Raw genomic sequence first — 279,590 nt, 5'->3', positions numbered from 1 at the left:
AAGCAGAATTTGATTTTTTTTACTCTAAATCCTCCTTGATGGAGGGGGAAGGAGGAGACGTGAAAACTTTCAGTCCCGACGCTCCAAAGCCCAGAAAGCAGAGAACCCAAAAGCCATTATATTATAAGTGTGTCATAAATTTTCAGTCGATTCATGCTTCCGGGCATTGATTCATTATTTTCAAGCGCTCGGCCTCAGCCACGCCGCAAGAATGGATGAGGCCACGGAGTGGCCGAGGTTTTTTTGGCAACAAGAAACACTTGGAAAGACGAAGGCCTTGACGGGACATCAGAGAGAGCTTCCACCTGCCACACGCTGTTTATTTTAGTGCCTTACATGGGAGCCAAACTGCTTTGAAATCCCGGCTCCTCATGACTCACCCTGCAAGAATTAAACAATTTCCACCCAGGCTCACGGTGAAGCAGCTCCAGGCACTGCTGAAAAGCGGCTCCTCCAGCTCAACGCCCGGTCCTGCTCGAAGGATGGTCGGCTGGTCTCGCAGGGATAAGTTTCCCCCAAACTTATCACAAGCTTCTGCTTTCTGGGGGGATTGAACCCCCTCCAAAGGGCATCGGTGTGTCTGACAGCCCTGAGCAGGGCGGATGCTGCGCTGAGAGTAGCAGAGTCTGCAGCGGGATGGTCAATGCCCCAGGGTCAAACCAGTCCCCAACTGGGAAAACTGGCCTCAAAATGGGGAGCGTTGAAAGGAAAAAAGCCCCAAACCCTGATCTGAGTTGAACTGTTGGATTTTCCTGCTCTTTTGACAGTAAGTGGGTACATCAAGTGCATAAAGGAGGCGAAGAAAGACAACAACGTCCCCATCTCCAGCTCTGCTCCAGAGGTTGCTCCGGGGACACGCAGTGCCACCACCTCAGTGCAGATGTCCCCTCGGCTGCGGACACGGGGCAGCGACACCCACGTCCTCGCCGGCAGCTCTCCCCCCGCCAGCCCTGCACTTTGAACACCAAAAGCGACGATGGCCACGGTGTGTCCCACGGCCCCGCAGCGCTGGCTCGTCCCCGCGCTGCCTTCCTCCCCTCCCCAGCTCTCCCCTAAGCAAAACCAGAGCCGAGCGCAGGACACATGGTTCTGCTTTGCCTAAGTGAAAACCAGCCCAACGCGACAAACTCCAAAGCTCTTCCCACAGCCGCAGCTTCCCCCAGTCCCCTCCCAAAGGGCCGACCCCAAACGAGCCAGACCCGCATCCCTGGGCTCCCTGCCGCAGCCCGGCTCCTCTGGGAAAGCCTTTTGGGGCGACCACCAAAGCCCCTCTTGGCTGCAGCCCCTTGGCATGGCCCCGGCGAGGAAACGGCGGTGGCGGAGCCGGTCCCAGACCCCCGGGATGGCAGAGGAGGAGGAGAAGGGGCCATTGCCAGGCGGGGGGAGCGTCAGCCCCTCGGCTGAACACGCCAACCATCGTTGAGCTGCGCCGTTCCCACGCTGACATGACATTTACGTTCGGGCTGAATTACGGCGGGTTTGGTTTACATCTCTCCAAACAGCTGGGTAACAGAAAAAAGACAAAAAAAAAAAACCACAACCCCATCATCATGATAAAAATAATCAGAAAAATAAGTCCTCACCAAGCCCATTTGCTAGGGGCACGTGTGCCCTGTGGTGCTGCAGGCGATGCCGGGGGGGTGGTGGCCATGCCGCGGGGTGGTGTCCATGCTGTGCTCCAGGTTGTGGCTGGGGAAGGAAGATTTCATGGCTTTGCCACAGCTGGGACGCTGCATCTCAACGTGAGCAGCGAGGTTGGGACGCAGCTTTCCAGCCCCGCTGAGCTGAGTGCGGGTAGTTGCCATCAGACCGAGCAGCCCCACTCTTGTCCCCATCCATATTCCCCTCATTTTGGACTTCAGGGAGCCAAACCAGCTCAAAGGCGGCCCGGCTGGGCACTGGAGATGGCACCAGGAGGTGCCGGCAAGCTCAGAGCTGGGTACATTAACTCACAGAATCTCAGAATCAATCAGGTTGGAAGAGCCCTCTGGGATCATCAAGTCCAACCATTGCCCTGACACCACCATGGCCACTAGACCATGGCACTAAGTGCCATGTCCAGGTTTTTCTTAAACCCCTCCAGAGATGGTGACTCCACCACCTCCCTGGGCAGCCCCTTCCAATGGCTAATGACCCTTGCTGAGAAGAAATGCTTCCTAATGTCCAACCTGAACCTCCCCTGGTGAAGCTTGAGGCTGTGTCCTCTTGTCCTATCGCTGGTTGCCTGGGAGAAGAGGCCGACTCCCACTTCGCTACAACCTCCCTTCAGGTAGTTGTAGACTGCACTAAGGTCACCTCTGAGCCTCCTCTTCTCCCCAGCCCCTCAGAGCAGAGCCAGCCCCACTCAGACCCATTTTGGGGTCAGACTCCTCCAAGGAGCCCTCGTCAGCTGGATGCCAGGATGGTGCTGGTGGGTCTCACCATCTCCCGTCCCTCCCGTGGGATTTCTGCTCTCACTGTCCTGCATGTGCCACGGCACGGGGCTGGGGGGAGGCAGTTGGCCCACCGGATGCATCCGCACCCTGGGAAGCAGCACCGGCACCTTTGATTCCTTCCCCGAAGGTCCTGCATGAGCTTTTGTATCATTAATTAACAGGGGATACGCAGCGGGTGCACGGTGAGGAGCGATCCCACTGCAGCTGCAGACCTGAGCATGGCAGCGTGGTGATTTCATAGAATCATAGAATCATGGAGTGGTTTGGGTTGGAAGGGACCTTAAAGACCATCTAATTCCAACCCCCTGCCACAGGCAGGGACACCTTCCACCAGACCAGGTTGCTCCAAGCCCCATCCAACCTGGCCTTGAACACTGCCAGGGAGGGGGCAGCCACAGCTTCTCTGGGCAACCTGGGCCAGTGTCTCACCACCCTCACAGCAAAGAATTTCTTCCTCATATCTCATCTCAATCTCCCCTCTTTCAGTTTAAAACCATTCCCCCTCATCCCATCACTCCATGCCCTTGTCAAAAGTCCCTCTCTAGCTTTCCTGTAGCCCCTTCAGGCACTGGAAGGTGCTAGAAGGTCTCCCCAGAGCCTTCTCTTCTCCAGGCTGAACAGCCCCAGCTCTCTCAGCCTGTCTCCAGAGCAGAGGGGCTCCAGCCCTCTGAGCATCTCCGTGGCCTCCTCTGGACTTGCTCCAACAGCTCCATGTCCTTCTTGTGTTGGGGGCCCCAGAGCTGGACGCAGCACTGCAGGGGGGGTCTCAGAAGAGTGGAGCAGAGGGGCAGAATGCCCTCCCTCGCCCTGCTGGCCACACTGCTGGGGATGCAGCCCAGGACACCGTTGGCTTTCTGGCCTGCGAGCGCACATTGCCGGCTCATGGTGAGCTTCTCATCAACCATCACCCCAAGTCCTTCTCCTCAGGGCTGCTCTCCATCCATTCTCTGCCCAGCCTGTATTTTCTGCCATGATGTCCTGCCAGGTCCCCCCGCACTGGGACCGGCTCAGCCCTGGCTGGGCTTAGCTCATCCCTGCGAGGGCAAAGAAAGATGCTGCTTTCCCTCCCACCTCGCCTGCCCTCATCTCCCACCCTGCCGCTCCTGTCCTTGCCGCTCTCTTTGTCACTCGCCGGGGCACAACAGAGGCAGAAACGCAGCTGCAATATAAATCAGCACTAAAAAAAAAAGCAGTTTAAATGCAGCACGACTCACGGCAGCATCCACCCTGCCCGGGCAGCACGGGGACACCTGCACAGAGGTCTGGGGGCACCTGGAGACCTGCACCCCCAACACCCCTCACCTCTCCAGTTCTGCAAAAAAAAAAAAAAATCATTGAAAACATCACATTTTGGGGATTTCTATTCCTCTTCCTAGCTAAATATCAGCCAAAGTGCTTAAAAATCCGAGCTGGCTGGACATGGGCGGTGTGGTCCCCAGCGCTGCATGTCCCTGCTGAGCCCGACGAGGTGCGACTGCTTCACCAAGGTCAGCAAGGCTACAGCAACCCAAAAACCTCTATAAGCCGATTCAGTCAGTTCTAAGCAGCAGCAAGAGCCACCCTTTATGAGAAGAGATGAGTAATTAGAGATAAAATGATGAGAAAGTGCTTCAGGGTGGTATCGCTCGGCACGTCAGCCGGAGCGGAGAGCGTGGCTCGTGGCATGACGCAAAATAACGCTGCAACAGGGAATAAAACCTGCAAAAACACCCCCTGATGCACCCACATCCCCGTGAGAACGGCCGTTTGGTGATGGGCAGAGAAAATAAAATATATAATTTGAAATCCCACCAAAATCAGGATGGTTTCTGTAGCCCTGCAGGAAATCAAGGGTAACTCCAGCCAAAGAAAAAACCCCACAAGCAAGACCCCCCTCCAGCACTGCGCACCCATGGGTGCCGGTGTGCCAGCAAACAGCAGCCTCATCCATCGCCCAACACCATTTCTCCAGCTCAAAATGTCCCACTCACGCCAAAACCTGAAGCCTGAACGTCAAATTTTGTTTTTTTTCCGGCGTGACAAACCACCCCCCCACGCACTAAATCACCGCGTGATGCCGAAAAGGGTGATTGTCGGAGGAAACTAATTACTGTGGCTTGTTTGAACAATCCCAGCGCCTCGGGAAATACAGTTAAAAATTTAAATTTTGGCAGCGAGACGGAGCCCAGGCCCCAGATGTACTTTCCTCTGGGCTGGTTTCGACACCGCTGGTATCTGCGAGCTGCCACGGGCGTGCTGGGGGCAAAAAAAAAAAAATCTCCTTTTTTTCCCAAGAAAGGAAAAAGCCCTCGGTTGGATCCAGGAGGGAAAAACCACGACAGAGGCTGGAGGGTGCTGGAAAAGCATCACCTCCTCCCACGCAGCGGCTTTGGCCACTTTTGCCTTCTCTCTTTTGTAGGTTTTCCTTCTTTGAGGATTTGATCGGCGTCGTGGCACGCTCCGGCACCCCCCAGATCCCCATGGGGGTCACTGTGCCACAGTGTGCCTCAGTTTCCCCTTTGCCCTGTATTAATTCCCCATGTTTCCCATGGAGGCAGAGCAACCACCTCTGGCTTTTCCACGTGTCTCCAATGGGCTGGCACGTTAATAATTCCCATTCTCATCCCCAGAGAAACAGATCCTGCCCTAACCCAGCACCCCTGCAAACCAGAACCGAACCATGCCAGGGGCAGGACAGAGGAGTTACAGCCCCCAGGGTGCCCTGGGAGGGGTGAGCACCCATCTGCATCCAACAGCACCCAGACCAAGAAGCGCAGGTGATGCTGATGCCTCCTCCGGCCCGGCGGTGTGAAATCCCCCCTGTACCTTCACTGCCCTTTCCCCTAAATATATATATATTTAATTTCTTTTTGCACAGAAGGAGCCAGCTTGTCGAGGCGCCCGTCAGGGATTACAGCGCTTTGCTAAGGGCACAGAGACCCGAGAGAGGTTTGTAAATCCAATTTGCACTAAACCCTTCTAGCGGGGTTTTGGACAGTGCACACGCTAATATCCCATTAGCATTTACTGTCCGACTCCAGCAGCAACTGCCGACATGTTGAACCACTTAGTGCTGCTCCAGAGGGAATAAAGGAGAAATTCCTCCTGAGACAGCACCAGCAGTGGGGTGGGAATGGAGATTTTTGGGTGGAAGAGGTTCAAAATTAGGAAGCATTTCTTCTCAGAAAGGGTCATTAGACACTGGAAGGGGCTGCCCAGGGAGGTGGTGGAGTCATCATCTCTAGAGGGGTTTAAGAGAAGACTGGACATGGCACTTAGTGCCCTGGTCTAGTTGACATGGTGGTGTCAGGGCAATGGTTGGACTCGATGATCCCAGAGGGCTCTTCCAACCTGACTGATGGAAATTGAAATTGATTGAAATTGAAAACTGGGAGATGCTTGGGATAAAGAGGCCTGGAGATGAGGGGAATAGCTGGAGGGTCTCCAAAAGGCAGCAGGTCAGAGTCACCTGGGCCTTTGCATGCTGAGATGCCGATACGGCGGTGCAGCATCACACTGATGCACAGGGACAAGTTCCCATGTTCCTATCGCTGTGGGGAAAACCCACCTGGGATGCCCTCAGGGACCAGAGCCTGGCACGGAAGAGTCACGCAGCTTCCAAAAAAGCCAAGTTTTGCCCTCTGAGCCCTCTGATCGCACCCGAGCGATGCCAGGACATCGGCGTGGGAGAGCTGCGGAGGCACTGCCCTTCCTGCCTGGCTCCCGCAGCTCCAGATCGGATCCAATCGAGCTTGTGGATGAGAGATTGGGATCGTTTTTCCGCTCTGCGCTGCCATAAATCACCCTTTGCAATCGGAGCGCGGCCGCCCCAACCCTGCCCGTGCTGCTGCGGAGGAGCTGACGCCGGCAGCGAGGTGAGGGCAGGATGCGGGGCGACGCTGGCAGTGACAACCTGCCCCTTTTCTGCCTGTTTTCCCCCTTTCCCAGCCCAGATGCCGCAGCGGGACCCGCCGGCGCTGCTCGGAGCAAGAGGAAATGACAGAAAGTGCTGCTGGAAGGTAACGGCGCGGCTGGAGGAAGATCTGCGGCGAGAAGATGGATCGCTGCGCATCTCCTCTTCCACAGCCAAGCCCTCTGCCCCGCCGACAGCCCTGTCCTGATGCCACTGCAGCTCCTGTGCTGGCGTTTGGGGATGGAAAAGATCAGTCGTCCTCAGATCTGCTCTTGGAGACAGTTCGGGGACCAGACCCCCCCTCTCCTCCCCATCAGTCCTGTCCCGGGGAGATCCTACTGCAAGCGATGCTTTGCCGGGGCACAGCCGGACATCACCGTCCCTTCACGCCTCTGCCCATGCTCAGAGGGGCTTGTGCCACCCGAATCCTGGCTGAGTCCTTCCAGCCTCTCCTTCCCCCCCCAAACTTGGGGGAACTAAACAGGCACGTCCCCCCCTGGTTCACGGCAGCGGGGCGATGTCACCAGCACCCAGCCTGGCTCGGCATCGCTGCCAGTGGCTGCCTCTCGCGTCCTCCTGCCACGTGCGGTGGCTCCGCCGCTGGCACCGTCCCTCCCAGATGGCTCCGTGGAGCTGCGAAGCCTCAAAAATGTGCTCTTAATAAGCGAGCACCACTTAATGAAGACAGCAGCTGCCCTATTAAATCAGAGGCGAGCCTTTCCTCGGGGACACCCTGGAGGGATGGGACCGGTGTCCCTGGGTGGGATGCAGCACCAGCACCTGCTTGAGGGGATGAAGATGTTCTGGTTCATCCCCAGGGTTTTGGCTGGCTTTGGTCTCCTCGTGTTGCACAAGGGCACTGCATCCCTGCCTGCCAGAGAAGGCAGCAGAGAGGGAAAACCCCACGGAAAACCCAAAAGGCTGCTCCAGCACCTTGCTGGGACCATCCCCTGCCCATTCCTCCTGGCACAGCTCTGCTGGCTGCAGCCCAGAGCTGCTCTGGGACCACAGCCACTAGGATGGACCCCACAGGGATTCGGGATTGGGGCTTGCAGCCCCGTGGTCAGTAGCACAGGGATGAGCTGACCCTGCACGAGGCTGCCCGGGGCAGCAGGACAGGGGGCTCTGCCGTTTTTTATGGTGCCAAGACATCCTCGGCCATCAGCCGCCTTCACCAAGTCCAACAGCCCCAGTGTTTTATAGGGGAGGGTCAGGGAGCAACAACAACCAGCAATAAATACACGCCGTGCTCCCAGCCAGCCCCATCAGAGCACAGCCAAAACCAACATTATTAAAGGCAAAAAAAGCCACCACAAGCCACGCAGAAGCCCGTGGACTGGGCAGCAACAGTGCTTCAGCAAACAGCTCTGCCGTCGTGAGCAAGGGCCAGAGATGGCAAAGACAGGGCGAGGTTCTCACCCCCGGGACTCGACCAAAATGTGTTTGTCGATGCCCGGCTGCCCCTGGAGCTGCCATGGCCTGGAGACAGCAAGGGGGGTGGGCTGCCAGCCCTCCCCAGCCCCCCACGATGGCCGTTTGCTCTATCCATCCCCAAAATCCTGGATGCTTTGAATAGACTTCAAAAATTGCCATTCATTTGGTTCCCTCATTTTTCTCCCTTGGAAAGACTAGGGGTGGGCGTACGACAGCCTCACCCCTCCGCTGCTGCCTGGAAAAAAACAAGCCAAGATGAAATCGAGGGGGAAACCCAGAGCCCCGTTACATCAAACCCAGACCCTGCTCACGAACGATCTCCTTGCTCAGCGCCGGGTATCGCCCAGGAGAGCTGACGGCTGGGATTTATCACCCTGCCCCAAGCACCACGCAGCCAGGTCCCTGCCCTGAAAAAAAAAAGCTCGTGAAATAGAGAAAAATGCAATTCCTGTGTGGGATTATTGCAGCCTGGGAGTGATGCTAAAGGAGGAGCATCCCCTCCTGGGCCATCTCCTGCTGCACGGCGCAGCGAGCGGCGGGTAGGGCTGCCCTGCCTCCCTCCCGGCAGCCACCAGCCGTCCGCTTCTACGCTCGGTTTGGACCAAGTTCAAAGGAAACCTTTTCTGCTGGAAAAATAAAAGATGTGGTTCCCTCAAAATCAAAACACTTCAGGAAAACCAGCGTTGATGCAACTGACAGTTCTTATTAGGGGACTTGACGCGACGCGGCCTTTGAACGGCTGCAGAAGGAAATGCTTTTTTGTCATCGTTTGAGAACGACGCGGTGGCAAAGAGATTGTTTCAATTTAGCTTTTCGGATGGTGACTTACAAAGTGAGCCCGTTTCGGGTTTCGTGATGAAGAAGCGATGGGAACGAAACTGCTTTGTGGCATTTCCCTTTCCCAGGGCAAGCGCAGAGGGGGGTTGCATCGTTCCTACGCTCTCGGGATGCTCCTTCACACGAGAACGTCTCTGCACCACGCCTGGCACAACCAGGAGGGAGCAAGGTTGGGTTTTTCTTCCTCTCCTCCAAGTTTAATGGGGAAGGACTACACCAAACTGGCTGAATCTCAGCAAAAACTGGGGTGGGTGGGATTTCTCCAGTCCAACCAGCTAACGGTGGAGCTGGAGCAGTTGGCTCACCCCGACCAAGGGTCCACCCCACGGCTGCATCGCCGCGGCAGCACTCCTGGGGTGCCAGGGGATCCCTGGCATGGTGGGAGCGGAGGGGCTGGCTGGTACCCAGGTCCTGACCCCCCTCCCTGTGCACGCTGAACCTGGGAGGCCACATGCTGCTGCCCCGGCCGGGCTTAGCGAGGGTCCGGGAAGCGGGATTGTGCACATGTGCTTTAGCTTAGAGCAGCAATGAAATTGCCTGCGGCACAAGGGAAAGGGAAAAAAAAAATCCCACACCAGTAAAACCCACACCAGTCAAACCCACACCAGTCCTGAGCTGAGCTACTGCACCTCCTGCGACGGGCACCCACATGGGGCCCCGGGACCCCTCCTCCTCTCAGCATCTCCCCGTCCGCTGAGGCTTGGCCCCGCTGGGTACCACAAGATGCTCTGGAGGAAGGGGCTGACATCAACAGGCAGCTGACAGCTCTTTGCAACACCCCCCCCAAGCCCACCCCTGCATGGGCACGGTGTGGCTCAGCACATCACAGGATGAGGCCCTCCTGCATAGGAAGCTGCCTGCCCTGTGTGCCGAATGCCACCGCATCAGGCGCGTGTGTGGCACGCTGCGCTGGGGACAGCCGAGGTGACACCTGCTCTGGCCACGCTACCGGCCGGGCTGTGTTTAGGGCCACATGAGAGGTACTTTGACCTCAAAAAGTGGATACTGCAGATCTTAGATCCCCCTAAGGGTGGGAATCAACGTTCAAAGGGTGCCCTGGAGCCGCCGAGCCTGGCACGGCCATAGCAGAGCAGCCCAGCGCAGCCCTAGGAAGGGCATCTGGGAGAGCAGGGAGGCGGCCGAGCGGAGAGCTGTGATTCACGGCTGCACCGTGGGAGGGCACCCAGTGCACCCACAGCCAGGCCTGCTCCAGCACCCAGCACCACCCAGCCCTCTGTCAGCACCGGCACCCAGGGGTGCCCACCTCCCAGGGAGAACGGACACCGGGGCAGTGCCAGGACCTACGTGTCCCCCCCCAGCTGTGTCACAGCAGACTGGACCAGCTCCTCTTATTTACTGGGTGCCACGAGGTGTGGAAGGTGCTGGGCTCTCCCCCTGCTCTTGCAAACCCTGTGGTCGTGCAGCCCAGGAGGAGCCTGGCCCTTCGCATCCTGCTGCGGAGTAGCTGCAACCACACACAGACTGATTGCACAGCGGGAGGGACAGCTCAGCATCCCCCCGGGGTGCCTGCAGCCGGCATCAGGATGCGCTGCACCTCCTCTGCTCCTTCCTCCAGGCGAGACATGAGCTGGACCAGGACAGAGCAAGGACTTTGAGATCCAGCGCTATTTAAAAGCTTGAGATGGAGAAATGTGGGAAAGTCTTGTTTCCCAACCTCCCCAAGCGCAGCCCTGGACCTGCTGGGGATGGGGATGCAGGATGAGCCCGCAGCCTGCCGCCGGGCTGGTGTGTGGTGACGCCGAGGATGCTCACACCAGGCACTGCCGCAGCCCGGAGCAAATCTCAGGTGCAGCATTGCTAGCTCTGCCTTGCGACCCGGAGTCAGTGCCTCAGAGGGCAGGTTTGGATCTGAACCAGAGGCCCAGTTAAAACCAGCAGCTGAAAACCCACAACCAAGTGCTCAAGCCTCCTAAAATCTTTCACTGAGATCCCCCCTTCCCTGCTTGGTTTCTCTGCCCTGTGCCACGCAGCATCTCAGCTGCTTCTGCCATTAAATCTCAGAGTGTCCACGAACGTGGGAGCCTGAATTTGGGATCCACAGATGATCCTGGCTCCAGACCTGGGACTTCAGCACACATCCACGACTCGCACGCTGCTTCCGACAGCCGTCAGTCCCTTCTCCCGCTGCGATAAACCATTCCCTCGACCCAGCGCCTAATTGTGGGTTGGCTCCCGAAGCAACAATAGGATTTAAATCAGTGCTGGCTACAAGCTACCATATATGTGCAATAAAGACATCCGAGGTCTAGGTTGTTTTTATAAAGCCTTCGTACAGACCGCAGCAAGAGTGGGAAATTCCCTCCCTCGATGCCGGGGTGAAATTCGCCTCCCAGCCCCTGCGAAGCTCTGGATATATGATTACCAGAGCTCGGCGGCGGCCGAAAGCTGGCGGCTGGAGCCGGGAGAAGGTGACGGGGTTGCAGATGCAGACAGAGCCCGGCCGTAGATCCTTCCGTTTCTTAAACTAATATTTAGACAGGACGCATTTTCCTCCCCCCTTCTCCCTCTCCTCCCGTGAACAAACTGCACCCTGAGCCGTCCCTCGCCGTGTTTGTGTTGCTGCGTGGCGGGACGGTCTCCAAGTATGAAGCAAACTCCTTCGGCAGCCGCAAAGGCCGCCCCGACCCCGAGCGGGAGGTGGGCGGCCGGGGGGCCAGATCCTGGCTCTCCCCCCCACCCCTCCTCGCATCCTCCGAGAAAGCCCAAAGGACCCGGTTCTGCCCCGTTTGGGGGGTGGCAGCATCCGACCCCACCGGGCTCGGACGGGACCCGCGGCCCCAGGGAAATAGAAAGCGGCGAAGCTCGGGGCCGGGCACCGCGGGGCCGGGTCCCCCCCCGGGGGAAAGAGGCTCCGCCGGGACCCCCGCAGCCGCCCGCCGGCCCCGCACCGCCGGGCGAGGGGCAGGATCCGTCCCGGACGCGGGCAGGTGCCCGGGGCCGCCGCTGCCGAGCCGGGGGCCGGGGCCGCCCGCGGGGTTTACCTGGACGCCGGGCCGGTGCGCAGCGCTCAGCGACGGCTCCGAGCCGGGGCCGGGACACGCGTGGGGCCGGGGGCCGCCATGGGCGGGAGGCGGAGCGGCTCGGCACGGCACGGCGGGGGTCTGGCACAGCGGGGCTCGGCACGGCGCGGCTGGAGCACGGCTCAGCTCGGCTCGGCGGGGGGGGCTCGGCCACCGCCTCCTCCCCGCGGCGGGGGGCGGGTTTGGAGCTGGCCGGTTCCCCCGCCCCGCCCGGGCCCGCCTCCGCCCGGGTCCCGCTCCGGTGCCGCTGCCGGTGCCGGTCCCGTCCCGGTCCCTCCCGGTGCCGGTCCCGCCCGCGCCCCGCAGCCAGGCGCGTCCCCGGCTCTCCCGGAGGAGGCACCGGCCGCCCCTCGCAGCGCAGCCGACGGGGCCGGCCCGGCCCCGCCCCGCCCCGCCCGGGCGCAGCCGGACCCCTCGGTCCTGGCCCGGACCCCCGGGGCTACCAGCCCGGAGCCCCGGTCCTGCCTCCCGCCTCACCCCGCTGCCCCCGTTCCCTGCCCCCGGACTCCCCGGTGCTGCCTCTGGACCCGGTGCCCGAGCCCTGGCCCGCGGGGGGCTGTGCGGGCCGGGGGCTGCGACCCATCGGGGGGGGGACCGACCACGCAGGGCTCGCCACGGGCACCGACCAGCCCGGTCCTGGTGCCCAAATCTCCCCTCGCAGCGGTACCCAAACTCCCGGCCGCAGGACACATCCCTCCCCATAGTGGTACCCAAACCCTCCGGCCGCAGGGCTCATCCCTTCCATGTTAATTGAGGGCACCATTTAAGTCACCCCTCCAAGCTATCTCAGCAGGGGCACGCTGTGGCTGTCAACTGCTTTGTGGCACAATAAACTCTAGCCCAGCACCAGGGCTTTTCCCGTACCTGCTTTGCAGACCAAGGACACGCCGGGAGCACGGCAGGATCACCACTCGGGCACGGGACAGGCTGGAGCTTGGTGCCAGCAGGGACAGGCTGATGAACACGTGGAAGGAGTTGTCCATAGATGAAGGGTGTTCTTGCACCTCCTCTGTGAGAACCAAATTGCTAGACTGGATTTGGCCACGTTGCACACATGGTCCCCTCGCCCCAAGCTGGGTAACAGCCTGGCTCGGGTGGGATAAAGAGATGAGCCTGGCTGCACGCCTCCACAGCTCCCAGTCCCTCGGGACGAATCACTCGCTTTGCTGCAGGTGCCTGAAGTCCCGATCAAAAAAAACCCCAGTGCATTCAGATAAACCACAACTTTGTCATTCACATTGGTCAAAGCTAAAAATCCCAGGAGCCCATCACATTCCCCAAATGATTCTTATTAAATTACACTTTATCAGTTAAAACCTAATGCTCCTCATATGCAGGGTGTTTTATCTTTCAGTTGCATCACTTTATCTAATCCCAAAGGTTTCTTTTCTCTGGCAACTTCTTGGTTTACAGAAGAGAAAAGAAACACTTTGGAGCAGCCCAGAGACGATGGTTTTGCCCAGCCTTGGCACACAAACATGTAACGGATCCCTACAATTCATCCTGGGCTTGGACAAGGTTGGGGACAGTGAAGGACTGGGGTGACAAACTTCCCAGCTCTGAGCTCCTGGCCCTGTCCCTGCCTGCAGTGATGCTCTGATATGGCAAAGTTGGGAGAAATTATTTCTAATAATAAATTAATCCAGGTCAGCCATAGAGAGAGCAAGGTCCAGGAATTTAAATACCACATGAAACAACTTTTAATTGAAGGCAAATCTGGGACTCTGAAGTGGGGCTGTCCCTCAGCCCAGCCATGATCAGAGGGGTTGCTCTGGGTGGGGTTGCCCTGTGGTGGCCCTGTCTGCCGGGGGACCCAAGCCCTTGGTGGGAAGGGCTGTGGCAGCACCCACAGCTGATGCTGTGCACCTCGGGGCCTTGGCAGGATACTCGAGAGGAGCCAGGGACATCCCCTCCCTCAGCTCTTTCACTTGTCAGCTGTCTCCTAATGGGACAAACACTTCCCTGCCTCATTCATCCCCATACCCTCACCGTGGGGCCGGTGGGACTGATTGAAGTATCCCCATCGCTCCCCTGGCTCCTTGCAGGTGGGTGGTGGCAGTCACCTCAGCGGTGAGCACAGGAAGGCACTTCAGTTTACACAACGAAATGGAAAGTGTCATCACTACTTCTTGTGGGCTTGGTTAGCAACAAGACAGTTCTTGCTGCTCTTTGCCCCGACATCATTAGTCTTCAGAGTTAACAGCCAGCTTGTGGGTACAGACAGCCCTTACCTCTCTGTGCTCTTGTTGTAGCCTCTTTGCAAGCGCTGGCAGATGCTGTAGTCCCAGATTTCGAGCCGGGTGAAGCTGTCTGATGCGGGGAACTGGCAATAGGTGCAGACAGACACGGCCTCAAAGTTCGGCTTAATGATTTCTTTCCATAGTCCTGAAACATTTCACTTAAACCCTCCCTTTCTCCAGCTCCCCAAAAGCGGCACCGAGTTTGTTTTTGTGGCAGGTTTTGGAAGAAACGTGATCCGTGTTTTCCGTTCGCTGTTGTGTAAGTCGGCGGGGTGCAGGTCGGGGCAGGCGGCGTGTGCCGGCCGGGGTGCCGGGGGGGAGGCAGGCACGTGCGTCCCAGCTGGGGCACCCCAGGCACCTCGCTGTGGGCTGGAGAGGTTTCAGCTTTCCTGGAAACCATTCCAAATGTCACAGAACAAACAAACTAACAAACAAAGAACACGAAACAGAACAGTTCCGATTGAAAAAACTGCGAAAGAGAAATCCTGTTTATACAGATATTTGTGGAAAAGGGACAAAACTGTCCCCCTTGGGACAGTTTTGGGGCCAGACCCAGCCCGTATTGGACCCGCCAGCTCTGCCCACTGCTTGAGAAGGAGACTGGCATGGTGAGTAGTGCTGGGGCTCTGGGCGACAAGCAGCAAGGGAGGGCTGCGAGCACGTTAGCCGTGTTTGGATTTAATCGACCGAACGGAAAAAAATAATAATCTCAAAATGGGGTGAAACGGCACCACAGAAATCCTCTGCCATGCCCAGTGTCTGGGGCTGCAGGGGTGGCTCGATATATACCGGAGGAAGAGAGCCTGTCTCCGCAATGTTAGTCTGATTGTACTTGTTGGGCTCAGGAACCACCTAAAATCAGTTGCTGGTCTCTCCTAAAATTTAAGAAAAAACTAAAAATTGAGAAGTGCTGTGAAGGAGAGGTGAGAACCCTTGCAAGGCCCCAGGAGGCACATTGAGCTGCTGATCCTGCAGCATCTCCCGTGACTATTCCATGTCTCCCATGGCTGTGGCTCCTCTCCACGCTCTTCCATCACAGAATCACAGAATCAATCAGGTTGGAAGAGCCCTCTGGGATCATCAAGTCCAACCATCGCCCTGACACCACCATGTCAACTAGACCATGGCACTAAGTGCCATGTCCAGTCTTTTCTTAAACCCCTCCAGAGATGGTGACTCCACCACCTCCCTGGGCAGCCCCTTCCAGTGGCTAATGACCCTTTCTGAGAAGAAATGCTTCCTAACGTCCAACCTGAACCTCCCAACCTGAACATCCAAGCAGAGCTTCGCCCAGTTGGAAATTGTGATGTCGTGTTGCAATGTGAGCGCTGGAGATGCTGAAGAAACCACAAAAAAGAGGCGAAGCCGGCACTGGGAGGGGTGTAAGTGCCCCTTCAAAAGCCAGCTGTGCTGGGACAGAGCTGCTAGGGCACAGCTGAAGGCATCTGAGAAGGTTGCTCTTGGCATGGGGTGTTCAGAGGGACAATGGCCATAGGGAACGGTGGGATTGGAGGTCTAGAGAGGCTCAGCACTCCCTTAATGGCTGGCTCAGTCCTTCTCCTGCCTTCCTAGTGTTTGTTTTTGCAAGTATTAATATGCTGGGACTGTTTTCTTTAGCGCACGTCGGCTCTGGAAGGTTTCGCTGGGGGTCTGGGATCTGGGTGACCTTGCCCCATGGGCAGACCTTCCTAGGAGCGGTCCACAGAGCCTGGCCCATGTTGCCCCAGCCCACCACGGCCCCAGCAGGAGCCGCAGAGGTACTCCTGCCACAAAGACCACCCAGCTCAAGCCCACAGAGATGGTGGAAGCACTGGGGTGACCAGCAGGGATGGGTGCTGTCGTTCTTCTCTCTGGAACGAGGAGGCTCCACCTTGATGTGCCTGGCTGCTCTGCAAAGCAGCGTTGCATGACACCCTCCTGCTCTGTGAGCCGCAGAAGGCAACTGCCAAAAACCCAGTAGCTGCTACACAAACAATTTAATGCAAACCAGCCTGGATGGAGCAGGAGTGAACGTGCCCAAGAAAGCGTCGAAGCCTTTACAGAACCACAGCAGAAGCACATGAGGTTGCAAAGGCTTTGCAGAGCGCTCAGGAAGCCCAGCTGGTACAATTTGTACCTTTTGTTTTAATGAATGTTTTCCTAATGACATGATTAGTGATGGGTAATTTCCATCTATCCTGCAGTGTTTGCTATGAGCCCAAATGTCTGTCTGGTGGTCCCTGCAGCCAGCCTTTGCCTGTCCCCACACCTCACCCTGCTGTATCTAGCAGGGTTGGTGCCAGCACCTCCTGCCTAAAATCACGAGGCTGTGAAATCCAGGGGGTAACGGGGAGCCTCTGGCTCATGAAGAGGTTTGGGAGTTGCTTGTATTTGGCTTGGCTGCCTCCTCCTGACCAGTCAAGCTGCCCTTGATCTACCAGGGTTTAACCCGGCCCCAAGATGCTGTCCTGCAGGGAAGGATGCCCAGCTGGGTACCTGGGAAGGATGCACGGCTGGGTACCTGGGAAGGATGCCCAGCTGGGCATTGCCCAGGGCTGTGCTAATAAAACTCTTGCCTATAGTAGCATGGACTCGAAAGCTTTCAGTGCTGCCTTTGAGCAGGGGCAGGTGATGGGCACAGGGAAAGGGCTATGCAACCACCCAGCTCCAGCCTCGCAGCTGCAGGCTGTCGAAATACAACAGGTTTTACAAGAACCTTATGGCTGCAAGGTGTGAGGGTGCACGGAGCAGCCCTGCCCTGGGCAGATGGGGAAAAGGGGAGGCTGAGCTCTGCCTTGTCTCCATGGGGAGATGAAGCCAGACTTCATTTGCAACATGCACTTGACCTCCTGTCCCACTGTGCATCCTCTGGAAGGTGAGAAAGGATCACCCGTGACCTCAGGTCTCTCCTGATCAAAGCCAGCCCTGGCGTGGTGGCCCTATGGAGATGAAGGGCTGCTGGGGTGAAGCAACCTGTCCACAGTCACCCAGGCAAACCAGGGGCAGTTCAGAGCCCCAAAGGGCAATGCCTGCCCCCGCGCCGGGCACCTTCCCAGGGCAGAGCCGGGATGCCCCAAGCAGGGTTACCCAGAGCCATCCTTCATGCAGGAGGTGAGGAGGCACAGACAGGAGCAGCACCCAGTCGGTCTGCCCGCCGCAAAGGGTGGAGGCTTGTGAAAAAGGCAGCAATCCCCAAAAATGAGAGATTTGGCAGAGGAGAGCTGCTGAGTGAGCCTGCTCCCCGGCTTGGGGCCGAAAGCAGTTGCCACCAGGTACCACGGGCACCTCGCCCTGATCCCACAGGTCATCTACAGCCCGGCCGGAGAACGGGTACCGGCCACTGCACGATGACATCTCAGGTATTGTCCTTATGCAGACACCTTAAAAGAAACATGAAAGGCCCTGGATTCCCACGTCGTTGGACATAGGGAGGGATGCGCTGCAGGTTCATGCTACTCTAGGCTGCCTCTCGCAGCCTCGCTCACCCCATCAACCCGTTGGGAGGTGATGGAGTCAAGAGACGTGATCTACAGCAAGAGGAGATGTTGTGAACCACTGGGACGGAGTGAAAAACTGGAACCAGCCGGAGAATACACGGTACATAATGTCATACTCAAAACCTACTACGAGCAAGTGTCCATAAACACTGAGGGGGAAAATCTAAGCAATTAAGTCATTTTAAACGTCAAATAGCCCATGGACCCCACATTCGGACATGACAAATGAACAAAAACATAGACATTAAAAATTCCTGAAAACTAACAACGGAACAATGATTAATTTCTCTCTGTTCGGGGCAATCGCGTTATATACACACCAAGGAGTCATAAAAATTCCAGGATGACGGAACAAAATCCTTACAGAGCTCCACAGATAAAATACAACCATACTGGAAGGAGCTGGAACAGTCCAGGGAAGGGAATGTCCCTGGGGCTGGCTCCTATATATTGTACTGGATAAAAAACACCTTCCCTGGAGGATGCGACTGCGAGATTTCACCTGGTGAAAGTGCTGGTGAACATGATGCCACGTGCCAGCGGGAGATGGGACAAATCCTTCTTGCTGACAGCAGCGGTTCCCCCGTGCTCGCTGCAAACAGCCGCGCGCGAGACGAACCGGGCATTGTCCCCTTGTAAAACCCGAGTGTAAAACCCTCAATTCAAAGGAACCGAGGACGCGGATGCATCAGTGGTGGCACGAGCAAGGCCAGTGCAGAAGATTTAAAACTCCTACTGAGCCCTAAGTGCCGGAGCAGAGTGTTTAGGAATGCAAGAAAATGAAGGGATAAACTCCAATCATTTCAGGCCAAGAGCGGGGTTTCTTTCTTCATTTAAGAGAAAGATATTCCAAACCAAAACTGCCAAGAAAATATCATTAAAAGAGGCTGCAGCGTTGCTTGGTGAGCGTTCATTGGCTTTTTGTGGGATGTTTTTCATCAAAAACGGCTGTGTAGTCTGCAAAATTAATTAAGGAGGGTGCTGAGCGGTGCTAGGGGCAGAGGGGAGTTCAGGGGCTGTCCCGTGGGTCACAGACCCCGTATGAGGAGAGTGCAGCACACACCCACCTCACCTCTGCAGTGATGGTCCCCCAGGACGGGCAGCGACCAGAGACGGGGGTCCCAGCATCTCCAGGAGAGCTGCATCCCCCGCGCTTCCTCGCCAGCTGCATCCCGAGTCATCCCGTCCTTGCCGGAGGCTTCAGCCCAGCTCCGAGCCGGCTCGTAATTCACTCCTCGCTGCTCGGCAGCCCGGAGCGGTGAACCCGGCCGATGGGGACGTCATTCCCGTATCCTAATGGGCCGTGAAACGTCAGCACGCTCGGGATACCCAGAGTCCTGTCTGGGAAAAGATATAGAAAAAAAACGTGAGGCTCGTGGCAAAATGGTGTGAAACGGGTCGGGAAATGGCAAAATGCATCACAGCAAGAGAGGGGTAAAACAGGAGTGTGGGGCACCGGCCTCGGCCACGGTGCAGGGCTGTGGCTGTGGAGGTGTCTGCACCCCAGTAGGTCCCTGGGCGCAGCCTTGTCCCCGTGTCCTGGCCTGGCGATGGCAGCAGCCCTGCCTTGCGCCTTCCCCGTCCCAGTCCTCCGACTTCCTGGCCAGGAGAAGGTGTGCCGGGCGAGAGCCATGGCAACTCTTACACAGAGCGTCAACAAAAAAATCAGCAAAATAATGACTTTCTCATTGAAATCTCTGGGGAGGGGAAAAAAAAAAAAAAGACTTCGGGGCCAGCTCTGCCTGCCATAAAACAGGCTTTAAATTTTTTCAGCGGATGCTGAAAACAGAGCTAAGGCGAGAGCCTGCTCCAGCTCGGCCACATCCCAGCCTGCCAGGAGGGAGAGCTGGGGGAGCCACGGGCACGGGCTGCCCGCTCCTCCCGCAGTGCCAGAGGGGTGGCATGGATGCTCTCTCCTGGCACGGGTGCTCTCTCCCAGCACGGATGCAGTGATCGCACCAGTCCCTGCACTCGAGCCATCTCACCCCGGTCACACCAGCCTAAGGATGGCTGGATCTTGGATACCAGCCTAGAGAGGTGGGAGAGGGACGCCTTGAATTAATCCTATTTTTTGGGCATACATCTTGAAAAACTATTTTCTTTTAAACCCAAATCCAGTGGTTTCCAAATGATTTTTTTTTTTTTAAATGGAAAAATGCAGCTAGAAGGCAGTTTTCTCTGCTGGGTGTGAGATGCTCCTCCTTCGCAGGCTGTCAGGGACAGTCATAGAATCACAGAATCGTTTTGGTTGGAAAGGACCTTTAAGACCATCGAGTCCAACTGTTAACCCAGCACTGCCAAGGCCACCACTAACCCATGTCCCTCAGCACCACATCTACTCATCTTTTAAATCCCTCCAGTCCTCCACCTTCCCCGCGACCGAAGGCAACCCTCCTGCCTTGCTGCTCAGCAGGGACTCAATTACACACGTGAAGCTGACCCGGCCAAAACGCAGCCCAGAAGAGTTTGACACAAAGTTGGGAACCTGCCAAGAAATTCCTAACGGAAAGCGGTTCCTGAAACGTCGATCAGTGGGGTCTCCGCCTGGTGAACCCTCCCCTGTCACCGTGAATTACGAGCGCGCTCTGGTTTGAAATGAGGCAGAGTAAATCTAATCATATTTTTATGAGCTCCTTTTCCTCTTGCATGGGCTGAGCTTCGGGCACATGCTGTGCAGCAGAAGAGCGGTGGCTTTGCCTTCTTCCATACCCTTCTCCTTTCTTTGAATAACGCATCAGATCATTAACAGATTAAAAGTAATAAACCGAGTCCCCAAAAGCGAGTTGTGGCCACGGGCTGGGCAGTGATGGGTGGGCAGAAGAACAAATAGGATTTCCAGCAGCGTGGACTCTGCGATGTGTCCCTCACCTCCTCCCTGTCCCACGGGCCAGACGGGATGCTTGGAAGGGACTGGGACATGGAGCTATGGGGGAACACAAGCCATACGGGTCGTTCCTCAGGGGCTGAGCAGGGTTGTTGAGAAGTGAAGCAAGAAGAGAAGTGCCGTAACAATGCTGGTGCTCCCGTGGGGTCTGTCACGGCACCTGGCAGCAGACATCTGCATTTCTCCCACCTCCACCTGAACTTGAACCACCTCGACCACTGCCGAGCTGCAGCGGGCAGCCCCCAGCAGTCCCCAAAGGTCACAGAATCACTGAATCAATCATGCAAGTCGACCACCGTGAACCAGAATTTGGTCTGCAACAGGATCAGTGCCGGTGGCACAGGGAGCAGCGTAAGGACATTGTCCTGGCACTGCCCAGGGAAAGCAGAGGAGGGGCCGCTCTTGCAGGAGGATTTATCTAATGCCCTCAATGCTGTTGAACACAATAGCCTAATCTCCACGGCACGTGCCCTCCGAGGAGGACGGCGTTAGTATCGCTCTCACCAGCCTAACAGGAAACATCTCAAACAGCAGCCCTGAGCCTCACCCCAGAGAGCCGAACCAGCCCAGGAGGAGGTTTGGGTCCCGCTTCCTCCAGTCTGCACAGAAGTAACCCATGTCCTGATCAGACAGCGCGGTCACTGACTACGAGACAAACACTGGAGGGGAGGGATTCGTTACAGAGAGGACGAGGAGTTGCTCCAGGATTATCTCCTTGCAAAGAAATACTAAAGCTGTTGCTTTGTGCTTGCCTGTAAAGACACCGTGCTTTTGGTGACCACCAAAGCAGGGAGCTGCTGCCAGCTCTTGATTGACCATTTAGACAGACTTAGAAAGAGATGACTGAGTTCCTTCAGGGAAAGTCACATTTTTTTTGAGAATCAAAGACGGGGAGAGGTCCCGCTTGCTGGAAAGAGCGACCAGGAGCCGCGGTGCTGGCGTGTGGCTGGTGGCAGGAGGGAGAGAGCTCAGGCTGGAGCAGGCACTGTGCAGGGCTGTCTCACACAGGTCATGAAGGCCAGAGCATCACAGCAACATGCTCCAACGTTCAGGTCCTGCTGTGGTGCAGACCAAAGTGTTGCCTCCCTCTACCCAACGCTTCGGCTGCAGAATTGCTTTCACCAAGTACCTGGGCAACATCCCTTGTGCAGGCAGTCACCTCCGTACCACCCTCAGCCTGGCTCGGGCTTAGAGCAAAGTGACACAGGGAGTTTGGGGAGCTCAGATGAGGAGCTGCAGGTCCAGAGAGATTCAACACCCATCCATGTCCTTACTACAGATCCTCATGAGGATCCTTGTGGCTCAGCCCTGGCAGCTTCCCAGACCACATCCACGTTCCAGCCACGTCCTCCGCTCCAGCGCTATGAGAGGGTGTTGGAGAATTGGTTTAATTCCTCCTGGCAAAGCAGCACATGAAGGACTCACCTGCCCCTGGGTGCTGGTGGCCATGCCCAGGAGGGCTCAGCCCAGGAGCACTGCTCCCTCCTCCCTCCTCTTGACATTCCAGCAAGGTATAATCCTTTACAAGGCACGTAGCAGGTCTCAGCGTGTGGCCATCCCGCATTACAACGCAATGTAATGCAATCCCAAACACAAACACAGGCTGGGCAGAGAATGGATGGAGAGCAGCCCTGAGGAGAAGGACTTGGGGTGATGGTTGATGAGAAGCTCACCATGAGCTGGCAATATGCGCCTGCAGCCCAGAAAGCCAACGGTATCCTGGGCTGCATCCCCAGCAGCGTGGCCAGCAGGGCGAGGGAGGGGATTCTGCCCCTCTGCTCCGCTCTCCTGAGACCCCCCCTGCAGTGCTGCGTCCACCTCTGGGGCCCCCAACACAAGAAGGACACGGAGCTGTTGGAGCGAGTCCAGAGGAGGCCACGGAGATGCTCAGAGGGCTGGAGCCCCTCTGCTGTGGAGACAGGCTGAGAGAGCCGGGGCTGTTCAGCCTGGAGAAGAGAAGGCTCTGGGAGACCTTCTAGCACCTTCCAGTGCCTGAAGGGGCTACGGGAAAGCAGGAGAGGGACTTTTGACAAGGGCATGGAGTGATGGGATGAGGGGGAACAGTTTTAAACTGAAAGAGGGGAGATTGAGATGAGATCTTAGGAAGAAATTCTTTGCTGTGAGGGTGGTGAGACCCTGGCCCGAGTTGCCCAGAGAAGCTGTGGCTGCCCCCTCCCTGGCAGTGTTCAAGGCCAGGTTGGATGGGGCTTGGAGCAACCTGGTCTGGTGGAAGGTGTCCCTGCCCGTGGCAGGGGGGTTGGAACGAGATAGTCTTTAAGGTCCCTTCCAACCCAAACCAGTCTGTAATTCTATGATTATGGACCCGCTGTGAGACTCCAGCTCTGGCCGAGGGTTTGCAGCTGGAGCTGCCCTGCGCAGTCAGGCTTCCGACTCTGCTGCGGGTGCTGGGAGAGCTGCTGGGGCAGAGGGGGTTCACTTCAAAGCTGTTCTGCCTCTTATAAAATCCCCTGCCACGGAAATGGGGATGCCTGGGATTTACAGACGCCTGGCAGGTCTGCAAATAAAACATGCAGATCAGTTGGCTGGCTTGGGGAGGGGGGGTTAAGTATTGACATTATGGTGACATATGGAAGGATCAGCTTAGAGCAGAGCCTTGCTCTGCACGCACACAGGCAGGTTTTGCCCCAAAGAGATGCAAAGCAGCCAGAGAGAAGGACCTTGTGCATCGGGATGGAGGAATAACCCAGCCTTTGAGCTGAACCGAGCCACGTCCTGGCTGCAACGCTCGCAGTAGTGGTGGGGGTCAGCCCTGAAACAAGGGCAGTGACTTGAGGCATGTCTCTAGCATCTGAGTTGCAGGCATTTAAAAAAAAAATGGATTTGATTAACCCCCCCCTGCACAGACCTCAGCCAAAGCAACCTGCCCGCGGGACAAACACGGCGAGAGCCTGTTATCTCCCCTCCTGAATGTGCCTCCAGGGCCCAGGAACCCCAACGTGCGGCCAGACCTCCGCTCCCCGCTCCTGGCACAAGGGCAAGGCCGTCCTGCTCCTGCCCCTCGGGTTTCAGCCATTGCTGCTCGTGCCGGGAGATGCTCAGCAGCCCTCAGGGATTGCTGGCGCTGCGGGGACAGACGAGCATCCCAAGAGTCACCTTGAGTGGGCAAATCCCTCTTGACTGTAGGAAATTCTCTGGACATGATGTGTTTTAAAATACCATCAAAAGGATGTACCCAGCAAGACGATTGAACCAGCAGGGAAAGCGATTTGCTCCATATTTATACTCGAAAAAAGGGATTTCACATCCAACCTTTCCTAGTCCTCTGGGCTGGCATCTACCTCCCTCTCCCCGGAGCACACCACTGCTGCCAGCCGAGCCCTGCACACCGGCTCCGCAGCCAATAAATCCTGCATTAAACTGCAGGTCTCAATTAATTAAATGAGCACAACAACTGCAGTCCCCTCAGCAATTACAGAAGTGGCTGAGTAATTAGATGGAATGTTAATTTAATTTCCAAGAGAGTGGGGGGGAAAGAAAAAGAAAGGAGGAGAAAGAAGAAGGAGCAAATGGGATTACGTTTGATGAGAGGGAAATTAAAAGTCACTTAATCATAGAGCAATTAAAGTTCCCCAAAGTATGTAGCTATAAAAAAACTAGAAGGACGGGACCGGCAGTATTGTGAGCGGTGCTCAGCCAGGTAAACTCCCAGCTGAAGGCCCATGTGTACGTGGATTTGTATAACACCCACCCCGGCTTAGCCCTGCCTTTCCCCTTCGGTAGGGAAGCGGGAGAAGGCTGTTGCCTTGCAAACAACTGCTTCATCCTGGCCGGTACCTCCAGATAATGCTCTTATCAGCCTTCCGCAGCTAAGTAAGATCAGTCGTCCTCGGCCAGGAGAAACAGAAATGCAAGGAGAGCAGGTCCCCGCAGCGCGGAGGCCATGGGGCAGAGTGGGGCTGGTGGGCCAGGGCACGGGCAGGCAGGGTCACCCCCAGGGTTGGGGGCCACCCCTAACCAGTGCCAGGCCAGCTGCACCCCACATGGCACATGCCCTCCCAGGGGGTTGTCTCCTTTCTGCATTATTTTACACCTGTTTCTGATTTAAATATTGCGTTCCAGCCATTTGGAGCATCAACAGGTACCAGGTTGCACCCAGGACCCTTCCGACAGACCATGAGTGGTCCCACGACAAGCGATGCCCGGAGCCCATCCGAGGGCTTGCTAGAAGGATTTGGGCTGAAGTGGAAAATCCCCACCTTGGCCATAAGACATGGGCAAGACATTCAGCATCAGGGCTGACAGCCCCCCGTGAGGTCCCATGTCATGGGGGGGCTGGAGCACCCCAGCCTCCACCCTTCCCTTTCCTGACCTGCCTTTTAGGGTGGCAGAGCCATCGTGGGATACACGTTGCCCAGCTCAGCAAGAAGCAGGGATGGGTGCCAGGCTCTCGGGCACGATGAAGCTGCCCGAGCTCAGTTCCCGGTGGCCTCCTGCCTTATCCCAGCCTGCGGCGAGGTTTTGGAGATAAAGGCAGGTTTTGTTCGGTTTAATTAGAGCTGGCGTGGCAGAGCTGCTCGCTGCCAAGGGCTGACAGGCAGATTAATTAATCCGCTCACCGTTGTCACTTGGAGGAGGCTCCTCAGCAGCGAAGTGGGGGGAGTCCCTGGAGAGAAGCAGAGAGCCTCAGCAGCGCAGAAAAGCCCATGGGGAGAAGGGATGGAGGGAGATATTTTCTCCCTGTTGGTGCTTTTCCCCTTTTCCCTTCCCAGGGCTCAAACCTCATCGTGCCCGAGCATCTCCCCAGGGCTCTGGAGCTCCACTAACCTCCTGTGAGCCAGAATTTCTTCTGTTACAGAGCTGAAGGACTTGAACCCTCCACCACAAAACCACCCAGGACAATGGCAGGGGGTTTGCAGAGAGTAAACCAGGGAGTTAATGCCCCCACAGACCTTTGGGAAGCAGCAGATGCTTTGCTAGCACTAAAAGTCTGATTTTATTACAGAAAACCACATGAAACAAAGCAGAGCAGAAGCCTTGTGTGAATGCCGTGCCTCCAGCCGGCGAGCAGCCCGCCAGGCTGCAAGCACCCGTGCTAATCCCAGCACCCACAACTCACTGGCTGTTCCAGTCGTGGTCACTCGTGCTTAAGAAAAAATAAGGGGAAACTGGGATGGATGAAGAGGAACTGGGAATCAAAAGAAATAGTGTTCAGCTTGCAGGCAAGGATGACTGGAGCTGGCCTAGTTAGCCTGGGAAATCAAGGGGCGAGGAGGTGGGATGGAACTCTGTAAGCCTTGAGGGCAGGGGAGACTGCAGAGGTAGAGGGGGGGCGATTTAGGCTAAAGAAGAACATTCGCTCTGGTATAAATGGGCTGCGTATAAACCTGGAGGACAGCTCACAGTCATAGAATCGTAGAATCGTTTTGGTTGGAAAGGACCTTTAAGATAGAGTCAAACCCTTAACCCAGCACTGCCAAGGCCACCACTAACCCATGGCCCTCAGCACCACATCTACACGGCTTTTAAATCCCTCCAGCGATGGGGACTCCACCACTTCCCTGGGCAGCCTGGGCCAGTGCTTGACAACCCTTTCGGGGAAGAAATTGTTCCTGATCTCCAATCTAAACCTTCCCTGGCACAACTTGAGGCTTTTTCTTCTCATCCCATCACTTATTACCTGGGAGAAGAGACTGACCCCCACCTCACTACACCCTCCTTTCAGGCAGTTGTAGAGAGCGAGAAGGTCTCCCCTCAGCCTCCTTTTCTCCAGACTAAACACCCCCAGGTCCCTCAGCCGCTCCCCATCACACTTGTGCTCCAGGCCCTTCACCAGCTCCGTTGCCCTTATGGAGATAGAAAGAGCTCATGGAGTCATTATGGAGATAGAAACAGCTTTGCTAGGCGAGAGCCTAGCTGCCTCGGGGTAAGGCCATGTGGTATATGGGCTAATATCCGTACAAGGGCCCTTTCCCCTCTATGGGTTCCTCTGCACGTCCCCCTGTAGCCAGCCTGGCCCCAACGTGCTCCCCCGCAGCAGTACCTGCACCCAAGCTGTCCCACCGCAGCCAGCACACCCCGGCTTCGCTCCAGCCTTTTTCTTGGCCTCCGGCACTGCGTTGTCCCAGCCTGGCTGAAAAAAAAAAATGGGTTTAGGAAGACAGAAGAGCAGCATCTCCAGCAAGCCCCGCTGCATCCCCCTCCTCGGGGTCACATCCCCCTCCGGCAGCTCAGGGAGCTCCCTGCCCTCCCCAGCTCAGCCCCAAACCCCCTCCCCGTCCCTTGTCATTAGCCAGACTCCTTCAGCTCCCCAGATCTCTCCCTGCAGACCCCTTCCCCACCTCAGCACCCTGCGGGCAGCTAAAGCCAGACTTCTGCCCCTGCCCCTCCAGGTCTCCTGTCCCCCACACCCAGGTCCACAAGTCCTGCCCGGACTTGGTGTTAAACTCCACCGTGGCACAGGGGCATTAAAAAAAGCTCATGGGGGATATCTCTGGAGGAGGGAATTGTTTTATGTGGGCTGCAGTTACTGCTGAAATGTGGCTTTGCTGGGTGCTGCCCACATTTAAAGCACACAAAGGAAATCAGGGATGAAGCCCAAGTGCCAGCACAGCGCCAGGCGCGAGACAGCCGGTACTTACTCTATGAAGAGTAAATGAGCGCGTAAGCCGTGTCTCTCTCCAAGGTATGAAGGTCTGGCCTTTGTCGGCGAGGGGAGGCTTGGGTGGGCGCCAGGCTGGGCTGCTCCATCTGCCTACGTGCAGGCTGCGGGCGGGAGGCCAGGTCCTGTCCCGCATCCCTCGGCAATGCCCGAGAACCGCCCTGGGCAGCGCTGCTGGACCATCCCCGGGAACCTCGCAGGGGAAGGGCAGAGATGGGTGATCAGAGGGCTGGAGCATCTCTGCTACGAGGAGAGGCTGAGGGAGCTGGGGCTGTTCAGCTGGAGAAGAGCAGACTGAGGGGGGATCTGATCAATGCTTACAGATACCTCAGGGGTGGGTGCCAAGGGGACGGGGCCAGACTCTTCTCAGTGGTGCCCAGTGACAGGACAAGGGGCAACGGGCACAAACTGAAACATGGGAAGTTCCATCTGAACATGAGGAAAAACTTCTTGACTTGGAGGGTGCCAGAGCCCTGGCACAGGCTGCCCAGGGAGGGTGGGGAGTCTCCTTCTCTGGAGATATTCAAAACCCGCCTGGATACGACCCTGTGCAACGTGCTCTGGGTGACCCTGCTTGGGCAGGGGTTGGACTGGATGATCCCCAGAGGTCCCTTCCAACCCCGACCACTCTGTGAGCCTGTGGCTTGCTGCTTGGCTGGTTTCATGGAACAAGAACCTCCCTGCCTGCTCCACCAGCAAGCTCAGAGATCCCCTGGCAGATCCACTCGGATCCAAATAGCCCAGAAAGGGAGCAAAGAGGACTTCTGCCTGGTGGAAGGGCATCCTCACTGTGCAAAATACATATGGAGACACTTCCCTTTCCCATTTCTCTGTCTCCCTGAGCTGCTCCCGTGTCACCCCAGCTCACCTGGAGCAGGCGCTGTAAAATTAAGCGTTTCTCCGAGTCCGTCCCCACCTCTGTGAGCCCTGGGGGGAGCAGACACAATCTGCTCTCAGGGTTTTGCAGAGGTTGCATAAGCCCCGCGTGCCTCCGGGATGCTGCTGCCCTTTATTGTTTATTTGCTTAGCAGTAATTATAGCAGCGTAATTATAATCAGTGCTCGTTTACATAAAGAATCACTTTGCTCAGCTTCTGGGCCACCCCCACCCCGACTCTCTGAGCCACGTGCCAAGACAAACCTTGAGAGAACAAAAATTAGCATGACACTAGGTCCAGGAAAATGGAAAATAGGAAAGAAGGAGGGTGAGGGCCACCCCCAGGCAATTTGGCCCACGTTCCCCTCTGGGTGGCAAAGCTGGGAGCACTGCGGTGTCCCCATGTGCTGTCAAGGCGAAGGGAACAGCTACGCTGCACCTTTGAGTTGTGAATTAAGGGCCAACAAGCCCCATCCCAGCGATTAACGGGGTTGTACAGCACCGCTCGCGTGCGTGCTCGTTGTACCTATAAAACCCAAACGTGTTTATGCGGCATCAAGCATTTGGGCAGGGTCAAAAGTCACCTTCGAGTGGGTGCAGGATGTTGAGGTGCCAACTGAGGATGGGGTAAAAGAAAAAAAAAAAACAACAAATGTCCACGGACACAGGCTCATCCTGAGTTTTCTTCCTTCCCTGCAGTGCACTGACTTGGCTTTACTCCTGAGAAATCAAAGACAAGTCTGTAAGTATTAGGTTGATTTTTAAAAGATTTCCCATCTGAGCTTTTTAAATAAGACCCAGGTTTTCGAGTAAGCTCAGTACAGGGCTGCTGAATACAGCAGTGAGAGAAAAAAAAAACCACACCAACTTTTCATCCACAAAAACCGTGGATGAAAATATTTGCATTTTCTTCCTCTGTGCTTTCAAGGCTTGCAAAAAAAAAAAGAAGCCTTTTCATTTGGGAAAGCTGCTTCTCTGAATCCTTAGAGGAAAAAAAATGTTCCAAAAGTCGATTGATCTGTTCCGAAACTCAATAGGTGAGAATAAAGCTGGTAATTAAAAAATGTAGTTTTTAAAATCAGGTGCTTTGATAAGGATTTGGGGAGCTCCTGTTGAGAAGCAGCTGTATTTGGAGGTTTTATACTGCTGCTACACACACCCTCACCCCAGTCAATTCTTGCCCTCACCTCTTCAGATAAAAAACTAAGCTGAGGTTTTCGGCAGGTCTATGGAAGTTAGGAGAACGTGCCAGGGATGGATGGTGTGGCACCACGGGAGAGGAGCATCACCTTCCTCGGCAGAGCCGGGCTCTCCGGCAGCCTCGGCCGTGGCTCTCAGCTGTTTTTCTGGACACATTTGCATGCACCCAGGTGTTGCGTGTGCTGGGGTTACACTGGTCAAAATCAAAAGGGATTTATTGCCTTTGCCAGGCTCCGAGTGTGGGCCGAGCCTGCCTGTCCTGGAACGTTTCCTGCCCTGTCCTGCCTGGAGATGGACTGTCCCCAGGGTTTGTGTCTGGGCTAATAATTATTACTCCTGAGGAGGGCAAAGCCCACCTCTTCAGTCCTCTCTCTTCTTCCCCTTCCCCAGGATTCCCAGATTTTTTAAGTGTTTCCCCACCACTATTTGCAAATTATGCCACTTAGAAGACCCACATCACCCCTTCCAGCATCACCCTCTCATCCTGCAGCCCTGCTCAGGCACAGAGTAGGTGGGAGGCTGCAAAAGGCCACGGGCAGCGGCTCTGCTCCCCATCCCGTCCCGCTAAACTCCCCTTGCTTGTCTCTGCCATTTCGGAAGCGAGCTCACCCACCACCCCTCTCTCCATGCACAGAGCTGAAATGGTGAGACAGGTCCCTGCTGCCTTCCCCTGCGTCCCAGGACCTCTTTGGCTTTCCTACTTCAGCAGCCAGTGACTGGGGGTATTATTTTTCCCAGGGCTTTTTTGGGGGGATTTAAATAGGATCAAGGAGGCAGGAAGAGCCGGTCACAAGGGAGAGGGATGTCTGTGAGTGCCTGCCTCAGGAGAGCACTTGTCCGGGCTTCCCAGCTGCTCAGCCCGGGGTCTCTGGGATCTGTTCTCTGTCCGAAGCGGTGATGACAGGCTTTGCCTCGCTCCTTGCAGCCACCTCGGGAAGGGGTGTTCACCCCGAGGCCGGTCACAGGAGATGAGGATGGTTTGCCTAGAAGTCCCATCATTTGTGTTTTAAGGGGAGACGTTCCCAAATCCCACTTCTTCCTCTCCAGCAACATCATCTTTGCTCCGGGAGATGCCCTTCCCGGCCAATTGCTGGTCTGCTCAGCACACCTCTGAAGATGGCCCAGCACCCAGCCAGATGGCTTGGAGTCCAACAAGAGTTACCGAACAGCTGGCAGAGATCAATCATGGAATAATACTTCTTTTATGAGCTGTTTACATTGCAGGGATGTTACAAATCACCCAGAGACGGCCGGCGTGCGGGTGAGGCAGGCTCGGAAGGTGGATGAGGTGCCTACAGATGAGATGCAGAAAGCAACCACGCATGATGAGCCACTCCAAGGTTTTGGGTTCATCGATTCTGTGTCAGTCTCTAGGAAAGTATGTTGAGGAAATAAACCAGCAGAGCTCATCGTTCCTGCAATTCCCAGCTACCAAAACCAGTTGAGAGGGCACTGGCGGCAGCAATTAGAGCTGGTTTGTAAAAGGGTTCAAGTAAGGCAAGGCCAGAAAGCGAGGGGGGCATTGCTAAAGACCTGGGCTCCCCAGACACCTTGGGCATTTCGATGTCCCAAGTGCCACCAGCAGGTCGTCGTTTCTCTTCTGTGAATTTTGTTCCCTCCTGCAGCATTTACTGGCTCCCTGGGGCTATAAGCCAAAAATGTGCAGGGTTAATGAGTTAAAATGAATTTCATCCCGACTCACAGGCAACAACCTCACCCCGAGGCATGGTGAGACCCAAGATCTCTCTGTGCCAGTCTGGTCTGGGGTGTCCCAGGCCGTGGGGTGCAGTGAGGAGGGTCGGGCAGGGCTGCCCGCTCCCCCCGCCGCCATCCCTTCCTCGCTCTCTTGCTTTCATTAGCGCTGATCGCTCCCTTGGGCTTGGAGCCAGAGTGGAATCTCATCTCCGGAGGATACATTTTTAGGACAGTTTACAGAATCTGGCTTCCTGCTTTTTAAATATCTTGGGTTCTTTTGTTTCCCGTCACCTGGAAAGTAGGTGTGAGAGAAGTCAGTGTCCCCAAGTGACTCTGAGGGTGATCTTGCCATGAGTGGGCAACCTCCATGGCTTTGGAAGGAGCCAGAAGCATCGAGCCATGCTGACTGAACCTGCAACCATCCCAGGCACCACTATCACCTCCTGTTTCCCCACTTCTGTGATGGACTATGACCTTCTTCCCTGCATGACCTTCCCCCCTTCAGTACCTGAAGGGGCTACAGGAAAGCTGGAGAGGGACTTTTGACAAAGGCATTGAGTGATAGGACGAGGGGGAACGGTTTTAAACTGAAAGAGGGGAGATTAAGATGAGATATTAGGAAGAAATTCTTTCCTGTGAGGGTGGTGAGACACGGGCCCAGGTTGCCCAGAGAAGCTGTGGCTGCCCCCTCCCTGGCAGTGTTCAAGGCCAGGTTGGATGGGGCTGGGAGCAACCTGGTCTGGTGGAAGGTGTCCCTGCCCATGGCAGGGGGTTGGAACTAGATGGTCTGTAAGGTCCTTTCCAACCCAAACCAGTCTGTGATTCTGTGATTTTATGATGCATGGACAGGACAGGAGAGGACCACTGTCAAGAGTGGAGATGCTGAGACACAAAGCTGGAATAAAACAAAACAGCAGAAGGACCCACCGGCATCAGTCCCAAGACTCCATCATGGCTCCTCACCAAGTCCCGGGATGGGCCAAAGGGCCAGCACCTCTGTCGAGGTGGCGTGTCAGACCCCAGCATACTTTTGCTGTGTATCTTCTTGCCAGGCAAGCCCGGGCCAGGCGTGACACAAAGCGTGCTCTGTCTCGCACATCCTCTTGGCGCTGGGCGCGCGCTGGCACGGCCGCCCAGCACGGGAAGCTGCCGGTGGCGGGGACTTGGCCACCTCAAGGCAGGAGTCAAAGGGATTTTGCCTTGTCTGGGCTTCTCTTCATGGCTGCTGGCTTAGAGAAGCTTTCGAGATGACACCGTCCCTGGACCATCCTGTTCATTCCTTTCTGCAGAACTGCAGCACGTGGTTTTCGTGCCGGCAATTTTACATCAAATGGTGTTTGCTGGAGCAGAAAAAAGTTTTTTTACTCAGAAATCCTGTCAAATGCTCTGGAAAATTGTATCTTCTCTTTTTAGTGGCAGCTGGCTGTCAGCAGCTTGGCACTCGTCTGATCACCAACCCTGAGCTCAGGAACCCACTCCAGGCTGGCGGGTGGGTGCCTGGCCAGGGAGGATGCTGCTCTCTGCAGCGGGGTCATGGGGTGAGCTGAGATTTCGAGGAGCCCCTTCAATAAGAGAAGCAAAGCAGGAAGGCAGGGGAGGTTGTGCGAGCTCAGCGAGCGGGGGAGATACTGCTTTGTAAGACATCTCTCCTCAACCACAAGCTCAGCAGCAGCTGCCACGCCATAAAGGATTAAGCGAGGACTAAACCCAAGGACAGCACTCTCGAGCTCTGGGAGCGAAGGTGCTGAGGAGCTCTGCTCCCAGGGACTTTGTGCGGAAGTGCCTGAGCATCTCTGCTTGCGGGATGCCCTCGGGCCACCAGTGCAGAGCACGAGGCGGTGGGTCCCCTTGTAGGATTCCCAGCACAAGCCATGCGAGGGGCCAGAGCAACCCCTCGCCCTGGGCCACGGATGCCGCATCCTGGCCCTTTTGTTCTCAAAAAAGAGCGTGCAGGGAATTGGGTGCCAGCCACAAGAGCTTGTGCTGGTGCCTGCTTCCTCCCTTGGCACGCAGCGGTGCCGGGTGCCTCTGGCCAATTTTTGCTTGCATAAACAGCCCGAGTAACGAAGATAAACGAGGCTGAGTGGTAGGGGAGGGCAGCACATCGGCTGCCAGCCAGCCCTTCCCTGCGGATCAGGGCACGCTGCAGGGCTCCGGGGCCACGCTTTTCATTAGGGACTCCAGCATCCCACGAGGTGCTTTATGAGGTGTCTTAGACTGGCTCCCCCAAATCACTCACCGCTTGTTTTAAGAGCGTGAGCAGCGGGTTGAAGGTGTTTTTTTTTTTTTTTCTGCCTGGCAAAAAAAATTCACTCATGGAAAAACACATAAAATACTCCAACTCAGTGAAAAAAAATGTTCCCTGAGTTGCAACCATTCCTTAGGCATTTCACAGACCCAACCTCAGGCACGTGTGCTCATAACCATGGCAAGACTTCCCGGGGCTCTGACGGGAGGGGGTTCAAAGCCCGTTTTCACCAGGCAGAAGGTTCCTCCTACTCACCGGGTCTCACCAGGTGCTCCCAGCCCACAGGTGAGCACTGCCATTACCTCCGTGTTGCTCACCCAAGGGCACTGACATCTCCTTGGTCCGTGGTGGCAGCCAAAGGAAACCAACCCCTGCGGTGATGCCGCTGCTTCCCACCAATGCAGAGCCTTGACTTGCTGCCCCAACTCCAGGTTCTGAGCTGCATCTGCTAAGGGATACAAGAGGTTAATATTAAAAAAAAAACACCCTGTCTTGAGCCATGCTAATGCCACAGCAGAGCAGCCCTGCCAAGAAGCTTATCTGAGGCTCTTTGTGAACAAAGTGAACCCTGGAAGGTGGCGAGGCTCAGTGACAGGGAGCAGGGATGCAAGCCAAGATCGCTGCTTCTGGCCAGAGGAGAAATTTCCATCTTAGAGTGGAGCCACCCGGTTCCGATAACCCCGCTGTTCCCAACGCGGCGAGGGGCCTCGGGGCAGCCGGGGACCTGCTCCTTGGGAGCTGCCGGCATCGCCCAGCTCTGTTGCAGCAGCATCTCATGGCTCCAACCGCACGGAGGGACCCCTCAGCTAAAAAGCATCCATAAAGGATGCGGCATGGGGCAGGCATCCCTCCGCTGAGCCTCCGCAGCAGCTCTGCCTTTCTGCTGGCTCCTGCACCTCCTAAATTGGGACAGGAAAGAGTCTCCTCACCCACTCACTAACCACCGCAGCGACACAGTGCTGAGCGCCTGGCTGCTTTGCACGCCGTAGGTTCAGGCTCCCGCGGAAACCGGGTATCACACCAGAGAGATACAATGAGCCTTTGAGCCCTTAAAACCTCTGGAAAGAAACTTGAGTGAGCTGTACGTCTAATGAACATGTGGGAAAATCTCAGAGTAGCCAGAATTTCACAGAGGCCCCGACTCGAACTTTCTGCTTCCCAAACCCTCCCGAGGCAGCATGGATTGGGAATGGAAGGAGAGTGACTCCAACCAAACGCTCTTTTCCATCCCAACGCCCAGCCGGGGTCGATAAAAATCAGCTGTAACTGAGCACAGCCCATCTATAACTCTGTTTATTTTTAATCCGGTGAATTGGTGGCTCAAAACTGAGTCGGGCCCCACCAGTTCCTGCAAATTTAATCCAGGGATCGCTTCTCTGGAGCTACCGTGCAGCAGCTAAGTGACCCCGGGCTTAGAGCCCTCTCCATGTAGCTGGGAGGCAGCCTCGCTCAGCCCCTGATTTACTGTGCTTTGCAGCTGGAAAACCTGCTGCAGCCCCAGGCAAGCACAGCGGGTAAAACATAAGGGAAACCCTCTACACTGCCCTGGTGAGGCCACACCTGGAGTAACTGGGTCCAGTTCTGGGCCTCCCAATTCAAGAAAGACAAGGAGCTACTGGAGAGAGTCCAGCGGAAGGGTATGGAGAAGGTCAGAGGGCTGGAGCATCTCTGCTGCGAGGAGAAGCTGAGGGAGCTGGGGCTGTTCAGCTGGAGAAGAGCAGACTGAGGGGGGATCTTATCAATGCTCACAAATACCTCAGGGGTGGGTGTCAAGGGGATGGGGCCAGACTCTTCTCAGTGGTGCCCAGTGACAGGAGAAGGGGCAATGGGCACAAACTGAAACATGGGAAGTTCCATCTGAAAATGAGGAAAAACTTCTTTACTGTGAGGGTGCCAGAGCCCTGGGACTGGCTGCCCAGGGAGGGTGGGGAGTCTCCTTCTCTGGAGATATTCAAACCCACCTGGACACGACCCTGTGCCACGTGCTCTGGGTGCCCCTGCTTTGGCAGGGGTTGGACTGGGTGATCTCCAGAGGTCCCTTCCAAGGTAGAAACACAGGGGAGGGACCACCGGGCTGGACTAGAGACCTGAGGGTGGCTGCATCCTGCTGCTTCGGGTGCAGACAACCAAGTCGAGGGGTGCAACAGCCCTTCTGGGAGCTCCAGGTGGGCACCGAGCTGCTCCCAACATCTCCTCCTCTCCAGGGAGCTACAACTCACTGTCCCAGGTTTGCTTTACTCTCCAAAATCGGCGCAGGAGACTTGTGAAATGTTTCTTGCTCCCTTGGGCACAATAGGAAGAACAGGTCTGTCTGCTCCGGAGAGACGGCACCAGATAGGAGCTGGTGTGGAAAGATCCTGATTAGACTTGGCAGGCAGCACGCGTGAACCTTCCCCTTATCCTCGTGCGCCCCGCCATCGGCAGAGCTCTCCCGCTGATCCTCTGGAGTGGCACCGGGGTTTAATCTCCATGGAGATGGGTCTAATACAAGTCCGTGATCCGTCGCAGGTGGTGGTTTGGCTACTTAGAGTTTGCCATGAGCCAGATTACCTTTTTACTTCTGTTCTCCATCCCCTTTTGGCAGCCACCCTGGAGCGTGGCGGTCTGGATGCCGGGACAGGGCTCAGGGACTGCAAGTGCTCTCAGATCCTCCAGCCTGTGCAGATGAGAAGGGCAGAAGCAAAGCCCTCGGTGCAGGTGGGGGAAGCCCACAGCGCAGGTAGGACCGGGCTGCTCGCGCATCTGCAGCCGTCGGGACTTGGCCAGCTCGGAGGCACCATGTGTGGGCAGGACAAGATAAAGCCAGAGCTGGGGATGCTCCTGCGCCTTCAGCTGGGAGACACCCCCCAAATCTCACTGCAGCTCCTGGAGGGGTGTTTAGCTTTCTCAAAGGATTCACTATTAGTGACAGGTTTATCTTGGATTTTACTTTCCTTCCTTTGCAAAAACCTGTTTGGACAATGCACGGCAACATCCTTAGCGCAGAGAGGGATTACAGGGAGCAGATGCTTGTTTGCTCGCACTAGCTGGGGAGTTGGACCTAAAACATTCAACAGAGCGAGTTTGTCTTTTCCCAGCTGGCGACTTCCCTCTGTGTGTTTTGAAACTGGACTCTGTGTGATCTGTAGCCCTGCAAGCCTCTGGCATGCACAGCTGAGCTCCCCCACGTGTGTCCTCCGAGTGCCAGGAGCCTGTGAAATGCACCTGCACATCGGAGCTTACACAGAGACCTGGCGAGGCTGCGTCGCGTAGGGCTGTACATGGGAAGTTCCATCTCAATATGAGGAAAAACTTTACTGTGAGGGTGCCAGAGCACTGGGACAGGCTGCCCAGGGAGGGTGGGGAGTCTCCTTCTCTGGAGATATTCAAACCCGCCTGGACACGACGCTGTGCAACGTGCTCTGGGTGACCCTGCTTGGGCAGGGGGTTGGACTGGATGATCTCCAGAGGTCCCTTCCGACCCCAACCACTCTGGGATTCTGCAGCTGGCACATCACTCTACAAGCAAAAGGCATCCTTCGGCATGCAATAAACCTTCACTTGAGGTAGCGATGCGGCACAGCATGCAGATTTTGGAGCTGATGATAGATGGAGAGATGACAGTGTGCTGAGGACCAGGAGGCTGAGAGCTGAACCATTCGGGTGCCTGCTGGGCAAAGCTGCTCTTCCCATGAGCTGCAGCTGTTTGATTGCCGAAGCTGGCTGGTTTTTATGGAATCAGAGTCGAAGGGGCTTGTCTTGGCATCCTCAAAACCAGTCGCCATTGCAGGAGACTCCCAAGAACCCGATCTTATCATGCTGGTACCCAGCTGCTGTTGCTTCCTGAAGCCAGCAAAGGGGGAGAAAAGGAGGCAGCGGGCAGGAGGGTCCTGCTGCCTGCGAGGTTTCCCTCCCTGGCATTCTTGTGGTGTCAACAGGACAGACCAGGATGGCTGAAGAAATTTGCTAAAAGAAGAAAAAACATAAATAAGTAATGAAAAGGTGCTGTAATGGATGGCCTCTAATTGAGATTCTCAGAGGAGCCTGTTGTTTCTGGGATTATTCCCTCTCCTCTGCCAAAAGGAGACAACGAAAGGAGCCGAACACCTCAGCGCTGCTTCTCAAGGTGACAGCAGATTATCCAGCTTTCTTGCTCATCACAAGCTCTTGCTCCAAGGACTGACAGAGCTGTTGCTCTCTCTCAGACCCAAACTAAAAGACACAGCCTTGCAGAAGGCCTGGGCACAAGGACACAGAAACCAGACCCTTTCCTGGGCCCTTTAATGCAGAACTTGTGTGCAGAGCAGAGCCCTACAACCTCAGACCTCCAGAACTGCCCCAGGTCTTGTTTGGCCAAAGGCTATGAACACTCTTAGCAGTAGAACCTGCTCACACCCAGGTTGGTACCTACATGTGGAGCCAGGGCAGTGGAAGTTACGGTTGGACTCGATGATCCCTGAGGTCTCTTCCAACCTGGTTGATTCTGTGATTCTGTGAAATACACCTTGGCACACCTGGGAATCAAGCAGGAGGGAGGAATATGAATGCCACGATGGGAAAAACAACATCTGTCACCAAGCAGAACCCAGCGGACGGTCTGAACGTCTGCTGGAGGCTGCAGGAGGTCTGGGCTCCCCTCCCCATCACACCTCGCAGATCCCGAGGTGCCAAACGAGCCTGACCCAGACCCCTCACAGCCAAAGACAAATCCCTGCAGGTGAAGGGGACCCAGCTGCAGCCCTGCCTGGGACAGACCTCTCCCATCCCACTCCCTGGTTTCCAGCAGCCGAGGCTGCTCTCCTGCACGGGCGAGTGGGAAGAGGGACAGGCAGAGCCTGTCCTCCATGATACGCCAGGCCACCGCGCATCGCCTGTGTCCCTGGGAGCGAGGACAAGGCAGGGATTTTGCATTCCCATCCCCACCACGGCTGGCTCCAGGACTGAGCATGGGGACTTGTGGCTGTCCCGGTGCCAGGCCAGCCCTCGCACCGCAACACGGCGGCTTCCTCCGGCCGAGCCTCCCTCGCAGGGAGCACTGACGGGCTAATCGTTGTGTCGTATTAACCAAATTACTCGCTGCGCTCTCTGTTTTCTTAGAGCCCCGGCCAGACCCCAAGACTATTTATCTTGGCTTTGAACCCTCCGCCCCTCACTGCGCAGCATGAGCACAGAACCGCAGAGATTTGTTAATAGAAACCAAAGCAGAAATCCCCACCAAGGCTTGCAGGCAAGGGGCCTGTCCTGCTACGACAGCTCAGAGCCTTGCTAATCGGCGTCACGAATGGCATCTGCCGGGGTTTCTGGACCTGCTGCTCAGAGGGAGCACGCAGCCACAGCGTGCAAGGTGCCACACACACCCTTGGTGAAAGATAGGTCCACCTTCTCCTCTCATCAGAAAAGATAAGGATCGAGAGGGCACAGACTTACTGGTGTGTTTGTCAAAGTCAGGAGCAAACATCAGCTCTCCTGGACCTTATATTGGAGTGACTAACCTAGATTTAGATGAGATATTAGGAAGAAATTGTTGACTGTGAGGGTGGTGAGACCCTGGCCCAGGTTGCCCAGAGAAGCTGTGGCTGCCCGCTCCCTGGCAGTGTTCAAGGCCAGGTTGGATGGGGCTTGGAGCAACCTGGTCTGGTGGAAGGTGTCCCTGCCCGTGGCAGCGGGGTTGGAACTAGATGGTCTTTAAGGTCCCTTCCAACCCAAACCATTCTATGACTTCAGGGAAACTGGAGGAAGGCCTCCCCCCATCGCTGTCAAACAGCAAACCCCAGGGCCATGGTAGCAGGGTTTTGCTCCATGAGTTCCCTAAAGTTAGTCCAGTCTGATTCTAAGCGGCTCAAGCACTGATATTCTCTTGGTCCCTTTAGGAGACCCTAAGGCCATGTCTACATGATGCATTTTACACTGCTCTTCCTCATCCACTTGGACTTCAACCCAGCTGAGACCATCTGGTGTCAATGGCTCTGCAGAGGTTCCTGTTTCAGTGGAAACAAGATCTAAGCTTTGCTCAGCCTCTACCATACATCGAGGCTGCAGCAGTTTAAACAATAAACCAAGGTCAGGATTAGATCGCACGGTGTGCCCCAAGGCCAAGCATTTAACCATGAGAACCTCACGTTGGTCATGTAGACCCTGGGGACAGAAAGGGGACTTTGTGGTGGTTGCCTCTGTTGAGGGACGGACCTTCATCACCCTTCCAAAAATCAGAGGCTGCTTGCTCAGGGGACAAACCTCTCCTTAGCTCTGCGTTCCCTCACTGGTCTTCTTGTCCTTCTCCCACATCCAGAAGTTACTACGAATGCAACATGTCAACACCTCAGCAGGTTTCTGGAGCACGTGGCTGCCCAGCTGAGGGGCAGAGCTGTGATCTGAGCAGCGCAAGAGCAGCCAGGTGACCTGGGGCCAGGGCCTCTGTGCAGATCTGTCCGGCCATGGCTTATTTCCTAGCAGGGAAGCAAGGATCTAGCATTCATTGCCCATGACTGAATGACATCTGCCTTAAATTTAAATGCAATAATCTCAGCCCAACGCTACAAACCACAATTGAAACTTCACAGCAAAAGCCAGCGTGTTTCGAGTAATGCGTCGCTAAAGGTTTCCCAGTTCATAACACCCCCAAGCCAGTGCAAAAGGATCTGTGAGAGAGGAACGCTGGGTAAGTGGAAGAGCTGCTGGGACTGTTTCTTATTTACAGCCAGGCTGCAATCACTGCAGAGCAGGGCTGGAAGGGTCTGCATCATCTCCATCATCTCCCAGGACAACAGCAGAGATCCTCTACCGGTGTAAACTGCCAGAGCTTAGTTCAAGGGAAGATTCTCTGATTTACCCTACACTGAGGACCCGGTTTCATTGCTAGGACAGAAATGTCTGCCTTAGAGCCATGTGTCCAGCTACAACTGCCCATCCTCAACAGCAAACACAGCGCAGTGATGACCTGGGTGTTACTGGAGGACTAACATCATCTCCAGGGAGATCCTTCTTGGCTCCAGTCATTCCTACCTGTTCCCAGATGAGGGTCGTTGGGTTGTCACTTGAAGTCGATGTTTTTTGCACAGCACAAGAGACGATCTTCAGCAGCACCCTGACGGTGAGGTACTTCTGGGCCAAGCTCTGACGGCAGCAGGGAAATCTGGAAAACTTTCTCCCACTTCCAATCAGCGGGGATAAATCTTTCCTCGAATCTTCTTGCAACCTGAAACTTTGTGCCTGGACAGAAACAAATGAAGCGTTTTACGTTGTAGGGAACGGGCCATGAGAACGCGCGAAGGGAAGCAGGCAGATCTGCAAGCAGGAAGAGGGTTGGCCAGCACTGCGCAGATCACGAGACTCTGCAATGGCCAGACTCAGTCCAGCACCTGGGCAAAAGCCTCTGAGCTGGCTGAAAACACAACAGCTGTCTTCCTCTGTTGGCTTCCTTATGGGTTGGATTACATTAGCCATGACAAAAGGTCCCACTGCTGCGCTGGGGCTGTGTACGAGGTGTTTTCCTCCCATAAATGGAACCGCCAGACCAAGGTCAGAGTCCCTCAGCGCACTGGAGGTGTCTGCAAAGCCTGTGCTGGTCGGTACCTGGTCCGGGGCATCCCTCTGATCCCCGCTGAAAAGTGGCATCCGGGAGCTTTGGAGCGGCATCTTCCCGGTTCAACTGGCTGAACCTCCCTCTCCATCAGGAATGCTGCCTTCTTCCACGTGTTCCTCACTACCCAACAGGGATGGAAGCTGGTTTCCTTCACCCTGCAACTCAAAAATGAAATCAATTTATTTCCTGAGCAAGATAGTGGCCAAAGCCCCCCCACAAGCAGCTCACAAACACCAATTTAATTAAAATTTTTATTCAAAATACAAGTCACAGCTAATATCAGGCATGAAACACTCAAAAGAGAATGTGCAGATCTCAGCCTTGAGCAACAGAATAGGGGCTGATTTCCTTTTAATCTATACACACACATATGCATATATATATATAAAATATATAAAAATATATATAGAGAGAGAGAGAGCAAGAGAGCTTTTAACAAACCTGTTCGGACTCCCTAGATGTACAAAAGCCACAAACCAGCAGGCACTCATTGTAAAATTTCACTTCAATAATTTTCAGAACCGTGAAGTGGTTCAAGAAGGAAAAGGGAAAAAAAAAAAGGGAAGACCCTCACGCTTGCTGGCACCACCAGCGAGGCCAGGCGAGGACATCAATCTTCATTCTCGTTAGTGCTGGAAAGAATGTCTAACCACACTGATGATGGAGAGCTGCATCTCACAAGTTACGGGTTGTCGCCTTGATAATAAATCTACCATCACAATCTAATGTGTCTTGGATGTTTTGCTTTGCTAAGCTGCGCTTAACTGATATTTTTGTAAGGCCAGACTTGGTTAATCCAAAGAGGCGCCTCCGTTGATTTTCACTTGCTGCAGACAGGGCTGAAAGCAGATTTCAGCATCCTAAAGGGGTGTAAGGAAGGAGTAAATCAACACAGGGTGGCAAACGGGGTGTAAAGGAGGATTAGCTCTGTAGGTAGGGAGGGACACACACAGAGGAAGAGCAATCGGGCACTAAGAGGGTGCTGAGCCCGTTTTTCTTCACTGAAATGACTTCTGAATGGCAACAGAGCGAGGGATGCTGGAGGCAGGTCCCAGCAACAGCTCGCGGGGACGCGGCAGCGCCGGTGCCACGCTGCACTCCCGGGTCCTCGCCCCCCAAACCCTCTCCCGCACCAGAACGGGGCTGTTTCACACGTTGCAGTGGGGCTGTGCTGGGGCAGCTTTGCTTCCAGCCCTGGGGGTAGCTGCTAGCGTGCCATGCCCCTCAGCTCATTAAACAGATGAAATTTCTGGCTGAAAAAAAAAATAATTAATAATAATAATCCATCCTGTTCCTAACCTTGGGTGGCTTTGCTTTCTGCTTTTGTCATTCTCCTCTTAACGACTCCCAGAGCTGAGATGCCAAGAGAAGGATTGATATGCAGACTTGCTCATTCAGGGATATTGGGCTGATTTTTTTTTATTGGAGCCAAGAGTAAAGACTTCTATTTTTCCAAGACTAGGGAAAGCATGTTCAGGCTGATAAATATCTGTCAGCAAAAACCATTAGCTGATGAAGTGAACTACGAGGGGAAAATAAAAGACAAAAAAGCCGTCATTCCCAGTGGAGCTGCTCAATGGCCTTTTCCTCCATGCAGGATCTCTAATAGATTTCTTAGAGTGTTTTCTGTGGGTCTGCATGTTATTAATGGGATGGATCATCAGAACTTGTCTAAAATAAACCTCATTCTCAGAAATCACAATTAAGTAGCTGCCCAGCATCAGCTTCTTCTTTTGGTTCTTCCTAGCACCAAGTATGGGCTCACCTTCGCTACAAATCCAGCATCAGCATCAGGAACCACCAGCATCCTCTCCAGCACGGGTACTGATCGGGGTAGGGAGACCTTATGGGCCAAACAGCACGTGAAGCCCCAGAAATCCTCGCTTCTAGCAGTAAGAATCATCACTCTTCCACGCCTCAGTTTCCCCCTCTGTAGAATAAAAATGATGGCAACTCTGTCCACAGGAATCATTCAAGCTCCGTGATGGAGGGTCTCCTTTAGCTGGTCATGGAAGCCCTTACAAGCGTGCTGTAGGTCTCATGAGTTTCGTGCCAAGCTCGAAGTCTCCATTCCTAGTGTGATCACACACCTCGAGGTGAAGTTTATACACTCTTGGGGTCAGAAACATCACCCCAAAAGCCCTAGAACTAAAAAGCAATGAAAAAGGATGCTCGTTATTTCCTCTTTAACCTGCTCGGTTTTCAGCACGATAGAGTAGTTTATGGTAGGTCAGGGACAGCTGGTGGTTTATCACTTCGAAATAATTGGGGTCAGCAACACTGCCATGGTCTATGGGAAACACCAGACTACGCTGCCTCTCCTCTCTGCATACTTGGCAGCAGTGAAAAACACGATTTACTGCAGCAATAAAGGTTTATATCTAATCCTCTCTGTAATCTCCTACTCTGGGAGACTTCAGGGTGCTGTGGGTGGGAAGCAGGCTCAACCTTCATGCCAGGACTTGCAGGAGAGCAGCAGGTCACGGCAGGAGTGATCCTCCCTCGCTGCGCATCGGGGCTCGTGCGTGATTACACCCGGACCTGGACTCTGTACAGCACACGAGGCACAGAGCAGCAAGGAGCACCAGGAAGGAGAAGGATGGATGCAAAGCCTGACTCAGCACCTCCTGCTTTCCCTCCCTTCTTCCCAGATGGGGCTGGAGAACCAGCACAGTCCCACCATGCCACGTTCGATGAGAAAAGCCAGGCGTGTCGTAAAACAGAAAACTAATTGCCCCCAGATGTCTCATTAAGGCCACAAGAAAATCCTACAGGGAGAGGAAAGCACTTGTGGAAAGCCCCAGGAGGTCACACTGCCAAACCTGCCCCGGGGCTACGAACAAGCCTATGGCTTGGTGACACCTGAGCACGGAGCCGTGAACCTGGGGTTCACACCAGAGGAGCCTGGCAAGCAGGACCAACCTCCCACCAAGCAAAGCAGCAGCTCTTATTTTTCCAGCTAAGGAGGATCACAGACCTTAGAGTGGCTTGGTCTGCCCCTGCTGCCTTTTGCCTCGCTGAAAGCAGGGCAGCTCTTACAGCAGGAGAGGTACAAGACCACCCTCCCAACGTCGGCATCTTCTTAACAGCTTACACAGCCTGTACGCCCCATCTCTGCTAAAGCTGCTCTCACCAAAGCCAAGCTTCTTGATGACACTAGGCAGGTTTTGCTTCCACCCAATTAGTGCTGCTAAACGAGAGGCCACTGTGCACCCCGCAGCAGCCGTTATCCCTCAGGACAACGGCCTCGTGTCCTTCCCCGGGCAGCAGGAAGCCTCGGGGTGACCGAGGTAACATCACTCATGGAAGCTGCTCCATCTGCGCCTCGTCCTGCGCCAGAACGGCAGCGGGGAGATAAGGAGTCTCGAAGGTCTCATGGAAAACTCTGACAAGCAGTTTATTTTGAGCTGGCCTGGATCGCTTTTCCTGCCTGCCACTGTCCCCGCTCCTCGTGCGCAGGCATGGGACAAGCTTAACCTCGCGTCTCTGGAGGACAGAGCAGGGGACAGAGCTGTCCCCTTCGATGGGAGGTGGGTGAAGGCAGCAGCAGCGGGCTCTGACGTGCGTGAGAACGTGTCCACCAAGGAAAAGCACCCAGAGCCGGCGAGCGGCCGTGCACCGCTGGCTTTGCAGCCTTCACCTGCACCGCAGGCTGCTTCGAGTCCCAGGTTCTTACTGGAGTGACCCTGGCCCAAGGGGAAGGGCTTTGAGTGACACAGTGTCCTGGTCTCCATCTGCAGAACTATTTCAGTTCAGATACTGTTGCCTGGGGAAGGGGAGGAGGACCCAAGTCCCAGGCAGGAAAAGTGTGGCAGTCGGGAAATTTAAACTCTGGGGAAATTTGTACCTCTCTGGAGAGGAGGGAACGGGCCTGAGCTTACTCTGCCCACACTCCACCTTGGTGGCAGAGGCCACCTCTCTCATCCAGAGGCCACCCAGAGCAGAGCTGTTCTCACCCACCTGGACATTCACTGTACACTTGCTCTCCGATTGCTTCAGACTCCCCTGGCACACCAACATCAGCTTCACTTTGCTTGTTCGGACACAAAATGTGGCTTGAAGATTCAGTTCACTAAAAAATAATTTAAAAAAATCCTGATCCAGGAGCTCTTGGAGGGGAACAGAGCTGGGATGCAGCCAGCGCTTGTTCCTCACCACACCCTTGCAAAGATGGGAACCGGGGCACTTGTGCTTTAGAGCAGAGCAGCCTATTTTGGGAAGAGGTGAAGGGAAATCATGACAAAAGCTGATATGGAAAAGTGGATAAGGAAGCAAGCTGATGACATTTACTCGGTGCCAGGGAGATAAGCCCAGTACCAGCACGTGCCAGCCAGCACCGACTCAGCGGCTTCCAAAGCAGGTGGGGATGCTCCGAGCACCGGCTGAGTTGGGGGATGCCCACACCGGGCATGTCCTGGGCATCGTGCAGATGAGAATGACCTCGTTCAAGGCTGCTCCTAGCTCGAGAGGCTCATGAGAGAGGCAAAGATTCCAGAAAAAGCAATTTTTAAGGGATGAGAAAGAGGAGGACTTTGTGACTGAACTGCTGCGGTGCCTGGGAACCGGGTTCCTGGGATATGGGAACTGCGCGGCAGACAGCTGGGGACAGGGACCGTGATTCATCCTGGATACTCTGGAAACAGAGAAAGGGCACAGGGAGCCAAGGCGGTTAAGTAGGGATATAAGAAGGAGAATAAGCAATGGGCCCAAGGCTTTACAAACTATAAACACTGCGATGGAGGAGCTTTGTATTCAAAATAAGCAAAGGCAAATTAAAGGAGGGAATCAGGGGAAGGGAAAGACTGCAGGGAGGAGAAAGAGGCTGAGCAGAGATCTGTGAGCAATGCCAGGTGGAGAGAAAGCTCTTCCCAGGTTCTTGCTGGAGACGCACGGGAAACAGAAGCCTGAGAAAGCGTGTGGAGAAATGAGTGAAGGGTGGCAGAGGAGGCATCAAAAAGAAGGGTCCCCAGGAGAGTTCTGGGATGCTCTCCAGAGCTTCCAAGCAGAAGTGAAAGAACTGGTTTAAAGGAAGACAGAGACAAGAGCTGTGCCCCAGGAGCCAGTTTGAGAAGCTGAGTCTTGACTCCTGGCTGGGTTTGTGTCAAAGCTCAGCTGGAACATGGAACTGTCACATGAAATCACTCAGTGTCCACAGCCACCACAAAGTCCTCACCTCGCTGATCCCAGCAGGCATGGAGGAAGGACAGAACTCCCCCCTCCTCACCTTCCTACAGGCTAGGAGCTTCACAAACCCAGGCAAAGCAAGACAGAGAGCAGCTCTGCAGGGGAAGGACCCTCCAGCCCTCTCCTGCTCGTAGAGGACAAGCCAGTTTTCATGTCAGTGGCCATGCTAGAACCAGGCTGCTGAAGTAAAATTCCCCAAACCACAACATGTGCTGATGGGTGGCTTTGTGCTGAACAGGGAGACTCGCTCCTTGCCTCCAGGAAGACAACAAGGCTGCCTACAAACCCCACCATAAGCACACACTCCCCTTCAGCCCATGAGGATAAGGAAAAAGAAGGGTGCACAAGGAGGCATCAGCTTGCCCAGCATTCAGGATAAAGGTCACTCTCATGGTATTGCTCCAGCAGCAGAGAAACCTGCTCCCACAAGACCTGTTTTCCACTCCCTTGGCAACCTCACGCCTGTTAGGTGGCTTGGAGAAGTTTCCAAACCTTGCATCCTTATCCCCATATTCCAAAGAGCAGCAGTCCCTTTGCCTCTCTTTCCTCCAGATCCCAGCTCCAGCCAGAGCCCTCTACAGACAGGGACTAGTATGTTCCACACATCACTGTTCACCTCTGAGGGGAGAAGAGCACTCTGCAGTGCTGTGAAGCCTGGGAAAGTTTCATCCAGCCAAGATGCTAATCAGAGCCACAGCAAACTGCTGAGTCAGGAAAACAGAAGCACAGGATTGATTAGTAAGAAGTAAAGTGCCAGATGCCTTCACACATGCTCCACTTTCACCCAGCCCAACAGGTCTCATGACTGCCATGACACATTCCTCTGGGGTTCCTCAGCTCCGGCACCATCCCATGGCAGCCTCATTCCCCCAGGGCTTGGGTCCGTTCAATTCATCAGCCCTGCAAGCTCTCCACAAGTCTTCATGAAGGACCTGTATCGATTTACCCCAGCTCCCAGGTTTCTATCTCCATTTATCAGGCCTTCACATTCTTTTAATCCCATCTCAGCCCTCTGCAAAGTAATGAGATAAGAGGCAGGCTGGAAAGGCTGATAAAAGGGAACTGAACAAATCCATTAATGCTGTTTCTGTGCCAGGAATTACAAACCCCAGCCCTCGTTAATTATGCTTGCCAGCCAGAGTCCCAAGACAGCAAAGCCAAAGAAGAAAGTCAGGCTCACTAATAACTTGTCCCAAGAAAAAAAAAGCAACACCTGGAGGACCGAGACTCTTCGGTTCTTATGCCACATCTGGCAGTGACTTGTTGTTTGGGCACAGAGGCAGGTCAACGCAGGGTGCTCAAACCTGAGCATCGACTCCATGGACACCTAAACCAGTGCAACTGCTGGCTGCCCCAGCCCTGCCCTCTTGGCTAGACGTCCGCCCTGGCCCACGCACTCATCACACCCTGTGCCAACCCATTTCAGCAAGCTAAATCGGCAAAGAACAATTCACTTCGCCTTCCGTGCAGTTCAGCAAAGCCTTTATTCAAAAAGCATCTATTCCACAGAGCCTGTGTGGACCTGCTCAACGATAACACGGTACGTGCATTAGGGTAGGAGCCTTGGCCAGGAGGTGATGGTGACGAACGAGAGCCGATAGACACAGGATCTGAAGCACACGTGGAAAATGTGCAAAGACCCTAACAGTACCGCCCTACCACATGTCCAGTCATAAGGGGACACAATTGTCACCCTGCAAGTTGTTTCAAGATCTCTAATGTAAAAAAAACCAACTCACCAAACCCCAAACCCCAGGAAAAGTCAAATTCAGGACATTTTGTCAAGGTACTAAATCAGAGAGTGAAGGACAACTTACCAGGTCAACTGGAACGTGTTTTAATTGCAACCTTTGGAAACCAATTTCCTTGTATAAATGGAGATTAATGAACATTTCAAAAGACACAGTTGCTTTAGCCTAACCCCTCCCCTCCACATTTTCCTTGGTATGTGGCCTAATGGATGCATCAACAATGTAAAAACCAACAAAAACTAATAAAATAAATAAATTGAGACACTCATCCAACCAACACCCTCTCTGGAACAGCTTCAGATTCTATTTTAATTAATATCTTCTAAAAAACAAATCCTTTCTCAGAAAAAATAAACCATAGCCACTTCAGGGAAAAACATGATAAAATTTGCCCAGGATCCCTCAGTTTATGGGAGGCAGAAGTCCAGGTCACTGCTCAGGACCACAACACCGAGCACACTGGTGCAGAAGAGCACAAAGCATCAGTGAGTACCCGATTTCACCCTGACCCCTAAGGTTTTCATCACTTGGTGCTTTTCTCCTTCTTGAGCAGGTATTTGGGCTCCTGATGTTTATTGGTCCAGCAACTGGGATTCTGCAACCCACCCTGGAGCCAGCCCCAGCCCCGTGGAAGAGGCTGTAGGTTCTTCTCTTTCCTGGAAGTGATGCCCGTTGACAAGGTGCTCCATCTTCCTCCCAGCTCCCACTTGAGCAGTTAGGAGATAGACCTAAAATAGAATCAGAATTGTTTTGGTTGGAAAGGACCTTTAAGATCCTCGAGTCAAACCGTAAACCCAGCACTGCCAAGGCCACCACTAACCCATGGCCCTCAGCACCACATCTACTCATCTTTTAAATCCCTCCAGGGATGGGGACTCCACCACTGCCCTGGGCAGCCTGTTCCAATACCTGATAACCCTTTCCATGAAGAAATTTTTCCTGATATCCAATCTAAACCTCCCCTGGTGCAACTTGAGGCTGTTTCCTCTCATCCTATCACTTGTTACTTGGGAGAAGAGACCGACCCCCACCTCGCTACACCCTCCTTTCAGGTACTTGTAGACAGCAATAAGGTCTCCCCTCAGCCTCCTTTTCTCCAGGCTAAACACCCCCAGCATATCCCACCCAGGAAGATATTCAAACGTCCAAGCCCTTGGCTCAAGCATTTTAGTCCTTGCATGTGGGCACGAAGGCTGCAAGATAGTGGAGGAAAGCAACAGAGAAAGCCCAGGAAACACCACAATAAGCCCCAGGCCTCTCAGTTCCCATTCAATATTCAAGCTGAAACCAAACAACTTCTCTAAGCTCTCTGTACACATACCCACCTCAACGACTTGGAGATCACCTTGCAGGAGAAATTAGGGCTTTTTATATTACAGCAGAGAAAGGTACAAGAGAATACATGAGGATAATTAGCTCAGACCACAGAACACAACATGTTCAAGCAATACCTGCAAAGGAAATATTCCTGTCCTGAGAAAGAGAGGCAAAAAATAAATAGGACCAGCCAGATCAGTTCCTCAAACTGGTTTTCTGCAATCACACAAATAGCATCAGTGCAAAGGAGAGAACGGTACGAGGCAGCTCACAGGAAAATACGTTCAAGAAAACTGGTGCTTAACCAGACTAGAGGAGGACAAAGGGTGTGCAAAGCATTCCTTACCCAGAGTGCAGTCAGGAAAATCACCTCCTGCTTCAGCTCTCCCACACTAAGTCATCTGGGACGACCTGACCATCTGGGATTGCCCTGAAGGCAAACGGGAAGGACTGAGCTCCTCCCTGCCAAACGTGCTTCTGTCCCACCGTTTGCCTTGCGGCAGGTGCCACAACTCCTCCTAAACACCATCCTACTTACCAACCCATCAGCACTTATCAGGCCTTATCGCAGCTTAATCCACTGTCATCCCATCCTTCACAGGGAAAACGGGATGAAGCTGCAGCAAAGTCTGCAGAGCGAGATAAAGACGCCTTCTGTAACCTACCCCCACGGCAAGACTGCACGTCAGGGTGGCCCCAGAAGGCTGAAGCACCCCACAAAGCTGCTCAGTGAAGCCCGAGGGTGATGCCCATTCCAGGCAGGACCCACCAGGGCACCCTGCCCTGAGCCACAGCACCCTCAGCACCCACTCCTCCTGGGTTCTCGCAGGCTCATAACCCCCTCTCGTGGCAAACACACAGCCCGCTGCTCCCTCACCCCACACAGCAAAGACTTTTCCAGCACTGGATCCCACTCCGGATTTCCAGAGCCCTTTAGAGCTCTGTCGATGAAGCACATGAATATTGATGATTTGCAGAGATGCAGCAGAAAAAGCAGCTGCAGAGAGACAGACTCTCCCGAGCCAAGTTCAGCAAACGCTCCCTGGTGCAGAACACCTCCTGGGGCAGGAGAAAGGAGGGGGAAACACAGAGCTTTTGTGGGCAGAAACGGATTGAGCTTTTCAATAGCACTTATGGGACCATGGTTTCTTCCCTTAACCAGGAAAGGGCACCTCATTCCTTAAATTAAAGCTTTGGAAAAAGCTTCACCTGTTCTTAAAACTGAATGACTCAATGGAATAGCAGTTTTACAGCTGGACAGACACGCACTGCTTGAGTGCTTACGTTAGCAATCCTGCCTTGTGGGTCAAACCAGCAGGAACAGGCTCTGGCTACCTATCCCTGACTCACTTTAGGGTGGCTTTCGGGGATTTATTTAAAGCAAGGTTATATTCTTGGCATTGCCACATAGCCGTTGGCATGTTTTAACATGGAACCTGTCCTCTACTGCTTTGCTGAGCAGGGGCTGTCCTGGGAGCGGGAGGAGCACTTATGGACTGATGTCCTATAGCTCCTATATATCTCCTTACACATCAATAATCACAGCGCCTTCCCAGACCTGTTGTAGCCCCTGCGCTGTAGTAACGCCAGATCTTACACAGGCATATACCCTTCCAACATATATACTTTCCCCAGGCATCCCCTACTCTTCCCCACAGTGCCCCCCATCACCCTATATCTGCTCCCCACCTTGCTGTGCAGGAACTGGACTACAGCTGGCTTCGGAGCTGCATGTGCTGACTGGCCACTGAGCTCCCACTCTGCCAGCTGGCCAACAGCCCCAGACCTCCCTTAGAGGGGGCATAAATGTGGGTACGAAGCCATGCCACCCACCTCTATGAAACTTGCAGGAATTCGGTGCTTTTGAGACATTTTTTCTCTGCCAAACGCTGCTGAAGTTAGCCAAGGGATTCGACTGTCATTAGCAGGGGGAGGGAGCACGCATACGGATACACACAGATGCAATCTCGTGTCAGTACTAAGCCAGGCCAGAAAGCAAGTGTATTAGCCCCTGCTGAGAAGGGATACAGGGATAGAGGGGGGGGAAGAAACAAACAGGCAGGAAGTTTTCCAGTTCAGGAAGGGGAGTGTCAATGCTCATTGCAAACACTGCAATCTCCTCACTTCCCCACCAGTACAGGGAGTTCTGGTAGCGCAGCTCACGTTCAGGCTCCAAGATCTCAGCCAAAGCCCATTTGCTTTCTTCTGGACTTTTCACATCCAAGGGATTGCCAAGGTCTCCTTGGAAAAAAGCTAACGGCTGCTCTCAGGGCTGCTATTCCTTCACCCTCCAACAGCACGAGCAGAGCTGCCAGCAGCTGTTCGAGTGCAGCAAAAGCCAGAAGGGATGGTTTGTCCTGTATAAGCACCCTAAAGCTCACATATGATATTTATTAGGACTGCTAAACCAGAGCTGGTTCACTCTCTCTCCCTTGTGCTGTGAGAAGGAAGAGTGAAGTGACACTTCCCGTCTCAAAAGCAATAAAATTTTCTGGGGACAATACTGCCTGTTCCTTTGCCTCTTTTCCCACTCATGTGCATGGGACCATGTCCACGGGACCATGTCCCCAGTATAGGGATGGCCACCTCTTTTTCACAAAAGGCCTGAGCTTTAAGGTACAGTGATACTGGCCAAGCACGTGCTCTGCAGTTGAGCTGAATGCAAGCGAGCGGCTCAGGAACTGCGCTAGTGTGATCCCTGAGGCACCTCGGAGCAGCCTGGAGTGGCACAGCTATGCAGGGCACAGAAATGAAACCATCTGGCTACAAAGCCCTTAAGACAACGAGAACTCGCCCCCATCAGCTGGGCAAAGTCCTTGACACACACAGGAGTATCTCTCACTCAAGGCAGGCAAGGACAATTGCCTCCAATATTCATTTTTTAAGGCATATGGTGAGTCTTCCAGAACAAAGACAGGATGCAAAACTGGCACACCATCATACTGAGAGACAGGGGAAAATTGGGGATGGTTCTAATTTTGCAAAACCTCATCAGCTGCTACAGCATAGGCTGCTCCAAGTTTAGATGACATTGCATCAGTCCTCTCTACCCTTTTGTCAGGAGGAAGAAGGAAAAATAAATCTACCCTAGTCTGCAAAAAATGAGATGCTAGGAAAGGCTTTGGATAGAACTAGCACTGAGATTTTTTTTTTCCAAAACTAAATTAAATTGCAGGGTGTTTTCTTGTAAATCCATATTTCCAGCAGGTTGCTGACGAGGTCTGAGTGAGTGAAGGAAACTGCATGAGTGACCCACCCTGCTTATCTTTAGCAGTACCTGCTTGTCCCACAGTTACAGGCTCAACAGCCAACTCATATGTAGAAGGGATGAGGAGAGAGGTGCTTCAGAGCACCCCTTCATCCAGGTGCCTCAGGAAGAAAGGTGAACAAAAGGCTAGAAAAGCACCGTGCTAAGAAACAACTGGCTCCAAAACTCAACATCAGAGAGCTCTGAAAAGCACTGTGCTTTCAGACAGTGCTGCAGAGCCCTCCTCCTGAGGCTGAGCAGTACAGAGGCATGAGGAGAGGGACGAGGCTCTGCCACCTCTCCACTAGCCCTGGAGCAACATCCATCCTTGAGCAGGGCAGTTCCCTGGACCACTGCATGGAGTGAAGCACGGTTGAGGCAAGGTGAGATCCAAAACTGACCAACAAAAGAACACGCTTTAGCCTTTCGTTTCTGAGCCTCAGTACCCACTGCTGAAAGCAGCCATGTGTCAGTCACAGGCCATACTATTATGTTTAACAAGCTAAACAAAGCCATCTGTGACCCTAAAAATCCACAGATGTTGTTCCTCTCTGACTCACGCAGGCAGAGCAGGCACGAGGACAAACAGAGGCAACAGTGAAGATCCCAGCTTGTTCGCTGTTGCTCAGTTTGCAAGTTCCCCACCTCATCTCCAGGACTGCTGCTGAGCTGCAGAGGCAACATGCTCATAATTTGGATTTGGAGAGAAAAATATTGCTCACCTGGAATCCAACAAATGCATCGTGCCAGCGACAGGGAGGAACTTGGCAGAGAGCATCAGCCAGGTATGTCACGGGGTGCAACTGGTAGGACAGCATGGGATCAGCCTTCCGAAAAAGATCCTGCTCCATCACCATGTGGCATTGAGGTTCCACCTACATGGAAGAGACACACAAGGATGAGCAAGAGTCTTCTGGCGTGAGCACACAAGAACACCCAACGCGCACAAACGTGCATTTCGACATACATCCACGTGGGAAAGGGTAGGGGCAGCCCCAGTCTGCCCAGGGGAAGGCAGGCAGCTGCAGGAGTCAGGGTGCTGGGGTGCCAAAGCAGGTCCCAGCAGCAAACCTGAAAGAAAAGCGCCCAGGGGTGTACAGGAACACGTGCTGTGCTGGCAAGCAGGGCAGAGATCAAACTATCATTCAGCAGTGATGGGAAAACTCACCAAAATAGAAGTTTTGGAAGGTTCCAAAACTATTTGTGAAATGGGGCCAAATTTGACTAATAGCTTCAGCCAAACTGGAGAAAATAATTAGAAAAACATTGAAACACGTCATTTTTAGTTCTTCTTTTCTTATTTTTTTTTCTAACTGAAACATTTTTCTTCGGAAATGATGAAACATTTCAGTCACAGCAGGATTTTGGAGCCTTTGTCCCAGTGAAACAGGAATGTTTATTCGGTTTGTCACTTACTGACTGAGTTAAATGTCAGGAGGAAATCTCAGTGTTGCTTTTTCATATAAAAATAAAAATAAAAAACATACAGAAGGTTTTATCTGGTAGTACAAGGCATTAGAAGAGGCCAGCACCTTTCCTGTCTAGATCCTCCCCTGAAGTCCCAACAGAGGATGGAGCCACAGGGGGATTAGCCAACCTGCACAGCAACAGGGTGACCTCAGGTGACTGGGGGGATCAGAACAGAAGGGTCCCTCTCAGGAGCCTCTCCCCCTCCCAACCCAAGGAGCTGCTCCAAAATGGCCTTGGGAATGACATGGTTGAGGGTGATGAAGGCTGGGAGGGATGTCAGAGGTGGGCGTGAAAAGCCCTGCACAGAGCTCCCAGAATGGGACAACTAGAGCCTTCCCCCGCTCCCGCACCCAGGGGCGCCGGGGAAAGCCACATCCTGCCTCTTCCATCACGCAGAGCAGCTTCTGCCAAGAAATCAGCTTCTCCCGTGACGGGTGCCTTGGCTTCATCTTATTTTAGGGTCTGATGAAAAGACTTGGGGTCTTCTCCAAGCTTTACTAATGAAGGGCTGAGGGCCACAGCCAAGAGACTCGGGATCCCACACAGCTCCCACCACTTCCATGTGGGCTCACATGTCCTGTGTGTTTCCTTCCCTCGCTCCCTCCTCCATCAGAAATCCCCTGTCCACACACCGCGTAGATTTTGCAAATCCAAGGGCTCACCACCATGGTTTATTATGGCAATTTCAGGAATGATCGCTCCTGCCATAGGTGCTACAATATCCACAACAAATCCTGAACTCCAGTCCACTGTTTGTCCCAAAATCACACAGGCCTTGCCCAAATAATGACCTTTAACTACTCCATCCACGGGCCAAACGCTAAGTCAGCGCTCTGAGCAGCTCAAATTAGGCAAGGGATATTTTTCTAAACGCCATTACACAATTGCCCGCCCAAAGCCTGGCTCAGCCATTTACAAGCATTTGAGTAGCACACCTCATTTTCAGTGTCCCACCACAGGTCTTCTCGGGGCGGACATGGCACAGTGGCTTTCAGGGTCTCGGTGTGGGGTATGGAGACCCCAGCATGTGTCCATATGAACTGTCAGCTGCTGGGAGGAGGCTGAGAGCTGGTGATTAAAGCAGGGAGGGAATTGGGAGCTGGGGCATGAAACTAGAGAAGGGAAACATTTAAGCTTTAATCTTGGAAACAGCTTCCTGATAGGAGATTTATGAGCAATGGGAACAGTCTCCTTTGCAGAAGGCTGGAAGTGCTGTTGCGCAGGGCTTTAAAAACAAGATGGGATAAAAGAATAGACAATAGACATGAGGAATGGATTTTGCTTTGACTAGAAGATGGATAGGACCCGGTGGTTCACTTCCAGCTCTAGCTACCCTGCCCATACATCAGCAGTAAATCTCACACCTGCCTTGTGTGGCATTTGCCCATTTACAAGATTAACCAGCAAAGGCTGTCAGAACATTACTGCACTGCTATGAAAGGCATCCAAACAAATGTGACCAGCCCAAATTTCTATCCCCGCTCTCACCCCGCTGCAGCTGTGGAGGTGACCTCTCGGGGCTGCTACAGAACCTCATTTTTCAGCTAACGCCTGGGTGTAGTAGCCAGAACCAGGGGCTTGACACATCTGACTTGTGCAGGAGCCCGTGGAAGGGGTAGTTTCATTAATACATGTGTCTTGTTTAACTTGGACGTTGAAGTAGCTGAACTTTTTCTGACTTAGTTCTCCCTATATATATATATCTATCTATCTATCTCACACTTTCCTGTAATCAACCTTTCCTTTTTTCCTGACTTGGCCATTCCCAGTGAGTTCTTGGGTATCGCTTTTCTTCAAAGCTGCTTTAGTCCTGCTGAAGGATGCTGAAGTGACAGCTCTGGCAATCCAAGCACTCTACTCACCCACGAAAGCCATCCAAGCTCAGGCAGCCACAACGTGGGCTTCACAGCTACTCGATCCCCTGGCCCCGCTTCCAACCTCAGTATGACCTGCTTACAGCAAGGGGTGAAAAAGCTAAAGCAGCCAAGAGCAGCACCTCTCCGTACCTAGCAGAGATTCCCCTGACCTCCTTCATATACATCCTCTAGCAACCACGGGTTAACATCAACCTGCTCGGCTGCGTGCAGCAAAGCATCTTAACACCTCAGGCAGGAGCAGTTGTGCTGATGCACAACACACAGACTGCAACTGGCTCTGATTCCGTGCCCAAGAGGCTGCAGCAGAGCTGGCAATCCCAGGGGCTTCATGCTCCACGCTCACACCCTTCGTCAGGGTCTGTTGGGAAGTTTGCCCGAGGCTCAGCCTCATAAAACTGCCGAGCCAGTGCCCTGAGAAGGGATTAGATGCGAAAGTCTGTGACCTCAGCTGAGTACAGCGAGTCAAAAGCACTCTGACTTCAGGCTTACTGCCCCACAAAAACATCAGTGAAATCATTTCATTAATCCCCAGGGCCTCATTTCCTTCCTTCCTTCCCTCAGTCAAGCTGAAGCTTAAAATAGTATTTTTGCATTCCTCATATTTCTCTCCAGAACTAATCAATATCCAACCAGCCAAAAGCTCTTCTCACAGCAGCCTGGCTTGATCACGCAACCTGCCCACCCTTGGCAACAGCAAAAGCACACTACAGGGCTCCCAGCTCCTCCCAAAAGACATTTCTGATGGAGCATCTGGAGAGAACTGCACTAAGGCAACAGAAAACAGGAAAACACCGAAATTAAAGCCCCACGTGCAAGCTTACCTCTGTCCCACGTGCACACACAACTTTTACATGCCCATAAACAATGTCAACGCTGCAGTAATTCCCCAGGCCTGCTCTCCACCAGCTTCTAGCAGCCCCTAAAGGCAAAAAACACAAGTTACCTTCTGCCTCCTCTTGTTGGTACCTGCGCTACAAGGCAGGGCTGAAACTGCACTCCAGCCTAATTTCCTTGGCTCATGGAAACACAGAGGCAATTTTTTATTTGGATAAAAAGGTCTGGCAAAGACCTTGGATACAGTGCAGGGAGGGGATAGGAAAGAAGATGGAGCACGGGTCTTTCTTCATTTGGACTCTACAGCTATTTCTCACCCTCGCGGTAGCCCAGGCCAAGCATGATTCAAATGACAAGGCTGTGCAGATGATGGAGCGTAACTGCAAAGGAAGGGATACGAGCCTAAGCTGGAAAGGAAACCTCATCCAGGAGAGCTCCGAACTCGGTGGCCCCCACCGAGAGGGATCTGGAGCTGCTCCTTTCCCCATCAGGAGACCAAAAGACCTGACAGCACCACGTGAGGGAGAGCTGGGGAAAGCGTGCTGCCACGTGACAACGTGTGACCTTCCCTCGCGCCCTCGACACCGTTCCCTCCCCCTGCGGCACTCCAGCCCAGGCAGCACGCAGGAGCACGGGCAAGAGGCACAAATGCATCTGCCGTGTGGCACAAGGAGGCTGCGGATGCTCCTTGGTCCCCGCGCAGCTCGGCCTAATCAACTTGTTCTCTTTCCCCCTAAAAAACACTACTTAACGCAAAAAGCATTTGCACCCCCAGCCCCTGAGAGCCGCCTGTCAGGGCCGGGGGCACCCCAGCCCCCCCTTAACCCTTTCCATGACAACAGGAGCTGGGGAGGCTCTTGGGGTGGGGCGGCACATGGGGATCCCCAACATCGTCTCCCAGGATACGCCAGAGAGCCCTTAGCAGCCAATGGGGCCAGAAGGCACCATGGCGCGGCCACCAGAGCAGCTCCCACCATGTGGCTCCCGGGCCACCCCGACGCCCCGGCTCCTTCAGACGATTGTGCTCCCTGAAAACTTCTATCCCCAAGGCAGGAACCGATCCCACCCCTGCAGCCTGGGGATGTCCTTGGGGGCCAGAGCTGAGCTGACCCCCACCCATCACTCCTGGCTCTCTTGCAGGCTCAGCCATCCTGTACCAACTGCCCGGGCAGGAGCACCCCTTCCTCGCAGCCTGGGCACCCCCAGGCGTAGGGTCACCCCCGGCCCCCCAGGCACCACCAGCAGGTACGGCACCCCTGGCTGCTTGGGCACCCCGACCCCGGGCACCTTCAGCACCCCCTACCCCGGGCACTCCAGCCCCACCACCCCTGTCCCCCCAGCACTTTTGGGGCAGTGCTGCAGCGAGCCCGGCCGAGCGTCCCTGCCCTCGCCTGCCTGATGCGCGCCCAGTCGACCCCATTGCCGGAGAACTGCCCAGATCCTTGGGGCCAGCTCTCTCGTCTCTCCCCCCACAAGCCAGTCTCCTCCCTGATGTGCAGCCCCATTCCCCCCAGCACAGCAGCTCACCCCACGGGCAGCGCCCCGGCCACGAGCTCCCCACGTGGCTGGCGCAGAGCTGGGGGGACGTCGGCCATCGGGGCCGGCTCGACGGGTGCCCCTCGAGGCTCCCCCCAGCTCAGCACGGCTCCTGCTCCCCCCCACAGCTCTGCAGATGGCTGCGTGCGGCTGCTGCTTCGGCTCCCAGATCTACCACCTCCAGGAGCCCGTCATGCCAGTGGCCCCAGCCGCCCCGGTGATGCTGACATCGGTCCCCGGCTACCAGCTCTTCCCCAGCTACCAGCTCGTCCCCAGCTACCAGCTCGGCACTGGGATGCCTGCACAGACTGAGACCTCCAGCACAGCCACCACCCCAGGGACAGCCCCGGACAGCCCCATCCCACCAGGCAGCGATGTCCCCCCCAGCGCCTGTGCTACCCCCCACGACCAAGCCCCTGGGGACCTGGAAGGTGACCCCAACACCTACGATGAGGAGGCTCTTGAAGAGGCCCTGCAGCTGCTCGAGCCCCTCCTGGACACGATGGGGGTCAGCCTGGAGGATCTCTACAGCAGCCTCACACCTGGGCACTCCGGTGGCATCAGCAGCGAGGGGACAGCGGTGGCCCCAGACACTCAGGTGCTGCAGACATCCATCGCTGGCAGGCTGCCCACGGAGGGCCAGGCTGCAGGGAACACCAGCTGCAGCACGGCCACCTCCATGGAGACAGCCCTGGGCAGCGGCATCTCCCCAGGCAGTGATGTCCCCCCCAGCCCCTCTGCTGCCCACCATGACCAGGGCACTGGGGGCATGGAAGTCGAACTTGAAGTGCCCCAGGAGGAGCCTCTCAATGAGACCCGGTGCCTCATTGAGGGGTCCATATACCCGGTGGAGGACGGCCCAGACAGTCCCACCAGCAGCCCCCTGCCTAGGGAACCTGGTGGCACCGGCAGCGAGGGGAGGGCAGTGGCCCAGGCCCCCCCAGTGCTGCCGATGTCCACCCCCAGCTGCCAGCACATGGAGGGGCAGGCTGGAGAGTGCAGCGACTCTGGCACGGCCACCCCTGTGGGGTCACCCCTGGGCAGCAACGTCCACCCCAGCCCCTGTGCTGCCCCCCACAACGACAGCATTGGGGACCCACGAGGTGACCCTGAAGTGCCCCAGGAGGAGCCGCCTGATGAGACCTGGTGGCACTTTGAGTCCTCCATAGAGGTGGTGGAGGTCATCATAGACAGTGCCACCAGCAGCCCCATGCCCGAGGACCCTGGTGACACTGCTGCTGCCGTGCCACAGAAGCGGGGGCAGAGCATCTCAGCACCAGCACCCTGCAAGCGCAGGGTTCTCAGAAGCAGCAGAGAGGTGGTGGTGGATTAATTAGTCCCACTGCAGGGATGAGATGGGGATGGGGGTAGTAGGGGAGTTTTCTCTTCTTCTTCCCATTAAAATCTGTTTGTTCAGAAAGGCTCCGTGACGGTGTGGGAGTGGGAGGGAGCACAGGGGCACTGGGAAACGGCACCCCAGAGGTGCAAAAGCCCCACTGAGCCCCAAAGGGTAATATGGAAAATCCTGTTGCTGGAGCAGCCGCAACAAAATTCTGCCCGTGGGAGAGCTCCAAGGCAGATTTACGGCTCTGTGCGACTGGAGATGGCTCATCCCCTCAGTTTAGGCTGAGCACCAAGCAACCGGGTCTTGCATTTACTGCTGCTGCAAAAAAACCCCCAAACATACAAAAAACCCACACCAAGTGCCCTGCATCTCTGCAGAGAGCTCCACCTTCTCCAGCTGACAGCTATGCAGAGGCAGAAGAGCCAAACCCTCTTCCCCAAATCACAGAACTCCTCAGAAGTCATGAGATGAAGGCCCATAGGTGTTTTTTTCCTGCTCTCAAGCCGTGACCAGCCCTCCTCCTGCTCAGCAGCGAGGCCTGGGCCAGCAGCTGGGGCTAATCCCAGAGCCCTCACAGGGTGCCACCTGGGAGGGGCCCCAAAATAGAGGGAAGCCCTCAAGAGCCACAACAAGGGATGACACCACTCCCAGGTGCAAAGGCCGCACACCAGCCTCCTCTCCCCACTCCGGTAGCTCCAACGCAGGGGGCTGTGGGCAGCCCCTCGACCGGCCCCGAGCTCAGGCACTACCCGGGGGAGCAGGACCGCGGCCAGGCCCTTCCGGAGGGCCTCCCCCAGCAGACAGGCCCCGGCCACCCCTCAGCAGGCCCAGAGGGCCCAGGGCCTCCCGCAGCCGGATGGACACGGCCCTCAGCGGCGCTGCGGCCCCTCGCAGAGCCCGGCCGAGCCCCCGGTTCCGGTTCCAGCAACGATACCCGCGCCGCCAGCCCGCCCCACCCGCCACTGTGAGGCGGCCGGGCCTCGGCCGGGCCTTTTATACCCCGGCAGCGGCCCGGCCCCGCCCCCGCGCGTCACCGCCGCGTGCGGCAACATGGCGGCGGCGGTAGCGGCGGGGGTGGCGCCGGTCCGCGCCCGGTGAGTGCGGGCACCAGGCCGGGCCGCCCCGCCCCTGCCCCCCCCGGCACGTGCCCGGCCCCTCCGTAACCCCCCGGTACGTGCCCGGCCCCTCCGTAACCCCCCCGGTACGTGCCCGGCCCCTCCGTAACCCCCCCGGTACGTGCCCGGCCCCTCCGTAACCCCCCCCCCCCGGTACGTGCCCGGCCCCTCCATCACCCCCCGGTACGTGCCCGGCCCCTCCGTAACCCCCCCGGTACGTGCCCGGCCCCTCCGTAACCCCCCCCCCCCCGGTACGTGCCCGGCCCCTCCATCACCCCCCGGTACGTGCCCGGCCCCTCCGTAACCCCCCCCCCCGGTACGTGCCCGGCCCCTCCATCACCCCCCGGTACGTGCCCGGCCCTGTTAGCCCCCCTCCCCGCATGCAGCCCCCTCTCTCCCCGGGCACCCCGCTCCCCGCCCGGGCCGGGCTCACCCGGGTGCGGTGTCCCCGCAGGTTCCTCGCCTCCAAGGAGCAGTTCCACGCTTACCTGCGGGCCGGGGGCCGGGCGGGCGGCGAGGGCGAGGAGGAGGAGGAGGAGAAGAAGGAGGAGGAGGTCGGCAGGTGCCAGAGCGAGCCCCTCGCCAAACGGGTAAAGTCAGAGGAGCCCGGTGAGGACGGGGAAAGCCGAGAGGATGCTGGAGCGGAGGAGAAGGAGCCCGCGGAGCGGAAGCGGGCCCGGGGGCAGAACAAGAGCAGGCCGTGTATGAAACCCAACCACTACGAGCCGAGCAGGCTGTGCCCGTCGGTAACGCAGGTAGGGCGCGGGGGGCCCTGCTCCGCGCCACGCTGGGGCGGGGGGTTTGGGACCCCGGCGGGCCCTTCCTGCGCGAGGGCTGCGCTTATTTTGAAGTCTACGAAAGCACATGGAAGGTGGAGCTGCACCAGGGCAAACGCCCAGCAGGGTGGGCTGGCAAAACCGCCTCCGTTGGCTGGCTGGGAGAGGGTGAAGCGGGGTGAGCTGAGTGGGACGAGTGAACCACCAGCTCCTCTGAAGCGGTAGCGCTAAAATGTCCCCTCGAGTGGGTACGTCACTGCCCTTCTGTGGCACATTCCAGCGGTCGCCTTCCTGGGAGCGTTTTGTGGGGCGCCCCACGTCACCTGGGGAGCAATGGGTGCTCAGAGCCGTTCTAGGCCGGGGCAGACCCAGGCTCACCTCGCTTGCGCTGGAAGGTACAGCCATGCCCGGGCAGGCAAGCGGAGGGCAGAGGCTTTAACCTCCTCTTTATTGTTTTAAGGGATGTGCAGAGAAGTGCTACTTCGGCCCGCGGTGCCGCTTCCTTCACGATGTCGGCGAGTACATGGCCACGAAGCCGGCTGACCTGGGGCTCAGCTGTGTGCTCTTCAAAACCTTCGGCAAGTGCATTTACGGCGTCACCTGCCGCTTTGCCCAGGCCCACCTCGGCGATGGCTACCAGAACGTCATCAACGTGGACCTGGCCAAGCAGTGGGAAGGGAAGTCGCTGGTGAGGAACAACCTCTCCAAGGAGCTCCAGCACCAGCTGCGCAAGAGGAAGTTTAGCTTCAGGAAGGCTGAGGAGTACCTCCGTGGTCTGGCCAAGCCCCACGGAGATGGTGGGAAGGGAGGGAAAGCCACAGGGCGCTCTACAGAGGAGCAAGAGGTGTCCAACTGCACAACACCCCAGGAGGGCCTGGGAGACAGCCCTGAATGTCCTGTGCTACCAGGAGAAGATCCCAAACCAGACACCTTGCAGAGTCCCAGCCCCACAGGTGGTGAGGAGGCTTCCCCCATGAAAACAGTGGGCCCGGTGACAGATGAAGACATGATAAAGCTGCGGTCATGTGAGAAGAGGAAGGTGAGAGTTTGGTCGAGTGCTGCCGTCTCTTGTGTACCTGTCAAGTGGTTGAGATTGTGCTTGGGAAGACAGAAGAGACCTCTTAGCTGGGTGAGAGGCAGGCAGAGGACAGAGCTGCCCAGGGACCGCGTTACTGTCGTGAGGGGAAGGATGCAGGAAGGTGAGCTCTTGGGGCCGTGGTGTTGTCCTTGGAGGGGTGAGAACCAAAAGAAGCTGCAGCTCCTTGCACGTGAAGAAGGAGGGTAGGGGCTGGGCTGCAGTGAGGGTGGAAATGATCTGCAAGGAGAGCTGAGGCTGGGGCTGGTTGGTTTGTGCGTGCTGCACAGGACTCTCCTGGGCTGAGAGAACATCCTATATCTGTAACTGCTTTGAATTTTCTCCAAACTGAGCAGTGAAAACAAATTAGGCTGTTCAAGTTTCTGGTTCTTTTATCCAAACGATACGTTTCCAGGGAATAGCTGAGGTTCTTGAGCAAAACCAGGGGTTTCCGGGGTTTCCCACTGAGTTTTACCCAAGGCAAGTGATCAGATTGCTAACTGGAATATCGTCCCGTTTAACCACTGCTTGTCCAGCTCTGCTAACATGCTCCTCCATCCGTGTTGTTTTCCAGCTGGAAATCCAAGGCAAGCTCTACTTGGCTCCACTGACCACGGTAGGTAGATAATTCTCTCCTTTGGTCAAAATTTGCCCTTGCCACATTTGGAACAGAGCAAATCTCCTGACAAACCATCTCTCTGCTGTCCCTTTCAGTGTGGTAACCTCCCTTTCCGAAGGATATGCAAGCGCTTCGGGGCGGACGTCACCTGTGGAGAGATGGCTGTGTGCACAAACCTGCTTCAGGGCCAGTCCTCTGAATGGGCTCTCCTCAAACGGCATCACACCGAAGATATTTTTGGGGTGCAGGTGAGTGCTCACTTCTTGATAACGAAATGATAACTCACTTCTGGGGGGAAAAGCTGCTTCTTGAACTCATGCAACCTGTCCCCCTTTGGTAGCTGGAGGGAGCGTTTCCAGACACGATGACCAAATGTGCAGAGCTCCTGAACCAGACCATTGAAGTGGACTTTGTAGACATCAATGTCGGGTGTCCCATTGACCTGGTCTACAAGAAGGTAAGAAGACGTTCTGCAATGTTTTGCTTCCTTCGATAGATGCTTGTCTTTGGCCTCATCTCCTGTTACATGATCTGCTCCTGCCAATCTGATGCAGAGCTCCCGGTTCCTTTATGGGCACTAGACTTCATGGAGAAGGCAAACAAGCTGTTCAAAGAGCAGGGAATGGTTAGCTGTCTCTCCCTGGCAGCAAGCAGAAGTTGGGAGGGAAAAGGGCTGTGGGTTTTTTTTTTTGTTGAAGAGTCTCCTTTCTCCAAGTCTTGAGATGCTCCAAGTCTTACCTGCATCCTCTGAGTAGAGCACTGCTTTTGAGCAGCTCCAAGAAGGCTCTTCAGGGAGGCTCTTCTGCTCCAAGGAGGCAGAAAGTCTTGACTGTGCCACTTTTTGTCTCCCAGGGAGGAGGCTGTGCTCTGATGACTCGGTCCAACAAGTTTGAACAGATCGTGCGAGGGATGAACTCGGTGAGTCAGAGCACCCGCCGGCAGCGGGAGATGAGCTGATGGAGCCGACTCCTGCCGCAGCCTGGCCTCACTCTTCCACTTCCACAGGTCCTGGATGTCCCACTGACTGTGAAGATACGGACGGGGGTGCAAGAAAAGATTAACGTGGCTCATAAAATAATCCCCAAGATCCGGGAGTGGGGAGCATCCATGGTCACGGTACAGGGATACTTGCTGTGGCGTGAGATTGTTGGCTGGTGTCTGGGGAACTCTGCTTGCATGTCAACCTCCAGCACAACGTGGGGGTGACCTTACCTTACCCTTCCCCACAGCTGAGCAGCTCTTTCAAACACCTTTGACCAGCTGCGTACTACACTTTAGTGTTTTCTGCTAATAACAGAGAAAAATTCGGATGTGGAGAGCATTTTCCTTGGTGCTCCTGAGCCTTGTGTCCGTCACAAAGGGAGATGGTTCCTGCAGTGCTCTGGAACAGAGGTTTCAGCCGAATAAGCCCCGTTACAGCAGAGCTGGGGAAGCGATGGGACCATCTCATTTACGTGGGGATGAGTAGTTCCTGCCCCCAGTGAACATTCCCTTTCGCTGTGAACAGTCACTTCTTGCTCTGACGTGCAAAGAGCTTGTCGTGGTTTAACTAAACCCCATGCAGCTACTCGCTGCCTCCTCGCTGATGGGGTGGTGTGAGGAGCAGAAAAGGCCTTGACTCTGTGTAAGCGCTGCTCAGTGATAACAAAAACATCTCTGTGTTATCAACACTGTCCTCAGCACAAATCCAGAACACAGCCCCACAGCAGCTACTGTGAGGAAAATTAACTCTGTCCCAGCCCAAACCAGCCCGTAGCCAAAACATGGCTCAGAAATCACCCAGCCCTTTCTCCGGGGCATTCGGTGAGGTCTCACTGTGACTTTCTTCCCCAGCTTCACGGCCGATCCAGGGAACAGCGGTACACGAGAGGTGCTGACTGGGACTACATCGCACAATGTGCTAAAATAGCAAGCCCCATGCCGCTTTTTGGTGGGTGTTTCTGTTGGTTTGTCATGTGGACTGAAAGTGCCGCATGTTTAATTTGAAATATCTTTAAAAAAAAAAAAAACGGATTCCCAAGGACATTTTGCTTGGGGGAAGGGTTGGAGTAGCCCTTCTGCTGCTGCTGACACCGTGGAGTGAGTTACCAGCAGCTTTTTGCAGCCCGGATCTGCCCGTGTGCGTGGGGCCGGGCATGCTGAGCACTGAGCAGAGCAGGAGGAGGAGGGACAGGCAGGACATAAACCACTTGGTTTTTAGCAGGTCCTTTCTCCCTTGGGCACCGTGGCACAGACAGTCCCAGCTAAACCTTTGGGGTAGGAGTTGAGAGGGGAGAAGAGAGAAGGCTCTCCTTTGCCTTGTGAGGGGAACATTAATCAAAAACATCCCTGGGAGTCATTAAACAGGAGCCCCAGAGCCTCTTTGGACAATCTGGCTCTTGGCCCCTGCGTCCATTCTGAATTTTATCCCATGCCTGGATTAACTCATTTTGACTTGCCCTCATGTATCACTTTGACCTCTGGCTTTTCCCTTCTGGACAGGAAACGGTGATATTTTGTCTTACGAAGATGCTAATCGAGCCATGGAGATGGGTGTCTCAGGAATTATGATTGCAAGGCAAGTGCCTGTGTTTCCCCTTCGCTTCTGAGCATTATTGGTGCAAAAGTAAAAAAAAAAAAAAGAATTAAAAAAATACCTAAACAAACCCAAAACATGCGAAGTTTCCTCTTGGTGAAACTACTCTTTGAAAATGGGTAAAATCAGTTTGCATCGGTGGGATGCAAACAGCAGCTTCCTGCTGAAATTGAAAAAAAAAATTAAAGCAGTGGGCTTTAATTTTTTAATAATTTAATAACACCAATGGGCTGGCAGATAAATGCTGGGAAGTGTCTTAAATTAGTTGGCATCTTCAGAAGCATCAGTGATGGGAATAACAATGCATATTTTTTTTTTTGGCTACAGGGGGGCACTCATCAAACCGTGGCTTTTCACTGAAATTAAGGAGCAGAGACACTGGGATATCTCCTCCAGCGAGAGATTCGATATCCTCCAAGATTTCACCAACTATGGCCTTGAGCACTGGGGGTCGGATACTCAGGGAGTGGAGAAGACCAGGAAGTTCCTGCTGGAATGGCTCTCGTTCCTGTGCAGGTAATTCTCCGTGGCTGGGAAGATCTTCACCGTGGGGAGCCTGTGCTGGTTGGACGCACACGCTGCCGTTCCGTTTCATCGCAGGTATATTCCAGTCGGCTTATTAGAACACCTACCTCAGAAAATTAACGAGCGGCCGCCTTACTACATGGGGAGAGACTATCTGGAGACGCTGATGGCGAGCCAAAACGTGAGCGATTGGATTAAAATAAGGTAATAAAGCGCTGAATTTCATTTAAATTGCTAGGAAGGGACATCGCAGAGGCCCACAAAGTCACTGTGCTTGCGTGCATCCTCCACAGAGGGGGTGATGGCTCTTTCCCATCAGTTTAAGAGGTTGTAAGGAAGCAGCAAGGATTAAGCAGTGCTTTACTTTGAGGTTTTAACTGAGCTTGGGGTTGCCATGAAGAGCTCGCTCAATCCCTGTATCTGCTTCATCCAGTACCCGCTGCAAATCGAGACTAGCTGACCTCTCTCATGACACGCTCTTCATCCCAGGGCAGTCGTAGGAACCAAGAGAGGAGAGCACAACGCTGGGACGTCTCAGGCGTTCAGCATCGCATCCCTCCGTGCTCTGCCTTGACGGTCCCACCCTGCCAGGCTCACAGGGTCGCCGAGCAGGAAGGCAGTCCCCGTCCCCAAGTTAGGAGAGCTGCGCAGCATTTTCCCCATTTTTCATTATCTGATTCCTGCAAGTGCAGGAAACTCTTTTTCCCCACATCTACAAGTCCTCAGGAACTGGCTCGAAATGACTTGCAAGCTCAATGCCAGCAGAAATGAGAGCTGGAGCAGCCAGCTGCTTTTTCCCATCTCATGGAAACAGAGATTAGCTACAGCCTTCTCTGGTTTTGCTAATCCTCATCCATTTTGTTACTACTGGGAACAGCTGCCTAAACCCACATTACATCAAGTTTTGAGCAGAATTTTTAAATGCCATTTTTCAAGTGGAACCTGCCCGCATTACGCTGCACAAAGCTTTGTAACCTGTGGTCTTTGCAGTGCCGTGTAGTAGACACTTAGCACCATGAGAACTCGAAATTTTAAAGCAGTTTAGGTTTATTCATTAAAGCTGGTTTTAAGGAGACTCTACCCAGGAGCAGGGTTCTCTGAGCACGCTCCATTTCTGCTTTGGTGCTCTAGATTCAGGCTCTTGCTATGCCCTGCTGGGATACTCGCTCTGATATGTCTTCTGGAAAGTTTTAGTGATGCTGTATTGAACCAGCATCCAGGAAATCAGTTAAGCCTCCTTGACTATAAAGAAAATTACTCTGCCCTGAAAATAGTGTGTGTTCCAAAGTGTGAAATAGTTGAAGCCTTAAGCTGGGATAAATCTGATCGCAATGGAACTGGCTTACATCATTTTAGGATCTGACCTTAATACTTTTTGGCACTAACAGGGTTTTGGCTCTGCACAAGCCCAGCGAGAGGCGGGGAGGAGTTTTTCAGAGGCTCGTGTTGATTTTAGGCACGTCGTTGCCAGCGGTGAGGCTGCTGTTCAGGTCACCGAACTTAGGAACCCGTTTTGGCATCGACTCTCGGTGACTCCCCAGCAAGAAGGGCATTGCCCTTCTCTGGAGGCTGCGTCCCTCCAGTGCTGTGGGTTCAGGGCTAAAGCTCAGCACCAGAGGGGGTTTTGTGCAGCAGTTTTCAGGAGGGTAAAGGCTTGGGTTGACACATCTGACTGCAGCCCCCATCGCTGTAGAGCCACAGGGCCGTGTAACAGCTGGGTGCCGGTGGCTCTGTTGTACTGAACACAAACCTCACCTTGTTTTTTGTTTTCTGATGGTTTTATTCTTTTCTTTCTTCCTTCCAGTGAGCTGCTTCTGGGACCCGTACCCACCAGCTTCACCTTCCTGCCGAAACACAAGGCAAACTCCTACAGATGAGGCCCTTTCCCGTGGCATCGAGTCAGGAGGAGGCGTTAGGACGGGGTGTGTCGAGGAGCGGGGGTTGTTCGGCTGTGCCCCGAAATGAAATAAAAGTTTTATGTTTTTAGAAGCGTGTTTGCCTTCACTCCCCCAGCACCCGGCCCTGCCACATGTTACGCAGCAGAGGCCTTGCACAATCTTGCAGCTGGAGGTGCCTCATTAACACAGAGCAATCTGTTTAATTAACAGGGCACAGGCCAGGAGACATCTTTGGCTTCCAGTTCACGGCGGGAGTTCTCCCGACTCCCCCACACCACACGCTGTTCGCATCGCGGGAGCGAGAGGCCTCTCGTCCTACCAGGATGTCCTTGGTAGTGCCAAACCCTCCCAAGTACGAGGAGGGGATGTACTAACGCAGTCCCTGGGGTCCTGGAGAGCACAAACAGCCCCAGCATCTCATCACTGGATGCTGTGCAGAGCCCAGGCCTGTCTTGGGAGCACGCAGGGGTGGGCACTGTCCCATCCTGGGTGTCAGGCACCCGGGGACAGCGCGGCCGCCACCGAGAGGGATCTGGAGCTGCTCCTTTCGCCATCAGGAGACCAAAAGACCTGACAGCACCACGTGAGGGAGAGCTGGGGAAAGCGTGCTGCCACGTGACAACGTGTGACCTTCCCTCGCGCCCTTGACACCGTTCCCTCCCCCTGCGGCACTCCAGCCCAGGCAGCACGCAGGAGCACGGGCAAGAGGCACAAATGCATCTGCCGTGTGGCACAAGGAGGCTGCGGATGCTCCTTGGTCCCCGCGCAGCTCGGCCCAATCAACTTGTTCTCTTTCCCCTTAAAAATGCTACTTAAAGCAAAAAGCATTTGCACCCCCAGCCCCTGAGAGCCTCCTGTCAGGGCCGGGGGCACCCCAGCCCCCCTTAACCCTTTCCATGACAACAGGAGCTGGGGAGGCTCTTGGGGCGGGGCAGCACATGGGGATCCCCAACATTGTCTCCCGGGATACGCCAGAGAGCCCTTAGCAGCCAATGGGGCCAGAAGGCACCATGGCGCGGCCACCAGAGCAGCTCCCACCATGTGGCTCCCAGGCCGCGCCGACGCCCCGGCTCCTTCAGACGATTGTGCTCCCCGTAAACATCTATCCCCAAGGCAGGAACTGATCCCACCCCTGCAGCCTGGGGATGTCGTTGGGGGCCAGAGCTGAGCTGACCCCCACCCGTCACTCCTGGCTCTCTTGCAGGCTCAGCCATCCTGTACCAACTGCCCGGGCAGGAGCACCCCTTCCTCGCAGCCTGGGCACCCCCAGGCGTGGGGGCACCCCCGGCCCCCCAGGCACCACCAGCAGGTACGGCACCCCTGGCTGCTTGGGCACCCCGACCCCGGGCACCTTCAGCACCCCCTACCCCGGGCACTCCAGCCCCACCACCCCTGTCCCCCCAGCACTTTTGGGGCAGCGCTGCAGCGAGCCCGGCCGAGCGTCCCTGCCCTCGCCTGCCTGATGCGCGCCCAGTTGACCCCATTGCCGGAGAACTGCCCAGATCCTTAGGGCCAGCTCTCCCCTCTCTCCCCCCACAAGCCAGTCTCCTCCCCGATGTGCAGCCCCATTCCCCCCAGCTCAGCAGCTCACCCCACGGGCAGCGCCCCGGCCACGAGCTCCCCACGTGGCTGGCGCAGAGCTGGGGGGACGTCGGCCATCGGGGCCGGCTCGACGGGTGCCCCTCGAGGCTCCCCCCAGCTCAGCACGGCTCCTGCTCCCCCCCACAGCTCTGCAGATGGCTGCGTGCAGTTGCTGCTTCGGCTCCCAGATCTACCACCTCCAGGAGCCCGTCATGCCAGTGGCCCCAGCCGCCCCGGTGATGCTGACATCGGTCCCCGGCTACCAGCTTGTCCCCAGCTACCAGCTCATCCCCAGCTACCAGCTCGGCACTGGGACACCTACACAGACTGAGACCTCCAGCACAGCCACCACCCCAGGGACAGCCCCGGACAGCCCCATCCCACCAGGCAGCGATGTCCCCCCCAGCGCCTGTGCTACCCCCCACGACCAAGCCCCTGGGGACCTGGAAGGTGACCCCAACACCTACGATGAGGAGGCTCTTGAAGAGGCCCTGCAGCTGCTCGAGCCCTTCCTGGACACGATGGGGGTCAGCCTGGAGGATCTCTACAGCAGCCTCACACCTGGGCACTCCGGTGGCATCAGCAGCGAGGGGACAGCGGTGGCCCCAGACACTCAAGTGCTGCAGACATCCATCGCTGGCAGGCAGCACACGGAGGGCCAGGCTGCAGGGAACACCAGCTGCAGCACGGCCACCTCCATGGAGACAGCCCTGGGCAGCGGCATCTCCCCAGGCAGTGATGTCCCCCCCAGCCCCTCTGCTGCCCACCATGACCAGGGCACTGGGGGCATGGAAGTCGAACTTGAAGTGCCCCAGGAGGAGCCTCTCAGTGAGACCCGGTGCCTCATTGAGGGGTCCATATACCCGGTGGAGGACGGCCCAGACAGTCCCACCAGCAGCCCCCTGCCTAGGGAACCTGGTGGCACCAGCGGCGAGGGGAGGGCAGTGGCCCAGGCCCCCCCAGTGCTGCCGATGTCCACCCTCAGCTGCCAGCACACGGAGGAGCAGGCTGGAGAGTGCAGTGACTCTGGCACGGCCACCCCTGTGGGGTCACCCCTGGGCAGCGACGTCCACCCCAGCCCCTGTGCTGCCCCCCACAACAACAGCGTTGGGGACCCACGAGGTGACCCTGAAGTGCCCCAAGAGGAGCCGCCTGATGAGACCTGGTGGCACTTTGAGTCCTCCATAGAGGTGGCGGAGGTCATCATAGACAGTCCCACCAGCAGCCCCATGCCCGAGGACCCTGGTGACACTGCTGCGGCCGTGCCACAGATGCGGGGGCGGAAGCGGAAGAAGAAGCGGGGGCAGAGCAGCTCAGCACCATCACCCTGCAAGCGCAGGGTTCTCAGAAGCAGCAGAGCGGTGGTGGTGGATTAATTAGTCCCACTGCAGGGATGAGATGGGGATGGGGGGAGTTTTCTCTTCTTGTTCCCATTAAAATCTGTTTGTTCAGAAAGGCTCCGTGCTGGCGTGGGAGTGGGAGGGAGCGCAGGGGCACTGGGAAACGGCACCCCAGAGGTGCAAAAGCCCCACTGAGCCTCAAATCAGAGCCAGCGAGCCCCGAAGGGCACTGAGCCATCCCCAGAGCCAAGTCAGCACTAGCAGGGCAGGGACTGCCCTGTCCCCTTCCCCAGGGCAGACAGGACACACAGGTCCCTGCAGGGCTCACGCACACGGCCCCACGCAGGAAGCAGCAGGAAGCCCCACGACAATCAGGGCTGCCAGGCCTTTGTCCTGAGCACCACCAGCATCACAGAATCACAGAATGAATCAGGTTGGAAGAGCCCTCTGGGATCATCAAGTCCAACCGTTGCCCTGACACCACCATGTCAACTAGACCATGGCACTCGTCCCCTCCAGTTGGGACAGGGCTCAGGGCAGAGCCCTGCAAAGCCTCAGGACAATCACGCCCTTCCTCGGGTCCCACCGTGCTCGGTTCTGGGGCGTGGCTTTGCCTCAGTGCCGCAGCAAAATCACCCCCAATCCCCCCCAGAATGGGGAGGGAGGGAGCTGCAGGCCAGGCAGGGACCCTCCTCCCCTTGTCTGACTGCACCTTGGGCAGCCGCAAGACCAGCAAGGGGGGAAAAGAATCATGAAAAATCACCCGAAAGTGCCTGGAAACTTCCTCTCTCTTTATTGCCCGTTTCCCAGCCGAGCTCCTCAAGCCGGGGCCAACGCAGCCACCGGCGCCTTTGGGAAGCGGCCTCACCTCTGCGGGTCTGGCTGGCACAAGGGGCAGGGTGAGGTCCCCGAGGGGCAGCCCCCCAGCGCCGGGGCTCAGGGGGGCTGAGCCCCTGCCTTAGGGCATCCCAGTGACCCCCAGAGCCGCTCTGGAGCCCGGGCGGGCGCAGCCCCGTGGGCGTCAGCACGGCCCGGCGCAGCTCCCGCTGCTGCTCGGCCTCTGGCCTCGCACACTGACCCGCCCCGAGCGTCGTCCTGGGCCCAAAACCCCTGTCCCCTGGAGCAGCTGCACCGCCACCGCCCGCAGCTCTCAGGGACCACCCAGAGTTATTCTGCTCAAGAGAAGGAGGGAAACACAAGAAAAAAAAGAATAAGCCCCAAACCCCAACCCCAAGGAGCCTCAGTGTCAGAGGACGAGCTCTCCTCTCCCCAGGCCGCCACAGAAGCCCCCGGTGCCATCGGGGCCGTGGGGCAGGCGCAGCACCCCATCACGCACGCCGAGGGGCTCGGGTGCCCACTCTTCTGCCTGGGGGATGCCGGGAGGAGGTTTGGCATTGGGACAGGAGCTGCTGCGCCAGGGCGCCCAGGGACCCATCCCACTTCCCCAGCCGCTGCCGCGGGGGCTCTCGGTGCTGGGGCAGAGCCCAGGGCAGGTGTCGGTGCCCAAGCCGGCCCCGAGCAGAGGGCAGACTTTGCTGGCGAGGAGTGATCCGGTGAAGGTGTTGCCGAAGTCGGTGGGCTTGAAGTCGCTGCTGGGCCAGGTGGGACCCGATGGGTCCTTGTGCAGGAGGAGGGACGGTGATGCCGGTGCACTGTGCAATGGGGAGCTGCAGAGCAGGGAGCCCCTGAGGCCGTAGGGCAAGGTCGTGGCCATCGCCTGCGTCTTCCAACCCAGCTGATCCACCAGCTCTTCCTCTGCCACCTTCCTCTCGGCCCCAGGTTTCTTCTTGGAGCCCTTCCCGCAGAGCCGGACCACCCTGATGCTCTCGCCGCCCGGGCGGCTTTGGCGGCTGAGGTCCTCGAAGGCCCTACGGGCGCTCTCCAGGCTCTCGTACTCCACCAGCGCGCAGCACTTGCTCAGCAGCTCGGGGAAGCGCGAGGTGTATTTGCGCACATCCGAGGGCAGCTTACGGCCCGGCCGCAGGATGCGGATGGAAGCGATGGCGCCGAAGGGGCTGAACATCCTCGTAATGGTCTCGAGGAAATTCTTCTGGAGCGGTGGCAGCACGTCCTGCTCCTGGGGCAGCAGCTCCCAGGCCAGCAGCAGTTTGCTGGGGGGGATGCTCAGCAGGGTCTCGGGGATGGGGACCCGCCGCCGCACTTTGGTGCCCTCCTCGTTCACCTCCAGCAGCTCCGAGAACCTCAGAGCGTAGAGTGTGAGCCGCCAGTCACGCGTCAGGTATTTCACCTGCGGGAGAAGGGGGGGCCACGGCGTCCCCGTCAGTCTCCCCAGGCAGGGACCACCCCAAACCCACCATCTGGGCAGGCTGCAACCCCATCAACCTGAAGTTATTGCGAGGCAGCATCCCCCTTTCATGTGAGCATCTCTGGGTCTGCAGGAGAAGGTCCCCAGTGGCCCCTCGACCGTGGCAACAAGTCACAGCCTCTCTGTACATCACAGCACCAGCACTTCCCTGCAGTGTTTTGGTTAAGGGATGAGCTCTCCCAAAGCAGCCGGGGGGTGGCCGTGGGCAGGAGAGGTGAATCCAGCCCTGGGGGTGGTTTGTGGACGGTTCACTGCTTCCCCAGCCACTCTCCCTGACTGGAGAACAGCTGCAGCACGTGGAAGGCAGAGAGCAGAGCCTACCTCTGCACCACCAGCAATTTGGCAGGACACAGACAGCCCGAGCAGAGCCTGGACCTCCCCATATACCCCACTGGAGACGGCCACAGCACACCCAGACACCCTCCACATGAAGGCCACTTCCCGCCCCAGCTGGCCGGCGTCACGGGCTGCCTACCTTCTTGAAGGACGTCAGCAGTTTGATGCTGACAAAGCCCATCTTGTTCTTCTGGACATGTTTCAGGAGGAAAGCATCCTTGGCCAGGTTCTCATCAGAGAGGTAGAACTCCACCTGGGCCACGATCCTCCGGACCAGCTGCAGGTCGGGGATGGAGTAGCTGCAGTCCCACAGATCAGCCCCCAAAGCATCGCTCACGTCGCAGAAGCTCCTGGCAGAGCAGCAGGGACACAGGCGTGAGCTGGTGGCCTTCGGGATGTGCAGCACTGCCTGGTCTCAGCTGCGATGGTGCTGACAGCAGAGACACCAGAGAGACCCAGGGCCACCAGCTTTGCCCTGGCTACAGGGGAGCACCGCCAGCCTGCACGCTGCCAGCCTCCCGGTGCCACAAACCTAAACCCATCCCAACCAAGGGACACGTTCCCTTGGGGACAAACACGAGGCAAGAGCAGGGCTCAGCCCCCGCGCCCAGCCCAGCAGCCACGTACCCGGTGAAGCTCTCGAAGTCCTCCCGGCTGAGCAGGGCGAGCGAGCGGCTCCGCGGCGGAAGATGCAGTGCCGAGAAGGGATTTCTTTGTGCCAGCAGAGAGGTGCTGCAGCTGGGCTGGGAACCAAGCCCCGAGGCCACCCCAGAGCTACACGAGGACATTGTCCTTCATCTGGGACATCACACAGGAGAAGGACTGTGCTGGGACGCTTCCTGACTGCGGCCAGCCCCAGGGCAGAGCCCTGCAGCCCCCAACCCCAGCCCAGGCACGGGGGAGCAGAGGCAGCTCCTTGCTGTGCCCTTACCTGCTTGGCAGCACTCAGGAGGGTAGAAAATCCTTGTGCTGCATCCTAGAGACCTGCAGGCAACAGACCCCAACCCTCCCCACCTCCAAACTAAGGCTCCTAGAAAATAAAGTGAAAAGAAAGAAAGAAAAAGCCTCTAAGGGCAAGTAGGCTGCTGGTTTATAAGAGCAGCCGCCCAGAAAGAGCCCCAGGAGGTGATTACGGACCTGCCCCCGCCGAGCCCCAACGGGCTGCAGGTGAAACGTGTCTGCAGGTTAAACGGCCCCAGCTGAGCCCTGGGAGCAGTGGGGCTCCTCCTGCTATGGCCGCTGAGCCAGGCCAGGCAGGCAGAGGCACTGGTACCAGTACCGGTACTGGTATCCAGAGGTACCCAGCGGGGCGGTGAACTGCTGCCATGAGGCATCTCAATCTGTGCCTCAGTTTCTCTGTCTTGCCCAGAGCCAGTAACAGTCACATGGAGGTGGAGGGAGGGTTCAGTCCAGGGCACGGTTTGGGCTCCTAGTGCTGTCAGAGTGACAGGCAAAGGTCCTTCTTCCTGCAGAAATCCCCCCCACCCCAAGGAGAGGGAGCAGAAGAGCCCCAAGAAGGGGGTGAAGCCCAGGGAAGGGCGTGGGGGTGACGCCGCGGGGCAGGACAGCCCATAGCTTCAGTACGAGATGGGGAAGGAGGTCTGGGGTGAAACATCCCTCTTGCTGGAGCCCCGCGTTGGGCGGTAGCGGGAGGGCGACGTGGAGATGGGGACCCGGCTGTCAAGAGCAGCCGGGGGGTAGGGCAGGGGGGGCGGCTGTGCCAGGCTGGGGGCGATGCCGGGGCACGGGGGGGCTGCGGAGGCGGCCGAGAACCAGAGCTGTCGGCTGGAGGAGTCGATCCCAGGAGCCTGGCCTGGCTGCTCCCCAGCCCATCCAGGCGTGGGGTTTAGCTGACGTTGCTCTATGCCCTGTGGTCACAAGGACCAGCCAAGGGCTCGTCACGCGTCAACCCTGAGCTCTCAGAACGACCTGTCACCAGACAGGCAGCAACTCCCGCTCGGGTGGCCGGTCTCCACGCAGCTCTGCAGGCAGCACCGCGGTCTCCCCTGCCCTCCCCACCCACGCAGGGCTGCTGCCCATGAACCCCTGGGCTGTGCCACACTGTCTCAAAGCTCATCCTTCTGGAACGAGTCACAGGGACCAGCGATGCCAAATCTCTTCTGGGATGAAGAGGTTTTCCCTGGGGTTGGTGCACTTGGTGGCACCCCCTCCCTGCCACCTCCACCCCCCCTGCCACCTCCTGGCTTTCTCTGCTGGGTGGGAACTGCGTGGTGGTGAGACGGTGCCAGCCCAGCCCCGCAGCAACTCTCACATCGAAATTTCTGCAGGGATTTGCCTGTCTAGGTGATACCAGACGGTTCAGTTCAGCAATGGTTTAGCAAGAGTAGGCCTCAGAGTTAGCAACGGTTTAGCAAGAGTAGGCCTCAGAGTAGGCTCTAAAGGCCTGCTCTGTGTTACCTTTACACAGAACAGCTTTCCTGTCCATAATTTTCCTTTTAGCTAGAATAATAGAGAATAACAATAGGTTCTGAAGCAAACTGCATGTTTTGTAGATAGAGTTTGTTTAAGGGATTGATAACAAGGTTCTAGTAGAAAATGATTCATGCTGTTTACGCTTAGTCTTAGAAAAACAAAGGTCTCTGCTAATTATAAAAGGGCCAAAAGACAAAACAAAACTGTAGAGAACAACTTTGTGATGTCTAAATTAACTTGATTCATAAACTCTTGTGTCAGAGGAGAGATAAGTCCAAAACGGTATCTTCTTCTTGGGAACACACGTACTTGTAAACAAGAAGGCCTCAACCACGCCTGCACACAAGCACGATTAAAGGGGGATTGCGACCACCAGAGACCACCCCAGACCCCTTCCCCAATTTAGTACGCATGCGTAAAGACATTATGTAATGCATTATATAACGTGTTATGTATAAGTTTTTTTTAAATGGGTGGGTTTTTTTCTTGGAATTATGTATATAAGGAGCAAGCTTTTGTTCTTAGGTGTGCATGCTAGGAGGAGAGATCCCCCATGCACCCAGCGCTGCAATAAACCAATGTCGGCTTTCTAAACTATCATTTGGTTTGGAGCGTTTTCTTGGTTACTATTTTCCGGTAACATAGGGAGGGCGATGGAGCCAGAGACAAGGCGAAACTGGAGGGGGGGTGGTGTGTTTTAACGGGAGCATTCTGAGCTGTGCTTCGCTTTCCAGTCACAGGCGGGTGTGCGCAGGGTCAGGTGTTGGGGAGCCAAGGGGAAATAAGCCCCTTGTTCCAGCCCTGAGACTCGGTATCCGAAGGAAAAGGCTCAGGCTGGTGCAGCCATCCCTGGGCATAATCCAGAGGGGGAGTGAAGAGAGCAAGGAGGATGCAGAGGGAAAGAGGCTGAACCTTCCCCTTCCCGAGGGGTCAGAGCAGGAATGATCCGTCACTCGTCACATCCCTGCCTCACTGCTCCCCTCCTCCACAATTAGTCTGGATGCATAATTAGAAAATCCTCCTTACGGCCCCGTGCTTAGCAGCAGCCTCATCTTTCAGCCTCTTCTCTCCTCTGTGATCTTGGGTGTAATGGGCTTATTATTACCCCTAGAAACCTCCCTGCAGACACCACATCCTTGGCCAAAACCACTTTAATTCGACTGCACTGGGTAGATCCTGCATCTCCCCTCGACACTGCATCTCCCTGACATCTCCTTTCAGTGATTAAAGAAGAAACGGGACCACAATTCTTGTACAGGCCTGAGCACTGGAGATTATGTTTATTGCTCTTCAGGTTTCGCTGGGAATTTTGTGTGTATGGGGTTTGGGGGCTTAGCCAGGCTCCTGGCCCAGCGCTGCACAGCTCCAGAGCATCTCGGTCGCACGTCCGTGGTAAGCAGAAGGTGGCTGGGTTGGGGCGGTAGCGGCTGCAAAGAAAAGCCAAGGCACCAGCTGAAGTCAATACCCCGCTCAGTGGCAGCGGGGGAGTTTAAGCCTTGGTTGCTCAGTTGTTTTTTTTTCGCCCATTGTATCTCATCAGCAGGATCTGAAGCACGGCTCCTGAAGCTTCGCCACGGGAGGTTCAGGTTGGACATTAGGAAGCATTTCTTCTCAGCAAGGGTCATTAGCCATTGGAAGGGGCTGCCCAGGGAGGTGGTGGAGTCACCATCTCTGGAGGTTTAAGAAAAGACTGGACATGGCACTTAGTGCCCTGGTCTAGTTGCCATGGTGGTGTCAGGGCAATGGTTGGACTCGATGATCCCAGAGGGCTCTTCCAGCCTGATTGATTCTGTGATTCTGTGATTCTGTGACCCAGCGAGTGTTCACCGTCGTTATTTACAAATAAATCCAGGTTTCACACTTGCCTCCTGCTACTTTCACGTGAGACATTTACAGACAAACATCACCCTGACAGACAACAGCACGGGACAGGGGAGGGGAAGATGTGCCACTGACACACGCTTGCTTTTTACTTGCCATTAGCAATATTTTGTTGTGTCACAGCTACCTCAGTAACATTCGGAAGGAGTACATGATATATTTGGACAGAATACAGCCTGATGCAAATGAACACGAGGCCCCCGGAGAAGCTCACATCAAACACTGTATGATTAGAAATAATAATAATAAAAGCTATCTCATGACACGGCCTTTATTCACAGAAAGATTTACCCTGGGGCTTTGTTTTTGCAGTTTGGCTTGATGACAGATTCCACCCCCCTCCTCTGCCCTGTGGTCCACATCAGCCCAGACCCCACAGGACACAGAAAGGGAGAATAAAACCCGGCTGGGGCAGAAGCTCCCCCAGCTCAGCCCCCGGGAGCCACCACCGCACCGACGCCGCAGAAAGCAAAGCAACACAGCGAGGGCAAACGCCACCGTGATGCTGAGCGTCCCCGGGGCCCGTGACAGCCCCTCGCTGCTACCCGGGACGGGCTGTTTGATCAGTCTGAGCTGCGCCGGCTCGCCCGGAGCGGGGGGAAGCGGGCACGTGGGCCCACCCTAAGGCACTGCGGTCGCATACCCTCGCCCGTGCTCCGGCTGCAGCCCCGCGGGCAGCTGCACCCACCTTCAACGTTTTAGCAGGACATCAAGCGAGACTTGTACAAAACCCAGGATGCGGGACCAGTTCCCCTCTGCCCGGGCATCCTGGCGAGGATGGGGATTGCCCAGGCAACGGGATTGCTCGTGGGATTGCCCACGGGCATCAGAGCGCAGCGGGCAACGAACATGATTTGTGACCAGCTGCTGCTTCCTCAGAGTCCTTTGGTATCTCGAGTTGGCCTGACAGTGTCCCGGGAGCATTCGTGGATCAGCGATGAAACGCCAAGCTTGGGAGATGCGGGAGCAGGTGGGACACGCACGTCCCACAGTCCCAGAGCGAGCACGTGTGGGTCCCAGAGCACGTATGTGTCAGTCCCAGAGCACGTATGTGTCAGTCCCAGAGCACGTGCCCCGCTCTGCCCGGACCAGAGGGACGCGCAGCCCGGAGCCCTCTCCCCAGGCGGGTACAAGAGACGCACTGTCCTGCGCTCCCCAGCACGAATGATTTGGCAAAGTCAGAGCCAGGAGAGCTTGTCTTGAAAGGCTGGAGGAGAAGGGTCAGGTATTTTTCTTCTTCTTGGGCACTGATTGGTTCAAGTTTGTATCACAGTGAAGTCTGAGAAGTGGGGAAGAAACGCAAACCACCTTCCCTGAAAGAGAAAGCCTTGTTTGCCCACCTCGCTCAGGCTGGAGAGGACAGCCTCTCCTAGCCACGCACATCCGATGGGCCGCTGACCACGGAGGCTTCCATCGCTCGGTAGTAAACTGGCGGCGGGCAGGAGGAAAGCAGGTGGGCAAACCAGCCCCATCCCACCACCCGCATGGGCTCACTCCTGGAGCCCATCCTCGAACACGAGTAAACAAAAGGAGAAAACTACGAGGCACTAATGACGCAGATACGGGGAGACTCAGGCTTGCGACCGTCAAACCTGGCTCCGGATGTCTCCGTCCAGCTGGGGAAAAGCCAGATCCCTGTTTCAGATCTCCTGCAGCGAGTGGCCGGGGTCACTGCGTTCCCGTTTCACCAGCAGCTCCCCCATGCTCCGGGAGTCCGTGTCCACCTCGCTGCCCAGGTCACTGATGTCATCTGCAAAGGACAGGTCTCAGCATGAGAGTGGGGACTGGAGGGGAAGAGCTCCTTCTTCCCACCAGGGCAGGGTGGAAGAGCCAGCACGAGGTTCCCCCTCCCACATCAATCCAACCCTGACCCAGTGGGATTTCCCTTGGGGGAGAGGAGGTACCTTTGTCCAGCAGTGTTGGGGACAGGGATGTGAGGTCACCAAACTGTAAGAAAAAGGAGTTATGAGGTAAGTGAGACTTACGGAGACCCGAGGTGCCAGACCTGCAAGTTGGCATCTATTTCCAAGCAATTCTAACAAGCAGCTTAAGCGCTCAGGAGAAAACACAAGCGTCAGCAGTGCCGGTGGTGGAGAGCAGAATGCAAACCCAACCACACGTTCTGGGGAGAAGTTTGCCGCTGCCATTTAAACCTCTGGGTAAACACCACACGTGACAATCCAGGGCAGGATCGAGCTTGGGAACAAAGGGCAAGAGGAGAAATTTTTAACATCTCCCAAGTCACAACCAAGTGCTGTCACAGACCAAAGGATGGTGCCTTTTCTCCAGCCCTCTGCATCTGTTGGGCAGCTGCTCGAACACGCCGGCTATTCACCTCTCCTGGGACTCCACCATTAATCCACCTCTGTTAAACTCTCTGCAAAGCCTTTGCATTCACGTCAGGAAAGTCCTTTGGCTTGCAAGGCCACAGCACCAAGTGTAACCAGAGAGCCGGGGATACATCGGGTGCTGAAGATGTGTTGTCTCCCTCTGTGACAAGGTCTGAAACACTAAATTGCTCTAACAATAACGCTGAGAAGTCACGCAAAGGTGGGCAGCAGAAGGAGCTGCACTTCAAGAAAGATGTTGAAGTGTTGGAGCAAGTCCAGAGGAGGGCGACCAAGCTGGTGAAGGGTCTGGAGGGTCTGACCTACGAGGAACAGCTGAGGGAGCTGGGGGTGTTTAGCCTGGAGAAGAGGAGGCTCAGAGGTGACCTTAGTGCAGTCTACAACTACCTGAAGGGAGGTTGTAGCGCAGTGGGAGTCGGCCTCTTCTCCCAGGCAACTAGTGATAGGACAAGAGGACACAGCCTCAAGCTTGGCCAGGGGAGGTTCAGGTTGGACATTAGGAAGCATTTCTTCTCAGCAAGGGTCATTAGCCATTGGAAGGGGCTGCCCAGGGAGGTGGTGGAGTCACCATCTCTGGAGGGGTTTAAGGAAAGACTGGACATGGCACTTAGTGCCCTGGTCTAGTTGACATGGTGGTGTCAGGGCAATGGTTGGACTCGATGATCCCAGAGGGATCTTCCAACCTGGTTGATTCTGTGATTCTGTGAGCTGAGGAGAGCAGGAGTTACGAAGTGAGCAATGGAAATGCAAGGACACGATTCATCCTCTTTTGCTGGGAAGAATCAGCCTCCTCCTGGAGACCAAAAATATTGCAAGAGTTTAAAGAAGGAAAGGCAAAACCTGAAGGACGAAAGCCTCCCACAGCCAGGTTTTGCTGGAAGCCACTCTCTGCCTTTCGTGTTCCTTTAATATCAATAAAGGCAGAGGTTTTGCAGGGAGCAGTGGGAACTCGCAGCGCTGCTGACTTGGGTCTAACGGGAGGGGAAGGGAAAGCAAAAGGCGTGCAGCTGGTTGTCTAGCTCGCCTACATGAGCTCCATGGAGGGAAGAAAACAGTTACAAGCTTCAAGGAGAAAAGGAGATCAGTTTTAATCTAACCGTAGTTTCTATATTGCTGTCACAGGTTGATTGGGGCCTTTTAAATCCGGGCGTTTCAGAGTGAAAATTCAGCTAGGCAGGACAGGACCTGCCTGCAAGCCAGGAACCAGATTTACTGGCTGATTTGTTAACAAAAAACACCAATATCCCCCCTCCCAACATAAAAAAAAACATCATTTCTCTTCTTCAAGTCAAACATGGAGAGAGCGTCTGACTGCGCACGTAGCTCTGGAGCTTGCAGAGCCCTGAAGAAGTTCAGTGAACGGTACCACCAAAAGTTGCAGGGAAAGTCACTTCTGGAGCTTTTTTTTTTTTTCTTGGTTTAGTTTTTGTGTTTGGTGGGAACCCCAAAGTCAGGGTTGGTACCCACAGGTTATGGAGAGAAGCGGGGAGATCCTTTTCCTCCCTCCTCCTGACCTCCGAAGCCCAGCTGATGCTCAGCTGCCCCAAAACCCACCAGCTCAGGTATTAGTGAGCCAGGATGGAAGACGCTCAAGGAGCTGGATCCTTGTGCCAGGCACTCAAAAAACTCAGTAAATCCTTTGGCAAAGAGGGTTATAAAAACATGTTCAGGACACAGAAACACTCGTGTTTCTTTAAGCGCTGCTTAGTTTGGGTTTGTTTCCAAGGAATAAACAATTCTCACCTCTCCCATTACAGCAATCGGCGTTTCCCCTGTTGCCTGGGCAACACGATGCTCTACCAGATAAAACATGTATTCATCGTAGAGCAGGCGAATCAGGTGGAAGGAACCAAAGCTGGCAGCACTGCGCAAGGTGAGGTCACGGATCACCATGGAGCTGGAAAATGGCCGGGAAACAAAATATTTTGGATGTGTTTTACACTTGCATCATGGCTGATGTGAATTCTTGACCCCGAGGGTACCGTGGGACGCAGTGCTCTGTTTCTGCCTCTAACCCAAGAGTATCAAAGTACTTAAGAAATGAGTTGATGGAGTATCCTACCCCCATCCTGAAAGGATACAGGAGACACAACACTCCCTTCTGTATCAGGGCAGAGCAAGAGTTAACCGGAGTTGCATGGGAGTAAAGAACTTGGCCTTGGCTTTTCAAGGAGCCGTTTACATGCCCTAAGCCCAATGCAGAAATATCTCCAAAAAGAGAAAGAAAATATACCTATAGAAAGACCATTTCAACAGGAACTGCCTGGCTGCCTTGGGGAAGCTGGGACTGCCCTCGTGATGCTTCAGGACTTGAGTAACAACATTATCCAGCCAACTAGCCCACTGGTCCAGAGAACTCTGTTGCTGCAGAGTGAGCTTGAAATCCTGCTCCAGCTTCTGTACCATGCCTTCCTCGCACTGGCACACCCACGAGGCTTGCTCCTGCTCAGGAAGAAGGTTGGAGAGTTACTCATGCCAAGCCTGCATGGTTGGTGTATCCCAACCTACGGATTCAACTTCATTTCTAGTAGACAAGGACTCCAAATCAGCTCTGAACCATGCCTCCTCGGATCTGTCCAGACCACAGCACAATATTGTTATTAAAACTATATTATTGTTAGTAGAACTACTTCTTACAGAAGTTCCTTAGTGCCTTTTCCACTATTCACAGTGAGATGGCAGACTCACCTGGAAAAGTAACCCTAAAACCATTAAATTGTTCATTTAATTGCTTTTTTGGTATTGGAAATAAGATGCTGGTTACCAGCAGACAACCACATTATAGAGTCCCAGTCCTAGACAACGTGACCTAGGAAAAGATACCACAAGTTACCTGCACGTTGGCGAAGTCGACCCGATTGAGATCGCTGAGCATCTGGTTTATCTGGGAAGTGTTCTGCAGCACGGCGCGGGCGGCCTGAGCCAGGTGGTTCAGGGACGTGTATCTCCGTAACGTCTGCGCGAAGGCACTCACCACCCCGACCTGCAACAGAGCACGCAGGGCACCGCGAGCAGGAGGCCACGGGGCTGGGAGGGAAACTCTTGCCCATGCTGAGCTCAAGCACACAGCACCCATCAGCTGGGGGAACCCGCAGAGTCCCACCCGTGCTGCTGTCCAAAGCACACACGAGCACCCCAGAGCAGCACTTTTGCAGCATTTATTGCATCTTGCCTCTGCATTTCTTTTCTTTAAACGAACAGGTTTTCACACTCTGCCTCCAGCAGAGGTGAGGACAGGCCGCAAGAATCCATGGCTTTAGGAGAGGGGGAGTGGGAGCCTTAGGTTCAGTCTCTGCAATGCCATTCAGTCCATGAGGTGTCCTGAGCTTTCTAGCAAGACAGCTTCATCCCAGTGCAGAGACTTTCTTCCAGAAAGCTTCATCTGCAATTTCAGGACATGGGAATCTCTCAATGGACAGAGTACAGTCAGCTTCTGACACAAAGGTATTACTCTACCTGTCATAGAATCATAGAATAGTTTGGGTTGGAAGGGACCTTGAAAGGCCATGTAGTCCAACCTCCCTGCAATGAGCAGGGACATCTTCAAGTAGGTCAGGTTGCTCAGAGCCCCGTCCAACCTGACCTTGAATGTTTCCAGGGATGGGGCATCTACCACCTCTCTGGGAAACCTCTTCCAGTCCTCCCACTCCTTGCTGATTTTGGTTCATAATTATTCATTGCATCGTGCTGGTCTGGAGTCCACGTGGCCAAACCCCAGCAGTGATCTCCTGATTTCACTGTGGAAAACAGCAACAGGCGTACACACACACTCAGTTCACACCCCTGACCTGCACCGTGCTCCCTCTGCTTACCTTGGTCTGGACAACCTGGGGGGGAAATTCACTCATTGCGTTCATCAGCCACCCTTCCAAACTCTTGGCAAAATTACGAATCGCCTGTGTAAGAGTGCCTGCAAAGAAGGCTGCAGAGTTAGAGAGCCTGCTCCGTGTCATCTTTGGACACCACTTCCTAGCTTAGGGCTGCTGGGGAAAGCAGAGCCCCTCATCCTGTTAGCTGGGATCTCGGTTTAGCATCAAGGAAATCAGCTGGGTCCTGAGATGAACTCAAACTATTCTTATTCTTATTCTTATTCTTATTCTTATTCTTATTCTTATTCTTATTCTTATTCTTATTCTTATTCTTATTCTTATCCTTATTCTTATCCTTATTCTTAGTCTTACTCTTATCCTTATTCTTTTCTTAGTCTTAGTCTTCTTATTCTTGTTTCTGCTTCTTATTTTCTTATTCTTTCTTATCCTTTTCTTATTCATGGTCCTTCTCAGCATTTCCCAAATGTTGAAATAAGCTCTTTAAAGACACACACGTGTCCCAGCATGTAGACTGACAACAACAGCTCAGAGGGACAAGGCTTTCCAGTACTGCTCAGCCCAGTCTATGGCTGAGTTGAAGCCTTGGGGAGGCTGATGCACGGGCTTCCTTGAGGAGCCAAATGAGAGAGAAAACCCTCAATATCCCCTCAGTAATCTCCCAAATGAAAGTTGACCCCAAATTTCCAGGAGGTGCAGTAGGGGATAGGATGGTCCTACGTAAACAAAGATACGATCTCCAAGGAAACACCTCACAAGGATTACCCTTGCTTACTCGTGCATTAAGCTGATGCTTTTACCTTGTCTCCTAGCCAAAGTCAGGAGATGTGATATGCAATAAACCAAATTTTAAAAGGCATGGGAATTTCCAGGGGCCACAAAGTACCGTTGACGCAGAGCAATGCTGCAGCAGGAATATTGCTGTTGCCATAATATTTTAGCTTGTATTCAAAATAACCTTTAAATCAGCTTTTACAATGGAAATTTTTGTGGCAAGTGGTAGCCAGAGCGAGTGAGTCACGGATTGCTGTTTGCCAGACACAACATCCCGTGACTCAGCCCAGCGAGGAGCAGGAGCTGAGCAGGAGCAGGACCTGCAGGATACTCACTGGGCACCGGCCTGAGCACGTCCGGGATGAGAATCTCCACCAGCGTCTGGTACAAGATGTGGTCGCAGCTTCTCATCCATTTGAGGATGGGGTCGTATTTGCACAGAGCGATCAGCTTATCTTTCGGGAGGGTCCTTTCATGTTCTTCGCTGCAGGAGGAGGAGGGAGGCAGCGTTAGCAGCAGGTTTGTATTCGGTGCACTCACCCTTCCTCTCGATTTCTAACCCCCTTTTTCAGCAGAAAAAAGCCACTCATGTTTCTTTCAAAAGGAAATGTCTGCTCATTTGTACAAGCCTTGTCTGACCCTGCGAGCACCTCTCCGTCCATGGGGTCGAGAGGGGAGATTGAGATGAGATATTAGGAAGAAATTCTTGCCTGTGAGGGTGGTGAGACCCTGGCCCAGGTTGCCCAGGGAAGCTGTGGCTGCCCCCTCCCTGGCAGTGTTCAAGGCCAGGTTGGATGGGGCTTGGAGCAACCTGGTCTGGTGGAAGGTGTCCCTGCCCGTGGCAGGGGGTTGGAACTGGGTGGTCTGTAAGGTCCCTTCCAACCCAAACCACTCTGTGATTCTATGATATTCTACAGATTATTTGGGGTATTTACTTATTACTCAAACTTCTATCATTTTTCTTCTGAATATAAAACGTCAGTACCAGAAGTCCTTATATTAATCAGTAGAAGTGGACAATACAGAATTTTAATCCGAATTTTAATAAGAAACCTTCACCTTTTCAATTCTTTCTATTTTCACTTATTTCCATTCCCCTGTCTCTTGGCAGCAGACACAAAAGATGAAGAAAAGGCCATAACAATGAGCCAGGCAGGAGTACAAAGATCAGAGCAGCTTCGTTTGCCATTATCTGCCTCAAAACACGAGGCACTTCAAGATTCGGATAGCCACCAAAATAAGCAGGTCAGTCTGGATGTCACTCAAACCTCAGAGCCAAGATGTCACTCAAGACTGATATCTAATGACACGGAATCGTTACCGTCTGCTCCTGCTGACCATTTACGAAAGCATCATCCCCTTCTCATCCATCCAAATCTCTGCATTTGGGATTAGCACTTGTTAGAGGAGGTCTAAGGCACGTAGATGTACGTGATCAGAGCAGATGCTTTCGTCGAGGGCTGACCTTTGCGCGGTCATTGTTGTAGAAATTTTCACATAAATTGTTATAGAAGTTCTCATGAATTAAGAATAGAATAATAAATATAAGTCAATCTGATAAACACAGGTGGGCTTTCACCATCCATGAATATTGTTCTCAAAGCTCCGTGTGTAATCCTGACCTATGACTGAACAAATCATCAATTAAAGCTTAATGAGTAGCTAAGCAGGAGTAGGCCTAGAAGTATTAACTTCTGATGATTTTAGTGAAGGGGATGTATGGTTAACTTTTTCTTTACTTTAAAAGAAATATGGGATACTTAGTAATAAGCATTAATAGAAATAAAGTTTTAAATAGACTTTAGCTATTTTAGGTTAATACTTAGGAGATGCTGGCAGTGGAAACCAAACTCTGGTCAACCCAGATCAAGATGGGACGCTGATTACAGCAAGAACATTAAGGATGGGGTGTCGACTAGAGCCGAAGTGGAACCAGAACATAAAGATCAGCGAAGCAATGGAAAAGAATGGACTTTTGTGGACTCCTGACAATGGACTTTTGTGGATTCTTGACGAAGGAAGAAAGAGGAATTGAAATAGTGGATTTTTAACAGAAGCTCGTGAGAAGTTTGTGATGTAACTACTTATTAGTTTCTATATAAACTGATAGGGAATTTGAGGCAGGGACCATTCACTGCGGTGGTGGGTCCAACTCTGAGCTGCTTCAATAAAGCATGAGCAAACCTAGAGACCCGGACTCTGCCAATCTTCTTTAACAGTCATTACGATATTAAAACCCTTCTGACGCTCTTTGTAATGATTGTGCAGGGAAGTAAATACTTTCAAGTCCTCCAAAGCCCTCAAAATGAATAATGAAGCTGAAAACACTTCATGCATTTTTAAAAGGTAAAATACCACTAAAAAAATGGAGCATTCGGCACAAATCGAAGCAGAGCAGCGTACCTGGGTGGCAGAGCAGCAGAGCCATCACTAGATGGTGTTTTAGGACTCCAGAAGGATTGCCACATTTTCTCGATATAATGAAACTGAAGATGCATTACAACATCCAAAGTCACCTAACAACAAAGAACACAACTCATTAGCCGCTCTGCTAGCGTCCTGTCACACAGTGTAGGCATAAATTTCATGTGCTGCCATTTAGATTAAATAATTTACAAGAAAAATAACGGAAAGGGCATTGTTTTAATAATCAACGTAACGCAAAACAGGTCACACAATGAAAAAACAACATAAAGTCTGACATTTGAGTTACAACACCTAGCAAATCAAACGTTCCCTGTTATATTCTAGCTTTTCCTCAGAGCAGGACATGAGATGAGCCCACGAATTATGTCCCACATTAATTAATAAATCAATTAAAAATATTCAAATTCATCACCTCGCAGTGTCGCCTGTAAAGAAGCTGCAGAGTTTTCACATCATTTATGGTGACCCCTTCTTGTAAGAGGACGTTACCTAGGTCAGGGGCTGGGAACTCGGGGAAGACATGGGTTACATCTAGGGGAGAAAAAGATTGGGGAAGACGGTGAGCGTTAGGAGCACGCAGTTACGCAGGACTGCAGATGAGTACAAGGTGTTGCTGTCGCTGGTGACTAACTTTCATGTTTCAACTGGGGATGAAACAGGAGAAATGAGCCTGGCAATTTAGTACTTTCCCAATTCATGCTGCTATACTGGGCAAAAAAGCGAACAACCCCAGCCCATTTTATTCAGTGTGGAAAAGAAAATGTTTTCTTTCTCTCTGTAATAGAAGAAACAAGAATACATCGTCCTCATCTACTGCACTTCCCATTAGATTTTCTCTGAAGCCTGAAAAAAGTATCTCTGGTATTTTGAGAGTACAATGGAAAATATAATTGGACTGCAGATGTATCAGGAGCAATCGTATTTCAGAGGTGGCTCAGAGCTGGCCAGGACATGGTGTCTCTACTGGGGATGATGGAGACATGTAGATCGACGACCAGCAAAGCCAGAGAAGTGTCTCACAAGGAGAAGGTCTGTATGGATCATCTGCAGTTGCCTCTGCAATCGAGAGAATCACTCTTGTCCCTCCAGCTGCCTGTTTTAGCAAGGCTTTCAGGACCTCCACTCCTGCCATCCCATTTGGATAAAACCAGACGGATTAAACACGTACTAAGAGGGAACCGACAGACCTGATAGCACGTGGAAAAAGGCTTCCCGTGGGTATGGGAGTTAGTTAGCAAACTCAGCAAGTGTGACGTTACAAAAGCTCATTAGAATATATACTATATGTAGTATAGATAAAAATATATAATATTTATAATATATACAAGAGCTTATTGAGTATATGTTATATATAGTGTATATATACACACTATATATTATATATAGACAATATATACAGTGTGTGCATATGAGAGTGTTGTGAGGTGTTGGAGCGAGTCCAGAGGAGGGCGACCAAGCTGGGGAAGGGTCTGGAGGGTCTGACCTACGAGGAACAGCTGAGGGAGCTGGGGGTGTTTCGCCTGGAGAAGAGGAGGCTCAGAGGTGACCTTAGTGCAGTCTACAACTACCTGAAGGGAGGTTGTAGCCCAGTGGGAGTCGGCCTCTTCTCCCAGGCAACCAGCGATAGGACAAGAGGACACAGCCTCAAGCTTCGCCAGGGGAGGGTCAGGTTGGACATTAGGAAGCATTTCTTCTCAGCAAGGGTCATTAGCCATTGGAAGGGGCTGCCCAGGGAGGTGGTGGAGTCACCATCTCTGGAGGGGTTTAAGAAAAGACTGGACATGGCACTTAGTGCCATGGTTTAGTTGACATGGTGGTGTCAGGGCAATGGTTGGACTCGATGAGCCCAGAGGGCTCTTCCAACCTGATTGATTCTGTGATTCTGTGATATATAAAAAATATATAATACTGTAGATTTATTAGAAAAGCAAACAAATGAAGAACAGCAGGGGCTGGCTGGACAAGGAGTTTCCTTCTTCTTAAAGCTCTAAGCGTAGACGTGAGATACCCAACGCGTTAACGCGGTCTCCTCACCTATGAATTGTTGATGTTGTTGACTTTGAGCAGCAAACGATTGCTCCGGCGTAGTGTGCAGGTTACTATTGGATCCACTCTCTGCCATGCCGTCCATCCTCTGCACTGGTCTATACCTAAATTCAGAGAGCGGCTTGGGATTTACACAGGCACGAGCAAACACGTACGCGTTATTTGCAGTGCAGTCATGCAGGCTTTTGTGTTCATCGTGTCATACATGAGGTTACACTCAAGGCCAGCACTTTGAGGGCTGACCGTTTATGTCGCTTATTCAAGTGGAGAGGGCAAATGAGAACTTCCTTTTGAAAAGCACTCCCCAAGACCGAATTAAAGGGGTTGAGAAGTTTGCCCACGGTGACACCAAAAAAAAAAGAAAAAAGAAAAGGAGAAGCGGAGCTGGAGTGGGTGCCAGAGTGCAGACTGTCTCGGGAGCTGACTTTTGCATTTACTTTCTGTTTGGGAGCTGAAGAAAGAAATTCTTCTGCTCCTGCTTCACTCCAGCAAGAACCAGAAGTCTCCATGCTTCCAGGAGACAATTCCAAATTCCTTTGCACATTGTGGTTTACATTAAAAATTACCCAGACACAAGACTAACCTAAGCACTACTGAACTTGCGCTGTTGCACAAAAAACCCCTCCAAGCAAAACCCCAAACCCACCCAAGCACAACACAGGCCCCCCCAGGTTCTTTACACTGCTTTGGCACAAACAGCTCAGGTCCTAAAAGAGTTTGGTCACAGGGAGGCCATGGAAAGCAGCACACAGGGTAACACCCTCCACAGTGGTTGGCTGAATCAAGCCCCTGGCAAACAGAATAGGCGGATAAATGCCATGTCATAGAATCACAGAAGGGTTTGGGTTGGAAGGGACCTTTAAAGGTCATCTAGGCCAACCCCCCTGCAATGAGCAGGGCCATCTTCAACTAGATCAGGTTGCTCAGAGCCCCGTCCAACCTGACCGTGAATGTTTCCAGGGATGGGGCATCTCCCAGAATTGGTTTTGGACCCTTCCACTACTCAGAGTGGCCACTGACTTGCCACTGAGCCCAGTTCCACAGCTCAGCTCTGGCACTTCGGCAACACTTGGGTTTGAGCTGTCCCAACACGCTCCCTTCGCTTCCAAGCAAAGCCAAGTCCCAAGATGGGGTCTGCAGCTTGCTTTGGGAAAGGACCTTTGCCCGTGGCAGCATCGGGGGCACCACCAGCGAGCTCCAAGACGCTGGCAGCACCTACCTTTGCCTCTGGTGGGCAGGCTGCTGCCTCATTGCGATGTACCTGGTGTCCTCCTGCAAGCGGTTCAGCGGAGACTCTGGCTTTAGACGGATCCCGTAATAATGATATTTGGAGTTTCCCCTGGAAGTAGCAGCGTTGAAATTGCTCAGTGTAAGCCAGTCAATGGCAGGGACGTCGTAACCCTGCAATTTACTCTCAGCCTTGTTTTGCCACTACATCCTCCTACTTGCAGCACACGTCGCTTTGCTGCCAAGCGCTATTTAAATGGCTTAACTAATGACTAACGAATGCCATCATCCCCCATAAAATTTAAAACCACATGTCACAAAGTTCAGTGACATCCACATTTAAAAGCCAGCAAGGTTTGTTCCAAGTCACCCATGGTAACCGGAGAAGAAGAGACAAGTGTTACAATACAAAGTGTTATTAAACAGAATGACAGAAGGACCTCAGGGGACACTTCACTATTTGATTAGGGGTTTAAGGATTTGTTTTTTCCATAAAAACAAACTTCCATCTTTATCTAGGCTTGGATAAAACAAGCCTGACTGAACAGTCAATTATGATAAGAAAAATGTCTTTCTGTTGCCAGCACTTTCACAGCAACAGGCTTTGATGTGGCTTTGTTCTTGGAGTTGCTCATTTTTGTAGTCTTTGTAAAAACCAAAAGCTTTTTGCAAGCAGGAGGCTGTTAAGTTTTTCCTTTGCTGGTCAGTAAAGCTGCTGCAGTGCTCCTCAGGAGAACATCTTTCCATCACAGATGTGTCAGTTAAAGTTTTTCCACCAAACTGGAATTTTTCAAGCCCCAAGCGTCCGCTTTTGGGAGCCAGAAGGACAATTATGCAGCCATGGATACATGACAACAGTTACGTCCAACTTGGCTTCGGCCAATTTGTCGCTAACAAGGGTTGAGCTGAGTCCTCAGGGGGAGAGGAGAGCGAGCCAGGGGAGCAGCAGCAAGGTCTCCAGAGCCCTCTTATTGGGGATGCTTAAAATTCATTTGCTGTGTCAGTATGACAGGGTCTGGAGGCACCTTCAATCCATGATGCTGCCCATCGGAAAATTACACAGGGAAATTTAAGAGAGGAATATTTGTCACAGAATTGACCCTTTCTTCCTTGTTGGGGGAATTTTCTCTTTTCAAGGGGACGGTGAATCGTTCGGTCTTTGTCACTGAACCAAAGGGCTTTACACACACTGAGTGCTCAGGTATCAAGTATACTTCAGCCATGTCTTAAGTGATTTTAAGTGCCTGGAAATTAAATAACAGCTGCATTTATAATCTAAATGAATGAGTAGGAAGATATAGGTGGACAGGTATTTCCATATTTATTGAAGTTTACTGCATCCTTCCCAGCCTGCACATTTGCAGCTTTAAGTGGGCTTTTTGCTTGTTTGTTTTTTCTTTAACCCTTGATAGGATTAAGAAATTTCTCTCCTCTAAAGAAATTATTTCAGAGCTCTTGCACTTGAACCAATGTACAGAAATCCAAACTCTCCCCTGCTCTTTGTACGACTGTCGCCTTCACATCCCAGCTGTGCAATGCCTCGGACACACCTGGTTTGGTTCTTGTTTCAAAGCTCAAATATCTAAGCTTGAATTTTATTATAAAATCTGACACAATCAGAGCAATCACTGTTTCTCTAGTGTATTAGCTACTTTTTTTTAAATTAGAAGATGGGATAAAATGCAAACTCAGCTGTGCAAGCAGTGCTTATACTTCGGGTGCTCCCTTGAAGGATGCATATGTAACTAGAGCAAGCAGACTTTCTTATTCTACGCTTTTGTTGCATCATATGGACCTCTGATGCTTTAAAAGAAAAAATTTGTCACAAGATTCAGCCTGGGAATTTAAGAAATAAGCCATTTACGTCTGTACAGCTTGTCTGCATCAAAGATGTGGGCACAGGTTCTGTTCTCATCTGTAATGGAGGAACTTTACTGGACCCAAAGGGAGAAATTGTTTCACTGCATCAGAATTTTGGGCTCTGCAAATGACCACAGCGATTGTGAAGACGAGTTACTTCATCTTTTTGAGACAGTAATGGAACGAGAAGCAGCCTAGGTTCAAATAAAATACTCTTAGACTCCTTAGCAAATGCCTCTAGACCAAAGTCCACTGTGTGGCTAGACAAGAAGCGTAAGCGAAATTGTAGGAGGTTTGTTTTTATTTTAAATGCAGATTCACACCAACCTGGTTCCCAGGCGGCGAGTCCTCAGCCCCATGAACACCGACCGGATCAGTTTTCCGAAGGAAGCGGCGTTCACCGGATCCAGTTTGTGCTCCTGGCAGTGCCGCAGGTAATGGTTGTAGAGAGAGCTCCTGGGAAGGCTGACGCCTTCCGCCGTCTCGTAGTTGTCCAACAACCACTGGAGCTTTATGTATGGAAAACATAAATAGAGAACACGTGAAAGTCTAAAGAGGGCTGGAATGGGCTGTGGAAAACTATGTTAACACTTAAACGTCAGGAGAGCCCATCTGACATTAAGAGTTCAAGAGAACTTAATGCTGGATAGTTAATTTATATAAGTTAAGTGATATCACGTATGCTGGCTGCATTTTTATAAAAGGACCCCCAGCCCAAGCTAACAACCCAACAAAAATGCTGTCAGATTTTGCAAGAGCATTAAAACATAGTCCGCCTGCCACCTCAGGGTCCACCTCGGATTCGGATTCCTGCAGAGTCAAAATAAAGCTGTAAGAACTGATGTTTTCCACGAGTAAAGATGTTAAGATAGTGCCTAAGAGGAACACATTTTAGGGGAACCAAATACGCTGCAAAGCCTTTATTGATTTGAAGATTGGTGTGTCTGCAACTGGTCACTCAACAATAAAATTAATGGTTACCAAAGTAACCTTAAAAATGCGAGGGGTTCCATCTATTTTACAAAATTTACTGTCTGAACTTCTTCTGACATTTCTGTTGATTAAAGTTTGCGATTACATATAAATTATTTATACCCAGCCGGTCTGAAAGGGCAGGCCCAGCACACAGTGTCAGCACAGGAATTAAAATGCAAAAAGAGAAAAACCCCAATCTCCTTTAATGGGCTAAATGACTTCAGCATCGATAAGCGTTATATTAAGTGAATTTTTGAAGGAATTAGATGTACAAATGGACTAAAATCAATAGAACCCTTTCATTGTCGTTAGGGAGGTTTGGGATTAACATTTTTTAAGACTTCCCTCTCCATCCAGCCCTCCAGCCCTGCATGCACAGGAGGCACAGCTCCACCTGAAGCAGCTGCATTCGTACCAGACCAGGGGCAAAACAGACTCAGGTTATGGATGCCAAAATATTAGCCACATCATCTCCTTACACCAAACAGTTCAAGCACACATTGCAATTAAGCGCAAACTTAGTCTAGAAATCAGCGGGGTTTAACCATGGACATAGATGTGCAAGTTGGCCAACGCTTAAGTCCTCTCCACTCGTACTCCAGTATCTTGCTCTTTTCTACCCTTTTCTCTTGGGGAATCTTTGGGCTCCCAGTTCACCACAATACTCGAGTTTTATATCAATAACTCAGTGAAAATACAAGCTGAAATGTGCTATGACACCTCATTTCATTGAGTTCTTCTCAGTTTATGTCTTTCATATCCAACTTTGCTCTCACGCAAAGGCTTTTCAGCACCCAGGAACAGATGCCCTGTCGTTATCAGTCACCTATCATGTGGCTTCTGCTACATGAAATGAGCTGAATCCAAAGCTGTACAATTAAAAACTATTTATTTTGTTCATTAGTTGGGTTTGACTGGACAAATGACTGGATCCACCAGTTTCAGTGGCCTTTGGAGCAGACCAGGGGCTGTCACAGCTGGAAGAAGAAAAACCTCTTGGCCATTTTCCCCTCTGTCCTGCTTTTCACAGAGCTGCTTGTCACCTTCCCCCCTTCCTCCAGTGACACATCACCTAAAACACTCTTTGATGCCTTCTTCCACAGATGAAGATCTTTCTGACCTCCAAACCCTACAGTCCTAAGAGGTGGTGTTTGCTAATGACCCACATCCCTTTGTGCCCTCATCTGCAGAAGAGGCAGCCCTCGGAAGCCCCAAAAAGCCGTTAGGTAGCCCTGAGCCTCCCCCACCCATCAAGCTCTCTCTAACAAAAGTGGACCCCAGTGTTTTTGACCTAAAAGGCCAGCAGGAGCTCAGTTTTCAAGCAGTCCACATCTAGGCCCATCCCCTGTATTTAAAAGATTAATGATTAAGAAGGTTCTTTTTTTTTTTAACCATTTATTTTATTTATTCTATGGAAGACACTGAATGTGCATCAGCTATTTATTTTCTAAACCTGTTCTAATTCTAAGCCTTAAGAAAAAAAAATAAAAGTTGCATGTTGCTATGGAAAACTGAGATACAGGTAAAACTCTCATTTGATCTCTCTCTCTAAATTTGATCCTGGACATTTTTAGTCTAATCCCAGATTTTTCTAGAATATTCCCTTCATCTTCCAGCTTTCTTTTTCTGCAAGTGCCTTTTTATATTCCTCTAAATATTACAATATAAACTCCCACTATTGAATTAGAAATCTGTTACAAAACGCACAAAAGAGCTTAAAAAAGAAATATGTCAGAATATAATTTTCAAAACATGAGGTTTGCTCTTCCTGCATTAGTAATAACAGACCAGGCACTTAAAATGAGAACATTACAGATTCTTTCCATTTGTACCCCTTATTCTGTTTACTTTTTATTTTGCTCAGTTGTGACAATGACAAGATATTCTACAGTTTTATTTCTGTTTATACTACGACCAGGTTCCAATAAAATCACTACGCAGCCGTATGTCGCTTTGTTTGTTATAGGCACTACAGGGGAACATTTCCATCTCATTTCTACTTTATTTCTATCGACTGTTTCTTTTGATTTAAACAAAAAAAAATCTTTAGCAAAACACCTCGTCCTTGTTCAATTCAAGGATGGAAAAAGATGGGGCTGTCTGAGAAAAGAAAAAAGGTCCAGGTTTGGAGGAGTTTTCTTACGGGCACCTCTATGAAAAAGAAACCAATGAAGACACACACTTGTGGTTATCTGAGACTAAGAGGAGCAGGTTCCTAAGTCCCCGCTGAGTCCAGCTCAAGAGTTAGGATGGACCCCGGACCACCCGCGTGCCTGCCGAGCATCCCAAGCTCAGCGACGGTGAGAAACGCTTCCCTCGCACCAGGAGCTCCCTGCTCAACCCCCCCCCCGATCTTTTGCAATTAAAGTTTTATCAAAACCGATATATTTGCTTGAAAAGTCTCTTTTCTTGACCAAGGTCCTGTCAGCTCTGGTCCCTTGCACAGTTAAGCCCTGAACCATCCATGTACGTGAGCACGAGCTCCAGCATCGCCCGCCTTTCTCCACCGAGCAGGAGATTCATCCTTCATTAGGTCATTACACTCCTCCCCCAGCCAAGGGAGAATCATTCCCTTTAACAGTTTCCCTATTTCTCTGTTCACTCTCATTTAAGTGTTTCCACCTAAACACCATTTGGGGGTAAGATCTTTTCCTCAGGGCAAAAAACTCCCATGAGCACCTCCCTACGAGCCATTCACCCACAGGGAAGAAGTCTAATTTTTTTTGGGTTTTTGGGGTTTTTTGGTTTACAAGCAGTGAGGAAACAATAAATTTTCCCTCTGCTCTCATGAGTGCTATGGATATCCAGGAGCCACCGGGCCTCAGGCAGGTTATAGCATCCAACTACCTCCTTACGTGCCGAGCTTTAGGCACACATGTACCAAAATTGTAGTCATTTTTCTCAAATTTCTTTGCATCATCTGCAAGCTCATAATTGGCAAAGAAGTAATGCTCCAACCCAGCGACTCTGGAGTACACTTGTGAGCAGAGCTTTTTCAATAACAGCAATAGATTGACATGATTTCATTAGAAACCTCATGTGTCACTGGGGTATTAACATTAGCTGAGGCTTCCAAATTTGCTCTTTCAAGTGCACTTAAATAACCTCTCAGAGAGTTTTTGAAGCTAAATTAAATTATCAAGTGTGGCTCCATTTCACATTGACTTTGTTTAAACAGCATTACGTCAAAAACTCCTTCTTGACTGAGATACCTTTAGTTTTCTTCTTTGAAAAAACCCCCAAAACCAAAAAACCACAAAGGTTCCTGGCATGAAACATCTGCTGAGGGCAACAGAATAAACCATTATCCCAAGAATTTACAGATTTGCAAAATGTGACATTTAAAACAAGGGACAGAACACTTAATGGAAAACTCTGCAACCTTAAGCCTAGAAGCAATTAAGTCACAATTAATAGTGCAATTAGCATTATCTCACAACTTCCTCCGCCACCAGCTTTTGTCAAGCTCACATTTTGCTTTCAGCCTTGACAAATCCCAGTCACCTGTTGCTTCACTCTCTGGTTCTCATGCACAATCTCGTGTGTCAGTCACACAGAATCAATCAGGTTGGAAGAGCCCTCTGGGATCATCAAGTCCAACCATTGCCCTGACACCACCATGGCAACTAGACCAGGGCACTAAGTGCCATGTCCAGTCTTTTCTTAAACCCCTCCAGAGATGGTGACTCCACCACCTCCCTGGGCAGCCCCTTCCAATGGCTAATGACCTTTGCTGAGAAGAAAGAAAAAGTCACACGGGTGATCCTCTGTGTGGTTTTTTGGTTTGTTTTTTTAATGTAGAGTGGTGGGAACTGAAACATCCTGGATAGCAGAACCCCTTGTAAGATAACACATGCCAGGGCAGACGTGCAGAGACGTTCAGCGCTGCAGCTCATCGGGCTGTCCCATCGCTGCGGTTGGGAGCAACCTCTGACAGTCTCCAGTCTCCAGGTGGGAGATGCCCCATCCCTGGAAACATTCAAGGCCAGGTTGGACGGGGCTCTGAGCACACCTGATCTAGTTGGAGATGTCCCTGCTCATGGCAGGGGGGTTGGACTAGATGACCTTTAAAGGTCCCTTCCACCCCACACTATTCCGTGATGATGCTTTGATTCCAGCCCAGCCTCCTACTCAAAGCAGGGCTCACTTCCAAGGGAGGTCAGGTCGCTCAGTCCAGCTGAACGGCTCGTTCAGTCGAGTCCTGAGAACCTCCGCAGGCAGAGGCTGCGCAGCCTCCCCGGCCAACCGCACTGACCTGATCCAGCTCTGCAAAGAAATCGCCTGATCCAGCTCTGCAACGCGCTGCGTCTCCTACGGGCACTGCTCATACCATCGCCTCCTCGTTATTCCCGCACGTCCACAGACATCGCTCCGTGCTCCGGGAGGGCAGAGCAAGGACCCTGGAGGCTCACGGGGCAGCAAGGGAGCTCCAGGTTTCCTTGGCTCAGGCTCTGCGCCTTGGCAGAGGGCGTTACCCACCGCAGCCCTGGAGCTGCCCAGGGCAGCACGTTGCTTGTGCCTGGACCAACCTCTTCAGCAGGGACGAGTGGAGAGCTGACGCGTACACATGTGCTCAGGAAGGAGTTTATTTGCGAGAGAATCTGTAAGAGAACTTAAGCCTTATGCCAAACTATGAACTGTGACCTGAGAAGAGAGACATCAAGTTCTTTACTTCTACCCTGCAAGACAAGGGTGGGGAAGATCTGATCAGAGGCTGGATCGGGCCCCAACTCCATCCTGCGCAGCCTGCGGTCAGATTAAATCTCTTTTTTATCTTCACTTTCTGTCCTCTGCCCTTTTCCTGCTTTTTTCCAAACCTCCTTCAATACCACGGCATGACCCACCCCATCCTGCTCTGCTCCGTTCCTTTCTGCACTGGGACGAACAAGAAAAATTCTACAGAGCAACACGATCCTTAGAGGAATCTGCGCGGCGCTCGGGAGCACGGCACGGGCACGGGAGCACGGGCACAGCCTGGGACAGGAAGGGGGCACAGAGACACTCACAACAGGAACCACCAGCCCGATTCAGCAGGATTGTGCTGCCCTGACTACAACAAGGAACCTTCAATTTCTAGAAGCTGCAATAAGGATCGAGCTCATCCAGGAGCCCTGGCTTGGAGCGCAACATCAGCTTAAGAGAATCAGACTGTTAGGTTTAACGTTCCTTTCATTTTCTCAGGCTATTTTTTTAGGGTGAAGAGGGCAAAGATTATTTTTGTGAGGTTTAACGTTCCTTTCATTTTCTCAGGCTGTTTTTTTAGGGTGAAGAGGGCAAAGATTATTTTTGTGCAGGACCTAAGAATGACAACAGATCTACCCCCAAACACAAAGCAAAAGGAAATCTGTTAGAATAAAGACGTACCACTTTGTGCCCTGTGATTTATTAGCGCAGAACATGCTTCAGCCTAACCCAAACCACAACGAAGTCAAGGCAAGTCCAATGACTTCAAGAGGACTTGAATGAGACCCTTCAATTCGCACACAAGCACGTGCTCACCGTTAAGCATTACTGCGTAGGAGCCATAAACCACGACGGAGAAGGCGCAGGAGAATAGTGGGAACTTCACCCAAAGCAGGGAAATTGTTGGCATAGTGAGAAGACAGAGGTCTAGCAAATGGATTTAGCGTGGCACTGGGACAGAGCTGGTCTGCCTGGGGCAGGGAGAGAGGCAATAGAGGCAGTCGCAGGAGCAGGCTCTCGGTACGCGCTAAGGGATATCTGTCACCATTCACTCCGAGTTATTGCTGGAGAATTGCAAGTTATTTTCCAGCCATCTTTCAATTCCAGTGAAAGGAAAGAACTTCCTCAAATGTGTTTATCTAATTGGCAGCAATTTCCATTGCCAGGCAGGCGAAATAAATAAACACGGGGTAGAGGCAGTTAACAGAACCCAGAGCGTTGCATAAACAAACATCAACATCACGGCACTTTTTGCAGATTCTTTTCTTGGGAATGGGGCTGCTTTGGGCAGCACAGCTGAATCCCAGGCTGCTTCGAGTGGCTCGTGCTGTTAAATACACCAAAGGGCTACAAATAATGCTCCTACCAAAGCGGGAAAGAGGTTGTAAATTCCGATTGTTAACTTACATGGCTGTTGAGCAAACTGCTTTTGTGTGATGTAATCCCTTCATTTTTTTGTAGGTTTTCAATCGCCATTTCAAGCTATAGAAAATGTGCAGAGGGAAAAAAAAAAAAAAAAGGAAAAAAAGACAAAGAAAGGAAATCAGATAGTTAGCAACAGCCAGGATTTTATTTCTTTATTAAAATTTGAATGATTAATGCTTTATATCAACAGGCTGGTGAAAAAGAGGCAAACAGATGAGGCACGGCCCTTATGGGATGAAGCTGCAGAGACGTTATTGTGTGGCATGCGACCTAAGAACCCAGCAAGAACCCCTGTGAAGGTCTGTCTGTCCAGCCTGCGTCCGGGGCTAAGCAATAACCCCTGTCCTATCACCCAATGACCCCTCCCCACCTGCAGGGGAATCGGCAAAAGGAAAGGAGACCCATGGGTTGAAATGGAAACAGATTTAATAAAATGATTTAAAAAAAGAATTGATATTAATACTAATGCTGGTATAAAGTACACAGAGTGATACTCAGCCCATGGAGTGGTTGTGGCCTGAGCAATCCCAGCAGCGAACGCCAGACATCAAACGCTGCGAGTGTCACAGTGCCAGAGAAAGTGTGATGGTCACATTGGGAGCGGAGACCCTCCAGGGATGGTGGTCACTGAGGAGGAGCCCCGTCCTCAGCAAACTTCCTAATTTATAGTGAATGTGATGTTTATGGTATGGAATCATGGAATCATTTTGGTTGGAAAGGACCTCTAAGATCATCGAGTCCAACCGTTAACCCAGCACTGCCAAGGCCACCACTAACCCATGTCCCTCAGCACCACATCTACACGGCTTTTAAATCCCTCCAGGGATGGGGACTCCACCACTGCCCTGGGCAGCCTGTGCCAGCGCTTGACAACCCTTTTGGGGAAGAAATTGTCCCTGATCTCCAATCTAAACCTCCCCTGGCACAACTTGAGGCCATTTCCTCTTGTCCCATCACTTGTTACCTGGGAGAAGAGACTGACCCCCACCTCACTACACCCTCCTTTCAGGCAGTTGTAGAGAGCGAGAAGGTCTCCCCTCAGCCTCCTTTTCTCCACACTAAACACCCCCAGGTCCCTCAGCTGCTCCTCATCACACTTGTGCTCCAGACCCTTCACCAGTTCCGTTGCCCTTCTCTGGACTCGCTCCAGCACCTCAAGGTCTTTCTTGTAGTGAGGGGCCCAAAACAGCACCCAGGATTCCAGGCGTGGCCTCACCAGTGCCGAGTACAGGGGGACGATCCCTGCCCTCGTCCTGCTGGCCACAGTAGTGCTGATACAAGCCAGGATGCTGGTGGCCTTCTTGGCCACCTGGGCATGCTGCTGGCTCCTATTCAGCCGCCATTGACTGACACCCCCAGGTCCTTTTCCACCAGGCACTTTCCAGCCACTCTGCCCCCAGCCTGTAGCGGTGCGGGGGGTTGTTGTGCCCCAAGTGCAGGACCCGACACTTGGCCTTGCTGAACCTCACACAGTGGCCTCAGCCCATCGATCCAGCCTCTCCAGACCCCTCTGCAGAGTCTTCCTGCCCTCCAGCAGATCAACACTCCCACCCAGCTTGGTGTCACCTGCAAACTTACTGAGGGGGCACTCGATCCCCTCGTCCAGATCATTGATGAAGATATTAAACAGAACCAGCCCCAACACCGAGCCCTGGGGACACCACTGGTGACCGGCTGCCGTTGGCCGGCCTGGGTCAGCGGCCCCGGCTTTCGCTCCTCCTCGCTTAAGCACCGGCTAACTCAAAACTGCGCACGGCCTTGATCAACATGGGAACCCACATACCATGGCTGTCCACAATCTAAGACAAAGTGTCTTTTGATCTTCCACTAAATACATTGCCCATTTATAAAAGAGAATCACAGAATCACAGAATCAGTCAGGTTGGAAGAGCCCTCTGGGCTCATCGAGTCCAACAATTGTCCTGACACCACCATGTCAACTAGACCATGGCACTAAGTGCCACGTCCAGGCTTTTCCTTCTCCTCTCCCCTTTCCCTAGACCAAAACACCACCAGACAGATATGCTGCAGCAGGTCAAAGGGGATTTGCTAGGGAGAAGGTGCATTTTACCCAGATCTTTCAAGGAAAATTGGAAGTAATGACTTTGGTGATTATGACTTCTTAACATTTTGATAAAAAACTAATGGCAACTAAATAAAACAGGGGCATAAGGAGGGTTGACACACAGAATGCACAAGCTGGAACAAATAAGAGCTCTTTGCTACTGAAGAGAACTGCAGACTCTGAAGGAAGAAGACAGGTTTCAATTAAGTGAGCTTCTTCTAGCAAAGACCAGCTGCACATCTTGACGCTACTTGTGCTCATTTCCATTAATCTCTGAGCTTCTGCAGAGTCATGGTGAAGCACTCAGGCCCCTAAAGAGCCCCCTTGCTTCCCTCTGTCTACACTCAGCCCAGCTATGGCTGCTGCCTTGTGCCCAGACCCTCTCCTGGACCCTTCTTGTCTTCTCCTTTCTGCTGCTGAGGCTCCCTTGGCAATCTCTGGCAAACTACTTAGCAGATGGCTGCTGGACCCGGAGCTCTTGTGCTCCTGAGCACAAGCTTTTTGCAAGTGAGGAAGGAAAAAAAAATGCCAAACCAAAAAAAAAAAACCCACATTAAGGGACTGGCAGGAGCAGAACCTGCTGTTTCTCTCCAGTAGACGTTCTCAAAGCCCCGTTGTCTGTAACCTGTTAGTGGAGGCAGGACAAGGCAGCACCCATCAGCCAGTAAAAGTTGCAGTCAGCAGCTATCTCTACTATCTGTCCTCATTTAACACGCATGGTCGTGCACTCATCTGTAGGCACAAGCACAAAACATCTGCAGATGATCCGTCAATGGCCTCCTTCACATACTATTTAGCTCCCTGTACTCTAGTTTGTACTGACTCACAGCAGGGTGAAGATAAAGGTCGAGATAAAACCAGCCATGTACAAAACCAAGCTCTGTCAGAAAGGTGGGAGAACTGAACAAATCAGATCTGACTTCTGAAGTAACATCCAACAACCAAAGACAGTCAGTGCCATATCCATGTCTGAACGTGATACTCTGACCAAGCACCTCCAGCACACGTCCCTTGGCTTCCATCCAAAAGCACCATCACTCTGGCACTTCCCAAGAAGTTATCACTGAATTCAAAAAAGGGTCAGTCTAAGGCTATGTGGCAATGGTGGGTTTTTTTGAGAAAACTGTCTAGTAATGTACCATGAGGAACCAAAGACTGATTGCTGACGCAGCCTTCAGGAAACGAGTCAGTGTTAGAGGGAGACACCATTTCCTTCCTCTGTTCAAGGAGCAGCTCAGTGACAGTTGAGCAACACCTCTTACGCAAGCACAGCACCACTGCCTGTCCTTTTGGCATTTTGCTAAGTGTCCCATACAAATGGACACCTGCATCTGCAGAAAAAAATATTACAGGGGAAAGACTAAAAGCAGCCCTGCAAAGGCAAAGGTGAGGAGCTCTGAGGACCCACTTATGGGAGGTCTCAAGGATTTTCTCTCTTGGCATAGCCTAGTTTAAATGATGATTAATAGTGCTCTATGGGCACAGACGTTGGATGGGACTGCTTCGTGTGTTGTTTCAGCCCATTCACAGAATCACAGAATCAACCAGGTTGGAAGAGCCCTCTGGGATCATCGAGTCCAACCATTGCCCTGACACCACCATGGCAACTAGACCATGGCACTAAGAGCCATGTCCAGGCTTTTCTTAAACACCTCCAGAGATGGTGACTCCACCACCTCCCTGGGCAGCCCCTTCCAATGGCTAATGACCCTTGCTGAGAAGAAATTCTTCCTAATGTCCAACCTGAACCTCCCCTGGCGAAGCTTGAGGCTGTGTCCTCTTGTCCTAGCGCTAGTTGCCTGGGAGAAGAGCCCGACTCCCACTTCACTACAACCTCCCTTCAGGTAGTTCGATGGAGCAGAACATCATTATTCCAGCAGATATCACAGAATCATAGAATACCAGGTTGGAAGGGACCTCAAGGATCATCTGGTCCAACCTTTCTTAGCAAAAGCACGGTCTAGACAAGACGGCCCAGCACCCTGTCCAGCCGAATCTTAAAAGTGTCCCAGCTGTGCCCAGCAGATACAGAGGACGAGTTTCTTTAAATATTTGAAGATATTATTTTAGTGTACATAGTCTTTACGAAATATCCCTCAACCTCCTGAGCCAGCTCTTACACCATTGCTAATTCTGAAGCGCTACCTTGTTCCCAATCTCCTCTGAAGATACGCTCCCTGCTTCCCCCTCCGAGGGCTCAGTAACAGCTCTGCCTCAAGCATTCAACACCCTCCAAGCCTTCTGGCTTCCCCATTCCCTGCAGCCTCATCTCAGTTGCCAAGCCCTGACATTACTGGCCACTTTGACATCCATGCCCTTTGTACTACGCCCCCAAGGCCACATGAAAAGCTAACGGCTTCCTTGCCTACATCTGCATGAGCTGTACTTCTCCTTCTCTCCACAAAGCTCTTAATCCTGCCCCAAATACCTCTTGCCAGGGCTACAGCCTCTCGGCCTCTTTAACACCAGCCTCTCCTATTCTCTGTTTAAGCAAGACATTAAAAAGAAAAATAATGTTCCTACCCATTGATTTGATCTAGTCATTGCTCTGCTTAAGCCTTCCACTATCTGTCCACCCATTATTATGCCAATACAAAGCAGTTATCACGGCTCCAACTCCGGTCTGTGCTGAAAGAACTGAAAGCCACACATAGACACATCCCTACACTGTCTTCCATGCACTATTTCACCCTCTTGAGCCCTTCCACAAGAACCACAATCATTCCGTGTTAAAATCCCTCCTGAAAGTTCATTCCTACACACAACAGAGTGAATTTATTTCAGATGCATGTTTATAAAGGTTACTTCCTAAATCCTTTTTTTTTTTCCTGAACAGCTTTATCTCACGTGATAGACAGCTACAAACTAAATCTATTCATGGGATATTTCTATTGACAGATTTTCTACTCAGGCTTTTTACATTGTGCCCATCACCATGGAAATTAAAAAAAAACAGAAAAAACAAGAGTAATGTGCAGCTTTGCAAGACGCAGTCGAACGCGGGTGACAAGACCAGCAGCTACTTCCTTCAAAACAAGCTTGAGCAAAAATCAGAGGATGGTCCAATGCTCGTGTTTCACTATGAACAGTTAAAATACACACACACACAATTCTCACACAAGAAACGAACCCCAGCTAATCCAGGTGCATCTGGCACCTTCTCTTCCACCAAACCTAAGGACTTTTTCCCTACTTCTACCTAAGCCACAGGTATCCAGGATCAAAGGCAACCTTTCAAGGCACAAAGATTAAAAAACCATGAAGCCTGTATTCTAAAACTCAATGGGAAAAGAAACTACAACCCAACCGGCCAGATTTTCAAGAGTACTCAGGAGCAACCAGCTCCTGGTTTTCTCCCTGGCTGGTGCTGTTCACGTTTGAAAATCTGGCCACAGACACTGAATTACACCTACATTTGTAATTCTGTTTACACACAAACATATAAACACACACACAAGTCAGTCTGGAAAGGAGGATGAGCAGCAATGAGCTCCAACCCACTCCAGGTTGCAGCTGCTACTACGGGCTGGTAGATACTCAGGTAAAAGCCCTGGTAGCTTCCAGCTGCAGCAAGGCTGGTTTGGGTTAATAGTTGCATTCCCTGAGTCTCACACAGCTGTACAGCTGTGCTTCTAGCAACCTGGCACCTCGATTGACAGATGAAGGGACACGATTAAAAAAATTAGAGCTTTAAAACATTTCTGTTTGATCAGTATTACCCCTAAGATACATATGGCATGGACAGAATACACAATGGTGTAGCAGATATACAAAGGCTTTTCAATCACTGTGCGTTTGGCTTGACATACCTTATGAGCTAATTATCCACTGTGATAGTAATGGATTTTTCAGGTCTCTTCATAATTAAGAAATATATTTATATATGTCTTTATTTTGGGTAAGCCAAGCCCCATGTTCAGATGTTATACTTATTAGAAAATGTAAATATAGACAGTTCTTTTGAAGTCAACACATTTTGCTCATGGGAAAAAAGAAAAACAACCCCCCTGAGCATTTTCTCTTATCTCCATGCTGCAAAATTTCAGTGATCCACTCAGGAAGTTTGACAAGCCTCTGCCCACCAGCAAGAGAGACATCCCAAACTGCCATTGAACTATATCTGTAAGTACACCAGTGTCTATTCTCTCGCTTGCATTTGCATGGCACATTACACAGGCATATACACAGTCATAACACCAGTAAGTTTTATTTTCTGAAGGTTTTTCAGTTCCCTTGGAATAATTCCTGGCCCCCGAGCTGCAACATCTGCAGGGCTACATACCGTTGCTGGAGAGGAGCGTGAAGTATGTGACAGAGAATGTCTAGTGTTTTCCATCCCCCCATGAATGAGATAGGCTCCCGAGCCGGAGAGGATCGAACTTCCCCCAATGTCCATGGTGATGCCCACCATGTTGTGAGAGGGAATGGCTGTAGGAGAGGATGCCGCTGTAGTCACCTGAGCTCCACCTCCCTGCGCTTCGAAATAGGACGCGGCGCTGCTGGGAGCGTAAATCTGAGCTTCGGTGTTGTAGGAGTAGGCGGCTCGTCTGTCAAAGGAACAACAGGGTCAGGAGGTGAAGAGGAGATGGCAGAGCTAATCTCGTGGACAATAGTTTCCAAAATCTGGACCATCTTTTGGAAAAAAAACCACTCCATTGTCAGTGAGATTCGCCCCATTGAAATTGCACCCTGTGCTGTAATTCTGGCAATGTTAATCAGTCCTGGAGCAAAGGCCCACGGCCACAGCGAGAGCCCAGAGCCCAGGAGTCCCCCTGCAGCCACTGAAGCCAACCTCGGGGCAGAAGCGTGAGAGCATCCCGGAGGCAGCAGGCGCAGAGCAGGGGGCACAGCAGCGAGGAGGAAGAGGCCACCTTACAACAGCCCTGTCTCCGTCCAGGGCTAAGCAATAACCCCTGTCCTATCACCCAACGACCCCTCCCCACCTGAAGGGCAATCGGCAAAAGGAAAGGAGACCGGTGGGTTGAAATGGAAACAGGTTTAATAAAATGATTTAAAAAAAGAATTGATATTAATGCTAATGCTGGTATAAAGTACACAGAGTGATACTCAGCCCATGGAGTGGTTGTGGCCTGAGCAATCCCAGCAGCGAACGCCAGACATCAAACGCTGCGAGTGTCACAGCGCCAGAGAAAGTGTGATGGTCACATTGGGAGCGGAGACCCTCCAGGGATGGTGGTCACTGAGGCGGAGCCCTGTCCTCAGCAAACTTCCCAATTCATAGTGACCGTGACGTTTATGGGATGGAATGCTTCCGTTGGCCGGCCTGGGTCAGCTGCCCCGGTTTTTTACTCCTCCTCGCTTAAGCACCTGGCTAACTCCAAACTGCTAATGGCCTTGATCGCTATGGAAACCCGCATACCACGGCTGGCTGCAAACTAAAACAAAGTGTCTTATCAACTTTGCTCCTGCCCGCGTCGGGTGCTGCAGTCCTTGCAAAAATGCAGCTTTTCTGAACCGAAAATTGATTCTATGATTTCACCCCAGCGCAACCAGGACATCCTCCTCTTCCTCCAGCAGTTACGCTCCGGTTCCTAAAGCCGCCCCACCTCACCACACAATGGGCTGGGCAGAGGAAAACACAGAACCCTTTTATGCAGCAGGATTCCCTGGAGAACAGTCCCTCCGTGAGGACAACACCTCCTCCACGGCTGGAGTCTGGCCGAAACTACCCCCCCCCACACAACATAGTAGGTGAAAGGGTTGTTCCTCTGTCTCCTCCAGCCCGTGTCCAGGGCTAAGCCATAACCACTGTTCTACCACCCAACGACCCCTCCCCACCTGAAGGGGAATTGGGGAACGGAAAGGAGACCCGTGGGTTGAAATGGAAACAGGTTTAATAAAATAGAAAAACCTAATATTAGTGCTAATGCTAATGTAGAATACACAGAGTTATACTCAGCCCATAAAGCGGTCGGGAGCTGCGCGCTCCCAGCAGCGAACGCCAGACGCCGAAGGCTGCGAGCATCACAGTGCCAGCGAAAGCGCGATGGTCGCAACAAACGGAAGAGTATGCTGTGGGAGCGGAGGGACGGGCGAGAGCCTCCAGGGATGGCGGCCATCGAGGAGGAGCCCTGTCCTCAGCCAACTTCCCAATTCATAGTGACCGTGACGTTTATGGGATGGAATGCTTCCGTTGGCCGGCCTGGGTCAGCTGCCCCGGTTTTTGCTCCTCCTCGCTTAAGCACCGGCTAACTCAAAACTGCTCACGGCCTTGATCGCTATGGAAACCCACATACCACGGCTGGCTGCAAACTAAAACAAAGTGTCTTATCAACTTTATTCCCACCGTCTCGGGTGCTGCAGTCCTCTCAAAAATGCAGCTTTTCTGAACAGAAAATTTCATAGAATCATAGAATGGTTTGGGTTGGAAGGGACCTTACAGACCATCTAGTTCCAACCCCCTGCCACGGGCAGGAACACCTTCCTCTAGACCAGGTTGCTCCAAGCCCCATCCAACCTGGCCTTGAACACTGCCAGGGAGGGGGCAGCCACAGCTTCTCTGGGCAACCTGGGCCAGGGTCTCACCACCCTCACAGTAAAGAATTTCTTCCTAACATCTCATCCCAATCTCTCCTCTTTCAGTTTAAAACTGTTCCCCCTTCTCCTGTCACTCCATGCCCTTGTCTAAAGTCCCTTCTCTAGCTTTCCTGTAGCCCCTTCAGGTACTGGAAGGTGCTAGAAGGTCTCCCCGGAGCCTTCTCTTCTCCAGGCTGAACAGCCCCAACTCTCTCAGCCTGTCTCCAGAGCAGATCCAGCCCTCTGAGCATCTCCGTGGCCTCCTCTGGACTCGCTCCAACAGCTCCATGTCCTTCTTTGTTCTATGGTTCCACCCCAGCGAAACCAGGACAACCTCCCCTTCCTCCTTTTAACGGCGGGCAGTGCCAGGGTGAAAGGAGCCTGGGAGGACCAAAGGGCTCAACCCAGCTGGAAGCGGAACAGGGCTCTGCCACAGCCAACAAGAGACCCTTACATGGCTCCATTGGTATAAACAGCTTCTCCTCCTTCCACATACTGGACCTGGGATGGATATACGTGCTGCACAGATTGAACCTGAAACAAGGATCAGAAACTCGAGTTACGGATATGTTATTGCCTAGGAACAGCAGGAGAAATTGCATATTACATCCTTAAATGACTTTCAACCTAAAAAACCCCCACGTGCTTAGGAATCCCAAAGGATGTATTTATTTTAAAAGGTCAAATTAAAATAAATAAATAAGTAGTTGCTCCATGAGCAGTGGAAACAATGGAGCTGGGTTTCCTCCACACACATGTCTCAGGGCTGGTTCTCCACTGACTAATAAGGGTGAGATCACGCTGCAGCCTTTCCTTCAGAGAGGAGGTTGGCAGCGTCCGTCTGCACCCCAGCCCCCTTTTTCACTGGTCTGGGAGAGACAGACTTGCCCTCTGTCAAGTTTTTTTTTTTTCTGAAACTGAGCAACCAAATAAAAAATTGCTAGAGGAAAAAGTCAAGAGAGTCAGGCTCACTGTCCACACGAAGCAGCACACATGTGCCTGGTTTCTTAGGAAACAAGGACTGCAAAAGGCAAAGTTCAGATAAATAAACACACTTGCATGGCTCTCTGTCACCTAACCTTTCTATGAAGCCACATGCAGTCAACATTTATTTGTGTAATTAAAACATTTATTTGTGTAATTAAAAAAAATCCCAAACGCTTTGCCTCTAAAACAATCTTTACAGAGCAGGACTGCTTTTAAATGGCAATTAAAAGCATCCATCAGATCAGATGTATGAAAGACAACCGCTACAGTAAAGGTTCTTTCTAAACTTTACCTAATCTCGAGAGTTTCTTTTGCCATCAGTCTAAGAGAGGAAGAGAAAGATGGAGAAAGCTGCTCTCACTGTGATCTCTGGTTCTCTAATTGCACACAACTCTAATTAAGAGCATGGATTTTTCTAAGCTGGCAGGGTTTCAAATGTCATGTGGGACGTGGGGTCCTGTTGACACAGTGGTCCCTGTGTGGTGTCTCACCCAGGAGATTATTACCTGTTGTGGAACCTGCTGAACTCTGGGAACAGAGATTTGCTGCATCTGCGCTCCTTTGGGAGCGGAGCCTGCTGCTTGGACCAAAACCCTCTGAAAGAAGAAGAGAAGAGTAACATACACTTATTTTCAGTCTGTAACATGGGTGAGTTAGGTGTTCTCTCTCAAACTTTCATGGAAAGCTGGCCTCCCACTCCAGCAGCAGCAGCACCCCTTACTTAGCACCCCTGCGGTCCCCATCTTTCCAATGTAATTCACACCGGACACCAGCCTGAACTCAGTACCCCAAACTTGGGAAAAGCTGGATCCACATTTTCTGACATGGATCATCTTCAGGTCTCCACGCAAGGAAATAACAGCAAACGGTTGATTGACAAGAGGAGCTCACCATGAGGTTCAGTTGCAGCTAAACAAGAACCACTCCTCACACATTCACATTTTTCCTCCTACAGCTGCAAAGTTTCTTCTCTTACAGCTGCCATACCAAACCCCGCTCTGCCTCCTGCGACACGAAATCACACCCTCCAAGGTGCCACAGCCCTTACGGTTTCTACCAGCACCAAAGCTCAGATGGTTTTGCATCCTCCTTCAGTGCCTCCACGGGCACAGAAATGCTTTGTCTTGCTTTGCGGTGGTCCTCTACCTCTCCCCGTCATTTCCATCGTCTCCCAGCTCTTTGTGTTACGTTTGGCATTCAGTTTGAGGTTGGACACACGTCTCATAGAGTGCTCAGCACCTTGCAGGTCCAGCAAAACAAGCATGGAGACATGGTGGATGGTAAGAAACTATTCAGTGAGGCCCATGGGAACAGAGCCTGGGATACCAGCATGAGAGCAAGAAAGGAAACGTTCAAGCCAAATATCAGTATGGCCTTCTAAACTGAAGAGGACTTTCTCCAAGGAGACAGTCATCCTCTGCGGCTCGAGGCTTTAAAAATACCCAGCAGATTGGGCCAACCGAACAAAAAGCTGCAAGACAATCCCCCATGAATCCTAGAAGAGACCTTGACAGTTACTGGCTGCCTTACACTTATATATTTATGATTTTTAGCCCTCTGACACCCTCCCAACATGCCCTTTGTAACCAGCCAGGAACTCTATTCTAGCAGAATTATAGGATTGATAACTGCCCAGATTTCTAGGCAGCCTCTACACCACCAGTCCCCAGGCTGACCTTCAGTAAGTCTGGAGACATTGGAGATCCTGCAGCTGAGCTAGCGATAAGGACTCATATGCTTATGCCAGAGTCACTGTCCGTTTTCTCTCCAAGAGAGGCTGTAACCAACGCACAATGGGAACATTAAAAGCCCTTTTTCAAGTCAGGCCTTGACAATGCCACCTACACCAAAGTCTCAGCAAGATCTGTTTCTTTCTCCTACTTTTTACCCATTCTCTGTCATTGCTTTTACCAAAGGACCCATCTCCTGCTGTGGCACAGCTGCCCAGCTCAGCTCCTTGTGTCATTTGTCACTGCCTGTCCAGTTGCTCCTATTACCTTCCAACCAAAGAAATTAATCATCCCCAACCTGTAAGATGAGGCCGTCCTGTTCATACAGCCTTCTCTCACACTGAAAGGTAGACCAGTGATCAACATCACCAAAGGCTTCAGCCTCACGCCAGTCATGCTCCCAGTAGTTCATTCCCAGTATTTTCCTTGTCCTGCTGGTGAGAAGGGCAGGCTCTGGATGCTCCTCCTCTTCAGCAATCTTCCACAATCCTCTGGGTCTTCCTTAATCCACGGAGTTCCACTCAATACTGTGTCATGATGACAGCACCGGCTGGACGGGTAATTTCATAATCCAAAGCCGATGGGTTTTCTAAACTTCTTTAACATCTTGTCACAGTCAAATTCACACTAATGACTGATGATCCCTAAGATACTCGACGCTATCGATCAGCGGTATCCACGTCATTACAACACAAACAAGAAACGTCACCCAGAGAAATGAAAGATGGGAAGGCTGAAGGGTGACAGAGAGCTGGCCAAACACACGATGTGAACGTCCACGTCTCCTGGTGAACTGAATGCTCCTACCACAATTTTTAATTGTTCCTTTTCATCAGCATCCAATGGCAGCTACTTCTGCTCACTTGGGAATCAGAAAGAAGGGTGTAGCTAAGTTACACCCACCCATCCTCTTATCCCTCCAGCTTCCTGCGACAGAAACTTTTGATAGTTCCCCAAAAGGCACAAAAAGGAACCAGTTTTACTTAACTCTTCCCGTTTTGCACTGGGTAGTTTTCATCCACCAGCTGAAGCTATCACATCTCTCCTATCAGGAGACCTCCCAAGTGCATCGTATTCATGTACATGAATCATGAATCCCCTCTCCCCAATTTAAAATGTCAGGATCCACCTACCAAAGGACCAGACCAGCATGTGGCTCCTCCACCCTCTCCCCGCACTAGCTCTCCCTCCACCTCTTCCCTGCCGAGCTCGGTACCCTATTTGCAGAGATGCCTTTAAGGACAGTTTCATTTTCTCCTGCTTCTATTGACACACCAAATAACAACAACAGGATATTACACCGAAGCAAACACCAAACTGGCATGAAGTGACTTCCATGGGTAGTAAGTTAAAATCTAAATCCCATGTATTAAACATATTCATAGGGCTAACACATGAAACATCGATGGCCTTTATCAACACAAAGTCCAGCAACAGGTTCCCCCCACTACCTCAACGAGCTAATTAACAATCCTCTCCCTCATATAAAACCCCTGGATTAAAATGCCAGTAAAAGAGGTCTCTTCTCCATGGAAACGCCGTTCCCAGCTGTGCGTACGTTACCTGCTGAGACGCTGGCACTGGCTGCACCACCGGAGCTTGGGCCGACGCAGAAGAGTGAAGTGCCACAGAAGCTGCTGAGTCGGATCCACCCTCTGAACTCTGCATGCTCACTGCTGGGGAGAGCAGAGGGGAGGTGAGCCAGGGAAAGCAGAGCTACACACCGCAGCGAACGCCCGAGGAACCCGCGGCTAACAGGAACAAAATCCCAGTGGAAGATCCAGGGGAAGGGCTAGGAAGGAAGGTAGCTACCTTCCTACACACAGGACTCTTTTTTAGTCTTGGAGCTAATTTTAATACAGTATTATATTAAGAAAAAAGAAAGTTGCACAATTGTTCCACAGAAAGGAGAGGGAAGGAACAGAAAACGCGTTTCTAAATATAGCCAAAAAGTAGCGTTGGAAAATTAATGTGTCATAGTGAGGATAAATTCAGATCTGGAAGAGTAAGAGCGTGTTTTAAAAATCATTTTTTCTCCCCCTCTGCCTTATCATCTTTAACTACTGCAAAAAAAAAATTTAATCAAATCTATTAAATGCCTGGAACTTAGCTAATGCTCTCACTTGGGAAGTGGGGGGGGTAATTTGGGTTTATACTCACAACCAATAATCAAACAGGAATAGCAGAAGAACAGCGATTGACCATCCTTTTAAAACTCACAAACCACCCCCACAAAGAACCCCCTCCACTCTCCTGCCTGTGCCCTTGCCCCCAAATCCCAGCAGCCTCCCCAAGGTCCCCAAACACAGACACGCCATCGCCCTCCGGTCCTGCTCCCGCGCTGCCACCCTGATGCCCTCAGCACCTGCAAGTCACCCAGGTCCCCCCTGGCCTCACCCAGCATCGCTCAGCCACCTCGGGGAGCATCCCAAAGGCCATGCAGAAATGTCCTGGGGATGGAGAGGTGGCAGGAGAGCACAGTTTTTCTCAGTTTCTTGTGAAAGTTCCTGTTTAAAGAACTATTTTAAGAGGGTTTCTGCTGTCACTTCAAAACCAAAAGATTCAGAAACATCTAGATTTTGAGCAGCGTCATTTCTCCTTTCTCAACCTCCCTGCTGCGCGTAACAGCCTCCAAATAACCGTGTGAAATCTTTTCCGTTTTATTTCCCTTCTCCATCCAATATTTAAACGTTTTCCTCAACTCTGTGCGAGTTAAGAGGCAAAAGGAAAAAGGAGAAACCGAGGGACACTGGACCCTGCTCATTTCATAGCTCTTTGCGGTGAAAAGAAACACAAGGGGGAGGTGAAGTTACAAGTTACCTGTTTATTCTCCTCCACCTATTGGAAAAAAAGAACACAAAAGATTTAGATTCTTCACAAAACAGGTTTTGAAGATTTATTTTCCAGTCAGTGCTGACCCCATATTCCCATGCTACCCATTAGCAAATTACAACAATTACTCTCCTGACTTCCCCGAAACCCCAGAGCTTGCAAGTAATTTTCTCTTTCACATCATCTTTCTTGCATCCAGGAGAAAGAGTAAAGACAGAACCCGCATAGTCACTGCTCCAAACACAACGACCAGATTAATTTAACAAGCCAGAAACAAGGTGAAGAAATTTAACCACTATTTATCACCATTCATGTCACAGAATCAGAATCACAGAATGAATCGGGTTGGAAGAGACCTCTGGGATCATCGAGTCCAACCATTGCCCTGACACCACCATGGCAACTAGACCAGGGCACTAAGTGCCATGTCCAGTCTTTGCTTAAACACCTCCAGAGATGGTGACTCCACCACCTCCCTGGGCAGCCCCTTCCAATGGCTAATGACCCTTGCTGAGAAGAAATGCTTCCTAATGTCCAACCTGAACCTCCCCTGGCGAAGCTTGAGGCTGTGTCCTCTTGTCCTATCGCTGGTTGCCTGGGAGAAGAGGCCGACTCCCACTGCGCTACAACCTCCCTTCAGGTAGTTGTAGACTGCACTAAGGTCACCTCTGAGCCTCCTCTTCTCCAGGCTAAACACCCCCAGCTCCCTCAGCCGTTCCTCGTAGGTCAGACCCTCCAGACCCTTCACCAGCTTGGTCGCCCTCCTCTGGACTCGCTCCATCTTTCTTGAAGTTCAGGGCCCAGAACTGGACACAGGATTCAAGATGCGGCCTCACCAGTGCCGAGTACTCTTGTAGCAGAAGTGACCAAGAGGAGCTATTAAAAGGTGTCTCATGGCTTTTGACAGCCGGTGGAAGCCTGACAGCTTGGCAGCCCCCTGCTACTGCGGAGTTTGCACAAACTGAGAACCTAATTAGTAGTCAACAAAGCCGCTGGTGGGTCAGAGAGAGGATCAGCATCTACACTTGACTTTCTCAGCTCCAGGGCTCCTTACTGGGTGAAGAAGAGCAAAAAGACAAGTCATTCATTTTTGCCAGGGGAATGAGCAGACGGGACCTGACCGTGCATAAGGATAAAACAGCGGTGAGAAGAGCCTTACTCAGACATCGGCGTTTCAGGTAGCGACAAGTTTAAAGCTCTGTTTGCCCAATGCGGCCGGTGATGTCACGTGCAGCGTCACGACCACGGAAGGCATTGCAGAAATCTGAATTTCAGGTTGCATCATCACTGAATGAATCAGGGAGACGAGAAGGCTGCTGCGCTCTGGCAACCTTCTGTTTACACACAGCTAGCTCCGTATCCAAGCAAACAGCGGTGACAGGAAAGGAAATACAGAAAAAACCTAATAACTTCTGGGTGCTATTTCTGGTTCTGCCACCAGCTCGCTCTGTGACCTTGAACAGGATGCTTCCCCTTCCCTGTGCTTCAATTTTCCCACTCCTTAAAAAGCCACAACACTCCCCTAGGTTAAGGTATTTTTCGAGCACTGGTCTCAGGGGGCTGTCAAAATCTGAATGCGTTTGAGAAAGGTAAGTAGTCATGTTACAAGCCTTGAGGGTTGATAAAAACTCCAATTGTCACCGTTTCATTCATAAGCCACATTGCCTTCACGTAAACAGCCTTGCCTTTGTTAATGTCTCCTGCCTAAACCAGCTCCAAAATGCTGGGAAAACAGAGATAAGAGGAGCGTTTCAAAATATTCTTCACATTCGAGTTTGCAGCGAGAGGAGGAAGAAAAGGAGGGGGCAGCAGAAGGATTAGAGAATGGATTGAGAGCAGCCCTGAGGAGAAGGACTTGGGGTGATGGTTGATGAGAAGCTCAACATGTGCGCTTGCAGCCCAGAAAGCCAATGGTGTCCTGGGCTGCATCCCCAGCAGCGTGGCCAGCAGGGCGAGGGAGGGGATTCTGCCCCTCTGCTCCGCTCTCCTGAGACCCCCCCTGCAGTGCTGCGTCCAGCTCTGGGGCCCCCAACAGAAGAAGGACACGGAGCTGTTGGAGCGAGTCCAGAGGAGGCCACGAAGATGCTCAGAGGGCTGGAGCCCCTCTGCTCTGGAGACAGGCAGAAAGAGTTGGGGCTGTTCAGCCTGGAGAAGAGAAGGCTCCGGGGAGACCTTCTAGCACTTTCCAGTGCCTGAAGGGGCTACAGGAAAGCTGGAGAGGGACTTTTTACAAGGGCATGGAGTGATGGGACGAGGGGGAACAGTTTTAAACTGAAAGAGGGGAGATTGAGATGAGATCTGAGGAAGAAATTCTTTGCTGTGAGGGTGGTGAGACACGGGCCCAGGTTGCCCAGAGAAGCTGTGGCTGCCCCCTCCCTGGCAGTGTTCAAGGCCAGGCTGGATGGGGCTTGGAGCAACCTGGGCTGGTGGAAGGTGTCCCTGCCCATGGCAGGGGGGTTGGAACTGGATGGTCTTTAAGGTCTCTTCCAACCCAAACCACTCTGTGATTATGATTCTATGATATCACACAGCTTTCTCCTGCAAGTCAAGCGTCTTTGAGTGCCGAGAAGGGAAAGCGGCAGCATCCTCTGCACCGGTTCCCAAGCTCCCAAAAACAGCTTGGAAAAGGAGCAGGCGGCTGACGTGAGAGCCCCTGGGAGCGAGAAGGGTGCCCCTGGGTGCTGGGTCTGTGCTGCAGCTCTGCCAGCCAGGAGATGCAGTTCCTCCAAGTATTTTTCCACAGAATGTATAAACTATCAGCTCCTGAACGCTCAAAGAAAACCGCTTCAGAGCTAAATGCCGAGACCTCAAACGTCTAATAACTGCTGCTGATCAGAGCCAGAGCAGGGAATCTGTCCCGGGGAACTATTTGGTTTATTTTTCTCTGGTGCTCTGGGCCTCGCTCCATGGGACGGGTAAGCACAAGGCGAGCTGAGCACCAGCAGCCACCCCGGGCAGCTCCCAGACTTCAAATAAAAGAGGATTTAAGTCCCTGCCTTCCTCAGGCCCAGGGTCGCTTCTGTTGTAATTGCAGGCCGACCTACTTGGGGGTTTTATACTAGAAGAAAATGTCATCATTTGAAGTGAATATAACTCCCAGCTGCCCTTATTTTTATTTCGTGAGAGCAGCCTCACATAAATCAGGGGTGGGATTGGCACAGTCTTGGCTCTCGTGGGGTATTTAGGTCTTGTATTTACATTTACATTCATTTTTTAAGGTGAAAATGTAAAACATTTTAGCTCCCCTACACCACCAGCCAGTGCATGCTTTTTTTTTAAAATCCAGAATAACCACACAATCATACTAGCATTGCTTTCAAAATACTAAAATCATTACCATTTCAGTGAATCACTTGCTCATTTGAAGACAAAACATATCATGAACTATTTTATTTAATTAGCTTTTCAAAGCTTACTTGCTCATGCTTTGATGTTATTTAAACTTTTTAAATTCCTTTATTACATCCTTTTGCAGGACTTTTGAAATAGAATATAATACTGGGATATAAATGAGGGAAAGGAAAATGTCTTCGATGAATTTTTTGTTGTTGTTTTTAAGAACAGTCAATTATTCTACCTCACAGAATCACAGAATCAATCAGGTTGGAAGAGCCCTCTGGGATCATCGAGTCCAACCATTGCCCTGACACCACCATGTCAACTAGACCAGGGCACTAAGTGCCATGTCCAGGCTTTTCTTCAACCCCTCCAGAGATGGTGACTCCACCACCTCCCTGGGCAGCCCCTTCCAATGGCTAATGACCCTTGCTGAGAAGAAATGCTTCCTAATGTCCAACCTGAACCTCCCTTGGCGAAGCTTGAGGCTGTGTCCTCTTGTCCTATCGCTGGTTGCCTGGGAGAAGAGGCCGACTCCCACTTCACTACACCCTCCCTTCAGGTAGTTGTAGACTGCACTAAGGTCACCTCTGAGCCTCCTCCAGGCTAAACACCCCCAGCTCCCTCAGCCGTTCCTCGTAGGTCAGACCCTCCAGACCCTTCACCAGCTTGGTCGCCCTCCTCTGGACTCGCTCCAACACCTCAACATCTTTCTTGAAGTGCGGGGCCCAGAACTGGACACAGGATTCAAGGTGAGGCCTCACCAGTGCCGAGTACAGAGGGACAAAGTTTCTCACAGCTACTTATATTTAAGCTTCCCAGTAAACCTTGGTGGGTGTTATTACCAAACAACTTCTTCTCAAAGAGGATTTAAATGTGGGGCATAAAAATCCACCAGGAAAATGACTGCCTTGAAGGACAGGAATCAATGGTAAATCAGATTTTTGATGACTGAAGAATATACTCCATTTAAAATCAAGATATAAAGGCAGAAAAGTTAATTTTTCCAGGTGAAATTGCTATAATTATGTTTGCCTTTTTATTAATGAGATTTAGCATACCTAACAGCCAGGATGCTCAGCTGCACACAGTTTGTGCTCCAAGTTTTCTTTCTGTTCAGCAGATCTTGAGCTGACCAGGGGGTAAAATAACCAAGGAATAACCTGCGGTCACATTTCCATACACAAGTTCATGATATAGCTATGAATTTTTAATAGAAATCTCCTGATACCTGGTATTTTACTGAAAATAATGGGAAGGTTGTAGTTTAATTTTTTAAAAAAAGAATTATTTCTCATCCATAACATTGACCGGCTAGGATCAAAATTCAAATCCAAGTTCTTGCGCTTTTTTGTTTGATTTTGTGCATTTTTTGCATACTTTGAAAGGAAGGCTTAGATATAAAAATAGTTATTTGGTTTCTGGAACTTTTATTCAGGTTTAGTTGGCTTGGAGCTTAGATAAATAGGAAAACCAGAACAGCAATAACTGATTCAGAAGAAATAAAACGCTATTTAACCATCCCATTCTCTGTGGGCTCTAAGTGGCATTTTCTGCCCTGATTACAGAAAAAGGAACTATCGTTTTTACCTTTAATAGATTCACAACGGAGAATCCTCAACGCTCCCAAAAGTGGCTGCAAATAATAAAGGGAATGCAGGAAATAGCAGATTTTGCCTTTCTTTTCTAGCAGACACACACTGTCCATCAAGTTTATCCACTACACTCTATGTCACTTTTATTTTAGTGAAGAAAATCTTAAATATTTTCCATTTCATTCAACATTTTTGGCTTAGTCTGTATTGAATAATCTGCCCTGAAAAGGCATTAGCTATGTTTTAACCAGAGCATAGAAAGGAAATGTTTCATTCTTTGGAAGAAGAAACCTTTTTATTTTTATGTGAATGAAAATGCAATCGAGTGAATTACACCACCTTAGAGCAGAACTAAGGCAAACACTTGTATCAAACCCAGCTTGCCTCCACATGCATCCTTCATGCACGTGTCTCCCAAGCATGATATCTCCAAGAAACAACAGGCGTTCCCCTGAAATTCCAATCAGGAAAATATTATTTTTTTTTTCCATTGCCTGTAAAACTCAGAAGCCAGAGGAGCACCCGAGCAGGCACTTGCAGATGGCCAGCACGTGGCTCTGAACCGAGACAAAGGGCCAAGTAGATTCCTGCTTTTGCACCCTCTTTGGAAAAACATGAAGCCAGCTCATCCATCTGTGAAACCAAAAGAAACTTGGATGGCTGAGCCAAAGCGAACCTGCTCTCCCAGCATCCACATTTAGGAGATATCTTTTCCTTCAGACCACACCAGCGACGCTCGGAGAACAAAGCTCCCAACACGGCTGTTAGCAACGGGTGTAGCTCAAAGCAATTTGAAGTCTGGCTGCTCAGCACCTGAACTTAATCCTTGTCCAAAACGTTCTACAACTGGCAACCATGATACGAGCTTGACTTAAGAGAGCTACAGTACTGCCTGGTTTTTTAATTGCTCTAAAAGCCTTGGAAGAAGAGCCTGCTATTCTGGCTTCCAGACGGCGCCAGGAAACGTGGGAGCAGGTTAGGACTGGACAGAGTCTTGGCTCATCAAAACCTTGGCCTTCGCACCAAAACCCCTCACCCCACGGCGAGGACAGTCCGTAACGCCTGTAGCCACACGACGCCGAGCCACCCCACAGAGCCTGGGATACTGCGGGATCATAGAATCACAGAGTGGTTTGGGTTGGAAGGGACCTTAAAGACAATCTAGTTCCAACCCCCTGCCACAGGCAGGGACACCTTCCACCAGCCCAGGTTGCTCCAAGCCCCATCCAACCTGGCCTTGAACACTGCCAGGGAGGGGGCAGTCACAGCTTCTCTGGGCAACCTGGGCCAGAGTGTCACCACCCTCACAGGAACGAATTTCTTCCTCATATCTAATGCCCGGCATCCCTGCTACCAGCAACGAGCACCCGTGTACCGTTCGCATCCTGAGGGCTGGAGCAGCATTCGCCTTTCGCGACCAGCCCCTCCTAAACCAGCATCCCCTTCCAGCTAAAGGATGGGGGAGAGGTTTGGGCCACATCTGTACACTGAGCAGTGTGAATGTGCACCATCACAGCTCAAAGTGAGCTCTTCCAGACTAACAGGAGCTGGTACTTGAGCTGGTTCATCTAAAGAGCATCTAAACCATGTGTTGTAACCTTCAGCCTTTTAATAAGCAGTGGCAAGGGGAGGGGATGGAAGGGGGAAGCAAACATGACAAGGAACTTGATAATAAGCTGATTCTGGAGAGTCTGCTTATAACATTGCTTCAAAATAATATAAACAGAGAAGGCAACAGAGCCTTCCACTGATTAGGTTAAATTAATTTAAAACAGAAGCAAACGCTGCTTGTCTGAGAGTTCTAGTTACCTGGAAACACAGATAAACCCTAAACAAGCGTTCCAAGGGCAGCAGGCAGGATAGTGGGTTTTTTTCAGAAACCTGGTCCTCATGGAAAAATACAAATTTGGAGATGGCTTTTATTAGCAATAGTTAATAATATACCAAAATATAAATATACACTCAGTCTTTAATTAGATTTCATGGAATCAAGTCAAGTAATAGATATATACACACACACCTAAGGGTTGTGTGACAGCAGTTCACTAAATCTTTGCTGTTTCTTTAAAAGTAACTTTCAGAGAGGCAGAAGAGAGTGAAGAATGTACCTGTGCTGGCCGTGTAATTTGGAGATTCTTTAAGAGCCAGTTGAGGCTGAATAGCAGAAGCCGTGATGGTTTAATGTTGCCTGTGGACAAACCCCTCGTGCACGGATCTCAGACCCGAACACGGGCAAAGTAACGTTGCAAACCTCCCTCCCATACAAAAACCTGTCCCGTTTTCTTTCTGGTTTAATAATCCCAACACTCTCCAAGTGTCAAAAGCCAGGACTGGATTCCTTGAGATTTCAATGATCCTTTCTGGTGCTCAGAAATCCAGGGGCCAGCACACAGCCTATTTACTGCCACGCTGCATTTCACCCTCCGTCTCCCACAGACTTAACCTCCACGAGTCCCTGTTTGCTCTTCAGAAAAAGTCCAACAGCTTCCAGATTTTTAGCCTAGCACAACTCTGTCAACAGGGGCTTGAAACTCCTTGTTTCTTTCCTATTAACTACTGCAACCTCTGCATTGGTGCCATCTGGGAAAAGCAAGCACAAGTTCTGGGCTCAAATTAATAATTTTCCCATATTTTTAGTGTGTGTGCTGTAGAGGTTTCCCAGGGCTGTGATTCAAGAGGGGAAATACAGCGCATCAAGCAAAAATCTGACACAAAATCATTTCAAAGGTTCCTTTCTTCAAAGGTAGTCTACAACTGCCTGAAGGGAGGTTGTAGTGAAGTGGGAGTCGGCCTCTTCTCCCAGGCAACCAGCAATAGGACAAGAGGACACAGCCTCAAGCTTCACCAGGGGAGGGTCAGGTTGGACATTAGGAAGCATTTCTTCTCAGCAAGGGTCATTAGCCATTGGAAGGGGCTGCCCAGGGAGGTGGTGGAGTCACCATCTCTGGAGGGGTTTAGGAAAAGCCTGGACATGGCACTTAGTGCCATGGTCTAGTTGCCATGGTGGTGTCAGGGCAATGGTTGGACTCGATGATCCCAGAGGGCTCTTCCAACCTGATTGATTCTGTGATTTCTAAGACAAATCTTAAAGTTTCAATCGTCAACCAAACCTGAACATCTGGTTACTTGGCCGCTGTGGTCTGTAGCTCTGCTTCCACATCCTCTCAGGACCATCCCGGGTACCTGGGTACAGCTAAGCCTCCCGTGGCAGAACTGGGCTGATTTTGGAACAAAGACCTGCAAACCTTGGTACTCAACTGCGTTTTTGCAAGACCTGCTTTTATAGCTTGTCCTATGGCAGAAAACTCTGGAAGATGTCACTTATTTTAAATTAATTCCAAGAGATTGGCCTAATTTAAACCCGTATGTTCATCAGCCATCACTTTTTAGTTGTTTGGACTAGACAATCCTTTCAATGGGCCTAAGGCTAGGCAGCCTTTCGACAATTTAAGTGTGAAGTAGGAGATTTGCTGCAGTATTTCATTCAGATGTGGGGCGGCAGCAGCAGCTCTTTCCATCGTGCCTATCCAGTGAACAGAAGCAACCACTGCCAACACAGTCCAGTATATTGTTATTTATTTATATAGCACCATTTACAAGCACTGTGGTGCTTAACAAAGTTAAGCAGAACAAGCCACAAGCATAAACTGTGGCTGTTGAGAGAAGAGACGACTTCATCTCAGATTTTACAGCAGCAGCTGAGTCAGTGCTGCGGAGATCTCCGGGCGAGATTCCCCCATGGGGTGGACTGAAACATGGCACGAGGGGATAAACAAGCGGTCACGAGTGTTAGTCGTGCTGTGGGTTTGTACTGGGTAGTTTGAGAAGCCAGAAAGGAGAGTTGGAGCAAGGAGAGAAACAAGAAGGGGCCACTTTTCCCCTCTGAAAGGCAGGTAGTGCCCGGGAGGCAGGAGGAGGAGGAGGGCTTGTTTGCTTTCTCCTGACACTGAGGGCAAGTTTCTTTGACTCTCAAACATCTGCATGAGCTCTGACTCCACCATCCTTCCGCCCACACACGAGATGCTCTTCCAGGCTTAACTCGGCACACTCCTGGGGAGCATCGCCCTGACCCGGGACTGGTGTCACTGGGGAGGAACCACCACGGACGTCCAGGCTCCCTTCCACAGAAAATGGGGTCTCGCCCCTTTATGTGCCGGTGCCACACCAAAACATCCTCATGGGGACGTGCAGACTTTTCTCACGAGAGTTTGGGATTTGCTTGTGGATGATTCTGCTTCTCCACGCGCAGTAAAACCGCCCCAAGTTCAAAATCTGCGTTGCCTGAGTGCATTTGTGAGTGCACTCATCAGAGTGACAGGCTGGCATGGGGGGGGGGGTCCCAAAACTAAACTCACAGTTGTTATTCAATTGTTCCATCGCAGCATTCAGTGCGTGTTTCAGCAAGTAATGGGACAGAAGCAATTGCTTTCCAGACCGATGCATTGCTACCAGTGAAGAGGGGGAATGAGCTGGGGTTTGGAAATTTAAGGTTCATACAGCTTATTGGTGAGTGGTCCTGCAGACTCCAGGACTAAACAAGACCTCAAATAGAAGACAAAAACAATCTAGAGAAGACAAAACAATCTAGAAGACAAAAAAAAAAAATCTAGAGACAAGCAATTCTTCCTGGAAAGGGAAAGAAATGAGATGGTTGCTTTAGATGCCCTAGAAACAGTTTGGGAATATGAATATTCTGCGCTTGGAGAAAGGCACTGCTGTATTTTTGGCAAGGACAGTAAGAGGACAGACCATATTATAGATGAATGGGAGAAGAAAAAGGCTTGCAAAAACTGTACACTGCTCTAAGAGTTCACACTCTCCCAAAGAAAGAGAATTGCCTGTTACTGAACTAGAATTAAATGAGTTCTATCTTTTCTCCAGGCCAACAAATTCCTGTGGGCAGTATTTTTGGCCTGGAGATATGAGTGGGTGGCGACAGACACCTTCTGTCTGTAGTCTGGCCGGACAGGGGTTCAGATAACACCCAGAAAACTATTTAATTTTTTTAACCATTCAATAAGTGGGCAAGGCAAAGCCGTGGTTTTAAAAGCTCTAGCATGGTGCCGACAGATCAGGATCGTGCTTAGAGTCGATGAAGCTGAGGGCGAAGATTTAAATCCTTTTGAATCATAAAGTCACGGGGCGGGGGGAAGCTGTCTTCAGCCCTGAGACTGCTTCGAGGGGTTACGGGGGCACCACCCAGCACCCTGTAGGGTGCAGGCGAGGAGGCAAAGCGGGGCACAGGGGGAGGAAGGGGCCGATGCTGGGGGAGGATGCGGGGCTCGCCGTGTTTGGGTAGCAACAGCGGTTGCTCCCCGCGTTGCCTAGTGACGCGCCCTGGACACTCCTGTTGCTGGGCAACGCGGGGAGCTCTTCCCAAACCAAACATCCCCATCCCCGGCACGAACCCACACTAAATATGTCAGCGGGTATTTTCAGAAGCCCGGGAGGACTGACAAATAATTTCTTTGCTATAGTAACAGTGAGGGGGGGAAGGATCTGCGGGGTTTGGTGCTTTGTTTTGGTTTTATTTTCTTTTCATTAATTGTTTCGTTCAGAAGGAACGGATTATCGGGCTGGGCAGCGTTCTTCTGAGCAGATGCCCAGGAAAGGAAGCTTTTTGTTATTAAATCCTTGTTTTTAAAAGCATTATTAAGGAGTTAACCTCTTTTAGAGGCAGTAGTAACTGGTTGTTACACAAAGCCGCGTGTCCCCAGTTCACTGCCCGGGGAAGCACCGCGCAGGCACCAGCACCGCACGGCCAGAGCTACCCGCAAACGCACCAGTCCCTGAGCAAGTATTCTTGTAACTTTTTTTTTTTCTTTTTTTTTTTTTCTCCTAGAAGTTTTCCAGCAGAATTTAGATCCCTTTAAAGCAGGATTTAGCTCACTTAAAACAGGTTTGCTTTTCTTGGTGGTATCTATGAGTGTGGGGAAAGGCAGTCTGGCTGGGAAATAAGCTTTTGGGAGAGGGCGTGTGTGGTTTTTGAGTGGCTTCTGATTTGATGAAGAGGAGAAATTCATGAGAAACGTTTGTGGAAGTAGAAGAAAACATCTAAGAAACTTATTTAAATTCTCTACTTTGCATTTTTTACATTAAAATTTGAGGCAACTAATGATAAGCAAAGATTTATGAACACTCAGAGGATTTTAAGGGAGCGCTTGCTCTCTGTGGAAATAAAGAACAGAGAGAGGCTTTTGTTGGGCTGGTGGAAACGGATCATTGTCCTGGGCACAGTGGTACGATCTAAACCATAAAAGTTCTGCTGCGCTTGCTAATCATCATTAAGGCCACGTGCTGCTGTCACAGGCTCCCAAATTCTATAGGAGCGAGATCTGGGCAGAATTTGTCCCTCCAACTTTTAAATCTAAGCTTAGGCATCAGCATCGCATCAGCTCACCTTCACAGTGATTAACGATGAAGCTCAGCAGTGAAGCTGCTGATTTCCAGGGGTGCTTTTAGTGCTTCCTTTGGCTTTTCTCTGGTATTTGTCTACTAAAGGCACAGTCCAGGGCGCTTGCCACAGAATTGCAGCAAGGCACTCACTTTTCTGAGGCCGATGCCATGAAAAGCAGAAATCACTCATTCTCTGGGTAAGAAATAAAACCTCACAGTACTGGGCACTTCTTAAATAAGGTCTTTCAAAAATTCCATTCTTTATTTAAGGATTTCTTTTTTTCAAACTATTGCTGACCTCAGCCCCTAAAATACTCCTTGGTCTTCTAGCATTTGATTGCATTTATCTCCTTCTCCGAGGGACTCGCGTGTCTCTTGCATGAGAACGGGAGGCCCAGGAACATTTTCAAGGAGGCAGCTGATCTTTTTCTTGTGATATTCAGAGCAGCGTTCAATAGGGAGCAGACACTAAAGCAAGACAGCCAAGAGTTCGACGTAGCTTGGCAACTTAAAAATGACAACCAAAAATTAAGAAATGTCCTAACTTGAAGAATCTGCCCAGCAAAGGGATAAAATACGCACCATTTGCAGCTATTTGAGGTGATCTCGTAGCATTTGCGCTCATTACACAAAAAAAGTAAACTCAAAATAAGTTCCTTTACTCAACAGCATCCCTGCATATCCTACCTATTGCCCTACGGTAGACTTCAGCACTGAAACCTTCAAGCTGTGTGAAATATAGTTAAAAGATGCTTTAACATTGCAACGTTTGGCCAAGTAAAAAGACTTCAAAAGCGAATTCTGGCTACGAGGAACATCTCTGCCGGGACAGCAGGAGCAGCACAGATGAACACGACCAACCTCTTGATAACTCTGGTCTTACTCAAACGCCAGCCTGTGAAGCAAGCCAAAACTGGCTGTCTAGACCTCCTTGCTCCTTCCACCAGAATTACTAGTGATATCTTTGCTGGCATTGACCCAAGACCCATCAGCTCAGTTCAGAAGCTGCCCTGAAGGAGCCACTATTATTCCTTTTTAAGATGGGCAAATTAATCCAAGACTCTTCTCATTTCATTCCTTTCTGCTAAGTGTCCTCACTCTTACTTTAATATGCTAAAAAGTTATTGCTGGGATGAGGAAAGCACATTAAAATTGAGAGCTGACACTTTCTTATCTCAAGTGAGGATGTTAGTGGTGGGTTTTAGGGTTTCAGTTGCTGCAGTCCTGTTACTCCCACACAGAGCTATGCCTGACAAGAAAAAGAGTTTCCAGCTTCCCAACTTTTACTGAAAAAGTAAAAAGAAGAACTCAATTTCAGAAAGTCACTATTTAAACACTCAGCCTTCCTTATTTTTATCTCCTAGTGGTTTTTAATCCAACCTTATACTTTGGGGAATTTCTGGCCTCATGGGAGAGGGGGCAGTTTATTTGCAATCCTACAGCAGCTCAAGCCCCCACTTTTTTTTTTTTCCAAAGTATCTTTCTACTTTTGCTTTCTAGAAAATTAAATGTACATCATGCACTTCTTGCAAGAAGAGAGCAATGTTAGAAGCGTTAAGTGTGACTGCAGGAGCTATTTCCAGTCTATACAGCATTCACTGCTGAGCAGTATATTGAAGAGGCCGGGAAATGCTAATGAACTCCAAACTGCTAGAGATACAGTCCTAAAGAGAAGGAAAAAGGCACTTGAAGAGATTTTTTTTGCCCATTCCATCTCCCAGAAACCATACGAAACTTTAACACCTCCCTTTGGCTAAAGCTTTCCAAGTTACACTTGAAAAACTGAAAAAGGAAAAACAGATGGGGGTGGGGGAGTGGATAGAGATGATCCCACAGAGCAAAAATATCCATTAGTGGTAAATTCCACCATCTCCTTCCCCTTCCCAAAAAAAAAAAAAAGAAACTGGACTGCATGGGTCAGATTCCAGCCGCAAACTGGGAAACCAGCTCCAACCACATTCACTCAGACAGCCCTTTTTATTCTCTTGCTTGTCTAACTGGCTGCTAAGCAACCTGAGCAGCGTTGCTGCTCACATGCATTAAGTATGAACTATTATTTCATGCCTTCCCCCCTTTCTACAAAAAAGCAGCCACCTCAGTTCACAGCAGACAGTTCTTTTTCCAAAAGTAAATGCTAAACTAAGCTGGAAACAAGAGTTAAAGCCGAGTAAGGGTTAAATATATCCAGTTTACCTACAGGATGCTCTCGATGCAGGCGCTATGCGATGCATAGGATTTCCAGCACCCAGCACTAGCCACCTACCCCCAAACACCCTCATTAGGAGCTGAAGCCCTAATTTTTGGTGTACCAGGAGATACAGCTACTGTGAGCCAACCTCTGGAGGGAACTAACTCTGTGCTGCCTACGCAGGGACTCTAAAATCCTGCTTTAAGTTCAGAGTGAAGCAATGAAACGAGTCCAGAGGAGGCCATGAAGATGCTCAGAGGGCTGGAGCCCCTCTGCTCTGGAGACAGGCTGAGAGAGTTGGGGCTGTTCAGCCTGGAGAAGGGAAGGCTCCGGGGAGACCTTCTAGCACCTTCCAGCACCTGAAGGGGCTACAGGAAAGCTGGAGAGGGGCTTTTGACAAGGGCATGGAGTGACAGGACGACGGGGGACAGTTTTAAACTGAAAGAGGGGAGATTGAGATGAGATATTAGGAAGAAATTGTTGACTGTGAGGGTGGTGAGACCCTGGCCCAGGTGGCCCAGAGAAGCTGTGGCTGCCCCCTCCCTGGCAGTGTTCAAGGCCAGGTTGGATGGGGCTTGGAGCAACCTGGTCTGGTGGAAGGTGTCCATGCCCGTGGCAGGGGGTTGGAACTGGATGGGCTTCAAGGTCCCTTCCAACCCAAACCAGTCTGTGGTTTTGACACAGAACGGTGACACTCCTGTATCCAAAGTAATTAACAATTTACAATAGAGGAGGAAGATGCTGCTAAGGACAGTAAGGCCTCAGGACAAGAAATTTTTCACCTCCAGGAAGACTCTGAAGGCAGGAGAAGGAAGTGGCTGCACAGGCTGCCCTGGGAGGAAAGAGCCCAGCACTCCTCCAGCCCAGTGACGTTTTTGAGTAATTACAAAACCTTAAGATCCATTCTAATGTTAATTTGCTGGCTAGTTGTTGTGGAGAAGTGTAATTAGATGTTGTGTAGCTACCATGCAGACTGGAAGGAATGCTAAGAATGCCTCCGCTTGCAAACTGAACAGCAGGAAGACCAGTGGCTGGAGCAGAGAGGAGCACCCACACACCTCTAGAGCCTGGGAAGGAGTCCAGGTACAGAGCAGGTCCTGGCATCAGAAAGTCCTGGCATCAGACCCTCTCTCTTCAGCTGCAGAAAACGCCACTGCAGTGAAAACACCAGCACTGCCAAGCGATGGCAACGTTGGGCCAAGCCACCAGCCAGCGAGCAGTAAGGTCAGGCACCAGGGTCCTTCCAGGGAGCAGAAGGGTACCGCTGCATCACACCTCACATTGCCATGCTCCAAAATAAAAAAGAATTTAGTATTTGCCTCAACTGACAGCATCCTATTGATTTATGTCACCATCTTAATTCAAGTTGTCAGGCTAAATGTTTTCTCTAACACAGTCCAGCCAGAAAATATTTGTTTTTCAAATTATGAGACATTTCCTGGGTTGGGGCAACAATAGTGGGCTACAGCTGAGGATGACAAAACCTTTCCAAATTAAAACAGATCTCTTCATACGCAATGACTCTGCTCATTTCACAATTAAAAGAAGCAACAATTGTGGGTTTTGGTTTGTTTTTTTTTTAACACTAATGTCACAGCACATTTGGAACCAGAATCAGACATCATTTCATTTCTGAAACGTACCTATTACAAGGACTGCCAGATTTGATATAAGTTTTCCTCCACAAAATAAATTGATTAAATGGAGTCCCTAAAGCTTTGTAACAGTAAACTTCACGTAGCAGTTTTGTAATTTGCAGGTGGAAATACAGAAGAATATTCATTTGCAGCCTAATGCAATTACCAAGTTACTCTGCAAAATAGTATTTTTAAGCTATCAATAGTATCTAAATTATTCAGGGATGGAAAAAACATCCATCTCCTCTAGAAAGGAAAGCCATCAGCTGCTGAGGACAAAGTAACTACCCTCCTAAGGCTGAATAATCAGCAAAGCAAATACTAGTAGAAAAGCGCAGCCCCATTAGCAAAGAGAAAAGTTTTCTAGGGATATTCTTGCCCAGATTTTAATTCTTAAATCATATGAATGAGGTGGCGGCGGAGGGGGAGGAATCGAGCCTCTTCTGCCAGGTTCCCGGAGAAAGGTGGAATCCCCCCCACTGCCCAGATGTAATTAACAGTGCAAGGATTAACGAAACTATCATTATCGTTATAAGCAAGGTCAACCTCCCTCACAGTGACACCCCAGTTGACTCAAGAGACTTTTGTATCAAACCTGCAAAAACCAGGAGCAGATCTTTTCTTTCTGGAGCAACTACAGAGGTGCGAGGATGTTGTCCGAGCTGTAGCACCTGGAAACTCCGTGCTTCCAGGAGCACCAGTTGAATACTGTGGTTTTCAGCAGCCTCCAGAATTGCCTGGAGCATCCATCCATTCTGTTTTTTTGCAAAAAAAAAAACAGTGCAAGAAACACTGAATTGCTCGAGCCATCAGCATCAACTTTTCCCTTTATTCTACTGCAAAGAACAATGAAGATTTGTCATTACGTGAGGCAGAGGGAGATCAGCCTGAGACACTAAGAGCCAAGACCCTGCTCCTCTGTGTGGGCTGGGAAGCTTTCAGTGGATTTTTTTTCTGTAAGAGAGATTGCAGGGGTGGCTTGATTAAATCACCTCAACTGATTCTCCTGTCTGAGCTGCGCAGCTTTGAAAGCATCAGAGGAATCAGGCAGCATTCATATCTTCCAGTGGTATCAGGAATTCACTTTTTTTTTCTTTTTAAATTATGAATTATTTAGCTATCAACCCATTACTGCTCTCTGTTCATTTTCCTTTCACTGACTGAATTGCATAAACCTGCCTTTAAAAAGAAAGCCAGAAGACACGTGCTAACACTAATCTCCCTATTCCATAGGGTAAATCTCCTATTTGCCCCAAAAAAAGACAAAGAAGGAAAAAAAAGACATTTATGAAGGGGAAAGAGGACAGGTTGAGGCGCATTAATTATGGATGGGTTTGGGCAATGTCAAATGAAACATCACTTTCTTCTGTCACTTGAAGTGTTGGACTGGGGTTGCTACAACATCCATACAGCGAAAACCACAACTGGTTTAAAATACTATATACAAAAAATTACTGTTCTGCTAACAGACCCTTTGCCAATACCAGTGATTTTATAACCATAGTTAGTTTAAACCAACAGCAACAGAGTTATAAGTCAGCAATATGGTATTTTATTCTTAAATATTTGCTTGGGATGCTACTTGACATCAGACTTCCGTCAAAATAAACTTTAGCAAATGGTATGTTAAATGATCCCATCTGCTTGCTTCAAAGGCAAAAAAAAAAAAAGAGTAGATTTTGTTAATCCTAAATTTCCAGCTCAATCTTCCAAAGCAGAAGGGTCAGTTTCTGTTCTTATTTAGCATGTGGTAAATCAAAAGTGAATGGGTTTAGCTCAGTGGTATAGATCAGGGGAGTACATACAATCCAGACATTAACAGCAGTTTTTAAAAATCAAGTATGACATTGATTTTCTTAGGGGAGAAGCTCTACTTTCTGTAGATGGAGGGAAAAAAGGAAACATCACCATCTTCTCTGCATCTGCACTTACGTTGCTCAGGCAAAAAACACTCCAGGAGAAATAACGCACGTTGTTCAGCTGAGTATTCACATCAGGTCTTTTTTTTTTCCCCTCCTACAATCACTATATGCCAAAAAAAGTCAGCGAGCTCATCCCGGAGCACTGACACAACGCTACGGAGGGATCCTTCAAAGATACAATTCAAGAAATGCACTCAAAGGAGTACTACAAGCAGTTGCTATTAAGTTCACAAGATTGTTGCCTCTAGGAAAGAGGCAGTTGCAGCAATGATGCCAGAAACCATTTGCAAAGAGAAAAAAACAAAGAAATTTCTTTAAAAAAATTGTGTTTGCAGCCTTGCTCTCCAGTCCTGCGAGTGTGTGCCCATGGGTGGCCAAGGGAGAATGTTGGCTGTGGTTCCGCAGTGGGAAAACACCCCCCGTCGTTATAAACTCATCAAATGGCATCAGGGCAGAGATTATTTTACCTTCCAAAATAGGTTTTTAACAGAGTAATGTCTCAAAGGAATACGGCAGTTCACTCACTGTGCCGAGCTGAGTAAGATTTCTGCGGGGTGGAGAGGAGGGCAGACTTCTTAAAATTAAAATCCTCTGTTCTGACTTTATTGGACCATATTATTGCATACCTTGATCACTTTAACTTTCAGCATTCACCTTTAACGGATCAGTATATGCTACTGCTGATTTGGGAGAAAACCATGCGTCCAGGAACAGGCAGTCGCTCAACCCTTAATTTCTGATGCAAGAAAATTAGTAAAATTTTAATAAACCTGATAAAGGTATAAAAATTCTTACAGAGAGGCCACAGGCTGTCAGTTCTTACCAGCTTTCAATTCACTATCAGGCTAGAATAGCTCTAAGCCAGAAGTGTAAAGTAGAAATTCATCCATAGACAATTTACTTTTCTCCAGCAGAAATATTACCAAATGTTCTGGCTAATCATGTAATTCAATCCTCATATATGAAAAAAAGCAGTAGGAAATGAGGAGATGCATTCAAAACCTTCACTGTGGAACATTTTGTTGTCCAACATCATAATATAAATTCAACTAAGTAGCTGCCAAAACGAAAGCTATCACAAAAATTCCTTAATGGTAGACTAATAAGAGACTCGTCACCAAAGTATTAAGTAATTCATCGGGGAACATGAATAAGAATTGCAATGTATGATGTATTAATTTAGTTATTTGGTGGCATTTAAGAAAAAAGCTTGAGTTATAAGGACATGAGGTTAGAATACAGCTGGAAAAATTCAATCCACGACATAAATTGTCTCTTGAAATGTGCAAAGAGAGGGAGTGCCACTGAAACTACCCTGTGTTATAAACTATCCTGTGTTTCTCATGGGGTACTGCAAACACAGCAACATGGAACAACAGAGTTTAGCTCGTCTACAGTTCATCTTCCCAAATATTTTTGTTCCAAAATTCACTTTTTGAGAGCACTCTACGTGTGTATTCATTTGGATTGTAAAGCAGCCTGAAGAATGATACTGGAGTCACTTCAGCCAGAAATCCCCCAATCACTCTTTTCCCCAAAAGAATTTCTCTAATTAAATAATTTATCCAGGGGTTGGTTGATTGTTTTCCCCTCTCGATATTTCATAGAATTGTTAGGGTTGGAAAAGACCTAAAAGATCATCAAGTCCAGCCGTTGACCCAACACCACCACGCCTGCTAAACCATGTCTTGAAGTGCCACATCTAGACGTTTTTTGAGCCCCTCCAGGGATGGTGACTCCACCACCTCCCTGGGCAGCCTGTTCCAATGGCTAATGACTCTTTCAGTGAAGAAATTCTTCCTAAGATCCAGCCTGAACCTCCCCTGGCACAACTTGAGGCTGTTTCCTCTCGTCCCATCACTTGTTACCTGGGAGAAGAGACCGACCCCCCCTCGCTGCACCCTCCTTTCAGGCAGTTGTAGAGAGTGAGAAGGTCTCCCCTCAGCCTCCTTTTCTCCAGGCTAAACACCCCCAGGTCCCTCACCCGCTCCCCATCACACTTGTGCTCCAGACCCTTCACCAGCTTCGTTGCCCTTCTCTGGACTCGCTCCAGCACCTCAATGTCCTTCTTGTAGTGAGGGGCCCAAAACTGAACACAGTTCAGAGCAGAGAGCAGAGAGAAGACGACACGGAGCAGCCACAGTCGTGCCTCTGCACAAAGTATTCTGAGAGGGCACGAAGCAGAGCAGTAATGATACCATCCCAAAAAACACGTATGTGCTTTCGATCAGTGAGTAAAGCAGCAATCAGTTGAGGACTGCAAAGCATTTTATAAATATTAATCCTTCCAAGCCTACCCATCTCAACTTTCTGACTGCTGGAAAAAGGTGGGTAATGAATTTTTCCCTAATGGAAACTGCAAATGAAAGCACAGAGCAAATAAAGCAGGGCTTCCCAAACAGACTCAGAAGTACCAATAGATGTGGCATCTGGATTAGAAAAAGATGGGACTTTGCTAGATCAGAGACTGAGTCCCACAGGAGAGTCTCGCTGCTCCCGCAGAAACCCCAGCAAGGACGGGGTCTGGAGGCAAGGAGGTGCACCAGAAATGTGGAATAAAGATCCTTCAGCATGGTGTAACTCTTGGAACTACACTCTATCATAACGTATATATATGTACATATACAGGTATACAGAATCATAGAATCATTTAGGTTGGAAAGGACCTTTAAGATCATCAGGTCCAACCGTTAACCCAGCACTGCCAAGTCTACCACAAAATCATGTCCCTTAGCACCACATCTGCACATCTTTTAAATACCTCCAGGATGGGGACTCAACCACTTCCTTGGGCAGCCTGTTCCAATGCTTGATAACCCTTTTGGTGAAGAAACATATATATATGTGTGTGTGTGTGTGTATCTAAAAGAATAAAATATACACGTATCTCCACATACACAGATATAGATACAGCCCCAGGGCCTGCATAAACACACAGATTTTGTTGTGACATACACACCCTCAGATGTTTTGATATTAAAATGTCTCAGTCCTCCTCAAGGAACCGATGATTAGTGCTTTTCACAAATGAGATATGAAGACAGAGCTTGCATGGGACCTGTGGAGCTAAAGACAAAGCACGTTTCCCTACAGGGCACCAGTGAGGGACTTAAAAATTCCTGAGTGTTACAACAAGGCGGATCATGGTTTTTTATGAGTGATTTGCATCCACAAAAAAAGATGCAGAAAAGTACCCAGTTCAGTTTGTATTTAGGAGAGACTTACCCTGCAGTCCACCACCCCGCTCAGCTGTAATCCACCCTGACAACAGATGGAGCGGAATAAACAGAAAGGCACAGCCTGGCCCACACTCGTGTCCGCTCTGTCCTCGCGCCGTGTTAAGGATCAGAATACAGACTCCCCGAAACCAACTTGAAAAATTAGGAGTTTGTAGTTTATTAAGCACCAACGTGATAGCTCGCACGTCACGCGTTTCCTCCGTGAAGGCACAGGAGGGTGTTTGCTCTCGGTGAAGTCGATCTCTAAAAAGGGTTATATATCTTAAATAGCTTAAAAGGGTTATATACCTTAAATAGCCTAAAGATCCTTTATTTGAAGGCACGTTGGGCTCTTCCCTAGTAACGACAGGCTGTGGCGACAGCCCTTCCCAACAGTACGGGGATGACGCAGCAGCAGCTGATGAGGCACCCCACTGGAATGTCTTGGATGGCGACCGCAGAGGAGGTTTCTGTGACGGATAAAACACGCTGCCAACACAAAATAGTTAACCCCCAGCTTTGTCATGGGACAAGCTTTGCTCTGCCTGTCCCGTGAAACCACTGCGAGCACTCTGGGGCAGAGACCGGCCCTCACTGCACTGCCCTATGGCACCCAGGATAACAGATGATCAGGGTATGTTGGGGCTTCCTGGCACTGGAACAGCTCAAAACGTTGCCTTGTCCAGCCCAGGTACGACCTGTCAGCACGAGGTTCCCTTTTCTAAAGCCCGCTGAACTCCCAGCAGCCCAGATACCCTCCACCAGCAATGAGAGGAAACAGAATAACTAATATAACTCCCCAAACAAGGTGAATATTTGATCAGCTCTGTGTTAAGCCAGAAATTATCCAGAATAGTTCCAGGGTTGTCATGGTGGCAATGGGATCTTAAGCTGATACTGAGGAGTAGTCTCACAGTGACTAACGAGGTAGCAGCTAAGGAAATTGCTTATTATGATTAAATTGTTTCCTTATAATCATTCCACTCCCACCTTTTCCTTTCTCTCCTCTTCCCCTGATGTTTCTTGTCAGTCTTAGCTGGTGATATCTCCAGAAGGAGGAGCATCCCTAATTATGGGCTCAGTTCAGTGGGGCCCTCTGCCTTGTGTTAACCTCGAAGATCCACCAACCACGTAACCCCAGACAAACTCCTGAATAACTGGTGCGTCGCCACACAGATTCATCATCGATTTCATCGTAGCGCTTCCAAATGAGTTGGGCACTTAAAAACTCACCTATGAAGGCAGAACCAGCTTTCTTCACACCCAGATTCACTCATGCCATGGGGACTTTACAAGGATTCACTCATCCATAACAAAGCATTTGACACTGTCCCACACAACATCCTTGTCCCTAAATTGAAGAGACATGGACCTGACAGACGGACCACAGGGTGGATGAGGAATTGGCTGGATGGTCACACTCAAAGAGTTATGGTCAACGGCTCGATGTGCAAGTGGACACCAGTGACGAGTGGAGTTCCTCAGGGGTTGATATTGGGACCGGTGCTGTTTAACATCTTCATTGGTGACACAGACAGTGGGATTGAGTGCGCCCTCAGCAAGAGAAAAAAGCTTATCAATTGCCTTGAAATTACTTTTCAAATGCCCTCATTTGGCATTTCTACAGCTCTTAACTCCTGCGTAACACCAGATCAACAAAAACCAAAACAGTTTATAAAGTTCTGTTTGGGAAGACTCTTGCTTCTGTTGCAATTTAAAACACTCCTTGTAAATTCAGTGCTGGATAGATACTGCTTAACCCCCCAGTGTCGTAAGAATATCATCAGCAGAGGAAGAGGCTCCCATTCAGTGACATGAAATCACATGTCTACGCATCACTAAATATTGTTTTCACAAATCTGCTGAATTACACAAATTTAAACCTTTCTAGTCTGGGTGAAATGCAAAACATGACCCAAAGCTGAAGGTGGGGTGGTTTTTTGGTTTGTTTTATTTTTCCCTTCGCTTTCCCCCCAACTGGAAACTCTTTGTGTACTGATGGGCACTGCAATAATTGCCTCCGTGCTTTCTGTGTTAAGAAAAGTTGATTTTCCATAGGTAGGGCCCCATATGAAAAGATTCCTCTTTGTTCGGTGTATTAATGGGTGCGTGGCTTGCGCTGAAGAAATGTTTTGTTGTCTATTTATGTATTTATGGCATAATTAGTTCATCTGCTACTTAGACGGGAACAGCCTAACGTGAGGAAGCCAGCACATTCTTAGACAATAAGGTGGATTTCTGAATGTTTGAACACAGGAATAAAGAACTGCCAGTCCCAATAAGACAAAAGAGTCTCAAAGCCCAGATTACAGAAAGAAACCTCGCACACGTTTCAAATATCAGAAACATAATCCCGGATCTCCACGCGCTGACACACGGGGAGGTTCGGTGCACCCCCGGCAAGCCCTGGCACGCCGGTCGGGCAGCACTTTTGCTCCAGCTGGCCACCATCCAGACGTTAACTGCGCTGGTATTTGTTTCGAGGGAGGGGAAAGAGGGGGAAACTTGGTTTAAATATAACTCAGCAGCCTCCAGCAGAAACTTTGGCTGCGAAGAGGAGCGGTAAGATACGCCCGTTGAATCAGCATCGCCCTCCCTGTGCTGTGACTCTGCTTTTAGCTCTAAAACTGAACGAGGGAAATGTGCTAGAATATGTTAAAAACTGTTTACAGGCCTGTATTAAAAGGGAAAACATGTTGTGGTTAAACATAACAGCTGTCAATGCTCTGAGGTGTTACAAGCGTGAGACTATTTAAAGACAATGACTGGCGCCAGCTATTTTACTGCGATCGAGCTAGGAAAAGCTCCAGTTATTAACCACTGACTGAAGCTTTACGTTTATGGCAGCGCTGAAGGAGTTTTGGGAAAGAGAGTAACAAGTACAGAGGTGACTTTTAGTGGCAACGAATGCTCTCAACTGGAGAATTTACCCCAACAAATGGCCAGGACACAGGACATCAGTTGTGGTCCTCGGAGGCACGGGCTGCTCCTGTCTTCAACGATCACGGCCTTAAATTACCATTTCAGATTTACACATGCAAAAGGATACAGAAAGTGTATTTCTAACGTACCTTCACGTACGTAACACACGATTTAACGGCGACTCTCTCTAGACCACACTCAGCCTGAAGCCTTGAGATGGGTGATCCCATCCCTCCCTCCCACCCTTGCTGTGGGGGTCTCAACGGGACACATACTGCCAAGCCCCTTGATGAACACGGGCCTCCATTTATACGCCAAACCTGCAAATTTATACACCAAACCTGCAAATTTACACGCCAAACCTGCAAATTTACACGCCAAACCTGCAAATTTACACGCCAAACCTGCCAAGTGCTGTTTGAGAAGGCAGATCTGATGCTACGGGAGAATTTGCTGCACTGGGCCATGACCACAGCACCCAGCGCGTTGCCTGCACATCTTCCACCCTCTCCGGTGGCTGTAGCACAGCGTTGGGATTTCACACGCGCTCAGACCCTTCCACAGCAAATAGAGCTGGCACGCAGCACCCCAGGATGGGGACACGGTACTATGAGAGGAATTCATGAGATGCAAATGGCACAGCAGGGAAATGCAAAGCAGGGACTGTCTGTGGAAGCCCCATGTCTGACGGACCTGGCTCTTGCATTGCTCCGTAGCAGTGGATGCTCTTATCAGCATCCAGGAATGCGTTGGGATCATTCCCGTTTTGCAAAAAGCAAGTGGGGGACAAAGAAATTCCCGTTGTCAGCCCCTTTGCTTCCTTTCGTGTGCACTTTCACCCTTAAGGCCAAGATCCTGCAGTTACCTGAGAACGCAGATTCCAGTTGAAAAGGTAAGTAAGTACCTCACCCTTACTGGAACAGCTTTGAGAACATGAACGCTAAAGGCTTAAAACAAAAAAATAAAACCAGAGCACGCCCACATCTGTATACGCCGAAAGGCAAATGCAGAACATCCCACAAAATTCAAATCAATTCCATGTCCCTTGGGAGAGAAATATTGCGAGGTAAAGAACCAGTGGGATGTGTTGGGGTTTTAAAATATGAACTAAGATTTTTAAAATGAAACAATGAGCGTTGCTAATGGAGCCGCCGCATCCCAGTCCCGCTGTCAGATATCCAATACCCAGAGTTTGGTCCTACAAGGGTGGTTTTTCCCCCTCACCTGACTTCAGCCATCTAGAAGTCAAACATCCAGCTTGGCTCATCCTACATTCCTTCATCAGATACCTTCAACGGCTGATTCAACCCACCTTGAAATCGGTAACCACGGGAGAGCCTTCGAGGATGCCTTCCCTTCCATACTGCCTTCCACTAGACATACAACTTTAAAATAAAACCTGAGAGAAGACTGAATTCATCTTAAACTGCACGCAAACTCACGCAGAAAGTCAAACAGCAGAGGCAAAGAAGGAACCGCAGCCTTTGGGAGCTTAAGGCTTCTATTTTGAGACTGATTTTTTTTCTTTTTTTCTTTTAAGCAATTACTCTCTGTTCTCAAATGATTTATAAGTGAGATGGAGAGTTGAAAAGTTTGGACAGAAGCGGCTGAAAAAAGCCTTGGCTAACAAATGAATCTGAAGCTGAGCATGGTCCGTTCAAGGATATTCCAAGCCCAAAAACATAAAGTAAGTTTTTACAAATTATTTATTCCACTTTACTCTTTAATTAGTAAGATTTGCTTCTTTCAACAGCAAAACAAACAAATAAAAAGACTTTAGAGTAGTGTCTAAGTCAAAGAATGGAAAGATTTAATCAGACTGCAGGAACTCACCCTTGAAATAGGCACATACACAAAATGCTGCTTTAACAGGAGATGAGTCTTGTTTCACAACATACTTTCTTCAAAACAAACAGGAGAAACCAAGTCCAGAATAGACGGCAGATGCTTAAAAATAGGTCTTAGTGCAATTTTCGTTCGTTTCTAAGACCAACAAGAAAGGAAGCGCTGGGATTTCAGAGCGCTGGCAAACTAAAGGGATGAGCTGGAGTTAAAATCACCCCGAGTAAGACTAAGAGGAGTAGCCGGGGTAAAACGGAGACGGAACAAGGCATGCGAGCTGCTAAAAAGGAGGGCAGAGGGGCTGGCTGGCCCGTGTCCCCTCGTCCCAGCTCTCACCAGGCACTCGCAGGCCTGGGGGGGGGACGGAGCCCGCCGGGGTCTGCAGCAGCCGAGGAGAAGTTGGTGACCGCGGGAGCTGCTGCCCGCTGCCCCGCCGGAGGGATGCGGTGTGTGTGTGACCCCCCCCGCCGCGCCGGGGCCGCCACGGGCACCGCCACGCCGGATGCCAGAGGGCGGTTCGGGCTCCCGTTCCCCGGGCAGGGCGCGGAGCGGGGCCCGCGGCGCTCCGGGCGGTGTCCCCGGGCAGCAGCAGCAGAGGGCGGGCGGGGGAAGGGGGGGGAAGTGTCGCCTCCGCCGCTCCCAACTTTCCGGGGCCGGCGCGGGGAGCGCCCTCAGCCCCCGGCGGCACCGCGGGGCGGCGGACCCCGGCGAAACGTTCCGAGGAGCGAAGCCTGCGGCCGGGACGGGGCGGAGAACCGGGACGGGGTGGGGGAGTGTCCCCGCCTCACCGACCCCCGCGGAGACCGCGAAGAGCCTCAGCCCCCCCCCCCCTCCCTATCCACCCCACCGCGGGCCCCCTCAGCGGGCGGGACCCCCGCGGCCGGTCCCCCCCTCCCCGCTCACCTGCCCTCCCCGCCGGGCGCCGCGGGCTGCGCTGGGCTCCGGCCGCCGGGGCCGCGCGTTGCTCCCGTTGGCAAGTAACAGTCTCCAGGGCTACGGTCACTATGGCGCCTGGCGCCGGGTCTCGAGGCAACTGTTGCTACCCTCTCCTCGCACGTCACCGCCCAACCCCGCCCACTCCGCCGCCGGGCGCCGCTGTCCATTGGTGACCGCGGCTGTCTGTCGCTGAGAGGGCGGGACGCGGCGGGGATTGGACCAATGGTGGCGGGGAGGGGGCGTGGCGGAGAGTTGGCGCGCGCTTTGGCGCTTCAGCGTGGGGCGGAGTGCGGGGGGGGGGGAGGGAGGCGAGGGGCCGCCGTGGGACGGGGCGGGGCCGCGGGGGGGGGCGTGAGACGGGGCGCGGGTGGGCACAAGGCAGCGGCCGCTTCGGTATTGAATTAAAAAAGTTAATTTTTACACTATTAAATGTTAATATTAATTATTAAATATTTATTAAATATTTTAAAATATTTATTAAATATTTCTTAAATCTTTATTAAATATCAAATAATATTAATTAGTTCCCGTTGGCTCCAACAGCACCAACCCAGTGCGCACACGGGCAGGCTCGTCGTTTCTCCCAGTTGCCGCTGGTTTCTCCCTACCTGAGCTCTCCCAGTTCCCCATGACATCAAACCGTTTCCATAGCGACCGGCCGTGAAGTCACCACCAGCCAAACTGGGGGGGAAAGTGGGGGAGCTGATGGCAAAAGAGGGGTCGGGGGTGCTGGTTGGGTGCAAATTTTAGCAATAAAAGGGCTGCAGCAGCAGCAAACGCGGTTTCTGGCGAGTTCCGTGCGGAGTGGGCATCTGCCGGCTGCCGGCACCTCGGGAACGGCTCCCAGCACCCACGCTCGGCCGTGCAGCACCCAGCCACCCCACAGATATATAACATATATTTGCACATGTGTAGCCTGACAAGGCTTTGGGGTACCGCCCCGTGGGAAACCCACACAGCATGCAGATGTAACTGATGGTTTTATGTTGGTAGCGGAGAGAAGATGAAGCCGAAACTATAGTTTCTGGTTGCAGAGAATTGCAAAAGCAGCAGCTACCCCTGCGGTGAGAACTGGTGTTAGCCAGCACGGACATCCCCGGCCCTCCTGAAAGCGGTTCGGGCTGAAAACTCAGCGGATTTCAGGTGGAGTTGCCTTGAAGTCTCTTCCCTGAGCGACCAGGAGAGACTTGAAAAATCATGCTGGGTGAAGAAGGGGATGTGTAGCCTTAGGCTTACGTTTCCAGTCTGGACATGACCACCCGGCCTCGCCAGCAAGGTGGTGGCAGGTGTCCTAAACGCATGCAGACTAAAATCTATCCATAAGGATGGCCTTTATTCCTTCATTTGGGGAGGAAAACAAGGGGTTTTTGTAGTGGACATCACAAATTCTGCCCCCGCGGGGTTGGGATGCTCCTCTGGAGACAGATTCCTATAAAAACAAACCAGCATGTACCAACTTTTCCAGGTAGTTAAAGCAACTTCCTTGGAAATTAATATTAAGTAGTTGCAAGGACCCCAGCTCATGCTGAGCCATCTTGTCCCCATCTTTTTGCAAAGAATGGCCAAATTCTCTTGTTTTTTGGCATTTCCTGCAGGCTGAGTTTCGCATCTGTCCCTAAGAGACAGTAAAGGAAACACTGACGCTGCTCTTTTTCATCTTGCATTTGTAATAGGTGACAAATTTAGACATATCTGAAAGTTAACATGGTTCCGTTGTTCAAATTCTAAGAGGTTTTTCTGGCCTGATCCCAGAGTTAACCCAGTCCTATATCCTGGGCAATTCTCTTAAGTTTAAAATGACCGGTAGGTCTGAGGTAGCTGAGACACTTGCTTTAATCACAGGATTACGTTGGTCTCAGTTCTTCTCTATGGTTTTGGAAGCCAGGTGCTGCCAAGGAAAGCAGCATTTTTTATAAAGCTTCACAGAATACTTTAGTTTGTGGGGTTCTTGTTTTTTTTTCCCACAGTTAAACCCAGCAGAATCATCACAATTGCTCTGAAAGATCTTCATTTCAAGATTTCAACGATCATCTCCCTGACATGCAATAAAAAGCTTTTATGATGTATTTTTCCTGTAACGTTTTCTGAAAAGTATGTCCCAGCTTAAGCCAAGGAAGTGTGTGGAATTTGTACCCATGGAGACTCCAATAACACAGCCAGCTCCACACGCCGCAGGATTATTAGTTTTCTTACCTAAATTATCAGGAAAGGAGTTAATGGAAAAGAGAGAGACGGAGAGAAAGTGGCTGAGTGAGGCAATATAAATTGGAGAGACTGGACTTGCCAGTTAGCATTTGGTCTGTCTGCAGATTTGGGGCTGGTGTAGCTGCTTTTGGTCGGTTACTACCAGAGTTACACTGGAAAAATTCACAGTTGTGTGTCTGAGCACCAAGGACATGCCGGGTGAGATTTTTGAGAAGCTCCAAAGAAAAGTAAGTCGCTCTCTTAATGGGTTGTAGACCCCTAAGCCAAGGATATGTAAAAAGATAACTTTTAGGTGAGGGTGTCATTGCTTAATACCAGTAAAATAGAAAAGAGAGATAGAGTAGTTTTGGGGAACTTATTTAATGCACATAAACATCCACCTTCACCATGGCAAGTGGAGACCAGATTAATATTTTTCCCTTAATAGCACCTTCAGATGTATCTGAAGCTTGCTCTGATTTCTCCCCTCAGTCTCTTGTTTTCTAAGTTAAACAACCCCCTGTTTTTTCTGTAAGAAAATTAAGCCTTTCCTACAGAAGCGCTGTGTAAATAGTTATTTTTGATCCTGCAATACTGTGGTCACTTATTCCTGCTTAAGCACCGTACTTTGCATTTGGCCATATTGAATTGCATCGTGTTTATTTTGAGTCATCACTCAAATTTACTACGAGCTTAATGAAATCCTTCAGAAGTGGATTTCACTTCTGAAGTGAAGTGAAGTCTCACCTGTAACATGTTGTTGCAGATCTGTTATCAGTGTAGTTTTTAGGGCACGATTCTCCACTGCACGGCACCTGCATGTCTGCAAAAGAAATGGGAAACACATTCGGATGTGCTCTCATTCTTTCCAAAGTGTCAATTATTGTATGAAACCCACAGCAGAGTTTCCCTGTCTTCTTGTACCCTGAAATTCTTGATAGCACCTTTGATAAAGTCCTACAAACCTTCAAAGTTGGCCAGTTCCCTTCTGGGAACCTAGGGAGTAAATTACAGGGCTGTTATCTTTAATACAGATAATACAAATATATTTAATACCTGTCTGTGACCTCTTGTGTCAAGCTGATCACTGGAATTAATTTTTCCTTCTTTCTTGCAACTGGTTGCATAAGGCAGATCTCATCTCTCTCAGCCTGTACAGTATCGGGGTGGGTCTGGGGGAAGGAGCTGGTGAAGAAAAAGAAATTAAGTCTGCTCACCAAGGAGCACGTTTGCTGCAGCTGTAACACATACCCACAGGAGGGCACGTTCCTCAAAGCAAACTGGAATTCAGCTGCAATCCAATCCCGCTCAAAGGATCCGTTTGACTTGATTTCACTACAGGGAGATTTTGACAAAAATTAGTCTTTTGATGGAAGCAAATGCCCTGCAAAGGTAGTGGGATCCTTTGAAATTTCATGTTTATCCGTGAAAAATACATTTTGAAACCTTAAGTTATTCCCTTGAATGGTTCTACTGAAAAAATTAAAACATTCCTAGAGGATTAAAACCAAGCCAAAACACAAAATTGCCTTTGGGGTTTTTTGCTTAAAAAAAAAACAAGTTTGCTTGTGTTCAGCCCGTTTTAATGGGGAGAATCCCTATTGTTATACAGGTACCAACCCACACAGCACTTTCCCACCTGAAAGCTTTCTGTGTCTGGTTCCCCCCTCTGTCCGTGCTGTTTTTTACTGATGAGTGATCCCAGTGTATCTGGTGCAAACTCTAAGGAGCCTGAACTGGTCCTGTGTCCGTCTGCCCCATTATAAACAGCATCATCCCATGCGAGCTAAGATTGTCTAAACTGCAATAATGGATTTTCTTTTAATATATCAGTGATAAAATTTAATTTCCCAATGATTTTAAATTGTGATGCAGATGGGATAGGTTCTGGTTTTGTAGGCAGGTAGTTGCTCCAGAGAATAGAATAAATCTCCGTACCCACTGCTCCTGAGGAAACATCTTCAGAGGGTCTGAAGCAAACCGAAGCGATGGCTTTTCCTGCGTGGATCTGCCGCATCCCTCGAGCACCGTAGTGTATCGATAATGCTGGGTGAGAGCCTGCTCCAACCACGGCCCCAGGAGTGTTGTCTTCTGCATCATACTTCTCTGAATTTGCTGCTGGTCAGACAACAGCTCCCTTCAGTGCTTTTGGCTGGGCTTAAGAGGATAAATGTGTTGAGTGTGGTTGTGCCAAGGCCGTGCTGGAATTTCCCAGTGGCACCGTGGCACACGTCCTCCTCTGCCCACGCGTCTCTTCACCACGAAAATGAAATCCAGGCTGCTGCTGCTCCAGCGTTACAGAATGCTCTGTCCTGTCCTGACAGCATACCAGAGCTCTGTGTTCCTTCCAGCCCTGCCCAGCCTGAAAGCAAACAGGTGAGTGCTGAAGATGAGAGAAAGAAAAAGGGCATTCAGCCCCTCCCTTGCCCTTTCTTCTGTCTCCCTTGGGTGGCAGCAAGTATCACAACAGTCCCTGGAAAAGGCTTCGAGCTCACCGTTTTGAGGAGGTGGACTTTGAAGATGTTACTCTTCTCAACCTTGTGTCTTCCCCGTAACAAGTTTTTAGCATAGCTAGAAACTCAAATGCTCTCTTCCCCCTCACCCTGGAAATTTCCTTTCAGCAGAATTAAAGGACTAAGCATTTATCTGGAGTGTTACCTGTTTGGTTTGGCCACAGCTGTCTGGAAATTCTGCAAAAAACACTGGGTACAGTCATGGAAAAGACAGTGTACGTGGGGTTTTGTGTGCCACTCCCTGCAGGGAGCTGCAGCCTCCTCAGCTCACAGAAGCTAGAGGAGGATGTGTCCACAACTTGGATGTAATCAAAGATAATCATATTGATATAACTAAATAAACATAGCTTATGTCAACAGCACTTTTTATGGAGACAATGTCAGTGTAATTAAACTCTCAATGACTGAATAGCCCTGGCATAAGGTTTCAGTGGAAGTTCTGTACAATGCTGAACTTCTTTTCTAGTGCAGTGAGTTTAAGTAAGTCTCCCCCCGTTTCCCAGACAATCACAGGCACTAAGAATGATGGGGAGGGACAGAGTAACCAGCAGCCTGGGAGGGAGTGAGGGGCAGGGTCAACAAGCAAAGGGCCTGGGTGATGTGGTGGGATCACAAAATGAAGAAAACAGTTGAAGCGGCATCACCTTCAGCACTTGCATGTGAGCAAAGAAGTGCTCTAAGGCACCGTCATGGAGAAATCTCCAAAACCATTTCTAGGAAGTCAACGTGCTGGGCTGCCTCTCTGAGATGCCTGTGCAATCATGCTAGTGGCATGGGGAATAAACGTGAGGGGTTGGAGACCTGCGTGCAGCTGCAGGGCTTCCATCTGCTTGGGATCATGGAGATGTGGTGGGATGGATCCCATGACCAGAGTGCTGCAACAAGGGGGAAACAGGCTCTTCAGGAAGGAGCTCACCTGGGGATGGGTGAGGATTAAAGAGGAGACAGCTAAGGGTGGCATTGTAGTAGGTGTTTGTTACAGGTTGTCTGACCAGGAGGAACCAGGAGGAACAAGTGGCTGAGGACCTCTACAGACAGGTAGGAGCAGCCTCATGTTCACAGGTACTGCTCCTCATGGGGGACTCCAGCTGTCCTGAGAGCTGCTGGAGGGACAGCACAGCAGGGCACAAGCAGTCCAGGAGGTTCCTCGAGATTATCAGCAATGATATCTGCTAGGGGTGAGGCCAAGGAGGACCTGCCTATCTTGTGAATGTTTTCAATGTTTCAGGTCACTTCTTCCATACTGAACTGGGACAAAAAGTTGAAGTCTTGTGGAAGTTTGGAACCTAAATATTAAACAGAAAAGTTCAGCTTGTTTCGGGAACATGCTCATGACTGTGAGCATTTTAAAGTTCTGTAACTTTTTTACTACAGTGAGTTTATGTTTAGAAAACACAGAAAAATACTAAGTAGCTCTGTGGATTATTAACATTTCAGACTGAATTACAGGTGCATAGGCCTTGCACCGCACTCCAACTACACTCAACCATCAGCAGCAACTTCTCTGCTTGTGTTGTCTCACAGCACACAGAATGGTATCTGGATTCTGTGCAATCAAGAGATAGAGCATGTTTCCCTGCTGCTGCCTCTTACTCTGGTTACACATTCATCCCCTTCCTGGTTACAACACAGTTTGAATGGGGAGGACAGACAGGACCCAGCCTTGTTCTGCTTTGGGCTAGACCTGCCTGGTAAACATTGCAACACCATTGCAACAAAGACCCTTGGCTTGGGAATGGGGAAGCAAGCCCGCTGTTCTTGTCCTACAGCAGCGAGAGAAAAGATGTGATCCTTGTGTTTATTGAAGTTCTGGAGACACAGCTGGTTTGTTTTTCTGAGCAGCGTGCTGGAAACAACTCCCCTCCTCTATATGTAACTTCTGTATGCATCGCATTTTGGAGCAAACGGCTTTCCATCAAATTCTTTTGCAAAAGTGGAATTAGCTGTGGGCATAAATAGCATTGCAATTTGGTTTTAGCTTTAATGTTCAGAGGATATAGGCAAGACCTCCGAAGAGCTGTGATATCTAGCATCAAGCTAAATTATTACATAGGCTAGAAAGTGTAATTCTCCACTGCCTTTCACATCATACTACACTTTGTATGTTGCATAGAGCAGTGGACAGCCTTTGCCTATACTGTGTTGTTTCAAAATCCACTCGTGTGTGGGTTTTAACAAGTATTAAAGAAAATAAAAGGTGTTTGTGCCGATGACAGACAGGGCAAATACTTTTTGCTCCAGTTTTATTTATGAGAACAAAACTGCAGAAGAGTCATGTTATTGCAGACAGAGGCCAGTTATCAGCTGGTGTGTTCTGGTGAAGACTCCTTGGCTTTGTTGAAGCTATGCTGATTTGTGACAGCTGAGAGTTGGATATGGATCTACAGCTTAATCTGGTGTGGGATTTTAGTGCGTGTGTGTCTTTTTTTGGGGGGTGCGGGGGTGTTTTTTGGGTTTTGGTTCGTTGTTTTTTTTCCCAGAGACCTACAGCTATTTGCTGTAGACCCTTTCACATGACCAGAAAGATGTTGCAAGTCCTTGGTGGGAAAGATAACATGACCTGTTTAAGTTTAGAAATGACTACGCTATAAACAGACTCTTCTGTCTCCCTTCCTTCCTTGTGACCGCGTGTTTAGCAGCATATTTTCTCAGTGCATTCATTCTCCTCTTGTTGAGCTTCATGTGGAAATTGCTGAAATAGTGTATTGCCCCCCTGCACCCCGTTATCTTTCAAGTCAATGTCCTGAAGTGCAACTACATCTCGGGTTGAGTCACTTGCTGCCAGTGACTCTGGAGTTGGAAATTTGTGAGTGTTACCAGAGGAATGCTAGCCCAGAATAGCTCACAGATCCAGTGCCAGGGCTGGGCAGGAAGGGGGATAAAAGCAAAAAGTTGTGTAAACTGTCTTGGGTCATTTAGGCGGGCAGATATGACTTGTTCCACATGGGGAATGATTAAGCCGAAGAAGAAACTTATTTCCACCCTGTGTCCACAGCTGTATGAAGAGATGATTCTTTACTTGAGGTAGGAAAGAACTTGCAAATGGTATTTCTTGTGTTTCACCAGAAAGCGGTGTGATGTTCTGTAGATCACAGGAAACCTGCGGCCAAGATGAAGAAGAACACAGCTCTCGGCAGCAGCCAGCCTGTGCCTCACCGACAAACCAACCCCTGTCAGGAAGAAGTGTGCTGTCTGTACACCAGCATTTCTAACCACAAGTGGGTGATTTGACACACACAAACCTAAACTACCATGACCCCAATCTGCATTTATCCCGGGCCTTGTCAAGGCACTTACCCTACTGCTCTTGTCTTGTGAGGGATGCCTCTGTCCTCGATGGCATCTTCCTCCACCTTAGTCTTCTGCTGCAGCACGTTAAACACCTGCAAATGTCAAGGTAGGGTAGAAATATCAGGCATCAGAGAATCATTTAGGCTGGAAAAGACCCTTAAGATCATAGAATCCAACTGTTAACCTCACACTACCAAGTCCACCACTAAATCATGTCCCTAAGCACCACATCTACACGTCTTTTAAATACCTCCAGGAGTGTGTCTGCACTCAGGAGAAGGTGACATATCGCAGTAGTCAACAAGCTGTAATGTCCCAGGCATAGACAACCAAGATGCTGCTGTCCTACTGTAAGTGATCCAAGCAGACTGTTAACTGGAGGTTTTATCAAAATCACGCATGTATCTGCATTTTCAGCCTGCTGCAATATCTGGGTATCCTCACCATAAAATTTACCAACAGGAACAAAATGGATTCTATGGAGTTTTTGGTCCTCCCTTCGAGATCAAGCCTGTGTTATCAACATAACTCACCAACATGCCCCCCTCTCTCACAATCTTGTGTCACAAGCACAATTTAAAGGTAATGTGAAACTTTGATTGTTAAGAGTGACTCTGTAATGGAAAAGCATCTTCAAAGGGGAAGGGTTTTTAGCATTTCTTGAATACTCCGTATTTGCCTGGTATCTTCTGGAGCTTGGTCCACAGTCAGACTCTGTAACAAGAACTCTTTCCCCAGCTCTCACACTTCGTGACCTGCCTTTTCTAAGGGCAGCAGATGTGACAGCTTTTCAAACCTGTGTCAAACTACAGTTATAACTTTATACCAGTATTTGACAACTTATTTTATTTGGATAATCTATATGAACACTCTAACGTGGGCTGGCTGACCATTTACACAGCGCATTTCAGTTGTTAGGTCTGCTTTCCAGAGCCAAACCCCAAGGCATTACGCTTGCTTATCTGCTCCTTTACTGTAAAAAGCTTTGCTTTGGATGTTGATCTTGGCACGAAACGCACCGCAGCGCACGGCTGCTTCTGCAGAGCTGCGTCGATTGGTGTCAGATGCGAACTGCCCTTTATCCCCTTTGGAGTCCCAGAGGGTGAAAGGATCTATGCAGACAGTAGACACTATTAGACTGTTCTTCACTTGCCTCTCTCCTCCCTGTAGCCAACAAATGCACGACTAAGACATGTATTTAATGCTTTTTTCCCCCCCTTTTTTCTTTTCCCACATGCCAATACATATAATTCACACTGGCTGCAATTTTCATGGCATGAAAATTCAGTAAGATCAATCACGAGCCGTTGATTGGAACAACTGATACCTGCAAAGACTTCCCAGTCTCTCTTGGCCTAGCCAGCTATTGCTAAAATCCACCCCAGGCGAGCGATTCTGGACTGTGTTAATGTTTCCTGGAGCTCCTTGGGCCTCTCTGCTTTTGGTGCCTCAGAAAGTGAGAACCCTGGAACTCCACTTGAGTTAATTGCTAGTAAATATAGAGCCAGCGAAGGTGATACTTGGCGCAGTCACTCCGGTGCATTTACTAGTTCAAGCATAACAGCTCCACGTTTGTTTATCAAGGGCTGGGCTGTGCTACCACCGATCAATAATTATGGTTCTCATAGTTACGCCAAGGTATAAGCTGATCCCCCACAGGCCGCGAGAACGGTCCCTCTCCTCCCTGTGGCAGAGTTGCCTGAGGACCATCTGCACTTCTCTTTGCTCTGGTCTGGTCCTTCACCAGTAATGATGGTCCTCTTTGGTCCCAGAACCGATGGGAGTTTTGCAAACACCACGGTATCTACCTTTGCAGTGATGCAACCCCAGTTTGATAGACAAGGACACTGGGAGCACAAAAAAAGCAGCTTGCCCAAGGTAATTTGTTGGCTCAGGGCATTGCCAAAAATAGAACTGGTTACTCTTGCTACTTCAGTTAACCTTTGGGTTATGCCACTGAATCTTTTCTTGGTTCGCTGAGAAGTATGTGCCCCTTGCCAGCACAGCAGGTACTGGCTAACGACCAAGGCATGACTGGGGAAAGAGTGTTAGTGGTCTGCTGAGTTTATAGATCTCTCCAACTTTTGTTTGTAGCCTTGCTCTTCAGAATAAATTTGCCATGTGAATCCAAACAGAGCCACGCAAGGGATTTGGACAGGCTGCAGAGAGGAGCAGACGAGATAGCTGGGACAGGGAGGGGAGTGCAGTGGAGCTGCAAGGGAAGGCTCAGGCTGCAAGAGATGGCAAATAGCCAACAAGGCAAGAACTTGGGGGTGCCTGGACCTGCAGACAGCACAGTGCAGGGCTCCCGGGGCTGAGTTGGTGCTCACCATCTCACTGTGCTGCTGCTGTTTTGCAGCTGCAATATTCTCAGCGCTGTTCTGTCCTCTGCACCTGCTGCTGCTCCAGCTGCAGCCCTGAACTTCTCTCATCACATATTCCTTAGGTTTGCTCATCAACTAAACGGCATGAACCGTTCCCTTCCCATCCCGTGGGAGTGGGGAATATCTCTGGGCGGTGGTGGCGGGGGGGGGAATTTGCAGGGAAAACCTCAATGTTTAGGAATTCTTGGTCTGCCCTAGCAAAATAGCAGCAATAATTCATCTGACGGATACAGCTGTTTGTTAACAGGATAAACAAAATTCTGGCTTTTGTGCAACTTTATCAGCTAGAAACAACTGAGAACAGTTAGATGATCTACCTGATCATAACCTTTAAAAAAAATATAAAAATGTGCCACTGGACTTCAGTTTAGGTAAGTAAGACCCAGCGAGGGCAGGAGATGGTGGAGCTGCCACCAGACCACCGGTTCTGCCTCAGGTCTGGTAACAATGTGCCTGCTGCCACCACGGCCAGAACCGCCCAATGCTTGTGCCTGTAACGCTGTTCAGCACAGATCCAGCCCGTTTCCTTCACTCCTGCTGACTGGAAAACAACAGCGTGGGGCTGTTTTTTTGTCAGGACCAGCCTTCTCCTCTGCTGCAGCACCTCAGCTGCGAGCAACCATTGCACCGTTTATCTTCCTCTCGCTTGTATTTCTCTGTGCTCGGTGGAGAAAACCGCACAGCTGCGTGCTGCACACGGAAACACCTCATGCTTCCAGCTGCTTCATGAAGGACATGGAGCTGTTGGAGAGAGTCCAGAGGAGGCCACGGAGATGCTCAGAGGGCTGGAGCCCCTCTGCTCTGGAGACAGGCTGAGAGAGTTGGGGCTGTTCAGCCTGGAGAAGAGAAGGCTCCGGGGAGACCTTCTAGCACCTTCCAGTGCCTGAAGGGGCTACAGGAAAGCGGGAGAGGGGCTTTTGACAAGGGCATGGAGTGACAGGATGAGGGGGAACGGTTTTAAACTGAAAGAGGGGAGATTGAGAGGAGATCTTAGGAAGAAATTCTTTGCTGTGAGGGTGGTGAGACCCTGGCCCAGGGTGCCCAGAGAAGCTGTGGCTGCCCCCTCCCTGGCAGTGTTCAAGGCCAGGTTGGATGGGGCTTGGAGCAACCTGGTCTGGTGGAAGGTGTCCCTGCCCGTGGCAGGGCGGGGTTGGAACTGGATGGTCTTTGAGGTCCCTCCCAACCCAAACCACTCTGTGATTCTGTGATTTCTGAGGTGCAGCCGCGCTCACCGCTTTTGGGGTGACTCGTGAGGGGACTTACGCCTCTCCCGCCGCCTGCGCTGCCTCAGCCCGTCCTGCGCTCAGCCTGCGGGAGCCGCGGTGTGCTCGGAAGGGCCGCGGGGCTCGGCCCGGGGCCGACGATCGCTGCTCAGCGGCTGCCGGAGCCTCCGAGCGCGGCCCCGCGCCGGGGCAACGACCGCGGGTGACCTCCGCCGCGCGGGCGGGGGAAGTGGGCGGGGCTTCGCCCTTCCGACAGCCGCCTCGCCCAATGGCGCGGCCGCGCGGGTCTTTCGAGCGGGGGGGGCGGGAGCGACAGAGATGGCCCCGCCCCCCCGCCCGCCGCCCGCGCTCTAAAGGGCCCCGCGTGGCGGCGCGCGGCTGCTGCAGTTGCGCCGCGTGGGGGTCGCCGCGCGCCCGCCGGCTCCTGAGGTAAAGGGCGCGCGCGGGGCGGTCCCGCGGCCCCGTAACGTTCGGCTCGGGGTGGGGAACCCGCTGGTGCCCACGGGGGCCGTGACAGGCCCACCCGGCCGCGGGCGGGGAGGAGGAGGAGGGCGCCGGGGGCTTCGCGGGGAGGAGCGTCGCAGCTTCGTGGGGGTGTGCCCACGCGATGTCCCGGTGAGCCTCTGGGTGTCCCGAGTGGGGAGGCCGCGGGGCTGGTGTGGGTGTTGGACCCGGGTCTGGACCCACCCGTCTCGGGGCGGGGGTTCACTGTTTCACTGCGAGACAGCTTCTTGTGACACTTCTTTCAGGAGTGGGGTGGCCTGGCCAACGGAGCCGAAATACTGTGAGTTTTTGGTTGAATAAACCCACGGTCTGTGTGGGGTTGGCCTGTCCTGTCAGGGGAGCAGTGCCGTGGGCTGAGGGAGCACGGGTGATCTGAGGAGAAGGCCTGTCCCTTCCCCGTGGGTGGCTGTCACCTGTCCTGTCCCGGTAATGGCGGTGAAATAACGTGAGGTGACTTGAGCGCTCGGGGATGCTCCGGTACCGGTGGCTCCAAGCTGGGCTGGACTTCAAGCAGAGGTAAAGCCCTGGGCAGTGTGGGAGTGGCAGAAAGCCGGGTGATGTGTCTGTCTCTGAAAATACATCCATGTGCTTTCTTACCCTCTGCGTGAGGGGATTTCCCATGTGCAGACAGGTGGGTGCAGGTGGTGTAGGAAAGCAGATCGCAGTTTAGGAAAGAGGAACTTAAACCAGGCTCCTGGTGAGTCACGTTGCTGGGGAATTCACCTAAAATAACCCGCTGTCCTGGAGAAGCGATCTGTGTAAAATTTAGAATAATAAGTTACGCGGTGGTCTGTAGTTGTGCGCCTTTTTGCAAGGGCATGGAGTAATAGGATGAGGGGGAACGGTTTTAAACTGAAAGAGGGGAGATTGAGATGAGATATTAGGAAGAAATTCTTTGCTGTGAGGGTGGTGAGACCCTGGCCCAGGTTGCCCAGAGAAGCTGTGGCTGCCCCCTCCCTGGCAGTGTTCAAGGCCAGGTTGGATGGGGCTTGGAGCAACCTGGTCTGGTGGAAGGTGTCCTTGCCCGTGGCAGAGGGGTTGGAACTGGATGATCTGTAAGGTCCCTCCCAACCCAACCCAGTCTGTGATTCTGTGTGGCTGAGGAACTGTACGGTGCTGATGCCTCCAGCCCTCGGTGTCAGCCCATGCTGGTCCCCTTCTCAGGGTAGGCAAGCCCCGAGTCTGGCTGACAAAGTGATGTTCTTTGCCAGCTTTATTCAGGCAAAATTCAGCTCTAAAGGTGCTGTGGAGACGTCAAGTGTCTGCCTGCAGTGTTGTTCATTCAAGATCTTTGGCATGGTATCATCCTTCTCCCTAGAAGGGGTTATTTTTCCTCGTGTTCTCTCTGCTCCTGCATCAAGAGGGCATCAGATAATTTTCCAGTACAGCTGTATGCTGACCTGTGGTCAGTGCTACTGCCCAGGCGAAGATCTTTAGTTCTTTATCACTGCTCTTTTAAAAAGGGAATTTATCTAAAAGAGAAAGAGAGGGTAGCTCAGCTTCTGTTTCCTGACTTAATAAACCTTTAAAGAAAACAAAGGAACAAAAAGGCCAATGTCGCTTTTGGTGGAAATGTGGAAAGGCAGCAAGGTAGTGTGACAATCTCCTAAAGTTAATCTGCACAGTGAAAATTGGACCAGATCACACGTGGTGTCTTTACCAGTAAAAAAAAAAACAAACCAAAAAAACCCAAAAGAAATCAGCAACAGGAAGCAAAGTGGGCTGTTTCCAAACAGGAAAATGTCAAGGTGGCTGGTGAACATACTCAGTAATTTGAATTTGAACTGATGTTTTTGAAACTCTACGTGTGTTTTAAGTAAAGGCGTGTTCCGAGCCTATTGTAGATGAAACCTTCTCTCCTGTCCAGTTGACTGTCACGAGTTTGCACGTAGTCAGACTTCTGTTTTGTTTTGTCAGTGAAGCTCAGCAGCCGTTTCAAATCATTCGCCACCTTCCAGTTCTTCTAGGACATAGCTCTCCCTCAAAGCCGAAGACACTTTGTATTTAAATGACTTAAGCTGTCACACAGGCTTAATTAAAAGAGAGGTTTCAGCAGGTTTTTGTTTGGGTGTGTGTTCTTCATGTTCCTGAACATCTGTGGTCCGTCACACTGTGCTAACTCCTCTGGAAACAGCGTGGGGAGGGATCATTGTGATCCTGTTCACCCCTGGTGAGCTACCGCAAGTGTAAGCCTGGCTCTGATGAGCGTGTACGTGTTTTCCAGTAGCTTTCCATAGCTGTGTTTGTAACTAAGCATCGGAGAAGGAAGGGGCTAGCTGCAGCGCTTAGCAGAGCTAGTGAGAGTATATATATCTCATCAGTTTTTTGTTTCTAACCTAAATTTGTTATGTAAAATGTGTGACTGACTTGGGATTCCAATGGCTTCCGTTCACAAGGGAACTTGAACAACCGAGTTGCACTTCAGCTCTCTGCTTGCATGCTTCTGTTTCATGGTGCAAGTGTACCTGGGCACTCCAGCGGTTCCACTGCTGCTCTCCAGGTGTTGAGTGCCATGTGGCATTAACATCTGGGTTCTCTGTGAAGAACCCATCCTACTGGATGTGATGGTAACAGCGATGTCCTGCAGTGACTCCCTGGCCTTTCAAGTTGTGCAGCCTCGTGTCCTTGATCTTTGTGCCGTGCCTGGTGTGCCCACACTTGGGAACCAAACGCCCATCAGCAGGAGACCCTGCTGTCAGGGTTGTGCCCCGTACAGGGGGTCTCGGTGAAGAGCACGTGCACAACGAGGGCAGAATGCAGTTATGGTCTCCAATGTGAAGGGCTTTTTCCTCTTGAGGGGCTGGGGTGAGGCACAAACCCGCAGCCTACGAGCCAAAACACCTGTCTGGGAGGTGAGACTTCTGCCTTTCTTTGCCCAACACATTTCCAAACAACCTCTGCTGCCCAGGAGCTTGCCGGGCTGTGCTGCGAGATAGCTAGCGTGAGGACACCTCCACCCTTTCCCTGAAAACTTTCTTCCTGCATTAAAGAGCAGATGGCCAGAGAAAGGCTATCATTAGCAGAGAGAGAAAGGCTTCCTTCAGGGACGCAGGCGAGCCTTGAACTCCATCTTGTGGGGTGCTGGGAAGGAATGTGGGTACGGTATTGCGCAAGGGGGTCAGGCGTGATGATGGCTTCCATGATACGTTCCTCCTCACCTCGTGCCCAGGACTCTCCTTGAGCAAGAGAGGCGGTGGTGACACCTCCGGCAGGCACCATGCAGTCTGGGAACCAGCATGCTCTTCTAGATGTGGGTTTGAGTTCCTCCAGGCTGGGGAGGGAACTAAACCCAGGTTTTACAGGTCTGGGTGGTTGCTCCTAGCACTAGGCTGCTCCGTAGAGATAATGCCCCTTTTTTTACAGCTGTCTTAGTAAAAAAAAAACCCAACAAACACAGAATAAACTGCTCTGGTGTTTTAGCCTAGAATGGGGTGTTGGGCAACGTCTGCCAATTATCTCAGAGCTTCGGAGATGAGATTTTTGGAGACATCCCTTTCTCAGCTGCTTGTGAATTAGACTATTTTTTGCCTTGTGAATTGTAGCCGGTAGCAGAGCGTGGCGTGAGCAGCAACGTGTCCTTGCGTAGATGAGGAAGTGGAAGGAGTGGATGTGCCTTCCTGGGCTGGAGGCAGGTCTGCCTGCTGTGACTTGTGGCTGGCCGTGGCTCTCCCCACCCATTCGAGGCAGAAGGCTGCGTCAGATTAATTAGCTAAAAGGGCTCTTTCCTTCTGTCGTCACTCAGACAAACATGCTCTTCACATTGCCTGCTTTAAATTGCATCTGTCTAACGCAGGTACAAAATAGGATGCTAAAATCCACTTTTTAAAATGATCAAGGATAATAAGATTCGTGTCCAATCAGTTAGAAATTCCTCAAAACAATTAAAGCTCACTCTGTCAAGTCAGAAGCACCAAAGGCTTTTGATGAATGTGAACCTTAAATAAAACTAACGTTGCTTTCAGCGTTAGGAAGCACTGGGTTTAGGTGACTAAATCCCCTAACAACCAAGTACTGAAAGCAGCTAGGAGCTGCTGAACACAACGGCTGCAAAAGTGCTGATTTTTACAAGAACAGGTGAAATCTCAGGGGGTGACCTGGGGCTGTGTCTCCCAAGGGGGGGACCCCACAGCCCTGGTGTGCCGGAGGCTGGTGAGCAGGCGCGGAGCCAGAGCTTCCTTAAGAGGCGGCGGTGTGGGGTGACGAGCCGCTTCCAATTGCGAGGCAGGCAGCACATGACATAAGATGCTCCAGATCTGCCTCCTGAGCGCTAGTTTAAAAATAAAGGATATTACACATCATCCTTGGTGCTGGAGCCGGAGCGGCTGCGGGAGGAGAGGCTGCACAAAGGTGGAGGCGATGCGTTGTAAGGCTGGACCCGGAGCCCTGCGGTGACGGGTTTGGGGGGGGGGGGTGTCTGAGAGCCGAGAGGGAATGTTTGGGGCAAAGGGAGTGTAAAATTTAAATTGTTAGGCTCACGGTGCTCTTTCAAAGGTGTAATTGTCACGCTTGTTTTCGGATGTGGGAGTGGATGTATCGTCTGCAGCTGATCAGGTTTCTCGAATGAACCGAGTGCGATGCAGAGTGCACTGCATCCGCTGTGAGAATTTACCATGTTTCATGCACATGCAGCAGTCTCGAGTCATGCCTGCTTTGGGATTGCCTTGGTCAGGTAGCTACATCAATGGGAGCTGATATTACTGCAGTGTTTGTATTTTAATCTTTAAAAACTGTTTTTCCAGGGATGATGCTGTGTGAGTCAGATGCACGTATGGCGCTTGCGGAACCAGTCCCCGCGGCTTATTTGAGTTCAGATCCTCCCGGGAACTGTGAGGTGTCCCTGGATGATATACTGCTCAACTCTTCAACTAGGTTTGTCTAATTTAAGATTTTATTTTGACCTGTATACATAGGATATAGTTTGTATTGTATTATGTTTACTTAGATTAATTAAGATTTTTTTTCAGAAGAAATTTCAAACATTTATTACTACTTCCAAAATCCAAAAGCTGAATCTACAATATCACCCTCTCAAAAGAAGAGGAACAGGATTAAATTTGCTGCACATAGCTACCACGCCGAGTATGGAGCTTGAAGTAGTGTGCAGTTAATATAAACTTAAAGCAGAGGACTGGTAGAATATTCTGCGTAGTCAGAAAGATCACCTGGTATAAATGAACTTTGCTTAATTGTTAACCTATGTAATTGGGAGGGCGCTGATCAAATACTTGGAATACCTAGCGAGCAGGACATTGTTTGTGAGGTGTTGCTGTACTGTAAGCAGAGAGGCGTGCCTCGTAGGGGATGGGTTTTGTGCAGTGCCTGTGCTGATTTTGATCAAACTCCTGTTAGTCTCTCTGTAAATCTCAGCAGCCTCTTAGTAAGAGCAGATTAGTAGTTAAGGGTCTATATCTCACCACGGTGTAATGGGATATAGCTGACAAAAAACTCTTCACCTAATTTTTTTCAGGCTGCATTTGAATTACACGTGGTAAGGGGGAGGAAAAGATGGCTTGATTCACTGGGAGGGAAGTAGCTGGGGCTTTTTTGCTCATATTACTGGGTCATTTGCATGCTTTGACCGTAAAAGCCGGTGGAGAAATGGTGCAGAACTATCGCAACTGAGGATCAATTTGTGCTGAAAAATGCTCTCAATAATGAGGAGGAAATGCGTAGCAGGGAACCTCTTGTAATCCCTTTGGGGGAAATAAAGAAAAAAAAAAGTTGATTTACTTCCCTCTGGTTTCTGGCTTGCAGATTAGTTAGGAGAAGCAGTTCTGCTTTTGGACAGCACGTGGGAGCAGCCATGTCAAATCTTCTCTATGCCTTAAACCTTATCATATGCCCAAAGCAGTGACAGTTGACGATCCCCTAGAAATTCAGAGAAAACATAAGAGGGAAGCGATTTACCCCTTACACTGAAACTCGCGCAGTGCCTTGCGCTGACTTGTCTTCTCTTTGGTCTAGTAGAAAGGGAAGAAAATGCGGGGCTTGCGGGGGACCCTGCGTGGATTAGGCCAGAGCAGCTCCTGCCTGTGTGCAGGTGTGGTCCAGTCGTGACAGGCAGAGATGTCGGGGCTGCTTTTTGCCCTGAAGCTGTCCCTGCAGGGGGTTGTGGCCATTGTGATGTCACAAGGCCTGCAGCCCTTCCAGGAGACCCTGGAGTGGGTGCTAGAGACAAACCTTGCACCACACACTGCCATGGGGAAGAGCAAACACCTAGCACTGGCTTGAAGATATAAACACCTTTGTGATGGCCTGCAGAAAAAGGCCCCAGAAGGGCTCTTCGGCAAGGCAAGATGGACATTTTGGTTCTCTGGGATATCATCTTGGGCCAACTGAACCTTGGACCTTAGTGCTACGCTGATGGTCCAAGCGGGGTATCGCCCAGGGTAGGGGAACAAACGTCATCTGCCTGTAGGTTGGAGGGTGGAATGTCTTTTGAGGGACCAGAGCACAGGGAATCGAATACCGAATCTCACAGGGTCTGGCTTCCAACTCATGGTCTGAAGTGGGACATGCGACTTGATTATTCCTTGTCCTCGTCACTTCTGGCTGTGAGAAAGTCTGTCTTGGAAAGGGACGGAGGAAGAACACTGTTCTATAAACATGGGCGGGTGGCATTTCACCAGATCTTGCAAGGTTGAGTGTAAAAGGGGCAATTTCCAGCTGGCACTGCAGGAGGAGTTCCTGGTGAGGAGCGTGGCTGAAGTGGACGGGGGATGTGCCTGTTTCCATTTCTTCACAAACATCTGGTGGGAGCCCGATGCACTAACTTTATTAGGAATACCTAAGAACAAGATTTCCTGTTAAATCAATTTCCTGGCCTTCTGCAGGAAATCTCTGCGGGTTTCCCTGCAGGGTGACGAGCCGGGGGATTGCTGTACTGCGCAGGAGGCCGCTGGGGCCTCCCCTTCGTTCAGCTCCCATATTGCAGGCAGGAGATAAGCACCAGATCCGTGTGCCCCTTCCTGCCCCCCTCCTCCTCCCTGCTGTAGGCTCTTTGTTTCAGGCACCTCAAGCAGACCTCTGGGTATTAAATTATCGCTGTTTTCTGGATGACGTGTTTATGGATTCTCCTGCAGCCTATCTGAAATGATAGCTACAGTTAGGACAACATACATGTGTTTAAAAGCAGCGCAGGCAAAGCTCACACACTCTCTGAGAGGGACCTGTTTCATTGCCGTAGCCATGCGGGCTAGTAAAATTAATGAAGCCACTTTGCAGAACATCAGGGCTGATAAAATTGAGCGATGGAGCATGCCTAAGGCGTTCTTCAGCCAGCGTGCTACAGCCTGGCCAGGGCTAATTGCTTTTGCCTTGCAGAACTCTCAAGGCCCCCAGCATTGAGGCAGTTGAAGATACTAAGAAGGAGGCACGTCAGACAGGCATGCGTGGTTCCAAAGGTAAGTGGAAAGACTTTTTAGTTACTGTGGTGTGTGTAAAATTATTATTGAAATGAGAGAGGGATTTATCAAATCATAACAATGGAAGAAGAAACTCAAATTGCAGGATGGTCTGTCCAGAAGCTTCTTGAACTTAGACTTTAAAGCATATGTGTGCTCCAAGGAGTAAAATAGGTAGTGTCACTGCCTGATGCTTAGCTGCCAGGTAATAATGTACTACTTTCAGTCCTCCTTAAAAAAAAAAAAAAAAAGAAAGAAAAAAAGCACATTTATGATTGTTGTGGGAAGCTGCCACCTTACCAGTACAAGAACTTTAGGGCAGCAAAGCAGGTTAGAGGGGGATGTAAATGGGAAATGTTTAACAAAATTTTGAAAGTGCTTTAGAGGCTTCATCTCTTAGTCCTGGTCTAAAATACTGGGAGTCGTATGGCAAGCTTGCCAAGAATCAAAGGTTAAAAAAAGGGTGTGGGAGGGGGTATAATAGCATTTGCTTTCATAGGTTTGATACTTGTATTTATATTTCTCTTAATGGCAGCAAGCAATTTCTAAATATAAGATGCTGAATACTTTTCTTTCAAACTAGCCTCTTCACCTCCTGCCTCAAGTGTGTGGACAACACGACGAGATGGAGAAGTCCGGCTGAGGATGGATGAAAAAGGCATTGGCAGTGAGGCCCCAAAGACTGTTCATGAACTATTTAAGGAAGCTGTCAGCAAATATAGTGATTATTATGCCCTTGCATCCAAAAAGGATGGCCAGTGGATAAAACTAACCTATAAGATGTACTATGATGAGTGCTGGAAAGCAGCAAAAAGCTTTCTGAAGGTAAGTTTTTGTTGAATTCTCCTTGTTCACCTTCAGTTTAACTGCTGAAGTGGCTACAATCAACTATATCTTAAACTGGCAAATTCTTTGAGGGTAGGTGAGTCTTAAAGTGACAGGGAAATACCTGAACGTGCCGTGAACAGCTTGGGAATTACCACAGTGGTTTTGTTTGAATTTCTTGCAAGTTGCTTCTACATTCAACTTAAAAAAAAAAAAGGAACATTTCTAGCGAGGTGCTTGAGTTATATGGCAAACCTGGACAACGCCCCTCATGAGGCATGTAAATTTTAATCTTTCTAAGAAAAAACTTGAAGGGATGCTTATGGATCAGACTTAAATGTCCAAAGTGGCTGAGCCTTTTGCCTGTCCTGTTGAGAGTTAAGATGCTCGGAGAGAAACCAACATTACATGAACTTACTGTTATCATTATAAAGTCTTTATTTCTTGAAGTTAAGGGCACTCTATTTTTTTTTTTTTACTCCTATGGAGGGATCTTCCAGTGCATGGTACATCCACTCTGGGACAAAACCAGAGCGTGGCTGAAGGCGATTTAAAGACTGGGCCTTCAACAGCTGGAATTTCGTAGCAAAGTGCCTCTGACAGTCACTGGAGCTTGTTGCTCTTGTCATTATTGATATCTGATGTATCTAACCTGTCCTAAATCATAGAGTTGATTTGGTTGGAAAGGACCCTTAAGATCAAGTCCAACCGTTAACCCAGCGCTGCCAAGTCCACCACTAAACAATGTCCCTAAGCGATGACTAAATGTTTCAGTAGGTGTTGTCTAACTTAACCTCTTACCATCTCATTCCCAATCCAAAAGGAACTGATAACTACCTGGATTGCAGTTTTTGCCCTCACTGAGTGCAGACCTAAGCAAATCCTTTTTTTCCTGCCTCCTGATGAAGTGAGACAGTGTCTGATGTGAAACTTAACTGGTTCCATGTTAGGTCTCGGGAAGTCTTTCAATGTGAATTACCATATACAATAGCGTGAACTTTTCCCTTGCCATTGTGCTCACAGCAGAGCTCTGTAAATTAACTCTAAACATTCTTCAAAGGAAAACCAAGATTGCTGTAATCTCATCTCTTGTTTACAGCTGGGACTGCAGCGTTTCCATGGAGTGTGCATTTTGGGATTTAACTCTGCAGAGTGGTTTATTGCTGACATTGGAGCTATCCTTGCAGGGTAAGAATGAGTGTTGTCTCTTGACATGCATTTTGCTTTAGCATTCAGATAGTAATTTCAGTATTCATGTGAGAAGCAGTTTTTGATTAAAAACCAAAATAAAACAAACCATAAAAACCCAAACCAACTGCTTATATTTGAATTTAATTAAGATAGCTAGAATATAAACTCTCTCTTTACTTCATTATGAATTAATGAGACAAAAATTAAATTTTTTTAGCCAGGTGCTTCTCTCAAAATAACATGAACAGTAGGTTAATCCAAAAGTGTGCTTACTTACACTTGGATTAAAAATAAGATGGGAAATGCCAGAGCACTGGATTTTGATAACCTTCTTCCACCTGAGGTGTTCTGGTCCCTTACACCACTGACATTTCCCATGCCCCAGAACAGAGCATTTGCTCTTGGAATTAAGCCCTCCACTTTTGTTGTTGCTTTATGGGATATTCTTCCTAAAGTTTTTCCTCTGTTAAAGTTTGAGACGGTCTGACTTTTGCCAGCAACTTTGCTTATCCTCTAATTCTGTGTTTTGTTTTTCTGGTTTGTTTTTCTTTTTTTTTCCTTTTCTTTTGTAGCGGATTTGCTGTTGGTATCTACACTACAAACTCTCCTGAGGCCTGTCATTATGTAGCAGAGAACTGCAGTGCTAACGTTGTGGTTGTGGAAAACGAGAAACAGCTGCAGAAAATCTTAGAAGTAAATATACTTTTTAAATAGCTGGGGGCTACAGCATCCTATTGACAGATGTGGGAGGGTAAATGCTGTGGGAGGGTGATACCTGAGAGAAATGCTGGGTCTGAACTGATCGAGCCTACCTGGTGTGCTCCCTGTTTAAGCCAGATGAGTAGTCACTAGCTCTAGATCTCACAAGAGGTTAAATCACAGAATCACTGAGGTTGGAAGAGCCCTCTGGGATCATCGAGTCCAACCATTGCCCTGACACCACCATGTCAACTAGACCAGGGCACTAAGTGCCATGTCCAGGCTTTTCTTAAGCCCCTCCAGAGATGGTGACTCCACCACCTCCCTGGGCAGCCCCTTCCAATGGCTAATGACCCTTGCTGAGAAGAAATGCCTCCTAATGTCCAACCTGAACCTCCCCTGGCGAAGCCTGAGGCTGTGTCCTCTTGTCCTATCACTAGTTGCCTGGGAGAAGAGGCCGACTCCCACTGCGCTACAACCTCCCTTCAGGTAGTTGTAGACTGCACTAAGGTCACCTCTGAGCCTCCTCTTCTCCAGGCTAAACACCCCCAGCTCCCTCAGCCGTTCCTCGTAGGTCAGACCCTCCAGACCCTTCACCAGCTTGGTCGCCCTCCTCTGGACTCGCTCCAACACCTCAACATCTTTCTTGAAGTGCAGGGCCCACAGCTTAGCAAAGCCTCGAGCTGAAAATATGAGAAGCCAAAACGAACAGCTGAGCATCCCCTAGGTTGTCTGGCAACATCCCAGTCCAAATGATTACTGTCTCGAGCGAGGCTTCCCCGTTCTCTCTCAGTAACACAGATGGGATTCTCTTAGCTTTACTTAAAATGGCAAGTAGCAGTAGCGTGTTAAGTGGTGGGTTACTTAGGCTTAAAAGGGACAAGCAGGATTTGCTCCTTCTCACGAATCTCCCTTCTTAACACAGATTCAGCATAAACTACCTCACCTGAAAGCTATTGTCCAGTATGGGGAAGAGCTAAAAGAGAAGAGACCAAATCTGTACTCTGTAAGTACTGGGCATCTTAATGGCTTGTAAATATTGGCTGTGTTTAGCTGATGGCTTGTGAGCAGCCATCACCTTCCACCGGACTGTCATCATGTGAGCGTGGGTGGGTTTTAGTGAGGTATTGCTTGCCTTGCTGAAGCAATAGATGTCTACTGTTGTTCAAACCTCGATAATCCATGTTGTAAGGGAGGGTGTTAGCGTACTGACCTCTGCAAGGCAGCCTCGGGTCCCACGGTTACTCCAGCTCAGCACTCCCAGTGAATACCAGCTACAGAGCTACTGAGCTTCCTCAGGTGGATCAGTCTCCTGTTGTGCTTCTTGCCATGCCTCTCGTGGCAGCCAGAAAACATTGTGGGGCTGACAGTGCGGACTTACAGCCTCTTCCAGATTCTGCCAGAGATTTGGATGTAGGAAACAGTTTCCTTCTCTTCACATGTAGCAAAGGGTTTAATTTCACATGTGAATGATAAGCCTACAAAGTGACTGAGCTCTTCTCTTCTATATACAGTGGAGTGAGTTCATGAACCTTGGCAAAGGTGTTCCAGATACTCAGCTCCGTAAAATCGTTGAGTCGCAGAAACCTAACCAGTGCTGTACACTGATATACACCTCGGGAACAACTGGACAGCCAAAGGGAGTCATGCTTAGTCACGACAACGTAAGTATCTTTTTTGCATCAATGCCCATTCTGTGACCTTAGGTGGGTGCTGAGGAAGGGTAGAGACCAGCTCAAAAACTCAGCTGGTGTTAAGATCGCAGGACGTCGTAGACTTGTTTTGTGAGCTGCGTGTTCTGTGTCGTGCCTGCTCGGAAGAGCTGTCACTTAATACTGATGTGAGTTCTTGTTCCAGGTGACGTGGACGGCGTCAGCGGCCGCGCGGTTCATTATGCTGTCAGATGCTAAAGAAAAGCAGGAACTGGTGGTCAGCTACCTGCCCCTCAGCCACATCGCTGCGCAGATGTCGGATATTTGGTCAGCAATGACATTCGGTGTACAAATTTTCTTCGCTCAACCAGATGCATTAAAGGTAAAAACATACAAGAATAGAAATCCTACACCTATCCACCTGCTTGTAGCTGGGGTAGGTGCTTTAAAACAAATGTGGGTGACTTAGCACAGCTTTCAGAATCATGAGATAACTCGGTTTGTTTGTGTAGTGACCAAGTGCTCCTGTGTTGTGTAAGGGTCTGTTGGTTTTAGGAGTATAGCCACTCTGACCTTTGGCTTTTGACTCTGTATTGCGAGCTAGGATGAGCTGAGCAAGCACTTCACAACTAGGAGCTTCTCGGTGTCTCACCTGACACCAGTTCTCCGCCCCGACAACTTGGTTGAGCAACAGCTTTGTATTTGCTCAGTCCACGTTGCAAAATGCCACTGCCATTAAATCTGTGTCCTGAGAAGAGAACAATTCTTCTCTGGGTGCTGTGTCAGCGTTGGCACTGAAAGCATCAACCCTTGCTATCTTCTCAAAACCACTGTGGCATTTGGCCAAGAAGGCCACCAGCATCCTGGCTTGTATCAGCACTAGTGTGGCAGGGATCGTCCCCCTGTGCTCGGCACTGGTGAGGCCGCACCTCGAATCCTGGGGTCAGTTTTGGGCCCCTCACTACAAGAAAGATATTGAGGTGCTGGAGCAAGTCCAGAGAAGGGCAACGAAGGTGGTGAAGGGTCTGGAGCACAAGTGTGATGGGGAGCGGTTGAGGGACCTGGGAGGGTTTAGCCTGGAGAAAAGGAGGCTGAGGGGAGACCTTGTCGCTCTCTACAACTGCCTGAAAGGAGGGTGTAGCGAGGTGGGGGTCAGTTTCTTCTCCCAGGTAACAAGTGATAGGATGAGAGGAAACGGCCTCAAGTTGCACCAGGGGAGGTTTAGATTGGAGATCAGGGACAGTTTCTTCCCCAAAAGGGTTGTCAAGCACTGGCACAGGCTGCCCAGGGCAGTGGTGGAGTCCCCATCCCTGGAGGGATTTAAAAGCCGTGTAGATGTGGTGCTGAGGGACATGGGTTAGTGGTGGCCTTGGCAGTGCTGGGTTAAGGGTTGGACTTGATGATCTTAGAGGTCCTTTCCAACCCAAATGATTCCATGATTCTATGATTTGAAGGCTCCTGGGGTTCCTTTCTCTTGGTGGCACTGCAGTTAAAAATGAGCAATTCCTCACAACTGCTGGCCGAGTCCTAAGCCTTGGCTAGTGACCAGCGCTGACCTGAAGTCTGTAGTGAAGCACTTTTGAAAACTGTATTAAATTCTGCTTTGCTCAGGGCACCTTGGTAGACACCCTGCGGGAAGTGAGGCCAACTGCTTTTTTGGGAGTTCCTCGTGTCTGGGAAAAAATGGAAGAAAGAATGAAATCCATCGGCGCAAAATCATCAGCGCTCCGAAGGAAAGTGGCGTCGTGGGCCAAGGGAGTCGGGCTGCAGACAAACCTGAAGCGGATGAATGGGTAATTACAAACTACACTTAAGGGGTGCTACAGGTATTAGGGGAACTTTCCTATCAGAGCAGGAATTATATCGGGTGGAACAGGCCAGACTTGTGGGCAGGAAAAGCCAAATGTCACGGTTGGATCAGAAGGTGAGGAGCAAGGGCTGGAGGGGGAAGGAAGTAATTTTTTTACCAAATAAACTAAAATAGGAGGAAGATGAAACGAGGAAGGGAGAGAAGTTCTACTTGGTGACTGAGATCTTGTAACTGTTTTTCTCCTACAGGTGTTCTGACGTCCCGGTGAACTTCCACCTAGCCAGTCACTTGGTGTACAAGAAGGTGCGGAAGGCCATTGGGCTGGACCGGTGCACCAAGTGCTACACGGGGGCCGCTCCCATCACCAGAGAGACGCTGGAATTTTTTTTAAGTCTGAACATTCCTGTGTTAGAGCTGTACGGCATGAGCGAGAGCTCTGGGCCTCACACCATCTCTCTACCTCACATGTTCAAGCTTACCAGGTAAATACTGTTCTGTGAGTAGAGAGCTGCTGGCTGGGAGGAAGAGTTGCTTTAAGGTTTCTCTTGCATCTGGCACATCCAGCTTGCTTGCTAGGGAGCCAGTTCCTTTGGTCACATCTTGCAGATGAAGAGATCTGCCAAGGGTGACAGCCATGTTTCTTAAACTTAACTTGTCCTGGATTCTGTAGGAACAGAGGAGGAAGCAAGGGATTGATGGGAAGAAGGAAGAATTAGTGACTCCAGCCTACAGTTCATATCAGCGTCACATGAATAACTGCAGCAGGACTGTGCTGTTGCTTTGGACAGCTTGTTCAGTCCCTGTGGGTTTGGTCTGCAGAGTAAATACCACCATCAGTAAAACTTTGCCAAGGCCATAAATCTTCTAATTTAAAGCTCAGGTGTTTGAGAGTAATAGGTGGAAACCACCAGGTGTGTGAGCACTGATCTCCCTGCAGTAGCTTCCTCTGTAGTTCCCCTTACAGAAGTAAATGGCTTTTAAGTTTCTGAGTTCCTTGCTGAAGCAGTTGTAATAAAAGGCTGCCTGGCTTTGTTCAAACACTTTAGCTTGAGAGAGTACTGCTGTAATCTCACTCTGCTGCTCAGCTGTTGCATTTAAAAAAGAAAAGCCCTGAGTTTGGGTTTGTGTTCTCTTCAAGCTGCGGAAAGGAACTCACAGGCTGCCAGACCCTGATTGATAAGCCAGATGCAGATGGCAACGGGGAGATCTGCTTCTCAGGCAGGCACATCTTCATGGGCTATTTGAACATGGAAGAGAAAACCAAAGAGGCAATTGATGAAGCTGGCTGGCTGCACTCGGGTGACCTTGGCAAGCATGATAAAGATGGGTTCCTCTACATCACTGGCAGAATTAAAGGTATCGTATCCCCTTGCTTTGTTGTCTTGAGGTTACACCGTGCTATGATACGATGAGTTCAGACCCTGCTGGTTCTGTGGTTGTGGCTTGCACAGAAGAATATATAAATACTTCTCCTTCTAAAGTTTTTAATTTGAGTATGGCTGCAGTGTGTCCTGCAACTGTGTGATGGGAGGAGAGGGGTGACCTCTGAAACCACTGTGCGTTTGCAGAGTAGGGAAGAAATCCTCTGATTGCAGCAGCAGTGATTAATGCTTTGCTTGGTTTACGGTGCTGGACCTGTCCAGGTCCCTCCAGTTTCAGCTGGCTTTGCTAGATAACCTCAAAGAGAAAACAACAGCTTAACACTGTTGTGAAAATGGCTTGCAGCACTGCAGCTCTTGGGACAGCACTTTGACCAACCCCAAACAAATCCAATTTCTTGCAAGACTTCAATCATCAAGAAGAGATAAATGGTCACGCAAAGGGGCTGCTTGCAGAGATCTATAACAGACAGCCAGGACAGGCAGGCTCGGCTCTGCGTCATCACCTGGCTGCAAAACCTCAGCCTTGCCTCAGCAAATTTTTTACTTAAGTTTCTGAAGAACTTGGGTACCAACTCCCATGCCTCAGAGCCCAAGGTGGCCATGGCAGGGTGTTGAGGTGCTTGTACCCCACACCTCGTGTTCCCAAACTGCAAATGGCTCTGGAGCATCCAGACAGCTTTTGTGATGCTGTGTGTGTGCACGCCTCCCTCCCAGCTCCGAGTCCTCCGGGTTTGCTGCCTTCTCCGGCTGTTAGGACACAGACTCGCTGTTTGATCTGGTAGCCACAAAGGTGCTGTAAAGTCATTTCAGATTCTGAAGGAAGAGGGGAAAAGCTCTAAGTGTTAATCAAGATTTGACTGTTTTCCAGAGCTCATCATCACTGCAGGAGGTGAGAACATTCCTCCCGTTCCAATCGAGGATGCTGTAAAAGAGGCTGTTCCCATCATCAGCAACGCGATGTTGGTTGGAGACAAAGCCAAATTCCTTGCTATGCTTCTGACGCTAAAGGTAATGGAAACCAGGCTGGGAATCCACCTTTGTTGCTGAAAGCATTTAATTCCATGAGGAAGATAATTGCTACACATTTTTACATGAGACAGGAGGTGTTGTGGAGTACAATTTGTAGCTGAGTTGCAAACAGCAGTTGTAACTGTACAGAAAAAATGAGCATTGCCACTTGATCAGACAATTGGGTTCTTTTGTTGTTTGGGGCAGCTCTTTCTCTCTGTACCACATGGGGCAGAACGAAACAGAAGTCAAAGACCTAAAAGTGAGACTGAAAAAAAGAAACCCTTGTGTTTTTCTTACCCTGTTTTCAGTATCTCCCAGAGCAGCTGGGACAGTATCGAGCTGTCAGTGAGTTCTTTTTAAGAGCCTGGCTTTCAGCCCCACAGTGACACACCTGTGGTGGCCCGTGCTGCCTTCTCTCTGAGCCCTTGCAGGCTGGTGGGTTTTCAGGCCAGTGGTTAATTGCTCATTAGTGAGACTGCCTGCCAACCTCCTCACCCTCGGGCGAGAGACAGGAGCCAGGCCCTGGAGGTGGTGGTGCCACATGTGTTGACTTCCAACAGCCTGTTACGCTGCTGTGGGATGCAGGGACATAAAGCTGCGGTCCAGAAAAAAGGGGTCGACTTGGGCTGGCTCAGGAGGAATTTGGAAGATGAGCTCTGTGCCCAGCTTGCTCCTGGGTATCGACAGGGCTGTTGAGAGAGCTGAGGGGGTTTCATCTGCATTCTGCCTCGATGAGTTTTCAGTTGGAGGAGTGGTTTCCATCAAGCTGTGTGAAAATTGCAGTGGTTGATTAATTGGCCAGTTGGTGCTGGGGTGGGGAAGGAGATAAGAGCAGCTCGTTAGCGAAGGGAATGGAGTGTTTAGCAAGAGAAAGTGACCTGTTGTGGCTTGTCTTGCAGTGCAACGTAGATGTAGAAACTGGCGAGCCAGGAGATGAGCTCACTCCAGAAGCCATTGAGTACTGTCAGCAGCTGGGCAGCCAGGCTACCAAAGTCTCCGAAATCATCAGCAGCAGAGACAAGGCTGTTTACGCAGCTATCCAGAAGGGAATTTCGGCGGTCAATGAGGGAGCCACCTCCAACGCTCAGAAAGTCCAGAAGTGGCTCCTTCTGGAGAAGGACTTCTCCCTCTTTGGTGGAGAGCTTGGTGAGTGGTGGGTGAGGAGGTGTTTGGGGTTACCCCGTCACCCCTTCCTCAGATGCTGAACAAACACAGCCAGCCCCCACCCAAACACAGAGCAGCCCGGGGCCCTTCCTCGCTGTGCCTTTTCCGTGGTGTAGTTTTGGGGAGGGCGGGATGAATTCCCACCTCTGTGCAGCAGAACTGAGCCGCACAGCGCTTACCCCTGGCTCTGCGGTGTCTGGTGCAGGAGGGTTGTGCTGTTGCTAGTCCGAGGGGAAGGAAGGGAGATTTAATTAATGGCAAAGAGTAATTTAGAAGTCAACATCTGTTTGTGCAGTTCTAGATCGGCCTCCAGGCTCGCTTCACTCATACAGTTTTGTCCCTCCAAACGCTACCGTCACCATTAAAACCTTGTGTTGTATTTTTGTGCACAGGCCCAACCATGAAGCTGAAGAGACCAGTGGTGGCGCGGAAATACAAAGCCCAGATCGCTCAGCTTTACAAGGACGCGGATACCCCCACCGCAGCCGCGCCCGCCCCGCGGCAGTAGCGCGGAGGCTTTGGGCTCTGGACTGAGCAAGTTGGGAAGAAGATTCCCCAGCTGCCAGGAAGGATTCCCTGGGCTCTGGTGAAATAAATGAGGCTAGGTCATCGTGCAGCCCTTCTGAATCGCTTAACTACGTGTTTTGGCCTCGAACTGCAGTGTGGTGAGCGTGTTTGTGCCCCGTGTTTTCTGTGTCTGTGTTCCTGAACAGCTCTGCTTCCTCGTTCTTGTCTTTCCCTTTTTTTTATAAAGGCAATACCATGTTTACCTGAAATCCATATCACATGTTATGTTTTAACCAAAGTTTTCTTTTCCTGAGCTGAAGGTAAAACAAGTGGGAACTGCAACTTTCCTGCTGAGGGAGAAAGGCAGATCTCTTTTTATAGTGGTGTACCTCGCTCCCCCGATGCCCAGTTACTGCATGCTGATGACATCAGAATTATTTTCAATCTCTTTACCCACAAACTGTGTCTTTCTATCAAAGCTTACAAATGCCGTGTGCCTCCACCCACGGGCTCAGTGTGGGTGTGGGAACTCACATTGCTGGATTTGTTTGTGCAATATTTTGTGTTTTATCTTTTTGAGTTATAATGAAGCCATCAATTTTATTGTTAAAATAATACATGTGACCTGTGTTTGGAGAAGTGTTTTCCATAAAGGGATTATTTATAAGGCTGTGTAGAAATGTGTGTGAAATCTCTTACAATCACAGTACTGGCTCGAGTGGCCTGAAACTGGTGGAACTCCAGCACGGTGGGGTGGGCTGAGGCTTTGTACTTGCACTTGGAGAGAGGAGATGGTGTTGGGAACCCAGATGTTCTTTTGAAGCTCTGCAGCTGGGGAGGCCCTTTACATTGAACTCATTGAAGCAGGACACACAGGAGAGCTGCCTCCAAAGCTTACCTTACCACGTGCTCTTCAAACTGTCTTCTAAATGGTTCTGCGAGGCTTCATCCAGTCTGCCCCATACCCAGAGGGACTGTTAATCCCAACAGCAAATGAAGGATTTGGCCTGGCAAAGGGCTTGTTTCAAACTAGAAATCATTGATCTGACTACAAGGGGAACAGCCCTGCGCTTGCTTTGAAGTAGTATTTCCCAACGAGGAGCCCCAGGAGCTGCGGGTGTGTTGCAGGGAAGCATCTACACTATCACATAACACAAATAGCTCAGCAAGCTGCTGGCTGCAGGGCGGAGTGGCTCTACCTCCAGCACTACTTTGCATCCAGCCCTTGCTGGGGGGGTGTTAACAGTACCCGGAACTGGGGGGTTTAAACCTAAACCTTGTGTCTGCTCTGGGCTCAGTGCAATTCCACAGGTGCCACTGGTGTAACTGCTGCTGATCTCGTGCATTTGTGTTCTCAGCTGTCTGAGTTTGAAATATCTCAATATAAATAGTAATAAACAAACTCTGCAGTTTGTGTCTTTTAGTGCTTCAGTAATTTCTGCAAAATAATGCTGAGGTTGGGGTTCCAAGGTGCCAGGGTTCCCGTGCCTTAGCGCAGCCAGAGCTGCTCCCGCAGCAGCCAAGGGAGGAGACCCGGGGGGTGCAGGACCCCGCGGCCTTCAGAAGGGGAATTGAAACGCTCACCCTAAACCTTTGCTGACATCCTGCAGCAGAGCTCGGCCTCACTGGTCTCTATTTGTGCCAAGTTCTCCCAGGTTTGGGGAGCAGCGGGGTAACCTCTTCAACCGCTGCAGAAGCACCTTAGACAAACCCCTGTTCTGGCAGGCACACTCCAGGCTCGAGCAGAGAACCCAAACATAGCTGCAACAGCAACAGGATTTAAACAACCCACTTAAAATAGGCACCAGAGTCATCCTCCAGCCCGACAAGTTTCCTTTTCCTTCGCTCTTCCCTTCCTGTGCCCTGACACGGTGCTGCCGGCGCCGCAGAGCAGCCGGTTGCTTTCCTGGCTTCTATATTTCTAATGGAAAATGTTTTGGATAACGAAGTGCTGCAGGAGAGGCTGGTTGCTGGCTCTGGAGAAACAATACAACAAACAAAAAACGCTTGAAGTTTTACTTTTCCATCTTACTTTATTTCACTTTTTTCTAGAAAATTCCTCCATAGTTCCACAAATTTAACAAAAAGTTTAAAATTCAGGACAAACAATCCTGTAACGTATTACAAACATGATTTTTTTTAATTTTTTTTTTTTTAATCTTGAAGTTAGTCTTGGGCCAGCTGAATTTCTTACAGCTGAGTGAAGAATTCATTTCCCAACACAACTTTTAAAATCCTCAAGTGACAAGGTATTTAATACCTCGGCTCTAGGCAGAAATACAATTAAAAATTATCTAGAAGTTGAAGTACTTACATTTTCTTTTTCTTTAGGAGTGCAAACTCATCTTGTCAGGTTTTGATGGCTATTTCACACCCCCGGGGAAAGCAATTTTCATCTCTTTTGAGAAGCAATAACTCGTAACAAGGTGCACACGGGTTGTCTACAGCATCGCCACGAGCACGCGCTCCGGTGCGTCCGCCCCCGCGCCAGCTAAACCGTGCAGAGCCCGAGTGATTCGGGGCTCTGCTCGCAGAGAACGGGACGGGGCAAAAGCTCCACGAGGGAAGTTGAAAGTTTTTCTCGCCATCAAATAACGTGTCAAGATCTGACAAAAAAAACAAACTGCTTCTGGATTGTTGCATCAAGCGCTTCGCTAGTTCTGACGCTACCACCGCACGCAGCGAGAGAGTTGGCGGCAAAAATCATTGCACTTCCACGAATTCAGCCTGACCCCAGCACGGACAGTCTCGTCACTCCGGGTCCCACCCTCCTCAGCCGGGGTTTCGGGATCCAGCCAGCCTTACTATCCTTTTTTCCATTATTTATTATTTTTTTTTTAATAGTAAATGTCAGTAATCAAAGCCTCAAGGCTTAACGTCCGCAGACCAAGACAACAGGAAAACACTCCTGACCCCTCTTTTGCCCTTCAATACCAAGCCAAGGACAAAGGAAAAGCCACGTCCTGATCTCACCTCCACCACGATTCCATTCAAAGCAACTCTGCGAGCCTTCGGGCTGATCAGCGCTTGGTCGTGCCTTCAGTGACAAGAGAAGGACACTGAAAAGTAACAGAGTTCTGTCCGTTTTCCTTGGAAAAACCATTATGGCTAGAAGTCAATTTTGGAGATTTATTTTTTTTTTTTCCTTTTTTTTTTTTTCTTTTTTTTTTAAAACAACGCAAGCTACTACACATCCTCGAAGACCTGAAGCAATGCCGACGGCAGCACTGCCCCCTCCTTCCTAGAGTACAAGAATCCATCCATGCTCTCAAGAGTGACACAAGAACAAACACTTTATCCACAAATACCTGTACACGGCCTGTTCAGCACAGCGGTCAGCCAGCCTACAGAGAATCTACACAGGGAACTCGTTCATCTGGAACTAGAAGGGGACACAAGGTGAGGCCCAAATGTGACCGTTCTTTCTTTGCAGAGTCATTCCTCCTGCGGTCCCCGACGCTACCACATACCCCAAAAAACAACAACTCCGTAGAACAACTAAGTACTTGCAAGAAACCTTTTAGTAACAAATCAGCATGTGCACACACTGGAAAAGAACTATTGCTGGGGGGGTGGGGGGAACAATCCTATTTCAGGTTTTCAAGGAGATTATAAACAGGCTAAAAAAATCCATGTGTAAAATACTTCTTATAAAAACCAAACAAAATTCCTATCAATGCTCATCAGACTTCACGAATAAAGTCGGTTCCAGGACAGGACGATGCCACAGCCGCGGGGTGGGAGCCCCCAGGGACTCCCAACCGAGTTCAAGAACACCCTCCCACACGTGTTCTTGGACCGGCTGGGAGCAGCGTGACGATTCAGATCTTAACACGAGGAGGGGACAGAAGGGAGGTGGCACCTCCAATCCCTCACGGGGCAACTCTGGAGGCTACTGGTAGTCCCAGGAGAAACGCTGCCAGGATGGGTGACACGGATGCGATGGCTGTGGGAGTAAATTACCCGGGTGGAAAGAGGAGGCAAAGACCTTGGGAGATCTCGGGCTCAGGCTGGCGACCACCGCTGCTCCTATTGCTTCGGGGACAGGACAGTGTCACCAACCCCAGCCTTCACTGGGGGCAGCGGGCAGGAGGGGCCGCTCCACACGCCCAGGGAGCCAAGTCTGGGGCCGTGACCACTGCACAAGGCTTGCCTCCACGCCACACACCCAGCAGAGATCATGAGTAGTTTGCGTGTACCCACCGTGCCCAACACAGCACACGGGCGAGTCTGTGACACTCGGGGACTGTGTCTGCCGTCCTCCACCGCGGTGCGTCCCACTGCCGACCGACACAGAACCGCAGCTCCTCCTCTTCCTGCTGTCCTCCACCTTCTCGGTGTACATTTGCGCCCAGGGTTTCTATCCAGGCTTGGCGTTGTCCGTCAAGAAAGAAAACAGCTGAGATCACTGTCGTGACAGGGTTTGCACCTGGCATGAGCTCGATTTTTTTTTTATATATATATATATATATATACACACACACACACACAAGACACATGAAAGATGGTACAAAGACAAAATTAATGGGAATCGGGTCAACATGACCCAACTCAAACAAGCTTATCATCATATTGCCACTTAAGTTGATTAGTTGCAACATTTCCATGATAAAGAAAGGGGGAACCCAAAACAAGGGACCGCAATTTCATAACGGAGAAGGGACGGCAAACCCTGGCGTGATGCGACCCCCCCAGCTCCCACCCGGGGCTGTCACAGATGCGGGAGGTCCGCTCACGAGCGGAGGGCTCCTCTGGACCGCTGCTCTCCTCCTCGCTGCCTGCAGCCCGCTGAACATTTGGCAAAAGCTTACACACTGACTGGAAAAACGGAGCGATTCTTCAAATAAAATACTGAATTGAGGGAACGGGAGTGTAATACAGTTTGGATGAAAGCTACAGGACTTTCCTCACACCCACCGACACAACACTGGGAAGGCAACACTAGTTTAACTAGAAATATATCAAAGATTCTGGATTAGTGTTTAGTTTCCTGCCATTTCTTGACCAGGCAGCGAGGCGGGAGAGGGAGGAGGAAACAAACCTGACTTCACTCGGTTTGAACATCAGCGTTTTCCAGGTGTGTCCCAAGACAAAATTCTCCCTTGTTTTGGTTTTCCCAAAGTACAGCCACTACTATAGGGGCCACTGTAGGAGATTCCTCTTTGAGAACATAGAACAAACCCAATCACGTCTTTTGGCAAAAAGTTATTAAACACTGACAAAGGAAAAGACGACAGGTGAGTCCCTTCCAGAGCACAAAATGCTTCCAAGAAGATCGCTGTTCAGCTTTTGAGACACTAAAAATTGTCCACAAGAGGCATTTTAACAAACAAGTCAAATCTTATTAAGCGCCCTTACCCCTGCCATAGCCATTAAAAAAAAAAAACCATAACAGAAAAACACACCCTTAAGATCATAAGACCCAACTAGGCCCTTCTTATACATACAGTACATACATATATATAATATATATATAAAATATACAGCTTACAGTTTTGTAGTCCTATTACAGTTAAAGCAGACTGAAAGGAGTGAGACTTTGTTTAGGAGCTCAGATCAACAAACAAGACATCTCAAAACCCCAGCGGGAGACAGCAGATTCTAGAAGCCTCTTCAAAGAGCACGAACTGTCTCTGCAGGAAGCTGAAGGTCCTGCGTGTGGAACGATGCCCTGGGAGCCAAATGACAGCAGTGCTCTGTACCGAACCGCAGCAGAACTAACTTGCAAGTGATCAAAAACTGGAATCTGTTCCCCGTTCCTCTGCAGCAGAGCAGCAGGACCCCTGGGAAGCCTCCTCTGCCACCCGTCTCTCGGCTAGCTTTGTAAAAGCCAATCTTGCTTACGCAGCATGAACGCTTTTCTTTGCAGAGCTGGAGGAACCGGGGACTCGCTAGAGCTCTCCGCAGGCAGGCTGGTCCCTAGATTTGGTGAAGAAAACATCGTCCACGCTTCTCCAGATCTCAGAGACGCCTGAAAACGTGCTCTTAAAACACAGTTTCTTGAAGGAAAACCACAAAGATCACGCTGTGCAGCTAAGTGCAGCACGTCTTTTGCTCTACTCAGGACCTGTGCCCACGCGTACTTATGAAGCTAGGGAGGACAGACTCAGCGATACGGGCGCTTGGTTGAAGCCTACAAGAAAGTGCAGCTGGCTGTGCATTCCTAGAGCATGGCTGTTCTCTAAGGCAGTGCTTCGGGTGAATCAAGAGAGTAAGAAGGCCTAGTTCCATGGGTTCGTTTCCTGGTACCAATAAAGGGGATTTCTGGTTTCAAAAGCAGCCTGCTTCTGAGGCCAAGCGTCATGTCGCTACCGCTTCCAAGTAGCTCTGCAGCTTACGGACGGTTGTCTCATCCAAGGAGAAGAGGTCAAAGTCAAAGGTTGTGTTGGTAACGTTAAAATGCCCAGTTTCCTCAATGAGATTTACAATCTGTACAGAAAGGAGACAAGCAGGGATGTGTACAGGGACCCCAGAAAGATCAAATACAGCAGAAAGGCCAGCACAGAATCACAGAGTCAACCAGGTTGGAAGAGCCCTCTGGGATCATCGAGTCCAACCATTGCCCTGACACCACCCTGGCAACTAGACCATGGCACTAAGTGCCATGTCCAGTCTTTTCTTAAACACCTCCAGAGATGGTGACTCCACCACCTCCCTGGGCAGCCCCTTCCAATGGCTAATGACCCTTTCTGTCCAGTCCTTTTCGCATCCCTTTAGAACAGCCTCAGAGATGAGAATGTCTCACAACACGAAGGGAATCCTCTCCCAAAATAGCAAACCTGCTCCTCCTGCGTGCCTGACTAGCTCAGGCCAGAAAACGACACGGGTGAACTTCTTTCCTTTTAAATTAGACCAAGAGCACCCAGCTTTGGGACTGCTCCCAGGATGGCAGAGGAAAGATGCACAAACCACACTTCTGTATCTTTTCCAACAAAAACATGCATGCACATCTCATTTTTTTTTGTTTTTCTACATATATTTGCTTTTAAAGTGAACCAGAGCCTCTCATGAAGGAGAGGCAAGTGAAAGGTCAAGCATCACAGCGGTCTGGCTGAGACCCTTGGACATAAAGATGACCAGAGTACAACAGCTTGCCAGAGAGCTGACAATGATCTCTACCTGCTGTAGCACGTTGCGCTCTCGTAGTGCCATTAGTCGCCTGTGAAGCTCCACTAATTCATCAGTGTAGGCCTGTAAAGGAGGCAGGAACAGAAACAGTGACATACGTGGCATGTTTGTATGACTGTCAAAGTGACTTCCCTAGTGAGGATCAGAGGAACTTGAGGCCCTTTCAGACATGTTCCTATTCCCAATTTTCCCCTAAATTTTTTACTGCCTCCTCCATCCTTAGCAATTACTGGGAGACTAAAGACTTCCCATAAATACGGCTGGTCTGAAGGCCATCAGCAAGACTAATGACACTGTTAAACACCTGCAACCAGCTTTAAGAAGTGGTCAGAATCTCTGAGCTTAGAGGAACTCAAGGTGAAGTTCACCTTGGTGAACTTCAGTGCAAGTTCTTCATCAGCAGGTGGTCCTAATGAACTACTCATTACTTGAAAAATACCTGCAGCAGTGACCAACATCCCAGCAATCTGCTGAACAAGGATTTGTGTTTATATAAGGAAAAATTCTTTGAGGGCACTCTATTCCCAGGTAGTTTTACACACACTGCAATGGGAAATGCAGGATTGTTGACAAGCTCAACATGTTAATTGTTCTTATAGAAGGGTCTTTTTTTCTTTTTTTCTTTTTTTTTAATTTAGGCAGCCAACAAGGCAAATTTCTGTTGGCACAGCATTGCTCACAGGGAATAGATTCTTAATCTGTAAAGCTGCCCCAGAGCTGTTCATGTCTATATCAGCAAAACTGAACTCATTGAAGTAATTGTACCAAGGCAAAAAAAAGAAATCCCAAACAAACTCCCTCCCCAAGATTTATGAAATCTAGCCCTCCCCAGCATATTCACACAGAGAAAAGCATTTCTCCCCACACACCCAAGCAGCACTGAATGCTGTGCTTGCTGCGAGAGCTGGTGCCTTTTATAAAACCTCTGACTGCTGGAGAAGCTGATGGTATTTCAAGCACTCTCCTCCAGGGTCTCAAGGGTGTCCCCTTCTGTCTGTTTTAAGTAGTCTAATAAAAGACACTATTACCTACAAACCTTGCCCCAGATAAGCCATCTCAGCTGTGGTTAAGTGGAAGATTTTGTACCTAGCAGGAGCCTCAGATGCAAGTATCTCCAAGATCTCACTTACACCTAACACTAAGTGATTAACCTGTGCTGTGTTCTCCTGTTGAAACAGTGTTAAACACACACGAGTGAGAGCTACAGACTGATTCTTTGGTTAGTCTAGTGTAATGACCTCAATGATTAGACTAAGGAAAAGTATTCAGCTCCCATTTGGTTGATTTCTTTACAAAAAAAAAAAATCACAGTGGGAGAACTTTCTGGACAGCTTGGGGTTTGGCTATTTGCTTACAAGTTAGCCATGCTTTAGGAGCACGTATGCTGCTCTGCTTTCCTCAGAGGCAAGAAGGGAATTTCATTGAACAAAGGGTTCAACTAAAGCAGCAAAGCACAGCATCAAACAATCTTTATTTGTACAATCAGAGATAGATGAAAACTGCCCTTTAATGAAGAGGCACTCACCACCGCAGCAGTGGCCAGAACACTGGTTCAGACAAAGGGCAAACAAATAAAACAATTTTAACATTTTGCATATGGAAACGACCTTGGGGTTCATCTTTTTAATATACACAATTTCTGCAGTGTCACTCCCCAAAGTCTGTCCTTTCAACATCTGTTTTTCAATATACTCAAGCTTTTAACCTGCCACGACAGAACAATCTGAACAGGCTTGGCTGATTCAAATTGTTTTCTACACAGAGATGTTAGTGAGCATCCAACTGTTTATTTAGGATATGTAAATCCACAGACATACCTTGTCATATGTTCCCTTCTTCAGGATCTTCTCTGGCTTGTTACAAGACTCTGGGCTTTTTCTTCCAGATGCCTGAGGGTAAAAAAAATCAACATTAGGGACCAAAATTAGTGCAGATAACGTGGTGGTTTAACGGTTTGGGTGCACAGCATTGAACAGAGAGACATTACCTGTGTGATGAAGAGAGTGAAATAGGGAAAATTTGGTGCAAGACAGAACAAACACCATGGACTGAACACAATGCAGGAACCAAGTGGTGGAAAGTAGCATCGTGTGGGCATGTAGGATGTAATACCTTATTGTTTGCTGGGGGCAGTTTCTGACCAGGAGGTGGCTCTCGACTCGGCAGGCAGGAATCTGCACTGTTATCACTGTCGCTGTCACTGAGGCTCAGTCTGAAAAACAAGCAGCAGAGAATTAGCATCACTAGGTAACAGAAAACTTACTTTGCTGTCAACTGAACCACACAGAGTTAAGTGAAATTCTCTTCTTTATTATAGACTCCTGAATTGTCTGGGAGAAACAGTCAGTCTGTAATTTCCAAGAATCCCTTTTTTCCCAGCTGACATCGCCTTTGCCATCTTTCCCTGAGCAGGCAGAGTACAGAGGTTTAGTTTATACCTGACAGCAAGCAGTTCAACCCTTTCATACACCAATCCCCTTAGAACAACTCAGTAAGTACCACCTGATTTTCACAAACAGCAACTGTTCATTTTGGGGATTCATTCCAAGATCACCAAGTACCTGCAGGAGAGGTTTACCAACACCTCCACTGAGAACACAGGCAGGCAAAAAAAAAAAAAAAGCATTTAGTGTTTCTGTTGTGACCTTTGAGATTTCCTGTTTATTCTCATTATTCTTGCTGCCCTACAGATGTATTAGGGCAGGTATCCTACTTCTGATGAGCTTGAACAACTGTTTATTACCTGTCCCCTAAAGGTCTAAAAAATATCCTTCAAAGTCTCTCCATTTCTGTTTAGTTGATAACGATGGAGTGCAACAACAGATTGTTTTGGTGAACACAAGCATTGTTTGAAATTTGCAGCCGCTATCTGGGCCAAGCATTTGGTTTCAAATACTTAGTCTGAGACTCCAGGTTTTGGTTCTAACAGTGTTTCTTGAGGGGAGAAGGATGAAATTCAACTATTTCCATTGCCTAAAGCAGGAAACAGCTGTTCACCAAGTCCATAGGAGTGGAGTAACCAACTGTCAGCACACACTATCTGCAAAGACCAAGGCTCCTCAGGTTTGTATCAGTCACATGCAGTAAGAGCAGCACACATGCCGACAGCCTCTCTAATCTCTGCAGATCAAAGGTGTCACACACCATTCAGCTCAGCAGAGATCTGAAGACAACAATTAGGTGACTATTTTAAGGGGCTCAGTCACTAACACCTGCAAGCTCAACACCTACCACTTCTCAGTGACTTCCTCTCTTTGAGCTCCGGGGATCTCTCCTCATCCAATTCTGTTCTCACCCTGCTGTTTTCATCGACTCTGTGTCCCCACCCCGTGCTAACTACTCCACACATCTGCCCTTTCTCTCCCCTCACACTTTCCTCTCACGCACAGCCCCATCACTTTGATTCCTCCCTCCAAACAGAGGGCACACAAAAATACCAAACACAGAGGGCAAAAAGACAAACATCTTTCTTCCTGATTTGTTACCACCTGGAATCCCGGCTGACTGGGTTTGCTTTGACTGCTGCCTCTTCTCCAGAAGAGCTGTCATCATCATCTGACTCCTCTGACTGCAGATCTTCCACCATGGAGCGCAGCGGGCCTGGGATCAGAGGGGACAAAGCCATTCAACACCAGGACATGTGCAGCAGAACTCCCATCCAAGCTACCTGATCTAAACTGGGTTAGTTATTGTTAAGATACATCAAGATTTCTCCATAAGATGGCACTGGTATTTTCATTTTGCACAAAGCTATTGCTAAAAGACACTGTAGTCCAGTCTCAAAACTAAAGCAGAGTTAAATTTTACAAGTGCCACAAAGTCACCCTAGCCTTCCCCCCCCCCCAAATCCTCCCCCTCTCTTCTGAGATGAAAACAAAAGGACACATTTTTCATGTGTTTGGGGACTATTTTAAATGTCACTCAAGAGACAGTATTTGTAGCAACACAGCATTTGTTAAGGTTAGAACATTTACTATTGCCACAGTATATCTCTTTGGATTATCAGTGGAGGAATCTGAAAAAGAAGCTACGTTATACCCTGGCAAAGTGATGAATGTCACACTTATAGTTTTTAATAAAACATATACGAGATTGGAGAAGAAATCTTCTGGTGACACTATAGATCAAGCAGCAGCAAACACATTTATAAACCGAGGCAGAAACCAAAGTCAACAGGGAAAGAACCAAACACACAGAGATACCCTACTCATAAATTAACTGCCAAAACAAGAAAAATGCTTGTTCATAATTATGTCATGACAGCCTTTTCTTGCTGAAGCATCACAGCTTCAACAAATGGTTACACACAAGAAACCGTATTAGCCTTATATGTGGTGCTGGGAAAACAGATCTAATTCTCACGAGCCTTTTAAGATCATGCAAGGAAGATTTTAACAAATTTTATTTCTTGCAACAGACCTTGACTGTGGTTCTGAGATGGCTCGAAATCAGAGTCAGAGCTGGAGTCGGAGCTGGAGCTGGAGTTGGAAGGGCTGGACTGGACAGACTTAACCCCCCATAAAAGGGAAAAAAAGAAAAAGAATCTTAACCTTTCTAATCCGGAAAACCAGTGCAGAGCACAAAGCAGGGTGAGACAGAAGCATCTGAGCACTCTACAACATCATACATCACTGAATGCAGTTCTTGGAATTACAGAGAATATACAAAATGCAAAGTGAATAAAAACAACAGTTATGAAAACTTCGGCACGCTGTAGCTCGGCACTCCTGGGCAGCAGCATCAACAGCTCCCACAGCAAAACCCTTCACGCCACTAGTTGCAAATAGCCTCAAGTGATGAAACACAGCATGTGAAAAATGTCCTTTGAGATGTGAAAGCTGACGAGCACACAACCTACAACAATTATCAAAGCCCTCTTACAAGTGTACGTACTGCAGCCCACCAACACTCCCTCTGAACACCTCGTACTGATCGTTAAACACGGAAGGGATGCCTATCCTAATTAGCTCACTTGACTCCAAAATTAGTTCTAATTTATTATTATACCCTCAAAACAGTTGTTTCTACACCAGTTTGAGCGATCCACTGTACTGTCTCCAGTTTGTTGTGAAAACATAACAGAAACCAGCTAAACTCCAGCGAGACCAACCCCACTGACTGTCAGTACTCAGCAGCAACGCCAGGAGCACACTATGCAGTAAGAGTGAGTAAAAAGATATCACCAACGACTGGTAGTAACAGCACCTAGAAACAAAGTTTTAGCGCTACGTATGTTTTTAACAGAAAACCAGGTTATTGTACAGCAATCACATGCTTCAGCTTCGAGGACCACGAGGTGGCAGCGAAGGCTAAAGCAACTCTTTGATCCCCAATATCAGCAAGGACTATTACAATAATCCTAAAAGGTTTTTTTGTTACTCGGTGGGATCTAGTTTAAAGATTCTCAATGTACTGTAACACTATCTTGCCTTTTTTAAAGTAATTCCCTGGAAATTTAGCGTTTCAGTTTCATTGCACCATGTCAGGGAATCCACCTATTACTTCCACTACCAAATCCTGATGCTAGAAAAATCACACATTCCTATTGATCAATAAACTTTATTACAGAAAGTGTTAATAATATAAAAACATTGTAAACAGGTAGAAAGAGGCACATCAGCAGCTCTGGGCATTAATAAGTGAAAGTTGCAGCAGGACTTTCATCCCAGTACCACCTTTCCCTATAATTTATCACCTAAGTATTGTTAAGAGTTTCATTTATTCAACTGTAAGGAGGTGGGGAAAAATGTCAAAAAGGGGTAGTACAACACTTGTGAGTTATTCAGTAGCAAAGGAGAATAATTTAGCAATTGCAATAGCTGATATATTGGCACATTGCAGCAGCCCTATTTGTTTAGAAAAATTAAAACATGAAAGCAAAGAGCAATATTTTCAAGATAAGGGAGCACAGCTCTTGTGTCTTACCCCCAGATTCAATCCTAACATCCTTCATTCCTGATAATCTAGTGGGTGTTCCCTTAAAATGACTTAAGAGGACCTCAGAAGCAGAAGTTGGGGGTCTATACAACTTCCATCTCTCCTTTTGCCATCAACCCTATGAGCTATGTCCAGGAGGCATCCAGCTGGACATGCTCTGCATGCTCAGGCTGCAGGCACTGTCACCGTGATATGACAAAAGCACATGCCGACAATGGCAAAAAGCAATCCTGCCCTCACATCTCAGCCTCTCCCTTTTGTCAGCACTAGCATTTAGGCAGCCAAGCATGAGGCCAGTTCAGGGAACTGGACTTGATGGGGGAAAGAAAAAGAAAGGGAAAAAAAAGAAAAGAAAGGACAACTAACTTTCCGCAGGAGCTGAAATGGAAGGAGAAACTCCTCCAGCCCCTTGCAAAGTCACACGAGCTCTCATGCCAGCAGCACAAACGAGAGCAAGACTGTTCCTTTCAACAGCAGCCTGCAAAGATGTCAACTCAAAGCAATCGTGGAGCTGCAGCCCCGGAGCATGTTGCACAATACGTTGGCTGCAGCAGCAAAGCTGATTTAAGAGTTTCCGGGCCCCGGTCCACCTCCAGCTGCTCGTTCGCTTTAGTGATGTGGCTTACCACACAGATCCACAAACAGCTGTACCAGTACACACGATGGGGTAGGAAACTGCAGTGTTGGGAGCAAAAAGAACCCCCCCAGGGTGGAAAAGGGACTCAAACAGTCTTCTCTGCTGGTGCCAATGCATTATGCAGTCATACCCTTAAGCTTCAAGTTCCACAGAAACCTAAGCTGAGCTGACTGGCAGCTGCCACGGTTCCCCCTCCATCACACTGAGTATATTCCTACCCTCCTTCTGGGCCAGCACTCAAATACCTCTGTCAAGCATCCAACAGACACAAGAGCTGGTGCAAGAGAGGACACAGAAGCATACAAAGCTCGGTGGGGGCAGGACAGGACTGCAGCAGCCGCCGTGGAACCACAACCACAGTTTGTGGTTTCAGGGAACAGTTTAAAGCAGCACTATCAGCTTACAGCTGCACGGCGAGTCCCAAGGGGATGGATGACACCTAAGAAATAATGAAGTACAAGACACTCAGGACTTCACAGGGGTCAGCAGAGTACAGAAGCTCGCAGTGAGGGCCACGTAGCTGGTACAGAAATGACGGGCTTGCTACACGTTGATGCACTTCAGGTATAAGGCTAGAAGCTGCCTCTTTAATGCACAAGCTACACATTTAATCACTCTGGAAAAAAAAAAAATCTTTACAGAATAACTTCAATTAACACTTCCCCAATAAACTCTTCTACTGGGAATCCTTTGCAAAAAAAACACTTTGCGAAATAAACACATCAATACTTACTGTATCATGGTGCTGACTAAATCATAATACCAATTGTCCCGAGAAGATTTATTCTAGTAAAACAAATCTTTCTAGAAGTGGTCAGTAGGAAGCAGTTCAAAAATTCATGTGACATTATCCTGTGAATGCTATTAGAAGATATTTGGCTTCTTTATAGCAAATACAAAATATACAAGCAAAAAGTACCAATAGTTTGAATTTAAGTTGTGTCTTTCCCCTCTTATTTTTTTTTTCTTTGCCTTCTTTTGGAAAACAATTTTTAGAAGACTGAGGATGAGGAATGTCCTTAGTTGTAAAAAGGAAAAAAAATATTTAGACAGCTTTTAAAAATAGTAGTACAATAACATAATTTGTTTTATATTTTACAACACAACTTATGTAGGTTTAGCGGCATGTGGTTGTATTTTGAGCTTTAGCCAATAGCAGATTTCTTACAGGCCGTGTCAGGAATAGGGGGTTTTTTATTTACATTTAAATACTGTTTTTTTCCAGAAACAAAACAAACTATTTCCTCCTTTACTGAATTAAAATCACATCCAAAAACATTATGTTATTTATTGTAAGCAGGTGGAAAGTGTATCTGTTACACACCAGCTCTGTCAATGTCACTGCAAGGGATGAACAAGAGACCATAACCTTAAACTCTGACTTTGAGCTAACTCTGCCTGCAGATAAATCTAAACAGAACTGCACAACCGAAACAGGAGAGTAACGATTAATACTGATAGGATTTTCAAAGAGTTTTATTTGAGATACAACCCAGCCTAAGCATTTGCCAATCTGGTTCTTTATCTTATCTGAGGGAATATTTTTCAACAACTTTTTCATGCAGGGATTTAAGCAGCACGCTTAAAAATTCTGGTAAAGGACAAATCCCTACTCACCTCTGACTTGAAAGAAGTTTCATCCTCGGAATTCGACTCCTCCATTTCCACAGGCTTTTTGATCTCCTTGGCCTCACTTTCAGATTTTACCTTTTCCACTTTGGCATTCATCTTCTCCTTGGTTTGTTTCTTCTCTGGGTATGAGGAAGACGAGGTTCTGGGAGATGTCCCTAGGATATTCTTTACCCCTTTGGAGCTACTCTTTTTTTGTTTTTTGGCACTAGGCTTTGGTGACTCCACAGTGGAGGGCCTCTTGCTGGAAGACTTTAACTCCGGCTGTGGCCCACCCTTTGGAGAAGTGTTCTCCAGTTTGGTCTCCTTCACGGCCAGTTTTGGTTCCTTGAAAGCAGCTTTTGGAGGTGCCTTCTCCTCCTTAGGCAGTTTGTTCTCAGTTGGTTTTCTGGAGGAGTCCTTCAAAGGCTTGTTTTGTTCTCTTTCAAGGTCTTTGGAGGAATTTTTGCTCTCAGAGTCTTTTCTTGGCCTCTCTCTGTGCTCCTTGGTTACTTTGTGTGGCTTGGATGCCTTGCTACTTTCCTTGTTGGCATCCTAAAATTCAGCAACAGAAACATGCAAGCTAGGTATGAAACTGAAGCTCTGCACAGAACTATAAAAACACATTTTCATAAATCACATTGAAGCATTTGTTTCATGTAGACATGCACCCACACATGCCTAATGTACTTCCCTACCTCTGAGGTAGACATCTAGACTTCCCTAAAGCTGACGGACAGAAATTGACGGTAGGCACTTATCTACATTAGGGCAGGACGAAAAATGTTTCACAAATGCCTGTTCCTTTCCATGGTCTATAAAAGGAGATCTATAAACATCTATAGATGTTTAGTTCAGATTTAATCTCCAGGGTTAACATCTGAAGCCAGATAAGAGGAAATCCACTCAAGCTGGGTTACACAAAGTTATACTTCACATTTTAGGAGGGCATGGAAACAACCCACCAGCGACTAAAGACCCAGGTCCCTCAGCTGCTCCTCATCACACTTGTGCTCTAGACCCTTCATCAGCTTCGTTGCCCTTCTTTGGACTTGCTCCAGCACCTCAATATCTTTCTTGTAGTGAGGGGCCCAAAACCGAACACAGTATTATGTTCTGGACCTTCTACAAGAAGGTCTTTATCATTAGGACTACTTAGGGTAGTGGTGTAGAGGAAGTGCTGACTCTATACTCGGCCTTGCTGCGAAGAGATGCAGGGACTCGGAGTACAGCTTTACACGACAGACAGTGAAAGATCCACATAATTAATCCTCAGCATCAAGGATACAAGTCAGAACAATCAGAGTACTTCATTCAACTTCATGTACTATCGCAGATCAGGAGGAGGATACGGTTCACCAAAAAATCCCAGTCTTAGACATTTAATTTTCTGTTCAGAATTTCCCTGTAGAGAAGCCTAGCAAATCATAAAAAGATCTCCTAAATTATGATAAGTTCCAGACCATTGGCTAGTGAACTACAGAGTACAAGGAAGAAGTTTTCAGAATTAGAAACAGCTGCTAAACAAGCTCTTAGTAGCAAATCTTGAAAGGCTTCTTCACCTCAGGATGATACAAAGGCATCCTTCACTGACCTTTGACCCATGGGATGGTTTGGTCTTCTTGGGATCAGAGAAGGCAGAGAGTGGTATTGTGGGTAACATCGGATAATCCGGACTTGGCCTTGAAACAGTTTCTGCTCCTTCTGGCATTACCATCACCTAGTAATAAAGAGGAGAAAAATTATGTATGAGTAAAGTCGCATGGACTATTAACACATGATTATGTTAAGTCACTTGCTCAATTAACACCCTATTATTCATCTTTTGGATGTTTTTTCCCCTGCTTAAAGGCCATAAAAAGATATTGTCTAGGTAGTGCTGAGTTTCAAGGCAATTCCTCAAATACAGAACATTAAAACCACAAAAAAAATGAAAGGCAACATGCAATATCAAGTATCTTTCCCAAAGGGAACGTCAATATTCTGAGCACAAGCAGGCAATAAAGCTCTGGACAAGAACTGTGTGTTCTGCTGCAAATGCTCTTATCCTGCAGAAGGGCAGCAAGATAAATCTGGAAGGAATGAGCAAGACTTCATCGGTTTAGGAGAAGCTAAATTCACTCATTCAGGGGAGAGAAAAAAAAAAAAAAATGCAAAAAGCAGGCCTTGGGTCTCTCCCTTGACAAGATCTTAACACCAAGCACTGAGCTCCATGAAACACTTCTTACCTCCCCTATATTCTATCAGAATAATCCAGTAGAAAATTTCCACTAGATGAACAGCATCAACAGCGACTTACAGATGAAACACCTCAATACATAAGGAATAAATAACGTCCTATGAAAATCCTAGAAAGCAAATGATGTTCTGGCCATCCTATGGCTGAAATAAGCACCTTCCTCTTTGTGCCCAATACAGAAAAGCACTGGCACAGAGGAAGATCTGGACAGGTCAGCTTGGATACTTGCCACTCCTGAGATTTACTACTGACAAACTTCAAGTAAGAGTTCATCCCCTGTAGCAACCCATATCTTATTGTGCCTTCAAGAGTCTATCTTTTTCATCCCACACCCATTTTCACTCTATATTCTAAACATTTTTTACCTTAATTTTTTATTATCTAAGCCACAAGCAGCCGACCTCAGGTTTAGAGGACATTTAATGACCAGGAAGTGCTAAGTAGCTTTCCTGTGGTAAAAATGAGTAAGGAATAGACTGGAAACCTCTCCCTTCTCTTGAGTTTTTTCTATACTGATACAGCTCCCGACACTGGGAAGGTCACAGATAACTCTAACTGCCTGATGGACAGCATCCAACATCCACAGAAGATCTCCATTTCCAGAGGGGTTTTAGTGCTTTGATATTAATGGTCATATTTAAATTGAAAATGAAGTGCCACCAATCACACCAGCAATGGTTTAGTTCTGCTTCAAGTGCTGCAGTCATATAACCAGGAGTAAAAATTGGCTGGGTCATCCTTTAGATGAGCACGGAAATCTGCAGCCTGCTGGGCTGCAGCTGAAAAGAAACCCCAGAGCCAAATGAGATCACTACACATTTTAGCGGAACCTCTTCAGATCTCAAATCCCTCTGGCACTTACCCCTCCAGCCCTAATGAGTTTGCGCCTGAACTCCTTGGTGGGGTTGTTGAAAGTCAGTTTCTCACAACGAAGGTGGTTCACAGGTGGATTTCCCTCCAAATTTAAGAACAGGTCGTACGTAAAACAAACCTTTTTCGGCTCCTCCTAAAAACGAGAAAGACTTTGGGAAAACGAAAGAAGTTTGGCGAGCACACTAAGGCAGAGGATTCAAACAGTCACTCCTGAAAATCCCAAATAAACCACTGAGTAAGTGTTGCATTCAGAGTTGTTCATCATGAGACCAGAGAGCCAGAAATTAAACTATTTGTACCTAAAGTTAACACACCATTCATCAGAACCTCAGGCATTGCTTTTCACCGCAACAGCAATGCATGGACAAGGAAACTGACTGACAATTGTCTGTTTAAAGCCGTTCCAGTCTTTCTAGGAAAGCACATTTACAAGCTTTATCCACTATTCTGTTTTCACTGAAATTCAGATCCTATCTCTTTTGGGAAGCAACTGAACTAGAAGTACCAATATTAAGAAAAGCATAATCCTTTATTTAGAGAAGGAACAACTTCTGAACTCACAGGATCTCTGCGGGTACTGAGAAAAGATTAAACGCAACGGTACAAGGATGACTCGTTTTGTAAAATCCTTTTCAATATGCATATTGCAGGGGCTGAATGGGAAGAGATCCTGAGGCTTTTGAACTTCCCAAGGGCACTTTCACTGAAGAAATCCGGAGTTTGTATGCGTGTTGGGGATCATCTGCGCCTCACTGGGTTTGTTTCACCTGCTGCAGAAGCACAGCAAACACTGCATTTGCAGTACAGAAGGGAAGAAATCCCTTCCTTTTTTTCCCCCCCACCAAAATTACAAATATTGCACACTACTCGTGTATTGCAAATATCGATATGATATTTCCTGGTGTTATCTCGTATTCTGCATTTCAAAATGGAAACTCCAAATGTGGCAAGAGAGACTCTCCTGCAAACCACCCAGAGCCTTACAGCACATTCAGTATTTACATGAACGCATCCCACACGCCTCATTCAATGCACAACATCAAGCAGCTACACAGCAGTCTTTGCCACAATTCATATCCAGCAGCTTGATTTCCTGGTGTACTTGCATTGTTGTACGGGAACAGACGCCGCAGGCTCCTAGCCCAAGCCATTAGATTTGCTGAAAATAGGTTGAAGCGTCAAACGGCTCCAGACCACACTGGTTCCTGCTGTTTGCTCGGTGGATACTAACGTCGCTGAAGAAGCCACTTCTTGTACAAACTATACCTCTAATAACAAAAAGCGTGGTAACCACCACTGGTTTACCTCAAAATCAGTACCCTAAGCTCACCCAGGAGGCAAGGTCTTGGGTCCTAACTCCTCACCCAGGGGAAGGCAGACATCTAAGCAGACACATACAAGAGCCTCACATTAACAAGAAAGAACACGCAACCAACACGAGGGTCTTCAGAGTGTCTTTTGGAAAAGTCCTGAAGAATCCACGTACACTTGAAAGGGTTCAATGTCTACTAAAACAGATGAATGGTAAGAAGAAGAAAACTACTTCCAAAACACACTGCATTGTCATTTTCCTCTTATGCTATGACCATTCTCATTAACTGAATCATTAGCGAGCTCTGCATGTGCGTGCTTACGCTGGAGTTCAAACAGCAGCTGTAGAGGGTCCCTCAAAGTCTAATAAACTTAAATGAAGGATGAATAGAAATCCAAATGTGGCCTAAGAATTGTTTCTAAAATGCTTTTCCTAGTTAACAACATAGAATAGATTGATCTTTGATATATGAGCAAAAGCAGGCTTTAGTCAAAAGCTGCTGTGCCATCACACCATCAGAGCTCTGCTTTGTCATTGCCCTTTTGCTCTCAGAGCAGGAGAGGGGCAGCAGATTCATTTCCCTTTTATCTGAAGTATCCCATTTTTTACATAGACTCAAAAGCATCAGAGAACCTCCCAAATATTTATTGTACCTCTGTTGACGAGCTTCCACTTTTTGTAAAATTAAGACAGTTTTTCAATGTGATTTTTCTCCAACTCAGAGATCATGACTGTCCTGGGAACCGAGCCCTAGCCAAGTACCATGATCATTCAAATATCCTTTGTATTGTCTCAAGGGGCCATCAGAAGCCCCCCACCCAAGCGAATAGTTAAGATTACAGCACTCCTAAAAGAATGAGTACAAAAGTCTCAAAGCAAAAAGCTGCAAATAAACATTCTTTCCTTTACTGCCTTCACTGATCAGCTAATGATTACAGCCCAGGACACTCCAAAGCTTAACCCATCCGGTCCTCCCTAAAAGGTTCTTCCCTCCAAACAACCATCAAGGGCGGGGGGTGGGTGGAAAAAAGGAAGAAAAAAAAGAAAACCGAGGAAAATCTCAATTGACCTGGACCTACACATCCTCTAACCTTAAATGGAACCCACAGCGCCACACTTCAAAGCCTTTCTACATAACCCGTTAGGATCTACACATCCTGCTGCTTGGAGTTGCAACAGAGTGTAGGTACTTTTTCACCCTACGAACTTAGGTCCAGGCAGTCTGTTTTCATACTGCAACACCACTTTATGTACTCCTCCTTGAGTAGCAACTACATGTTCAAGCCAAGCTTTACTCTTAGACGATTCCACCTTCTGATACTCGACCCTTGATGTCAACAAGTAAAACTGAAAAGGGGAGAGACTTTCTGTGGATATTTTGTTGCTCTCTGAGACTATAAGCTTTTCTAAAGGACCTTACTTCCAAGAAAGGCTTCAGAAAGGATGGATCACATCTGTTTCTAACTGGTAGATATTGCAGTTATTCAGATTAAAGTTCAATGGTCAATTTGGACATGAAACGGTTAACCTGGTATGGGATCTCTGAGTAAGTCACCTTAGAAGCTCAGTTTATATCTGCCCCTTAAATCTCACGATGCCCAAGAAGTAAACTACAAGCATGTACCACAAAGCCAGGGCCAAGCTTTATTTGTAGCTGCTGTAATTTCCCTCCATCCAGTGAATCCCTCTACTCCACCTCCAACCTCCAAAGCCGAGTACGTTACACTTTATTTTTAACTGTTTTCCAGCTTCCCCTCTGCCACGGTGCTGTTACAAACACTGGAGTTGCTTTATTTTTTTTTTCCTGAGTTCTAAAGTAATGGGTTAAAGTTCTTTTGGCACTTTTTTTTGTAAGAGGAGGAATTTTTTAAAGTCTTTTGTTAAAATTTCCTTGTCCTGTTTTTAAGGCAGGGTGTGCCCTTTGCCACTTAACACAAATCAAAAGAATTTCACTGGTAGCGCGCGCATAAAGCTCATAAATCACTTTTAGAAAGCCATAAAACAAAATTATCTACAAAAATCTAGCACACCAAGGAAGCAGACGTATGGTTATTCAATAACTATAACATCTAACACTACTTCCCTTTTGCCATAGATCCAGCCTGACAGAGTCATTTATCCGTAACCGGTTCACAACAGTGTGTATAACTGAAACCCCCTTTCCAGGCTGGTACAACCCGTTTGGTTAGTCTTCCATTCCGCTTCAGGACAGGACATTTAAAAACAAATAGCCCAATATTCATTTTTTGAAGCAATTAGCCTTATGTTACACTCTGCTAACAAGTCCATGAAACATCCTGATCTTTTTTTTTTTTGAGATTCTACAGCGTTAAGTAAAATAAAAGAACAGCGTTTTGGAACTCTCCCCCATCTGAAGCCTATTACTTTGTTTGAAAATTAGGAAAATATATTCACTGCTGAAAGACAAGCATTAATAGTCTACTAGCTCTTAAAATACAAGATATGATGCTGGCACGCCTAGTAAAGCTCCCACGTTCGACAAGGCTTCCTTGCCAGGCACTGCAATCTATTCAGCATATGGCAATGCCTCTCGATGTGCCACACTGAAACACACACAGCCCGGGTGTTCTGGCCAGGAAAACTGTCTGCTCATATAGAAGAATGGGTAAACTGATAATATATATATTAATTTATGAAAGGAAAAGGTAAAAAAAAAGGTTCACTGCTCATCAGCAGCACAAAAGGAAGCGCTGCAGGTTTGCTAAGACAATATAGAACAGACCTAAAAAATGTGAGCAAATGCTTCCCCTTAAAGTCTGAACAAAATGACAAGTTTTACTCCTCCTTCCACAACTTTCAGCAACACTGAATGAACATTAACAGGCTAAACCTACTCCTCCTTTCAAGCCTGTGCAGACCCAGCCCCTATAACGCAGCAATTTGTTAAGTAAAAATCGAATGTCTCACTCAAACCCAGGCTCTTCAGCAAGTGTCCTCAGGAGTATTTCACGAGCCGATACCCTCCCGATGGCACAGTCCAGTCACGTAGCTCTAATCGATCTCCAGTTTCACCTACTCTGCCGTATGTGCACCCACGTACAATGACTCTACGAGTTCCTGCTTTGAAACACAAATAATTTTTCCCTTCTCCGATGTTTTTTTGTGTATTTTATATATCACACCTATAAATATTGCAGAAGGGGTAAAATATACATGTGTTTATTTTGAACCTAACTGGAAAAAATCAATGGTATTGCTCTGCTTTCTTTGCTTATCTCCCTTTTCACTAACAGAAAAAGCCCAAGTTACATGTATCCATTATGTAAACACTGGAAGCCTTTTATCTCTAGCACTGAAACTGGGAGGTAATACCTTGAAACAGACTTTAATACGTCTTATCCATGTTGCATTAGTAACATCTGCCTTATATCAGAGTAGCATGAAAGTATACTAGACCTGTAGCTTTTTTTTTGGAGGGGTGGGGTGTGATCTACTTCGATTAGGATGTAAAAAATGTAACGGGATGAATACCAAAGTCACACCTGTATTACAGCCTCCAGATTACCACATATGCCACTACAAGAGATGTATTTGGAGACAACAATGAGGCCATGAAAAAAGCCTCAAGACCGCTGAAATTGAGTGGGGGAGAGGGAAGGGGAAGAGCAGTAGAAAAACAGCAGTGCATTTATTGTACCCAGTTTGTATTGATTCAAGCACTAGAAGCCACTAACAGCAGCCCTCATTACAGGAAGGAACACAAAGGATTTAAAAATAAAAATAGCATACTAACATTTTCAGTCCAGCAATCCCAAATGATCCACTATCATTAGTCAACTGTGCTTTCAAAAGCTTTGTCATTCAACCTGCTGAGACCCTGCCATTTGTTTTTCAGGTTCAGTTACAGAGGCAGAGGCTCTAGCAGGCCCCGATATCGAAGGAGACTGCAAGTCCTGCGGACAGACCACTGCAACTCTCTAGAAAGCTCAGACAAACTGCAGGTTCACAGCAATATTCAAAATATATATTCTGTAATTCAAATGACAAGACTGAGAAAGCACCTATTGATGAACTGAATTACAGCACAGGAAGGACAAACACATACCAACGAGGTCTGACTACGTCCGTAGAGGATAAGAACAGGCTCTGGCACCTTTTTGAATACTCTGCTGACGCTTCCCTGCCTCACAGAAAGGCACCAAAAGCTTCAGTGGGACCCAGAGCACTGACTCTCCTGCTCCAAACAGACAACAACAATAACAAAAACCGAGTACTCCAACACAAACAGTTAATGGGTAGTTTTATGCAAAGTTACCTACAGTTTTATGCAAAGTTACCTAAAAGAGATCCCTGATGAAGTTCATGAAAAATACTCTTAAGCCATGCTTAGTAAAACAGTTCCTCAGCAGTGAACAGGCCCATGTTTCTTTAGCCAAAGCAAAGAGTACACTGGCTCTGACAACCACGATTTATCATCCCAGTAACAAATTAGAACAGGGAAAGGAAACGGCTGAGAAAGGAGGCTTAAACTGTGGAAAAATTTTTCAGCCGACCATGGCAAAGATCAGCCTCCGCAGATTAGTTCACTCCCTCTTTAAATCCTTTCTCTTCTCACCTTTACAAAGCTAAACATGCATCGATAAATCCCAAAGCCTTTGCAACTCTTGTTTCAACTGAGAGGACACACTTCAATCATCAACAAAAACGTGCTAGAATGTAAGGAGCATATGGCCAGAAAGACCCACCCAGAGACCTACAAAACGGTGTTTTCTACCCCGTCCCGGAATCAATCCGTAACATCTACTTGAAAAGAGTTATTCAAGGATGAGTCCCAAATGCTGTAATCAATTCAGGCAAATTCAGAACAATATATGCTCCACACACAACAGCTGATCCCCACCAGTGTCAACAGGTTTACAGAGAGATCAGAGTGAACATATGGTCTCAGAGTAGTAAAGACTTATTTATTTGGTGCTTTAATGTCTCATTCTGTAACGCAGGAGAAGACAGGCTGAATTCTAAACCTTTGTCGTTCCTCCTCCTCCTCTTTCCCAATCTTTTTAATTTCTACTACGTCCCAGTCTTTGCTTAAATCTTTCACCTTTGCATTTCTGTCTTTGCAGAAGTATTTACCTCTTACATTCCCTTCAACTCCACTTACTGAAAATAATCACAGCTCTCCACATTTCAAGATGACATTGTCACCGGGCAATAGTGGTCAGAGAAGCCACATTTTTCACATCGTCAGGCAGCTTCTAAGCTTCCAGCAATCATAACTACCAGGCTTAACTTCCAAATGCGCAGAGAAAATAACATTTGCTGACATAAGGCTGGAAAATTTACTTTTAAGCAGTAAAAGCAAATTTCAGAAAACTTCGGCACAGCTCATGTATTTCAAGTTCATGGCTGAACGTGGGAACACCTCCCTGTTTAAATGATGTGCTGGAAGACGGAAGCTATCACATTTTCCATCAACGGCCACTTGCCCCAACTTCATAATGGCAGTGCTGTCTGAAACTCCTTAATTAGTCAATTTGACAATCAGCTTAAAAGTGGAAAAAGAACGTCTCCGTAATGCACACATTTAAAAAAACAGGGCAAAGATGAGTATTTTGAAGATTTGTAGTTTTGGAAGCAAGTCTGCAGCTAAGCCTGTTTTCCTATTTATTTTTCATCTTTCTGAAGACCTACATGTCAAAACTAAACCGCCTTCTCCTAAATTAACTGCTACTTCCATTGTTTCCACTAAGAACAGAGACCACCTATTTCCTTTATTTATAAAAGCCATCCTATCCCCAATGCTAGAAAGAACAACTCTGCAGTCACATGTTTACAGAAACAATGAGGAGTGATGACCCCAGTGGGTGTGAAACCAAGTTATATTCAGAAAAGCTGCCAGTTCCATATTCTGTGAGAAATGGGACATGAATATAAGGGATGGAGAGAAAGAAAACATATGAATGCAGAGGACAGTCAGTGCAAAAAATAAACTACGAGGCAGAAATGAGAGACAAAGATCTGAGGACTCGTGAAAGACAAAGCCATCGGAGACCTGCAGGGAAGAGGCAAGTGTGAGATAAGATCGGGTGAAGAAAGGAAGGAAAAATAAAAGGTAAGAGTAGAAACAAAACATAGGTCACCCATGACAGTCATTAGAGATTGCCCTTACAACAAATCAGTGTGGAGAAGTTTATATTTTTTTTGGTCAGGGATGTAAATGTCGATTTTGACCCTGAATTAAGCCAACATACAGTGCAGATGAAGAGTTTCCTGATTTCCATCCAAAACTCAGAAAAGCCACCAGAAGTCAAACTACTTTTAAGCTTCTGAGTTTTTTTTTCTTTTACATTCAAGTCGTAGTTTTCAGCGTTTGCCAAAAAGCTGCTTCTATCAACAACCTTCATCCCCCTCCCCTCTAACTGCCATTTCTCCTCACATCCTTTTGGCTTATCCCACCCACCCAAAAAGAAAGTTTTTGGGCCAAATGTTCCCAGGTTTAGAAGACAAGTCGTCTTGTGGTTCAGCCTCGTTATTTGGCTTATTACTCAGACTCATAAAGCGGGGTAAGAGCAATGTGGTAGGCCAGAAAATAAACTCAAACGTTAATTATTCACAAATGGCACCGCCAGGAGAATATACTGGGCTAGACTGGGGTGAGAAGGAACCGATAGATACGTTTGTGGGAGGTACAATGGAAGGATGCTGGGAAGCTAAATAAAATTAGGGTGTTGTACGTGGTCTGCTGTCAACAAAACCTGGGGTAACAGCTTGTGCTTAGAGGGTTGAGGGGGCTGGGGGTGAGAGCACACATTATAGCCATGTGTCTTAATGGTCAAATTTTAGTTTATCTAGGTGCCCTCTTAGGCATAATAAGCAGAACATTTTTTTTTATTTAAGTAGTAATCAAAACCAGAAAGATTCAGAATTCATGTTTAACAAAACAATTTAACTGAAACGGAGTTAATGTGAACACAAGTGCCCAAATCCCTATTTTCATAACCTTCTTCAAGTCGTGCAGCATGTGACCTCTGCAGTAAGACTTAAAGCAAGCAATAAATTCCAAATTTTGACTTTCATATACTTGTTGGCAATGCATCTTAAGACTGAAAATATTTAGTGTTTTCTTTTTGGAAGAGTACTGAATCAAAACGACAATATTTTTAACATAGCTGTAAATATCTGTCCTATATATGCAAATCTTTGTCTTGGGCCTATACCAATTTTATACCTGTACAGTTAATTTAATAAGATTGCAAATAAAAAATGGATTTTTAATATATTGCCAGTCAACACAGTATTTATAAATGTTTATAAAATCGGTGTTTTATGTTTATTTACTTCCCTATTTGCATAAAATATTTTAAACTGCTTTAACATTACCTACGCTAGAGACGCTTGTTACAAGCGGTACAATCTCTGTTCAGCATCTCTAGGACCACCACACTGTCCTGATATTACCTTCCTATACAATTCCATTTCTGCCAAAAGCTTTCTTTTGAAGTCTGGCAGGAGCTTCCAACTCCCAGTTAAATTCTATTTATTAGACTAATAAAAAACACACACATAAAACAGTCACATAATTTAGAGTCTTTCTGTCAGGCAGTTTCAGGCTCTGGTACAGCTCAAAACAATTAGAAGACCAGAAATCAGATTCTACCTTATTTTTGAAGTGTACTTCAATGGGCATAATGAAGCCTGCGTAGCCAGACTCCTCCACTTTGTAAGGGGGCTCCTTGCACACTGAAAAGAGAACAGACAAATGTTAATTTTGAATATAATGCAACTTAATCTGAGCGAAAAAGGAGTTGCAAGATGAGAAATGGGCCTCTGACAACTCAGGACACATTTAAAACACTGACCTTTGGGAAAAAAAAAAAAACAAAATAAGATGGTGGTCATGGGCTTAGTTAAGCACATGAAAATCTGTTCTTAGCTCCTCCCATGGAAAGGAAACATAAAACACTCCATGCCAGAGTCACCATGAGATTCTTCCCCCTCCTTTTGCAGTGAGATACAATTACGTTTCTGTGCTGTTCCACAACAATGCAACCTGCCAGTTAAAGCTGTCTTGCAAAAAACAAAAAAGCAAAGACCCACAGGGTGGGAATTTGAACAGTACCAAAAGGTAGAATTTACTTTGATGCCAATATTTATTAATCAAAACGCTATATCATGCGAGAGGATTTTTTTTTCCCCTTGAAATGCTCTCCTGCTATGCTGAATCTGCGTAATTACCCAACAGCCATACTACAAGCTGCTTCACCCAAACCTCAAACCTGAAGGGCAGGTAAGCACTGCTATTTATTTCACGTACGAGGAAACGGAGAAAGGTTAAACAGTTCAGTGCTAAGGTCGCCGTGCTGCCTGCTGCAGCAACATCGATTACAGAAGTTAATCGCTTCTAAGAAATTAATCTACGTGCTTCCTGCCTCAGTCCCCCCGTCCCGCTACCTGTTGGATCTTCATGCTACTGAATCCTTCCTATCATCTCCCACTGCATTTCAGCATAGTGATAGATAGCAGACGCGAAGGATTCTATGTAGGATCATTTATTTGGTTGTGACACAGTTATATGTAACAGCTGCCAGAAGAAAAATGAGACTAACACACATATTCTCCCTCTCAGAAACCGGATGCACTTGCGCATAATTTATGCACTACAATATATGTAAATAAAGTCAATTAAGTAATTAAGGGGAATTCAGCGCAAATCTTTTTACCTTCTCTAAAGAATTCCAAGTAATTAATATGATTAGGAAACAGTACCTCAAACTTAAAAAGCACACAAATTGTTCTCCTTTAATGTAGATATATTACCCCCAGCTCTAAGCGCTTCTACCATCATAAAGGTGCTAGAAAGCAGCACTGAAAATTCAACTGTGAAAAAAGAGCGTAGCTAAAAATAATCAAAATCTCTAGACTTGCTTTAACTGGAATTTCATACAAGAACCCTATCATTTAGGGGGAAAAGCCCAAAATCAAAGAACAGTGCCAATATTAAGACTATCTGCCAAGCAGCCTTTGTTCCCTTGCCGCTCTATTCTGACAAATTAAAATTCCTACCCAAGCAATCTGCTAGCAGCACAAGCCTACCTTCACCAGCAGGTTTTGCTCCAAGTAAAAGCGAAGCATCTGAAGAAACCCTTCAAACAAACCTAGAAATAGTATGCACCTGCCGTACCATTTACGTATGACCCAGACACACGTTGGTCAAAAGCAAGCTGGCATTGAGCAAGGTTAAGAAAGCACACAAAACCTCGAGATGGGGGAAAAAACTGTCTCTTTAAAGGTAGATGATAGGGCAACCAACTGAGCAAAGACCATGCACTACCCCAACACAGTTGTTTGTAACAAAGTAATTACACCAGATGACAAGAATTGTAGCACAGCAGATTGTAACTTTTATTCTGTAAATTAGCTTTCAGCTCAGTATTGCACTTGCTTATCATACATCAGTTCTACTACATCAATTTGAAGGAGATATTATTAACATACAGACTAAATTCGCATCCTTATGAGCTGAACACCTTTGAGTTGCTTTCCGCTATGGACTCTCACAAATAACCAATGTAGTAGTAGTCCTAAGACATCCCGCATGACCAGCGGCCTTCCAAAGAAGTATTTCAAAGAATGCACGTTACAAAGCAATTTACAGCCACGCTCTTAGGCAGCCAGCATTCCTTGTAACACTACATAATAACACTGTAGATGCAGTTACACAATCTTAAGCAGATCTAAGTCTTTGCTGCTGTCAAAAAGGGCAATTCCTGCTCCTCCACCTCAACCGTGCATTCCTGCTGCCCCGTGCCAAGAATAATGTTCATGTTGCTGCACAGTCAGAAAGAGCAAAGAACAAATCCAGCAGAAATTAACACCACAATTTGTACACTCTCCTCCACCTCGCTGACTGCACAGTGCTTGCACACATACATGCAGCTGGAAGATACAGCCAGTGGCAAAGAGACCGCAACCCTTTTGGCATCACTGATTTCTGCTGGCTTAAATACTACCTGAACTGGCACCTGAGACCAGAAATTGTAAGAATCCTGATGGCTACTTAGTGACCAATGCAAAAGTCTACATACAGTACGTATACGAGCCCAGTATTTGAGCACCTCTCACCAATCACATGCTTCCAGCTTTTGTTGGCAAATATTAACAAATCAAACCCACCTTTCCCATTGTGTAACATGAATTCTCTCCTGCTGTTACTATGTGTCTTGAGAACCTGCATGTACTAAAGCTTAAATAAGACGAGAAAGCATCTCCCCTTCAGCCCTTTCAGCAGAAGAAAGGTCCCATTCTCCCTGACCTTCCTCAAACAAAGACAGCAAAGGTTAAAGCTGAAGTGCTTAGAATGTATATTTTGCTCCTCTTTAAGACAATATTTTACAGAGAAGTGACAGTCCAAGACAACCTTGACTTGCACAATGCTCTTTTGTACAGAGAAGACCTAATAAAGCATCTTCAAAAACACACTCACCTCGCTTGGGTTTTGGGAAGCTCTCATGTAGCCGAAAGACCACCCTTTCCACAAAATGCTGGATGTCACACTGCTCCGGGCCACGGACAAACACCATCCAGTCATGAGTGAACCCTTCGGTGGTGGGCTTTTTCCGCAGTTGGGCTCGATGCCCCAGCTCCAATTTTACTTGAACTGTGCACTGTTTTAGGATAGAGGTAAGACTATAAGCAAAATGAAACAGCTTATGTGTTATGCATAACGCTGCGCCCCACAGACAGAAGACGCTAGATCACCGCAGGGGAGGAATACAACAGCCTCCACAGAGAGATTAGTCTAATTCTGAAAACTACAGTGTTGTCAACAGAAAAGGTATCATAAAAATAGCTCCTAGCACCATTTCATACCTATTTTCTTCCTAGTATTAGCACTGCAGAGAAAACGGCTTTAGAAGAGGGATAGGTTTCTCTGCCTCACTTATCAACTAAATTGTCAGCAAAGTTCTAATTGCAGGATCTTTATTTCTAGAAAGTGTCAGAGACAGAACTTGATGTTCACAGCTTACAAAATTCACAGCACTGACAGAAAACTAACCTTAAAATAGGAAGAATTAGATCATGAATCGGTGGTTTATGGTATTCTCTGGAATATGTAATCCGTTAGAATACAGCTATGATGCTCCTTGTATTCTTTTAAATATATTTTATGAATGCACTTTCAAAGACCAAGTCTAACACATAGCATACCTGCACAATATCCAACACTAAAATGACCTAATTCTGATTTCCACTCCCAAATCCTACTCTAATCATAGAATAACAGAGAAGGTGTATTCAGTGTCTCACTCAAAGCACAAAAATCCTATTAAAAGTCTTAAAAACCAGATTAAATTAATTGTGAAGATCCACATATTATTACAGACTTTACAGTCCGAAGAAAGCAAATGAATTAAACAGAGGTAGCAGAGGAAAGGCAAACGTGATTCAGACACAAGTTAAAGCAAGCAAATCTTCGGACAAGATTTGTAGACAGGGAATAACACCTGAGGTATCCGACTACTGACTAATTTTGTGCATGTATGTTATACAAACTAGGCCAGCAGCACAGCGACCTCAAGCTAAACCCAACAAAATCCAACTTCAGCAACTGGAAGCTTCTAAAAAAAGGGGCAGTTTTTAGTCCTTATCCCCTTCTTCACTTAAGACTTGAAAATAAGTGTCTTGTTCTTTCTGGCAGTTCTCATTTACCATTGGGAAAGGCAACATTATTTGTCATTACCTTTATTACAGGTGGACAGAGAGACAAACGTAGGGCATGACGTTAGACAATGAACATGGACAGACCAAGCTTCCCAAGAGCTAGACGAACGTTTAGGAAAACTGTTATCCTCATTTTCCCATTGAGGAACTTCAACAAGGAGTATGACCAACGCTCAAAAAATATTTAGCATATCCAACCTGATATTTTATGGGAATGTGATTTTCAGAGCATGGTTAATACTTTCTGAGAAAGCGTTAGTCACTCAATCTCAGCATTCTTTTCTTTGTAAAAAGATCACACAGGAGGTCTACAGAGTACCAAGCATCAAAGCTCGACCTCCCAAATTGCAGCCCAGTTCTAGTTTCAACTGTAAGCCTTAGCACACTCTTTCAGGCAATTATCTTTATATCAGCTGCCATCCAACACATCAATTGTAAGATTCAGGGACAAACTCATCTAATTAATTGCTTCACCTGTTTTACTACCATATTTCTTTAAGTTACCTTCCCCTGCAAGTTCTCTTGGCAAGCCATTTTCCCCCGTTCTGCCCTTTAGGGCTTATCTACACCGGCTCCATCTCGCTCCTGTGCTAAAAACGAAGGTACACGGCCAGCCATTCTTTCATGTTGTCTTAAGGACTAAGAAAAAAGGCAAGGTGTGTTTCACTCAAAGCACAGCAATCTCTCCTACAGTGGAAGAGCTTTACGTGGAGACCGTCTGCCTAAATGCCAAGCTCCCATAGGAGGGTGCCTGCAGGCCCTGCTTTAGCTGGGATACTTCCCACAGTGTTCACACAAGCGTTCACATCAACTGAGCCAGTCTGTTCCGCAGCTTCACGTTATCGATTCCATAATTACCCTTTAAATTGTGCTACTGTTGCCAGTTACTACCTCTCTCCAGAGAAGTGCAAATGACTGTCAGTCTACAGAATTTGCCTTTCTAGTTGAAACGGCTGAGAAATTTTAGCTGAGAAACAGATGGGACTATGTAGAAGAGAACAAAATTAAACATAAAAGAGAACTGTTTAACTGAGAGTGAAAGTTGTACTTGCTATACTCCTCACATATCGCTCCAATTAACAATCGCTACGAATTAAGCCAGAAGTTGAAACACATTCGAAAATAAGATCTCCCAACATAACAAACATCCAAAGTTGCTCCACTGAAAATGGAGGGTTTTTTTTTTTTCCCCCCAAGCGTGTCTGTCAACAAAGGGAAATGAGGATCCTATTCAAACAATTTGTAATACTACAAAGGACTCTGCTTTTCAACTTCTCAATAAACATTCTGAAGGCTGCTCTGTCTTTTTGTTTGATGTGCTAATTGCCTGAAAGCCATCACCAGTTGCCAGTCGCTCTCCCTTTGGCTGATTATTCCGAGGATAGCGGGGCTCACCTCCTGAACCTCAGCCTCGGAGCTAACCGGGTACCAGCTCGCCTGCCCCCGCACACAAAGGGCCTGAGCCACCCCGCTCTACATCACCCCAGGTAAACTTCCCGCATCCATCCCCACCCGCTGCAGCACCGCAGCGACCCGGCCGCTACCAGGCGCCTTCCCACCGCCTCCCCGGGAGTGGTTAAAACACTCTGGGTGCCGTTAACCCTTTGCACCGCGGCTAACGGGGGTTAGTAAGGCCGGCACCACCCCTCCTCGTAAATAAACCCAGGCAGGAATTTGCGGGAAATGCTGCTGCCACCCCCCGCCGCGGGCGAGGCTGCAGCGCGGCCGCCCATGAAGGGGCGAGAGCTGAGCAACACCCCCCGGTTCCCCCCCCCTAAAAAAGGGGGTGTGGGGAGGAGGTGTGCCTCCTCGGAGGGGGGCGATGCCCCCCAACACCACCGGTGGGAATCACCCCCCCTCCTCACAGGATGGAGGTGGGGGCCCGCCCAGTGCAGCCCCCCCCCCCCCTCCGCGGTGCAGGGGGGCCCCGGCCCCTCCCCACGCGTGTCCCCCACGCGGGGGGGCGGGGGGGTGGCGGAGGGGCCCCACGAGCGCGGCGGCCGCCGCTCCCCTCACCTGATTGTCCATGGCTGGGCGCAGCGCTGCGGGCCCCGCTCGCTCGCTCCCGCCGCGGTGGTTTCGCTGGCCGGTCGGCGGGGGGGGGGGGTGTCTCTTCCCCCCCTCTCTTCTCCCCCTCTACGACCGAAGCCGCTCTCCGTCCCCCCCCACCCCCCTCCCCGCCGCCTCGGCCGTCGCCGCCGCCTCCTCGGTCGCGGCCCCTCACGGCCCCGCCGCCGCCGCTCGCCTCATTGTGTGTCACTCACAGGCAGCAGCCCCGCCACCCCCCCGGCGCCCGCCCCGCGGAACCGGAAACCGACGCCACCAGAGAGGCACCCGCCCGCCGCCAATAGCGGCGCCGCCTCACGCCCGGAGGCGGGGCTTCCGTCCGGGCGCCGCCGGCCTCCCCCGCCTCCGCCTGATGGGCAGCTACTGCGCCCAATCGGCGGCGGGCGGGCTGCCGAGGGGGCGGGGCTAGGGGCGGGGCCCGCGCTGGGTCAAGCGGGGAGTGGGAGGCGGGACAGGCGGTGGGAGGGAGCGGGGCCTCCCCCGCGGCGGGGGCTGTGCTGCGGCGTGGCGGGGATCGGGCCCGCGCCCTGGTCCTGGGTGCCCTTCCCGGGCCTGTCCCCGGCCCCCCAGGACAGCGCAGCACGGCTGCCAGCCGGCACCGGGACCAAACTGCTTCGGCCTTGTTGAGCGCCCCGGCCGCGCCAGCCCGCCCCTTTTCCCTCCCTCGGCCCACGTTTCCCCGCCGCTGGCGGCAGCGAATCTCACCCGTTTATTAATTTCTTACACAAATGAGCTGAGAACAAGGGAAACCGCAGCTCCCAGTACAGCGGACACGGCAGTCCGGAATGGCTGGGCAGGGCTGAGCCTTGGCTGGGGAGGAAGCTGGCGGCACCGCTCGCCCTCGCTTCTCCTTCTTCGCCCTCAGCCTCTCTCCTTCCTTCTCATTTTCCCTTCATCTCTTCCCCCCCTCATTTTCCCTTGGTCTCATTTTTCTCCTCACTGTCCATTTTCCCTCAGTGCCCCCCCCCCGCCCCTTTCCCTCTATCCCTCATTTCTCCTCAGTTTCTCTCATTTTCTCCTGTTCTCCCTCGTTTCCCCTTAATTGTCCCTTGTTCTCCCTCAGTCTCCCTCATTTCCTCTCAACTGCCCTCGGTGTCTCTCATTTTATTTCGGTTTATCTCCTTTTTCTCCTCGGTCTCCCTCATTTTCCCTTCAGTCTCCCACACTGCTCAGTCTCCCTTATTTTTCACTCAGTTTCTCTCATATCCCTTCGGTCTCCGTAATTTTTCCCTCAGTCTCCGCATGTTTTCGCTCCATTTCATTTTCCCCCTCAGTCTCATTTGCCCCCTCGGTCTCCCACATTTTCCCCGCAGTCTCCCACATTTTTGCTCAGTCTCTTTTTTCCCTCTGTCTCCCTCATTTCCCCCCTCAGTCTTCCTAATTCTTTCCCTCAGCCTGCCTCATTTTCCCCTCAGTCTCCCACATTTTCCCTCAATCTCATTTTCCCCTCGAGTTTCTATCATTTTCCTGTTAGTTTCTCTCATTTTTCCCTCAGTTTCCCTAATTTTTCCTCAGTTTCTTTTCCCCCTTGATCTCCCTCATTTTCCCCCTCAGTCTCTCACATTTGCCCTCCGTCTCATTTTTTCCCTCGTCTCATTTTTTCCCTCGGTCTCTCTCACTTCCCCCCTTGGTTTCCCTCATTTCCCCCTCATTTTCTCTGCAGTCTCCCACGTTTTCCCTCAGTCTTATTTCCCCCCTTGGTCTCCCTCATTTCCTCTCAGTTTTCCCCTCGGTCTCTCTCAGTTTTCCCCTCGGTCTCTCTCAGTTTTCCCCTCGGTCTCTCTCATTTCCCCCTCGGTCTCTCTCATTTCCCCCTCGGTCTCTCTCATTTTCCCCTCAGTTTCCCTCAGTTTCTCTCATTTCTCCTCTTTCTCCCCTCAGTTTCCCTCATTCCCCCCTCAGTTTCCCTCAGTTCCCCTCAGTTTCTCCCCCTCGTTCCCCTCACTCTCCCTCAGCTCCCCTCACGTTCCCGCGTTTCCCCGGCCCGGCCCTCGCTGCCCGCCCCGCGGCCGTGCCGGGTTGGAGCCCGCGGTGGCGACGGGGGGCGGCGGTGAGGGGTGTTCACGGCAGAGGAAACAATATCTCGTTTTCTGGTCTGTAGCGGGGAGGTATTTGCAATGCAAATGGTCCCAGGGATTCCTCCAGTGAAGCGGTGGTTTATATCAGCCGCAGGCTCAGCTGGGTGACGAGCCCGGAGGTCACTGTCCTGGCTGGGAAAGGAGCTGCTGGCTGCGGCGGAGGCATCATTAAAAGCCGCCCGCCCTGCAAAAGCGGTTTTCTCAGCACCGCTCCTGACTCTGAGCGTGACATTTGCATCTGAAAAGTGGGTTTTGTTTACCTTTTCTTAGAGCTCTAAATGACGAGTTATTGCGCTCAATTTTGCGAGCCTTAAATTAACGCGGGACTGTCGTTACAAGTGTAATTTGTGACTGTTTCTGAGCGAATTTTCTTTTAGATGCAAGGCAGAATTTTTTTTCTTCGTGCAACTTTCTTGTTTGAAATAGTTTGTTGATCTCTGTAAGGCAGCAGAAAAATGCGTGTTAGCCAATAACGCTGTGTGTGTTGCTAACCAATAGCCACAGGCGAGGATTAATCGGTTCCCAAATCATTCTAAAGAGCCAGTTTACCTCATCAACCTGATAGAGGATATTAGTAAAGCAAAATGCTTAATCGCTTCAGTTAACAACAACAACAACAAAAAAGAGCCCCATTTGGATTCTTTTAAGTGCTCTAGTTTTAATTTTCCATGTTTCTGTCTGATGCAGTCCCAAGAGGCATCTCCTTGGACAGTCTCTTTTCTTCTCCATTGAGACAGGGCCTCTTTCTCTGGGAGTTCTCATTGATATCTTTAATTGTGGACATTATTCCCATGCACATGACTCTTAGGTCTAAATCTTTTAGTTTCTAACTCCCAATCCTAGCTATTCACTCACAGCCTCCTCACAGTCCTTGGTGGTTACACGCTCCCAGGCCTCAATCTTTTCTGGAAACGTCTCCATCTTTCCCAAGTTTGACTCCACTCTTGCTCTGTTGAATTTCCTCCTGGTGCAAGAGGTGTTGCTCAGACACACAAGACCCTGAACTTTTCCCTTTCCTGAAAAATTGTCTGTTACTTCCTCTGAAACATCATTAGAATTTGCTTTTTATTTTTTCGGTGCCTTTATTTTCGCCCAGCTCAGTGTTAACGGTTGTTTTTATGCTCTCCCAGTGCAGGACCTGGACTGCCCTCCCCCTTCAGCACACCTGTATTTACTTCTGCTGGTTTGGACACAAATTGCTCCTCCAGCTTTCAGCTGCTCTGTGGCCTGGGGTGGGATCCGAGCATGAACTTAGAAAATACTCAAGGAGAGAAATTCCTATTAATCACCAGCCTTTGTTCCAATAGCAGTTCCCAGTTCTGAACGGTTTCCAGCCCAAGGACTGATCAAGCTTATCCTCAATTTTCTTAAAAAAAACCCCAACAAAACACAGCCAAGGGTAGAAAATTTGCCAGGCTCTATGGGAGGGTGTTGGGAGTTTCAGGTGCCAGGTAGTGCTGGGGAAGGTGGAGCCAGCAGCCATCCAGGCTCCTCCAAACTTCTAATTTTGCAGGGACATCTCAAGCTAACGAGCTGTCAGCTGAGTGCCTTCGCACCCAAGGCAGCCGTGGGCTGAGCTCCTGTTCCTTTAGATCTATTCCAGCAACTTCTGGGCTCTGCAATAAGCGCCTGCAAATCCAATTAGCGTCTTTCTTTGTGGCACCGTGTGCTGGCAGAGATCTGCTGTGTTGCTGCCATCTACAGTAGGGCCAGTGCCAATGGATAAGAAACAGATCTTACTTGCATATTCAAATATGCAAATGAAACATGACAGCTCTCCCTAATTTTTTTTTCTGCTTTTTATTTTTCTTTCCAGAGTCTTGCTTCAAAGATCCTTGTCTTGGACTGAAAGGTGTGTGTTTAATCTGGCTTGGCCCACTGTATGCCAAGGGCTGGTTCTATCCCCGGAGAGTTGGAGATGGTGGAAAATAAAGTGGAAAAAAAGACTTGTCCCTGCCTTGGCCAGGTAAACCCAGGGATGGGAAAGATTTCTGGGATGTTTCCCCCAGCACAGGCTAATCTACGATCCTGGGAAGGTACAACACATCCTTTCGCTTTCCTGCCTGTACACACCGTGGCTGCTGTACAGGCCAAACCTGGCTGTTCTTGAGGAGCATGAGTGAAGGAGGCAATGACTAGGGTGTTTGGGAAGGGATGAGTCCTAGTGCTTCCGTGGGCAAAGTCATGTCAAGGGTAAGTTGGGGCAGTGCAGCCCACGCTTGGGCGTCCACAGACACCTCCTAGGAAAGGACTGGCCAGCAGGTGCTGAGCTGCAACAGAGCCCACTCCAGCTTTTCTGAGGCTCTGTCTGGGATGCAGGCAACAGCCGTCAGAACTGCTCCTCAAGGCCCTTCTCCTCCTTCCTCCTCCAGGAAGACAACATTGACCCCCCAAACACACACAGCACCCTCCCACTCTGGCAGCCCCCCTAGACAATCCCAATCGCCGTGCAACCCAAGCTGCCCACACCGCTTACTCGCCAGCCTCCGAGCAACACCTCTCATTTTGCATCAGAAGTGCTTTCCTGGAGGCTCGGCATCGCTCCTGGGGGTGGTTGGCTGTACATCCACTCTAAGGCCCTACCGTCAATTTATACGCGTGCATATGTATGTTTGCGGCTTGCCCTTCCTATCCCTGGAGAAACGAGTTTGTTTCACTGTTTGTCGTCATTCGTTATTATTTTCTCATTACTAATTTAGTTGCATCTTCCCTTTTTCCACTCTTGAACTGAAGACCACAGTCTTCTGTGGTCAGTCTGTGCTTTGAGGAGCTTGGACACCGGTCAGCCAACAAGCAAGGCTGTCTCCAGCACTTCAGGTCAGGCAGTGCAGAAAAATGATGATCTTGTAATAGTCCCACGGACTTAAAGATTAAGACACAAATCTTACATTTGAGCAGGGTTTCTCTGAGAAAATAAATGCCTCCACTTTGTGATTATTGTGATCTTCATCTACTTTGGTGAAGCACTTCCGATGAGCAAAGCGCTCTGTGGCGTTTCCAAGATGAACCCACCTGCAGTCGAAACAAGAACTGATGATATTTTAGGTCATAAGGAGCAGATATCTTTCTCCTGGTACTCACCATGGCTTTGCCAACAACTGTCATGTTACATACAGCCTCAGAAAACATCCTGAACCTGAACTCAGGAGAGGATTTGGTTTCTCTGGTGGCACCGAGGGGAGCTGAGTGTTGCTTTGGTTTGCGCATGGCTGTCTGTGGCCTTTGTTGTCTTCAGTTCATGTCACAGGCTCACTGCAGGGCTTGTCTGTGTTGGCTGCCAGGGAGCAAACAGAACAGGTAGTGACAGAGAGAGAAGCTGTGAGTGAGGAGGAGTGTGTTCTGCAGCGATACTTGCTCTGGTGTAGCAGGGCTCCTGGTTTGCTAATCAGCATTGGGATCCCTGCAGGGAAGCGTGTTCGTTCGAATCAGCTGTTAATCCTCGCAATATTTATTCTTCTAAAAATGGTTTTGCTTTGCCTGTTCTCTGCCTTCCCCTCCTTCTCCAATTCACACTCCACGCTACAGTATTCACAGCACATATTTAACACCAGGGTAGTATAGCGAAAGTCCAGATTGTTAATGGCCAAAAACTCTGATTGCCAAAAAGATACTCCTAGCAACTACTAGCTGCATCTGGGAAAAATTACAGACAGCTTGGAAACTCTTTCGTTCCCTTATTAATGAAGGACTTAGTAGAAAAAAAAAAACCCACACTGTAATACAGTTTAGCTTAACTAAGTTCTTTTGTGCCTGAGGAAAATCTACATTATAGCATACTGTAGCTACTGAAAAATGCAAAAGGCTTTTAACGTACAATAACCCTCCAAACCAGAAGGAAGAGGGAAAATTTTCTTAGGAAGCGGGAACACAATGAGAATTTATTTTATTCTTTCTGTGTATTTAGTGCTGGTGAAAAGAGCTACATGAATAGTCACAAATACATCATGTCCCTTGCAGATGCAACATGGGCAGCACAAGCGTCCTCAAACTGCCCCGCCAACGTGCTTCAATTCTGAATGAGAAGGACCAGCTTTCTGGGTGAGAAAGGAGCCCGTCTCTATTCAGTCCCTGACCCCTCTGCTCAAGGCTGTTAATGAAGGGGCCTCATTAACACCAAAGGTGAGGTTGGCATTATAATGCAGCTACTGGTCCACTGCAGGCTGAATTGACACCTACCAATTCGTTTCACCCGGTTCTTGGGCAGCCGTCGGATGACGGTACCTTTCTCTTGTACTCCTACAGACGGAGGTCAGGTTTGGCCAAGTGATGTAACAGCCTGTGTCGTGCCAAACCTGCCAGCCTGCTGGACCTGCCACGAAGAGCATTTCACAAGCTGGATTTGTCCAACACTGAATATGAGCTGCTGGCAGAAGCGCAGGCTGGAGAAGACGGGCCCAGGCACCTTATGGGCCCGTTGGAGCAAACACAATCACAGTACAATAGGAGGGAGTGAGGTTCACTGCTGAAATTTGTGTCTGCTTTGCACGGGGCTTCTTTTGGTTGATGCCAAAGTCATTGAAAGATGCTCATCTGCATGCTGAGAGAGAGACCACCTTCAGACTGGTGACTGTCACCCTAGATGGGGTAACCTTTAGGCCACTGAAAATGCCAGATGGGGGAAAAAATATCTTGAAAAATAGGACATGACATGAGGAGATCAGTAGGGGAGTCTGACCAGCACCAAAAAGCCTATTCTGTGTTGTTTTCTGGATTGAAGGGTCCAAAAATCGAGTAGGAATTACTATCCCAGACAAATATATTCCCAAGGCATTCCAGGTGTTTGGAGTTTCCTAGGGCTCTAATGCAGCAGTCCAGTGGCTGCATACTTGTGCTTGACATGTTTCTGAGCATCCTGAGCTCTGACTCACACTGCGTGGTGCCTTTTCCTCTTGGGACTGGTGTTTCTACTATTTCCAACCCCAGCAAAGTCAGCTTGATGGTTTTCAGAGCAACTGGTAATTTCCAACATCAGCAGATACCCAGCCTGGTGGTTCGATCCTCTCTATACTCAGAGCAGATTGTGAGACATCCCAGAGCTGGTGGAGCCACGTTCCAGAGCCTGTAATGTTCAAATCAATATGAATTTCTGGTTTTTGTGGACTCTGGGTCAGCTGCTCTTGTGACAGATTCCAGCAAAACTAAGCTGTTTTGCTCGAGTGATATGAAATGAGCTTTCACCTGTCTACACAGCAACTGGAGGTGGCATTGCCACATATGTAAATGTATGCAAACCACCTCTAATCTAGCTAGCTCAGGTACGATAGCAGTTCAGATAACCCCCCACTCTGCAGTATGGGCTCTGCAAACTCGCCTGTGACTCAGGGAATTTGGCTGGCCCTACCATGCTGAAATTTATCCCACTGAAACTTAATCGTTATCACTGATATCGCTCCCTGTGAGACAATAATGCACCTGATTGCAGCAAAGACCTATCTTAGCAATGTGGCATCTCTCAAATGCCCTGGAGCTTGATTTTCTTGCATAAAGGCCCAGCCAAGGCAGTTTCAAGGGAGTCAGGTTGGAAAATAAAGCGACATAAACATGCGACAAATACCGTTTCAACCAACATGGGGAGAATTGAGAATTGTCTCTGTAGCTACACTGTGGAGGCAGAGCTGTAACAAATTCTTTCCCTTTGTTACTCAGGCGTCAAAATAAGGCATGTAATACATGCTCATGAGTGAATCCATTACACAGACATTTTCTACGCCATCAATATTTTAGATAGATGAAGAATACAATCAACTTGGACACATTTCATGCAGTTTTGAAATGCATTATGTAAACATTGCAGATGCAGGCCGTTTTCTTCCATTGCCTGTGCATTTTTATATGCTATGAAATCTATTTTAAATAGATGCGTGAAATGTGTCATGAAACATCTGACATGTGGAAAACATATTCCTGTACCGTATGGGCAGTGTATAAGGTCGCTCACAAACAGTTTGAAAACAGCAATCATTTGCATATGGATATATAAGTGTTTATATGATAATACCATTATAGAGAATAAGGGGTATGTCCCAGGTCCGTGTAGGTCACTGGTAACGTCAGCACTGTTGGACTCATGATGCGTAAAGTTATGAGAACAAATATAAATTCCTAGAGTGTTTGGTGCCTGGAAATGTTCATCCGTTCTTCCTAACGGGGCAATTGGAAGCAAAATCATGGGCTTGGTGACCCTTTGCTCTATGATATTTTGATCATTAAAAGTCATCCTTGTTCAAGGCACCTTGAATACTGTGTCCAGTTCTGGGCCCCACACTTCAAGAAAGATGTGGAGGTGTTGGAGTCCAGAGGAGGGCGACCAAGCTGGTGAAGGGTCTGGAGGGTCTGACCTACGAGGAACGGCTGAGGGAGCTGGGGGTGTTTAGCCTGGAGAAGAGGAGGCTCAGAGGTGACCTTAGTGCATTCTACAACTACCTGAAGGGAGGGTGTAGTGAAGTGGGAGTCGGCCTCTTCTCCCAGGCAGCCAGCGATAGGACAAGAGGACACAGCCTCAGGCTTCGCCAGGGGAGGTTCAGGTTGGACATTAGGAAGCATTTCTTCTCAGCAAGGGTCATTAGCCATTGGAAGGGGCTGCCCAGGGAGGTGGTGGAGTCACCATCTCTGGAGGTATTTAAGAAAAGCCTGGATATGGCACTTAGTGCCATGGTCTAGTTGCCATGGTGGTGTCAGGGCAATGGTTGGACTCGATGATCCCAGAGGGCTCTTCCAACCTGGTTGAATCTGTGATTCTGTGATTCTGCTCTACCAAGTGTTCCAGAGCAGATCCTCTTCTCTCTTTCAAGCATCCACTTTGGACTGGACTGGCTCTTTGGGCTGAAGAGAGTTAGTACACGTTGGGGATGGTACAAATGGGGTCAGACCCTGTCTTTAATCTGTATGTATGTCTTTGGATAAGGATGGTAAATGTTATTCAGTGGTACGTGAGTAAATCTTTAAGTCTGATGGGGTGATTCATGATGAATAACAAATCCAACTTGTTGCCATTTTTGCTCTCTTTCACAGATTTGGTTTTGATTTCACTTGGCAGTGCTCTGGTGGATGTTAATACTTGGCAATATTAGGATAGTAAACAGCAAAATCTCACATATATTAATTTTTGCATTTTCACATTACAGTTCTTCATTGATTAATTTCTAAATTGGTCCCAGAAAGCACTTAGAGAAATATTGCAGTTTGCACTTTATTGGCATTACATGGCACTATTTCTGGCTCCAGCCCAGCAAAATATATTCTTAAGTGTAAGCAAGTGCCATTGATATCAAGGGAATTATTCATATTCTTAAAATTAAACATATGCTTGAGCATTTTAGTGAACTGAGACAGCTGGTCTCTTATGGAAGACCTGTCTAAATCAATGCAGCAGCAATTGCAGATTGCGAATTTTGTAACCCGATGCACAACTGAATGTTGCTTTTGGTGAATACTTCAGCGTTTGAGATAAATCTTTGCCTTTTGTTAAATATTTAAGACACTGAAACTAAGTGTTCATTACAACCTGATTCAGTCTTACTTTTAAACACATTTATAAAAAACCATGTGCTTAAGTGAGCTCATGAATCGGGACCCAAGTGACTGAACGTTCACAGAAGTGAATAAAAAAAAAGTGGAGAACAATCCTAATTGAAACCATGTTTTGAGCTGCAAAGTGAAGGCACCGAAAAATTAATCCTTCCATTTTAGGTATTTTGATAGTAGCCATTCCTAGAGAACTGAAATTATTTGAACCACTTTGTCAGACAAATGTGAACTGCTTGTTTTCCTTCTGAAAACAGCAGTGAGAATGTCTCACTAAGTGGAACCAAATCATGGGGGTTTATAGAAGCAGCTGAAGAGATTGTTTGATCTTTTGATTAAAAATAATTTTTTGTCAACTGATTTATTTGGCCCTGTAGTGGCTGTGCTTCTCCTTACTGAGGTGACTTTTACCCACATCTCCTCTATGCTCACTGGTCAAACCCAGCCCTGATTATGTGTGCAGCCACCGTGTGAGCTAATACAGAAAAACATAAGCAGGGGACCTCAAGACCCCGACTGCTGCAAATATTCACTGCAATATTCACTGAAATATGACTTCCAGCTAATCAGGACCTGATACTTTTCATCTGTCCAGAACAGCCAGTAAAAGCTGGAAAATCCTGGCATTTGTTTATGTCCCTATGGCTAATTTTGTCTTATATGAAAAGTGGCGAGCAAGGATGTAGGTAAAACAGTGAAAAAAAAGAAAAAGAAACAGCTTTCCTAGCAGTTGTAAGGTGGGTGTAACAGAATTGCCAGCCCCTGAGATGGAAATCCTGTGTCAGACCTCAAAAGTAGCACTTAGGGCAAGACTTTTAGAGGTAATAATTATTGGAGCTTATCTCTTTTCTTCCTGGGTTTCTTAGACCTGTGTGTTCATGGCTTCAAACTTTTGACTGCAGACCTAGAAGATTAAAATTGAAAAAAATCAAAGCTGAATCAATGTTGTTTTAACATGACTCCAGCAGAGGGTTCTTTAAATCAGTCGTAAAGACTGTCAGCCTGGCAATAAAATCCCGGGACCCAGCGACATCCATTTCGTGTTTCAAAACTATTACCTTCCTTTCTCTTTGAGACAGTTAACAAATAAAGATCTTTTGCAAAAGGCATAAGAGAGAGTCCAGTGAAGCAATTTCTTCTCCTGGCATTAAGAGCAGGGACTGAGTTATTATTAATTACTTTTGCATTATTTATACAGGTCAATGAATGTGCAATGTCTTTTGCAGATAAATCACCCTGCCTTGAAGTTTCCAGTCTGCGAGCCAAATCCTGCAGTGTAAATCTATAACAGCAGGAGGCAATTCGGTGCAGCAGAACAGGTAAGTGTTAATCCTCGGTGCTGCAGGACCGGTGCATTATCAACATTATTATTTCATTTGTGTTGCAATTGCACCAAATAAACTCAACTGATGCCGTTGTTTCACAACCTCTTTAATCTGGCATCAGTTGAAAGGAGCAGCCTTTATCCTCTTCCTCATTCCTGGCCTTTCTCTTGCCTCTTTTCTTGTGGTTTAGGCAGCCACATGGTGAACCAAATCAGGGAAATGATCCGGCTCAAGGCTCATCTGGCAAAAATAAGGAAAGGTTTCCTTTTGACCAGTCCTAACTCAGATCCTGGAGCACGCGGGTTTGCAGCTCTTCCTGCCCTGCCTGTTTTCCTGTGCTGCTGCGCTGAGTGAGCTGGCTGGTTACACCCAGAGAGGCACTCACGCTGCCAAGGGTCCCAGCACAGAAGGTACTCCCCATGAGCTGGGGGTGTTGAGAAGGGGCCACTGTTGCCTTTCGCCCTCTGAGCGCTCCCAGCTTCACCCAGCTTTACCCTTTCAGTGTGCCGGTCATCCCTGCAGGACCCCTTTTGCTCATTGCAAACATGCCCCAACTCATCCCTTCGACAGCCCTGCTGTTTTTATGGGGTGTTTGTCAGCTCTGTGGCTATTCCCCACAAACTGGAGCCGTGGCTCCCTAGCAGGAAGGACAGAGCATCCCCAGCAGCTCAGGGACCTTTTGGAGATGTGACCCCAGCCTCAGATAAACCCTGTGCAGCCCTGGGGATGCCCAGACCACAGTCACACACCGGTATCAGGGCTGCTCCGCTCTCTCAGGCTACAGCCCCGCTTGGAGCGGGAGGCCCTGCCTCGGGCGCTGCAGTCCTTTTAAAGCTGCTTTGTGGGTTTCTTTTCTTTTCTCTCTTTATCCCCCCCTCCCTCAGGTTCCCAGGGCTGGGGATTCAGCTTCTGGCTTCATCCAGAAATCCCTGAGGGTTTCAGATCCCCACGAGGCCTCTCAATGTCTTGATCTGCTTGAATAGGCATTTTTAACGTGGCCCCGGCTGTCATCAGGGCCTGTTACAGTCACTCAACTGCAGCAACATTGTTCTCAAGGCAGCGGCGCCCGGGACACCTCCCTTATTACCATACCGCACGGGGGATTTTGCCGCTGGGTTTCTCTACCGAGCATCACACCGGCTTCGTGGCCGGAGGTGGCCAATTAGCCCTCCTCGCCCACGCCCCAGCCTCCAACCCTTCGTGGACTCTCTCAGCATCTCCGGCCCGCAGGGCTGCTGGCGCCTGTCCATCTCCGGCGGTCCTGTCAGAGGTGAAGGTGACCCCCTTTTCCTGTGCCAGGCTCCCTGGCAACGCGGCCTTTCTTTTCCAGCGGCCTCCTCCACCCCCTGACGGGGAGAGGGGCTGTGAAAGCCCCGCTGCACTTTTGAACTTGCTGCCGGCGTGTTCAGTGGCTGCGCGGGGCAGCGCCGGCGGAGGGGCCGAACCCAGCGGGGACCCGGTGCAATTGCCCAGAAGTTATTAATAGGCTGCAGAAGAATGTGATGGGCTGGGGAAGGGGTGAGGCGGGGGGGAGAGCAATGGGGAGCGAAACGGGGAGGGTCAGCGAAAGGGAGATGGGGAGATGGAGAGGCAAGAGTGATGGCATGCAGGAGAGACAAAGAGGCAAAGAGAGGAGGAGATGGGCACCAGCACGGGGAGGCAAGGGCATACAAAGGCTGGAGCTCAGAGTCCTCCTTGTTGTGCACCTTGTGCAGGTGCCTCATCAGTGGCTGTGCTGGCGGAGAGGTGTCTGACCCCTGTGCTGGGGGATGGAGAGAGCAGGGGGACCAGGCCTGGGGGTGCAGTCATAGAATAATAGAATGATTTGGGTTGGAAGGGCCCTTAAAGATCATCTAGATCATCAGTCCTTGCACAACGCATCCCTTTCCAAGATGAAATATTGTCGGGGTTCATGAGCCAAATTTGCCATCTAGTGGCTCTGGGGACCATTGCAGAGGCACCCACGCAGCAGCAGCAGTGGCCATGGGAGGGCCAGGGCCCAGGCGCTTCATGGCAGGCTGCACAGCACCTTCTGCCTCGGGGGCTAAGCCCAGAGTGCTTCTGCTTTTGCTTTACCCACAGGGGCCTAAAAAGCCTGCAGTCCCTGGCGTGACATTACCTTGTTCTGGCTGTTACAGGGAGCCAACCTCAGCCGCTCTGCCAGCCTCTTGGTGCTCTCCAGAGACAGTCCCCGCTGGTTGTGCGAGGACCCAGCCCCACGACATGGTTCAACTGGTCGCTGTAACGCAGCAAGGCTCGGAGAACAGGAGCGTGTCCTGTGGCCACGAGAGCAACTTCTTCGCTGTTACGCTGTGGGGAGAACCTGGAAAGCATCACTTCGTACCCGTGGCACAGCGGTGATCTTTCTCTGCGGCTTTTACATCTTCTCTTTGTTCTTGCGAAGGTACCGACATGTTTATCTAATGCGCTGGCTGCTTACCTCACCCTCCGCCACCAGCCAGCCCCTTCAGCAGGCAGAGGAGTCTCCAAGTCACATGTGGCCATTGGGGAGGAACAAGAACCACTGGGGGTTGAAGAAGGGGTAGAGCCTGGGGTGGAGCATCCCTGGAGCTGGGCCAGCAGAGGCTCTTTTGGGCTGTCGCCCAGGAGGATTTCTCTTTATAAAGAGCTCTCCCTAAGTCAGAGAGAGCTTTGGCCACCCTGTCTGTGGGAGGGACTGGCAGATAATGGGGGATGTGGTGCAGTCAGGGGAAAGAAAGGGGCTCAGTGCAAGTCAGTGTCCATAGCTTTAATGCACCGCTCTCCTGAGCAAGACCGCATACATCAATAAATAAAATTAATAATAATAATTAGAGTAGCCCCAACAAACCCAGCAGTCACCAGTTTGGCTTCTGTGTTCTCTGCTGTGCCCTTGTCAGCAAGGGGTGCTGCCGCTTGACTAATGCAGAAGACACAGAAGCAGCACCGTCTCCCTCCCCTTTCAGTGGGGATCTGCTGGAGGAGGAGATCTTTGGTTTCCGGGATGCCAGTCTGGGCAGAGTCTTCCAAGGCACCTGTGGGCTCCCACCCTGCTTCATGCCCGGCATCACGAGGTCTCAGCTGCTCCCTGCCCCATCCGCTAGCCACATTGCCCTTGTCCAGGGAACAGGCACACAGCCGAGGTGTTCCCCATGCAGACGCACATTCACCCCATGCCCGATGGCAACCAGCTCTAGCACTGCTTGTGGGGTTCCTCCAGGGCAACGTAAGGCACCACGACAGGCCAAGAATCGCTGGGCCAATATTCTAGCTTTGGCTTGAACGATGGCAACTCGTAGGTGACGTCAAAGTAGATGACCAGTGGGCAGCAGTACAGGAGGGACATGGCTATCAGCACATGCCTGGCAAGGAAACCAAAAAGACACGTGTTGAAAAAGGGTAACTCCAGCTGCTCCTCCTGCACCTTGTAGTGGTGTGCAGCTGGCGTTGCCACTGTGAGGCTAGAGCCAAGGGGTACGGCAGGCAAAGGTCCCAATCCCGTGATGCACGAGGGCTGCAGGGAGTGCGGGTCCTGCAGAGTTTGTGCCTATGGGGGAACCCTAGAAGAGCTCTGTGAGCCAGGGCTGGGGCAATTCCTTGCGCAGAGGCGATGGGGTGATATAGGGGACTTTTAAGCCCCAAACCACACATTCCACCTTGCCTGGCCTAGCCCAGCAGTGCTGGGGATCTGTCCCGGTCATCCCAGTGATCTGTGAGGGTGGATCTGAGAATGGGCGCTGTGTGCAGCACCTACAGCCAGACTTGGCTGGGCACTGAAATGTCTCGCCCCGAGCAAACCGCTGTCTTTCAGTTTGGCTATTAAAGTAACTCAAAGAATGTTACATTTCATGCAGCTTCCTGGGAGCAGATGCAGCCCTTTGAAACCAAGCTCCTTACCTGGAGGGACTTTTAGAACAATTTCACTTGTAAAACACCATTTGGCTGGTGCAGAGGAGGTCAGGGATATTAAGCAGTGATTAGGCCCAAATCGTTGGGCTGAGACCAAGGTGAGGGGCAGCATCAATAGCGACAGAGGAAAGGAGGAGAGGGTTGGGCAGAGATGTGGCTGCTCCCTGGTCAAGTGTCACATCCCTGCTGCCACCTCTCCTCAGCTGTGGCCCTTCAGCTCCTGAAATGTTTGGGCTGGGGTTCCTGCCTCCATGCTGCAGCCCTTACCAGAAGCTGTGGAGGTAAGGGAAGTTGATCGCCTGCCAGAACCAGCAGAGCCACCTGTCACTGATCCAGCTGCTGATGGCCAGCACCCACCACACGACCATGACTGCCGCCATCCGGTGAACCCTTTTGTCATTGCACCTGGAAGACACAGCGAGGGAGAGGGAGTGGAGTATCGTGTTGAAAGTAAAGAGAGTTTTAAAGAGGGCTGGTTCCTGTCGGCAACTTCTAATGTAAGAGAGCAAAACCCAGCAAATTTCTTCTGGAGAGTATTCATCAGACCACAAGAACCGGAGAAGTGTGGCTCTGTAGAGGGGGTTTCTGACTTTCTGTGGGTGAGGATGATGCTAGGAGATGTCAGGGAACTCCTGTCTTTCTCCTCAGATCCTGGGGGGTTCTCCCAACCCCGCACCGGTTCTCAAATCCCCTACAAAGGGGAAAGAGCTGCAGAGATGGCAGCTGGGGAGGAGAAGATACATTTGTCCCATGGATTGTCCCCATTCTGCGTGGCACCTGGGCCAGATGACCTTCTTATATCCTGCTGCCCACAGTCCTGCCTACCTCTTCCTGGTCCCTCCCAGCCTGCCTCAATTCTTTGCAGAGCTTATAGTCCAACATGTGGCTGATGAAGACTTGGGAGTCAATTCACTGTTGCACAGAGTCACAGCCACGTGTGAGCCTGCCAGGAGCACACAATGGACCTGCAGATAACCCCTCGCAACCCCCCTCTTACTTTTTCAGCTCACGCCATGTCAGGTACAGCAGGTGGAAGGCGATGCAGTTGAGCGCGTAAGCATTGAGGGCTGGTTTGATGAAGGACATCAAGGTACTGATCACGGTGGTGACACCAGTCAACCAGTAGAAATGCTTCCTAGAGGGAGTTGGGATTGAATGTCAGTATCCCCAGGGCTCGCAGTGTGAAAGGATAAGGACGGGTGAGGTCCTGCTCATTGCCTGAGAGAGGAAACCCTTCTCCAGCACCTCCAACCTGTTTGCACATGGCTGACCTCAGCCTCTGCAGTAGTCCTGGCAGGAAGGCTGAGGTATCTGTTTATATTTGTGCTTTGCCCAAAGCCCCCCAGTTAGTCCACGGCAGAGTGGGGAACACAGCCCAGAAGGTAACTTGTGCAATTTCATGGGGATGCCAGAGTTGAGCATCAACAGGCAAAGGCATCTGGAGCTTTGCCCAGGGAAGGGCTGCAAAGCAGGAGTCCCAGCAGTGGCAGGCAGGGGCTTGAGCGTGCAAACATGCAGATTTGGGCTGACTGAACAACAATAGGGCTCAGAGGGGCCTTTCACATGCAAATCCCATCCCAAGTCCCTTCCCCTCTCCCTCAACCATGTCTCCACAGTGAACTCCTGGTGACCTCCTCTTTGGCATGGGAAGAGCAGACTTGGAGCAGGCCTTTGCAAGGCTTCTGACTGGGCTGGCTCAGAGGGCTCCAGCAAGCCTGCCAGGATGGGACCATCCTTTGGGCAAAGCCCTGCTGGGTTCCTGTTTCTGCTGATCCATGCTCACCCAGAATCCCCATCCTTTCTGCTGAGTTTCTCTAGCCCAGCCAGCCCTCCTGCAAACAACCTTTGAAACGTGGGGTGTTAACTTGGACCAGCTTGTCCTACAGGAAACCCCATCAGCCTTCAGGGAAAGCTCGCTGTGGATGGGAGGGGACACTGTAACAGTTTGACAGTATGGGTAATTGAATGTCAGTGCTCAGAAACATTTAGTTTCCTAATTAATTTTGAAATCCTCCATGCAAAGTTCCCTCTACAGCTTTGTAAAGACAAAGAGCTCCAGTCGACAGGAGCCCAGCACAGCCCTTCCCCACGGGAGGGTTTCTTGCTCTTCCTCTGTCAGCGCATCCACCACTGAGTGATGGAAGGTCTGATCCCAGTGCAAACTGTTGTAACCTCAGTGCTGACCCCTTGCAAGGGACCTGGCTGTGGGGGGATTTGTGGGTCACATGCATCAATGTCAATGTCCCATCCCTCCCCTCAGAGCCTGCAACCCTATGTCCCTCTGAGTCGTACCTGCTTTTGATGCACCTGGGGAAGTAAATCTTTGGGTACCAAAAGGAATATGCCACAGCCAGTGTCCAGAGGATGGAGAGCTCATCCAAGAGTTGTCCTACATAGCTCAGGGTCATGTGAAAGTACACGGAGAAGATACCTGCAAGGAGCAAGGACAGCTTGTGTCAGCAAAGCTCCATCCTTGCACAAGCCCGTCTGGCCTGGCAAGTTCTTGGGGGCCATTCCTAAATACACACCATTCCCGAAGAGCAGGGCATGGAGCTTGGTGTTAATGGAGCCCTGAGTGAGTCAGTCCACACAGCACCACTGGGCTGGAAGCTGTGCATCCACAGCCAGCAGGAACCATGAGCTGCAGGGCTTCAAACAGATGTGGCTGTTCAGTTTCCCACCCCAGCTTGTCCCTGTGCTTTGGCCACTTAAGAACCAGCCTCCAAAGGTACCATGAATGAACAGTCAGGTACTCTGGCAACTGCTCTGGTCTTCCCACAACCTTGACACCCACCTACACAGAGGAGCAGGCCAGAGACGAAATACATGGGCAAGGTGCGATGCTGACAGTACTGCCGGTTCAGGTAGAGCAGGGCAGGAGCAAGGGCAAAGAAGCTTACATTGCTGATCTGAAAAACAAGAGACACTTTCAGCTTATTGCATGATCTTGGGCAAGTCCCATCCCACCGTGTGCCTTGGTATCTCCATGTGTGAAGAGGATACTGATCTCTAGTGGAAAGCATCGCGTGGAGGCAGGTGTTACCCTTGGCACGGGGAGAGGGCAGAGGCGTTTCTCGAGAAGCGAGGCTGGAACTGGAAGCACAGCTATTGCTGTGACAGCAATGGCTGCAGACATCTGTGCTCTCCCTAAAGGCACCTCTGGGGCCAGCAAGCCCAGGGTAAGCTGGAGTGCCCCTTTTGGGTGATGGTTCAGCTTCAGCTGCCCAGTGTCTTCAAGCAAGGTGCGAAAGCTCTTCTGTTTGCAGCCATCTCTCTCTCCTGTCAGAAGACCTGAGAAGACATCACCCAGACCTGCCAGAAACTCCCTGGATGGCTTCTGCCCCTTTTGGCCAGCAGCCAGCCCCCTGTGAGGGTCTGGGTGGGGGTGAGGAGCTAGGCCACCACATCAAGCCACGGTCAAGAAAACCATCGTTAAGCGGGAGTGGTTGTGGTGAAGGGCAGCAGGACGAGCAGGATGTTGGTAGATGGGAACAGGCATGATTGAGGTGACATCCTGTGGTGTCATGTGCGAAGCCACCTGACCTGGGAGGGGGAGGTGTTCTGGACACTAGTAATTACGTGAAGTCATAAAACTCCTTTAAGCACACCTAGCAAATGAATGCAGTGGAATTATTCTGCCCTGATTTCCAGCTCTGCAAAAGTGCTTCATTGACAGACTTGGATTTATCTGGGGAGGAGGGGATGGTGCTGGGGCTCAGCCTGTTGCTGCTGCCTGGGCTGGTTGAAGGTGCCAGTGCTTTGGGGAACGGCAGATGCTGATGGGCAAAATGTGGGAGCTGGGGAGGAGCAGCGAGTGCCCAAAGCCTGGCCCTCTCTGCTGGATCAGGCCCGCTCCACCCTGCAGCTATGGGGGAATGAAGTTTGAAATAACCCTGACCCTCTGTGGGGTCTTACCCTGGCTTTTTCACCTGATTTTGCAAACTCAGTAAAGGGATATCACTGGGAAGCACAGCCTCCCCAGGGAAAATCTTTCTTGCTTATGAAAAGTTGGGACCGTGGTGCTACATTTTACCTGCCAGACAGTTCTTTGGGGCTTTGGAAGAGCAGGGCAGAGCCATCTGCTAAAATGCCATTTGGCAAGCTACCAGGGTGACTTTTATCTCACCCTGACAATCCTTTTCCTTTCATCTTCCAGCTAGATGCTGACCCAGACCCCAAGCCTGGAATCTGACATCCACAGCTGGAGCCTCACCCCTCAGCAGCCCTTACATGCACCAGGTAAACTGCAAAATCGACGCTTGGCTTGTGATGTCCCCTGGGACCTAAGCTGATGGTAACAGGGCTACAAATCACAGGGATTTGTAGAATCATATATGTGAAACACACCCTCTCATATTCCAGAGGGAAACACACTTCACGCTTAATCTAAGGTCTCTATTCCCTTTAACACCTGGAGATTAATCTTGAATTTCACAAAGGCTTTCATGAAACAAGTTGATGCTCCCATTAACAGCAACTCTCAGGCCAAGTGTATTGGTTTTCTATAGCTGCTTAGAGCCAAATCCAGGCTTGTTCCCGTTCCAGCTATGAAAAGAGAAATTCTGGTCCCACTTGCACACTTGAGGTCAAACTGTTTGGAAATGATCGAGAAACCAAACAGTGTGTAAAGTAACAACTGTGTTACGAATGTTTCTTTTCCTGTAAAATGGTTAAAGAGGCTTTTGGAAGACAAGAAGAGAGAAAATGCTTGCAGAAAAGGCAGCGATATGCAAGTGCCAGCATGCACATCAAAGTGAGGAAATGCAGGAGTTTGAGGTTGCTTATAGAGAGGTCTGAATCCCCGCTGCAGTGGGCATTGCAACAGTGTCATTAATTACATGACAGCAATGGTATCGCTTCATTAATTCAGTACGAGATGTGCAAGATCAGATAGCAGAGGGGAGGGGTAATCAGGGGAACCGTGCCAACAGGGTCAAAAAGATAGAGTGATTCCTTGCAGAGCAGCCAAACTCAGAGCTTAGGGGAGAGCTGCTACAAAACCACATCTGTGGGGGACACAGTCTTCATCACTCGTCAGATCCAAGCCCTGATTTGTCAGCGCTGTCATATCTTCCCTCTAGGATGTGGCAAGCTCTGTCTCAAAAGCAGGTGGGAGGGTTTTGCTCCCAGTACTCCCATTAGGAAGTTTTTCCAGAGTCTCTACTCACGCTGAGTCCCCCCAGCACAGCTTCTGCTTGTACCCAGCTGGGTCGTACTGGCCAGGAGGCACCAGCTCCCTCTGCCCAGGATGCCAGGGAGATAAGAGAGTGGTGGTGGAGCCGAAGTGTGATTTGACCTGTGAGAGTGATTCAGCCCTGTGGTCTTCCACTGTGTGAGCTCACAGCGAAGTCCCGCTTCCTAACAAGTGTGAGTTATTGCTCCAGGTGCCTAAGCCAAGCTTGCCTATACTGGCATTTGCTTCTTCCTCTAGGAGAAAAGTGAGACCGGGATCAGTGACATGGCTGTAATCCTGGTGCATTAGCAGGATCATGGGAAAGGCCCCAGGGCTTCTGCAACTTGGCACTTTGCAGCCTAAGATGGAGGGAGAGAGCTGCAAAGAACTTGTTTGCATCTCCGTCCGTGACAGGGTGAGAACAAGCCTCTGATATGGATTGGGACGGGGTTTGCAGAGCTCTGCTTGGCTCTGTGAGCACGGCAAGAGTGCAATAGCAGCCAAGACATGTGCCAGTCCTTACTCAAGACAGGCGTTTTCTGCAGTGAAAGGAGATTTCTGCAAGACTCATTGGAGTGCAGTCATTCACTTTAAGGCCAGTGAACCAGCGTTAGCTGACAGAAGAGCCCACAGGGCCAAAGACAGAAGTGAATACCTCAGAGGCTCTCCAGACCTGTATAGCAAGTTCCTAACAGCCAGACCTGCGTAGCAGAAGATGAAGCTCTGTGTCCTGACATCGCAATGTCAAGCCAGTGCTTTGGGGCAGGAAACAGCTGTTTGTCTCGTGTCTGCAGAGTGCCGGGCAAGGCGCTGCCGTACTCCTGCACGGGACTTTCTGGGTGGGTGAGGAAGCGACAGATCTGGGATGCCGCGGGGTCACGGAGCCCGTGTGGAGGGCTGGGGCACACGCCGTGGCTCTGACACGCTCTGAAAGCGAGTGCTTCTCTGGGCGTATCTAGGTAATTTGCACCTACCATTTACCTTATCTCCACTGATCTCGATGAAGCTTCTGGGAGCTCTGGATATACAGCAGCGTTAGAGCTCCTGCTGCTTTGCCAGAGAGACTGCTGAGGATTTGGGTGTCGTTACCAGCACCCTGGATCGGTCATTTCAGGAAAGAAATGAGGGTGGAAAGACAAGTCCCTGAGTGATGACCCTCATGTAGCACAATACTGTTCTCCTACAAACAGCCAGAAGACTATAAATTTCTGGGTCACTGAGTCACTATAAATAGCGCTTTGTTGCTGAACTGCATCCAATCACAAGCCACCATGTATTATTAGGTACTTAAAGATACTGTTTACATTCTTTGCTCATACCCTTGGTGCTTATTTCTAATAAAAAACATCCAACCCAAGCAGACCTGAGAGAGAGCGCGGCTGGCACAGAGCAATTCTCAGCAGCACATTGCTGCTGCTGGCACAAAACTACTCTGCTTGAGCCCCGGGCAATGTTGTGAAGAAGATGTTGAAGAGGATGCTCCATTAGGAAGCCCTGCTGATTTAGTGGTGCAGGGGCCTTGGGTAGGAACTGGCTGGCTTCCCAGCTAGTCTAAAACTCTGGCAAACTGATGCTGAATTCAGTATTGGTATAATTATCTCAGGGCAGGCCGGTGAGATAAGGCCCATAAAGCTTGCTGCAGGGAGGAGGCAATCTGAATATGGGGAACAAATGAATAGAGGAGAGAAGAGGAGATTCAGGCTGTTGGGATTGCCTCTGAGATAGTGCCCTGAGCCCCAGCTGGATCTGCAACATGCTGCCAGCCAGCAGGAATAGCTAGGGATCTCAGCCTTGTCCAATTTCTATAGTCCCCTCTTTAGGGCACATCACAAGGAGCCTGATCCTGTGAGAGAGCATGAAGAGGGCTGCCCCAGTGCTGCTGCAGGAGAGCCAGGCAGTGCTGACCAGTGTGTGCAGACCGATGGAGGGGTGATGCCCATGTAAACGATGCTCCTGCCTGCTTTTGGTTACAAGGTCTGGCCCTGAGCATTGTGCAGCCTTTGGGGCTGTTGTCAGATGCTCAGACAGCAGCAGTTTTTAGGAGGGTTTGCTCTTTTGTCTCCCCTTGTTTGGACAGGAGATCACACGCCAGCCCTGATGCAGGCAGCTGCCAAGGCAGGTTTAAATCTCTGCTGCTTTCTCTAAACGGGAATCGCATCTTAAGCCAGAAACTACAGACGTGGTACCCTCCGCCTGCACAGGCACTCTGCTGAGGTCCGTGGACTGGTAAAAGTGATCAGTGCAGGGACTAAAAAAAGCTCTTTCTCTACTGGGAAAGAGGTGCCCTGTGTTCACATATAGAGAGGAACAAGGGCCAGCTTAATCACTGGAAAAAATCCTGCAGGGTTTGCTCTGCCCATATCTCTGTGTGTGAGTCCTACCCAGTGGTGGAAATTCATCCTGACAAGCCCGGTGCCTCGAAGGTGGTGTAGTATGGAAACACAGGAGATGGCTGTGGCTAGCAGGGACCTCAGTCCAGAAGGAGGCACCTGGATAAGATTTTCAGGTATAGCTACATAATTTAGAAGCCTGTGCCACAAAGCGACCTAGGCACCTAAGTGTTAATGTTTTATGGGAATTAGAGGCCTTTGGGGGCTAAGAAAGATAGTTACGCATCTGGCCACACAAACTGGTGTCTAGCTGTGGGCATTAGAGAGGTGCTTTTGGAGAGCTCCTGAGATACTTCTTGGTGTGTTAAGGACCCTGAGCCACTTTGACAGTCTGGGTGTAAATCAGGACTTGTGAAAATGGGGTCTCAGTTGCAAAGACACATTTGAGAAATGCTGCCTATATACTAAACTAGGAGAAGAGGCAAATTTATCTCCCAGAATGGATTCTGATTAAAAACGTAACTTTCAGACTTCCTGCTCTTTGTGGAAATCAGCCCCTCTCCAGTGCTGCCAGTGACACTCCAAAACACAGAGGCGTTTGGCATCTCCAGCTATGTTGGAAATGCTGATGTGAGTATAAGTGATTTCTGTCCCTCCTTGCGAGTTATGCCTCGCTCTGCGGCCCTGAGCCCATCCTGCAGGGATGCAGTGCCAGTAAACAGGCACAACACAGTCAGTTGGATGCCAGAGGGAAACAGGATTTGGTCTGGACTGGCAGAGCTTTATTTGTTAACTGTCTCAAAGAGAAGGGACTATATACAGCCTGAGCGTCCCTCCTCTGAGACCCTGGCTGGGCAATTAAAGCTGGGGAGCTGCGGGACTCGGGTGAGGGAATTATCGTTATTATAGGCAATTTATTACAAGCAGGAAACGCTTTAAAAAAAGAGGAAGAGGCATTTCCATGAGAACAAGATCTTCTAGTGTTCGACAGTAATTGCTAAAAGTTGTAAACAAGGCCTTTGGAAGGTTGTAAATCCACATGCCTCACACCCCTGCTAGCCTGTAATTGCACTGAGGTAGAAGGACACGCTCTCAGAGATGGGTTATCGACCGAGTCCTCTGCAGACAGATACGGATGCTTCTAGCCACGCTTAAGCCAGGAGGCTGCATTCAAGGAACTGGCACTGGATGGACTCTGAATTATAAAGGATCATAGGAGGTGAAATTGGCTCATGCATCAGCTTTCCTCTGTCTTGAGTTCTAGATTCCCAACCTGCCTGACACAGTTCATGCAAGTGCTCGCTCTCATTTTGCCACTCCTGTACATTTAGCTGGAATATATGAGCTCTGTGTGGGACTTAGCCCAGTTGGCAGGAGAGCTGCGGGACTGGTATAACAGGATCTCACAAATCTGGGCTAAGGAGCGCTGCCAGACTTTTCTCACTGGGAACTAATCCCCACACGTGCCACAAGTACCCCTGACCCCAGCTCGTTTTGTGAGTGACTGGCGGTTGTAAGCAATAAAAGTCCCATGATTTACCTGACGCTCAGAAAGTGTTCCCCATACCAGCACCCTCCAACACCAGGAAGTTCAAAGGAGCGAGCAGGAGGAAAGAAAACAAGGTTGTCCTGTCTCATGTCCCAAAAGCAGCTCCTGGGTGCCCGGAGCCGGCTGCCTTCACGCCCCAGCCTGCCCTTCGGATGTGCCCTCACTCACGGTGTTGTAGTACTCCGCAATGACCGTCGAGCGCTCAAAGTTGCCTTCACACCAGTCGACTTCGGCGCTCTGGTAGGAAAATATGCTCGGCATTGTTGGGCCACCTTTGCAAAAGGGAGAGGAGCGGGTTAGTTTTCCATGCGAGGAAGGAACATGCTACACACCCAAAGGGAAAGGGGAGAAGCGCGCTCTGCCTGCCTGCCCCTTGCACACGCGCGCGCTTGCGTCGCACCGTCCTGCTCAAACACAGCATCCTTACCCTGCTACGAAAGACTCATGCTCTTCCCAGCACCCATCACATTGCAGAATATTTCCTTCTCTCTCCCCATGATGCAGGAGTGACAAATCACCCTAGGAAATGTTCTTGAACTCTGAGCCTGGGAATGGTCGCCACAGCCCCATCCATGGAGTTAAGATATCTCATCAGAGGTTGTCGCTGCTGCACGGTGCTTCCCTGTTTCAGCCCTGTCCTTGTCACCCTGTCTTCTCTCTTCACTTTCTTTATCACTCAGATCTTTCTGCCAAGAGGACTTCCCTGTACTCTGTGGACTGTGAGCTACCTTTTGGACTTTTGGCTACCTTTTGAGACTTTGGACAATGCTAACAGGGTTTATTGCTCATTGGCTCTATTCTTAGTTGTTTCTCAGCATCTTCCTGAGGGCTGGAACTCACCTTACATAAACTTATCCCCAGAGCACCGGCACAGCCCCTGGGTATTACTGGAGTCCTGGAAGTGCGGATAAAAGGCACTGGAAGGTGTCTCTTTGCTGGCAGTGCTTTCACCTTGAATGCACTCCCATGCAAACCCTGTCCTGATATCCCAGCGAAAGGCATCAGAACTTCACATCTCGAGTGTCCCCTCCACTGCCAGGTCCCCCAGCCTGGCCTCTGGCGGTGGCAGAAGCTGCAGTTACAAGTGGGATTCTAAACAATATCTAAACTTTTGCCTGTTTTTCTTCTCCATGCTGAAGACTTTCCTATCCTCAGTGTAAGCATTGTTTCTCAGCCCTCTTTTATTCATATGAAAAAGTAAAAGTTCTGATCAAGTTTCCTATTTGTCATATTTTGTTTCACATTCTTGAGACTTTGGAGCTATTTTAGAAGCTGATAGATGGGTGCCCAACTTAGAGGTTTTTGGAAGCACCATCCAAACCCTAGCAGCTGGGTATTTGGTACACAAGAGCCACAGAAATTCCCTGGAGCTAGCAGTTAAGTCCCTGGATGCAGTGTTGAACGAACTCATCTGGCTGTGCTTCTCTAGCTCTGCAGAATGAGCAGGTACCGGGGTGACACCAAGCACTTCAGTAGCATCTCTGAGCTCCGAGGCACTGGTAGTAAGGGGTCAAAAACAGAGCTTTTTTTTCATTGAAAATCCTTTCCGCTGTCTAACGCAAGGAAGGGAAGTTTATCTTAAAACCACTCAGCTGTCTAACGCAAGGAAAGGAAGTTTATCTTAAAACCACTCATCAGTTGATCAAGTTCTTGCGGAGAAACAGTCAAGTCTCTGTTTACACCGGTGTCAGCTGAGGAACACCACCGAGTTCAGCAGTTACGGTAGGTGTGCAGTGGTGTGAAGCTACCACAGCTTCCTCTGCTTCTCTTCCCAAGAAGTTCAAAGGGAGAAAATACGGGAGTGTAACACTAATACAAACCAGCTCTTCTGTAACCTCCTGCTCCAACCAGATAAACTGACTTGTGGATAAGCCTCCACCGTTCTTTTAGAATTGCAAGTTAACGATGCCCTCCCTTTAATCCAGGCTGGCTGGTTCCCCAAAGCAGGTGAGATCACAGCTACAGAAGAAAAATAACATAGATGGCAGGCAGATTGGTTTGAGGTCTGACTCTTCTTGATCTTGGGTTTCCATGCGCCCATTTGCAACACGGTGACTCGCTCCTGATCCCTGGTGCTCTGCATTATGCTTTTACAGCGATGCAAGTGGTTGCATAGGGTAAAAAAGAATCATACCCAAGATGGTAAATCCCATCTCCTAGCAGAACAGAGGTCAGTCGAGAGATGGTGAAGGGATGGAGAAGACATGAGACAGAAGAAGAAAAAGGGAAGAGAAAAATCGAAGCAGCAACCAGAGTGCCCAGTAGCTGCTGGCTTGCTGTTTGCTTATCATCCCAGCCTGGCTTACCTGTGTTCCCTTGAGATGGACCAGCACTGCTTCCACGCGGTGAGGAGAAGCGTTGGGAGCTCCAAGGTTTCTAGCACAGCTGGAGCAGTAACCTGCCCTGCCGCTCTAGCTCTGAAGGAGTGCCCACGGTGTGAGCTCACTGGGAGCAGCCGCCAGGAAATACCCCTGCTCTGGCTCTAGGGAAAGCCTTGGGATGAGACAAGAGCCATGTGCAGCCTCCAGGCAAACCTTCCAGTCCCCCAAAGGCAACATATTAGCTGGAGGGTTTATATCTGTGCACCCAAATGGGCAGGGGCAGAGAGGGAGGGCAGAGAAGCGTGAGCTGGAAAGGTTGGAAGAGCAGGTAGAAATGCAGTCTGAAATCATCAACGTGCCCCTAGGCAGGTTACCTGCGCACGCGCGCACGCCCCAATCCCAACCCTGGTTTTCCCAGAGGAGGAACTGATCCATACAGTCTCCCGTGCAGAGCTGGTTAAAAACCAATAAAACAGTTTTCACCAAAAAGCACGCAGCAAGCTGATGCTGCCTTGTTTTCAGCGGTTAAATTCAAGGCACTTTTCAACTTTTCCCTAACTACTGTTTTATTATCAAAAATAATGTTATCAAATCACACTTATTCTAGTTAGTTTGTTATTTAGTTAAAGAATTGGCTGTACAGGACACTTTATGGTGACTGCTGTGGAAACATTTTCCTCCTGAATCCCATTCAAGATGTCAAGAAAATTGGCAGCAATTAAACTTTTCCTGAAAAAGCAACATTTTTTTCTCCATGTAGGGTTGGGAAAAGAAGAAATATGGTGCTTTCTTAAACATAAAACTTATTATTTGGTCAGTTCTTCCTGTTGGAGTAGGGGAGACACCATGTTCAGCATCAAAGGGCAGGGTCAGACCAAGATCCAAGGTGTCCCTGTCCATGTAGGATGGACACCTGTACTCTTCAGGTGTCCCTCCCTGAAGAGTAGGGAGCAAACAGCAGCCTTTGCTGTGACACTTCAGATTTGCCCTGGGGACTGGCCTTGGGGAAGTTTAACCATTTATTTTGATACTTCTCTAAGAAGGAGTGTACCTGGGAGACCTGAGCTGTGCAACACCTCCTAAAGATGCCAGGTCTTACAAAAGCCTCATAAATCCACATGCATTTTGAAATGGGAGGGTAATTAACCACTGAAGCAACTTATAACATGGTGGAGCCTCCGTTATGTGCAACTAAGTCAAGGCTGGGTGTCTTTCAAGGACAGACAACGCGGCTTGAAGCAGAAGATTAGAGGCAAACCCCAGCGAGCTGCTCTCACCCCCGAACGGCAGCACCACGGTGACCACATTGAGGAGGTTTGGGATGAAGTTGCTTCTTACTCACTTAAAACTCATGAATGGACCATGCGAGTAGGCGACTGAGTTTGCACGCTGAAAGAAGGTACCCAGTTCCCCAGGGGATCTCAGTGAGAAGCAAGTGGTGACTTGCCCATCCCACTGCGAAGGGAGGCAGGTGAGGTATGGTGTCAGCCACGGAAGGTGGCAGAGGTGGATTTGAAAATAAGACAGATCATTGCCCAGACACGTGATGCCTGACCTATATGAACATCTTTGAAAAGAATGAGTTTTCCCACCCCCAAACCTCTGGCATCCTTGGCGTGAGCAAAGCACCCAAGCATCACTGATATATCCTGTGCCACACAGTGAATAACTAACTGGGGAGGATGTCACGAATCTGCATCTTCCCTGATTCATCAATAAGTAGCATTCAGGTCATAAAGAGAGGCTGATTTCCAGGTGAGTCCTCCTTCCCAGCTCCTCCTAATGGTTACATCCTCCTGCCTGTGGTCAGAAGGGCCTGGGATGCTGAGGATGCTGACACGGGAGTGGGCTGGGGAGATGAGGGTGTCCAGGGAGCACAGGGGTGAAGCTTTCTGGGCCTCATGTGAGAGTTACACAGAAAGACTCCCCTAATCCTCCCTGTATTTTAGACTTCTTTTTCTCAAAGCTTCACCCAAAGTCCTCACCTCCTGGCTAAGACTTGCTGCCTCCTCTCCACCTTTCTTCTAACATGTGTCATCTTGGCTCGCTCATCTGTGTCTCTTCTGCACCAGGATCTGCAAGGAAACCTCATGGATGAGGTTTGTTCTGCATCCTGTCCCCTTAGCTGTTCCCTTCTTGCTCCCTGGGACTGATGCCATCTTGCAAGACCCCAAATCCCAGGCAACGTCCCAGGCTTTGTGATATGGGACATGCTTTAATCTGGAGAGCCTCATCCCAGCTTCTCTGCCTCCGTCATCCCTTGGGCAGGCATCAGGGTCTGAGGGTATTGCACTGAGGCAGCTGAGAGCAGGCAGTGGAAGGGGCAGGGGCTTTCACAAGAGCCAAGCCTGCAGCCTCAAGGCTCAGTGGCAAGGGTTTTATAAGTGTGAACTCATAAGCCGTGGTGAGGAAGCAGTTCTGCTGCTGGTGCCACCAAAACAGGGAAGTGGAGACTCTGGTGGGCAAGTTTGGGAGAATCCAGTTGCTTAACTTGAGGCTGGTCCTACCTGCCTTGTCCTATGGCACCTGGGATGGAGGCTTCCACCTGTGCTGCTTGATGACAAGAGACTTTTTTTAAAAGCCCACGTGGAGAAGCTGTGGCTCAGAGGCACGTGTCTTTATTCATTGCTTTGGCCGGTGTGGGGCTGTGACTGTCGGCAGAGGGGCAGTAACAAACAGCCGGGGCAGGGGCGGTGAGGTGGGAGTGCTGGCATCCCACATCTCCGCTGCTGTTTGCTCAGCAAGTGTGAGTCAGAGCCCTGGGGTGGAAGGAGACGAAATGACAGCTCCATTCTCACCACGAGGCAGCGGGCGAGTCGGGAAGGGAACCCAGGTATCGCGGCTCCCCAGTGCCCTGCTGCATCGCTCTGCCTGTGTCCAGGAAGCAGCCAGGATGTGCTCCATCCTGCTGCCAGCTCCTTTGCTTTTGGTACATGGCTTTAGCTCCAGGGCTGCAATTTCATGCTTCCAGGTATAAAAACACAAGCAGGTGACCTGGGAGCCTTGCTAAAGCTGAACAGTTAAATAATCCACGTTGTTCATGGCTCCACAGGGCAGGATGCTTGGTTTGGAAACTGTTTAGCAAATTGCGGTCTGGAAGAAATAATAACAGCAGCAGGAGACCTGCTAAAGCTGGATGTGCTTTACGCAGCCAGATGAAAGCATTCGTCTCCATCGCTGCTGTAGAGCCTGCTGGGAGCAATGCACCCCTTCTCAGTCAGATCTGCAGAGCTGTCAATATCTATATTTCTTCACCAGGTAGGGCAGGGGCTCCAGGCAACCAAAAAGCATCAGTAGCAACAGCGAAGACAGATTGCACCCCACGCGAGGTGTGGCTTTAAAGTCTCGAATGTCTGAAACACCTGCTCTTTACAACATCGTGGCCCTGGTACTTGTGCAAGTCAGCCTCCAGAGGAGCAGAGCACAAGCCTTGTCAGGTCCCAGAGGGTTGGTCTCAGGGTCCAAGAGAAGTTCCCCACCAATCCATCATCATTGAGCAATCACCCAGGCACTCTATTATCTTTACTCCAGGCAGGATGCCATACCAGTCTTTGCCAATTTGACCACCTCGTGCTTGTTTTGAAATACAGACAGGTTTAAAACAAATGCCTTAATTGCTAATAGTAACAGTAATAATTAAAGGAAGTTCTCCTAGCGCTGTCATCTGTCACATGTGCTTCTCTGTGCAGTTGTGTGTACGCTGCAGAGACTTTGGCTTAGGTAACTCAGCAGGAGCTGCTGGATGTGCAGGGGCTAAGCAGAGATTTTTCTCATTCTCCCCTTCCTGTAGATGAAAATCTAAGCTATCTAAATCAGCAGAGAGAAAAATCACCTTATTCTCGGCAGTGCTGGAACAGCACAACCAGGGCTCTCCCACTTAGGTGCGGGCCACAGACACAGCGAGGGCTGCCTTGGGTCCCAGCAGGTTTCAAATTTAGCAGATGCAGAGTGGGGAGGCACCTCTTGCCAAACCAAACCTCTGCATCTAGCAACCTTTCACCCTTTCTTACTTGCAGGAATCTCAACTCTGAAGAGATGTGAAAATGGACGGAGACGAAGAGAAAGTTCCTTTTTGCTTGGGCTCAGCCTGCAGCTTTACATCACGGCTGGCAGAAGCTTGGCAGCGCTTCGCACCCAGGTAGGTGTGTTTATCTAACGTTGCAATCCTTTCTCAGAGTGGTGCAAAGCTTTGGCGGGGGAGACAGCAATGGTTTGTGCAAGTTCTGCGAGAGACTTAATAGCAGAGTCTGCAACAGGACCGGAGAACCAGAAGCTTCTTCTTCCAGGGCCTCCCAGCCCCTCTTTCCTCTCTGCTCCCCACTGGGGAGAAAGCAGGAGCTGCTGTCTCTGTTTCAGGAAGGGAGAAGTCTCATGGTGAAGGATGGGGTAAAGCCTGGGGAATTAATGTCTTCGTTAAAACTCTGTAAGCACCTAAGACAGATCCCAGGTTTGCCTTTGACCCTGTCAGTCGCAGTTATCGATTTGTTGGAAGGAATGTAAGAAGAAAGGTAAGCAGGAAATAATCCTGCCCCATCTCCTGGTGGTCAGTGACTTAATACTTCCTTAGCTGGAGGTCCTGGACCATCGTGTTTAACCAGTCAGAACAGACCAATCCTGCATACTTTTGTCTCAGGCTTTTAAAGGTTATGTTTTAAGGTCATATCCTATGGCGATGAGGTCCAGTTTAATTATGTGCTGGGTGAAAAAGTATGTCCTTTTGCCTATCTGCTGCCCGATGGCTACACTGGGTGCCGTCCTGCTGGGTCACTTCTGGAGTGGGAAATCATGTGTAGCTGTTCCCTGCTCCTGTCCTCCAGGCCCCTGCGCTGCATCTCCCTGCAACCTCCCTGTTCCACCCCGGTCGTTCCCAGTGTACATCTCTGTGCCTTGTCTAGTTTCCCATCTCTGTTTAAAGAAGCACATCCCATCCCAGATGCTTTGAAACCTCTGTCTGCCTACAGAAGTAAAAGGCGACTAATATTTAACACAGTCTCTGTGCATTATTTTGAAAACAGAAATATGGTGTGAGTGCCTCCCAGACAGACAAGAGGAGTTGTTATAATGAGGACACGGTGACACTTAGAAGCACCACTAGATAAACCTCTTGGAGTTTGTCACCTGAAATAGTAAAGCCTGAGAAGGGCACAGAAATGCCACCAGTGGCCACGGAGCAGATCCAGCAGGAGTGGGTGCAGGGGCCATGTCCCACTGTCTTCATTCTCGGTTTGGTGCCTGGGCTCTGAGACCACGAGGAAAACCCTCTCCATCCTCCTGCAGCCACCGCCTGGCACAAAACCTCCCTCTTATTTCTGAAAGCGATGAGATCCCCTCATAGCAGAGAGCACCCCTGGTGATTCAAACTCAGCCCCGACAGATAACAAGCAATGCTTGTGTCCACCTGCGAGCTATTTCACAGCCTCTGTCTGTGTGTCCATGCCCAGGCAGTGGTCTGAGCGCAGCTGCCTGTGCAATAAAACACGTTCACGGCAAGACCACGCCGCTGTCCTGCAGATCCTGCTTTTGGTGGCCTTAGCACAGAGCTGGATGCATCCCTGAAGACAGCTCCCCCTCTGTGCACGCTCCATAGGAAGCTCCTGATGCCTTTTGCTGGGTTGTGCCAGCGCTGATCCGTTGGCAAGCGTGTGCCCTTCTCCCAGCGCCTGCCACAGGGACGCTGCTGGCAGTCACCAAACACGGGCAACCAGTGGGCCAAACTCTGGGGAGAAACTGGTTGGGAACGCACCTTGCATTGACCATCCATCCCTTCCCACGCCGGCCCTCGCCAGCATAGACGTTTCCTTTATTCATTTAATAATTTCCCGTTTCTTGACTGTGCTGTTCGCTTTTTTAATTTCCAGCTTTCCCTGGGAACATAGAAGGACTAAAAACCACCTCTAAATAATAAAACCAACTAGTCCTGAGAGTTTAAGAGTCTGCAGGCAACTCGGAGTTAAATCTGAAGGGCCCAAAATAACCCCAGGTTGGTGCAATTCGCTTGACTTCCTGCTTGCATCAGGGCTGCGTTTGGCTCCAAAATAGCTCTGAGGTGTAAAATCGTCCCTGCCTGCTTCCATCCCATCTCCAAAGGCACGTGGGACGTGCGAGGGGCCAGCACTGTGCCATCACGCCACAGCACATGGGGCTGGAGCGTGTGCCACCCGGCGTGGGGTGACGGAGGGAGCCCGCAGGGCTCTCCCGTGTTTCGGGGCCAGGGTAGAGCTGTTTCCCAAGCTCAGCTGCACCCCGAGCAGCACCCACCTGCGAGGGTTTCTGCCCACACCCTTTGCAAGGAGGATGAGCGGGTTGCACAATGACCGGTGATGGAGGAGGAGGCTGCTCTGGGAACCCAGCCTCCAGGCTAGGTCCTTGCCTGTCTCCCCAGCGCAGCCCTGTCGAGACTGGGAAACTGGGATGGGAACCGGGAGACAGAGCCATCCCACTCGCAGCACGCCTCTCCCCGTGGGAGAGTCCCTGTGGGACTATTTTCCGAAGAGCAGAGTTTCCCAAATCCTATTTTCATGTCCTGAAAGCTCACTGAAGCCTTTGAGTAGAGAACAGTGGTCCCCCTCATGCTCTGGCATGGCGGAGATGATGAGGATGAGCCCCAGTTCATCTGGGGATGCTCTTATTGTTATGTTATTCCTGCAAGTAACTAGAATATTAGCCCAAACTTTGCAAATAAAAAAGCGAGTCCAGAGGAGGCCACGAAGATGCTCAGAGGGCTGGAGCCCCTCTGCTCTGGAGACAGGCTGAGAGAGTTGGGGCTGTTCAGCCTGGAGAAGAGAAGGCTCCAGGGAGACCTTCTAGCACCTTCCAGTACCTGAAGGGGCTACAGGAAAGTGGGAGAGGGGCTTTTGACAAGGGCATGGAGTGATAGGATGAGGGGGAATGGTTTTAAACTAAGAGGGGAGATTGAGATGAGATATTGGGAAGAAATTGTTGTCTGTGAGGGTGGTGAGACCCTGGCCCAGGTTGCCCAGAGAAGCTGTGGCTGCCCCCTCCCTGGCAGTGTTCAAGGCCAGGTTGGATGGGGCTTGGAGCAACCTGGTCTGGTGGAAGGTGTCCCTGCCTGTGGCAGGGGGTTGGAACTAGATGGTCTGTAAGGTCCCTTCCAACCCAAACCAGTCTGTGATTCTATGATTTACCAGGACCGCTTTGCATGGCTGCACCTCGGGGACTCCAGCCACGCTCAGGCTCTCGTTCTGCAGAGATATTTGCTCCTGCTCCCTCTTCCCGGGTTCCCCCCAGGACCCTTCAGGGCCGGGCTCCAGCCGTGGCCGGGCTGCCGGGGCTCTGCTCCCCGCATGGCCGGGAAGATGCTTCCCTCTGCCGGCACCGGAGCCGCTCTGCAGCGGGGAGAGCCGGTGGGGCAGGGAGAGGAGGTCCTCGGGATCCAACACATCAGGCCCTGCAAGTTTTAGATTCCTCATTTCCACCAGCGAAACAAATAAGTAAACAAACAAAAATCACGGGATTTTTTTCTAAAGGCTACCGAGGACTGTGTGAACCTCATTTGCCTCCTCCTCGGGGGGTTGTTGGGGGGCACATGGGCACTGGATTTTTGTGGTGTCCCAGTAGATGCCTTATTGGCTTGTAAATCTTGAACTGGGGAGCCCAGAACTGGACACAGTACTCCCCAGGCCACACCTGGAGTAATTGTGTGCAGTTCTGGGCCCCCCAGTTCAAGAAAGACAAGGAGCTACTGGTGAGAGTCCAGTGGAGGGGTACAGAGATGGTCAGAGGGCTGGAGCATCTCTGCTGCGAGGAGAGGCTGAGGGAGCTGGGGCTGTTCAGCTGGAGAAGAGCAGACTGAGGGGGATCTTATCAATGCTCACAAATACCTCAGGGGCAGGGGTCAAGGGGATGGGGCCAGACTCTTCTCAGTGGTGCCCAGTGACAGGACAAGGGGCAACGGGCACAAACTGAAACATGGGAAGTTCCATCTGAAAATGAGGAAAAACTTCTTTACTCCGAGGGTGCCAGAGCCCTGGCACAGGCTGCCCAGGGAGGGTGGGGAGTCTCCTTCTCTGGAGATATTCAAACCCGCCTGGACACGACCCTGTGCAACGTGCTCTGGGTGACCCTGCTTGGGCAGGGGTTGGACTGGATGATCCCTAGGGGTCCCTTCCAACCCCAACCACTCTGGGATTCTGTCATTATGTGAAATTGCCTAATCAGATCTTCCAGCTATGGGAGGTCACTGAATATCCACAAACTGCCCCAAAAGTCTCTCTGGAGCAAGCCACCTTGGTGGAACAACTCAGCCATGCAGTAACCAGCTCTCATTGGGGTTTGTGCAGCTCCTGGCTCCCGCAGGAGAAGCTGTTGCAGCCGATTTGGTGTATCCATCACTCTCCTGCAGCTGGATCCCAGTATGTCCCAGCAGGACCAGCTGCTGGGGATCTACAGTCATCAGGAGATCTGGGGGAATCTTATCCCCGTTTTGAGGACAGGAAAGTACGGCGTGGTGAGAAGGTCTTTGCGGCACAGACAGCAGAAATGGCCCGCTTAGACGGGATTCACTCTCAGGAGGCACCGGGCTAGGAACGAAGCAGTTAAAGCGGTGCAAAACACAAGCAGATAATGTCGTGTTGTATAATCGACAGATGATACGTTATTCCGAGCATCTGCGCTCCAGCTTGTGTGAAAAGCTCCAGCCCTGAATTTCAACCCGTGTCAGCATTTACGGCCCAGCCTTCCAGTTGCTGTCACTCGCGCAGTGAATTACCGGCTTCACGTTAATCTGCCCAAACACAGAAAATCTAGATCAGTTTAAATGCATCTACCAGACATCAAATACCAGACGCAGCTTTAAAATCAATTCGGTTAAATCAGAGCAGGGGTTTGTATTGGAAGACAAACATAAAGCCCAGCTCCCGAGGGAGGGCAGCCCAGGGGAGGGGAGATAAAGCCACCCTGGGACGGGCAGGGAAGGGGGGGGAAGCATTGTTTTCTACAAAGAACAGGAAACGAGCCTCAAAGAATACATGAAAGAGACCTTAAAACAAATGCAGATCAGCAAGGGGGGACCTCTCGGCTCATCTCCCAGCTGCTCTGCCTGCAGGAGCTGCTGCTGTAGCCAGAGAGGCAGGAGGGGCTCAGAGAGGGGAGATTTGGGGACCCCTCTGGTGCTGGGTCCTGCTCTTCCCTCCTGGGCAGGTCTTGGTGAAGCCAAAACAGGCCAGACGAGCCTGGGTTCACCCTGCAAAGGAGGGACCCGGTTGGACTCGATGATCTTATGGCTGGACTCAATGATCTTTTGGTAGGACTCGATGATCTTCAAGGTCTTTTCCAACCTAAATGATTCCATGATTCTATGACCCACTTGCTGCTTCACCCGTGGGGATGCGATTAACCTGGACAGGGCAGTAAGAGGATGCTCTGGACCTCGCAGCCAGGCCCGTCCCAGCCGTGGGCTGCTCTCCCCACTCCTTCAGTGCCCACACCATGCATTTCGTCCTCCACAGCATGTGCCCACCTCCACGCAGCCTCAGCGCTGGGCGTTTCAGGGGGAGCTCCTATGCGGCACAGCGAGGAGATGGGGTGACTGGTGTGGTGCTCCATGGCAGAGCACCAGGAGCTCTCTGGCGTGCAGCTGAGCTGGAGAAACTGAGCTGCGGTCAGCGAGGGAGAGGGGAAGATCACAGAGATGCAAAAAATGCACCAAGGTTAAAGGCAGTTTTTCTTCATGGAGATGTCCCTTATCTGCTCTTAAAAAAACCCTTCTGGGTTTGGCCCCTTCAGAGCTTAAACCACTCTGCTGAACATCGCCGCTGCATTTTGCTATTCCTAAGAAAATAAGGTTCACGTTAGAGCCAACTGGCACAAATTAACTGCAATGTACCAGAAAGCCATTTCCTCCCATACAAGGCAAGCCAGTGGCCTGCTGCCAAAGGGGACAATGAGGGACTGTGAGGCTGGTCCTGCGAGCCCTCATGTTCCTGTTTACTTGGAGGCTTGGTCGTTGATCAGAGAGATTTCTCTGGGTATTTTGTAAGATAATTTTTAATGAGGTCGTCGCCAGCTCTGCCCGCATCCCGCAGGAATCCTCCTCCTGCGCGGGGTCCCTGGGAACGGTGGCACCGTGTCGCGGTGGGGCACCTCCCTGAGCCCCATGCAGCGAGTCCCACCAGCTCCACTGCACCCTTTAAGCGCAGCTGGGCCCAACAGAACCGCCTGGGCCGGGCACTCCTGCAGCCATGAGCCTCTCAGGCTGTGGCCACCCCGCTCACCCTCACCTCGCCCGTCTCCCATCAGCAGGATTCCCGGCTCACGGTGTTCACACCCAGAGTGCAGCCCTGGCCAGGGCGAGCCGCTGGCCTCTGCGGGCTGCCCTGCAGATGAGAGAAAGGAAAAACATCATCGTAACCCTCACAGTAACGAGGGAGTTCCCGTGGTTATCTCGTCCTGCCTTTAGCAGAAAGCCTGACCAACACCCCGGCTTTATCAGCTTCCCCGGCTGCGGCATTGCTGGCAGGCGTAGCCTCAGCCACCGCCAAAAGAGGAGGCCTGGTGTGGGGATGGGATGGTGGTGCTGGGAATGAGATCATGGTGCTGGGATGGGACCGTGGTGCTGGGATGGGAATGTGGTGTTGGGGATGGGAACGGGGTGATGAGGATGGGATCGTGGTGTTGGGGATGGGACCGTGGTGCTGGGGATTGGACGGTGGTGCTGGGGATGGGACGGTGATGCTGGGGATAGGACTGTGGTGCTGGGGGTGGGAATGGGGTGCTGGGGATAGGAACATGGTGCTGGGGATGGGAATGGGGTGCTGGGGATAGGAATGTGGGGATGGGAATGTGGTGCTGGAGATGGGAATGGGGTGCTGGGGATGGGACCATGGTGCTGGGAATGGGAACGTGGTGCTGAGATGGGGCCATGGTGCTGGTGCTGGGGCCGGGGCCGTGGTGCTGGGGATTGGATTGTGGATTGTGGTGCTGGGATGGGGCCGTGGTGCCTGCGCGGACCCCCCCCCCGCAAAGCGCGGCCGCGCCCGGCTCAGCGCTGCCGAGGGCGGCGGGGCGGGGCCAGCAGGGGGCGCTGCCGTGCCCGGGGGGGGGGGTCGCGGCGCAGTGCTGCCCGCGGCCGGCAGGGGTCGCGGCGCGCGCCGCCTTTGTTGCCGTTGGCGCCTTCCTCTGCCGGGGCGGCGGCGGCGCGCGCGGGCTCGGGCGGGAGGCGGCGGGCGCGGGGCGGGGCGGCGGGAGCGGCGCGGGGAGCTCGGGCGGGAGGCGGCGGCGGCGGCGGGCTCGGCTCGGCTCGGCTCGGGGCGGCGGGAGGATGGAGATGAAGAAGCGGTTGACGCTGGAGCTGCGCAACAAGAAGCCGGGCGAGGTACCGCGGCCGCAGGGCGCGTGGCGGGGGACATCGGGCCGGCACGTGCTGCGGGGGCAGCGGGCGGGGGGGGGGAGCGGCCGGCGGGGGCCCCGTACGGCCGTGGGGAAGGGGTTGAGGGGGGTGGCGGGCGGGGGGGTGCGGAGCGCGGCGGCGGGGCGGCCCCCCCACCCCCCGGCATGGCGGCGCGCACGTGCGCGGCGGGGCCCGGCCCGGGGCGGTGGCGGCCGGGCCCAGCCCGTTCCGGCCCGGCCTGCAGCGGGAGGTGTCGGGCGGCGGGGGGGCGGCCGGGCCGGGTCGGGCCGCGCTAGTTCCCGCCGCCCCCGAGCCGCCGAGCAAGGCCGGTGCGGCCCCGCGCAGCCATGGCGGCTCGGCCATGTTAGCGGCCGCCCGGGCCTGCCGCGGCCCGCCCCGCCGGGGCCCGGGCTCCCCGCGGGGCCTGCTCGGGCCGGGGCCGGGGCTCCCCCCCGCACCGGGTCTCTGGGGGCTGTGCTGTCAGAGCCGCCTCAGCGCCGGGCGGGCACCGGGTGTCCCGGCGGGCAGCGGCGGTGCGAGGCCCGAGCGGGGCCTCCGGCCTGCCCCGTAGGCCCGGGCGGGGGGAGCCGGGTGCCGGGGCGCGGGCACGAAGAGCGGAGCTGCGGTTCCCTCTGGCCTGGGGACGGGGCTGAGGCGGCAGCCGAGCCCTCCCCGCCGCCCGGCCCTGCCGCTGCCGCCTCTCCTCAGCTTGCCGCCTCCCGGCGAGCCCGTCCCGCCCGGCGGGGGCAGCGGAGCCCTCCGCTCCCCTCAGCGGGCAGCCACGGGGCCAGGCCCGACGCTTCGCACCCTCTCGAAGCGTTTCGCTTCGTCCTTTCAGGCCTTCGCTCCCGGAGCCGGCGGGGTCTCGGCGAGGCGGCCGCCCCGAGCTGGGCCAGGCCGGCAGTCCCGCTCGCCACCTCGCAGCGCCATAGCTGGTGGTTGTCACCCGGCTTGGGGACAGGACGCTGTGTCGTGGGCAGCTTAAAATCAAGCATGAGGAAAAGGGGTTGTAAGCGGAGCTTTTGGTAGAGGTTAAAGATGGTTTGTGGATGGCAAAGGACGAGAAGGATCCGAGGAGCGGAAGCGTCCCTGTGAGGCCGCACGCTGCGGGTCTCCTCTGGTTTGACACCGGGGGTTTGAGCGACGGGCACGCTGTGGAGGCGAGCAGGGCAGAGCGTGCGTGCCCCGGGACCACAGCCCGTGCGAGCCAGCCTTGCTGCTGGGAGAAGCCATCCTGGCTGCTTCACCGTGCTTGCTCTGCGATCCAGGGCAGGGCTCTGGTCCGGGTTAAAGCTGGTTTTAGCCAGGTTAGTTCATAACCTCATAACGTTCAGGCTTGCCTCTGTGCCCGCGCTAAGAAGCAGAGAGCTGGCTTTGGCCACCTTTACACTCACCATGGTGACAGCGTCTTGTTTCGTTTGGAGGCTTGTCTGGGGTGTTGGGAGCAAAAGGAGCTCAGCTACAAAACTCCTGGCTGAGCCTTGTTTGCTGCTGAACTCGGAGCCCTGAGCAGCGATGCCACATCTGGAGTTTTAAGCGTTAATTTATTCAGAGCTTGTGGTGCGAAGATGGCACGGCAGCCCTGAAACTGCTGCCAGTAAGGCAAAGCGATTTTAAAATGACTCCCTAATAGTTGGCTGATCTGAGCAAGAGAGGTAAAATGGGAGCGCTGTGAAGGAGGGATTTGGAGAGCATCCTGGGCCTTCTGGCCAAGGCTGATTTTTGCATCTTGCCATGAAGAATGTGTAGGGTAAAAACAGGTTTTGGAAGTGGCCTGTGAGAGCTGGGGCTCGAGCACTCACCTGCGCTTTGGGGAAGAGGGGGAAGCCAGGTACGTTTACCTCCCTGGTGTTTGGGGGGCAGCAGTTCTGTGCTGGTGCTTCATGGTCCTGATGCCAGAGGGGCGGTTGATTTTTTTTGTGCTGAGTTACCTGGCAGTGATGGTTTCTGTGTGTGTCGTCTGTGCCGGGCAAAGTATTAAATGCCATCAGTAGTCCTGTGCTACGAGCCTGAGGTTGAGCTCATTTGCTTAGAGGCCTGCCTAGGCAGACGTGTCACCTCTGCGTGGAGATTGTCACAGGGAAACGGATCCTCTGGAGGCAGGTTTTCCAGCAGCACCCCAGTGACGTGGGGGAGAAAGTGGAAGGGGACAAAACCAGATGACCTTGTTTGGCCTCTTATGAGTGAAACCTGAAGTGTGACTCTCTGAAAGCTTTTTTGATGCGTTGTGTGTGAAATGTTGTGGCAACCTCGTGGTTCAACCCCTTCGTGCTTCTTAGGGGAGAAGGTGGGCCTTGGTTGGACCTATGGGTTGTGGGGTGGTGCAGTGGTCGTGTGTTGCACGGCTTAGGGTGGTCCTAACCACCGTGAGGGATTCTCACCTTGTGCTCCTGCAAAAGTTAGTGGCTTTAAGATCTTGTGTGTCCCTTAGTGTGAGTAAGGAGGACCTTCGGACACAGCTGCTGCTTTGAAGGGTCGGTCACTGCTCCTGATGTCAGCTTGATAGACTCGAGGTGAGGCTTAGCCAGGTGTGATGACAGCTGCTGGGTGTCTCTGTTGGCAGGTGAAGGAGCTGGTTCTTGATAACTGCCGTTCGGACGATGGGAAGATCGTTGGTCTCTCTTCAGATTTTGAGAACCTGGAGTTCCTCAGCATGATCAACATCAACTTGCTGTCCGTCTCCAATCTCCCCAAACTTAACAAACTCCGGAAGGTGAGTCCGACCTGTGATCCCATCGCCAGCAGTCCTTGCTCTCAGACTTCTGTTGCCCTGTCCCTGGTGACAATTGTTTTTCCTGCATTTGCCAGAAAAAGGCCATTTGATTTTGCTTTTCATTTTGCTTTTGCTCCTCTGCAACCTACAACCTGAGCAAGCGAGAGAGATGGTTTTTTAGCATGCAGCAAAATGCTTTTTTGCTCATTATATGTTTAATGTCCTTTCTCTCTTGCTTTTGCTGTTGTGCTACTGTCAGAAGTTCAGTAACATCATAAATATTTTGGATTTTAGAGCACGTACCCCTGTGTCCTGCAGTGTGGTGGTGGCTGGGAGTGCTGCGTTACCGTGGGAAAGGGGTTTCAAGTGAAAACTTGAACTGCTGCTCTGTGGCGTGGCCTAACAAACAGAGTCTGGAACTTGGGTGCTCATTGTAGTCCTGTTGTCAGGCCAAATTTATTCCCCGTGTCACAAGCCGAGACACTTTGTGACTATGTGATATTCCCTCCTGGCAGCTGGAGCTGAGTGATAACAGGATTTCTGGTGGCCTTGAAGTTCTAGCAGAGAGAACTCCTAACCTGACACACTTGAATCTAAGCGGCAACAAGATCAAAGACATCAATACGCTGGAGCCCTTGGTGAGTGGAAGGCTGTGCTGGAGTCTAAGGGATGACGTTGTTTCCTTTGGGGAAGTGGGTCTGTGCAGCAGAAGTCCAACGTCTTGGTCACTGTTCCAACAGCACTTCGTGGTTCTGATGGGAACAGATGAGTGGGTCCAATTTGAGGCTGGGCTAATAGTTAATGCCTCCTCTGTCTGGAAAACCAGCAGCCAGTTGCTAAAAGAAGCATGAGATTGGGCTGGATGAGTAAAACTGTGGATGCAGTGCTCAGTGTCCATCTGAGAAAGGACCGTTAATGGGTCGGATGCAGTTTGAGGTAGGTGGCACCTGGGGTGTCATGGAGATGAGTTGCTCGGACACCAGTGAGGGTGTCCATCACAGCAGTCTGAAGGTGCTTGTTGTGCTGGGCTGGGACCCTCTCGCCCTGGGTGCTGTCACAGCATGTGTTGCAGGGGGTTCCCCTTGCATCTGAACTGCCCCAAAGAAGGCTCTTGCCTTGTGACCCTGAAGCTGTAGCTGAAAGGTCTGATCTAGGGCATTTGCCTCATTAGCTGTTTGGTCCCTCCATCCTGTCCAGAAAGAGTTTGAAACTGTTTTACTGCTCCTTCGCTTGACCTGGTGCCCGGTGCCGTGGCCTGAGCGGCAGAGCTGCTGTGGCTGTGCCAAAAGGCACGTGGGCGCAGTCTGGAGGCACTGGGCTTTGGTCTCCCTGGGTTGTGCTCTCGGGTATTTTGCCTGATGTTTTGGGCAGGATGAGTCCAGCTCAGTGATTCCTCTTGCTGGGTTTTCTGTGCTTGTCGCCCACCCCATTCAGAAGGGAGTCAGATTTGCAAATGGTTTCACAGGGAGCTGGCTCCAAGGAGGGGAAACTAGGACAGAGGAGCTGAAAAGAAATCTTTGCCTACAGTTAGCAAGAGCAGTAACTTCTCTCCATCTGAGGAGCACATGGTGCAAATAATGCATGCAAAGATGCTTCTGTACTAGACCTGGGTGGCAGATCAGCTGCCCTCTGATGGCTGCCTGATCTTCAAACAGTGTCGACTTGTAAATAATCTAACAATGAATTGATCTTTGCAGAAAAAGTTGCCAAACCTCCATAGTCTGGACCTCTTTAACTGTGAGGTGACGATGCTCATCAATTACCGGGAGAGCGTGTTCACCCTTCTGCCTCAGCTCACCTACCTAGACGGGTTTGATGCTGATGACCAGGAAGCCCCTGACTCAGACCCCGAAGCAGATGGGGATGGACTGGAAGATGAATATGAGAATGGGGAAGGTGAGGATTTTCTCCTCTTGGTTTTCTTGCTGGGGAACAACCCCTTTTCTCCTTCTGCATGGTCATGTTGCTAAATAAATGATGATTATAACTTGCCTCTAAAGTAGGGGCTGTCTGGGTAACCCCAGACCCTCCTCTGGCAGACTTGTTGTGAGCTGATGGGGCTTGTTGCTGGCACTCCTCGTGCGTGCTCATTCTGTGCCATTTCCTGCCCGTTGCTCACCCAGCACTGGGGTTGGAGGTGCAAGTGTGTTGTCTGGGAGTAGCGAGTGTTTGGGAACCGTAACACCTCCCTCTTCTTTTGGTAGAAGGTGAGGAAGAGGATGACGATGATGAGGAAGATGATTTGGACGAAGAAGTCATTGATGATGAAGAAGAAGATGATGATGATCTGGAAGGTGAAGAGGAGGAGGATGGAGTGGATGATGAGGTGAGGTTTTCTGTCATTGGTATAAATCTGCAGCACCGTGTTGTCCCTTAATCCGGTGACCCACCTGGCCAGGTGTCACAGGTCCCTCTGTGGGTGCAGAGCTGAGGTGTGCCGCCACGCGCTCTGGCTTCTCCCGTGCACCCTTTTGACTCGTAGTCCACAGAGTTTTGCCAATTCAGACTTGTTTATTGCTTGGCCTGGTAATTCCTGTGGCTTCAAGCAATAAAGCTGTAGAAACCCCCTTCACAGGGGGCTTCGGAGCCCCCCTTTGTAAGAAGTTATTTAGGAACCGACAGCTTCTCCCTGCTCAGTTTGTACTGCCACCCTGAGGCTAGAGTAGGGCGGGAGCAGAGGGGAAGGAGGATGTTGTTGCGGAATTACACCTTGCTCATGGGATTGTGGTTCTTGCAACAAAGCATCTTGTTTTGACTCCAGGAGGAAGATGAGGAGGAAGATGGTGAGGAGGATGAAGAAGATGAAGCTGATGATGGTGAGCTGAATTCCAACAAACTTAAATGCTTGCAAAGCTGCCTCAACAGTCTCTCGTGCGTTTGCTGTTTTTATAGAGCTTCCCAAGGTTCAGAGCAGAGCTGTTGTCGCCTGCAGCTTTTCCCTGATGGCAAGTGCAGTGTCTCTGCTGACAGGCCCCGCTGAAGCTCTTGCTTGAGCCTAAGCTGACCATTGAATAGTGATTAGAACCAAAGGCTCACGCAGTGGTGACGGGGAAACAGGTTTCAGTACCTCTGCATACCAACCAAGCTGGCTAAGTCTGCCAAATATTAGAGGCAAATTGCCTAGAAAACCAGTTCCAAGTAGCTTGAACTATAGTCTGTGCGGGAGCAGGGCTTCTGTCACAGAAGCTCACGTTAGCGTGCCTGAGGATATGCTCTTGGAGATGGGCTTCTCTCTCCTCTCAGCTGTGGAGGGTGGATCTGAGCTTCTTGACTTGAGGCCAGACTCCTCTGGTTATAACAAACTCAAACACTGTGTGCAGTTTTGTGTGCAGACATCGGGGTGCTGGAGCGAGTCCAGAGAAGGGCAACGAAGGTGGTGAAGGGTCTGGAGCACAAGTGTGATGAGGAGCGGCTGAGGGACCTGGGGGGGTTTAGCCTGGAGAAAAGGAGGCTGAGGGGAGACCTTCTCGCTCTCTACAACTGCCTGAAAGGAGGGTGTAGCGAGGGGGGGTCGGTCTCTTCTCCCAGGTAACAAGTGATAGGACAAGAGGAAACGGCCTCAAGTTGTGCCAGGGGAGGTTTAGATTGGAGATTAGGAACAATTTCTTCCCCAAAAGGCTTATCAAGCATTGAAACAGGCTGCCCAGGGCAGTGGTGGGGTCCCCATCCCTGGAGGGATTTAAAAGCCGTGTAGATGTGGTGCTGAGGGACACGGGTTAGTGGTGGCCTTGGCAGTGCTGGGTTAACGGTTGGACTCTATGATCCTAAAGGTCTTTTCCAACAAAAATGATTCTATAAACACCTGAATGAATGCTGACAGAACATAGCGGCTGGCGTGACGTCAAATGATCTTGTCTGAGTTTGATCAGGAGTGACTGAATTCTACAGATGCTGTTTTTGGGGGGTGCTCAATAAAAAAGCCCCATTTTCAAGCAGCTGTTGAAATGTGGGATGCGTGGAGGGTCTAGAAAACAGTTAATGTCTCATGCTAGTCCAGGCTCTTCTGGGTGCCATGAGAAACTGGGCAGGGTGGATCTCCTCTCCGTGCTGGTGCCAGTCTAGTCTGTGCTCGTTGCACCAGCAAGCCGTGGCTGCCGCGGCTTGAAGCCACGGTTCAACTGCTGTTCCGCAAGACTGAACAGAGCTTCACGCTTCGCCTCTTTTTGCAGACCTTCCGCGAGGGGAAAAGAGAAAACGAAATCTAGAGGATGAAGGAGAGGAAGATCCAGAAGACGAAGAGGACGATGAGGATGACTGATCCGAGCGAGCCAATCAGTTTTACAGACTCTGACTGTGCTTGTCTTAACCTCCCCGTTGTGTCTATGTGAGACTGTAAATCCCCGTCTCCCGCTCCTCCCCTCTTTGTATGGCTGCAGCGTCCACAATATATTTTTTTAAGATGTAGAATACTGTAGGCATTCAGGGGAATCTTCCATACAAGGCTCACTTTCTCACAAGTATCTCATGACCAAAGGCTTTCTCCGTTCTGTCGTTTGTGCAGCAGTTTGCAAAAAAAAAAAAAAAAAAAAAAAAAGAAAAAAAATAATTTCCTCCCAGGGTATCTTTCGTGTCTGAAATCAGCCTTGCCACACTGGACCTAGAGCTCCAGCTCGCCACCCTGCCTGACAGCAAAGAAGGCCTTTGCTATCCACCTGCCCTCAGACCAGCTTGTCGGAAGACGCTTGGGCCAGCTCGAGCAGTGGGTGCGAATCGGGTTCGTCTCAATGGACTCAAAGCGAACGGTCGCTGAGGTCTCTGGTGATGTCAGCCCTGGAGATGCTTGAAGATACTTTAGTGCTGGGGCTGTGGGGTGCCTGGGGGCTCGGGGAGGGGGGGTTGGCTGCTTGCAACACGTGGTACCTCTGACGACGCACCTTGCAGTAGCCCTGCACTTGCTTTCCTATTTTTTTTTTTATATAAACTGGAATCTTTTCCCGGTGGCCCCCTCCTAACTTTCACTTGGACGTCCAAGTAAGTCAGATATTTTTTTTTTTTGCGATCTTTGCTGCGATGAGGCTTCGTGTCACCCTGTAGCAGCCTCTGCCTTTAGGAAGAGATAGGAAATAGCAGGTGAAGGGATACTGTGCTTCTGTCAAACTCCATTTCGCACTGTACAGAACACATTCAACCAGTATCACTGTGATGTACCTAACTCGGCGTTCCCCGCGAGACCGTGTTAGCCTATATATATTCTCAGGGTCCTTCTGCTAGCCAGTACCAGCTCTGGACAGTTGCCTCGGCGCTAGCCTGGTGTACGCATCCTCCTCCTCCTCTTTTCAGCATGAATGATCAGAAATCAGCTCTCTCCCACTCGTGGTTTTGCTCTGCGGGAGCACAGACGGTGCTGCAGAGCACGTGTCCCCCCCCACACCCTGCGATGGCTGGAAGGGGAAAGGAGGGGAGGGATTCAGCCAGGTGCAGCTCGGCTGGAGGGGTTCTGACCCCTTGCCCACCCTTCCTCTGCCCCGAGGCGTTCAGCCGGCGCATCCGTTAACTTCTGGGGACAACTGGCCCTGTGGCATCCTAAGGGATGGTAACTGCTGGGTGCTGGGGTGGGATTCAGCGCTGTCCCTCCTGCTGTTGAGGCTCCCCGTGGGTGCAGCCCCCATTCCTGGGGGTTGCTCTTGGGCGAGCTGTCAGCACCCGGAGTGGAGCCTCGCAGCGGTTCCCTCGGAGGAGCCGCGTGCGTCGCGGCACGAGCGAGTTTCTGTTGCTTTGTTCTGTTCTTGCTGGTGTCTCTTGCATTTGTACAGTAGCTGTAACCATTCGGAGAAGAACTAGTCCTGTAAAATGCAAACTGAGTAACTTATAAATGTTAAAGGAATTTTTAAAAAGAAATTTCAGAGCAGCAGTTATTTCTAATTTTTCCCTGCATTTTTAGCAGATTGTATGGATTTTATATTAGCCTAGTAACTGTCAGGTTTTGATTGGTCAGACTAGTCCCAGAAATAAGGATCTCCAGCCCTTTTGTATCTTTTGTTACAAAAATTTGGATAAAACTTTTAATAAAGACTTCAGTTTTTAAAAATCCATCGCTGCCTCTGCTCTGGGAACATCCGAGCTGCAGCCAGCCTGCGGGAGCGCTGGGTGGAAGTTTTGGGGCGGTTTTTCTTGAGTCTCTTCTGGGCGCAGTGACTGTCCTGTGCCCCCAGCACGGCCTGATTCTGGTCCTGGCACGAATGCGGCTGCAGGACCTGCACAGGACGGTGCAGCCCGGCTGGCAGGGGCAGGGAGAGGTTGGGGAAGGGTCCTGCTGCTGGGTTTTAGGGTGGGCACCTGTATTCTGGAGGAGAAAGCTGGGGGTTTGGGGTACGAACGCAAGGCAGGGAGGAGGAACGCTGCTGCAGCCTGGGCTGGTGGGGTCAGGGCAGCTGCCTGTGCTGGGCTGGAGGGGTCCGAGCTGTGCCCGATGCCACGGTGCTCCCCCCTGGCTGGGGGCTGGAGGGGTCCCTCGCCTTGCTGGGGCTGCGTGGTCCTGCTCGGACTCTGTAATGAGTTGCTGCTCTGTCAGGTCTCAGCAGCCGGAGGCTTTGGCTCAGGCTTCTCACTGGGTCTGTGCCCCTTGCTCAGGGCCTGGGATGAAGCGGGGGTTTGTGCCCATCCAGCGCCAGGCCCCACGGGTGAGGGGCTCCCCCTTTTCAAATACAGCCTCGCCACCCCAGCCCCACCCGGACGGGTGGCTGGGAGCCCTCCCGCTTGCTCCCTGCAGCTCCGTCTGTCCGGCCTGGTGTGTCCGTCCAGCTGGCTCTCCGTTCCCCCCCGGTTTCTCTCCATCCTCACTGTCCTTGTCCGGGGCCAGTGTTGCCGTTGGCTGGTGACGCCCCCCCGGGGTGCACTCCCCACCGGTGGGCTGGGGCTGGGTTGTGGCGTGGCCGCCCAACACAGAGGTGCAGGTGGGGGTGAACGGGGAGGGGGGGTGGTCCACGCTGCTGCTCGCCCCCGCGCAGGGATTGCAGTGGGCAGAAGGGCCATGTCCCCCGGCCAGGCTGTCCCCAGCCCCTCCTGAGCCCCCGTCATGGGGCAGAGCTGTGGGTGCTGGGGGTCAGCTCTGTGCCCCCCTGCTTGGCGTACCCGCAGCGGGGCTGAAGCCCCCCTGCCCCAGGACCTGTGCTCTGGGGGGAAGGAGGCTGGGCAAGGGGCAGCTCTGGGGCGAGAGCCAGGGCTGAGCAGGGGGGAAGGTCCCCTGGGGTTTGCGTCCCCTCCTGGCGCTTGTGGCAGCACCCGACGCCGGGGTGCAGAGCAGGGGGTTGCTGGTGCTCCCGTCTTTTGCTCCGGGGCCAGCGAGGCCACGTGGGCACCGGGCCGCGGCCACACACCTTCACTCCAACCAGTTCAGAGCAAACGTTTCACCTTGCTGGGATGGGGCCAGCACCCACCCGGGCGAAACGAGACCCGGGGTGGGACTGCACGGCTGCTCGGCTCCCATGGAGGGGGGGTGCAGCCCCCAGGCCAGGGGACCAGGACATGGAAGAGCCCTTGGGGTGGAGCAGGGCCCTTGTTCTCCACGTGCTGCCTGCCCTCCCAGCCCCGCGGTGTGGGGCTGGGACATGCACCGAGGCTGGCCGGGTGCTGGAGAAGGGGCTGAGCTCCTGCCCTGCTTTGGCTGCCCAAGTTGGGTGCTGGGCTGCAGCTGGCACAGGCTCCAACTATGCTTCTCAGGAGCCCTTCATGGTTTGGGATGTGCTGACACAAACCCCGCACCCCCCCCCCCTCCATCTGCCCCCTCCTTTGGGTGAGGGGCACCCTTAGGGGTGGCCCCGCTCTGCCATCGCCCTGGGGACCGACAGAGGCTCTCCCGGCCACCGCTCCTGTACAATTCCCATTTATTATTATTTCGAGACCTCGTTCCAGAGAAGTCCACTAACTCCTGAGCAACCTACTGGGCTCCCCCTGAGCCCCTTAAGCTGAAGCAATGACACCTTTAGGAGAGGGAGACGTGGGGTTCCAAGTGCTTTGCATTTCCGAAAATAAAAGGGAGCGCAGAAATTCAAGAGGGAAAAAAAAAGCATCTGCCCCTCTGCCACCCTGTGCTGGGGCTGGGGGATGCTCCTGGTACCCAGGAAGGGGGTCCTTGTCCCAGCGCAGTGGCATGAGGCTGTGCGGTGCCCCCCTGCCTGGCTGGGGGGAAGGTGGGAAATGGGGAGGCGCAGGAGCAGTCCCGTGGGAGCCGGAGGCATCAGAGCTGGGAGTACAGGGAGTTCTCCATCTCCGGCGGCAGTTTGGCGTGGAAGGAGGTGATGCCCACCCCGAAATCTGGAGGGAGAGAGAAGAGAGCTGTCAGCGCTGCGGCTGAGCCCCTCACACCCTGGCTCCCATGGAAGGCTGCTCAGGGGCTGGCACCCAGTGTGGGGGCACAGAGGGGGCACAGGGACCACCCCCCCCCCCCCCCCACCCCGCCCCAGGCATCGCTGCAGGCTGGGGAGCCACGAGCTGGAGCCTGGTGCCCACCCCAGCACCCCCCGGGCACCAGGGCCCAGTCACCCCACCGCCAGGGCAGAGGGAGTGGGGTACATGTCGAGCCCGAAGATATGCCAGGGGAGGTTTAGGTTGGATATTAGGAAAAGGTTCTTCACCCAGAAGGTGGTGGAGCACTGGAACAGGCTCCCCAGGGAAGCAGTCATGGCACCAAGCCTGAGAGCATTCAAGAAGCATTTAGCCAATGCCCTCAGACATGTGGGGTGAATTCTGGGGTTGTCCTATGCTGGGACAGGAGTTGGACTCGATGATCACAGAATCAACCAAGTTGGAAGAGCCCTCTGGGATCGAGTCCAACCATTGCCCTGACACCACCATGGCAACTAGACCAGGGCACTAAGTGCCATGGCCAGGCTTTTCTTAAACCCCTCCAGCGATGGTGACTCCACCACCTCCCTGGGCAGCCCCTTCCAATGGCTAATGACCCTTGCTGAGAAGAAATGCTTCCTAATGTCCAACCTGACCCTCCCCTGGTGAAGCTTGAGGCCATGTCCTCTTGTCCTATCGCTAGTTTCCTGGGACAATCCTTGTGGGTCCCTTCCAACTCAGGACACTGATTCTCTGATTCCCCATGAGCATCCCGGCAGTCGGGGTCCCTCCTGCTGCCATACCCATGTCCGTGTCCAGGCGCCCGGGCGGTGGGGGGTTCTTGCGATGGTCCTCGATGTGGAGGGTCATCTCCTCCCGCGAGGCCGTGGAGTAGGGGCACTGCATGCAGGTGTAGCGGCCCCGCGTGTGCTCCCACACGATGCGGCTGTTGGAGGAGTGCCCTGCAAGGACGGGCGAGGAGGGAAGCATGGCGCTCGCCCCCCCGGCCCCCCACCACGGCCAGGGAGGGGGGGGCTGTGCCCGGGAGCCCCCCTCGCCAGCGGGAGCCATGCGAAGCGGCAGCACAGGGTGCAGGGCGGGTGGCCCCGGGTGCCAGCTGCATCGTGCTGGGTGCCATGGGGCTCTGGTTGGCCGGTGCTATGGGGGCAGGAGGCCCCCCCCTTCCAGCTCCGAGCCCCACATGCACAGAGGTCCCCTCCCCTTGGTGGGGGAACCCCAAATCTGGGGGCAGGGAGCGAGGCTGTGGCCCCTGGCCCCCACCTCCCTGTGCCCACCATGGAGCAAAGGGCAATGGGTCCAGCCCGGCCTCGGGGCTGGGGCGATCGGGGGGGGCCTGAGCCCCAGCAGCTGCTGCAGCTCCTTCTCCTGCTGGTGCTGGAGGAACCAGGCTGGGTGGTTCTGGGGGGGGGGCACAGCTGGTGACCCCCCGTCTCTGAGCCTACCTGGGCAGCATCCCCTGTCTGCACGGCTCCCGAAAACGAGGGAGCCCGCCCTCCCCCTCTGCTCTCCGGGGAGCATCGTGGCACCCCATGGGGCCTCTCCCATCCCCTGTGACGCCCCCACCACCCACCGCCCCCCCCGCCCCAGTGACAGAAAGCAGCCCCCAACCAGTCGGTGCCAAACTAACCTGGAGTCACTCCTGAGCCAAAGCATGGGAGGAGTGGGCTGACACTCACACCTGCGGAGGGAATCGAGGGCCAAGACAAGCATTAGGTCTTCCCCTCCCTGGGGAAGGGGGAGGAATATGGGGGGGGGCAGGCCTGGCCCAGCCCCCCCGCCTCGCACCCCCAGCACGCCGGGGAGCAGCAGGGCCGGGAAAATTTGGAAGCTTGTGGTGTTTTTTTTGGTGGTTGCTGGTGCTTTCTCCAATCGAGCATCCCTGCGGGTGGGATGGAGCGGAGGGGGTGGAGGTGGGAACGGGGCTGGTGTGGGGGGGGGCCGGGGCAGGGAGGAGGGGGATCCTCGGCTGGCCGACGGCGGGTCCTCCTCCGGGAGCTGCTGGTCAAGGTGGGCGCAGAAGAAGGTTTGCCCGAACGGCCCCGCGCGCTCACCTTGGCTTTTCTTCCAGACGGCGTTGGAGACCGGGGGGCCGTGGGCTGGCATGTAGGGCCGGAGGCGATGCTGCGCCGCGGGCTGGGGCAAGCCGTAGGGCGAAGGGGGCACGTAGGACAGGAACGGCCCCGGCACCGAGGAAGGGGGTGGCCCCGAGAACCGAGTCAAGGACGATGGCCCGAAAAGGCTGGGTTCCAGCAGCGGGAAGGGGTGGGGGGCCGGAGAGACCCGCGGCAGGGCCTCCAGCGAGGCGGGCAGCTCGGGGAGGCCGGTGGGGAGCGCGGCGGGGGCCGCAGTGTCCACGCCGGGGAGGATGGCTTCTTTCTCCGGAGGCCGCACGGCGCTGGGGAGCTTGGGCAGCCCCTCGGGTGGTTTGCCCGGGGTTTCCTTCTCCAGGGCAGAGGTAGGAGGAGGCAGGATGGGTTTGTCGGTTCTGGGGGGCGGCGGAGGGCTGCTGGCGCTGTCGGAGCAGACGTGCAGGTGCTTGAAGAGGGAGCGGTGCGTCCGGAAGCGCAGCAGGCAGTTCTCACACCTGCGGGGCCGGGGAGGGGGTGTCAGCGGCGGTGAACCCGTTAGCATCACCCCCCTCCCCAACCCCAACCCCAGACCCAGGGTCTGCCACCGAGCTGGGTGTGGGGGCTGCAAAGGATCCCGCGTGTTCGGGGCTGTTTGGGAGCTGCTGGGTGCTTCCAAAGAGGACGTGCCAAGGGAGGTGGCTGCAGGGGGGCACGGGATGGGGACGGGGACCAGCGGGACTCACTTGAAGTAGCGGTTTGGCTTGTAGTGCACCTTCATGTGGGCCATGAGGTCCTGCATGCTGGGGAAGGTCTCCGTGCAGCCCAGCGTGGAGCACTGGAAGGTTTTGCCTGAGCAAAGAAATAGGGCAGAGATTCAGCGACACTCCCCAGAGCTGAGGGCAGCCCCACCAGTGGGTCTCCAGCACCTCCCACACTCTCCCCGCTCCCGTCCGGTGCTGGGCAGCATCTCCCCGAGGTACAGGCATCACCACCAGTGCTGCCACAGCTTCAAGCCCCACTTTTTTTTCAGAGGAGGTTCAGGTTGGACATTAGGAAGCATTTCTTCTCAGCAAGGGTCATTAGCCATTGGAAGGGGCTGCCCAGGGAGGTGGGGGAGTCACCATCTCTGGAGGTGTTTAAGAAAAGACTGGACATGGCACTTAGTGCCATGGTCTAGTTGACATGGTGGTGTCAGGGCAATGGTTGGACTCGATGATCCCAGAGGACTCTTCCAACCTCTTTGATTCTGTGATTCTTTGCCACCTCCCAGCTGAAAAAAAAGGGCACCCTGGAGTGATGCAGGGTGTCCCCACCTTACCCTCGAGGGACTGCGTGGGTCTGTAGTGGACCTTCAGGTGGTCCATCAGCTCCTGCATGCTGGGGAAGGCCAGTTTGCAGCCATAGCTTGAGCACTGGTGCTGCTTCCCTGGAAGGAGACAGATCCGTTGGCCTCGTCGCCTTGTCCCCTGGCTGTTGCTGTCACCTCCCCGGGGCAGGGCTGGGGCTCGGCTCACCTGGGACAGGTCTGCGCTTGAGTGGCCGCAGGTCCTGGCTTGGGGTCCCTCCGCTCCCCGCCACCGGCATCGGGGCACCGGGCAGAGCCGCTTCGCTGCAACCTGCCGGGGGGAGGCCGTGAGGCGGCTGGCTGGGCGATGCCACGTGCACCCCCATGCAACCCCCCCGTATCCCCACGCACCCTGAGGGTGCTCCCAGCCACCCCTCCGAGGTGGGATTCCACCAACGGGACCCCACAGCAACAGCAGCGAAGGCTTCTTCCCTCCCCATCCTGCCCTGACTCCTCTTGCCAACCCCCACCATGGCACGAGGGACTCACCTGCCCCCTCTCCGGCGTATTTGCCCCCCAGGGAGAAGGTGGGCACAGCCTCGTCCTTCTCTGTCTTCATGGCCTGGCCGGTGGTGGGCTCAGGGCGAGGCACACGCCACCCACAGCGTCTTCTCCCGGTGATGCTACACCGAGCGCAAGGGCGAGAGGTTAAATGCCGGCATGGAGTGATGTCAACTGCCTCCTCCTCTTCCTCCTCCTCCTCCTCCTCTTCCTCCTCGGTGCCCTGTGGCTGTGGGACCAACCCTCCCACCCAGGGATGTCTTTGCAGCATCTCTGCGGGATGGACACGCTGCAGCACTTTGCCCCGGGGGGGCTTCGTGTGTGCCCCCACCACGGGGAGAGGCTGCTGGGCTTTGAAGCCAGAGCTGTCGCCATCCCTTCCCGCTTCTCCCACCCCAGGGGGGACCCACAAAGCCACCCCCAAAACGTCCCCACCCACCAGCTGCCATCCAGCACAGCCTGCCCCGCACATCGCCAGACTCCTGCTCTGTTGTAAGGTCCAGCCCACAGCATCTCGAGTCAAAAATACCCCCAAAACCCACCGGACCCCCCTCCCCGCAGGGCACCACAGCCCTGGCACCACTGAACCAGCCACTGCAGGAGCTGCTCCAGCCTCTCTTGCTCCTGGCCGGGCCGGGGGGGGGGGTCTCGCTGGATGCTCCCCCCCCCCCACAGTTTCGAAGGGTTTTCCAGCCCAGAGGTCCCACTGCATGACTGGGAGCATCGGCTGCAGGGCTCGATGCTGACGGGGGTGTGGGGACAGCTCCTTCACACAACCTACATCCAACGGTCCCCAAAATTAAACAGGCTTGGCCTGGCTTTGACATGCAAAAGGTGAACAGTAACTCCTAGGAAAAACACATCGGAAAAGTCCCTCGCTTTGGGAGATTTCTCATTAGTCTCTTACCATCAAAGCTGGAAAGAAAACAATAATAATAATAATAATAATAATAAATTAACAAAATAATCAGCGTTGGGGCTGCGGAGTGGCTGCAATGTGCACATCCGCGGTTGATCAGATGGGTTAATGTGTCCCCAAGAGCTCAATGACTCCCAAAGCGGATGTCCCTGAGGAATCTCCCTGCGGATCAGCCTTGCTGGGTGCACTGGGATGCACCCGCATCCATCCCAGCCCTCCCAGCCTCCCCAGTACCATCTGTTTCCAGATTTGAAAGGCATTTTGAGGCATTTTCCCAGCTTTTCAGCTCCCTTGGTCGCACACCGCGGGGCTTCAGCCTGGCAAAGGCTGTTCCTGCAGCAACCGGCAGCGCTGGGATTACAACCCACGGGGCAATAAATCAGAGGGGGGGTGGGGGGGTGGAGGAAATCCAGGCGGGATTATTTCTCCGGCTGCCCCCAGGCTTGTGGCTTTGTTTGTGGGTCGCATTGTTTTGTTGTTGTTGTTGTTGTTGTCTCAGCTCGGAGGCTTCTGTGGGACGCAACGTGCGCCGAGGCCGGGACAGGCTGGAGTGGGGGGATCAGTCCCAGAGTGGGAGGGTTTGGGGCAGTGCCATGTTTTGGTGGCCGTCCCTGAAGCTGCGGAGTTTTGGTGCTGCCGGAGCATCTCCTGGTAGCGTGGATCCTCGAGACCGTAGGGAACCAGCGCCGGGTTCCCGCATCCCCCCTGGAAACGCTGACTCCGGATCAACCCTCGATGCCACCGCCTGTCCCCAGGGCCTGCTGACGGGCCCCCAGGGCCCCATGGTCTCCGCTGGCCTCCAGATGAGGCCATAAGGCAGCAGGACGCCCACGTCCGCTGCACCCAGAGCTCAGCAGGAGCACAGGCAATTTTTTTCAAGTCCATTTTTCAAGAAATTAGGAAATTCTTCCTGGGCAGCATCGCAGCAGGGCTGGCGCATCCCGGGGCAGGGAGCTCCCGGTGCTCCAGGATCAAACCCAGTGGGGCCAAAACCTCCCTCCTCTCCCTCTTGGATGCGCTGGCTGACGCTGCTCTCCATTTCCCGCTTGCAGAGATGCGTTTTAAGCTGATTTTTCTCTGGAAAAGCTGGAAAAAATGCCTCTCAAGCGGTTCCGGGTGTGGTGAGGACAGGCAGAGAGATTCCTGGGTGCAGCCAGCACGCCCGCACCCGGCCCTGCCAAGGTCCTGCCGGAGCAGAGCTGGTCATTGCCGACGTGACGGCAGCACTGTGGCATCACCATACGCCCGGCCCAGGGCCCTGGTTTTCGGGGAGCAGGTGGCACCTGTATCCTTTCGCTGTCATTTGTCACCTCCCGTGGGATGGCGTCCAACGCTTTTCATTCTGCAACTCCCAACACGATGCTCCAACCCTGTTGCCGCTGACCTGCCGCTGTCCCCAGCCCCAGTGACCCCCCACGTGGCCTCCAGTGATGTGACTCCCCCAGTGCTGGTACAAACCCTGCCCTGGAAACCCGAATCCCGGAGCCACTGCGAATTCGGTGTCACTTCTTGAATTTCAGTCTCCCTGAAAATCCACTGGCACCAAACCCCCTCGCTCCAGCCCCTGCGGTGAACAGGGACCCTGGAAAAATCCTTTCGGGGAGCTGATGGGGTGAACTGGAGGACTTGTAGCTACTGGTTGCCCAGAGCAGCCGCCGGTGCTGATTCAGTTAATAATTAATACAGCTCATCTCCCTCAAACGAATCAGGGGGTTTATACGTATCGCCAAGCGCAGGAGACTTTTACAAACCCACCCTGGAAGGATAAATGGGACAAATAATCCTATGTGAGCACCTCTGCGTGCTCTATGGCCAGAGGCTTCCCCAGACGCCGCTCCTCGGCGTAAGAGACGAGAGACAAAGGCTCCGAACAAGGGGCTCATGTGATCGGCGAGCGCGGAGGGAGGACGCACAGGCTGTGACAGCGGCGCGGCCCCCGCCAGCCCCCCGAGCCCCCTGCCCACCCCAGCACACGCCCTGGCCACGGCGTTAAAATGCACGGTGGAAATTAAAATGCACCTCGTAAATTATTAAAAATGCACGTTGTAAATTCTCCCGTTGCCTTCCAGGGAGCCTTGTAAGAGTTGGTGTGGTGGGGGAAGATGCTCCGGGCATCTCTGCCGCCCGGCAGCCCCTCCCTCACAGCCACGGGCTTCACGATGCCCATCGCAACTTGGGGGCCCTAATCCCAACTTGGGCTGGAGCAAAGATGCTGCCTCGGTGTTTTACCCCTCCACCTCGCTCCGAGGGCAGGCTCCCTCCTTTCCAACTCAGAAAATCTGCCCGCTGAGCCCCACGGAGCCCACCCCGAACCCCGCCGCAGCGTGGGCATCCAAGGGGGTGAGCGCTGAGCCTCGTGCCACGTCCCCATGGCAGACGCCGAGGCCCTTCAGTGGTTCCTTCCCCGCAGAGCTGTCCTGGGCAGCCCGGGGGTCCCTGCCGCCATCCCCTCAGCTTGCTCGAAGCCATCGGCGACCCAGGTGGCATGTGAACGGGGAAGAGCCGTGCTGCCACTTCCCCACACCATCCCGGTGCCCACCTCTACCTCCTTGCCCGCAGCCCACTGATCCACCGGGCTCCATCAGCTCTCCAGCTGGAAAAAACCCTCTTTCCTTTCAGGAGCCATCTGGGGAGGACGGACCTTCCTCCCTGAGCGCAGACAAAGCCACCCCCTGAGTGGGCAGCACTGGCCTTGGTCAAGTTCACCCCGTGGCCAAGGTGCAGGAGCCCCCCGGCTCCCGCAGCCGCATCCCCCAGCCCCTGACAGCAACAAAGCGGCTCCCGCGAGAGAGACCGTGGGGAGACCCCGGGGTGGGGACGCGGGTCCCGGTGCTCTCTGGGCTACACATACCGGCAAAGACTGAGGGCTAACAGCTCCTGTGGCTAGCTGTCTCTGTGCTACTAGCCCACAGGTAGTAACCCCCATGGCTCACAGCCCCCCATGAGTGGCACCCCCATGGCTAGTGGTTTCTGTGGCTAGTAGCCCCCCGTGAGTAATACTCCCAAGGCTAGTGGTTTCTATGGCTAGTAGCCCCCCGTGGGTAATACACCCATGGCTAGTGGTTTCTGTGGCTAGTAGCCCCCCATGGATAATACAGCCATGGCGACTAGTCCCTGTGGGTAATAACACAGCCATGGCTAGCACCCCCCATGGCTAGCCCCCCTGTAACCTGGAGCCCCCTCCGTGGTCATCAGCCCCACAGCTGGTGCCCCCCCCCCGGGCAGGGCGGCTTTGCCCGGAGCCCACCCAAACCCCCGCAGCCCCCGGTCCATGTCCCAGTTCCCTACAAAGCCCCGGCACCCTCTCCGGTACCGCCGCTCCCCCACCGCCCCCGGTGCCGGTACAGCCCCCCCCCGGTTCCCCACCGGCCCCGGTGCCCCCCGGTACAGCCCCCCCCGGTGCCGGTACAGCCCCCCTCGATGCCCACCGGCCCCAGTCCCTCCCGGTACAGCCCTCCCCGGTGCCCCACCAGCCCTGGTGCCCCCCGGTGCTGCCCCCCCGGTGCCCCCCCGGCCCATCCCCGCACGTACCGGGGCCGGCGCCGCCCGGAGCGCGCATCAGCGGCGGCGCGACCGCGGGGCCATTTTCTGTGCGGAGCTGTCGCGAGAGCGGGGGGGGGGGGGGGAGGAAGAGGAGGAGGAGGGGGGGAGGAAGGAGCGGTGCGGAAGGGGGGGCCGCGGTGGGGGCGGCCTGGCCCGGCCCTGCCCGGGCCGGTGCCCCCCGGGGGTTTTTCCCGGGGGGTTTTGCAGCATTCCCCCCCCCCGGGCCCACCGCAGCGCTCCGCACCCCGGCGCCTGCGGGCGGCTGCGGCGTCCCGGCCCGGGGCCTTCGGAGCGTCCCGGGATCCTCGGAGCATCCCAGGGTTTTTGGAACATCCTGGTGCCCTCGGAGCATCCTGGGATCCTAAGAGCACCCTGAGCCCCTTGGGAAGCTCTGGACACCTTGGAGGATCCCGGGGTACCTCAAGCCTTTTGGAGCTCCCCAAATCCCTCAGAGCACCCTGGACCCCTCAGAGCACCCCAGGGCCCTCTGAGCACCACAAGTTTCTTCGGGCACCCTGGACCCCTTGGGGCATCTCAGGGCCCTCTGAGCACCCTAAGTTTCTTGGAGCACCCTGGACCCCTTGGAGCATCCCAGGGCCCTCTGAGCACCCCAAGTTTCTTGGAGCACCCTGGACCCCTTGGAGCACCCCAGGGCCCTCTGAGCACCCTAAGTTTCTTGGAGCACCCTGGACCCCTTGGGGCATCTCAGGGCCCTCTGAGCACCCTAAGTTTCTTGGAGCACCCTGGACCCCTTAGAGCATCCCTAGCCCATCAGATCACACATGGCTCCTAAGAGCAGCCCAAGCCCCTTGGAGCCTTCCAGGACCCTCAGAGCAACTGGAGCCCCTCAGAGACCCCCAAGCCCCTCGCAGCCCCTGGAGCCCCTCTGAGCCCCTCCGAGCACCCCGAGCCCCTGGAAGCACCCCAGGGAGTGCCTGAGCTGGCCGAGCTCCCACCTACCCGCAGGGCAGAACGGGAGCATCCCACTTGCACAGCACCCACTGCCGGGGTGCTGCCCCCCCTCCCCCCATGGCCCCAAGGATGGACTAGGAGGAGCAGGAAGGAGTTTCCTAAATCCCCAGATTTTCCAAAGCCAATTTTTTTTCATTAAAATAAAAACAGAGGCTCTGCTTGCTCCCCCCGCCCCCTCGCCCAAGCGCTGCAGTGCAAAGACTCTTAAAAATCTGGGATTTACAGGAAAAATCCCCCCAAGGACCACAGGGGCTGTAAAAACCCGTCACTGGGAGGCCCAACCACCGTTTGCAGCGTGGGGCCATGGAGGACTTCACATCCCAGCAGCCTCCTGCCCTCTGCCACCCCCACCCTGGAGGAAACAGGGTCTGCTGAACCCCTCTATAGCCCCCCCAGTCTCTGGGGCTGGGTAGGGGCACAGCCCCGCTGGGGGCTGCGGGAGGGAGGAAGAGGCGGGCTGGGATGTGAGGCCGAGGCAGGGCCGTGTGGGAGCGGGTTGTCGTCACTTCCTCCGGCACAGGCCCCACGGGGGGAGCAGGGGGCAGGCAGGGACGAGGTCCAGCATGTCGGCACTGTTCGTCCCTTTCCCTGCTGCAAACCTCGTGGATTAACCCTGGGTCAGACTCAGCCCCTCCACCCACCCAAGACCCTCCCTGCCCCGGCTGCCTCTTGGTCCCGGGGTGGGGGCAGAGGGGGTCCCCCGCACCCCCAGAGCTGGTGCAGCCAAAGACAGCGGTTTCCACCCCACACATTGGCCCTGGCACCCCGTGGGTGAGACACCCCCTGCCCTGCAAACCCGGGGGGGGCCCAGCACCCTCTGACCACCATCAGTGGGCTTCGGCTAAGGGGTCCTCGCAGCTTTTCCTGTGGGAAGTCAGGGAACGGCGATGGCACCTTGGTCCTGCTGCGCCCCGGTGCCCTGCTTTGCCTCACCGCTGGGTCCAGTGACTCTGGACCACTCGTGGCCGTGCCAAGTGGTCCAGAGCCACACCAGGCTGAGCAGATGCCTGAGCTGAGCTCCTGGGGGTGTTGGTTTCTGGATTCAGCATCTTCTGGAGGGTTCAACGTGAAGGGAACGGGGCTGCCTCTGATGTGTGTCCAGCCACATCCCCCCACGCGGGGACACGTGGGCGCAGGGCTTTTGTCACGGGGCCAGCGGGAGCCACGGGCCAGCACCAGGGTGAAATACAAACTCCAGGCTCAGGTTTTGAGTCAGACTCAGATTTGCTGAGTCTGATTAGTTACCATAATTATTAATAATAATCCTATTTATACATATCCTATATATAATCATATAGTCACTGGAGCAGTTCCACTCCCAGGGTTAAAACAAGCAGCAAAGAGCCGGTCCTTGCTGCAGCGAGGCCACCGTCTAAAGCAGCTGCAGGATCCAGTGGTTGGCACCGGCCCAGCCTGGCAGACGGTGCAGGCCAGGGGGACTCAACGCCAGCGTCGGTGGGGAACCGCCGCAAAGCTGCCGCTGGCCCCTTCGGCGCGGCCTCGGTGGAGTTGGGGTGGGAGGATGTGTGCCCAGGTGGCCAAGAAGGCCAATGGCATCCTGGCCTCTATTAGGAATAGTGTAGCCAGCTGGTCTGGGGAAGGGATCGTCCCTCTGTACTCGGCACTGGTGAGGCCGCACCTTGAATCCTGTGTCCAGTTCTGGGCCCCGCACTTCAAGAGAGATGTTGAGGTGTTGGAGCAAGTCCAGAGGAGGGCGACCAAGCTGGTGAAGGGTCTGGAGGGTCTGACCTACGAGGAATGGCTGAGGGAGCTGGGGGTGTTTAGCCTGGAGAAGAGGAGGCTCAGAGGTGACCTTAGTGCAGTCTACAACTACCTGAAGGGAGGTTGTAGTGGAGTGGGAGTCGGCCTCTTCTCCCAGGCAACCAGCGATAGGACAAGAGGGCACAGCCTCAGGTTTCGCCAGGGGAGGTTCAGGTTGGACATTAGGAAGCATTTCTTCTCAGCAAGGGTCATTAGCCATTGGAAGGGGCTGCCCAGGGAGGTGGTGGAGTCACCATCTCTGGATGTGTTTAAGAAAAGCCTGGACATGGCACTTAGTGCCCTGGTCTAGTTGCCATGGTGGTGTCAGGGCAATGATTGGACTCGATGATCCCAGAGGGCTCTTCCAACCTGGTTGATTCTGTGATTCTGTGATTCTGTGATTCTGTGATGGCACCCTTCTCCTTGCGGCTGCTGCGCCTGGCTTAGATCTTCTGCACATAGTTCCCAGGGAAAAGCCCTTCCCTGCCGTGCAGCCGGCCTTTCCACCAGCCCGAGATATCTGGGACGGGGGGGGAAAGAAGAGCGGGGTCAGGTGTGGTGCTGCCACAGGGCACACTGGGGAGAAGCTGGGCGAGGGCAGGAGCCCGGAGGTACCTTCCAGCAGGATGTCGATGATGTCCCCCACGTTGAAGCTGAGCTCGTCCACGTCCTGCCCGACGTACTGGTAGAGCGCCTGGCAGCGCGGCACGGCTGCCTTGGGCTGCGGCTTGGGGCGCCTGGCAGGGGGCGGCCGCTGGCTCAGGCTCCGCCGGCGCTGCATCCTGCAGGACCGGGAGGAAGGGCGGTTTACCAGGGGTGTCTGCACCCTCCTTCCCACCCTGCTCTCCTCCACCAATGGGATGCTCCTTGTCTGGAGCTCAGGTGGGTCCTCCCAGTGCAGGCACTCCCAGTATAAGGGGAGACCTTCTAGCACCTTCCAGTACCTGAAGGGGCTACAGGAAAGCTGGAGAGGGACTTTTGACAAGGGCATGGAGTGACAGGACGAGGGGGAATGGTTTTAAACTGAAAGAGGGGAGATTGAGATGAGATATTAGGAAGAAATTGTTGGCTGTGAGAGTGGTGAGACCCTGGCCCAGGTTGCCCAGAGAAGCTGTGGCTGCCCCCTCCCTGGCAGTGTTCAAGGCCAGGTTGGATGGGGCTTGGAGCAACCTGGTCTGGTGGAAGGTGTCCCTGCCCGTGGCAGGGGGGTTGGAACTGGATGGTCTTTGAGGTCCCTTCCAACCCAAACCAGTCTGTGATTCTATGAATTGGGATGTGCTGGGAGGTGCTGATCTGCCAAGCAAGGCCACATTGCCCGGACCTGGTGGGGCTGTTGCTCGATTGGGCAGTGGAGCTGCTCAGAGGGGAAAGAGCATCTCTGGGGACCAGCAGTGGTGGGAGGGCAGGATGGGGCAGGGGGGCAGGACCTACCCAGCCACCCCCTGGTCAGGCACGTTGAGGAAATCCATGTTCTGCTCGGATGGGGGCCGCGTCTTCCGCTGGTGGCTGGCGTTTCGGAGGGGAAGCGCCGTGGCCGGTGGCCCCCGCGCCTGCTTCTGGGGCGCCGTGTATGTGCCCTGCCGAGCCCCGCTGTCACCGCGCGGGAACTGGGGGGCCCCGTTCCTGCAGGCACCTGGAAGATGGTGTGTTACAGGGAGCCAGCGCTCAGCCTGCACCCCCTGGAGTGCAGCGCTGGCTGGATCCAGGCTGGGGTCCCCCCTCCCCGGCACCCCCCCCCTTGGCACTGCCCTGCTCACCTCTGGGTGCTGGTGGGGCACTTCGGGAGGGCGCCGGCCACCTGCTGCCACCTCTGCTCTGCGTCGCCGCCTTCCTCGTGGGCTCTGGGGGGACACGAGCCCCCCGTTAGGTGACGGTCCTTGGAGCCAGCTGCGGGGGGCTGCCCCCACACTTTGTACCCAGCTGCCCTTTTTCCCGAAACACCCCGTGCTGCCCCATCGCCAGGTACCCCTCCTGGGTGAAACACAGACCCTGTGGTGCCGGGGCACACGCTGGCTCACCCCGATGTTCCCAGGTCTCCAGCTGTGCCCTGCGGCCCCGGCGCTCCTGTCCCCCCCCTCACCGCCACCCCCCAGGTGCCCTGGCACTCACTGGCATTCCTGGGGAGCCCATCCCCGATGCTGACCGTAAGGGTTTTGCCTCCGGCTTTGAGGGCGGCCACGTCGCCCTGTCCTCTGACGAAGGTGATGTTGCGGGTGCCGCCACCGCCCCAGCCCTCCTTCTTCACCCGAAACTGTAGTCTAGGGGAGAGAGAGGCCATGAGGCCACTGTGACAGGACCATGTCCTGCTCTGTCACCTCTCCCGGCCTCCATCCTTACGTGTCCTTGAAGGAGAGGCGCAGCTTGGTGCGGGTGAGCTCCTCGTAGCGCTTGCACAGCAGGCTGAGCAGCTCCGTCTTGAAGATGGACTCCAAGAAATTGTCGGCATCGTTCTCGTGGAGGATGAAGAAATCATCCTGCCTGGTGCTGGGGGAGCAACCCCGGTGTGGGGGCATCAATGGGAGAGAAGGCTGGTGCCAGCTGGCAGTGGGGGGGAGCTGGGAGTGCCCCACTGGGCCTGGGCGCACCCCGAGCAAATTTGGAGGGTGATTTAGCTTCCAAAGCCCCATCTGCAGAGCACTCTGCAGGGAGCCTCCTCCCCATGGTCTGATGCCCTGCTCCCTCCACAGGCGAGGGGCTGGGGCCTGGCCGGGGGCACCGGAGCACGGAGAGGCTGGTGGGTGAAGCCTGACCCTGTGGACCCCCCCGATGCAGAGCCTGTGCTAAGGGACGCACCTCAGCGAGACACTGCTCACCGCCTGGAGCTCCACCTTCTTCTTGAGCACCTCCTTGATCTGCCCCTTCTCAGGACCTTTCTTCACCTTCTCCCGTCCGATCAGGTAGAAATACTTCGGGGTGAGGATAAAGTCCCTCTTGATGGGCTGGGAAAGGGCAGAAGCAGGGGGTGAGGGGGTGTTTGCAGGGGGGCATAAGCCCTGCACACACATGCCACCCAAGGGCAACCACCATGAGCCCAGCTTAGCCTGTCCCAACCCGTACCTTGAACCTCCGGTCGTATTTAGTGATGGAGTCAGCGAAGTCGATCCTCTCCCGCTTGGCCAGGAACTGGCGCAGCTCCGGCCGCTCCTCCATGCCCAGGTAATCGCCCACAAAATTCCTGTTGATGCTGTTCCTCCTCCGCTCTTTGAAGTTGTAGAGGATGTTGGAGGCTGTGAGGAACCCCGAAGCGATGCCGGTCAGACAGGGCTCCGTGCTGGCAGCTCAGCCCTCAGCCCCTGCCTGGCCAGTGCCTGCCCTCCCAAACCAGTGCAGGAGCTGTGGGAGCTGTCACACAGATGGTGGCAGCCAGAAGTGGGGCTTGTTTTATGCCACAGGAGGAATCCAAGCTGCTTGAGCTTGGCTGGCTTTGAAACCCATTAACTGGCTTTGAAAAACCTTGCGCCGTGGGAGGGAGGGAGGGATTCAGCTGCTTTCAGGGTTTTCCCCCTTGATTTTTCACTGCATGCTTGGGAGGGTGGGAAACACCAGCGATGGGGTCAGGAGGTGGTCACTGGCTTTTCCCATCCCTCTGCAAACACTCCCAGCTACTGCTCTCCGTCCCTTTGCAGGCAATGAATGCAGGCCGAGACAGCGCGAGGATCCAGTTTCTGTCCTACTGCCCCTCCCAGGGCTGGAAATAGGAGCAAGAAACCTGCATCCTCCTTTAAGGTGTAGGAAAGACCCCAGACATCTCATGGTCTGAGCCCTCCTCACATCCTTCCTCGTTAGTGGCACAGTTAGGAGCCAGGCTGCCGCTCTTCTGCCGCTCTGGCAGCAAAGGGCACCCTAAAAGGGGTGCTGGGGTGTCGGTGTCCCCTTCCTTGCCCAGCCTTACCCTCCTCTCGCATCTGCTCATACTTCCTGATGGCGACGTGCCGGCGCCAGGCTTTCTGGATCACCCGGGCGAAGCCGTCGAATTTCCGCTCCCGCATCTCTTCAAGGAGGAAGAGCTGGAAGGGACACGGGGTGCTGAGCACGGTCAACTAGGGGCCACCGAGCCGCAGCTGCACCGCTTCTCCTGCACATCAGCACCCCAAACCCTTCCCGGCGTTGCCCGAAGCGATGCTCATCTGCATGCAGGGGACGCAGGGCTGCGGGGCGAGGGGCAGAGCGGGGCCACGCACCGATTCGGGGTTCTTGACGAACACCTTGGTCCGACCCATCTGATACTGGTCTGGGTCCATGTTGACAGAGCGCAGCAAGTGCTGCACCCCTTGCCGCTCGTCCCCGCGCCAGGACGGCCACGTCTCAGGGGTGAGGATGGCGTAGCTGCGGGGACAGGGGATGTGAGTCACGGCCGGGCTGCGGGGACTCACCATCCCCATCCCGGGGGTCACTCACCGTTGCAGGAACTTGTGGAAGAGGCGGCGGTAGGCGAACCCCGCCCGGCGCACGCGGATGTTCTCCTTCAGCCCCAGGTACTCAACTTGATGCTTCACCCTGTGGAGCCAGGAGGGACGCGCTTGGTGTGGGATGGCAGGTCGGTGGGGGACCTGCTTGGGCCCCTCGGCTGCTGCTTTGCATGGGGACAGCCATGGCTGTGCATGTGTGAGAGCTCCTTGGGGCTCAGATGATGCATGTAGAGGGGGGTGTGTGTCCCGACAAGCTCCTCAGCACCCGCCTCGTGCTCCCCTGCGTCTGTGGGCAGCACAGAGGGATTGCCCAGGGGTGCAGGTTTTGGAGGAAAGCTGGTCCTGGTCACACCTCCATGGCTGGGTCCCGCTCCTGTGGCTCTGTGGGTTCCCTGATACATTGCAAGGGGCCTCAGTTACCTGCTCTCCTCCCAGTCCCGGGGTTTCTTGGTCTCGTTGGGCTTGATGCAGCGGATGTAGTGTGGTGTGCACTTCATTAGCGTGTTCACTAGGTCGTTGGCCTGTTTCTGTTGCAAGGATCAACCTTTGTAGCACTAAAGGTGTTGGTGGGAGCCCATCACCCTGCTGCTGCCCCAGAGGCAGCTACTGTCCTGCAGCCGCCGGGACGTACCTTGATTTTGGAGCCTGCGGTGGTTGGTCGTCCCTTTTTGTCAGAATCGAGCTTTTCTGGGAAAAGCATCCGGATGAAACCGCTGAAATGCAGGTGACAGTCCCTGCGTGAGAGCCGTCGGGCTCCCCGAGCTCAGCACGTGCTGAGCTGGAACCAACTCCAGCTCTGCTTTCTGCTGCTGGGAAATCCTGCACCAGCCTGTCCCCCCCCCAACTGCCCCCAGGCTGAACAGGATGGGTGCTGGTGGGTGAGCACCCCTCTGCCCAGCCTTGCTGGGTGCTACTGTGCTCGATGGGGGGAAGAGGGTAGATTTAGATGAGATCTTAGGAAGAAATTGTTGACTGTGAGGGTGGTGAGACCCTGGCCCAGGTTGCCCAGAGAAGCTGTGGCTGCCCCCTCCCTGGCAGTGTTCAAGGCCAGGCTGGATGGGGCTTGGAGCAACCTGGTCTGGTGGAAGGTGTCCCTGCCTGTGACAGGGGGTTGGAACTAGATGGTCTATAAGGTCCCTTCCAACCCAAACCATTCCATGCAGGATGCTGAGCACCCCGAGCTGTGGCTCCAGCAGAGGCAGGACCAGCAAAGCTTTATGGTCTGGATGTTAAGGATGCTGCCCTCTGCCCCAGCCCTTTTGGGGTGGTCCCCGGGACCACAGCGCTGCCAAGACTCACTATTCACTGCTCTGCATGAGCTCAATCAAGTCGGTGAAGAGCACATCCCGGTTGCGCTCGCAGAAGCCATTCACATCATAGGAGACCTGGGGACAGGAGGGGAGCTCAGCCCCGTTGCTGCTGTGGCCAGGGCCGTGGGGTGTGGGGTGTGGGGTGTCGTACCTTGCCTGCGTAGTGGTGGATGATGAAGCCTGAGCTCCAGCTGTTGAAGTGCTCGTGGGTGCCCACGGCCGCCTGCAGCTTCTGCAGCAAGGTCTGGTCGGCCCCCTCGCCGGTGGCGTGCATGGTGGCACAGACATCATCCAGGACGCTCATGATCCCGGGGGGGTTCTGGGAGAGGGAGAGTGAAGCTATGGGTGTCCAAAGGCTGTGGGTAGGGCCCAATCCTGCATCTGGCTGTGCTCAAGTGCCCCGCACTGGTCAAAGTTGCTTCATGCTGAACTGCAGCTTAGGTTAAGGATGCAGAGCTGCTGCCCTCCCAAGGATGGTCCCTAGCAGGACCTGTCCTCAACAGCACCCAGCCCATCTGGCACCCCACTCCGTGGGTGCCTCGGCTTCCCGAGAAAACCTCCCCCAGAGGAGGGGACCCCACTCACCAGCTTGTTCTCTATCAGGTCGCACACCACCTTGTTGTTGAAGTACTGGATCTGGGTCCACTTGATCCCTTCCTGCACGTATTCCTCCTGGGGAAGGGCAGGGAGAGCCAGGTGGGTCCCCAACCCATGGGATATGCTGCAGCCCCCCTGCTCCGGCCATGGTGCTGGGACCAGCCAGACGCGGGGGTGCAGGAATCGGGGCGCTGGTGCAGCCCCACAGCCACCCCAGCCCAGCCCCCCCGTACCTGCTCTGCCTTCAGGGTCAGCTCTATGAAGATCTGCTGCAACTTCTCGTTCACAAAGTTAATGCAGAATTGCTCAAAGCCATTTTTCTGCAAAAGGACAAAAGATGAAAGAGAAGACGGGGCTGAGTCGGCTTCTTCTCCTCTCACTGCATTGGAGGGACCCCAAACAGCAGAGCCTTTGGGTGCTGCTCCAGGGACCCTTCTTGGGGCCCTCAGGTACTAACAGCCCCTGCTCCAGCCGCTCTCCTTGCTGCGGGATCAGGGAAGGACGTTCCCCAGCCGGGCTCCTACAGCAAAGCAACACACACCTGGAATATTTCGAAGCCGTAGATGTCCAGCACCCCGATGCTGTACTCCTCGTACGGCTTCTGCATAGCCCGGTTGATAGACTGCAGGGAGAGACGGGACGAGCCACCTTCACCGGGGGCCTAGGGCGGCGGGGACGGCTGCACACGGGAGCGGGTGGTGAGCATCCCCTCCGTGCCCCGGCCGTGCTTGGCCCAGCCCGCCGGGACCACGCACCTCCACGAGAAAGTCGAAGACGCGCGCGTAGAGCCCCTTGGCCAGGGCGTCGCGGGTGTAGGCCGCCTGCTCCACGTTGAGGGTGACGGTGATGGACTCGGAGCGGCCGCCCCACTTGCTGTCCATTTTTCTGCTGGTGACCTTCTCGTTGAGGCGGTCCGGGTCGATCCCCAGCAGGTAGGCAGGGAAGGCTAGGGCTGGGCAGAGTTGGGGGGCAGTCAGGGCTGCCTGTGCCCCATACGGCCCTGGCACGCTGCCTGCAGAGCCCCCAGCCCCATCCGAGCGCAAAGGACAGCAGCGGTGCAGCGACCGGGGACGTGGGATGTGGTCCTCCCTCTGCTAAATCACAGCAAGCGACTCCTGGCATCCGTCCCCTTGCTATTTAAGCTCTGGTTGTGCCATTTGCCCGCTGCCTCAGTTTCCCCATGTTAGTCATGGGGAAGACGCTGACACTGCCTCTCTCCTCTGCCAGGGGATTCGTGCTACGGAGAGTTCACAATTCATTGCCAAGGGTCTCTGCGAGCATCCCCACTTGCCCCCCCGGAGCAGGGCGAGTCAGCTACTCACAGTCAGCATTTTCCACCCGAGCGTAGTTGCCTTCCTCCCGAAAGCTGATGTTTCCAAGGTGGAGGATCCCCGCCACGATCTGCAGCACCAGCTGCTGGTCCTCGCCCCGAATGCCGATGACCTGCATGGCGTTCTGGGGGCGTGGGGAGCCCGTCAGCCCCTGCCCGGCCGCAGATGGCTTTGGGGACTCCCCCTCCGGGGCACTCACCATGGTCTCATGGAAGTCGCTACGGTCATCCGTGCCCTCCACCTGGTACGTGTCCGACTGGTTCAGGTAGTAGTAATAATCGGGGCTCATGATGCCCAGGTTCTGCCGCTGCTCTTGGGACGCCCCTTCGATGAGCTGGGAGAGAAACGGGAGCTGCAGTTACCCAGCCCCCGGCCCCCCGTGGCAGCCCGCCTGGCTCCGTGCCTCCCCGTACCTGATAGTAGATGTGGAAATTCCTCTCGCACTCGTTCTGGCTCACCACCCGCGACTTCTCCAGCAGAAAGTTGGAGATCTTCCCCCCGTCGGGTTCACCACCCCGGCTGAACTGGATCTCGAAGTACTTCCCCTGCGCCAGCACAGCTCCTGCTCAGAGCCATGGCCCCGACTCCTCGCTCCCCCCAGCCCCGGCTTCTCTCCCCCTTCTCCCACCCCATTAGGAGCATTGCTGGGACGGATCCTGGCCACAGTGCTGACCCTCTGCACCTGCCCTGGCGACTTACGAAGCGGCTGGAGTTGTTGTTCCGGACGGTTTTGGCATTTCCAAAAGCTTCCAGCAGCGGGTTGGACTGCAGGATGATGTCCTTGACGTGCTGGGGGCAGAGGAGGGAGAGGGCTGAGTGGGGGGGGGGGGGGCCGCACACCTGCACCCCACTGAGGTGGGGGGACAGACCCCAGGCTTTGTGTGTCCCCAGCCCTGGAGCCAGGGCTGCTCCGTGTGCCACCATCAGATGGGGGGACTGGGGAGCCAGGGCGGTGGGGAGTGGTTGGGAGGTGAAGCGATGCGTGGTGGGGTGGGGGGGGGAGCAGCCATACCTGCACTTTCTCACCACCCCCGGACACTTTGGAGATGTAGCCCATGATGTATTTCGCTGCCACCGTTTTCCCGGCCCCGCTTTCTCCGCTGTGCAAATGTCAAAGCAGAGGAAAAGTGAAACGGCCCCGCCAGAGCCGCCCATCCTGGGGTGCTTCAGGGTGGGATGCTGGAGTGGGAGCTGGGGGTGACGATGCATGACAGGGGCTGTGGCCTCCCTCCTGCCACGTACAGAGCGTGTGGCAGCACTAATGCCACGGACGGAGCTGCCCGGGTGCTCTGGGCTATAAGCAGGGCTGGAGCACGGCTTAGCAAGGAGCTGCTCCAGGAGGAGATGTTGGATTTCTTGTTGATGGATTTTGGAGGGGAGGAGGGAGACTTAGGAGCCTCAAGGGGAAGTCTCCGACCTTGCCCCACATCCTGCCCATTTCCCTCGCAACGCTCAGCCGGAAAGCTGCATTGCACAAGGCTCCGGCCCTGCCTGGGACCACCCGACCTCAGACCCTGCTAGTGCTCGTGGCCCAGCACACCCAGGTGGGTCCCCCAGGACCCACCACTGGGCTTCAACCACCTCTTGCCGCTGCCCGGCTGCTGTGTTCGGCAGGGATGTACCCAGGGTGTGGGGAGAAGGGGTGATGGTGGCAGTTGGCCCCGGAGCGGTGGCAGGGGGTCCCCAGCTGCGCTCCTGCGTCCTCCCTACCTGATGATGACGCACTGGTTCTCGCCATCGATCAGCATGTTGCGGTACATGTTGTCGGTCAGGGCGTAGATATGGGGGGGATTTTCATACTGAGCCTAAATAGGGTTACAAGGACAGCAGCGCTGAGCACAGAGCAGCCGTCAGCTCCCCGCCCTGAGCCCCCTCCTCGACCCACTTCGCTCTGCCCGTGCCTTGCACAAGGCAGTGGCACGCAGCGGGGATGGGCAATTAGTCTCTCGCCACAAACATGAGCTAATCAGCAGCGTGTCAGATGTTTTTTCGACTCTCCCCTCCTCCTTGGGGAGCTCGTTGCGGCAGAGCAAGTCACTCGGGCTGGATTTTACCATGTTTGGGTTGCTTTGGTGTGTATTTGTGAGCTGAATTTCTCAAGAATGTGGATTTGCTCCCGAGTCTCATTCCTGACTCTATCAATGTGTTTGGGAGCACCGACCCCTGGCAGCACCCAAAGGGCTGAGGAGGATGGGGACCCTCATGGGGTTTCACATGAACCCCCCAGGTGTTTCACACCAAATTAAACCCAACGAACCCCCCAGGCCGACCCTGCCAGCCGGCACGCAGCAGCCTCACCGCTCCCTGGTACAGCTCGATCTCCCGGTCAGTGAAGTACGGCATCTGCTTGAAGGGGTTGACGGAGATGAGCACCGGCCCGATGTAGGTCTGAGTGGGAGGTTAAGGTCTGTACGTCCTTTCCCGTGTCCCCCCTTCCTGCTCTGGAGGCAGCATCAGTGAGAGCAATGGCAGGGAGGTGGGTGGGGGGGTCCCCACCTCATCCTGGAAGCTTCTACCAGGAATACCACGAGGGTTTTCAGCTCGGGGGCAGGCAGAGCTGCTGCTGTGACTTGGTGCTCTCCTGGCCATGGGGCCCCAGTGCTTTGCTCCATTGGCCCTGAGGTGTCCCCCACAGTGTGATCAGTGCAGGGTACAGCAGGAGCATCCCCTCAGCTCCTTGGTCTCTGGCTGAGGATTGGCACCAAAAGTGGCATTTCCATCATCCCGCAGCCTCCTGGAATTCACCCTCTGCTCAGCTGCTCGTGCTCCATCTACGGCTTTTGCAGCAGGAGCCCGCCTCTATTTTACAACCAGGGAAACTGAGGCATGGAGAGGGGATAAACCACCGGTTCCTGCCTTTCCCTGGCCACCCCGTCACTCCACCTCACTCAGCCCCTGCCTGCAGCATCCCCGAGTCACCCTGGTGAGGGCAGGGGAAGGGAAAAGCGGGGAACTGCGCCTGGAAATGACACAGCAGGAGGATGGGGATGAGCCCCCAGAGCCCCAGGGCAGGTGCTGGGCAGATGGAGGTCGGGGACAGAGCGGTGCCAGTGGGGTTACCCCACGCCCTTGATGTCCTATTTTCAGCCCACCTGACAGTGGGGCAAGGGAAGAGCAGCCGAGGGGCAGGACTAGGGGGGCTCTTCTGGGAAATGCAGAAGCGCGGGGCATTGAGTCACGGCTTGATGGGGGCCCTGCGTGCAGCAGCGCAAAAAAAAAAGGAAGAAAGAGGCTGTGTGGGGTGTTTTTTTCCTCTGAAAAAACCCCAAACCCAACCCCTAAACACACTTAATGCCCAAGGGCTGCTGAAAGAGCGGGGAGGACGGCTGCGTCACCCACCGCCAGCCCGGGACAGAGCATCGCCTTGTAAGGACAGAGCCGCATCTTCAGGGAAACCACAGCTGCAACCGCGTGAGCAAGCGGCTCAGCCCCACGCTCAGCCCCACGCTCAGCTCCACTCTCAGCCCCACGCTCAGCCCCACTCTCAGCCCCACACTCAGCCCCACGCTCAGCCCCATGCTCAGCCCCACTCTCAGCCCCACGCTCAGCCCCACGCTCAGCCCCACGCTCAGCCCGCTGCCACCCAAGCCCCCGCCGTGCCCCGCTCTCCACGGCAGGGATTTATCCTCTTCCCCACTGGCGCTGGGGTGCAGGCGAAGCGTGTGTGATGGTGCCGGCGCGCTGAGCCGGCCGCATCCCCAAGCAGGCGTGGGGGATGCTTGCCCCAAGGCAAGGGCTCAGCGCCTTGAATCCTGGGCGTGGGGACCCCCCCATCTGCACCGCAGAGCCCGAGAGCCGCCGAGCCTCGTGCACGGTGCTCAGCAGTGGCAGCTCTGCGATGGGAGCCAGCGACTGCGAAAGCCTCTGGGCTGGGGGATGGCGCAGTGGGGGCAACACTGGGCAGGGTGGGAGCTTTGCACCCTGTGCCAGCTTGATGGGTGTCCCGTGTGGCCTGACACCGGTGGAGAGTGACGGGTGGCACCTCCTCCCTCTGTCTGCAGGGATGCTCCTGCTCCAGCCGGCGTCTGCTTGGATTTGCTGTGGGTGCAGAGTAGCCAGAGCGTGCTGTGGGCATCAGGGCTGGGTGACAGCAACAGGGGACGATGGCCACTGGGGTCTGGCCCCCTTGGCTCCGGCAGGCGGGTGTCCAGCATGCAGGAGCAGTGGGAGACAGCAGATGAGGGGCTTTGCTCAGTGCTCTTTGCTTAGGGCTTTGTGGCCGCAAAGGAAGGACCCAAGGGGGTCCTGGGGCACGGCAGGATGGAGGTCATGGTTGCAGTGTCTCTGCTGAGCACAACTCAGCCTGGGAATGGTGGCATTCCCCAAGCCGATCCCGATCTTGTCCCACCACAGTGTGGGGACAGGACACTCTGGAAGCACTGGGGCAGCCCCAGTTTGGCCTACACCCTGGCAAAGCCTTGGAGCACAGCCCTGCCACTCCCCGGCCCTGTCCCGCTGCCCCGGGAAGGATACGAAGATGTAATCATCCATATAACGCTTCTTGAGGTTCTCCACGATGGCCTCCTCGGCGATCTTGGAGAGCAGGACCATGTCGTCCACGCCGCTCTGCTTGACATTGTGACTCTGCCAGTGGAAACGCTCCTTGCTGCCCTGCGGGGAGAGGGCCACAGCGACTGCCCCGGGGCCACCACTGACGGGAGCGGGGCTCCAGGCCTGGATCTGGCCCCCACCCCAGCTCTGGCTCCAAAACAGCCACCTTCGGGTGGTGCAAAGAGGGGTGGTTTGGCCATGCTGGGAACTTAACAAAGCTCAAAATCCCAGCGCTGCCGCACCTGGGTTTGCCCCATCCCTCTGGCCGGATCCTGCCTCACCGCAGGCCTGGCACCCTGGAGAGGAGCAGACGGGGCACCGACAGCCCACGGGCACATTTGTAACATCATCCCTGCTCGTGACGGAGGTAACGAAGGTCTAACGAAGCAATTGCTGCACAGGTTCTGCTTATGAGTCAAAGGGGCAGCAAAAATAACCCGGGGAAAGGCAAAAATTGCAGCTGGTGGGGGCATCCCCGGCACCGCGCATCCTCTGTGCCCCCGCGTCCCCTTCGCACCAGGGCAGAGGTACGACCATGCCCCCCCATCACCCTTTTCTCCCTGCGCAGAGAGATGCCAGCACCTACTTTCCAGTCGCCCCCCAACTCATCTGGCTCTGTCCTTCAGGGGCGGTGGGGCTGCAGGAAAACTGTGGGCTGTGATTGAAGCCCTTGAGGGGCTACACAACAGCCCCGGGCTGGGAGAGGAGGGGACGATTTCACCATGCAAAAAGAAAACTACTCAAAGGCCCCTTGTCCTTGGTGGTGCAGAGGAAACTTGCTGAACACAGCTGTGGTGCCCATGTGGCCCCTGGAACAGTGCCTGGGAGGTGACACCCCATCTGGACCTCCCTGTGGCTCCTCTGCGCCTGTCCTGTGGCCCCCACGGTTCCGCTTTCACCCCAGTGCTCCCAGCATCGATTTCACTTCTCCTCCCCCCCTGTTGCCCCTGGCCTCTTACTCTTTCCATTTCCCTTTTCTTCTCTTCCCCTTTTGCGTCATTTTCCTGCTGGCGCCGGACGCCGACACCTTTGCACTCTCCCATCTGCCCCGGCTGCCCGCAGCCCCCCCCCCCCCCCCCTTGGATGCTCAGCACAACTGGGCACCATCGCGATGGGGGACAGAGGGACTGTCTTGGAGCACGAAAGGGCTCAGCAGCATCGTGCTGCTCCCCCCGGTCGCCTCCATCCCCACTGGGCTTTGCAACCCAAAATACCATCCACGTCCCCCCAGACTCCAAGTGCAACTCAAGCCCCCACAGCTGGCAGAGGGGCTTTTGGCTTCATTGTCCCACCACCTTCCCTTGGGACGCCCAGACCTGGGTCAGCTCAGGGAGTCCAGGGGGAATTGGGGCTGCTCATGCAGCCTGAAACCATAAGAGGAGCTTCTCCTCTTCCTCCCATTTATTGCTTATGGGCCTTTTTCTTGCCTTCTTCTCCTCTTCATCCCCTCCATCCTAACAAGCCACCTGAAAAAATGCAGGTGGGCTCAGTCATTCACTCCAGGTCACCGTGCTGTCACCCAGGGAGCTGTCGATGACCCCAGGAGCCTCCCAGTTTCAACCCAACCTGATCAAAACCTCGTGTTTCAGGTGGAGAGGAGGCGGTCAGGAGGAGCCTGCGGGGAGCCTGACACCTCGTTTCCCCGTCCCCCGCTTCCACCGCCCTGAGCGCTCGGGCGCAGGCACCCTGGGCTCGCATGGCTGGTTGTGGCACCAAATTAAGGCAAATATGAATATTTCCTGTATTGCAAGCTTGGCGCTTTTGAGCTGATGCCCCGAGTTTCTCCTTCAGTCATACGACTGCTCAGAGCTGTCAGCGGCGAGCGGGTGCCTTCGTGACACCTCCTCTTCCTCCCGGCGCAGGTTAGGTGCTTTCCTGGCCCAGCCAGGGCACCTGATGCAGCCACAGCTGCCGGGGAAACACCGGCTCGCTTTAAATGAAGGTTTTGTCCCAGATATCTGCAGGACCGCGGTTGTTGCCACCCTATTTTTGGGAGCACAAAGTCTGCCTGGCTTTCCTCAGCACGTCCCGAGGGGTGGTACAGGGGGTTCGCAGGGCCAGGGGGAGGATGAAGAGGAATGATGCTCCTCAAAACCGCGGCATTGCCTGAGCTCAGCGCCCAGAGAGCCCTTGCAGGATGGGGGCTGCAGGCAGCATCCCTGCAGGGAGCAGGGGCACAAACGGAATTTGCTGTCAGAGGTTTGGGACAGCGGTTCCTCCGTCCCCTCCTCTGTTCCAGGCCAAAGCAAGGGATGAGCCAGAGAGCAGCGGCTCGACAGCCGCCGCCACGGGGGTCCCCAGGGAAGGGCAACCTGATGGGCAACCTGGACCAAACACCTCGTGAGGCCATTTCATCCTCATGCCCTTGGCCCAGGTTTCAGTTTGCAGCCACTTCGTACAAGTGACTTTGCCGATGGCCCCATGCATGACGCGTGTGTGCATGGGGACCCCCATCAGGACCTCCAGGAGGACCCCAACTGAGGGCTGCGGGATGGGGACTGTCACCACCACAGCCACTACCTGTGCCCAAGGCTGTGGGTGCAGCCGGTGCTCACGATATGATCGCTGAGGCAGGGAGGGGAGCGGCCCCGCGGATTGCAAAACATCATCTGTTTTTCTTTAAAGCTCAGGTCTGAGACACCAAAAAACCCTGCAAGCCCCAAATGGAGAGCGTACACAACCCAAGGTGGCACCTTTTATCTGGAGACAGCCAGATGCAGCCAACACCTTAAAACCACCGGAAGCCTCAAGAAGAGCAGCGCGAGGTGTCGCATCCTTGTCACAACCCTGCCAGCTCCCAGGCACAGGCGGCGTTTGGGGATGGGATGTTTCCCCCAGCATTTTGGGGATGGGGGCCAGCCCCGGAGCTGGGCCCTGGTAGAGGTCAAGGTCATGGCTACGCAGCCCCACGGCCCTTCGTGAAGCCACAAAACATATTCAGGTCTTGGGTGGCGATGGGGAGGGGACAGCGTTTGTGTCTTGTGGGGGACAACATCTGAGCAGCTTCTCAGAGGTGGCAATGGCAGCTGCGGGTGGGAGAAGGCCCCGTTTCAGCCTGGCTGCTGTACCCTTCCTGTCTGGATGGAAACGTCTGGGGACAGCATCACTCTGAGACATGGAGGGGGCAGAGCCACAGGCTGAAGGATGTGGTTGCGGCCACACTGTGCAGACCCTTACTCCATGCCTGAGCATCTGCCTAATTTTGAGAGCTTTCATCTTCCTCTTCTGCCTCCAGATCAACTTCCAGCTCTGGCTGCTGCCCTTTCAGCAGCCCCATGCCCTGCCCGTGGCCCCTGTTCCCTGCAGGCACCAAGGTACAAGGTCCAACACTGGGCACTGACACCCAGAGGGTCCTTCTTGGCTTGAGCAGCCCGGGGAGTTACGGCTGCCCCTGGCAGCCCCTGGCAGCCCCCACCACCCTGCTGGGCTCTGCCCACACCCCGCCGGCCCCATGAGCGCGGAAACCAGAAGCACTGGTGGGAAGCTGGGCCAAGAGGAACACGAGGGTTCTCCTGTGGGTACCACACCAGCAACGGCAAAATCAAAACCACTTTGTGTCGGCCCAGCCTCACCGCCTGGTGCCCTCCATCCTGCTCGGGTCAGCACTCCCGGGGGCACCAACCCTGCACCCAGCATCCAGCACCCATCCCTGGCTGCTCCCCAGCACTGCGCCAGTGCCTCACCCATCCCCAGCTCCACTCCCTGTCCCCATGCCTGGGCAGCACCGTCCCCTCTCCAGCAGGGACATTGCGGGGGGCTCTTAGCACTTCCCAGAAAGCAGCAAGGCACCATGATGGATGCAGGAGAGGACAGGGCTGAGACAGCCCTGAGGTGGCAGGAGGAGAAGGTGACATCCCCAGGGTGCCCAAGGGTGGGGGGAGCCCAGCGAGGGCCCCACTTGCACTCACCATGGTGTCCCTGCGTCTTGCCCCCGGGGACGGGGCGCTGGGGGTCCTGTCACCAAGGGCCCAGCGCCATCCTGAAGCACTTTGCTTTTGTGTTTCTGCTGCAACTACAGACTGCAACTAATTTTTTTTTTCTTCCTCCCACTTCCTCATTTCGTGCTGGTTTGCCGGGGGTGGGGATGACGAGGGCGGCTCTCTGCTGCCCGGGGGGGAACCTTGGGGTGGCCCTGCCCAAAGTGACCCCATCTCTGCTGCAGACAAGTGCTGCTGGTGTTGGGGGTCACCAACCTGGGTAAGAGGGTGGACGCTGCGTGGAGTTTGGCAGGGATGCTCAGAGCTTCCCCAAAGCCTATCCCCCCTCCCTGAGGTGACAGTTTGAAGGGGCAGTCAGTGCTGGGGGATGCTCTACTTTAAGGTGGTTTTTAGGAGCAAGATGCTTTTGGTTGCTGCTGCTTCTTCAGGTCTTTGGAATAAAAAAGGCCACACTTGAGGAGACATTTTGGCTACAAATGGGCTGAAACCATTTCAGAAAGACCATTGCTGGAGCTGTGTGGGGGATGAGAGCGGGGCTCACTATGGGGGATGGCTGCGGTGGTGTCCCCACCACGACTGCAGAGCCAGTGCTCCTGCAAACCCCACGGGCTTGTCTTCAAGCAACAGCCCTGCTGTGCAAACACACCTTGGCCAGCCCAGGCTCATTGCGATAGGACCGCCACACTGGTCCCGAGTCACGGCTCAGCGATGGGGACACTGTCACCAAGACTGTTCTCGTCCTGCATCCTGCTTTGCTTTGCTTCCTGCAGCCCAACACGTCCTTGATGCCCATTAAGTCACTGCAACCCCGAGCACGCCTCGGCCCTGACCTCAGCTCCTGCTGCGAGGTGTTTCTGGCCTAAAAAACGGTCATAATTGTGACAAGGGCTTTAAGGAAAAACAGGGGGACACCCCCATCGAGGTCGGTTGTTATGAGAGTTGGAATAACCCCCTCTCCCAGTTAAACTCGTGTCACCACTCTGCTCACTGAGTGACCTGCTCTCTGTCCCCTGCTGCCTGTCCCAGGGTGACAGGACGCAAACCAAGAGAACAAAATTCCTGCTCCAACCCCACTCCGCCCAGCAGCTCATCTTCGTCCACCGCCCAGAAGCCACCAGCCCCACTTGTCACCTGTGGCACCTCAAACCTCCTCCCCGCCTCCCCTGGGATCCCCGAGGGAAAGGCAGCAGCCCCCGGTGCGCTCGGCCTCCCCAGGGAACCCCACAGCGGGCCACGATGCCCCGCGATGCCCTCGGGACACGGCGCGGAACAGGCCGAGGCAGGAGCGGGGCGAGTGGGGCCACTTTGGTGGCTGTCTTGGCGCCTGCAGGACCTGGGCCCGCTACTAATAA

General features: G+C 51.7%; 9 protein-coding genes and 1 long non-coding RNA gene across 24 annotated transcripts; 3 read left to right on the top strand and 7 right to left on the bottom strand.

Annotated features, from left to right (window-relative positions):
- The first annotated feature begins 60,017 nt into the window (after window positions 1-60,017).
- On the top strand, window positions 60,018-67,673 carry DUS3L (dihydrouridine synthase 3 like). The gene is made up of 13 exons (XM_068420641.1): window positions 60,018-60,093; window positions 60,569-60,869; window positions 61,351-61,929; window positions 62,540-62,581; window positions 62,680-62,832; window positions 62,925-63,041; window positions 63,437-63,502; window positions 63,590-63,700; window positions 64,418-64,514; window positions 65,066-65,141; window positions 65,487-65,675; window positions 65,760-65,888; window positions 67,489-67,673. The coding sequence occupies exons 1-13, from the start codon at window positions 60,050-60,052 to the stop codon at window positions 67,559-67,561; spliced, it is 1,977 nt and encodes a 658-aa protein (XP_068276742.1). The 5' UTR covers window positions 60,018-60,049; the 3' UTR covers window positions 67,562-67,673.
- Window positions 67,674-71,749: 4,076 nt separating this feature from the next.
- LOC137675027 (la-related protein 6-like) lies at window positions 71,750-73,953 on the bottom strand. Its single transcript, XM_068420908.1, has 3 exons — window positions 73,793-73,953; window positions 73,305-73,515; window positions 71,750-72,751 (listed from the first exon to the last, which is right to left on the bottom strand). Exons 1-3 carry the CDS (start codon window positions 73,951-73,953, stop codon window positions 71,750-71,752), a joined length of 1,374 nt encoding a protein of 457 aa, XP_068277009.1.
- Window positions 73,954-77,736: 3,783 nt separating this feature from the next.
- RFX2 (regulatory factor X2) lies at window positions 77,737-139,265 on the bottom strand. Of its 6 annotated transcripts, XM_068420446.1 has the most exons (19): window positions 112,788-112,874; window positions 111,954-112,063; window positions 109,167-109,256; window positions 108,128-108,207; window positions 105,419-105,683; window positions 99,054-99,128; window positions 92,316-92,497; window positions 90,121-90,240; window positions 88,890-89,005; window positions 87,268-87,386; window positions 86,832-86,944; window positions 84,764-84,912; window positions 83,640-83,737; window positions 82,661-82,810; window positions 82,061-82,269; window positions 81,571-81,724; window positions 79,384-79,426; window positions 79,072-79,229; window positions 77,737-78,792 (listed from the first exon to the last, which is right to left on the bottom strand). In XM_068420446.1, exons 1-18 carry the CDS (start codon window positions 112,792-112,794, stop codon window positions 79,120-79,122), a joined length of 2,190 nt encoding a protein of 729 aa, XP_068276547.1. In that variant the 5' UTR covers window positions 112,795-112,874; the 3' UTR covers window positions 77,737-78,792; window positions 79,072-79,119. The 6 variants fall into 6 exon arrangements, with proteins under 6 accessions (XP_068276547.1, XP_068276548.1, XP_068276549.1 ...); XM_068420447.1 differs by lacking the exon at window positions 112,788-112,874 and adding an exon at window positions 139,182-139,265 and having other exon boundaries at window positions 77,737-79,229; window positions 111,954-112,066; XM_068420448.1 differs by lacking the exon at window positions 112,788-112,874 and adding an exon at window positions 139,182-139,240 and having other exon boundaries at window positions 77,737-79,229.
- A 1,265-nt stretch (window positions 139,266-140,530) lies between these two features.
- Window positions 140,531-150,982, bottom strand: LOC137674762 (uncharacterized). 2 transcript variants are annotated; one of them, XR_011049857.1, is made up of 6 exons: window positions 150,850-150,982; window positions 147,209-147,294; window positions 143,337-143,760; window positions 142,455-142,583; window positions 142,146-142,221; window positions 140,531-140,643 (listed from the first exon to the last, which is right to left on the bottom strand). It is a non-coding gene; the product is annotated as an uncharacterized lncRNA (long non-coding RNA). The 2 variants fall into 2 exon arrangements; XR_011049858.1 differs by lacking the exon at window positions 143,337-143,760.
- A 186-nt stretch (window positions 150,983-151,168) lies between these two features.
- On the top strand, window positions 151,169-170,359 carry ACSBG2 (acyl-CoA synthetase bubblegum family member 2). Of its 5 annotated transcripts, none has more exons than XM_068420440.1 (15): window positions 151,169-151,238; window positions 156,053-156,182; window positions 158,637-158,716; window positions 159,300-159,541; window positions 160,641-160,729; window positions 161,305-161,425; window positions 162,357-162,437; window positions 162,946-163,095; window positions 163,289-163,465; window positions 164,695-164,876; window positions 165,142-165,375; window positions 166,032-166,249; window positions 167,144-167,283; window positions 168,186-168,432; window positions 168,843-170,359. In XM_068420440.1, exons 2-15 carry the CDS (start codon window positions 156,055-156,057, stop codon window positions 168,956-168,958), a joined length of 2,205 nt encoding a protein of 734 aa, XP_068276541.1. In that variant the 5' UTR covers window positions 151,169-151,238; window positions 156,053-156,054; the 3' UTR covers window positions 168,959-170,359. The 5 variants fall into 5 exon arrangements, with proteins under 5 accessions (XP_068276541.1, XP_068276543.1, XP_068276542.1 ...); XM_068420442.1 differs by lacking the exon at window positions 151,169-151,238 and adding an exon at window positions 151,341-151,424; XM_068420441.1 differs by lacking the exon at window positions 151,169-151,238 and adding an exon at window positions 151,809-151,829.
- A 611-nt stretch (window positions 170,360-170,970) lies between these two features.
- MLLT1 (MLLT1 super elongation complex subunit) lies at window positions 170,971-202,598 on the bottom strand. Of its 3 annotated transcripts, none has more exons than XM_068420451.1 (12): window positions 202,390-202,598; window positions 199,136-199,316; window positions 196,310-196,392; window positions 187,369-187,512; window positions 185,862-185,987; window positions 184,278-184,822; window positions 180,505-180,602; window positions 179,574-179,685; window positions 178,198-178,297; window positions 177,903-177,974; window positions 176,077-176,148; window positions 170,971-175,386 (listed from the first exon to the last, which is right to left on the bottom strand). In XM_068420451.1, the coding sequence occupies exons 1-12, from the start codon at window positions 202,399-202,401 to the stop codon at window positions 175,258-175,260; spliced, it is 1,674 nt and encodes a 557-aa protein (XP_068276552.1). In that variant the 5' UTR covers window positions 202,402-202,598; the 3' UTR covers window positions 170,971-175,257. The 3 variants fall into 3 exon arrangements, with proteins under 3 accessions (XP_068276552.1, XP_068276554.1, XP_068276553.1); XM_068420453.1 differs by having other exon boundaries at window positions 170,971-173,326; window positions 202,390-202,597; XM_068420452.1 differs by having other exon boundaries at window positions 180,505-180,592; window positions 184,277-184,822; window positions 202,390-202,596.
- A 13,941-nt stretch (window positions 202,599-216,539) lies between these two features.
- Window positions 216,540-226,568, bottom strand: ACER1 (alkaline ceramidase 1). Its single transcript, XM_068420457.1, has 6 exons — window positions 226,476-226,568; window positions 220,050-220,164; window positions 219,548-219,686; window positions 218,253-218,390; window positions 217,523-217,660; window positions 216,540-216,708 (listed from the first exon to the last, which is right to left on the bottom strand). The coding sequence occupies exons 1-6, from the start codon at window positions 226,566-226,568 to the stop codon at window positions 216,540-216,542; spliced, it is 792 nt and encodes a 263-aa protein (XP_068276558.1).
- Window positions 226,569-239,846: 13,278 nt separating this feature from the next.
- Window positions 239,847-247,095, top strand: LOC137674760 (acidic leucine-rich nuclear phosphoprotein 32 family member B). 2 transcript variants are annotated; one of them, XM_068420456.1, is made up of 7 exons: window positions 239,847-239,960; window positions 242,539-242,688; window positions 243,204-243,326; window positions 244,386-244,584; window positions 244,896-245,014; window positions 245,450-245,504; window positions 246,858-247,095. In XM_068420456.1, exons 1-7 carry the CDS (start codon window positions 239,907-239,909, stop codon window positions 246,944-246,946), a joined length of 789 nt encoding a protein of 262 aa, XP_068276557.1. In that variant the 5' UTR covers window positions 239,847-239,906; the 3' UTR covers window positions 246,947-247,095. The 2 variants fall into 2 exon arrangements, with proteins under 2 accessions (XP_068276557.1, XP_068276555.1); XM_068420454.1 differs by having other exon boundaries at window positions 239,849-239,960; window positions 244,893-245,014.
- Window positions 247,096-250,500: 3,405 nt separating this feature from the next.
- On the bottom strand, window positions 250,501-259,434 carry ZNF414 (zinc finger protein 414). 2 transcript variants are annotated; one of them, XM_068420729.1, is made up of 9 exons: window positions 259,358-259,434; window positions 254,896-255,029; window positions 254,576-254,677; window positions 254,380-254,487; window positions 253,805-253,910; window positions 253,044-253,576; window positions 252,620-252,670; window positions 251,775-251,933; window positions 250,501-250,941 (listed from the first exon to the last, which is right to left on the bottom strand). In XM_068420729.1, exons 2-9 carry the CDS (start codon window positions 254,963-254,965, stop codon window positions 250,865-250,867), a joined length of 1,206 nt encoding a protein of 401 aa, XP_068276830.1. In that variant the 5' UTR covers window positions 254,966-255,029; window positions 259,358-259,434; the 3' UTR covers window positions 250,501-250,864. The 2 variants fall into 2 exon arrangements, with proteins under 2 accessions (XP_068276830.1, XP_068276831.1); XM_068420730.1 differs by lacking the exon at window positions 252,620-252,670.
- Window positions 259,435-262,545: 3,111 nt separating this feature from the next.
- MYO1F (myosin IF) lies at window positions 262,546-278,288 on the bottom strand. The gene is made up of 28 exons (XM_068420542.1): window positions 278,209-278,288; window positions 274,223-274,360; window positions 272,048-272,137; window positions 271,460-271,554; window positions 270,762-270,849; window positions 270,449-270,538; window positions 270,163-270,294; window positions 269,949-270,083; window positions 269,741-269,873; window positions 269,174-269,370; window positions 268,960-269,040; window positions 268,652-268,738; window positions 268,407-268,493; window positions 267,973-268,140; window positions 267,811-267,896; window positions 267,143-267,224; window positions 266,932-267,038; window positions 266,501-266,599; window positions 266,284-266,428; window positions 265,995-266,109; window positions 265,160-265,329; window positions 264,896-265,041; window positions 264,440-264,586; window positions 264,212-264,360; window positions 263,860-263,943; window positions 263,534-263,735; window positions 262,718-262,884; window positions 262,546-262,622 (listed from the first exon to the last, which is right to left on the bottom strand). Exons 1-28 carry the CDS (start codon window positions 278,209-278,211, stop codon window positions 262,546-262,548), a joined length of 3,300 nt encoding a protein of 1,099 aa, XP_068276643.1. The 5' UTR covers window positions 278,212-278,288.
- Window positions 278,289-279,590: the final 1,302 nt, after the last annotated feature.

Source organism: Nyctibius grandis, chromosome 31 (assembly GCF_013368605.1).
Source record: "Nyctibius grandis isolate bNycGra1 chromosome 31, bNycGra1.pri, whole genome shotgun sequence".
In the NCBI taxonomy this organism is placed as follows: Eukaryota; Metazoa; Chordata; class Aves; order Nyctibiiformes; family Nyctibiidae; genus Nyctibius; species Nyctibius grandis.
The sequence above is the reverse complement of the archived record's forward strand: the minus strand, read 5'-3'. Positions and strand labels throughout refer to the sequence as shown.

Bases quoted from the DNA above. Each gene is read 5' to 3' on its own strand.
- DUS3L (XM_068420641.1), top strand. From the start codon at position 60,050: ATGGCGGCGGCGGTAGCGGCGGGGGTGGCGCCGGTCCGCGCCCG. The intron at 60,870-61,350 runs GTAGGGCGCGGG...TATTGTTTTAAG, and splicing joins TGTGCCCGTCGGTAACGCAG to GGATGTGCAGAGAAGTGCTA. The intron at 65,676-65,759 runs GTAATTCTCCGT...GTTTCATCGCAG, and splicing joins TGGCTCTCGTTCCTGTGCAG to GTATATTCCAGTCGGCTTAT.
- LOC137675027 (XM_068420908.1), bottom strand. From the start codon at position 73,953: ATGTCCTCGTGTAGCTCTGGGGTGGCCTCGGGGCTTGGTTCCCAGCCC. The intron at 73,516-73,792 runs GTACGTGGCTGC...CTGCTCTGCCAG, and splicing joins GACTTCGAGAGCTTCACCGG to GAGCTTCTGCGACGTGAGCG. The intron at 72,752-73,304 runs GTAGGCAGCCCG...CTTCTCCCGCAG, and splicing joins TGCTGACGTCCTTCAAGAAG to GTGAAATACCTGACGCGTGA.
- RFX2 (XM_068420444.1), bottom strand. The intron at 82,811-83,639 runs GTAAGCAGAGGG...GCTCTGTTGCAG, and splicing joins CCCAGGTTGTCCAGACCAAG to GTCGGGGTGGTGAGTGCCTT. The intron at 81,725-82,060 runs GTATATTTTCTT...GCCATTTTCCAG, and splicing joins TTGAAATGGTCTTTCTATAG to CTCCATGGTGATCCGTGACC.
- ACSBG2 (XM_068420437.1), top strand. The intron at 158,717-159,299 runs GTAAGTGGAAAG...CTTTCAAACTAG, and splicing joins AGGCATGCGTGGTTCCAAAG to CCTCTTCACCTCCTGCCTCA. The intron at 166,250-167,143 runs GTATCGTATCCC...ACTGTTTTCCAG, and splicing joins CATCACTGGCAGAATTAAAG to AGCTCATCATCACTGCAGGA.
- MLLT1 (XM_068420451.1), bottom strand. The intron at 196,393-199,135 runs GTGAGTGTGTTT...TTCTCTTTTCAG, and splicing joins CTTCCCAAAACCCAAGCGAG to TGTGCAAGGAGCCCCCTTAC. The intron at 187,513-196,309 runs GTAGAATCTGAT...TCTCGTTTTTAG, and splicing joins AAGTACACTTCAAAAATAAG to GAGGAGCCGAAAAAGGTTTG.
- ACER1 (XM_068420457.1), bottom strand. From the start codon at position 226,568: ATGCCGAGCATATTTTCCTACCAGAGCGCCGAAGTCGACTGGTGTGAA. The intron at 219,687-220,049 runs GTGGGTGTCAAG...TGCTCCTTGCAG, and splicing joins TGGCCTGCTCCTCTGTGTAG to GTATCTTCTCCGTGTACTTT. The intron at 216,709-217,522 runs GTAAGGGCTGCA...TTTCCTTGCCAG, and splicing joins CCTTACCTCCACAGCTTCTG to GCATGTGCTGATAGCCATGT.
- LOC137674760 (XM_068420454.1), top strand. From the start codon at position 239,907: ATGGAGATGAAGAAGCGGTTGACGCTGGAGCTGCGCAACAAGAAGCCG. The intron at 244,585-244,892 runs GTGAGGATTTTC...TTCTTTTGGTAG, and splicing joins TGAATATGAGAATGGGGAAG to AAGGTGAGGAAGAGGATGAC. The intron at 245,505-246,857 runs GTGAGCTGAATT...CTCTTTTTGCAG, and splicing joins AGAAGATGAAGCTGATGATG to ACCTTCCGCGAGGGGAAAAG.
- ZNF414 (XM_068420729.1), bottom strand. From the start codon at position 254,965: ATGAAGACAGAGAAGGACGAGGCTGTGCCCACCTTCTCCCTGGGGGGC. The intron at 252,671-253,043 runs GTGAGCGCGCGG...TTCCCTCCGCAG, and splicing joins CGTCTGGAAGAAAAGCCAAG to GTGTGAGTGTCAGCCCACTC. The intron at 251,934-252,619 runs GTTAGTTTGGCA...CCGTCCTTGCAG, and splicing joins TGGCTCAGGAGTGACTCCAG to GGCACTCCTCCAACAGCCGC.
- MYO1F (XM_068420542.1), bottom strand. The intron at 267,897-267,972 runs GTACGACACCCC...TCCTGTCCCCAG, and splicing joins TCCACCACTACGCAGGCAAG to GTCTCCTATGATGTGAATGG. The intron at 266,600-266,931 runs GTAACTGAGGCC...CTGGCTCCACAG, and splicing joins CGGGACTGGGAGGAGAGCAG to GGTGAAGCATCAAGTTGAGT.